Source organism: Lepidochelys kempii, chromosome 12 (genome assembly GCF_965140265.1).
Source record: "Lepidochelys kempii isolate rLepKem1 chromosome 12, rLepKem1.hap2, whole genome shotgun sequence".
Classification (NCBI taxonomy): domain Eukaryota; kingdom Metazoa; phylum Chordata; order Testudines; family Cheloniidae; genus Lepidochelys; species Lepidochelys kempii.
The window spans coordinates 16,136,972-16,411,639 of NC_133267.1; the positions used below are offsets into that span (position 1 = coordinate 16,136,972).

Here is a 274,668-nt window from a genome sequence, read left to right on the forward strand (position 1 = left end):
ACATCTTTGCAGTCAATCTCCTGACATCATATCAGTTTACACCAGCTGCAGAGCTGGCCTAATGTGAATAAGGTGTTGGAATGATTGAAGCCAAAATAGAGGCCAGATTCTCAGTGACACTGCTGTATGTCAAGAGCAACGCCATTGCAATCAATAGAGCTTCTTAATGCTAGTTCCATTAAGTTATTCAAGAATTACAGTGATATAACTGAGAACAAATTTTGGCCCAGACTCACCAGGATTTATGCGGACAAATTGCAATAAACCATTTTCCCTCCTCTACAAGCTATTTAAAGAGAACATGAAGTAGAAGAAAGTTTATACTGCTGCAAATTCACAAACCTCTTCTAAGTTATATTCCACCTGCTGGAATCCCACTGCAGTTGCATGAATGATTCTTCTTCACTTCCTGATGTATTGTCCCATGTGCTATCCCAGGGGTGGCCAACCTGTGGCTCCGGAGCCACATGCGGCTCTTCAAATGTTAATACGTGGCTCCTTGTATAGACTCCGACTCCGGGGCTGGAGCTACAGGCGCCAACTTTCCAATGGGCCGGGGGGGGGGGGTGCTCACTGCTCAAACCCTGGCTCTGCCACAAGCCCTGCCCCCACTCCCCCTTCCAATCGCCTGCTGTGCCCTTGCTCCTCCCCTCTCCCCCCCCCCACAGCCTCCTGCATGCCACAAAACAGCTGATCAGGAGGTGTGGGGAAGGAAGGGGAAGGCACTGATCGGCAGGGGGTGTGCAGGACTGATGGGGGGCTGCTGACGTACTACTGTGGCTCTTTGGCAATGTACATTGGTAAATTCTGGCTCCTTCTCAGGCTCAGGTTGGCCACCCCTGTGCTATCCTGTTCAACAGTTGGCATGTTTCACCCTAGAAGTGGCTGCACTCTAGCAATGACTGAAGTGATTGTGGCCTAGATGGAGCCTTCAGGCTCAACCCACAACACGCAACTGCTCTGCCTCAGGAACAGGAAGAAATGGTGACTCAGGCAAAAGTAAATAACTGTAGCCCTTGAAAATATGCAGCTTAGTTCCCCTCTCATGCCTGGTCAATTAATATGGCCAGAAACTGGGGAGAGCAGGGATGAGGCCAAGGTTCTGCCTCATCCATGTGTCTCTGCTCCTTGCTTACGTAGAAAGCGTCCAAAGAGTAGGGGCTGCACTACTTCACCAGATCCAAAGACAAGGCCCAGGTAGGCTACCCAATGCTGTCAGGGCTTATACAACCCCACTGGTCAGAGATTTCACACACCCACTCAGCACCTGATCCACAGAGGATGAGAGTCTGTTACAGACCCTGATGTGTTGTGCATGCTTCAGCATGTTTTTAAGCTCTGGAGGTCTCCACTTCAAAGTTCAAACCTCAGTGTGTTTGCCAAGATGGCAGCCATCACAAAAGTTCGGGGACTGGTTCAGGATTCAAACTCCTTTGACTTTCCCACTTCACGGTAAGCCTCCTTTCTCTAAGGGAAGTACATAACCCACAGGCCAGTGTGGGTTAAAAAGCTTCGTCTCTGTGCTGGATCCTCAGGGGATGGGAGTCTGTCATAGTTGTCAGCTCCAAAGCCTGGCTCCTGAGCTCAAGCTATAGAGAGCTTTTGGCTCTCGAGGTTTCTGGGCCATCATGCTGCCCATTGAAAAAGATGATTGTTCTCACACTTAGACCCCCTTCCTGTTCCAATCAGCAGAATATGATAAGAGCACATTCTAGTCTTGTGTGCACTTGTTTCGATTGTATTTAAAGTGGGCCAGATTCCCGGCTGGCGCAATCAGCACAGCCAGTGGAGCGATGCCATTTTACATCAGCTGAGGATCTACAGTAAAATATTTTAAAGCACCTATGTGTTTTAGGAGACTATCCCGTTGGCTTTCTATGGCATATAGGTGCCTCAGTGACTTTGGAAAATCTTACCCCTTGACTAGCATGTTTATAAGTGTTTTGGGATTCCTCAGGGTAAATCATATACTATTTGCATAGGTTCAGTCTCCCTCCATTACCATGACTGCCAGCTACTTTATTTGTTATGCAAAGTCAAAACAGGAAATCCCACATTCAATTAAAGTTTCATGCTGCACAGTGGGCAGAAACAGACTGAACCAATCTGCAAAGAGCCACCCTGTGAAAATGCAACAGCATAAGGCCAACCCTCAGATCACATTACTGCAGCTAAGACTTACTCTTGAATCATCATGGACCATAGGAAAGAGCAGCCCATGCAACTCTCATTGTAGTATTCATGTCTGTTGGATACGGCTCAAGCCATCTCTTCGTTGGTGCAAATCAGCCATTACCAGGAAATGCCTGCACCATGGCCACCTGGATTGTTTTCCTAAAATGACTGTAAAAAATAATATATGTGTTTTCTATACATTTGTGACTGAAGGTATGTAAATAAAGCAATCCTAGAGCCCCCTGCCCGTCCCCGTCCCCAGGGCCAGATTAACTCTCCTGCAGGCCCGGGGCTATTATATTTTGTGGAGCCTCTGTATACAAGTCTCTTTCCTACTTTAAAACAAAATGATCACAATTATGGCATCGAGGCTATTAACGCTAGACTAAACTTGCCTTTTAATTAACAAAGCTGTTCTGTGGTTACAATTCAGTCTTAAAACATGTAGAATATAGTTAAGTTAATTCAAAATAGCCTACTTCTTACCTTAGAACAGCTTTATATTCGTTTATTTCTGTGAGGGAGTCTGGGTGCAGGAGAGGGCTGCAGGCTGGGGCAGAGTGTTGGGGAGCAAGGAAGAGTGAGGGGTGCGGGCTCTGGGAGGGAGTTTGGTGTAGGAGGGGATTCTGAGCTGGGACAGGGGGTTGGGGTGCAAGAGGGGGTGCAAGGTGCAGATTCCAGCCAGGAGGCACTTACCACAGGCTGCTCCCGGCCGGTGGTGCAGCAGGGCTCAGGCAGGCAGCCTGCCTGCCATAGCCCCACACCACTCCTGGAAGCGGCCGGTTGCTGGCACGTCTCTGCGTGCCCCTGTGGGGAGGGGGATAGCATGTCTCCATGTGCTGCCCATGCCCGCAGACACCACCCATGCAGCTCCCATTGCCCAGTTCCCGGCCAATGGGAGCTGCGGGAACAGTACTGGGGACAGGGGCAGTGCGCGGAGCTGTTTCCTCCGCCAGGGCCTGCAGAGACGTGCCAGCAGCCGGACGCTTCCTGGAGCTGCGTGGGGCCATGGCATGCAGGCAGCCTGCCTGAGCCCTGCTGTGCCAGGGCCCCCACTTAGCTTGAGGCCCTGGGCTGCAGCCCCTAAAGCCCCTGCACTAAACCAACCCTGCCTGTCTCCCCTTCACATTGTGGTACTGTGTTAAAGCAAGTATGGAGCAGCCCGGGGAGGGTCTTGGAATGTGTATTGTGCTAAAGGATCACTTTTTGATTGTAAGGCATTCAGATACTAAAGTGATGGGGGCCACATAATAATTTAAGATATAGGCTCCCTTTGGAGAAAGCTAATTCTGTTCATTTCTTTGTCCTTGGCAAGGAACTCTGATGCACTACAAGTGTGGGAAGTCTGTCTCATTCAAAAATAAGGCTTATTCCAGTCACTTTGGCAGAAGAGGTTTAGTGCCCACTGAAACTTCAGACTTCTCCACACCAGCTGAGTCCTGCGTCCCAGTTAGGTCAGGATCAGACATCAACAAGCAGCCTTGAGAACACCACACCCACACCTATCACAATGAGAGAATATATACACAAATGTGGGCTGAGCAAACCTGCAATTTTAAAGACCTGGGAAAATAGGAAAAATCAAGCATTTGTTGACCCAAGTATATTCATGTATTTTTCTACTGACATTTTTATATCACTCTGTGCCATAGTATCTTCTCAAGTGTGACATGATAGTAATCAAAAAATGAATAAAGTAATCTAAAAAACATTGCTGATGTCTTCTAGTATTTAGTGAGAGTACACACTATTATCTCATTGAGCAGACCGTTATTGGTGTGTTGTATTATTGTTAGAGGTGTGTAGGACTCCTTAAAGACTAGGACAGGACTCTGCCCCAAGGAGTTTGCAATCTAAATTAGACTTCTCAGGAAGGGATGAAAATTTTTAAAAAAAGGTAGTAGGTAGGTGTTCTGGGGTGCTCTAGTCACTGTCGGATGGTGCCTTCTTCTGGTGATTTTGGGGGATTAGTTCCACCCAGCTCAGCACCCCCTTTCTTGGGGGGAGAAAGTGAGTTCTACTAGCAACAGCCAGCTCTGCCTTCCTTCAGGCTTTCCACCCCCTACAAGGGCTTCCCTTCTTTTCATTTATCTATGTCCAACTGATGGGGTTGCCTCTCCCTCTAAGTAGCTCTTCAGCTGTGGCCCTATTTAATTGATCCTCTATTTAGATCCCAGTGAAACTATATTGGTGGGGACTCAAGTGACAGGGTGCTGAGTCAACTCCTGACTCAGAACCCCTGCCACAGGAGGGGATTCAGGGCAAGACCAGTTACAAAAGTGAAAGAGGAGATCAGAGGAATATGAAGGAGAGACCACCAGTAAAGAAGGCTTGATGTGGATCAAGGATGCTGAGATTGTGGGGCAAAATCCACCCCCCAATTTGAAACCTATGGCTAGAATACTATCTGTCCATGCAGCCTGGGCCACTCAATCTATATCATGGCAGATGCTGGCCCAGCATTAATACTAGTCTATGCTGGGCCAGCACAGAGATTCCCTTACACCTCCACTTTGTCCACAGCTCGCCTTTTTAACCCCACTGTGGAACTTATGGGATATGGAGGGTATTAATGGAACCTCTTCCCAAGGGCAAATTTCACCATTATTGCACATTCATATTAATCTAAAAATTAGAATAGGTATTTTTGTGTAAGACAGCATTAAAGTTTCTAGCATATAGAAAATATTTGAATCATAATGAAATACTCCATGCAGAAAGCCCTTTTGAATATTGCACAATGAAGCACTGAAAAGTCAAAATCCACCATAGTTAAAACTACATATGCAATCTTTAGTTACATGATCACAGATTGTTACTCAAATATGAAAAAAGAAAAGGAGTACTTGTGGCACCTTAGAGACTCACCAATTTATTTGAGCATAAGCTTTCGTGAGCTACAGCTCACTTCATCGGATGCATAGCTCATGCTCAAATAAATTGGTTAGTCTCTAAGCTGCCACAAGTACTCCTTTTCTTTTTGCGAATACAGACTAACACGCCTGTTACTCTGAAACCTGTCAAATATGAAAATAGATCATTTTGTCCAACAGATTTAGATTGCTTAAGCCTGTGCTTAAGAGTCATTGAAGTTGGTGCGTAAGTATTCCTGAATTGGGGCCTAACTTAGGTATTACGTGTCAGCACCGCTACGGTTTTTTCTCCCCACCCAGCAGCAGATCAGTCTTTAGGTGCAGGTCAGGGGATAAGGTAGTTAACTATGTTAAGACAAAAAGAAAAGGAGTACTTGTGGCACCTTAGAGACTAACCAATTTATCTGAGCATAAGCTTTAGTGAGCAACAGCTCACTTCATCGGATGCAGCTGTAGCTCACGAAAGCTTATGCTCAAATAAATTGGTTAGTCTCTAAGGTGCCACAAGTACTCCTTTTCTTTTTTGCAAATACAGATTAACACGGCTGCTACTCTGAAACCTATGTTAAGACAGAAACTTTTACACAACCTTAACTAGAGCAGTCACTGCTGCTCCCACCAGGATATTGAAAAACAGACATGACAACTTGCTGCGAACCAGATTTTAAAAAAAATGTAACTTCTGCTCTCCTCTTTTCTGTGTTTGAGTAAGGAATTTACTGTGGAGAGTTTACTGATAGCCATCCCCCTTCAGATATACTAGATTAGTAGGTCTGTTTCTTGGAAAATGTCATAATCTTTCATTTTCTTCCAAGATTATGCATTGCTGTTTTACAATTATTTTCTTCTTTTGTGTTACATTCTTATCCTGACATCATTTGTTATATATCAAATCGAAACACAGTGATAGTCTGTTTACCAGATATCAAAAACACTTCTTATGAGATTCGGTTTGGGCTTTTTTGCAAGTATGATTTCATGCATAATACATCATTCATTTATATGTGTGGTAGCCTTTCATGTATTATACTTGAAAAAGTGCAAGAACACATTATAATGCAGAGTATTTCAACACAGAATGAAACAATGTGGTACATGCTAGAAATTCAGATGATCAGACAAAAGTTTCTCCAAACCATTGATGTCTTATGCCATTAGTTAGAACCATAATGTTTTCCCCTCCCCCCGCCAACTCTGCCTGCTGATTCTCTCACACCTAACAGATATTCATAATCCCTGATGTTTCCTCTCCTCTTCCCTACTTTTCAATCAGTTCCTTCCTGCCCAAAGTAAAAATTTGCAGCTCCTCCCTATCCACGTGCCTCCTCCCTAACCAGTTCCTGTTTGATTCTCTCCTGTTTACTTCTGTTCCTCCCCAACTAAAATAAATTTACTAAAGACATTCTAAGCACATGAACATGCTGTTTTAACTAGTAGTTTCAAGTTCTTACAGCTCTTCAGATACATTCTATTTGTGGCCTTAATCAAGATTCAAACATTTTCCAAAACCCAATACAGATTGATGAAAATTGGATATAATCTTTTTGGTTTACTGGGCAGTTCAAATTATGTGCTAAATTCATGTTAATGATGATCTCATTGATTTGGGGTTTTTCCCACTGAAAAATCAAGTTTATTTGGTTGGGGAAGAAAAAACAAGCCTCAAGATAACCAAGAGGGTATAATAAATATTGTTTCCCCAATGTATATGCCTGAATTTTAAATTGAATGTTTTCCCCCTTTGTGAATAATAATATATAATAATTTATTGTGCTGTTCAACTTCACCCGTAGATGTGTAAAATCAAAATGTTGATCGTCTGTCTTCTTATACTTGTGTGTGGTTATAGAACAGAAATATAGAACGATATATTTGTGGTTATAAGCAAATGAGCAGTATTAATTTCAAATAAGTATTGACAGACTTCATTAATCATTACTTTCACTTATCCTTCTGGCTTTCTGAAGGATTTAAGTAGTACTGAAATCTACACATTAAACAGAGTAATGAACACAGCAAAAATCTCATCTCACTTTTTCCTCTGGTTCTTGAATATAATGTTTGCTTACAATAGAACTAGCTATCACAACGTGTCAAATAAACAGCAATTTTTGAGATTTACAAAATGCCTTCAATTTTCCCTAACATGATCACACTTACGGAAAAGATATTTGCTAATAATTTGAAAGCCATATTATACTACACTTATGAGTAGTACAGTAACAATTTACATTTATACATTACCTTGCATCACAAAGCAATTTACAGCTCACACACAGATCATCATCACATCCCTCGTGAAACGCAGATGCCTTTCGGATGAAATTTGGCAACTAAGAGTCTGTGCTGCTCTGTGCTATTAAACAAGAATTCTGGAGAGGTAATGATAAAATAAAATCTCCTTATGGTTTCATTTGAGTAAATATAATGGCCCAATCCTGCTTCCACTGAAATCAAGGGAGTTTAATCAATGTCTTCATTAGAAACATGTGTTCTTTAAGACCGTAACTACTATTGGGCTAGGACTCATTCTTTTGGGAAATTACATATGGGTTTTCTAATGAGCAAAAAAGTGTTTGAGATAGTGATTTAAAATTAATCTGAAATACATACCTCAGCAGCAGTGTCAAACAATGAAACTGAGCATTGGTTCAACAATGACTTCTAAAGTGCAACCTACCGTATAATCAGATAGGTGTTTCTTGAGGGGTCTCCCATACAGGCTTTTACTCGGACCAACCATGCTTATAGTAGACTGAGATCAGTTACTTCACCACTGCATAGGAGGTATGTTTGGAGGTAGCTCACATTCATTTATTTCAATGGAAGTAGGAAAAGGTACCAAAAAGAAATTATCAATATTGTCACCTGTCATGAGTCAGGATCCCAAAAAATACGGAGATTGGCTTAATAAATATATTTAGGGTTCTTTTAATTTCCTTTTGATTTTTTAGTCTCTTTCGTTCATACTTTCAAGCTTTGCTCTGCAACCATGAAGGCCAGAAATTACTTTCTTAGAAAAATTAAAGCTAAGATTCTGACAATCGTAGGACTCCAAGAGCTGGGATTTGAGGAAAAAAGCACCAAATACTGCAGTATTCACTATAAAGTCATAAGCGTTGGAAACACTGATTGATCTACCTCTTTTACACTCTAAAAGAATAGAGTTTACTGTTATGTAGCACTAGTATAAGTCTGATTTGAATTTACCCCCCCCCCCTTTTCAGTTTCATTGAATGTTCTCTTGGTCTTGTATTATGAAAGAGGGTGAATTTCAAACAGATAAAAAGGAAATACATTATCACACATTGCACAAACCAGCCTATGGAACTCATCACTACAAGATAGTGTCAAGGCCAAGAGCTCAGTAGGATTCAAATAAATATTGGCTGTTTATATAGATAATAAGTATGCCCTAGGTAATAACAGTAAATATTAAGACAGACAAAAAAAAATTAAGGAATGTAAATCTTCATGGATCTGGGCATAAACTAACCTCCAACTACTGGGGATTAGCAGGAAACTCTCCCTAGTAGCATGTAACCCCTAACTGTCTACTGCATGGTTTTTCACACCTTCCTCTGATCTTTCACTGTCAGATACATTATGATCAACAAGATGAACTCCTGAATTGATTCAGTGGCAATTCCCATATATACGAAATATAAATGTTAAAACGCTGGAGAAGTTTGTATGCTTTAGTTTTCATGTTTTAAAGGAAACAAAGAAGGAAAGCCCTCGTTGACCAACATTGAAAAATATTGAGTAATACTTAAAGAAGCAATGTGAGTATCCTGTCAGATTAAATCAGAAAGCATGTACTTCCATACATATTTTAGATTGTAAAAAGAAAAGGAGTACTTGTGGCACCTTAGAGACTAACCAATTTATTTGAGCATAAGCTTTCGTGAGCTACAGCTCACTTCATCGGATGCATGCAGTGGAAAATACAGTAGGGGGATTTTATAAACACAGAGAACATGAAACAGTGGGTGTTGTCAACACAACTGCTGGAAATGGCCCACCTTGATTATCACTACAATAGGTTTTTTTCTCTCCTGCTGGAAATGGCCCACCTTGATTATCACTACAATAGGTTTTTTTCTCTCCTGCTGGTAATGGCTCACCTTACCTGATCACTCTTGTTACAGTGTGTAAGTTAACACCCACTGTTTCATGTTCTCTGTGTTTATAAAATCCCCCTACTGCACTTTCCACTGCATGCATCCGATGAAGTGAGCTGTAGCTCATGAAAGCTTATGCTCAAATAAATTGGTTAGTCTCTAAGGTGCCACAAGTACTCCTTTTCTTTTTGCGAATACAGACTAACACGGCTGTTACTCTGAAACCTGTCATTTTAGATTGTATTCCTCATACAGTCTGACAAGGCCCTTTTGAGTTGTTCAAATCTAGATCTTCTCAGACATTCAGGCATTAAATACTTCGGCACAACAACATTAACCAGCAATGACATAAGGAATTTAGGTCTAACCAAACAGATTTCATATACCCATCTGAACAGTGTTGTGTCTCCTAAAGGGGCTCAATCTTTTTTGAGGGAGGAGGGGTGACTTTCCCCTCAAAATATTGCCAGATAAATCAAATCACATGTTTGTTATTTATTACAGTTCTGTTGACAGCCCTCATCAAACCAAGTATGGGCAGAGCAAAAGTGACTTTGCTTTCCTGGTCAGCACAGGGACCACAATACCAAAGATCATGGACTGCACTGAGCCTATCAATAGATAAACACAAAGCAGCACTGTAAGATCAATGTAGATAGCCCTATTACTTCCTGCATAGACTAAATGTAACTCCCTACCAGCTCATACCAGACAAGTTATCTTTGGATATCTTGGGGAGCAGAAATCAAAAGGGTGTCCTAGACAGCAAGTCTGCCAGGTCATCTCTCATCCTTTCTTCTTATTTAGTGCCTGCAGCTACCTCCCAATTCCCAGTCTCACCCAATCTGTTTTGAAGTATTCATATGATAATAAATGGGGTTGGTTCCAAATGATAAACATAGCTCCAAGCCCAGCCAAATGTGGGGAGGAGTGTTCAGAATAGTATTTTGCATTTCTGCTGCACCTCCCAGACAAGGATGTTGAAGTGCTGTACTATTATATAACACAAACAGCAAAGGCTTGAACATCTATAAAGCCAAAATCATTCTTGTTTTACAGGTAGGGAAACTGAGGCATGGAGAAGTGATATGTCCAGGCTAACACTGAAATGTTGAAACAATGAGGAGTCCTTGTGGCACCTTAGAGACTAACAAATTTATTAGGGCATAAGCTTTTATGGGCTAAAACCCACTTCATCAGATGCATGGAGTGAAAAATACACTAGAGAGGTATAAATACACAGCATATGAAAAGACTGGAGTTGCCTTACCAAGTGGGGGGTCAGTGCTAACGAGCCAATTCATTAAGGTGCAAGTGACCTATTCTCAACAGTTGACAAAAAGGGAGGAAAAAAATCATTATTGTAGTGCTAATGAGTTCAATGTAATCAAGGTGGTCCAGTTCAAATAATGGCAAAAACTGGGCCAGAACCCATATATCTTGTACTTTGAACTACAAGGCCATCCTGGCTCCCTTTCTTTAATCCTATTAGTTATATTCAGCATTACAAAGAGAGAGACATAGGGCCTAATTTCCAAATGTCAGTGCCTTAAAAGGACATCCTACTCCCATATTTGCAATATCAGATCTTGGACATATGAAATAGATATTTGGGGCACAAGTCCAGCCCTCCTCAACCCGTGCAACACCTCTGAGCTTGATGCAGGTGAGCTCCATTTTCACAAGCTGCTTGACTACAAGATATGCCTTTATTTGCAATGAGAGTCTTGGGGGACAATATAAACCCTTTATGGAGTGGTGCTAAATAAAATAGCTCACGGCATCAGAACCCCAAGATGTGAACAAAAAACTTGAATAAATCTGTATCATATGTAGGGCTAGAGAGAGCAAGCCATGGCAGATAGAAAATTCCAAGGCACTCTACAGACCCACAGCATTCCAATACATTTGGGTACAACGCTAAAGGAAAACCATATCTGTTCCAAGACTCATTGTCAGTCAAAATCCTGCTACAACACAAGATTCCCATTAAATGATGAAAGCCCCATCTATGCTACAATTACAAATGGGTCAGGGGACGCAATTACAATACCACTCCATTTTGTAGAATAGAAAGCAGCTTATCTCAAGCAACCTAAAACACATAGGCAGAGAAGAACAAACACCTTTAAACACTTGCAAGACTTTTGCAAACGAGGCCAAAGTCTGCCCTCAGATACATATGCACAATTGCTATTTTAGTCAAGGGATACATACACATACACACACACCTGTGTGAGGGCAGAATTTGACCTATTACAGTGAGTATTGCAAACAATATTATTCCTAGCCAGACATACTCAGCAACCCAATTGAGCTTGGCACCCCTACTAAACATTGTATTACATATTTCCTGTCTCAAATTGTTTACAAACACTCACAGATTCGGGCTGTAGTGGGTTTTCCTGGGATCTAGGGAAATAGGCTACAAAATTGCTGCTCCTCCCTTCCACGCACCTCAACTCTACTTTGTTCTTCTCTGCAATCATTGCATGACAGATGAGTGAGAGGATGGTCTTAATTTCCTAACCTTAATCACCTAACCTGAGTCAGCATTACAAATGGGTAGGACTCACTATCACATAATAGTGGTCACTATCCAGTAATTTCAGTGACTATTGGTAGACCTGTTACTTCCATTAGTAAAGGGAAACAGAGAGACCAAAGTGGGTAAGGACTCAAGAACTAGCCATCATCATTAAGGACAGAAGTCATGCAGTTGAAGATTCAGAGAACTCACAGTGTACAATGTACTAAATGACAGATCTTAGTTTGATCTTTAATCTTACCTCAACTGTATGTTGCTTTTGAATAAACTCTAAGCTAATGATTTCTCCTGACCAAATAATTGTTTGTACAAGCACCATGTCCTTTGTAAAATAAGGTAATGTTATTATTGTATGAGTTAAATGAAATAAAAAGCCAAGTTTCTCATCTACATTTCATTAACTCAGTTTATGCTGCACATGACAAATCCATTTTCCTTTGCATATTACACCACCAAGTGGCCTAATAGCTCTTCATTTTTCCTTCTGTTTACCATGTGTTTTCTTTGGATACATGGGGACACTTTCCTCCTTTAATGACAGAATGCAAATATAAATAAAGAAAAAAGCTGAACTGTTATCTTTCTAAGAAAATAACATACACACAAATGGTCCATGAGCCTGGTGGTCCATCTTATCACTGCATAAAACAATAGGTTCTTATCACTGCATAAAACAATAAGCTCACTGGAGAGGGGCATGGGTTTTTAAAAAATAATTAATCCTCTTTTCATATGGTTTTTCCTGGAAAATTTGAGTAGCATACCTTGAAGAATTTTAGAATTATTTGAGCATGAGGAAAAATATAATGGGCCCAATTCTCAGCTGGTATAAATAGACATTGCGCAATGGAGCTATGACAATTTGCACTAACTGAGGTTCGAGCTCAGTATTTCCATATGTCTGGATCAGAATTTTGGTATTCTAAAAACAGCTAAAATGTCATGTTTGAAGATCTCACTGAAAGTTAAATATCAAGCCAAGTTTGAGGAATTTGTTATCATGATTATTACAGTACAGACTAGAGGCCAACTGAGATTGGGACCCCATTGTGCCAGGCATTGCACAAACATAAAATAAGAGTTTACAATCCAAACAGACAAGACAGACAATGGTTGGGGGAAAGTCTATCAGAAAGCCGAGTGAACAATGCAATGGAGTTCCAATTTTTTCCCTTTCATTGAGGCTATATTAGAAGAGGATTAGCAAGATGGAGAGACAAAGGCAGGGACGGGGTAGGGGAGAGACAGAGTGAGGGAGGGGTTGGAGCAAAGAGCCAATCAGCACAGGGGATAGAATGTTCAGCGTACAAACTGCAGAAAGCAGTCTGATGACTGCATCGGTCAGTATCCCTTGGTCCCTATTTGAACTGCTGTCTGCAACTGCTCTACCAGCTTCAGTCTCTGGCTTATTCCTCACTGCCACGTGGCCGGAGGGAGCTGGGATGCCACCTGAATCCTAGTACCCCGGAAAGAGACTCCCCTGCATAGTTCTGGGTCTGGGGGGATGCTAGAAGAGCGGCGTGAACTCCATTGAATTCCCTTCCCTACCCAGGGCTGCAGTACCTGGTAGAGCTGAGCAAACAACTGATTTTTTGGTTTGATGGCAGTTCCAAAAAAGAAAAAAGTCATTTGGAGTCAATTTAAATCTGATGGAACTTTTCAGTGAATCAAATAAGCCCATTTCAGGTCTGTTCCAGAGTAGGGATTCAACTTGCATCTCCCACATCACAGCTGAATGGCCTAATCACTCGGCTAAAGGTTATCAGGGGATAGGGCAGAGAACAGCCACCACATTTTGTTCCCCTGTATAGTCTAAGGAGATTTTATTGGGTCTATTTGTGTAAGTAAGGCAAAAGTAACTTTGGTAAAGTTGTTCACATTTGTACTAACTCATAAAATTACATTAGCTACATTCCATACACTGGCCAGTGACTCAAACTGCTGAACCACTGGGGTTTTTTCTTCTTGATTTAGAAGACTTAAGAGCAATTTAAAGCATGTGTAATGATTAATTAACCCCATATAATATGCATTATCTGATGTCTAGCTAAATAAATATATACTAAAATATATCAAAACCAATTATGGTTATCCATAGTTTTTAATACAAAATAATCTCACTTAATCCAAGGGCAAAAGAGGCTGTTCAAGGATATACCTGGATTTTATTTAATATTTTCAAACATCAGCTCTATTTAAAGAAGGATAACGACTCATTTATTATCTAGTACTCTCACACTAGTTGCTATGACACCGACTAAACTAAAGAACATAAAGCTCTGTAAAATATGCACCAGATTGAAATTATTGCCACAGCATAGTAAAACTAACAAGAATGAGAGCTTACATTGGTTACCAAGCTCATTAGTAGTAACCAGGTTATATATGTTCTCCATTGGGCAGGTGGAAAAGGCAAACTATATATTTCAAGAGCAGGAGGATGCAAAGGCTCACCTTTTCACATGGAAAACTCAGTAGTTTAACCCCTTAGATTATTTCACTTTATTGGGCATTGTCTAAATACAAAGTTGTACCCCTTTGACTATACTGCTAGTTTGGTATATATACACACACACTATACTGGTATAGTTAACATGATACAACGGCCCTAGTGTGGGCACAGTTATATTGGTATAAATGTGCTTACACTAGTATAACATACTATAGTTTGGGAAAGAAACTATAAACATGCTATACCAGTATTATCACATTTTACACACTTATAACTGCTTCCACTCTAAGGGTTATACCATTATAACTATATTGGTTAATAAAAAAACCCTCTCTCAATTTACATAGTTAGATTGAGTGTAAATCAAGCCTTGAAGTAACAAAAAACAATGCTTAGGAGTCCTACTAAACTCCCCATCCTCTCAACCACACTTTGAGGCATCAAGACCCTCAAAGATCTCTCTTTTTCCTTCTTAGTTGAATTTCACGTTCCCTTAAGAAGGCCAAAAACCTACATTTGTTAAATGCACTTTTGCTTTTCCATAACAACTGTCTCAGAATTCTGCAATCAAGTTCTTATACCCAGATTATAGAAAATGCATAGCCATTCTTTCACCAGCAAGTTAACAAATGTCTGGCTTGTTATAAACAATTTAGTCAATAGTCTGTGTGAAGGTTCTTCTACAATCAAGGTTGTGACAGGTTATCCCCCACTGAGCCTGCCCATTCCACCAGCCTGGGCTCCCTCACCCTGTCATGCTGTGCTAGTCCCTCAAGCCAACTCCAGCACACACACAGGTAGGGACACACACAGCTGCAGAAAGACACAGACACTGAGATCAGATCTGTGTAGGAAGACTCAGCTCAGCGATTGCCCAATAGTCAAATGCACACACCCTCTGGAGCGTAAACCCAAAACTGTATTGTCTTGAGCAGCACAGAAATCTGTACAGCATAAACTCACGAAAATTGCCCCCTCCCTCAATGTGGAGGAAGATATGAACAGCTTTTTGCCCCCTCCCCCCACCAGTTAAGAATGCACAAACTGAGTTTTAGAAAACAAAACAAGTTTATTAACGACAAAGGATAGATTTTAAGTGATTATAAGTAAGGCTGCATGTCTGTCACAGAGTGTCATGGAAGTCACTAAAAGAAAAGGAGTACTTAGAGCACCTTAGAGACTAACCAATTTATTTGAGCATAAGCTTTCGTGAGCTACAGCTCACTTCATCGGATGCATACTGTGGAAACTGCAGAAGACACTATATACACAGAGACCAGGAAACAATACCTCCTCCCACCCCACTCTCCTGCTGGTAATAGCTTATCTAAAGTGATCACTCTCCTTACAATGAGTATGATAATCAAGTTGGGCCATTTCCAGCACAAATCCAGGTTTTCTCACCCTCCGCCCCTCCCCCCCCTACACACAAACTCACTCTCCTGCTGGTAATAGCCCATCCAAAGTGACCACTCTCTTTACAATGTGTATGATAATCAAGGTGGGCCATTTCCAGTACAAATCCAGGTTTTCTCACCCCCTACCCCTTTTTCCAAAAACCACACACACAAACTCACTCTCCTGCTGGTAATAGCTTATCCAAAGTGACCACTCTCCCTACAATGTGCATGATAGTCAAGGTGGGCCATTTCCAGCACAAATCCAGGTTTTCTCACCCCCCCACCCCCAAAATCACTCTCCTGCTGGCAATAGCTCATCCAAACTGACCACTCTCCTTACAATGTGTATGATAATCAAGGTGGGCCATTTCCAGCATAAATCTAAGTTTAACCAGAACGTCGGGGGGGGGAGGTAGGAAAAAACAAGGGGAAATAGGCTACCTTGCATAATGACTTAGCCACTCCCACTCTCTATTTAAACCTAAATTAATAGTATCCAATTTGCAAATGAATTCCAATTCAGCAGTTTCTCGCTGGAGTCTGGATTTGAAGTTTTTTTGTTTTAAGATAGCGACCTTCATGTCTGTAATTGCGTGACCAGAGAGATTGAAGTGTTCTCCGACTGGTTTATGAATGTTATAATTCTTGACATCTGATTTGTGTCCATTTATTCTTTTACATAGAGACTGTCCAGTTTGACCAATGTACATGGCAGAGGGGCATTGCTGGCACATGATGGCATATATCACATTGGTGGATGTGCAGGTGAACGAGCCTCTGATAGTGTGGCTGATGTGATTAGGCCCTATGATGGTGTCCCCTGAATAGATATGGGGGCACAGTTGGCAACGGGCTTTGTTGCAAGGATAGGTTCCTGAGTTAGTGGTTCTGTTGTGTGGTATGTGGTTGTTGGTAAGTATTTGCTTCAGGTTGGGGGGCTGTCTGTAGGCAAGGACTGGCCTGTCTCCCAAGATTTGTGAGAGTGTTGGGTCACCCTTCAGGATAGGTTGACTGACTCCGTGACTTTCCATGACCTCTGTGACTTCTGGAGCAGCTGGTGCTGGCTCAGGGGCTGGCTTAGGCAGCCCCTGAGCCAGCAGCAGCAGTTTGGGTGTGTGGGAGGGGGCTCAGGGCTGGGCAGGGGTTAGGGTGTGCGGTGGCGCTTACCTAGGAGCGAGGGCTATCTCTTGCTCCCATAGTCCCTGCCAGCAACTGATCTGTCCATCATCCTGCCACTGCTTCAGCCAGGAACACAGTCCTTACTCCTCCAGTTCCTCTGATACTGCAGCTCCTTTTAGATATCCCTGTGGGGCCCTGATTGGCTTCTCCCTGCAGCCTCCCTCCAATTGGGTGCTTCCCCCGCAGCCACTATAGGCAGCCTGGAGGACTTCTCTACTGTTTCTTTCTGGGATGGAGGGTGGTAGGTGGCCTCTGGGCCTAGTACTGTACACCTGTCACACATATGTTGTAGATAGACACAATTGCTATATAAATCAAACCAGCGGGAGCCAGAACTCCTACAGCTTGAACCAAAGGAAAGTTTCTGTAGTTGGTAGGAACAGCAGTAGGTCCTCTAGCCTTTTTATGGGGTAGTCACGAGAAGGCAATATTGTTCAGTAACTCATGCACACCAAAAAAGCATACTCAAACATCCTTTACAGCCATTGAACCCATTTTAAAAGTAATAATTATCTTGTATGTGGTTACATGCCTTGGAACACGGCATTTCAGTAATTTCATTTTGTAATTACCATTCTCAGACACTTTTGCATACAAGTGAGGAATGTCACAGGACAAACATGTCACAACTGCTTGCCAAAATGGGAGTAGGGCAAGCTTGGTGTTTGCCAGTATATTGCACAAATTATATAAAAAATCTTAAAGTAATTAATAACTAATTGGTAAAAGGAGTTACTAGAAGAATCCATGACATTTGGCCAAGCAGAAATTAATGACTTAGCAAATTACAGAATGGTATTTCTACTAGTAATAGAGAAGTGGCATGATACAATATTACAATCCAGATTGCACTCAATATTGATTAACGACAGTAGATTCGAAAACTTCTCAGCACTAAGTCTTACTGAATTTGGAGTCAAAGCATGCTTCTCATGAAACAGAGTTGTTTTTCACTGTTAAAAAACTGTACACTACAAATGCCCTCAGCCTCTCTCAGGTTTGTCAGTTTCAGTGCAAGTACAGATCAATAAATGTTTCTTTTTGAAAAAAAAAAAAATCAATGTGCAAACTCAAACATCTTGCCTGTCAAGCAAAGTTTGCTAGGAAAAATGAAAGTCCTTCAGCACTTGAACATGGATCTGCATCTGATCAAAACCAAGATTTTGAATCAAACCCTTGCATGCTGACATAACTTAAATCGCAAAGCTAGGAGAACAAAGACTTGTGTTATGATTATCAGCAGAGATGTGCTGCAGAGATTAACACATTTTCCCTTTTGTGATTTAAGCTTTTTAACAAAAAAGATTCAGAGCAATGTGCAGGGGAGGGAATGTTTTTTTTTTTAAATCAAAGTTCAGTTTGGACCAATACCCCAATATTCAAACATTTTCTAAAACTTTTAAACCTGCAAGGTTAGGGCTCACTTTCTCTAAGGCACAGCCACATGACAAGGGGAGTCCAGAGGAAGACCACCACAAAAGACGATGTCAGAGGTTTTGTACCTTTGTATATTTTTAACCCATCTATTCTTGGCATGTGGGGATCTACTCAAGACCATCAAGCAAAGAATAAAAATGGAGTGCCCCATATTCTGAACCAATACAATCTTTAAATGATTTTACTAGCTGTGTGAATTTGAAGAAGCAGGATGGCGGGACACTTCAAGGACTATTGCTACATAAAGGAAATTTTTAAACATACATTGTCTGTACAGGTGGGCCCAAGTCACAAGGCGCGGATTGTGAACAGTATTACCAATCCATGTAACGAAAACTCATGAGTCAGTCCCCCCAAATCATTAGATTGGCTTAAAAAGCATGAGATTTAATAAAATAAAACCTGGATTAATTTTATTTGACATCTGAGCCTCTAGGATGCAGTTGGCTCATGTTTTCAAGCTTTCCCCCACAACTATAAGGACTACACACATTTTTGTTTGTTTGTTTGTTTTTTAAATGAAAACTGAAATTCCTATGCAATCACATGAATGCAGCTGGGGCTTTAAGAAAAAATACCAGATAACGTGTTGGCATCCTTTCATCTGCAAGAGACTGTGGGAATTGCAGCCTATGATGTAGATGGTTGGCAATGTCTCATGTGACTGAAGAGGCCAATCTGAGATTTACATGCTCTTTGGCAGTTATTGCAAATGTCTGTGTCTTGGTTGCTTCCTACGGGCTCTTTTCTCCTCAAGCTGTAGGAGCCAGCTCCTGTCATGGACTTTGATACCCTGATGGAGACTATAGCACCACTTGTTAAAGTCACTTGCCAAGATTTCCCATTGGTCAGGATCAATTCCAAATTCCTTCATATCTCGCTTGCACGTGTCTTTATAGCAAAGCTTGGGACGTCCTGTTGTTCTTGTTCCCTCCGATAGCTCCCCGTATAGCATGTCCTTGGGTATGGGTCCGTCTTCCAACTCACTCAGACAGCCCAGACAGCGCAGTCACCTTTGCTTGAACAGGGCTATCATAGTTGGTAAATTTTCCCTTTGAAGAACTTCTGTGTTGGTGACTTTATCTTGCCATTTGGTGCTGAGTATGTGGTGTAAACAACGTAGGTGGAAACTGTTCAACCTTTTCTCCGGATGAGCATAAGTTGTCCATGTTTCCCCACCATACATGAGAGTGCTGTGGACGCAAGCTTGGTACACTAGCATTCTGGTGTTGATGGTAAGCTTAGAGTTGTTCCATGCTCTTTTAGTTAGTCTGCTAAAGGTGGTGGCAGCCTTTCCAATGTGAACATTTAGTTCTTCATCCAGTGAGAGGCTGATGGTCACTGTAGAACCTAAATAGCTGAACTTCTGGACTACTTCTAGCTGATTTGCATTTAAGGTAATTTAAGGATCTTGTAGAACCTCCTGGCCTAATATAACCGTTTCCTTGATGCTGATGGTGAGAGCAAATGCCTGACAGGTACTTGAAAGGCAGTCCATGAGTTCTTGTAATAGATCGTCATTGTGGGCTATGAGGGCAGCATCATCAGCAAATAGAAGTTGCCTGATTAGCACCTTTTTGACTTTGGTCTTTGACTTAAATCGGGTCAGGTTGAAGAGTTTGCCATCTGCTCTTGTGTGGAGAATACTCCATCTTTCATGTTCTTAAATGCACAGTTCAAGAGTACTGAGAAGAAGATCTCAAAGAGTGTATGGGCAAGAACACATCCTTGCTTCACTCTGCTTTTCATCTCAAAGCTGACTGAAGTGGACCCATCAAACTGAACAGTTGCTCTCATGTTGTTGTGGAATGAACGTATAAGACTTAAAAGGGTTGTTGGACATCCTATCTTTTCTAGTATCTGCTGACTGTGTTGAATGCTTTGGTTAGGTCCACAAAGGCGATGTAAAATGGTCGGTTTTGCTCTCTGCACTTTTCTTGGAGTTGACGCAGAGAAAATATCATGTTTATAGTTGATCTTCCAGCCCTGAATCTGCACTGTGATTCAGGGTAGACACGATTCGCCAGCTGTTGTAGGGGCACTAAGATGACTTTTGCGAAAGCTTTTCCTGCTACACTTAGTAGCAAGATACCCTTGTAGTTGTTGCAGTCGCTCTTTTTGCCTTTATTTTTATACAAAGTGATGATGTTTGTGTCACGTATCTCTTGTGGTACCCCACCATCTTTCCAGCATTTAAGTAGCAGCTGATGAAGATATGGCAACAGGCTGCCTTTCCCACACTTGAGGATTTCCACTGGGACGCCATCTTTTCCAGGAGCCTGGCCACTTGATAGCAAATCAGTGGCCTTGCTTAGCTCTTCTACAGTGGGATCCACATCTAGCTCTGGCAGGACCTGTAGAGTTGGTATTTGGTCCAGTGATTCGCTGGTGATGTTTCTTTCCTGTGTGTATAGCTCTGAATAGCGGTCAGCCCAACAAGACAACTGTTTGCTTTTATCTGTAATGATTTCACCACTGTGCGATTTGAGAGGGGCAACAGCAGGATCTAGAGCTTTCTTCAGGACATCATACATGACTTTGAGGTTTCCTGTGTCTGAGGCTGTCTGTATCTCTTCACAGAGATTGATCCAGTAATGATTTGCACAGCATTTGCTTGCTTGCTGTATCTCGGTTTTTGTATGTCAAAGTCTTACTTTGCTACTCTCTGTTGGCTTCTTGTTGCATTCCAGAGAGGCTGTGTTCTTAATGTTGATGAGAGGTAAAAATCCCACTTCATTTTCTTCAAACCAGTCCTTTTTTGATGGTCTCTTTCCCCCAAATATAACTAAAGTTGTTTCATGGATTATTGTTCTTAAATCTTCCCAAAATTCCTCTACCTTCTCTGGTAATGACTTCCCATGCATGCTAAGTTCAAAAGCCTGCACAAACTCCTGGCATTTCCTCTGTTTTTTTGTGTTAATAGCATTGATTTTGGACTTGCTCCTAGGTTTTGCTCTATGTAGTTTCTTGGCTGGAATCTTCACTTTACTAATAATCAAGAAGTGGTCAGTGTCACAGTCAGTGCTGTGGAACATGTTAGTGTTCTGCACTAAGGTTAGGTCTTTCCTCCTGATGATAACAAGGTCTAATTGGTGCCAGTGGCCTGATCGTGGATGTTGCCATGACACGTTGTGACGATCTTTTCCTGTAAAATATTAATTGGTAATGCACATTTGGTTTTAGGCGCAGAATTCAAGAAGTCGTTGGCCGTTCTCATTCATCTTGCCAATGCCAAAATGTCCTAGGCAATCTAGCCATGAGTTGTTGTCTGCACCAACTCTTGCATTAAAGTCACCAAGGAGGAAAAGTAGCTCAGTTGATGGTATTCTTTTGATGACTTGGTGCAAAGAGTTGTAAAATGTATCTTTTTCCTCAGGGCTAGATTTGAGTGTTGATGCGTAGGCACAGAGCCGACGGTCGTCTGAAGTTTAAGTGAGATGTTTTTCTGTGACTTCCCAATGGATATTTATAGGAGCTTTACCCACTTGTTTCTCACAGCAAAACCGAAACTGTGCAGACAATTTTCTTCACTGCTTCACAAAAGAAGGTGTAATTAGCCTCTTGGATAGAACCAACATCTGCAAGTCTTGTTTACTGAAGTGCTGCAATGTCAACATTGAGTTTGTACACCTCACAGTCTATCAAAGCTGACTTCTGTATGCTGCTTGTGGACTGTAGATCGTCATCGTCTGTCAATCCCGGACACATGGTCTTGACATTCCAGCTGCCAAGCCAGAAAGTTCTTGGTTTCTTATTTTTGCCAGGTGCAAGGTTTCCATCTGCCATTCAACTTTTAGTCTAGCCCCATGCACCCCATGAGGCAGGCAGACTGTGACGGGTCAGGACCTACCGTCCGGGGGCTGCCTGGCTTTGTGGCGGGTGGTAGCTGACCAATGGAACACAGTGATTCCTCCCACCGTCGAAGGTGACCTATGGTGCCCTCCTCTCTGCCAATCAAGTGAGAGCTTATAATCCATTACTGCCACCTTCTGTGTTGTGTCCATGTTGCCAGCAAGGATGGAGTGTCCTCTCCATGTGATGTGGCTGCAATAGCCTGGGAAGTTGATATGGAGGCGCTGCTTTGCCCATGTGTTAGCGTCCTCTTCTTGATATCACTGGTTTGGACCAAAGAAGGGATGGGAGTTAATACATTTGGAACCAGCTATGCTGCAGGAGTTGCCAGAGCAGCAGACATCTTCCATCTGCCTGCCTTTCATGGTTCCACTCCTAGACTGGTTATCAGCCACAGCTGGAAGACCCAATTTGTCCTGCGTGGATGTCGTTGTGAAAAACACTGAGTGAATTTGCTCATCCGCCTTTTGATGGCATTTCCTTCATCAAGGGTTCCACTATCCTCCTCAGGTGCTCATCAGCCCAAAGCTGTTGGCACTTCCTGAGGTTTCTGGGTTAATTAACCACTGCCGAGCACCCAGATAATGTGAGACTTGCAATAAAACTGCAAGAGCTAGCAAAACTGTGAATACTCCAGAGTTTTAAATAGTGCTGAGTTTAGGCCTGACTCTCCATTACCCAGCATCTTATGTAGTCACTTACACCTGTGTAAGGTGCATGTAACACTATCAAAACAGAACTTAGCATTGTGTACCCACTTTGCACTGGTGTGGTGGATACATAAGGAGCAGGTCAACAGAAAAGCAGACTCCCAGAGTTTTGGATCTGTCTAGTATAAAGATAGAAATCCAGATCTGAATTTCCTATATGGACTCTTAACACACCCAGAGTTTGGGGGATTCAGATCCAGAGTTTTTATTTGGGGACCAATCCTAATCACCTAATTCAGTGCGTTATGCTGGGCTATTAAACCTTGCCATCAATTTCAAAAGATCCTTTCAGATTTGTAGAAATCATTCCTCAAGTTGCTGCTCCATTTGTCCAACAAAACCACCACAAAGAGTATTCTAAGAAAGCTATATCAGAACGCAGGCAACTGTCCTATAATGTCATGGCTTTTCAAAGGACGAGATGTTGAAGATTGAGTCGAAGAAAACATGTCCCTTGAGGCCCATTGATATAACAACCGTACTACTATGAGGGACTTTCCAATGAAACCCAAGGCTACATTTACCCTTTCCTGTCCCCAAAACAAGAAGTAATATAGATCCCTTCATTCTTTTAAGTGTAAGAGATCTTTAGTCAGCCTCCTAACCATCTCCAACTGTCAAGTTGACCACCTAGCCTTCATTTCTCATTAGGGAAACCAAACATACTTTTACCGATTATGTGATGGAACTGGAGTTGCTCAGCATCTTACAGCTTTGGGCATTTAATCTGACAAGCCTTCGGTTGGACAGAGTCTATATTCAGCAGGATAGATGCCAATTCAATGAGAAAAGGCACATAATATGAATCTCTTGTGTGGACTTGAAGTGTTCAGGTAGTGCCCTACTTCTCAAATACTTATAATGCCACCCTCTTAGCATTTTGTTGAATGCTTTGTTCCAGATCATGCCCAGCCTCTGTGTTGGCATGCAGGGGTCACGGATCCTCTCCCCTTTCTCTCTGCAACAAAACATACCAGCCAAGCACAACCATTCTCAGCAGAAGGCAAAGACGGCAAAGACTACTCTCTAGCTAGCACTGCTAGCATTACTAGCCACCTGAAAAGGCATAGTGTGTGGGAAGGATGCTGGACCATAACTCCTTTCCTTCACTCCCCACTGCTTCCACACAACCAACACGCAGTGAGTTATGAAGGGGAGCACATTCTGCTTCCTGTAAAGCAAACACAAGGGTTGGCACAAGGGATTTCTGACACACACGCTCCATCCTGGAGCTCTTCCACATCCCCCCAAAGTGGGACTGTGCTTTAAAGGCACCACTGAGCTCTCAGTGTTTTGGAGAGGAAAGGGAATGTTACGCTGAGAGTGTGAAGAAGACCTGGAGATAAAGGGAAGCAAAGGTTTATTCGGGCTGTGAGTGTCTGTGCCAACAGATAAAATTTCTACTTGTAAGATGCAGGATGTGGCAATAAAACTGACAACTAAAAGGGTATATTGCACTCTCAAAGGCTGGCAACAAGTCAGACTTACTTGGCTATGCTATAATTCTCTCAAATTTCAGTAGATTCAGGACAGGGTTAGTCAGTAAAATTCAGAAGAACAATTGTACAAATGTTCTTGCCATGTAACATGAAAAAAACTTTGGAAAGTTTACCAGTCCCCTAGGGGGAACAGAGGATACAGACACATTTTTGTTTGCATTTTATGAAACATGTCCTTTAAACATTTACTAGACTTGTATTTTTACATATGGCCTTATACCCAGACAAAAACTCTCTGCCTCCCACAGAAATATACTTAGGAACATATTGTTGTGTTTGTAATAAGAGTATTAAAAAGTCCAGATGTGAATTAGAAAAACAACTGCCTTTATTGGAGCTAAATTTCAAACTACTGGAATAAGATCAAGCAGGGAAGTTGTGGTTTATTCCAGGCCCCCACCCACACAATTCTCCTGGTAGAATATTGAATAACAACAAATTTAGCCAGTGAAACACAAAAGTATCACATCATCCAACCAAATTCTCATTGCCTCTGGCCAGGATTGTTACCTTATAACTCCTCAGAGCTGCAGGCTTTAAAAATTAACCATTTGCTGGTGCTCTGTCACCCACCCACAGATGTCTAATTAAAATCAAAATAAATAATCCTTTCGTCTATAAAAAGTGGTATATGATCTAACAAATCTGACGAGCATTAATAGGACCAGTTTGTAATGTTCAGAATGAAAGGTTTTTCCTGGTGGAACAGAATCGATTTCTTAGCAACACCTTTATGATCACCTCCCTGTAGCTTGCCTAACTCAAATTCCAGGTGGCACTGGAGAGTAGATCCAGCAACACAGCTATGGTGGCAGCATGTGCGGGATCAATGAGAGGGTGAAATGCCAACAGCAATAAAAGCAAGTACTGTAGAAGGGAAAAGCACAGAATAGAACCTTATAATATTTTGGGGGAGAGGAATAGCAAAAAGCGAGGCAGGAGTAGGAATTAGGAATCACTGAAGACATAGACACTGTTGAACTCCGATGGGCAGCAAGACCTGTCTGCTGATGGCCTGGAGCTCACTGGGAATAGTCACCTGGGTAATTTCAGCACATAGATAAATGTTGACAGGAGCCAAGCCACATTTCGGGCTTGTTTACTACAGTGGCGCAGCTGCAGTGTAGATGGCACCAGTGCCAACAGCAGGGGTTCTCTCCCCTCGGCATAGTTAATCCACCTCCCCCAGACCAGAGCCGTCCCTGGGGTGCAGGGCCTGGGCCATTAGAAATTTGGCACCTATCTGCGAATAGTACCATCTACTCTAGGGGTACTCAGCCGACGCCAGGGCCCGCCTACTACCCCAAAGGGAGTGCACCCCGCAGCCGGCGGGATCCGCTGCCTCGCACCCACGGCAGCCGCTGGGCCGGCGGAGCATACAGAGCACGGGGAGGGCGCTGCGCCCTGCGGCCGCCAGGGGGCGCCGCTCACGGTTGCTCTCCGCTGCCGGCTACCCTCTTGCCGCGCGCGCGCGGGTGGGCGGACGGCTCGGCGGCGTCCCCGGGGTGACGGAGGGAGCTGGCTGGGGAGCGGGCGCTGGGCCGGCCGCGGGGCGCCATGGGCAAGAAGCACAAGAAGCACAAGTCCGACAAGCACCCGTATGAAGGTGACGCGCCGCCTGGGGCCGGGGAGCGAGACCGGCGGCGTCTAAGGGAGACAGGAGCGTTCCCGGGTGGGGACGGGGACACAGGTGGGGGGAGGAAGGGGGTGGGGGACTGTTTGGGGGAGTAGTGGGGGATGGAAACGGGGGGAGGGATAGAAAGTCGAGGGGAAGGGAAATGGGGAGTGTTTGGGGGGAGATGGTGAAATTGGGGGGGTAGTAAGTGGAGGGGAAGGGGGAGTGTGTGGGGGGGTAGTAAGTGGGGGTGGGGAAATGGGGAATGTGTTTGGGGGGAAATTGGTCGGAATAGTAAGAGGGGAGGTGGGGGAGTGTGTTTGTCAAGGGGGAAGTGGGGAGTAGGGGTGGGGTAGTAAGGGGGGGAATGGGGAGTGTGTGGGGGTGGGGGAAGTGGGGAGTAGGGGTGGGGGAGTAAGGGGGGAATGGGGAGTGTGGGGGTGGGGAAGTGGGGAGTAGGGGTGGGGGAGTAAGGGGGGAATGGGGAGTGTGTGGGGGTGGGGAAGTGGGGAGTAGGGGTGGGGTAGTAAGGGGGGGAATGGGGAGTGTGTGGGGGTGGGGAAGTGGGGAGTAGGGGTGGGGTAGTAAGGGGGGAATGGGGAGTGTGTGGGGGTGGGGGAAGTGGGGAGTAGGGGTGGGGGAGTAAGAGGGGAAGTGGGGAGTAGGGGTGGGGGGGTGAAATTGGTGGGGGTAGTAAGAGGGGAGGTGGGGGAGTGTGTTTGTGATGGGGGAGATACTGGGGTGGCTGGTCTGTTCTCTATGGTTCGTGGATTCATTCAGACTCCACGTTGCAGATACATGTAATATCCTGGGTTCAGCGCATCTTCCCTCGGGAGCTCTGGGTGCCTGGGCTGGGTTGAAAAGGTCTGGATTTCTGTTAAAAAGCCTTGAAGAAATACCACAGGGAACAGATTTTCCATGTGTTGTGTATTAGGTTAGACAGCTCAAAAATGTAGATGTCCTGGTTTTGTTACAGAGCAGCCTGTTTATGCCACCAACTTGTTCTGAGACATAGGAAGTTAGTTACCTGCTCAGGTTGATAGCAAGTACATCGTAACCTTTTTGGAGGGTCGCAAACAGTGGGCATTGAATAGGGACAATACAAACATTTTCTTCCATTGATCTAGCTAGTGCTGCTTGGGGAGGTGGATTACGCACACCAGTGAGGCAACCCTCTACCTCCCCCCCTCCATACCCCATTGGTGTAGGCAGTGTCTGTGCCGAAGCGCTACAGTGGTAGGTAATGTCTCTGCTGAAGCAGCTGCACCACTGTAGCATTGTAAGGCTACACCTACACCACACTTTCATCAGTAAAATTTTCGTCAGTCAGGGATGTGAAAAAACCCACCCCCGACCAACGAAAGTTTTACCAATGAAAAGACGCTCTCCCGCCGACAAAGGTACTAACCCTTGTTGCGGGTGGTTTTATTTTGTTGTCAGGAGAGCTCTCTTCTGCTGACAAAGAGCAGCTACAATGCGTACCTTAGAGCAGTACTGCTGTAGCGGCACAGCTATGCCGCTGTAGGGTATGCAGTGTAGACATAACCGTAGTTGTAAAGACTCTCACTGAAGAGAGAGAAAAGAGAGGGGGGAAAAAAACCACTTGGAAATAAGGTGTGAGAGGTGCCTGATTACTTTTGATCTGGGCCTGTGTACCTTCACTCCAATTGAATTTGATGGGAGGTCTGCCCTTGGACTTCAGTGGACTTAGACTCAGGAAAAATGCATTTTTGTTTTGGAATGTGTTATCTGAAAATGATTCTACTGTAAAACACTCTAGTAAGTTTTATCTGGAACTATTTTTGGTTTAGCCTAATATGTATGAAATGTAACAATTTTAATAAAGACCGATAGGAGTGCCAGTTTTACCAAACTGTTCTCCGGGATCTAGTTTGCCTTTGTCAGTAGCCAACACCTTGTGAGTATGAGAAAAGGGAAAACATCCACAATGTGAGACAACTGTGCAATACTTGGCAGGAGGAGGGGGTCATTCCTGGTGTAAACTGATTCTCATAGAAGCCATTGGACATGAGCTTTGATTAGCCTTGGTCCATATACTGAATTTGACAGATTCTAATTGTAATTTCCTGTTGATTAATTATAGACCTGTTCAGGAGTAGTTTTGTAATGTCAGAAATAAATATTGGAACACTATCCAAATTGACTAAATAAGAGTATGTTCTCTGTTTTCTATGCTTTAATCATATTTCTCATTTCATTGATGCTTTAAGAATATGTAGAAAAACCCTTAAAGCTGGTACTAAAAGTGGGTGGAAATGAAGTCACTGAACTCTCTACTGGAAGCTCAGGACATGATTCAAGCCTCTATGAAGACAAAACTGAACATGAAAAACACAAAGACAGGAAAAGGAAAAAGAGAAAGAAAGGAGAAAAACAGGTTCCTGGAGAGGAAAAAGAAAAAAGAAAGAGAAAAGTAAAGGTAGCTAATGTTACATTATGTACTTTAGTGCTAAAAGCTTCACCTTGCCCAAATATCTAAGTCAGTAAGGTGTAAGAACAGTTAAATCATGAAATGACTTGCCACTTTTGGGAGATTTTTAGGATCAGGGCCTCTAGATTATTAGTAATTTGGACAAAGGTGGATGCCATGTGTGCTTCAATCTGAGTAATTTAAATTTCAAAACATGAACGTTTTGCTGATTTGTCCTCTAATTCCCAAACTAATTAGATCAGAAGAATATGGGTCTTGGATATATGAAATTATTTTTCTCATCTGCATTAAAATATTGTCTGGCATAACAATGAAACAAAGCATGATTTCTTGTTCATTTTCATTTAATGAGTAAATCCAAAGCAATATAAAGACCTGACTAAACTATACATTTAGTAAACAAGGGAAAATACCATCTGCTCTAGGGGTACTCAGCCTGAAAGGTCAAGTCTTTACACCTTTCATTTAAAAAAATTTTTTAGCCCTTATAGTTGTGGACAATATAGAAAATATGAACAGTGTGTAAACTGATGAATTTATGCCTGTCTGAATCTGCTGACAGCCTGAAACAGTCACTCTAAGGGCAGGTCTTCACTACCTGCCGGATTGGCGGGTAGTGATCAATCTATCGGGGATCAATTTATTGCATCTTGTCTAGATGCGATAAATCAATCCCTGAACACGCTCCCCATCGACTCCGGAACTCCAGCTCGTAAGATGCAGAAGCGGAGTCGACGGGGGAGCGGCAGCGGTCAACTCGCCGCTGTCCTCATGGCCAGGTAAGTCGACCTAAGATACATCGACTTCAACTACGCTATTCACGTAGCTAAAGTTGCGTATCTTAGGTCGAGACACCCACCCCCGTGTAGACCAGGGCCAGGAGAAGTGAACTGCATCATTCATCTTAATCAACACCCTGTCAACTGCAGTTCTGTGGCCACAGAATTTGCCATTTTGTTGCAGCCAGGGACACAATATTTTGTTTTGTCTCATTGCTCTGCTGGGATCTCTTTATACTTTCCTCTTGCTCTCTAGCTTCCCACTACAGGGGTCAGCTGCCCTATCTGTCATGGTATAGGGCAAGCTGCAATGCTATCCCCTCTCTGGGTCAGTGGTCCATCACAGGTGACATGCCTCAAGTTTGTATCTCTCTTGGGGTGAAATCATGAGATTCCCCCATTCTTGGATCTGAATTCTAGACCCCTGCATATTAACCATGATTACCTCAGCAGGCCCAGCTTAGGTTCAGGACCTGCAGTTCTGCCCTCCAGGGCCTGTGGTCAGTGGTTTATACAGAGTGGCCATACAGCCTTTTCAAAACACAGTATTATTTAATCTTCCCAGTAGGATCATTTCACAGTATAAGAGAACAAGGATTTTAAAACAATAAAATAATCTATATACAAGTCTCTATACCTAGAGTTTAACATCCCCTGATGTTAGCCACATAGATCCAACTTCTTCATACTCCCTCTGCATCTTCTCTTTGTGTCCCTGTTGACATCCCTGGACAACTTACCCTCTCCCTGTCTAGAGAACTTTTTAGCTGTTTGGTGTCCTTTTGATCTTAGTCTCCCACCCTGGCAAAATAAACCTTTTAATCTTGTGGGAGCCAGCTAGGCAATTAATAGTCAATTCATAGTCCAGCCTTTGTTGCCTTGAGGACCTTTAGGTAGGTTTCCTCTTAGGTTTCTTTTCTTTAGTCACTGGTTCGTTTCCTGCTTGTTTTTCCTACTAACCCCTTTTTTTTACTTAACTCCTTAGACCAAAAAAACAACTCCCTTACAGCAATCTGGCAGTCATGTAGCATAGCATATTTAGTGTTCATAAATTAATACAGAGCCCCACATCCTCTGTGTTGTCAAGCATCCTGCCATGCCCTTTTTGTTAAGTTGGTGGGAGGGATCCTGGTTATAAGGGCAAGGGGCAGTCCACATCTTAGCCCTATTGTTTTGGGTACCAGTAGAGAAACACTTGAGACCCACTGATCTACCTAAATTCTTGAATTATAGAACTTGAGATCAAAATCATTTCAACAGAATGAGCTGCAGATACTGATGAACTAATATAAATTGAAGGTACTTTGCCTCACTGAAGTCCATTTCTTTGGCATGATGCAAAGGTGTTCCTTGGTCTGTCATATTAGAGCCCTGTGGGTGGACTATTCTTTTAATCCTACTCCTGTCCTACCCTGCAATACCCACTCCCACATTGTTTCTTGCATTTTTATTCCACTCCCACCCACAAAAATCTTAGATCCCACAAAAGAGAGAAATTTCCCCTATGCTACTAAAAAAATAAAAAGCCTATGGTTTAATATAAACAGAATTCAAACACAATTTTTATGTGGTAAACTGATGAGAGATTTATGGTTTTCTCTCAAATTACCGCAATCTGTGGGTTTTGTTTTGTGTTTTTTCCCCACCCAATCCCACCCGCAACAAATTACATTTTACCCACTCATGCTATTATGGCAGCAAGTCCTATGGAACCCACGGAATCCCAGTACGGCTGAAGGGCTCTACTCCATATCCAAAAGTTACTCCAGTTTCACTTTACCCTTACCTTGCACAAGTGATCAGAGGAATGGATTCATAGTATTATAAAATGTTTGTTGCCAGACTGTGGAATTCAAATAGACAAGTAACTTTACATCCCAGATATGCATGATTGCACAGGTGATATTGAAACGGAAGCAGATTTAAGGTTGCCGGGGGATTTGAGTATAACTAATACTCAATTTTCTGGCTTTCTAATGGCTTGTAATAAACTAGTGTGTTCTTTCCCAAAAGTTTCTGTATTCTTAACATTAATCTTAGCTTTAAAGGTTTGGTTGTTTTTTTGTGAGGGGGGAGAGGGGGACGTTTTGATGAGGGTACCCTGGGGAGAATTCTCTGTGTAGGAAGTTGCTCCTGTCACTCAGTAAAAAGACTCTTTAAATGACAGAGTAATTCAGATAGCAGAATAACTATCTTCCAGCAGGTGGAGACAGTGCCTTTAGAAATGTGAAGTCTTGGCATTCCTGTCCTTTGTTTCCTGTCTTAAGTAATCTGAACAAAGCATTAGTCAGTCAACAATAATGCAGTTTCTACAGCATCACTGAAATTGCTTACTTTCTCTTTCTAGGAAGATAAAAAGAAGCGAGATCGGGAACATGCTGAAAGCGAGGGAGAAAGAGAACTGAAATGTCAGACTCCTGTGAGACTGGAATTGCCACCAGAGAAACCACTGGCGAGTAGTTTAGCAAAACAAGAAGGTAAGAATTAATTGGTTTTGTTGAGATGCTTTAAAAGCTGAAATTGGTTCGTTAAATACAATGTCCTGTAAATGGTGGCTAGTATTCAGCTTTAGTAAAGTCTAATTTTCTTGAATTTTTTACTTGTTCTCATCTTCATATCAAATGATTTGACCTTTGATACTATCCAAAAGTAGCTGAACTTTGAAATACTGCTACTGTGTTGGCATTTTCAAAAAGAGGCTCGTTGCTTGTATACAGGCATCACTACAATGCTTAATAAAAGCTAATTAGAAAGGTAACCCCTACTCTGTTTGCTGCAGTGCATTTAGGGTAGTAAAGTTAATATTTGACAGAATGCTCTAATGTACAGCAGTTTTGTAAAATCAGATCTTGGGGTGTGGGGGTTTCATTTTTTTTTGTAGTTGTTTCCTTTTTTTCCCCATCTTACTTTTTTCCCCCCAGAAGTGGAACAGTCACCACTTCAAGAAGCTTTGAATCAACTCGTTAGACAGTTGCAGAGGTGAGTACTTGCTCTAGCAGGACTGTGAAAAGGAAATTGATAACATTAGTTACTAAAGGGTATAGCAGTAGCTTTGAACATTTTTAAGCTATGTGGCCTGTTAACAAGCTTGGTCAATTTTAAAGTGCTTGATAAATATTTTGCCTGGCAGCAGCAGAACTACAAACTATCAAGCATTCAAATGTCAGCATTTTATTTGGTTTCGCTGGCAATTTGTAGGATATTTTATAAAGATGACATAAATTGACAGTGAACCTCTTTTTGTTGGTAATATTACTTATGCATTCTAGGGTTACAGCTGCATACAAATAATCAAAAGTGAGGGGAATTTACAGGGCTATTTTATAAACTTAACTACCAATAGCAGAATGTCACAGTGCTTGGTAATTTCTCCTCAGACTTACACTTCCTTTTAATACCTCCAATTATTAAGTTTTAAAGACTATTAAAAAGGAAACAGCATGGCAAATATACTGAACTCAACACAAATGTGTCTTTTGTATGTCATAAAATATTTGCTTTCGGAGAAATGCAACAATTTTTAATTAGCATTCTGTCAAATTTGCAACCTCATTTAACCGAATATGAATTTGTGTAGTCTCTCTTAATCTTTAAAGTAAAAAGGTAAATGCACATACAAAGTAATTATTTTCTAAAGCATACAGTGAGCATCTTTTGAATAAGAAATTCAGATTTCCAGATGACAGTGGGTTTGGGGGTTTTTTTGGTTACAGTTTTGCAGGAAGGACCAAATCAAGCATAAATTATCTTAATTTAAGCCTTCTCCATCTAACTCTGAATTTGGGAGAGAAGGTCACTGTCTGCCTGGCATACAAATAGCAGATGATGGGGAATCAGGTTAAGAGAGAGCTTTGTTACCCACCCTAAATTCTCAGGTTTTCTCCCACTCTTCCAAACTCAGATTTAGATATACAGTATATCTAATTTAGTCTTCTCTCTTCTATTTAATTCTAAGCTCTATGTTCTATGTTCTTTGTTATAAATATAAAATATAAAGAGTGCATCTTTTCATATCTTAACAGAAAGGATCCAAATGCTTTCTTTTCATTTCCTGTGACTGACTTTATTGCTCCTGGCTACTCCATGATCATTAAACACCCAATGGATTTTAGTACCATGAAAGAGAAGATCAAGAACAATGGTTACCAGTCCATAGAAGAATTAAAGGTGCTTATAAATTATATTTTTGCTACAGAGAGGGATTAAATGATGACACTTGGAGGAACGAGCAATTGCATTGTACAGGGTTATTCCCTCTTTTATTCAGTTTTCCTTAAATGTTCATATTCTATGAATATATGAAATTGGCAGAAATCACCACATGTGCCTTTAGCAATATTTTCTGTTGAGCAAACAAGTTCTGAAAATAAAAAATAAATTACTTCCTGTTTTCAAAAAATAATCTGGATGACAAAAACAAATACGTATAGTATTGGTTAGAATACAATATAGAAACAAGTTATATGTATTTTAATATGGTATAACTGGAATCCAGTTTCATGAATGATTGCCCATTGGTCTGAGTGGACTTTTTTTCCCCTTCTGATGTTTACTGCTTGCTTGTAGGGTGTAACCCAATGAATTTTCAGAATTGTACTAATTGGGTTAAATATTTACAGCTCCTCTAGAACCCAAAATATGTAATGTAGTTATAGCCATGTTCGTCCCAGGATATTAGAGAGAGGATGTGGGTGAGGTAATATCTTTTATTGGGAAAGGTACTTCGAGTATCAAAACTGAAGAACTCTGTGTGGCTCGAAAGTTTTTTTCTCTCTCTCTCCAACAGAAGTTGCTCCAATAAAAGATATTAAATCACCCACCTTGTCTCAGCCCAAAATATAGTCCTATAAACAAAAAATGTGCAAGTCAGAAGAAAACCATTCCATTTGACGTCTTTATTTCAGAATAAAACTGCAAAATTTACAATGGACTGAATATAAACAGAAAATGTAAGGATTGAGATGAATGAACTTGTCATCCTTGCCTACCTGTTACTACTCCATCAGATTTCCTACTCCCCTCCCCACCCCCCGAAATGGCAAGTCTTTAAAAGAAAAACATAATACACATATGGCCCTTTGACTGCTGTTTTCTGTCTGACAAGTATAACCGTGTGATCTCCAGGGAAAGCTGTCTATGCCTGGCATTGCCTTTACCTTCCCATTAATATTAAAGAGGTAGTCAAATGTCTGTCAAAGTGCTTTGGCCTCAAGAGCAAACCTGTCATCTCAAGAAGAGATGAGCTCCAATCTGCAGGCCTTGGTGTCTTTGAAGGTATTTAGTGAGTTAGGGAAGAACCTGCCCTTTTACTGGTATATCTGGGGAACTCTCGTGCTCAGTGGAATTCACAATTATCAAGAAATTGGTTAAAGATGCTACTTCTGATAGTCCATGTTAAACTCAGGGGCCTCATTGACATACTGATATTTCATGGCTTCTCAGAGTAAATATGGCGTTCGTAAATGTCCCAGAATAATTGCTTGTGGGACATAGGATCACCCCCAAAGAATATCAGTGATCCAAAACACCTGGGACAGATAGCCATAAATCTGACATAACTGGGGTGAGCAAAGTTGAACCCACCTCTAGGGAAGGGGTTATAGTGCTATGATGTCTCTTCAGGTCTCCTGTTACTGCCAAAGAGGATTTCCTCTGAGGAATTGTAATTAGTTTCCAGGAGCCAGCAGTCACTGAAGCTAAATTTGACAAAATTGAGCCCTCAGGGCATGATTGTGTATTCCGTGCACACCAAAACTCCCAGCAGTTTAGGGCAAATGAGGAATGCGAGTTTGGGTTCCAAAACTCTAAGCTACATATCACCTTTAAGATCTGCTAACTTTCCAGTTTGTGCCCCTTTCCTGGAAAATTTTGAGGATATAAAACATCTTTTATTCATCAAGATGTGAAAACAATATAGGCAGAATCAGAGTTTTTTTGCTCATTGGTAAGAAGAAATACTCTGTAGCCCTTCACCTGCCTGATTGGGTTTAAATGTAGCCCTCAGTTGCAATTTCTGGCTATAACATGTTTGCAATTTGTGCAGCTAATATCTGGATTACTGTTAACTTTTAATTTTTTTTCCAAATATATGTTCTCACTCAGAGCTTTGAAGCTGAAGAAAACATTCCTTTGTTGTTTCAGCTGCTTCAGATTAGTCTGGCACACAGATCTACAGAATCTATTTCTCCCTGCCGTTTTGGGTTCTTCGCCTTTCACACATAACTGCACTGATTAATAGTGGAAGATATTTTGTGCCAAAACTTCAGTTTTCATTTCAGCTTTGACATTCTGTGTAGATGGTTGAATGGGAGGTCTAGCACATCTATGTAGAGAAAGTCTGACATAGTTCATCCTTTCTGTTAAACAGTCTTTGGGATACCCTTTCCTAAGTTTAGGATTCTGTAGTTCTTTTTCTCATTGAAATACTAAGACACAACTGACACCTCAATGACTAAGTGCAATTCAGTTGAGTATTTATATATTTTAAAAGTTTGTTTTAAGGATTTGAACCAAGATTTTTAAAAATGGAGACCTACATCAATAAGTAAGTACTTAAATAAATGGCCTGATTTTTTCTGAGAAGTGCTGAGCACCCAACAAATCTCATATCAGACTGCTTATGTGGGTGTCAACATATGGATCTAGACCATTTATCCATATGTTCTGAAAAGTTTGACCTTAATATTTAATTACTTAAACATCTTTGAAATTGCTACAGGCTTTTTTTGAAGCTGTTCGTTACCTTCAGCTCAAGACACCACTTGTATTACAGCCAGTTATTTTAATATAGCATCCTGTATGGTCTAACTTAACTCTCATTCAAAATTCATTAATTTTTTTTGTACAGGATAACTTCAGATTGATGTGCACTAATGCCATGATCTACAACAAACCAGAGACTATTTATTACAAAGCTGCAAAGAAACTATTGCACTCAGGGATGAAAATACTTAGCCAGGTAATGAAAAATTTAAATAAATTTTGTTTGGCCTGGGTTTTTTTGGCTTTAATTGGGAAACAGAACAGGTTGCACTCCATCTGATTTATTTGGTTTTTGGAACAGTAAACATGGTAACATTAAGGAGTAGTGGATAGGGCTCTGGACTTGTACTTAAAACCTGGGTTCTATTTCTGGTTTATTACTGTTCTGTCTTCACATATGTAAAGTGGTGAAACTATTCTTACCATCTTTTGTAAAGCACATTGAGATATATGGATGTTAAGTGTATTGAAAGAGTAAAGTTTTTTTTTGTACTTTAATAATTGCATGAAGATCCTCAAACTTTCTTTTCAAGATGGACAGGAATAATATTGTAAAAGGGTGTAAGATTTGTCATTTGGGGCCTGATACAGTGAGGAAGGAACCATAGTATTTCTTTGACATAATTTCTCCGTTATTACTTTTTGGTGAAAACCGTTTACTGTTCTCTCATAAGGCACTCCAATTGTAGGGAATTTGTATATGGAACACAAATACTAAATCCTGGATAAATGTTGGTTTCATTGGTCAGAACTTAGTGAGAAGTCTTGCTTTTGCTGTGAAATATGTGGGATCCATTTTTTTTTTTAAATATGGGATCTATTTTCTTAGAGTTTAAGGTCTATATCATTTAATCTGATCTTCTGTATATCACAGGCCATTACATTTCACCTGGTTATCCCTGTATTGAGCCCAATAACTTATGTTTGACTGAAGCATAACTTCCAGAAAGGCATCCAATCTTGATTTGAAGACTCAAAGAGGTGGAGAATCCACCACTTTCCTGGGTAGTTTGTTCCAGTAGTCAATCACCCTCACTGTTAAAAAAATATATATATAAATTGTGCCTTATTTCCAATTTAAATTTGTCTGGCTTCAGCTTCCTACCACTGGCTTTTGTTGTGCTTTCTCCACTAGACTATTGAGCCCTTAGTACTCAGTGTTTTCTCCCTGGGAAAGTGCTTATACACTATAATCAAGTCACACACACACACCCCTTTTTTTTTAATAAGGTAAACAGATTGAGCTTTTCAGGTCTCACCATTAGACATTTTCTCCAGCTCTAGAATCATTTTTGTGGCTCTCTTCTTTACCTTCTCCATTTTTTTCAACATTCTTTTAAAAATGGGGAAACCAGAAGTGTATAGTATTTTAGTATCAATCTCAGCAGTACCAATACAGAGGTAAAGTTACCTCCCGACTCCCCTATTTGTACTTCTGTATTTCATATAATAAAGGACAAAGTGCATTGCATATAGAATAGTTAGGAAAAGCTATTTTGCTTTGTATCTACTTCACTTTTATATTTAGAAGAATACAGAGTTCCCAAAGCCACCAAAAGCTATTTACCACTGTAAAAGATGGATGAAAAATTTTAAACACTCTGAAACCATTTGTGCTGAAATAGTGCTTGTCCGTTTTAATTTACAACAGGCATTAATTTGACAAGTACAGTATCTTTCATACAAAAAAGCAATCCATTCACTTGAACTTGATACATGTTAAAGGAGAGAATTCCTTATTTACAGCAGGGGGCACTGTACATGTATTTGATTTTAACTATTGATAATATCTCATACTCAGTTTTCTAGAGTGTACATGAGATCTTGCAGTTACTCTAGCTACAGTGTTGCCCCTCCTCCCTCAGATCTCATGTCAGCATTCAAAATAGCACTTTGGTACATTTGCTGTTTACATATAAAGGTGACCACAAAAGGAAATCCGTTAGAATCATGCAGGTTTTCCTCTGTAGCCTTTCAACGTAAAATGCTATTTGCTCCTTTCAAAAAAAGGAGGAATAAAGAGCAAAAGTGAGATAAGACAGGAACACGACTTAACAAGCAGCATGAAAGGAGAGAAATTCAGACACTACTGGGTAGGATATGGAAGGGAGGAAAGGATGTCAAACAGTGTCATTAGTGATGGTAACACGTATCCCTTTTAATCAATAATTTTGTGGAAGACAAGATGAGAGAGCTAGAAGTAATGTTTTTCACAGGATCCAGTGAAACAATTTGATATCTCTGCAGATTGCTCTAAAGCAGGGGTCCTCAAACTTCATTGCACTGCGACCTTCTTCTGACAACAAAAATTACTACACGACCCCGGGAGAGGGGACCGAAGCCTGACCCTGCCTGAGTCTCACTCCATTATTTTAAGTGTCATGCTTCAGTATTGGTGCCAGATCACCTCTTAAACACAGTGTCCATATTAAACTATTAACCATCTAATGATCCAAGTTGTCCTTTCTAGTTGATAGTGTTGAAAGAAAAGCATTTAACTTAAATCTTTGTGAACAAGTTATGAAAGGGTTAATTGGAGATGTGAAATGAAAACATGCCTTGTATATTTTTAGGAGAGAATACAGAGCCTAAAACAGAGTATAGATTTCATGGCAGACCTGCAGCAGAGCAGAAAGCAAAAAGATAAGATGGAATTACAGCCAAATGGGGAGGATGACAATGTTCTCGGGAAAGACAAAGAAGAATCTATGGAAGCTGACATCAAAGCATTCAAAACCCCCAACAAGGAACATAAAAAGTAAAGTATTGTTTAAGTAATGATTTAAAGTTACCCACTCTAATTCCATTGAAAGAAAGTGCTTTTAGACATCTGTAGACATGGCCTGTTGCATTTCTGGCACTGTTTATGCACCAAGAAACTCTGATTCCTAGACTCCTGGAAATTACTTTTGCTTTTTAACTCCATTCCTTTTTCTTCTAGCCCTTTCTTTGGCCAAAATAATCATGAATATGTTTTTTTCTTTTTATAGAAGGTCTTTTGCATTATCAAGGTAATTCTGCACCAAGACTAACTTATTTCAAGATTTTGTGGGCTTTCTTGTGTCTAATTGTTCTCACTCAAGTAATGCCAGTTTGGTGCAAGCTGGCAAGCATGACTTTTCAACGTTTTGATGCACTTAACAATATGTAGTCTATTGAGAATTTCAGCTGGCAACTACTAGCTATTTTTGCTGTCAGATAGGTCTTAAACGCTGCAGAGAGTGCGTGTAACAGCAGCAGTTCTGCTACATTGAAATATCTTCAAATACTTCAAAATATTTGCCAATCAGCGGCTTCATTCTTATGAATGTTGGTACTCAAGATATGACAACATAGCTCCAGGAAATCAGAGTTTAGACTGTTGTAATAAATGTACCAAAACGATTCCTTTTAGTTTATGGGAATGCAGCTGCAAAGCATGGCAGTGCTCCAAATTGGCAAATCTCTAACTGGAGAAACCCATGTGTGAAGACAGCTGTAGAGAGACTAGCACACAGAGAACCAAATTATTTGTGTAAGTCCACTCTGGCCTATAGATCGAGCAGGCGGGAAAAAGTATTCCCATCCAGCAAGAATTTGAGGTTTCAAACATTTTCCGTCCTGGATCATGACAAAGTTAATTTCAACATTTTTTTACAATCCAACAACCTGAAAAAAATTCCATTTTGGATCAATCAGAACATTTTGTTTCAATTCTGACTTAACTTTTTTAGTATAAATTCAATCCAAACCAAACTCCTAAGATTTCTTGTTTTGAAAATGTCAAAATGGGCCCCTTTGACAATTTTGAAACTTTTTCGAGTCGGAAAATGTGTCAAAATGGACCCTTTCCCGCAAAGTTTATTTTGATGTACTGGCATTTTTCAGTGAAAAAACATTTTGGCGAAAAGTTACCAACCAGCTTTAGAGAGAGCTTTCTAATGCATATTTTCTCCTGTTTAAACCTGCTCATACTGAATTCCTTTGTATGTACCAGGTACTTGACATTCTGCTGTAATAGTCTGACGCAGACTGTTTCTCCATTGAACCTTTGCCAATACTTGTGATTCAGTGACTTCACTCGTTTTGAGGCAGATAATGTGAGGAACTGTATTTATTTGCAGGAAAGACAAAGATCTACTCGAAGAAAAATTAAGGAATAATAACTTAGAAAGGGAGCAGGAGCAGATTGATCGTATCGTTAGAGAATCTGGAGGAAAGTTAACAAGAAGACTTGCGAACAGTCAGGTGAATAGTTCGGTGGATTTCGAAACCAATTTGTTTACTCTTTGGGAAATGCCCATTTAACATTGTGTAGCATTTGAAATTCTGGGTATAACAATGCTATAATTTACATTGAGATTTACTCGTGTCTAATCTTGATTTAAATCTAACATTTTAAACACAGGAAGTTTAAAAAAAAGTACTTTTTAGCTGAACATTTCCTGAACTTGTTGAACTAAATAAGATCTCTACTGTGGGCCATTACACTTCTTGACTTCAGTTGAAATAAAATTTTTGAATGAATTTTAGAGCTCAGTCATGCAAGACTGCTAGAAACAGTTTTAATCAAAGATTAAACTTTGAGTCACTTGATGTTTATAGTAAATGGTACAGTGCAGAACCACTAAACATTTTAACCCTAGCGTGCAAAAACCATTGTTTCAGAATAGTCCATTCTAAGCAAAGACTGCTAACTGCATCCAATGATACAGGGATCTTGTGCTGAAGACTGGTGTTAAAGACACTAGACTAACACAAACAGCCCATTTCATTTGTGACCAAATATTTGAATGCAGCCTCGTAGATATATTATTCCCTTGTACCTTGTTGATGGAGAAAAACATTTGAGCCATACAGAGCTCTTTTTCAAGTGAATATTAGTCATATCTAACGCAATAAATCTGTTCAGTCTTTCACAACAACAATTTCTATTTGCCCTATTAATAATGAAATTAGAAATTTTCACAAATTGGTAACTGGAGGAGTTACAAATTGTAGACAATTTTTAAAAAAAAAAAGCCTGAATTTTGACATTTACCATTTAAATGATTGAATACCCTGGGTTTAGGCCATCTGTGAAGGTATGAACTGAAGAGTAAGTGTAAGCATAGCAAAGCTACTGTAACATTTAAGTTTGTGGGTCAAATCTGATCTCTTAATACTCCTCACTACAAATATGCATCACTGAAATTTTTCCCTATAATACCATCTAAAACTCTCAAAAGCTAAGTTCCTATCAGTTCAAATATTATGAATCCAAAGTTGTTTGTAAAATCAAATATTTTTAATAATTTAATTTGATTTCAGTGTGAGTTTGAAAGAAGAAAACCAGATGGTACAACAACACTGGGACTTCTTAATCCATTTGACCCTAATGCAGGAGGTATGTTTGTCTGTTGAGCATGTTAATTATCAATGGCTAGACCTACTCTTGGTGTGTGCTTCAGTTACCACCAATTTTATATGTCTCCATTGGTGTAGAGGAGCTGCAAACCTGCTGGAACAAGCCATTAGGGAATCCTTAGATAACTTAGGCTGTGTCTACACTAACGTGGTAAGTCGACCTATACTACGCAACTCCAACTACGTGAATAACATAGCTGGAGTCGATGTACCTTAGGTCGAGTTACTGTGGGTTCTATACCACGGAGTGTTTCCTGTCCACTTAGCTTACTCTTCTCGTCAGGGTAGAGTACAGGGATTGACTGGAGAGCGATCTGCAGTCGATTGGGCAGGTCTTTACTAGACCTGCTTAGTTGACCATCGTGGATTGATCTCAGAGTGTCAGTCCCTGCTATAGTGTAGATCTGCGCTTAGATGGGCAGTGCCATTCCCCTCCCTGCCATGTGGTTTAGGGAACATTTCCAGCTAAAAGGGGGCATGGCGAGAGTTTTTGGCTATTTCTAACTTGTGCCAGTGCTGCACTAGTCCCCAACTACCCCAGAATGGGAGGAAGTATAAAGGTGACACAACGCTGTCCCTTCCCCTCCCCGGTTTCTGCACCAAGCAGAACTTGGCAAGGATGAAGAAGTGGGATCCAAGTTATGTTACATTCTATGTGAACTCTTTTTTTATGCTATCTCAGATAGTGTAGCATGGGGAGGAGGGAAAGAACTTTATATTAGCAGTGAATTTTCTATGGAAGGTGGTGGTAATTGTTTACCCAGCAACTCTTTCTAGTATTACTTGTAAATATATAAATGTTTGTTTAAACATATTTAACATTAAATACATAATCAGAGACTGGTATTATTTGGGTCTGTCGTACTTAAATTTTTGCAGATGTGCATCTGTTCACAATGGCCTCACTCAAACAGGGAGTTAATGCAATTTTGAGAACACCTGATTTTTTTTTTATTTTTTTGGTATCTGTATAGTTTGATCTTAAATCTTTGGAAATTGCAGACTGACAGAATTTGTGCTCTGAACTCCCATATTAAGTTGGACATTTTGCATCTGTTTAATGTTGTTAACTATTCCTTGGTCACTTCTGTTTTGTGATGTGCTGTATTGTAGAACCAGGTTACAGCCCTGTGAAGTTAGGTATGACAGCTGGAAGACTACAGTCAGGAGTTAATACATTACAGGGGTTCAAAGAAGACAAAAGGAACAAAGTTACTCCAGGTGAATGCTACATATTTTCTTTAAACCTTTATTCTCTTAACAGCAGTAGCTCATCTAAGCTAGGTATTTAAACCTCACGACAGCCAGCCAAACAGCTTGGAACTGGGTTTTATGCAGCTGTTAGAGCAAAATTGTAGTATTCTCAATTGTTCTTTGAAGCAGAATATTACATATCCTCTTCATATATTATCTATCAAACAACTACTTAAGCAGATCTAAAATATTTTCAAAACTGCACGTGCAAAAATGTACATACTTACATGCACAGATGCAAATGATTAGGTCAGCACAGTTGTTCCTTTTCATGTGTACTGGGTGTATTGGTTGATCACGGGACTATGAGCTGGAATGTTATGTGGCCATGAAAAAAGGCTAATGCAGTCCTACCATGCATCAGGCAAGGTATTTCCCATTAGAGATAGAAACGTGTTAGGGCTCTGAGTTACAACAACAAATTCTTTCCCAGGTGTCTGGCTGGTGGGTTTTGCCCACATGCTCAGAGTCTAACTGATCACCGTATTTGAGGATTGGAAGAGACCCTGAGGTCTCTGGATCAGATTGGAAGAGACCCTGGGGTTTTTCATCTTCCTCTGCAGCATGGGGCATGCATCACTTGCGAGTGTAAATGGTAGATTCTCTTTAACTTTAAGTCTTTAAACCATGATTTGAGGACTTCAGTAACTCAGCCAGATGTTACGGGTCTATTACTGGAGTGGGTGGGAGAGGTTCTGTGGTCTCCAGTGTACACAAGGACAGACTAGATGCTCATGATGGTCCCTTCTGGCCTTAAAGTCTATGTGGAAATACAGATTTGTACATACTCAGTGATGGCATGCATTTTTTACATCATGCTTTTTAGAAAATCATGCCCTTAATGTTTGGAGAATTCAGCTTTATGTAGGGACTGTATCACGTAGAAGCCAAATAACTTCTACACAACGAAGAAATGGGATGGAAAATCCCTTTTAAGTCATTTGGTCTGTATACCTGCCAGTGCAGGACTGTACTTCTGTATGTATTCTAGTGCTTTAACCAGATATAGTTGATAAAATGTTTGTATGTAAGAAACTCTTGGAATTAAATTGATGCAACAAATTAGTAAAAACTTGTAAGAAATGCATTGCTTAAAGGTTCCCTGTTTGGGACAACTTTAGAACACTGAATGTTACTCCTAATGTTAGAATCTGATATTGTGCACATGTAAGATAAGACTAATTAGTGATATTGTATTATTCAACAGTGGTATACTTGAATTATGGGCCCTACAGTTCCTATGCTCCAGCCTATGACTCCACATTTGCAAACATCAGCAAGGATGATTCTGACTTAATCTATTCAACGTACGGGGAAGATTCTAATCCAGAATGTTTCAGGTAAGTAAGAAAGATCTGTATTCCAGTTTGACAATTACTGAAGTTATCTTGAGAGTAAGTAGAGTTTGTACAGACTTCGTTAAATATTGTTTATTGTAACCTATGCATATCTAGGAAAAAGTAAATATACCTGTTTCCAGGGGTGAAAGTAATAATAAATTCTTACCGGTTCTGGGGGCCGGTGCCTCAGGCGAGGCTGAGGGGTCAGTCTCCCCCAGCCAGCCCATCTGTGCTGCGTGGCCCCTGTTGCCCAGGGCTCCAGCAGCGCTTTAAAAGGGCCCGAGGCTCCAACAGCTGCCCTTTTGGCCCCCTGCATCTGTGGCCCGGGGGGTGGAGGGGACAAAAGGGGCAACAATGTTAAAACACTGCAGCAGTGCTTTAATGTTCCTGCCTTCCCTGTGGGCGACCCTGCTGCTACAGAGCCCCCCAGATGCTGTCGGGGGAGGTGAAAGGCAGCGCTTTAACGTGGGCTGCATATGGGCTGGTACTGGCTCAGTTTCACCCCTGCCTGTTTCCCTATCAGTAGCAGTTACAGCATCAAATTCTCCTTTGTGATGAAGAGATCCCATTTCATCTAGTATGCTTACCTTTAGCAGTAAAACAAACTAATCTTAAGTTAAAGTTTCTGAAGTAATTTCAATAAAACAGTTGTGGTAGTCAAATATTGATGGTTAAGGCTGTGTCTTGCATATTGAATGCAACCAAACTAGATTCTGGTACTTACTCATAATTCACCTACTCTACCTTTTAAAATTGGTGCTATTTTAAGACACAGCTCCTTTAATAACAATGCACCTGTGACATTAGCAAGGGAAGAGCAATCTTAGGGAGTTTGATACTCTTGATCCATGAAGTGCATGAAATCAAAAACTCCATTGCAAAGATAACACTGACTGATACTGGAAAACTGTATTTTTCAGGCTCTTAATGACTGCCATGAATTATGATAGCTTTTCACATGTTTTAACCAGTTTGATTGCTCTGTGCAAATAAATGAGTCATCTTTGTACTGACTTGCTTAGTTGCCGTTGCCATAATCCAACACTGTGTAATTCCACAACTGCTTTAAAATAAGACTGCAAGTGTGGTTTACTGGGGAAAAAAAAATTCTTTTCTAAGAGCTAATCTTTAAAGCTATCTATCCAAAGTATATGAATATGCAGAAGATCTGAGGGGGATCTGCATGTTTAATTTTAAAATACAACTTAATTTCCCACACACACAATTGTATATATAAAATAGTTAATGAGTGACTTCAAAAATAATCTGGGTTTCACTTTCATCAGAACTTAATAGCTTTCTTTCAGTTAACTATATTTCTGTATGCTTATATTGTTAAATACTTAAAGGTATTTTTGCACTCAGATGCAATGGTGATATGCTTGGTAGAAGTCCCTAGATAGTTGCTTAGTGTACAAAGATGTTCATAAAAAATGAAAATACACTCCCCTGCAGTTATTTCCCTGGTGAAACCATTGCGTTTTTGAAATCTTAGAAAGTGTGCCATCCTGCTTTAATACTGTTCAGAAACTGAAGACTAGTGTTGATGGCTAGGGATGTTTAGATAGAGTACTTTTTAGTACTTCTAAGGAACCTGATTTTATTGTGTTAGACATGAGGCACCTTTACTACTGGTGTCAAATGTCAGTTCATGAACCATGGTGGTAGCTATGGGACATCTCAGTGCTACACAAACTTCAGTTTCAAATATAATGTATAGTGCTTGAAATGATGATCAGATTTATTATACTGAGCAAAATTACTGTAATTGTCTCACGTCTTTTATAACCACCCTCGATTCTAATGCCTCTACTCCATGAGCATTTATTTGATACAGTTATGAATACACCTTTGTCTTGATGTGCTTTAGAAGCATCTCCTGAAAGAAAATTAGAAAACTTTCTAGTGTTGTTAATACTCCATGTTATAGCTCATTTCAAATACCTGAATTGTTTAAACAAGTGCAACAGCGATAATGAATATCAAACATGCAAAACTAATTGCCGTTTGAGAACTTGCTGCTTAAAGCACTATTCAGTTGCATTGTAGGCTACATTGGGACTCTAAGTTAGTCCACAGGCCACAAAAGCCTTGGCTATTTAAACAAAAAGTAAACCTATTAGACTGAATCCCTTGCCAATCTTCTAATATCAGCATTTTCAAAGTTCAATATGTTGGTTTGACATACTAACCATTTACAGGGTTTTTTCTGTCATCCATGCTTGATGTGAAATTGATTTCTTTGTAATTACCTTTCAGTATTCAGAATTTTTTGGCAAAGTCTCAAGACTACCCATGTGTAATGGCTGATGGTTTGCTGGATGTTTTAACTAAAGGGGGATATTCTAGATCTGTGAAAGAACTAGAAACGGTAAGAATTGTGATTTGGGAACTTTCTGGTGCTTGGTTTATCTCTAGAAGAGAACGAAAATTAAAAGTTCTGAAGCCAGTTGGGCTGATGTGATTTAGAAACTGGCATTTCTAACTCTTAGCTAATATGTTTTTGAACATGACCCATTTTCCTAGTCTAGTTAGATCCTATCACGTTTTAATTAACATGCATCCACCCTCAAGTCGATGATTGACAAATGAATGGGTTTTGAAATGTGTTAAACCCTGTATGTCCTAACTGTTAAAACATGTTTGTTAACCCATTGTTAAATATGATCTATTGTCCTAGGCTAGATAAGGCCTTAAAGTAGTTCTGCCAGGATATGGTGCAGATTTTTTTTGCGGTTGGATGTTGCTGTTGCAATTGTCAAACTGTTTGATTTAAGGATTAAATAAAGGACTTCACCTCGAGTAGCTTCAAGTTTTCTGCCTTTCAAGCTCAAAAAGGATATTTTCTCATACATTCATACACAAGTCCTTGGAATAAAACCCTACATATTCAGGGCTTGGGAGTTTCCCATTGGTCACCACAACACATCCCATTATAGGCAATGAGTTACAATTATTAAAAGATTTAATCTTTTCAAAAACAATTCATAGACTGAATGAAATGTTTTAATCTGGTTTTCATTCTCCACTGAAAGTGAAGCCGAGAATATAATTTGATGTAAAATTCACTTTCAGATCATTTCATATACCTCTAGTTATGCTTTTGCATTTTTAAACTCTTTGTTATAGAGAATACTGGGAGGGAAAAACAGTCAACGTGTAATAGTTGGGGGTATTGTCCAGCAAAGTCACTTAAGTAGATTGAAGCAGAAAGTTGACTGACTGTGCAATTAGACTCTCGTTCTGAAGCAAATCTCATAAGTTTGACAACTGGTTTGGTTTTCCAGAAGATAGTTGTAGCAAAAAAAGCTGGAAAGAGATAGTAGCAAACACTGACTGCTTTCCAAAGGCAAAAATGCAGTTATGCCAGCTTGATTTGCAAAAATTGATTCAGCTTTATGTATTGTTGTACGCAGTAACTTTTATAACCTTATAGTATGTAACTATTACCCAACTTTATATAAAACCACATGATGGACTCCTAAAACATGGCTTCATAGCATAAATTGACACAAGACTTGTCAATTACTTTTTTAAATAAATAATTCCACAGTGAACAGTTGAAACTCTGCAGGTGAGCATTTTCAAACTTAATTTTTATAAGTAGTAGTAACTTACCATAAGCAGAATAGTTCCTGAGTGCAGAAGATGGGCACCAAGCAGAGGTGTAGTCTGTTCTGTATGCATAACAACTTTTGAAGAACTGAGCCTGCTAGCTGATGATTAAATATACAATATGGTTCTCGTCTCTTCCCATGATGTTTAGAACTTTAAAATTTGATCATTAGGACATATAGAAAAGGCATTAGAGGAGTTCTAGATGCTTTGACAACTTACCGGTTCTAGTTTTATTCGTCCCTCTGTCTGTGTGGTTCAATTCATGATACTAAGGTGAACCTGGCTTTACAGAGAGAAAGTACAAAAAGCCAATGATTTAAACTAAACTTGCTCTTCTGTGAACTATAGCACAAGCAAAACACACTGTGTATTTTGCCACTTGTATGCAGTCATTCCAAACACAATTTTTATACAACAAGATCTAATGCAGCATTAAGTCAGACAGTTAAAATAAAAGCCAGGAAATGCAGAAGAGAAGGCTCCTGTAACAATGTTAACTTAGGCCATGTTTGAAATAGTACAGATGTGCAACTGTTGCTTTGCAAATGGGCAGTTGAATGTATTTAATGTATGTCATAACATGCAGGAAGTGCATTCTCGTTTTGTAACTTTGAGCCCTAATGTTGCATTGATGTAACTATTAATGAATTTAAATTCTACTTTTCTAAAGAAAAAGATTGTCCTTTCCTTATAATATTTAAATAGTCACAGTTAAGCACAAACCTCTGAGATGAATGGGAGGGGAGGATTCTTGCCTTTGCTGTTGGTGAATGGCTGGAAACAGTTTTTTTGCAGGGTTTAACTAGCCATTATCACAGCTTTATATTATGACAACTGTGTCTTTAGAATAGGAAAATATAGGACTAAATCACTGTCACTTCCATTTCCATAAGCAGGATAATGGATCTGATTGTGGTGCATCCCCAGATCTAGTGAAGCTCTTCTGGGGGTATTCAGCTCTGCAGACAGGAAAGACTCTGAGACTGCTGTTCATTCTGGCATTGTGCCCTAGAACCAATGATATTAGCAGAGTCAGGAATTGACCACACTGATAGGTTCACCTTCTCTTGATAAAAGGTTGAGGTGGAAATCGAGTGGCATGTCTTTTGTTCCTTGTGCTTTTTTTTCTTCTTCTTTCCAATCTAGGAGACAATCTGGCCCTCAAGTTCTGTAACAAAGTGAAAACTTGCAAAATGAACCATGTCCTTGCCCCCTCCTTACTGTAATGGTCTCTGTAGAGTCGGCCCACAATTTTCTTTTGTTTTTACTGGTAAGGGAGTAAAGTTTTTCATTTTTGGGAGCAGGAGGTTTTTGCTCAATTTTCATTAAAAGTTTAGTGTACCCTTAGCAGCAGCCCATCTGATTAGCCTAGGAGAATGAGTCTTTCCTGAGGTGAATAAAAGGGTAGGGTATTATTATTCTGCTAATTAAATACTTAGTTATTTACCCATCTAATCCTCCTTGATCCCTGTGAAGTTTTAGCAAGTGCTCATGCTGAATGTTCTCACCAAGCAGAAGGGCTGATTTGGCAGGAAGGAAGTGTGGTAACAAAATGCTGCCCACAGTCCCAGAGTGAGCTGAAAGCCTTTTTAAATAAAATAAAAAAATTGGTCTAGTTAACTATGTTCCCATTTTTAAAGTATTAGGTTTTAGAGTTTCACACCATTGAAAGGAATGGGGAGTTCATGGCTCTGAGATATTAACAAATTGATCAACATTTGAAAAATTGTTGGCTGCCCTTATAACTGAAGATAATTTTTGGCTGCAAATTAGTCAGTTTCATACTCATGGACACTGGGCAGTGAACCTCTGCCCAGAAGTACTATTTATTTAGTTTTAATTTTTTCTTTAACCCCAGAGACATTATCTTAAGACCACTTACAGGATTCAGTCACTTTTGCTTTAGACTTAAAGAAAAATATGATTAGAACATGTGTTTCAGTCTCTAACTTAGAAAGGAATTTTCCACAAAAACCCCCCCCAAAACAAAAAACTTTCATGCATGCAAAGAAAATTTGAAAATTTTGGTTCAAAAAGGAAACATTTGCAAAAAGGATAATGGAAGGCATTTTGCAATATTTACTGAAGTGATTGTCATTATAGTAATTACACTAGCCTGCTCCAAACAACTTAATAGAAGGAAAACCCCTTACTGCTAATTTCTTGTACAAGACAAATAAGGAATGTTCTCTCCGTTAAAAACTGCTGTGTAGTTTTTGTTACCAATGAAAACCCATAACACTGTTTTGTCTCCCTCCATTTATGAATATCCCACTGTAAGGTTCTGGTTTTGCTTTGTACTTTAAAATAGGAACTCATTTTAAATGTCATACTAAATACTTTCTCATAATTTCAGCCAATGGTGGATGCAGAAGGTCAGCATGGGAGAAGCGATGCAACAAAAGATGTGGAGGTGATATTTTCTATCTTTTTCCAAGCAGCTACTCCAAAAGGCATTTTTAACCCCTAACCCCTGTTCCCTCTAAGCTGTGCGTGTGAACCTAAACCCTGCGTGCACAAAAATTTGCTCTGAAGAAATTTTTTGCGCACACAGCCTGTCAAAAATTAGAGGGAACATTGCTCCTAACTGCAAAATAGCTTAAAGCTGGAGAAATGTGTGCAGTTATATAAACAGATGTTGTGTACCACCATTCAAAACTGCATGCTTTTTTTGTAACTGTTTTGTATTTCAAGTTGTGAGGATAAAGTCCAAAAGGTAAATCTCACATCAGAATGTAGATCTGATTGGTTTTGATATCAATCTGTGTGACACAAAAACCTGAAGCATTTATTCTTAAGTAAAATCTTCCACGTTTACAATGCACAGAATGAGACATGTAGAAGTTTATATTTGTTACTGTGTGTCATTCAGAACTTTGATTACAGGAGTCAATATTTTCCGGTACCTGCAACATACTACAGTAATTTTGTACAACGTGTGTCATTTTAAGATACAGATTTTAAACCTCCAGTGCCCCAAATTGCTTAGGGCCTGGTTATCTCAAATTGCCTGTCGTCTTGCGTTACTGAACCAATTAACTCAACACCCGATGTTCAGTTGGGAGGGGGCTGGAGCCAGTATTTTCAGCGAATGGACTGTACTTTGGAATTTCATCATCTGTTGGTGCTCCAGAGCCCAAATTGTTTGATCTTCAGCTTATTTGCTTAATGGCTTTTGGGGGGGAATGCGGGTTGTGGGAGAGTCCTGGTTTGGGATGGGTTCAGGAGGAGTTTATATTTGGAGGCTGGTCATAATTTGTATGTTTGTTACATTACTTTTATGTGTGTGCCCAGAGCTCTGGATACTTGCAACTCTGAAAATACATAAATGGGATGGAATAGTTAACTATAGAACAGTAAAAGATTGTTGTTGCTTTGAAGTGAAGAACAAATGGGGTAAATCTAAATTAGTCAGTCCCCCAGTATCTGACAGTTTTCTAATTTACACACTGCAAAAGCGGTGGCATGCATCAGCGTTTGCGTTGCACTCCCAGTCAGTACCCAGCCCAATCCGGGAAAGCTACTGATACAACCAGCAGACCAAATTAGGTGATGAATCCTGGTCACGTGCCAACTGAGGCACTTGTGCATACACGAAGACGACTGCAAAAGCATTTTTTAAAATCTTCATTTAAACACTTATTTGCAGATTATAGAAACAGATGCGGCCAACAAGTTGGACTCTAGTAATGATAGGCTTACAGCACTGAAAGCAGTAACAAATTTTGGAATTCATGTAGAGGAATTTGACTCTGAAGGTGAGTAATCTATTGCAATTAGGAATGCAAGTGCTATTTTTGGGCACATTGTATTTTGTATTATCCTGTAATTGGTTTGCTGTAGCATGTGAATGAGTGTGTGTGTGTGTCTCTCTCTCTCTCTCTGTGTGTGTGTATAATATATATATAAAATCTCCTCCTTTCACTGACACGGGCTTTTCTATCAATCAGAGGCTGAAATCTTCCAGAAGAAACTTGATGAAACCACAAAGTTACTCAGAGAGCTCCAAGATGCTCAAAATGAACGACTGAGTACAAAACCACCTCCCAATATGATTTGTCTTTTGGGTCCATCTTACAAAGAAATGCATCTGGGTGAGTATAACATTTAATTGATGTTTAGAAAACAATTAGGTCAGTTGGAATTTGTATAAAGTTATTACAGGTTAAGAACTTCCTAGTAAATTTGTACATTGGGTGTTAAGAGTGACTTTTTGGTTAAACTGTTATCTTTAGTGTGAAACTGGAGGTGAATTTGTTGAGTGTTGTGTTAAAATAGGACAGTCAGAACACCTGGAGGCCCCACTTGTCAATTCTGGCCAAGGAGCACATGAATCAGGTGGCTTCTGTTTGATTTTCTTTCTGAATAACTGTCTCAGACAGTGGCATTCCAGCTCCTTCAGCTGAGATAGTAATTGATATGCAGTGCACCACCTTGGATTGTTGGATGTTAACAAGTTATGATAGAACTCTAACTTTTAGTTGCTTATTAAAGCAACTATTAAAGACTTGTACATCTGAGGATTGAGTTATTTTAGTATGAAATTCTCAGTGTGCTATAAGCACAAAATAGAGGGCCTGGGTAATAATCCAAACTCTGATATTGCCTTAAAGCAAGCTTTCTCTCTGCTTCATTTCCCTATTTGGAAATTACTAATCTGTAAAAGTAACTCCCTTCTTGAGTGATTGTGTGCGATGTATCTAAACAGTTGAACAATGTGAAGCGTTCTGTTTGTCAGCTAAGGTCAAGTAAATATTTGAGAATTATAGCTTAATTCTAAAACGTCATGTCAGTTTGAGAGGCTTTTAGCTCTTGTGCATTCTCGTAGTGCATTTCCTCTTCCATTAGCCACATACATCTTACCAACTCCATGCAAGTCTAAAGTAGACCAAATCCTCCCTTTCCTGAGGGGGAAAAAATAGCTGATGTGATGTACTTTACAGCTGTGGGATCTGAGAACTACTGCATTTAAAGTGAAAAGGGGCAATAGCCATGGCCTCTTGTTCACATGCAGGATTGAGAACCGAAGGCAAAATACTCAAACCCAAAGATCAGTGCCCTGAGCGCCACATGGTCATTCGTCATTGGTTTTCCACCAGCTGTTTACATTGTGACCCTTATGATATGGAGCAAGTTAATGATGCTTGCAGCAGCATTACCGTGTGCTTTAAATCTGTCTAGCTTCTGTTGCTTCTCAAAGGGGTCTTAGTAAGGAGCTGTTTCATCTCCTCCTCCTTTCTCCAGCTCACCCCACTCTCTGCTGGTAAGTAACAGCTTTGGAATGTGCAAGGAAAATGCTGCATTTTCTCTCCCTCTGGTTCCTAGTGCCTTTACTGTGTGATTAATGCCCATCTGCTCCCCCGCAATGCCAAGTGCAACACAGGAGAAGCAAAGAGCCACTAGATTTAACTGTCTGAGTGACAGTAAGATGTCTCTGCTATTATAGGAGCTTATTTAGTTTTTATATAACTACAAATTCACCAAAGCTAAATATTATTTACAGCTGTGCTGAAAGTCAGACTTAGACTCTTCTGGGCAATTTGTAAAAACACAAATTAATTTACAGTATTCTAACTTTCTAGCGGAGAGAGTGACCAATAATTTAAAAGAACTTGCGCAACAAGTGACTCCAGGCGACATTGTAAGCACGTATGGAATCCGAAAAGCAATGGGAATTTCAGTTCCTGTACCTGACACTGAAGCCAGCTTTGTGGATTTAACAGATGGTGAGTATAGAGTGTATTTAGCATTGTACAAGAGCAAAACTACATCTGCAAGTCATCGTAGTATTGTTGGTAGCAACTGCAGAAGTTAAGGTGGAGTCCCAACTGCTGGTCTCTCTCCCTTTTTTAAATACTTTTTGGGTGGAAATTTGACATGGTTATTCTCAGCCCAAAGGTAACTTTGTTGTTTAGAGAAGTGTGTAGAATTGGTACAACCACTTAAATTAGTAGAGTAAAAAAAGTTTTCCCTGTCTGTGTATGTTGCAATTTTTGCATTTGCACATCTGACTGAAGATGAAAACACCACATGTAGAAAAAAATGCATTGACTCTTAAGCATTTTTAATATTAATTTGGCATCTATGCATTAGAATTTTTCCTTTAAGTTTTCCATTTAAGGGTGCTCAGTTATGAAGCCGCCACATATTGAAAATAGTGAAAAGAACGGGAATTAAGGATTTAAGCCTCAGTAATGTCATTTTATGGTTGGCAAGTCAGTCATGAAATGACTAAGTTTTCTACTGCAATGTTTATATTTATACTATTTTGCATTTGTTTGCCTTAAATACATACCTCCCTTTTTATGGCCTAGGCTATACAAGGTAACATGGATATTGACACTGCAACAGAAACTGACTCTTTTGAATTAGCAGATGTTTCAACATGTACACTGCATTAAATGCTAGCTTTTCAATTTCATTTAGTATTTTTAGGTCAGTCTTGTTTAAAAAACAGTGAATAGCATAAAATATTATAGCGTACAATACCGTACACGCCATCCCTCTCGTTTGTAACAGGTTTTAGTTAAGCTGTGCTACTGACAGAGTAAAACCATTTCTTGATAGTTTTTATTCTGAAGCAAACTTTTCAAGCAGTTTTGCATATTTCTTAAATGAAAAACTGACATCAATTAATCATACTACTGAGATCAGTACATTTATAAAAGATATTTATGGTGATGTACACTGCAAGAGTAATGCCCTATCTGGTTAATTAACAGGAATAGAGCAAGAAATATGTCCTAGTATAATTACTAGCTCCTTAATACAAGTGGATTCACTGCATAAATTGATTCATGCTGACATAGGAAATTGACTTCAGGAGTAGTAAGGGAATTAGATTGTATATATACTACTTTAAGGGAAGTTGAATGGGATAACTGGACTGACCAATCTGTGTGGAATAACTTTTTTTCAGATGGTCAAGAATCTAAAAAGGCTGCCATGTTCAGTGGAAATGAATCTGGTCCAATTGGAATTTGAAACTTCAGTTGTTTTAAGTTATATATTTGTATTTGGTCCTATTAAAGAACTAGATTTAAATTTTGTTCAGGATGTATTCACTGAACATCTGTACATTGTGAGTTAGAGGAAATATTTTGTCTATTAAATTTTGGAACTTGTTAAACTCAATCAAAGGTCATGATGGTTTCATGTTAGAGTTCAGTTACTTCTAATGCATACACATCTAATCGTGAATTTGGATGGACTAACTCATCATTTTCAAGGGATATGTCAGGCTATCTACAGCCTTAGGCCCAACATAATTGTGGCTACATAATCTGTCTGTACCACTATTTATCCAGCAGTATTCCAAAGCCATTTACTAACTTTCAGATCTGGTGCACTTGAATGCATGCAGACTTTCTTTTAAATAAGTATATAGCCTTTATGGATGCAAAGGAAAAACAGCTTTCTAAATAGAAGCCGATAAAATTTGATAAATTAGTGGAAGATGCTATATTGAGGCTGTATAAATGTAGCCTAGGCTTCTTTCATGACCTTGCTCTGTTTATCACTTTCAACCAACTAGAGTTTTTATAATGTTGCTGCTAATTATTGCAGCTATCAGGACAAATGGTTAAGAATGCCTAGCCAAGATGCATTATTCTTCTGAGTAAGGTAATTAAACAGTGACATTAACAAATCTCTTGCCTAAAGGTTCCATAAACCTTTAAGAGGGCTTGACCACTCGAAGTTTCAAACTCCCCGACTGTGGACCCAGCTCAGATAGTCACCTAGGAAATACCTGCTAATTAAGCTGGAGAGCTTTAACTCAGTTGGAATAGCTGAGCTGGTGTAGGAGAAAGACAAGAAAAGTACTGTTTTAATGGCTGCCATTCTCTACTGATCCTTAGTCTACTTTGCTTCTATCTTTGGTGACTAAGTTGAGGATGAGTGAGACCTGCAAGCCCCCAGCATCACTTTGATTACGCATGTCCCATTTCCTTTCCCAAGGTAGGTTTGCACTGTCACCACATATCATGGGCCTACTCCTTCTCACAGCCACCAGATTTTTCCCAAGCCCCTTTCTTCCCCAGCTTCTCTTGAATGTCCACTATCCACTCCCCTTTACTTTGGGAATACAATTTGTCCTCTCAGATTCCCAGCAGCCCCTACCATGTTGACAAGGAAATGCTTGAACTGCACCTAATCAGCAATTATGCAGTTAGTGGAGATGGGCGGTAGATGGTTGAAGTTAAGTGATTGTGTGAATTTACTTTGGTATGTTCAAGTGCTCTACTCTGACAGCTCTACCAGAAATGCTGTATGGCTAGACATGCAGTTACTACATGTTCTATTGCACTATGCAAATACTCTAAATTAGGAGATGATAGAGGTATCAGCCCATTCTGGATAAATTAGAGAAATTACTCTCCAGTTCTCAAAAGATCAACCATGATTACATACTTTCAAGTGAAGATTTCTATCTTGAACTCTGTGCATTTAAGAGAAGAGTCTAGTTGTAATTAGGCTTAAGTTGCATAACAGGTTAATGAAATATGGAAGGAAGAAATGAAGGCTTATGTACAAATCTGCTTTAGATGTTATATTCTAAATAATTACAAAGCAAGTTTCAGAAAAGTCTTTATTTTAAAGTAAAAAAAAAGTTTTGTTCTTTCTGTGCAGTAGATAACTTACTCCATCATTAAAAGTTACAGTATACAATCAATTGTAAATTAGATAAATTGACATTTTGTATTTAAAGACTTGACTGTTTGTTTTTAAAGTCCTAATAGGTAAGTTTCACAGTTCTGGTAAAAGCATTCTGTATTGCTAAAGCTCCATTTAAGACTTTAGCCAAAGAAATGACCCTTCATGCACGCAATCTAATCATTTAAAAAAGTATTTAAGTCGCTCAAGGTGTCGCACGCCCCCCCGCCAATATTCATGGCCTTACACTCACTTTTCAATGTTTCTGTGGGTGAGTCTTTCATATAACAAGGTGAACTGAGGATACAAAGTGCTGTTAAATACTCTACAAAATTTCAAAGAGTTTAAACTGATAATGTCCCTTTAAGATCATATAGCAAATACAACTGGTAGCAGAAAGACAACCCTACTTCATCCAGCCCAAGAGCTACAAGCTACTGAAAAATACTTTACACCACTTCCATAATTGAGACCAAGCAGCATATTAGCTTTAATGGCAATACAAAGCAGTTCAGAATGTTGTTAGATATGGTTTAGTTCCACAATCCTAATTACATCTAAATCTCTAGCACTATTGTGGACAGTGCCATAATTTCAGAACTGGCTCTGTCCATAAGCAAACTTCATGATTCAAAATACTGAGGCAGTATGGTCTGTCAAACTGAAGTACTGTAGCAAAGGCCACTGAATGAAGCCTTCCATTCAGAAGCATTCAAGCTTCTTATAAAAACAAAATAAATTAACATCTCAAAACTCATGCTTGTTAAATGTCTACTATCACAAACAATATAAAAGCGATAGGGAACTGAAAACTAAATTACACTGACCTTTTTTTATTAGCACAAAGTTTAAGTATTAAATATATTATGAATCTGTTGACAGAAAGGAAACAGCCAACCTCAAACTAAAGTTGTCTAATATACTATTTTTTGTAGGAGACTGCAGCAAAAGCAGTTTTGACCAACCACCCTCAGTAAGGCTTTAAAAATTAAGTTTTTAATCCACAGTAGGACATTACTCAGATTTGTTCCTGTCATGAAGCACAGGCACTTTCCAAGAAATTACACAGTAATTAGAAAACAGCAGTGGTGCAGGCAACAACGATTGTTAAAGAGACTATTTGGAGTCATATGCCCTCATACTAAAATTGAAATATTAGCAAAGGCTGCTTTGTGTGTGGTGTAATAAATTATCTGAACATAGCACTTTATACTGAACAAAATAAATACTTGAATTTATTTTAACCACTTCACTTTCTAGTCACAATATATACAGGGAATGGAGGGAAAAAAAGCCTTTCCTGATAAATGTTTATACTTGAACACCAGGTGATATCCTTCTGAGACACTATCTTCCTCATAACCAAAATTTTGTAGTAGTATGTCTTGACATGATTATGTATGGTAGAAAGTTGTTAGTTAAAATTTAAAGCTAATTACACTCACCTGAATAAACTTTAAAGGAAACATTTGAACATTGACAAACTTCTGAAAATATCAGACATGTCAAATGTTTAGAAACATGCACAGCACTGAGAACACAGGCATAGGTGATTAGTTCGGAAGGGGGAAGTGCCACCTAGGTTCAAGTTTGCCTCAGGTCACAAATTCGGGGGGTGGGGGGAGAATTGGTCTTGTATTTGCCTTTATCACAGAAACACTACACAATTTGAGTGGCTGTTTCTTGTCAAGAGAAGGTCTGAGCAGGAGAATAGCTGGCAGGCCAGAATTAAGGTGCATTGAAAGATCTGTTAAGGGAAGTTTGCACATCAGCTGTTGGTATCCTGCCTGACTGGCCAATGCAGTTTATACTTCACCTTCATAAGCACCAGATCCTGACTAATATATTAAATGCAAATGATGTTAATGACAAGAAGAAAGTTGGGATAGCAATTCTGTATGCCTCAGAAACAAGTCAGCAGTTTGAGGGACTGGCCTCATCCAGGCAATGGAAACCAAATGAGAGAACCGCAAGTACTCCTTTTCTTTTTGCGAATACAGACTAACACAGCTGCTACTCAGAAACGAGTCATTGCAAAACACAGTATAAATATACACAGTCAAAGGGCATGATTGCAGTGAATGCAATACTCACAGTTACTGTCTCACTGCTACATGCACATCCCTAAATGGGCTTTCACTCTCTGGAAATAGTCTGGATTTCTTCAAAGTCAAAAGACTAATTCTGAAGGTCAAAGTGGCTTACTTCCAGTACATACTAAAACAGTTGTTTTCATCTCATCTAAGAAATGAAATATGGTTTGTCCCTTGGTATAGTGAAAAGCAGGGTAAAGAGAACAACATGGGTTGCATCCATAATAGCAGTATTTTGAACCAACTTCAGACAAAAATCATTTCCTGTACAACTGCTGATCAAGAAAGGCTTTACATAATGTAGGGGGAGGCATGAGTTTGTGGAAAAGTCATCAAGGGACAGGGGAATGTGAATTATTGCACAGTTACTCTTTCCAAAAGGAGCTAGAGTATAATCACCATATATTAAACTGTAGTTTGCTTGTGTCTCTCTCCCCCCGCCCCTTATTCAGCGGTCTTTTGTCATGAAAACAGCTTTGCACTGAAGACCATGCATATATCAATGTTCCAAATGTACTGTCACTTTTTCTTAAGGTCTCTGACAAGTGCAACACTGCTAGCAGATCTAACAAAGAATGAGGCAGTGGAATCATAAGTATAGGATTGGAAGAGACCTCAAGAGGTCATCAAGTCTAATCCCCTGCACTCAAGGCAGGAACACATAATAACTAGACCATTCCTGACAGGTGTTTGTCTAACCTGTTCTTAACCTCCAATGACGGAGATTCCACAACCTTCCTAGGCAATTTATTCCAATGCTTCGCTACCCTGACAGTCAGGAAGTTTTTCCTAATGTCTGTTCTAACTGGGAAATTAGTTCACCAGTGCATCTGCATGTGCTATTAAGACCTTTAATCTCCCTGAATGTAGGCAAGGAAATACTAGGAAATGCTGCAAGACAGTTCCAGAAAAATCCTGAAATTATCCCAGAAACAGGCAGTCCACAATTGCTTCTAGGCATTTTCAGGTCACTCTCCTACCTTGAGATGCAGAGGGACCATTAGTAGTACACATACATTTGGAATAATCTCCTTTACATAAGGAAGGAAATTTTAAGACTTCACAGAAGGGAAGTGGTGGCTCAAAATACATTTTGACAAACTTCGTTACAGACTCAGTTCAGTCCAATACCTTGGGATTTGGCTGTATCTGTACACACAAAGTAAGTCCTTAGTTCTCCCTTTCCTTTGACATTAATGAGTCCCCTACATTCACATGAATATCCCAGTTCCTGTAATATTTTGCTCGTCTCTTCTGTAACCTGAGTGAAACAGAAATAGTGAAATTCTTGTAAAACACCACGGAAATTAACTTTGAGCATTAATCAATAAAAATGTAAAAGTAGTTTTTTACAAACATCTGAATGCCCGTCTTTGTACCTGGATTTTTCCAAGTTCACCAGTACTCTCCATCCTGCTAGCGACATTGACAGTGTTGCCCCAGATATCATACTGGGGTTTACGAGCACCAATCACACCTGCTATTACAGGCCCATGGTTTATCCCTACAGAAATAAAAGTACATGCCTTTAGAGTTAATATAATTTTGCACTTCAGTAACTCCTTCCAGCAGAGGACCACTTTAGTGATTTATAACCAGCAATGAATATAGCCTCACTGCACCCGTTGGGGATAAGGAAGCACAGAGAGGAAGTGACATGCCCAGGGTAACGGGAAGTTTGTGGCAGAGCTGGCATGTCGTCCAGATCTCCTATCTCACCGACCTGTGCTTTAAGCAAAAGTCCACCCTTCCTGCACTTCGTGTAGAACATTAACAGTCTAACAACAATCTTAGAATTGCCATGTAACGAGCCAACAGCAGCACACTATCCAGCTCTCTCATCACCCCCATATCCAACCAGCAAACATACCATACTCTCCCTCTCCTCCCTGTTTGCAGCTGCAGCATTATTTCCCCTTTTCCCACACCCAGCACCAGAAACATCCCTGAATATTGCAGGAATATCAGGATGATGAGACTACAACCACAGTCCAAGGTTAGATGTGGAACCTCACGGCTTGGCGCATTTAAAAGCTAGACCAGACAGTGTTCTGTCTCTTAGTATTTATATTATGCTTATTACCATAATATTCATAATGTTCAGTGTCAAGAATAATTCAGCACTGACTGGTGGCTTGACCATCTAATAATCCTTTTGCAGCTCTAGTTTTTGCAAAGCTTGTAGCATTCACATCCTGTATGAAACTGAACTTACCAACCCGTAGGCGGAAATTGTTAAAGGAATGTCTGTTGATGCCATCTAGTTTACTCATCAAGGCAATTCCATACTCCACCATGATCCCAATTTGAGCATGCTGTCTCTCCTGGTCCTAGGTAATTTATAATGGATATTAATGCCTTAATATGCAAGACCATGTCAAGCTCTCAGTGTAATGAATGGCAACTGTCCGTCTCAAAGAACAATGATATAAGCACCAAAGCAGTTCAGTTATTGTGTGTTGTTCTACTGCAGCATGAGTGGTCACTGTAATGCTGCTTTCTGATGAAGTCCAGTACTATCAATTAATTACATATCCATTTATAAAGACTGGAGGCCAAATCCATGTCAAGCCCCAGGTGAAATAAGATACCATGGCACAATCACAGCTCAGTTCAGATGTACATGCACAATAATTAAAATGATTATTAAAGTAAATTGGGTCTGGCTGGCAAAAGGAGAGCCTGCTCTGCTTAGTATTCATAAACCTGGGTCTTTACATCTCTTTCCAGACTTTAGTGCAGATTTAAAATTAAGTGCCCTGTACGTACAGCACATGTATTCTCACTCCTCACACCAAAACCTCCTGGTGATGGGCCTGAACCAAAAGCCTGGTTTTAAACACCTCTTAGCTAGAGCGTGTTTGAAATTTAGATCTGATTTTTGCTACCTGAGTTTGTTATATCATGTTCTCTACATAGATAACAATTATATTAGTCAATTTGCCATCAAATCCTGAATCCAAATCAGACATGGCTGAGGTTGTTAGTTCTTTGGTATCAATAGCCCCTCGATACTCCCACCATTCAAACTATTCTGTTGCATCCCCAGGAATGTTCAAGTGCAAAGATTCTTGAGAATTTAAAGAAAAACTATGTTTGTTTTGGATTTAATATCTGCTGTCTAGGACCAGAACCACAGATAAATGAAAGTTAGTCAAAATAACAAGTTTCCCAGTGCTTTGAATCACAGACTAATGTAGAAGCAGTTGTAAACAAGAAAACAGCAAATTGATTTTAAAGGAAATAAGCTGACACCAGCTTCACTGGTCTGGCATTAAGGGCTGTAATTCCATCACATACGACATCTTGGTGACATTTTAAATCACAGTATTTGTTCTCGACACCAGAACCCAAATATTGGAATTATAGCCTTAATTTTGGAACATTTTAGAAATATTATTTATAATGTGATACAAAATACAGCCTCAGAATATATTTCCCATCCTCCTCTTCCATACCTGAGATTATGACTGCTGATAACTTTCATCTTCCTTTCCATCTCACTACACTCTGTCCCCTACATAGATATGGACAATTAGAATTCTAAATGTGTTTGTATTTCCAAAGGGTATCATACCTGGTTGTTCTCTTGGCCTGGTACAACACTAAGGCCTGCTGCTGCCATGTAAGTGCTTCCAATTGTTTTGATTTTTTCAACACCACTAAATTTAGGTTTTAACAATAGCTGTTTGGAAGAAAGAAACTAAATTATAATTTGAGACCTTAATGCCTTATATCCCCATGTGTTCTCACCAGCGATCTTGTGTTCCCTACCACATTCATAAGATTTATCTCCGGATACACTATGTCACTATTGCAGAAAACATACTTCTTAAATAACAAAGCGTGGAAGATTTCTTTTACTGCTGTTTCCCTCCACCCATCCCCTTTTTTGGGCACACATTATAGAAATGTAGTAAATCCTGCAAACCAGTAATAAAATCTGTGACAGATCGGTATTTGCATCATGAGGAAAAACACTAAGTCTTGTTTATACTGTACTATTAAAGGGTTAGATGGTCTAACTACATGAGTACATCAGATGCAAATGATTAGAATTTCACTCTCCAAGACTAAGGCTGAACTGAGAATCCTGGTTCATCTTACTAAATTTTTTTCACTTTTCATGGTTCCTACATTGAAACACCGCTCTAGAAAGACATTGTATATTGTAATCATGTAAATCCAAGCTAGGTTTGCCTGAAACTGAAATACCTCATCAAAATCAGCAATGATTTCGTTCAGCAGCCGCAAGCACTCCAGCCCCTCTTTATTGACATCACATTCGGTATAAAACACCTTAAAATCAGGTACTGATGCAAACATGACACACACACAGTCATAAGACTGATGGTACCAATCCTGTTGGAAAGCAATAGTAATTTCACAGGTTTCAGAGTAGCAGCCATGTTAGTCTATATCCACAAAAAGAAAAGGAGGACTTGTGGCACCTTAGAGACTAAAATTTATTTGAGCATAAGCTTTTGTGAGCTACAGCTCACGTCATCAGATGCAGCTGTAGCTCACGAAGTTTATGCTCAAATAAATTTGTTAGTCTCTAAGGTGTCACAAGTAATTTCACAGTTACCCTGTAACCCCACAGTGTGTAACCAAAATTGCATTCAGATTTTAGTACCTTTAAATACAACTATGACTAGAAATGAACCAAGCTAAGCCACTGGAACTCAGCAAAATTAACAGAAGGACCATATTTTCCTATTTTTAGAAAAATCAGAATTTTAAGTGCTGAGAATTGAAATCCAGTCAGATACCCCCAACTGCATTCTGCACAGTGATTGCCCTCTCTGCTACAATAGCCCCCATCCTGCCAGCTCAGTCAATCCAGTGACTCACTATGGAGGTGTTGGCAGAGTGAGGTGCAGGGTCTAAGAAGCGTCACTATCATTTGCCATCAGGGTGCTGCCAAGTGGATACTGTCTGCCCTTCAGCTAGCTCCTTATAGGAATTAAATGAATCAGCTCTGTCAAATGGGGTCTTTGGGAGTCCTAACGTCACTTCTGAACCAATTATCAGTGCCAAAGAAAATGATAATTTCTGATGTGGATTTCCATGCCCCACTCCTGCCAGTGCTAAAAGCAAAGCATTCATTTAAACTGAAGTCCTCTTAATGCCATGGGGGTAGCAGCTCCTTGGGCTTGGGAAGGCCATGGGATTCTCGTATTGTGAGCCAAGAAGAGGGAGGAACAGAGGAAGCAAGCAGTAGCTTGTAACCCATTCATGGGCGGTGAGGTGCCATTCTCACAGGAGTCTCATTTATCATCCTTCCTACGAGTACAGTAGATTAAATATACCTCATTTAATTTGTCACCAATGAAATGAGCAGCAACATGTGCCGGAAGAACATTTTCCAGCAAGAGCCTGTTTACGTTCTCCATGGTTTCAAATTGTTCATGTTCTTTTTTAAATTTATTCTTCCACAAGCAATCTAGTCGACAGCAATACTCAATCTGCAAACAAGAATTTATACAGTAAAATAAACCCGCAGAGCTCTGAGGTAAGAGTTTACAGGTTTCAAATCAAGTGCAAAAGTGACAGCCAAGTTTTGTCAGGACACTTCGGACCCAAATGGCCACTGAAATTGTCACTAAAACCTGCACAAGCACCTGTTTGTGAAAACAGAAGTCACATCTTCACAAGCCAACAGCCATTTGTGCATGCAACTCAACTGGCATCAGATGTACACTAGTCCAATTTGCACATAGAATCAGAGGACTGGAAGGGACCTCGAGAGGTCACCTAGTCCAGTCCCCTGTGCTCATGGCAGGATTAAATCTTATCTAGACCATCCCTGACAGGTGTTTGTCCAACCTGCACTTAATCTCCAATGATGGAGATTCCATAACTTCCCTAAGCAATTTATTCTAGTGCTTAACCACCCTGACAGATGGGAAGATTTTCCTAATGTTCAACCTAAACCTCCCTTGCTGCAATTTAAGCCCACTGCTTCTTGTCCTTGTGACGTTACACTCAATAGCCTTTACGCAAATATCCTTATGATACATCTCCGTTATGTCATATCTGTATTTTATGCAAGATGACTCATGTAAGATATCATTGGAAAGGTTATGATTTACTGAATGGGATTATCCAATTTGTATGCATGTACCATTTCTGTATCTAAAGTTAGGAATATGGACTAGGTAACAATTACAACTGCGTGTGTATTTGGAAGACACCACCAGATGACGGGCCACCAGATTTGATGGGCCATTAGGAAGGAACAACAAGACTTTGAAGATACTAATCTCTCCCCCTCCTGGGAGGCATCCTGGGACATAACTGTGACACTACTAGGTCAGGTGGTCTTGTCACCTGATACTAAACATTATCTAAATCATTGTAAAGCACATCTGAATTTTTTTCATTATAATTCAATTTAATAATTATAGTTTAATTAGTTTAAGAAATATATTTATTTTGAATATTGCAGAGTCCCAAACCACCCTGCCAGAAGGGTGGAAGATGATTTATAAATACGATTAAAAGTGACTAGACAATGTAGATTCTGGGTGCCCAATTTTGTGAGTGCAATATCAGAAGCCACTTTTAAAAGTTTGTCTCTTCAGAGTTAGAATCCAAAATATTGAAAAATGTGTAAAAATCTTTCCCTCCTTTCCCAAACACTATAAAAATGATTTTTTGGTGTCTAGAACTAACTACAGAGATAGAAAAGAGATGTCTTTTATTTAACTCAATTATCATTGAGTGAAAAGGACTGTGGGGTTTTTGTTTTGTTTTTTTTTTTATCCATACCTGTCTTGAAAATAGGATCAGAGTTACGTAAAACAGAGCCAGGTATAAGTTAGTCATCAGTTTTGGATCTTTCATGAAAAGCCTGGAATACAGAAAAGCAACATACAATTGGCGTTTTGAATATTTTGGAATCTCTGGATGTTTCGAAACAGAACCCCCTTGTGTTCCAAAGTACTCTTTAACAGAAATAACACAAGTGACAGTCCCCCAATTTTAACATAGCCCCTCTGCTTATGGGTCCTGTCTACATAGCTATTCGCCTGCATCTTAATGGGGCTTTTCAATCATATTGAGCTAACACATTTGAAAATCACACCCGTTTTTGCCCAGCAAGACCTAACCACAGAGGCTTAAAGTAGGAAACAGCTTCCTTGCTTGTGATGGGCAAAGAGACTAAGAGCTTGTCTACAAGAAAACTGGAACTGAAATCAATCAATCAATCTGCTATAGTTCACACCTTTAGATATTTCAGTGCAGGTCTGAGTGGACACACTTATTTTGGAATAAGAGTATTCCATGTCACACTTCCCATCCACTCACAGATTCTCACTGAAATAACTAAGTGTGAATTCACAAAAAGAAAAGGAGTACTTGTGGCACCTTAGAGACTAACCAATTTATTTGAGCATGAGCTTTCGTGAGCTACAGCTCATTTAATCGGATGTGAATTACAAGTGGTTTAGTTATTTTGGTTCCAGTTTGTGTGTTAGACCAGCCTGAAGTCTCAGCACACTCAAGCTATCTTTTGGCTTGATCCCACAGCTCAGATAACTGCCACACTATGAAACAACTGTGAGATTGTACCCAGAAGATTTGCAAATGAGCACACCAGTGGTACCCGCAATTTATGATACACGCAATTCATTTTATGGCTTTGCCCTGTTCAGTTAGGCTGGAGGAGTTAAATGTTTGGTTTTTAAAAGTATTTGGAATCAGGAAAGTAATTTAACAACAGTTAACTGTTGTGCTGATAAAAGTGGTATGATTAGCGTTGCTTTGGCAAACGCACGTTCTCCACAAATACTCATTCCCCATCAGCTCCGGACGAATATTGAATATTCCATGAATATAAATGTCCTACCATTTTCATGTACAATGTAGACAAAGTGCCCTAGACTTTGCCACGCCATTCTTTCCCTATGGAAAGTGGAGTACAAAGTAACACACATCTTAGGGTTATTACATTGTGAAGTTTATTTTTAAAGACTATTTTAAAATGTGTGAAATGAGCAGCTATAGTAAGCTCACTTAAAAACCAGCTAAAGCAGATCTATTGGCTGAATAACTCAGTATTATGGAGAATACCGCAGTTTTATGGAGGAGAACAGTCTTCTTCATAGTTATAGGTTGAGGCCAGCTTCCCTTTATAAGCTCAGTTTTCAAACTCCCCTCTAAAATCTCCAAAATGAAACCAGTCTCCCAGAGATTTCATGTCCCACATCTCAACTCATGCATGGTACAATTTGTATGGGAAGTCTGGTAAAATAATTTTTTTCTAAGATTATGATGTATAAAAAAATGTCCTAATGGCTTCTGGCTCAAAGTGTTGCAGTACCTCAAAATTCCAATGAAAGTGAAGGAATCTACCAACCCTTTTCCCAGAGATTTATTGTCCATTACTGGGGACTTCGGAGCATACCTTTGAGTGGAATTGCTGTAATTGGAGCAGCCTGCACTCAAGCTGTGCTGGGTATTAAAGATGATGATGTACACAGTAACAGCGATGGACAGAAGGAGAACTTTGAGTTCGAAGCTCATCCGAAGGAATACAGAGCAAGCAATAAACCCTAATATGCAGCAATAAGTATAATACTGTAACAGAAGAAGTTAATGAGATGCTGAATAATTCACACTCTTAGGACAAAGTATATTTCACTGCTTGTAAGGCTAGGAATTTCATGGCTATCATAATTTAGATCAAGTAAAGAATTAAAGCAGTTGTCAGATATAATCTGTTTTTTAGAAAAATCTACTAAAACACAGAATTTAGGCTTTTACCAATTTACCCTTTGATTTATCCAACATAAAACATCATTATATAAAAACCAGTTAAGCAACACCTGGTACAAATGAAAGCGAAGCGCTTTTGACAAGAGGCTTTGTTTTCTATAACTTATTAGTTTTAAAAGTGGATTTCTATTAATGTTTTGAATATCAAGACTAATTTAGAGAGACAATGTAGTCTAGTGACTTAAGCACAAGGCTGGGAACCAGGAACTTCAGGATACAACTACACTATAAAAAACACCCCACAGCAGTGAGTCTCAGAGCCTGGGTCAACTGACTCTATCTTGTGCTTTGGAGCTAAAAGTAGCATTTTAGACATTGCCATTTGGGCAGAAGCCTGGGCTCCAAAACTGAGCAAGGCGTTGGGTGTCAGAGCACAGGCTCCAGCCTGAGCAAGTACATCTCCACTGCTATTGCTAGCCCCATAGCAGGAGCCTCACAAACCTGATTCAGCTGACCCAGGTTCTGAGACTCACTGCGGTGTGGGTTTTGTGCAATGCAGATGTACTCTCAGAGTTCTAATCTGATTTTTGACAGTGACTCCCTTTGCTACCTTGGGCAAGTCACAGTCTCTCAGTGTCTCAGTTTCCTCATCTGTGAAATAAAGATACTACCTCTACTTATTTACCTACTTGCTGGGTGGCTTAATTAACGTTCTAAAGAATTTTGATGACTTGATCCAAAACCCAGTGAAGTCAATAGAAAAACTCCCATTCACTGCAGTGGGCCTTAGATCAGACTTTAGGCAAATCCTAAGTATTCTTTCACTTTCAAAATATTTACCAGTTTTACAATCACATTCTTTGTTTCTTTTGAGTATAAAAGAAAAAAATATGTACAAGGCACTGAACAAATTACTACGAGCTTTGTACCGTAACGGTGATAACAGTGCAGGTATAACAAAGATACAGGGGCAGATCAATAGAGCTATCACAATTTACACCAACTGAGGAGCTGCTCACTAGCATGTGATTACTGATTGGGCCAAACGTGTCCCCTTAAAAGACCTTGGGCCTGATTTTCGTAGATTCAGAAGCCAGAAGGGACCATTGTGATCATCTTGTCTGACCGTCTGTATAACACAGGCCACGGAACTAACTCAAAATAATTCCTAAAGCAGATCGTTTTTAGAGCAACATCCCATCTTGATTTTAAAACGGTCAGTGATAGAGAATCCACCACAATGCTTGGTAAATTGTTACAGTGGAGAATTACCCTAACTGACAATAATGTACACCTTATTTCCAGTCTGGATTTGTCCAGCTTCAATTTCCAGCCTTTGGACTGTGTTATACCTTTCTCTCCTAGATTGAAGACCATTCGTAAATGATTTGTTCCCTGGGTAGATACTTACAGACTGTAATCAAGTCACCTTTCTTTTTGTTCAGCTAAACAGATTGAGCTCTTTGAGAATACCGCGTTCCAGCAGCAGTCGCATCAGTGCCAATACAGAAGTAAAATAACTACTCCTACTTGAGATTCCCCTGTTTATGCATCCCAGGATCACATTTTCAAAGGTGCTGAGCACTCAAAGTTTCCATTAGGCCTTTAAGAGTGAAATTCACTATAGGTATGTCAACACGGCAGCACGGAAAGTACTTCTCCGTGCAGGAAGACAGACACATGCCAGCTCTGCTTGAGCCAGCATGCGAAGAGTAGCAGCGTAGCTGGGGGTAAGCTAGGTGCCCAGTATGTACCAGGGGCTCTTGACGGGTTTGTACTCTGGCAGCACCTTCCCAGCTGCAGTGTAGACACACCATATATGCAAGAGGTCAGTGCATATCCATGTACCATTTAAACCCTTTCCCAGGATGCTACCAGGATACCCAAATACACTTTGCAGTGCAATAAATGAGCCTAAATCAATATTTCAGTCATACCCACCATTTGTGTTCTTACTACTTTTCTCAAATGCCAGCTTTGCTTTTCTAAAGTCTGAAATTTCCAGAAAGAGAAGCTATAAAAGCATCTTCTTTAGATTCTACCTAATGCAGGCAAAAAGTATGATCGATCATAGACAGGACAGCTGGATTTGCAGAGGTGAAGCTTTGTGCACTCAATAATTAAAAAGCTATATTCTTAAAGAGCAAGGGGAAGATACCAAGCACCTGCTAGCTGTCAATATTAAACCCAGCATTTGAGAGGTGTGTGTTTTAATCTTGGAAGAAAACAGGTGTTCTACTCACCGGCAAGGTGACATTCGTAATACAGGATTCAGTAGAGTTCACAGTTGTACTTTTTTCAGTAGCCTGATTCACAGGCAAGAAAGAATGGAAAAGTTGATTAGCAGCAGAATGGGATGTGCCCCGTACACAAACAGCACATCATTAGAGCGATGAGGGCTTGCACAAAAAGGTCATGTCAGAACTTGCAGCATATGTTTCAAAAATGGACCTAGCTCAGAGCTGGGCCACCAAGTGATAAAACTTATTCATTTCCATTTTGGTGACTCTTCAATAGACTTTCATTTCTGAACATTAAGTGCCAAAAGCTGAATACAATGCCCCTGAAATCAATAAACAGACTCCGTTTGGAGGTCAATGGGAATTGGGTCAGTTCTTAAGTAAGTACTAACTATTCTTTAAAATATTTCCCACCTTTAAAGCACATTCTTGTCTGTTTGGGCTATAAATTGAAAAAATCTACAAGACTAAACAAAAGTCCCTCGGGGGGAGGGATAGTTCAGTAGGTTGTGAGTTCGATCCTTGAGGGGGCCATTTAGGGATCTGGGGCAAAAATTTGGGATTGGTCCTGCTTCGAGCAGGGGGTTGGACTAGATGACCTCCTGAGGTCCCTTCCAACCCTGATATTCTATGATTCTGTGAAAAAACTAAATTGCCCAATAGGATTCTATGTAAAGTTTAACAGATAGTAATAGTACACTCTGTTGTACTGTATCAAACTGGTCCCCTAAGAACACCTGAATTTCAAAAGGTTGTGAATGCCCACAACTAACGACTTCAACTGGCGTCAGGAGTACTCTACACTTCTGGTAGTTCCAGAAAGATGAACTACAAAACCGTCCCTTGTAACGCAGGGAATTACATCTGTCAGAGCGAGCAGCTAGAAATGCTTACTGACAGGAGTTAACCTTTGTGTTGTCAATCATTAAAAGCTCTATTTTCATAAAGGGAAGGGAAGTTACAGAGAACCTGCTAGCTGTCAATATTACACAGAGCATTCCAGGTCTCTGTTTTTATCTAGGAAATGGAAGTGGTGCTCTACTCACCACGAAGGTGACAACCTCATCACTTGATCCAGTTGCGTTTATGGATCTACTTTCTTCAGGAGGCTGATTCATTGCCAAGAAAGAATATAAAAGCTGATTAGTGGGCGGAGGCGGGAAAGTGGGGAGACGGTCATTTGTTACAAATAATAGCACCAGCACCCCGGGGCCCTGGTCTGATTGCCCTCTGGGCCCTACTGTACCATAAATGTTACATATCAAATATCAATGAGGATGCCCTGTACACACGTGGCACACCGTCAAAGTGATCTGGGGTTGCAAGAAAAGGTCATGTCAAAACTTGACACATAGTTTTCAAAAGTGAACCTGTTTTCAGAGCTGGGTGACCAAGTGAGAAAAGTTATTAATTAATATTTTGGTGACTTCTAAACAGGTTTTTGCTTTTCAGTTTTATGGGCCGAAAGTCCAATACAACGTGTACACTGAAGTCAATAAAAAGACTCGCTTCGGATTTCAATGAGAATTGAATCAGACCCTAAATCCTGTAGTCCTTACTTAATCTGAACTCCCACAATGGGAGTAACGACTGAGTAAACACTCCTGAATAGGACCATCAATATACCATAATGGCTTTTTTTAAAACAGGCTCCGATTCATATGTTCCTTGAGTTTCCCCCTCAGTGACCTTAGCTAGTAAAATGAAGACGTGTTGTATTGCCTCTACTTCATAAAACCACTACCCACTCATGCCAAATAATTTAGTGTTATAAAAAAGCTGCAGTTCTCTTACAACAATAGTAATTATAACCAGCCGATACTATAAACTGGCAGCCTGAAACAAAGAGAATGTGATGTGATATATGGATTTCTGGTTCTACAAATTGTTTGGGTGTCTTTCCTCAGCATGCTGCTCTGCTCAACATACATCAGTTCAATGTTAAAAGCAAGTAGTGAAGAGTTAAACATCAGAAAACAGGGCCAAGAACATGGTAGATAGGAGAGGTGGGGTGGTCAAGTCTGCAAAGGTTATAAAAGGAAAGAAATGCATAGAATGAAGAAAAATGCAAGTACTTACCAAATTAAAAATGGCTATCATCAGCAACGCACCTATAGTGATGACTGCTAAAGGGAGTCTCACTAGAGGCATTGTTTCTACCTTATCCGAAATAGCACAAAGGTGGCGCATAGAAGGCCATTGTTCTGAGCAGCATTTCTGTAAAGGAAACAAGTTTGTTTTAACAAGATGCATTACATATAGGCTTTAGTGTGCCAAGAGTCGTAATTCTAGATACAAGAAAAAACATTTTGTCCATTGCACACACAAAAGTCTCATTACAGTATTAAACAATCACCAGAGCACAACAAGAAAATATTATCTCTGTTTTAAACAGAGAAGTGTTGTTCTCTAATGGTTAGAGCAAGAGACAGAGAGCCAAGACACTAGGGTTGTATTCCTAGCTCTAGAATTGACTCTGAAAGACACTGGACAAAAATCACCACTGTGCCTCAGTTTCCCCATTAATAAAATGGAGATAAATACTTTCTTATTCCACTTGGGATGTTTTCTGTGACTCAGTTAATTTAGGTTTTCAAAACAGCCTGATGTCACCTAATGAAACATGCTAGAGAAATTATTATTAAAATGTTTACACTAAAATTTGCTAGTTTTAAGTATAAAAGAAAAATTAACAACTTAAAGGAGACCAAATAAAATAAACCAATCATACATCAAACACACCCCAAACCGGCACTTCCTATTATGGAAAAAAAATCTCTTTGCTAACACATACATCTATGCAGAATGCAAACATTATGCCAATGTAGCAAAAGCTTCTTATTCTGGGATACTGAATCCAAACTGTCCTTTTGTAGTACTCGGCTGCCAAAATCAAGCCTAATGCAATGTTGGTTATGGATTTCTTCCTTTTTCTTCCCTCCTGTGGCTCAGCAGAATATATAATACAACATGTGCAATTCAAGAAGGGTCTGCCACTTAATCCTGTAACAAAATTACCATTCATGTATCAGGGTGCAGTGAATGCAGTATTTTGGCCTAAGGGTTTGTCTACACTGAAATTAGACACTCGTGGCTGGCCTGTGCTAGCTGACTGGGGCTCGCAGGGCTCAGCTAAGTGGCTGATTAACTGTGATGCAGACGTTCAGGCTCAGGCAGCAGTCCAAGCTCTGGGACTCTCCCACATCGCAGGGTCCTAGATCCCAGACTCCAGCCCAAGCTCAAAGGTCTATACACTGTAATTAAACAGCCCTATAGCCCAAGCCCTGCAAACCTGAGTCAACTGGGACTGGCCAGCCACAGGTTTTAGTTGCAGTGTAGACATACCCTAACTGGCTTAGGCCCTGGGTACCTAAGAGACCTATCTCTTTCCACATCTGTTTTCATGGTAGCTGAGATCTGCCATGCTGGGAGTGGCTGATGGCAGGAAATTCTCAACAAAGCTTTAAAATTCACTTCCCTCCTTGGTCCACCACAGCCAAGTTTAGTGATCTTATGGACACACAGTAATGCTCCCCTGTTCTCCCAGGCATTTCCAAATCAGAGGGCTGATTTGGGGGTGGGTGATGGGGAGGCTGGACTGGAGGATGTTGTCTCTTTTTCTACATCATAGGACTTGCACTCTGTTTTTGTACAGCCAGTTTTAATTTTATTAAAAACACTGTTTGCATACATTTGGTAATGTACCTGTGCATCACAACACAGTCAATTCAAATACTAGTCATTTTACTTTCTAGAATTCTTGGTTTACTTAGGTCCAACTTTAAGAGCGTTACCCTTCAGCCAGCTATGGAATCACCACCTTTACAACATGCATGAATTTGCATTTTTCTTATTTGCTTATGAATTCTTATAGTCAATCAAGTCCTAAAATCAATATGCACTCAAAACTCCCTTTCACTTGAATGTCAGTTTCAGCACAGAAAACTACAGGATCCATACCCAGGATTACCACTACATAGGGTAAAAACCCCAGAAAATATGACTGCAAGAACAGAAAGGACTTTTTAAAAATCCAGTTAAAAGTGTGTTTACAGCTGCATGTAAGAATTATGATCAGAATTTTCAAATGCGGGTGCTGGACATTGAGTCCCTAAATCTATATTTTAGGCATCTAATATGAATGTCCTCACTGTGGGAAGTGCTGAGTATCTGTAACCCTTACGAAAGTTCAGCACCTCTGAAAAACAGGTAATTTATATTTAGATGCCAAACGTTAGCCATCCACTTTTGAAAATGTTGGCCTATGTTTTTACTTACCAGGCATTTATCAGCAAAACACACACACAAAATAAGCACAATTATGACTGCTACAACTCCAAATGAAAGTCCTAGTTTTGCGGTTCTAAAACAGAGAGAGGAGAACAAAGTTAAACAGAAGTGTTATGCATATTATCATAGTCAAATTGCAACTAACCAAGCAACACTCACTAATGCAGTTTCCCATAACTAAAATAAATATCGTTGCTGTTCTTTTGGCATTACATGATCATGAGGAAGGGCCTTCCGTGGACGTTTATTGCCCTCTCTTGGCAAAGATTCACTTTCAGGTGTTCCACTCTCTCATTCAAATCATGTGCTATTACCCCATGGATAAACCACACCAGCATCATTAGTGTCACAGCAGAGAAAAACAGATACGGCAGAAAATTTAAAATACCAGGGAAAGTCAGCTGTCTCCAAGCTGTGACAAAGAGCCATTTAACAAATCTTCTCTGGCCTTAGAATCAGATTAAGCAACTATATTATAATGGTATCCACGATCGGATAGGAATACTAGAGCTAATATTACTAACCTAATTCATAATCCTGACATTATCATTACAAGAGATATTTGTGGTGAGAGTTTCCTTAGTGCTCCACAGCCAATTACACGTGTCTTGCCCTTCTCCCCCATCATCCAGACTCTCACCAAATCTGGTCTTCCTCCTCCAGGCATCTCTGAAGGTGTCTCCATCCTGACTGCTTAAATCTTTGTCAAAATTTGGGCCATCTCTACTGATCTACTGCGTCTTCTCTAGCCTCCGCAAATCTTATCACCAGTCTACACAAGATGCCACTGCTACAACTAATTTCTTCTAATGAATACAACAATAAGAACGTCTAGTAGTTTCCCAATGTGAATGTACAGTAGTCCCCGAAGATTACACTGTATCATTGAGCTAGTCACTTACATAATCAAACGCCTTCATTGATTTTCTCTTTCCTTCCACATCAGATTCAGGCTTCAAACCCTCCTAAACTGCCTAACCCTACTCTCCTTTGTTCATCTTCAGTCATTAAGGTGATGATCAGAAAAACAATCTAAAATGCACTTCCTTACTTAATAGATCTTCTCCCTCTGTATACTGAGCACAGCTAAAACACACTGCTAAGGAAACACTATGCACTTAGGTTAATGCAGCTGTCCTGGCTCAGGTGCAAAACTACCTATGAATGCACTATACTAACAAAGAGCATGTCACAATTAAGAATGAATATGTATTTGTGTATGTAACTTATTAGGCCAAGTCTACACTAAAAAGTTAGATCAACCCAGCCACGTCATGCAGGGATATGAGAAATCCACATCCTGAGAGATGTACGTAAACCTATCAAACCCGCGGCATAGACAGCTCCAGGTTTATGGAAGAATTCTTTCATTGACCTAGCTCAGGGAGGCAGATTAACTACAGTAACAGTAGAACCCCTCCCATCACAGTAGTGCATGTCTACACTGAAGCACTACTATAGCGGTTTAAGTGTAGACAGCCTTAGCTTCAGCCCTTCAGGATGATCTGTAAGAGCTAAAGGTGTTGCTCACATGCAAGCAATGTTTTATCCAGAGAATCCATTTAAAATGTAAAGAAATGCAAAACACCACACACTTACGTTGGCATGACAAACATCTGTATCACAAATATACAGAGCAACACAATACCGGCACAGACAAAGTAACTCCTCAGTCTGGGGATGGGGATGGTGCGATACTGAAACAAAGATTGTAATCATTTAATAAGGATAATTCTAGAGTTAGTTTTTGTAATCTACTACTTGTATTTTTTAATTCTACCACAAAAGTATCTTTGCACCATACTATTAAGCCAAGAATGTGAAGAGAAACCAATCAACCAGATAAAATGTACAGTTAGGCATCACTGAAGAAAAAGACCCCAGTCCAAAAGAATCAGTTTCTAACCAGCTGGGGACACCTAACAAGGTGCAGTAACTGCACAACGGATCTGTACACAACATGTAAGTCAGCACAGCTTCCAAACTAACACTATAAGAGTTGATTATATGACTATTTATATTATCATAGTGATTGGGGGCCCCGTCCTATGTGAGTAGATTAATACACACACAGTGAAATCTGTTTTGAACTACCACACAAGATACCAGAAGAAAAACTTTTAGGAGAAGTTCATTTAACTGAATGCTACCCAAAACTGAACTGAAACCTTGAGGACACCGACAGCAGCCTCAAACTGAGAAGGCTCTTGATGCAAGTTTTACTATATATACACATATGCCTCATGAATGTGTCCATATGCGTGAATCACTCTGGGTTTAACCAGGGCTCTCCTCGGACTGGAGTGGTTCAGTGAAGGCTCTTCTTTTTCGGGGGTACGGGGAAGGGTTGTGGGTCCCCCTGAGTTTGGGAAAAGGCGAGGACTAGAATGGTAAAATACCGTATACATAAGGGTATTTGAAATTTAATCCTGCCTCCATTTAAGCTATGACTCAGGATGTTTTAAGGATCAAGGATAATGTTACCATTCATATAGGGTATATACGGTACCTACCAAATATCATACTGATGCATAAAGAAATGATCATGGAAAGCAGAGTCCTATTTGCTACAATGTATGTAAAGACACTTTTTAAATACCTCATTGCTTTTTTATAATGAAGATGTTCAGACTAATGCTGGACCCACTGCCAAAACGTCCATTGACTTTAAAGGGCCAAGGTTTAACCCTAGATTATTTCCTAATTCATTTAGTCCATATTAACAACATTACCAAGGAGGAGGGAATAAGCCAAGTGAACCAAGAGATCTCCATTACATCACGTCACCTAAGATGTATTTGGGGCTGCAGTCACCTCAGGAATCCCAATATAGGAACGAACATACTTTCAGTTTCAATTGTCCTTTCATGTTTCTATGAAGGTACGTCTACACTGCAGCTCCCAGTCCCCGCAGATAGACACGCGCGTGATAAAAATAGCCATGTGGACATGGCAGCCCAGGCTAGCTACCCAAGTTCAGACCCAGAGCTTGGGCTCGGACATGAGTAGCTAGCCCAAGCCAGCACCTGTGCCCCAACGTCCACACTGCTATTTTTAGCACACTCAAGCAGAGCTAGTGCATGTCTGTCTGCCCAGACTGGGAAGCATGCTCCCAGCTCCTATGTAGGCATAGTTCTTTAATGGTAATTTAGGATAACAAAAAAGATTACTTAATCTCTTACTAACCTCTTTTTCCAATCCAGATTCTACAAAAAACAGTGAGAATCCACAGAAGTCATCTGAGTTACTACACCATGGTCTGCATTAAAATAGAAATAGGTTTTACAAAATGTATGCAATAAACTAACATAACAGAATGCAAAAATCGTATGTTTCAGGTTGGATTCCATTGTTCACATAGCTAATGACTTGTTTAGCATGGCATAATGTTTTTCTGAACAGCTGGCAAAGCACTCTTAAGAGCCTTTACATTTCGACTATTAGTGGTTTTGCACTAGTGGTTTTGCACCAGTTTAGTTATCTCATGGTTGCAGCTCATGGATTTGCACCAGTTTAGTTATCCCTTTGGTAGTATAGTCATCAGTACAAAAGGAATCCAGTCTGAAACCTTCTTGGCTGGGTACCCTGTCATAAATACGACAGGGTAAAGAGAGGTGTTAGAGATGGATTAGAGATACTCGGTCACCCATGCCTTCACCCTGCAAATACCTGCCATTTATTGGGGATGGTTTGAGTACAAGTATATCAGCCTTGCCATAACCCAGAGGAAGGGATGGATGGCTCCCTCCCAATTGAAATCATTCTATGTATAGCTCATAGGCATTTCTATGCTAAAATTCATTTTAAAAGATATAAAATGCAGCCCTCATATGCTTTTTACAGATATATTGTGCCAACTGCTGGGCCTGCTATTAGCACTGATACTCCATGTACCCTCAGTGAACCAGCCATGGGAGTCATATCTGCAGTGCTCCCAGCAGTTACCCATGTGCTCCTGACCTCTGCCTACATGTGTGCCCCAGCTGCCTCACCCCTCTGACCTTCCCACATTTCCTGTGACCTGTATTCAGCCCACTATTGTGTAATGTGCTGGGACAGTTAAAATGTTACAATTTCTTGTTTTCTCACAAATGAACATTTTTCTGTAACCTGGCTGAGAATTTCACAATGGAACTATATTATTAAGCTGTACTTTAATGCAAAAGAATTCCCACTGTACTCAAGTTAAAAACAAGCAAACGGCACACAAGCAAACAAAAAAAATTTTGAAAGGTGATGTTTACATGTAGCTTTAAAATTGGCAATGCAGGTTCTCTCTGGAGAAAAGGAGAGCTGCTTTTAAAACCTAGAAAAACAATTTTAAAAAGTACACACTTAGTCGAACTGAGACCCTCAATGGTCGACATCATTTCATCATAAATATCTTCTTCCATCCTTCCCTTCTGGGACGTATTTCTAAATAGAGAGAGAGAGAGACAGAAGATATTAAGCATCAAATCAATTTCTGGCTTATGAATGTGATGTATCTTTACTCAGACTTCCAAAACATGCTGTAGAATATATGCACAGTGTAGCTGTCACATACTGCAAAGGTTATTCATCATTGTCACTTAATTACAAATATCCTCAAAAATATATCAGAACAACAATATGATCTCCAAAATAAACCCAAGAAACTATTAAAACAAATATAAATAATTCCAATACTTTATTACACACTGAAGCCAAATTCAGGGCTTATCAAAGCAAAAATACAATTGCCATATGTCAATTTTCTGAAAATTTTCAAACAAAACTTTTTAAAAACTACTGGGAATATTCTCAATTACTGTGAATACGAAAATCAAAAAGGAACAGCACACAAAAGTATAAATTTCTCTAAAGTTACCCTCCCTCCTTACACAAACAGCATCTCACTTACTTTCCTGTAAAAAGAAGGATATGGAGTCAGTGAGGAAATATGGGCATCCAGAGTGACAGAACAAGTACAGAAGTAAAAGGAGAAAGAAGGAACTCACTTATAGTTTACAAGTGAAGAGGTACATAACTGTTCTTGTCTAGATCCATGCAGACTAACACAGAGAGTAACACACATAATGTAATACAAGAGCTCTAGCAGATTAACAATAATCAAATTAATCATTCAAGACAAAAATTATTTTGAAGGCAGCTTTTTGTCAAAGTGAAAAATCTCTTCCTAAAGAAGTTTTCATGAGAAGTCTCAAAGGCCAAATTTGGTGTGGTTGGTTATTCATGAGAGACATTAGCTGCAATATCCATCATTCAAAAAGAGTCAGCTCTAACCTAATAAAGCATAAGTGCAGCTAAGAAGCATCTTGTGATTAAATGCAAGATTTAAAAATTGTACTTTATGAATTGTTCTACTGAAGATGAATATGCGGCCTGTATATGCAACCATGAGATATTTTAAATGTCTCAGACACCAGTTCATCTTGATATGATGTACCCTGCAAGCTGGATAACCATACAATAACTTCATCTAACAGAGTATGTATAAAGAAATGGCCAAAGCTTGCTATTGTGAATGAGAATAAAGAGGGGGTATAGAATGACTGCCTGGAAAAATTCTGTCACTGACAAGTTTGTGGGATGACTAGGTCACACCAGAACACAAGTAGGGCAACCAGTCGGGAACAAGTAAACCATGCAGAGCTCAAAACTAGTTTTAGGATTTTCAGGCTCATATAACCACTGTATTAGAGGGAGGATAGTCCAGCGGTTAGATATTTAGCCTAGGACCTGAGTTCAGTTCCCAGAGACCCCCTCCCGTGTCACTTTTGGGGGGAGGGATAGATCAGCGGTTTGAGCATTGGCCTGCTAAACCCAGAGTTGTCAGTTCAATCCTTGAGGGGGCCACTGAGGAATCTGGGGCAAAAATTGGGGATTGGTCCTGCTTTGAGCAGGGGGTTGGACAAGATGATCTCCTGAGGTCCCTTCCAACCCTGATATTCCATGATTTTATGATTAAACACGTCTAATTTACAACCAAGTTATTCTTCAACCAAGATCCAATATTCTTCTTGCTAAACAGAAGCAGGTGCAGTGTATCTGAAATTGATCTAGAGTGAAAGAGTGGGGCAGGTACTGTTTTATTACTTCTTTGTACAGTGCCTACCACAATAGGTCTTCCTGCCAATCTAGGGTTTTTTGGGTTTTTTTGTTTTAATAAAGTCACATAATTACAGTATGTCAAATTGTAATGGGACCACACAGTACATAACAACAGTGCTGGACTTACCTATCTGAAGTCTTTTGACGACCTGTAGAATGCAAAGGTATCTCCTAAACAAGAGGATTTGTGAGTGAGTTATACATTTCATAAACTGGAAAAAATATTTTACATGGCTGATAAGAGAAAGCTAGTTTGACACAGTGATACAGCACAAGTGGGAGGAACTCAACTGACAACTCATACTGCAGCACTTTGTTCCCCAGTAGGCAAGCAGACACAGAGGAGCTGCAGAGGTGTTGTGTACAACATTACATGGTATTTGATTAGCATATAAGTATGGGTTAGCTGAGAGCAAGATGCATCTCTTTCATTTACTTTTCAGCACCAGAAGACCAAAGATTCAAACACCATACCGTAACTTGGTGTTATGTAAGCAGTGAGGGGGAAAGGAGATGCTGCAGAGTTAGAGATGCTATCCTTCAGAGGAGACATTAAAGTGAGATCTCTTTTGGGTCTAGTGGGTCCTCAGGTGAAAGATAAGATACAAAAAGGACAGAGGATAACTGTGATGCACTGGAGACAATATCACCTCTCTCAGTAAGATGAGCTTAATGGTTGGTTGATTTATTTACTTACAGTCATTGCACTCCCATGGCCCGGATTCAGCAAAGCACTTAATTAAAATAAAGCCGGACATCAATAGAATTTACATGTGCACTAAAGTTAAGCATGGGCTTAATTACTTGGCAGAATCAGGGCCTAAATTGCTACCTTTAAAATCCTCTCTGAAATTCCAGGAGTATGAAAAGGAGAATAAATCCTGTTTTATTCTTTCACGTTAGCACTGTCAAGATAATTAAGGTTCCCATTGGGAAAAGCAGTCGTGGCCCCCTCCAGACTGGGGCTACGCTTTAAACTGATCCAGAAACTGAAGCTGGTGCAGGATGCAGCAATCTTCTTGTTACATGATTAACCGTTCCATTCATCCTGTGCTCAGTTATCTGCACTGGCCCATTCATTTCTGGGTTGATTCCATGGTGTGGTTATATGATCACTGGTGTGTGTGTATGTTGCCTTCCTGCTTCCTACTCCCTATCCCTGTTTTGTTTTCTGGTGCCCTCTCCCTGAACTCAGTGTTTCTATTCCTGCTTAAGGCTGTGGGTGTGTATGCATTGCACTGGGCATCACACCCCCCTCCCACCCACCCACCCACGCACACCATGCAGTGCCAATCCAACCATCACCTTTCTTTGTCTCCCACTTGGAGCTGAGGAGTCACTGCTGACACTTTCTCTGTGGTTCAGGTGGGCAAAGGGCCTGGCTGCTCCCCAGGACTCCAAATAACGTGTCATACGGACAGAGGCGCGCATCTTCAGCCCATCGTTCACTCGTGTTTTAGGGAGATGATTATTCAACGTCTGCTGTTTTGACTAAAAGTAAGAGACACACACATTTACATACCAAAAAAAAAGTACACAGCACTCTGAAGCTCTGTTGGATTGTACCTGAGAGCCACACAAATATGTAGGACCTTGGTTTCCAGGGACATGGCACTACATACATCAGCCAGAGTGCCATCCTTGATTCCCCATCCCCGGTCTCGTTTAACTCTAGTTTAAGCAAATCATAACAAACTGAATTGCCTGATTTCAGAGTAACAGCCGTGTTAGTCTGTATTCGCAAAAAGAAAAGGAGTACTTGTGGCACCTTAGAGACTAACCAATTTATTTGAGCATAAGCTTTCGTGAGCTGAAGTGAGCTGTAGCTCACGAAAGCTTAAGCTCAAATAAATTGGTTAGTCTCTAAATTGCCTGAGGTTCCCTGCTTTGAAAACTGCTCTGATTCAACCTTCTCGCTTTCTGGACCATGTGTAGCATCATCAGAGATCACAGAGCCTTGCAGATAGATGAAGGGGTTTCCTCACTGTCAGAGGAAAGTCAAGGTAGAATGAGACCATAAGCACGAGGTCTTGGGTACATGACACAGAGGGACCCACACAATGGTTGGGAGGAAGCTGGACAGAGTTCTATGAAGCTCAACCCTGGATTGCAACAGAGATTATGTCCTTCTGCCATGGATGTGTAGCAAAGGAACATATAAAGCCTCATAACGTCCTTTCATGTGACCAAAAGCAGCTAACACATTAGGAATAACTGGTGTAATAACAGCATCAGATCTCAGATAGTGCACTGATGAATAAGCATATCCTCACATTTTAGGCATCTCCAGGAGTGCAAGACCCATTTTAATGGAGGTATATCAGATCCCGCTGAGTATACACACAGCATAGTGTGCCAGTAAAAATCTAATCACAGAATAGCGTAAAGCACCCGATCACCTGCATGTCTTTGTAGTATCCAGTCTGTAATTTAAAATAGCTAAAGAAGATCATTTGATTTGTTTTCTGCTAATTCTTTTTCTTTCCAATCTTTGGCTACTTGGATTTAAAGGGAATTACATGGCCCCATAGTTACTAATTACAGGGAGATAAAAATTTGCATACTGCTTCAAGCTATTATTAATCAATGAGATTGTACAGGGATCACTTGATGATTGCCCTGTTCTGTTCATTCGCTTTGAAGCATCTGGCATTGGCCACTGTCGGAAGACAGGATACTAGACTAGATGGACCTTTGGTCTGACCCAGTGTGGCCATTCTTGTGTGATTATCTTGTGATTATTTGGAAGTTGTAAAAATAAGTACCACACAAACAACTTCACCTCCCCATAAAGCTGGGAGGGGTGGTGGTGGGGGAGAGAAAGAGATTACATTACCTTAGAAATGTTATGTACCTTTTAAAAAATAGCACATCTGACAACTGCATTGTATTTGTATACAACATGTCTGTCGGGAGGTGTATCTAGGTATGGTAATAAGTACTAGACACCAAGCATGCAAGAGAAAAAGCAGGTTGTTATTTATTCAACATTTCATAGAATTTCGAACTCTCAATTGTTCGCTGAACACACACCGATATTTTGGTCTCCGTAAAAAAGCATGATTATGGTCAGAAATGTGATCTGTGAAAAAGGCACCTTTCTTACCCAATAGAGCAGTCATCCAGCTCTGTATATTCACAGTCCTATCTGTTTGCCTTACTGACTAAGATAAAATTCTGCTCTCAGTACCACCTTCAGAGAAATCAATGGCACTTAAACAAGCAGAACTAAGGATATAATTTAGAGCTATGGAAGAGGGAGTTCAATTCTATTCTGGCTGAGGTATTAACTGTAAACTAAATTTTAACTACAGACTCTTTACTACTGATGACGCATAAGGGAGAAAGGACCCAGCTTGGTTTTAGATCTCAAGTGGATTTTTCAGGACTAGCAGTTTAGGGACAAAAAACAAAAATATACTTTCACTTGGGGCTTGTCTAGACTGAGAAAATTTAACCTGGAACATTCTATGGTGCGTTTTTATTTTCCCCCAAAACGCTTTTCAGAATACCAGTTTAACTGCATGGTGGGTGGCAAAGATCATATTCTTTAAATTACAGACAGTTTGAATGGCCTGTTCTGGCAGTATCGCTGAAGAGACAAATTTGAAAAATGGCCCGTGACAGTTCATATCCCCACATTCACCATTTTTACAAAACTCTTTTGTAAAATGATTTTGTACAAAATGCCTTATGAGAGATCATTTGAAAACTCATAATCTGTTGATCATTATTGTCCTGGTAAAATGTGTATGACAATGTTATATGTAAAATTGCATGTCTACTGTATGACATTCCTGAGACACGTTCCCATTTCAAGAAAGCAGGCACAAACCAGTTCCTCAGAGACAAAAGGCAAACTGACGCCTCAGCCAACAAAATGTCAACAAAATGAAATGGACTATCATCCAGCTAAGCAGCCATTCTTTGGCAGGAAAAAGGGTGTGAGCAAGAAATGTACAACTTGGCAAAGGAACAGCTGGAAGTTCCCGTGCAATCAGACTTTGTCTCCTGAGCCGCAGCTGGAGAGGATTTTCAGAGAAGAGAATTGCTATAAGAGAGGGGAGCAAACTCCCCAGATCTCTCTCTTCATTTCTACTCACAGCATCGATGACAACACTTGAAAGATAAAGGAAACATCATCGGACTGGGGACTCGGGCAGCTGCTTCACTCACCAGCATAAATTTCTTGCTCCCAAGGTACTCAGCTCAACCACAAGATACACCAAGTGGTAACTCCACCCCAAGGTGCATGTAGATTTCAGCTGAGTTAGAGGAATGAGGGGGAGAAAAGAGGGGAAGTAACCAGAGCAGGAGGACCTAAAAACAAACAACAGCTGGGGGAAGGGCAGAGGGGGGTGGTGGAGGGGAGAAAGGTGGCTCCTAGCAGATTTAGAAAGTTTCTGACGGATGCTCTAAGTGTCTGCATGCTCTGGTCTGGCTATTCATTTTTCTTACTTCTATCTGTTAAATGGGAATTTAATAGCAAACTGCAGCACTTCAGTATGATCAGTGTTTAAAGAATGGCTTCCAGGGCTATTGACCCAGAATACAGAAATGAGTGAGTTACTCATGGAGGTTATATAAAAGCATCCTAGATAGAAAGCCTAATCAAAACAACAAAGATAACAAAATCTTCTTCAGAGTCTCTACTACCTGAGCCACAGAACTCCTATCGGGGGAACATAAGAACAGCAAGAGCTGGGTTTCAACAGGAACAAAACTTTCATATTTCCGAGGGCATAACAAAGAAGGATCAGTGGTACCAGTCAACAGGGTCTGTGTACAAGAAAAAGCTACAGAAGCCAAGCTCTAGGCATATTACTTCCATAAGCAAAATGGCAAATGTTCACTCACAGTCATCCAGTTAATTAACAGTTTTGCTATCAACAGTTAATTAACGTTTTGCTACCCTAGATGGATGTCTGTTCTGTCTGCAGTGCTGAGCCAGCCCCAACTGCACTAGCATACTCAGGGAAGCTCAGGATTGACTGCAAGGGCACATAATCCACGCTCGGGGATCCCAATGAAATACAGGAACTGTTGGGTTTCATTGCAATAAACTTCACAAGCCAAGCTCTGGATGTGACATAGCAGAGCCCAGTCTCAGCTGGTATTACAGGAGTGCCCCAGATTCTCTTCTTTTGATTCTTTATTCGCTTTTCCTCATAAAACTCTCAAAACTGTTAAACACCCAAGTGACTTATTTTGCTTGTTTACAGATAGCCAGAGAAAAGCATGAACTATAGGAGGAGAATTAGATGCATCCTTTTGTCTCATTTGTAACGCTAGCACTTCATCCGGCAATGGAGTGTATTGGGGTAATAATGAAAGATAGTGAATAGCGTGAACTATTGAGGAAGGGCTAATGGTGATGAAGCCCCAGCTTGGCACTAATTCAGAGATCAATCACACTAGAGAACCCTTGTAGATATGGATTATTTTCCACTTCTGGCACACAAGAGGAGGACTGAGGAAGGCTTTAAGGAACAAAGAGGATCTCTGTTGGGCAGACAGTCTCAGTAGTTAACAAGTATTCATGTGTGACCATCACCCTTGAACATCCCCTTCTGGGGACAGCAGTAATAAATGAATGGTTAACATTTGGCTACTGAGACATCTATGGTGAAGCTACTTGTATGTCCTACACTGAACGCTATTTAAAACAAGCTTTCCTTCAAAGAGAACAGGCAGATCAATTTCATAATTATTTGCTTTAGGAGCTTCAGACATTTTTGAGATGGACTTTATGGCAGAGTTTTTCCTTTGAAATTCAGGATTATTATATAGTTTAGCTTTATGCGAAGCCTTTATCCTGAAACTGCTTTGCATGACACACACACATCAAATAATAGATACGCATGCATTTTTGTTCCTCTCTAGTAGCTGGCCCACGTAAGACATTTGTAAGTCAGCTATTGCCTTCAAGCTACTGGACCTTTAACTCAAACAGTACAGGCACATGCTTTTAGATCCAGAGGTCCTACATTCAAACCACACAGATGACCCATATTCTCTCTCTCTCACACACACACAAATAATATTCCTGAACTAAAACACACACACACACACACACACACACACATTTTAAATGTAGACACATACCCTTGGGTCAATCACCAAGTAGGTTTTGATGTTCATTGCTTTAAGGTATGGGTCTCTCAGGTGTCCATTCCCTTCTTCCACTTCGTAAGCTTTGCCTAGGTGATTTAGCGTTGCTTCAGTGATGTGTACACGACTAGAGTGGGGAAAAAGAACAAAAGGCCTAAACATTCACGGAAAGGTCAGTTTAAGCAACTCATTTACATTTCAACAGCTTTGGCAGATGACTCCAGGATCCTGACAGCAGTTCAAACAGTATTGCTTATTTATGATCCTTCATGGTACATTATACAATACAACTTTATTTGTGTTGCGTCTTTCATACCATGTGTATCCCAAAACACGTCCTGGTACTAAGTAATACATGAAAGTAAATAGCAGAGGGATAGAGAAATTAAGAGGTGCAGGCAAGGTAGAAGAAATATCATCAATGAAGATTTGATGACTGACAAGGCAAAGAGACAAAGGAAGGTTGTTCCAGATGACAGGAGCTTCAGAGAATGCGCTGTCTCTCTCGCACACAAAACAATAGTTAAAACTGTGTGGAGGGATGAGTCCTGTGCTAGACAGGCAGAAGGAATATCAGCAAAGTGGACTGAAGTAAATCCATGGAAGGTTTAACAACAAGGAGGGCAATTCTGAACATGTATTTTTTTTTCCTGGAGAGAGAAATCAGAAGCACAGCAGCAACAGTGCAGGTCTCTGAACAGGATCTGCTAATACTCCCATGCATTCATTCTGATCACAGGAGCCTTGTCTTGAATATTTCGTTGCACCAGGTAATCACATAGAATCAGGTGTTTGTGCAAACCCCTTCTATAGAATTGCACAATAAAAGACATTCCAAATAATTAAATGTATTAATATAATAAAATAACAATTATGATCCTTTCACTTATATGCTTCTCTGTAGCTACAGATTTACCCTATTTTATAGATGGAGTAATTTAGGCAGAGAGAGGTTAAATAGTCTGTCCAAGGTCACACAATGAATCAAATACAGAGCTGGGAAGAGAACCCAGTCACTGACTTTAAAATGGAGTTTGTGAGAGGGTTCTGATGGCTTACCCAATTACAGCAAGGAGGAGGTTAAGGGCAGTTCCCCACTCCCCTTCCCTGCACATGTGCTCAATGGAAGGGTTGGAGACTGCTGACCAATCAGATTTCCCAGGAGGAAAGGTAGCTCTTTGGGAGTCAATAGGTGAGAATGCCTTGGAGCAGGGAGGGCTGAACCCAGTCCTGACTGCACCTAGGGTGACCAGATGTCCCAATTTTATAGGGACAGTCCCAATTTTGGGGTCTTTTTCTTATATAGGCTCTTATTACGCCCCACCCCTGTCCCGATTTTTCATATTTGCTGTCTGGTCACCCTAACTGCACCTGACCCCACAGCGACTAGAGATGTTTCTGTTTTATTTACTGGTAACTGGCCTATGAGACTATTTTGCTGCAATTCTTACCTCAGCTTTAACCAGCCTAAGAGGACTTTCTAAAATGAAATTTTATAAGATGCCCTAAATCATTATGTGTGTCCAGTAGCAATTGTAAAATGCTAGGTGACACCCCAAAATTAACCAGGGCTTATTTAGATTCAGTCTCCCATTCAGCAAATTCTTTAGGGATTTCCAATAGATTGGAAGCATTCAAATGCAACATCTGTTAGACAGTATCTTGACTGAAGAATTTGCTCAGCTGCATATGACGATTAACAACATCAGATGCTTTTTTAAGCCTACAGAATAAATGCAGCACACTTCAGACCTTGATGCAAGCATGTCTTCTGTCCTTCACTTAAACTCCCATTGTAAAGTAAAGGTCAGTATCATACGGACTATATTGTTTATAAGATTACAATCGTCAGGTCACAACAAGAGCTGGTCATAAAAGTTTTTCTATATATTTAGAAACAAGAAAGGAAATATTTAGACAATTTCTGAAATGATTAAGGGAGCTTTATTTGCTCATGGACATTACTTGAGCCTCACTGAAAAAGGGACAGGCATATAATGCCAACTGCAGCCTCAATGCCGTTTTTGGTCACTTCCACAAAAGGGTAAATATACTCTCCCCTCCTCACCCAGCCTTGAAGACAAAGAGGCTACTCGCAGTAAGGATTGCAGGGCTGGGCCTAAACTAGTCAATGTTTTTTAAGTCAGCCTGGTCTTCAGATGAACAAAAAAAGCTATTAAGCTAAATTACAACAAGAGTGACGTTTCAAAGGTTACGGTAAAACACGTTCTGATCTTTCAGACACATGCAGAAATGGCCATCAGTAACCAGCTCAGCAACACCAAAAGCTTTCAAAAAATCATTCAGAAGCACAGAAAAGAAATGAGGTCACATTACTATGATACAAATAACTCTGCTTTAGGTCAGAAGCTCATGTTTCCATAGAAAAATGGCTATTTGGGTACACCTCAAAGTATTTTTGGCTGCATTTGTACAGGGACACTGAAAATTGAGAACTTTAAAAAAAAATTCACCAGTAAACTAATAACCAAATACACCTGCAGATCATTTGCAATAGCTATTACATTGTACAGAGAAAAAAATCAGATAGCCAAACAAAAAAGAAACTCCACACCCTACAGTAAAATGAACAAACATAGTCAATTTGGCATATAATTCTGTTATAGTGTGGGGTTTTCCATAGTGCTCAGTGTCTGCCTAGCTACTCCCCATGAAATAAAACTTCCATTGACTGCAGTGACAGCAAACTTAGCCAACACTGTGTGTTTATGGGAATCTCACTCACGCTGTGATTTTCTTCACAGGAGCTGTGTAACAAGCAGCCTCCCTGTGAGGCTACGCCATAACCCCTGTGACACAAAATGTCCCCTTTTGTCAAGTAGTGTAAATTTTGAACCCCATGACGACCCAGTGCTACGCACACGTAGAAAGTGCAGTATTACACGGTGCTATTTCAGCACCAGCGGGCCAACCCAAACCAGTCGTGATATTAAACAGAGAATTAAACATACGCTTGTAGAAGGGAACAGAGCCATCAAAGCTTTATGATGTGGTTATGGTCCTAAAATGGACTGTAAAAATGCACCTTCTGACTCCCTCACTGTATTTGGAGTCATGCTAGCTTGCTTTACAGGCAAAAAAAAAAAAAATCTTTACAATTCTGTACTCCTGTTAGCATTGCAGAGTCAACAGAGCACACAAGCAGTGTGCTCGATTCTACTGCGGCTGGCACATCACAGCCACAACTGGTAACTAAGCAATTACTTTACATTCTGGCTCAGCCACCTTCACCAGTAGACAACTCAACTTTCAGATTCCCTGTTGAGTCTGCAGGGCTCTTTCTCCATTAGTAAACCTATTTTACTACTCTAAGCTGAGCAATCTGTAGTCACTCAGGCAGGTGGTAACAAGGAACCACCCCTCAAGACCGAGCTATGCTTTAAGGGTTTTTTAATGGCAATCGTAGATTTATATAAAATTGTCATTCCACAAAACATTGATAGATTTGCACAGGCTATGAAAGCCCCAGAAAATTACAGAATCATTTGGGGTGGAAGAGGGAAGGGACAGAATCAACTTCCTTGGTCCTGTACAGGCTGGAGAAAAAAAAAACAGAAAAAAAAAACAGTTTTCTTTGATAAATCCTGTCCACAGTGCATGCTCTATCTCTCACTCTCTCTTGAGAGCAGCAGCTATAAAGTATCATCTTGTGAGATAATGCTGTAAATTACAAAACTAAAACCCCATAAGTGTATCTCTAGATTACACAAGCATCTGACTCAAGGTAATAAAATTGCTGTTCTAATCCATTTTAGACAGAAGTAGCATGGTTCAATGGCTAGGACACTGGCTGAGAGCCAGGAGACCAGGCTTTCATTTCTAGCCCTCCCACACACCTGCTGTGTAGTTTGGACAGGTCACTGCACTTCCTCATGCCTTTGTTCCCTCTTCAATATTGGTTTCTCTTGTCTGTTTAGACTTTAAACTCTTTTGGGCAGGGCATGTCTCTTACTACATGTACGTACAGAGCCCAGCACAAAGGGGCCCAGCCCTCAGTTGGGGCATTTAGGTCCTACTGTAATTCAAACAGTTAATAATACGAGTGTGTGCAAGCCCAGGACATCTTTATTTGTTTTGTTTTTTAAAAACAGAATTTGGGGTATTTTATAATCACAATTTCAAATATTACATACACTGCAACACAGAAAAACACTAAGTTGGTATTCTTTCTGAATAAGGGAAATAATAAATGGTTGTGTTTTAAAGAATATTTACATTTCATGTTATTTTTAGTAAGTATCTCAGATAGGCAGCTTGAACTAATGGATAGACCACTGCACTGGGAGTCTGGAGACCTACGTTCTATTCCCACATTCCACACTGCCCAGCTGGGTGATGTCAGGCAGGTCACTTTACACCTCTGCCTCAGTTCCCCCAACTATAAAAATATATAAACATGCTTACTACCTTCTTTTGTAAAGTGCTTTGTGATCTATAGATCAAAAGTGCTATTAATTATTATTATTAATTATTATAGACAAACTACACACAACCTACTGTTTATACATCATAAGGCTGCATTTTTATCTCGGTTTTCTGGATCTCTCTCTAGATAAATGTATCACTCACACTTGATTTAAATCATCAGTAGAAACACTAAGTAAATATACAGCCTTGTATTGCCTACAGAAGCTGTGTATGTGTTTTCATCTCAATTCACAAATACAGATATAATATATCTTAATGTACAACTTGAATCAAGTCAGTTAGCATATAATAAAACACAGTTTCAGGGATTCAAGAAAGGTCAAGAGCTATATAAGAGCATTATATCTCACATAAGATCAGAGTTCTATGGATTAGGTGAGAAATTATTTAGAGACAAACATTTTTCACAGTAGAACTGGACAGACATTTTTGCCGATTTCAAACCTTCATTATTTAAAATAAGTGTAGCAGCCCAACACAATATAATGAAATATTGAAATAATATAAAAATAATCACTGTAGAACTGAAGAAACAGCCAAAACAAATATTCTTACCCAGGTATTCCTGAGGATTCCATACGATTAGCTAAGGAAACATCGTGAGACCACACATCATACTGCCATTTCCGGAGTCCAATCACGCCACAAAGCACATTCCCAGAATGGATACCAACTCTCATACTGATGTCCACTCCAGTGGCTTCTTTCACTTGTCTTGGGGGAAAGGGGCAGAGGGGAGAAAAAGCAGAATATAAGCTATCTGCCCCACATATATACATTACTTACTCGGGTTTGATTTCCTCCACTCACTAAAAGCAGGTGTGAAACTTAGAATTGCTGAAGACAGGAGGGGGGAAAAATGTGGTGATTTATTAAAAGTATCCTAAGATTTTATGGAGACTTCCTCTGATTTGTGCATCTGAAGCTTTTCTAATTTTATTGCATAGAATAATACCGTTACTATGGTCTCCTGAATACAGGGTAGACAAATAGATTGATTCTCAGCTCACAGCACAGCGATTCAGAACAGCAATTAAGATTAGAATACACACAAGGCTCATTTTCATAATGAAAAGAAACATGCACTTAGGATGGGATTGTCAAAGCCCTACGAAGTGGTCTAACTCTGCTCCTACTGAAGTCAATGGGTACAAAGTTAAGCCAACTTTTGGCTACCCCTTGGCACTGTCACAGCTAAAATATACAAGAAAGGAGAATTAAATCCTAGGAACTTAAATGTAATTTACACCCAAAAAAAACATTTTATGTTATGTGGATGTTAGGCTGCTGCTAGAGTTTAAATGTTGTGAAGTGTTCTTAAACACATGTCCTTTCTATTCATGCTGGGGTTAATAGAGGCTGTAGGTGGTCGCATGGCAGTATTTGAAAGAGTTGGCAGTAACTTCAGTTGTCCTAGCCAACTTTCTTCTCTTTAATATAAGCAACAACATAGTTTAATTACCTTCACCGCTGAAATTTAAGCCTGAACATAAGATGGTGCTGGAACGTAATAACTAGTCAATCCATTCTCACTGTGTAACCTTAGAATGAAACGTTACAGAATCCCACATTATTGTGGGAAGGGAACCATACCTTTGCATTACCACCTTGACACCTGACCTTGCACTCCTTGTGCATCCAAATCTGCATTCCTTCTGCACACATGGAATGCAAGACCAGGCCTGGTACACTACCCTTTTCTCCTCCTCAATACATTTTGTGTGCTAAGCAATAGAAATAATAAAAGGTATGGTGACTGCTCTAGATATGTGGAAACAACTCTTTTTAAACCAAAAATAAAGGGGGCTTGTCTATATAGCACTGTCAAAGTGCATTAGACGAGTGTGATTTGTAGAGCACAACACATCAGAGTGCTTTAACTGCACTGCGTAGATCCTGCTGGCATGCTCTAAAAGGTGTCTAGTTCATGCTAATGTAGACCCTCCAGCAGGGTCTACATGGGGCAGTTTAAGCACAACACGTCAAAGTGCTTTATAAATTACACCCCTCTGATTGCACCAGGCAGGCATCCCCAAAGGAATACTATCATCATCAAGCAGACTTTGCTATTTTTGGTCTTATGGATTTATGATAAATCATGTATAACTAAAAATAATAAATTGGCCTTAAAGTATTTCATTCAGCATTTTATTCTCTTCTGATTTCATCTCCTTCCTATATAAGCCATGGAGACCCATGATGTTCTGCTCTCATAATACATACTTTGTTTATAGAAAAGAGGCTGGAGCCATTCGAACTTGACACATGCAAAATGAAATAGTGTAAGTGATACAATAGTTAGTGAATCCACTCTAGACTGTCCACACAAAAGACTAAGAACGATCTTACCCAATGGCTTCATGACCTTTTTAAAAAAAAAAAAAAAAAATCCCAGCCCTACATTTCTAAGGTGCTTGTCTATTTTCTGAGTGTCTATAGGTTAAAAGGTCCTTTTTACAGAATACATACTTTATAGCTTCACACATGTCGAGTCCCATTTTCACACAGTTCCGGGCATGAACTGGTAAGGACACAGGTAGGCCTGAGACACAGTAATAACAGTCTCCCAGAATTTTTATTCTCATGCATTCATTTTCCTGAAAAATAAGGAGAAAGAAACATAACAGGAAAAAAGCACTGCTTATATGCATCAGTACATACCCAGAGTACATAACAGGAGACATCACTTGTTAATGTCACTTTGAGAAAAGTTAGGCAGGAGATGGTAATAGCTCATCTTAATTAATTAGCCTCTTACAGTTTGTATGGCAACTTCCACCTTCTCTGTGTGTATGTATAAATATATCTTCTTACTATATGTTCCATTCTATGCAGCCGATGAAGTGAGCTGTAGCCCACAAAAGGTTATGCTCAAATAAATTGGTTAGTCTCTAAGGTGCCACAAGTCCTCCTGTTCTTTTTGCGGAGACAGACTAACACAGCTACTACTCTGAAACCTGTCTTTATGAAATTAAAATCACTACTATTTTCCTGACATTTCTGCACCATTTTGCAAGAAAATAGGTTTTGCTTCAACAATTTATTTGGGAATGTTTATGCGTCCATATTACTGCTCTCACAAAATATCACAAAAACTTCAGGCAATGTTTGAATGCAATCAGGCAAAACAACACTGGAGAAAGTTTAATTGAAACATTTCCACAATTTTGTGAAGTCCAAAATACATATGTATTCAGCTGAGCCTTCATATCGACAGATGCGAATCACAGGACATAAGGTAACCTATAAAATATATTAATAAATCAGCTGTAGAGTATTTTGAGATGTTTATCAACTATTATACAAAAATAAATTAATCTGTTTTATAAAGGCAATTCAGCTGTTACTTTTTTTGAACCTAAAGAACCATTACAAACAATGCCCATAGTTATCCTTTCAATTCATTTTAATTTTAAAAAAATCTATGCTTATTTTACTGATTTTATATATTTTTATCCTGCGGCATAAAAAACCCACGCAACTGAAGTAACAGTTGTATCAAGCCATGTGTTCATAAGGGTTGTCATACAAAAATATAGCTCAAATAAGAAGGTTAGTATTCTCCAGAGCTTGCAAAGCTGTAATTACAACTCAACTCCTGGAAATACTATATGAAAAATTAGAAGTGTGGGGAAAAGATCATTTATTGTTTACAAGGCTCTAATGTGTGCTATTTTAGCACAAGGGATACAGTACATTCAACAATCTAATTTACCCACATCCATCAAGATTTAATTTAATTACTTTGTTAAGGATTCTTCTCTTTCAATTATTTATAGCATAATTACACAATACTTTAACATCAGCATAATCCCCTATTCTAGAATTTACAACTTCTCCTGTTTACTTCCTGGAAAGCTTTAGAACTTTACAAACTAAATGAGGTTTTTCCAACCCCATTAAATTCTTCTAACTATGCTTCAGTTTGTTACATATACCCAAATATGCTCAGTTTATAAATCAAACCACAATCTTTAAAAAAATCAAGGATTGGAAGTTCTGAAAGCCAGGCTTTGGTCTTTCCTTATTCTTCATCAGAAATAAATTTCTAGAACCAGAACGTGGCTGGCATTTACTTCTTGTACATTACAGGACAAAATAAAATGCAGCTTTACTCTTTTGAAGCTATATTAGCTCCATAACACGGACAGTTGGAAAATCATTAGATAGGACTCTCAACAGCCTTCCACCCAGTCCAGGACAAGGAGATGCAAGTGGAACAGTTTTAAAGGAGTAGCCGAGTTAGCTGAATAGCAAACCAGGGAGATGCCAGAGTTAGCCAGGAACATAGCAGTTCCTAAACACGTAAAGCTCATTCTATGCTACAGTCTTAAGTTCTGGTCATCAGGACGTTTGAGATCACGTCTGTATATAAAGAGGTGTTTATCAACTATGCAAGTTAGGGCAAGAAGTCATTTGCATACATTCTCCAGATTTCTGAGCCTTCAGTTTTAATAGGCATGTTCTTGCTGGACACTGCAATCCACATTTTATAATTTGTTCCATATTTATCATAGGTACAGACAAAAGTAATTTTGAGAACGTTGGCAGACAGCCCATGCTATCACAAGCAGTATTTTTACCAACATAGTTTCCCCTTTAGCTATATTAATTTGACGTTTTTGGCACAATAGTCAAAGGTAGATTGGTCTGAAATTCTTTACCCATTTGCTTCATAAAAGTATATCAAAAGCAGATGTTAAAATGATTCATTCTGCCAGCCTAAGGTCAAATTGTATATACACAAATGATTAATTACAGGGAAAACAGGACAAAATATTCTATAATGTGACTCAATCACTACATTATACTGCAAATATAATTCCACTCTAAAAAAAATTAATCAAATAGCGCAAACCCCTTTTTCATGCTACATTGTTTTATATTGTACAGTTCCCAATGTTCAAATTTTATTACTGTATTACATAACTAAAATATCCCAATATTTGCACTTCATACAGTGCTCTTTAGAGGACTTCAAAGCATTTTAGAAATGTTAAGGAATTCAGCATTGCAACCCCCTGTGAGGTTTTGCAGATAAGTATTACTGCTCCCATTTTCCCGGTGTTTTTCCTAACTTGGAGATGGAGGTAACTGGGCTGAGTGGAGCCTACCAAAGCTTGCAAAACACGAAGAGTTAGGGAACTCACCCAGAAATCCACAGTGATTCAGCAGAAGAGCTGAAAAGTGGAATCCCAGAGAACTATCCTGGTTTCATACCACAAACCCTCCTCCTGGCACTCAAATAGCTTTCCTGGTTCTTTTAGAGATTTTTAAATCAATTTTGCCTTTTGCTGGGATTTTTATTAGCTTGAAAGTCAGGCCAAGCAGAATCTCCAGCGAATACTTCCTATCCTGTGTTTTGCATCACCCAGACTTCCCAGCGCAGGAGGACTCACTCCCAGGAGCTTGGAACTAGTAGTTTTCTAAGAGTGGCATTTACCCTCATTCACATAATGAAGAGCAACACTTACCTTTGCAATTTGATCAAACTTCCCAAAGAGCTCATTCAGCATCACTACCAGCTCCTTTGGAGAGCAGTCGCTAGCCAGACGAGTGAATCCCACAATGTCTGCATACAGGATGCTGGACAAGGACACACTATTTAGTCACATTTTAATGATCTTTGTTTTCTCATAATAATATGGAGATTTAATTGCACTGTGGTTCAATACTAAAGATCTCTAACAGAGCACCTCTCTCTCTGGGTTTGTTTTTATTTAAGTTTAAAATACAGCATGCTAGTCTAGGGCCCACAGTCTTCAAACAAGCTCACTCTGGCATGAAAACACATTAAAAAAAAAAACACCTGACTTTACCCAGTCCAGGATGTGGATTTGGACAACTAAAGAGGGTAGGTAATTGGGGTTTTTTACCATTACAATGAAAAAAAGAAATCCCAAATCTGGCAAAATAACTTCAAACCAGTTCTCTTCCCTCCTCTCACCTTGGCAGATGTGTTCAGAGCATCTGAACATAAACTCCTCATTCAGCCTGTCTAATCCCAACCATGACACTCCTCACCATCAGTAAATAGACCAAGTATTAAAAAGCAGAAGCATGTCTTAATGCAGCCATTTGTCAAGTTTCTTTACTTACCTAACATTCTGATGCCTTTTCACATACAGACTATGGAAGTTGTTATCATGCATTTGCCTATCGTCATTGGTTTCCTTCAGTCGCTCTATGATGGCTAGTTTCATTCCCATTGAGATATGAGCTGGCAGTATAGATAAAAGCAAGCTTTCCTGAGAAGAAAAAAGATTTAATAATGTAAAGTTATTTGAAATGCCATGTTAGGAATCTCAGTGTGTTAGAAAATTATTGGGGGAAGATTAAAAAAGAAGTCTCCTTAATTTAGCAGTTTCTGAGTGTTGCAGCTCAGGCTTTCAATAAAGGATTCTTTTTTCTGCTCTCGAGAGTTATGAGTGTATGCATTTTTTTTTTAAATATTACATGCACCTCAGTTTACCCGTTTGACATTATCCTGCCTGAAGGCAACAAAGGAGGCTGTACGGGGGAAGCAAACAGCAATTGAAACAATGACAAAGGGAACAACGTGGGCAGCTATTAATTGGAGAATGCCCCTGCTTGGCTCCCTCCAGGTTAGCAAAAGTTTACTCTTCCACCAACGAGTATACTAAACCCTTAAAGATGATGGCCTACGCAGAAAGGAGGTTTGAGTGAGCCGTCAACATGCTGACAGAGACCCATACTGACAGAAAGAGACACAAACAGCATCAAGCTGTCTGTTTTTCCTAACTTGGAGATGGAGGTAACTGGGCTGAGTGGAACCTACCAAAGCTTGCAAGGAAAAATTCAGGGTAAGTAAGGGGATATGCATGTATAGGCCTTTTTTGTTTTAGACATTTGTTTTGTTTTATACATTTGCTCTGTGTGCTTTGTACCTTTGGGTGAACAAATGCTTTGTTTGAGGAAGCTGCTTCTGTGTCACTGCAACGTTATTTCAGAGTAACAGCCGTGTTAGTCTGTATTCGCAAAAATAAAAGGAGTACTTGTGGCACCTTAGAGACTAACCAATTTATTTGAGCATAAGCTTTCATGAGCTACAGCTCACTTCATCGGATGCAGCTGTAGCTCACGAAAGCTTATGCTCAAATAAATTGGTTAGTCTCTAAGGTGCCACAAGTCCTCCTTTTCTTTTTGCAACCTTATTCTGTCACAGGCTTCTGGAGGGAAATTTCTTACAGATACCGCTCACAGTTGGGCTTGTTTGGTGGCTGGCCCAGTAGTGTCCACTGGGCCAGGGTTGAAGGCAAGCTAGTTACCAAGCTGAGTCAGGTACTAAGGTCAAGCTGGGCCAGGGTAAAAGGCAGGAATTGGGAGCACAATCAGGCAAAAAGGAGAGATCTTTAGCAGTAGGAAGCCAGAGTCTGCATTGTTGCTCAGATGGTTCCCTAGGGCAGATTTCTTGTTTAAATAGTTGGTGTTGACCAATCAGGCAGCTGCACGGTTCTGTCGCTCATCTCTTCAGGCAGAGCTTCCTGCTGTGTCTAACCTTGCAGTAATTTTGGGATGCTGCTCTGCCTGGCTCTCCAGTAGAGTCATCAGTTGCCCAGGACCCCACAAACCTGGAGTCTAGACCCGCAAATCCTTATACTGTTAGCTTAATACAGTTGGGAAGTGGGGGCATAGGGGCTGCAGTCCAGAGATCCAGTCCCAGAGTGGTTGAACCACATGGCTCCGCCCAGAGTGAGATGCAGGAAGCCAGACCTATCACCTGAGGTATGCACTCAAGACGAACTAAACAGGGTCTCTAGCACAGCTTGCCCAGTCAGTGTGAAACAAACATTCTTCTCTCCATTTTTTGCAGTCTCCCCCTCATCAGCAGGCTTCCAGCATCTTTCGATAGACGTTCAGACTCAAAAGCTCACTCTGTAGAAGTAAGACTATAAAATATTCAAACCATCAAATTCTTCACATCATGTGCTAAGAGTTCAAACTGCCTTCCTTGCTGGAGGAAGCACCTGATTAATTCAAATCCTGGATAGGAGACTTTAAATAGAAAAGTCTACTGCCAAAATGCTAACACAACTGAGTTACTCAAGGCTATTGAGGTAGAGCCTTTTAATGGAATCCTTTCCTCAGAAATTACTAATGTTGCTCAGCTAATCGGAGATCAATAAAGCTTTGTCCCATGTGCCCAAACAAACACACGTTAATGAAATTACACCTCTGACTGGGGAACAAGTGTCAGTGGACAAGAATAAAAGAAAAGCAGGTGTATCACTGCTTTCAAGTCATCTGCTGCTCCCTGCAGAGGAATGAAACCAACAATACTCTGAAGAGCTTACCTGGAATAAAAAGGATCATAAGATCCTTCAAAGAATGAGCACACTCAGAACTGATCCAACATTCTTCTCCACAGACTGCAGAAATCCCTTTGCTGAAGCAATTAAAGGGTGGATTTAAGTTAGCCTCCTTGGCCTGGTAGACCAAGGTCGATGACCAGGAATTCTTACTGCACCCCATCACTTTGAAAATATAGTCGAATTTCACTAAAATATTGTTTTCATTTTTAAAATGAGAAAATACAGCAGAAGATGGAAAGCCACAGCAGTGGGAGTTTAGGAGGCTGACAAATGGTTCTGGGTACCAATCTGTAGCCTGTGCAGGGAGAAGGATTCTCTCTCACGTACAACACTGCATAAATAGTTATGTGTATGTGATGAATATGGATGGTGGGGAAAATGTCACCTTATTTCTGAAGCATCAAGAACTCCTCTTCCTTCTGCTGTGCAGGAGGATTAGACAGAAATATAGTTTGATCTTGTTACGGAGAAACCTACATTCCACTGCCTCCCCAAGGAAAAAGAAGCCCAAGTCTCCCTTCCCTGGTATTTTGGGAGACTTGAGGTTAGTGAACAATTAGGGTGACAACAGAACCATACTGAACATGACAGAACAGTTCTTTAATGTGAGATAATGTTACTTTACCGGTCGATGTCATTTGTTCAGAAATTAAATTGCCCTTCTCACATCTTCCTGGTTGGTGGGGCAAGGAAAATGGAAAGTGGGGAATCTGACAAACAATGTAGGGGGCAAGGAAAACTACATGTAGGCTGCAAAACTACAAGTAGGGCACCAGGACAAAAAAAAGAAAAGAAAAGGGCAAGTTACCACAGCAGGTTCAGTCAAGTGGGTTACAGAAAGCTCGATACTAGTGGAAGCTGATTAGATGCTTCCCTAGCTATCTGTGAAAAAAAAAATTAGCATTTATAGCAAGATTTTTTTTTTTTAGGGCTTTGTCATCTCATCTGGTAAGATAGGCAATAAAGGGCAGACTGGACATTAGTAATGTGGTGTCTTCTTTCCAATTCAGCCAATTCTGTCTTTTCAGCCTTCTCCTTTTAGCTCACAGTTTATGAGCTGAGATCACCATACACATGCAGCACTCTAGATCAGTGGTCTCCAAACTTTTTGGCTCGCGCTCCCCTGGGGTGAAGACCGGAAGACCTGCTGCAGGCGCACCGCTGATGGAAGAAGACCGGAAGACCTGCCCCAGGCACGCCGCCAGAGGGGAACACCAGCCGTGGACGTGCAGAGCTGCCGCCGAAGAAAAAGAACGGCAGAGTGCCGTCCAGTGGCACTCCTGCTGCCGCGCACTCCGGTTTGGAGACCACTGCTCTAGATCAGCAGTTCTCAACCTTTTCCATACTGGGACCTTTCCTTCCACTTAGCAATATGGGAAAGGCAGGATAGTTGTGACCTCAAGATAACGGTTGCAACCCCCAAGGGGAAAACCCGTGTTTCTAGATCATTTGTTCCCACACACATTTAAAGAAACACCCCAACAATCCAACCATTGCTATAAAATTTCAAAAGGTTTTCTTCTTCTTCCCCTATCTGCAATTTCGAAACCTCATTTTATCCTGAAACACTGTTTGCAAAAAAAACCACTTGGGTGTGTTTGTTAAAAACGAGTCAGCAGTGAGCCCTCCTTGGATCAATGTTTTCAGGATTGGCCTCACTGTATATGCAACAAACACAAAAACATTGTTAAGCAGCCTACAAGAGGGGAAAAGAAAGCGTGCTGTGTATAAGACTAACAGTCTGGCAATAATGGTCTTTGCTTGGTGAAGTAGCCAGAGGAGACTGCAACAGCTGAGTCTGGGTAAGTAAAATGGGCACACAGAGGTAGGAACGAAAGAGCCTTTAGAGCAGCTGATCAAGGTAGAAAAACACCAAACCCAGATAGAAAAAAAAATTCTCTGCCTATCATAAGGGGTTGCTCTTGCTGTTAGAGCTTTACAGTAACTAGCCATCAATGCTAGTTTACGACTGAATTATACAAAATTACATCTTACATCAGTATGAATGTCAAAGTTTCATAGTGTTTAATGTTACTCACTTCTATCAATGCAAAGCAAGTAATTATTTGGCACTCACAAGATGTTTTCAGTGTATTTATTTTACATAATACTGCAAAATTGTTTACTTGGTTGGCTACTTTAAAAATAGATTTCTATCGTCTCTGCATTAGCAGAAGAAGAAGAACATCTTCAAGTGCTCTTCCAAGAAAGAATAAGACTACAGAATTTCAAACATCCAACATCTGCATAAAGAAGGCAGGATCGTTGCTGAATTTAATTAAAAAGGTTTCTCATCAATACAAATCTGAAGACTAAGAATTACTTTTCTTCTGAATTGTCTGAGATTATTTTACATTTTATTATTTTAGGAAAATAGGTAAATGATTGATAATCAACTTCTGGTTTCAAATACTACGTCTAGTATGTACAGATTTGTCATTTTTTCTACGTTTTTGGACTAAGACAAACCACACACAAAGCAGCTTTCTCCCTTTAATTTCCCCCTCTCTATTGTCAGTGGCATGGTTGTTTTTGACATTAGGTGGTTTTCATAGAGATTGGACCACGCCTTTCAGTATGCATCAGTCACAAACTTAGAAAAAAAAGACACACATCACCCAAAAGAAAACACATAACTCATGTAATAGAGGCTTTTACTCACTTGTTGCCTCTTTTCAATCTTCAGTTTCATTCGGACTTGAATGCACTTTAAAGTGTATCTGTACAAATCCCATGAAGCATCTTGCATCCGATGCTTGTGAAATGCACCCATCAGGTTACCACAAAGAAAAATTACAGCATTGGCAAGTAACTGCAAGAGAAGAAAAGTGCCGCAGAAGAATTTGATTCATATTCTATACTGAAGAAACTTAAAATGTTTTTGTCCAGAACATAAGAAAAAGCTCAAGTTTTTCCCATCCTTTCACACAAGCTTTTTCAAACCACCACCAAACTTTGTGTTAGCCAACTTGCATGTGTTAAATACACGCTAACTCAATAACATGAGTACTTCTATTTAACTCATTCATGTTAGTCCGTTAAAACACAAGAGGGATTCAGTCACATAAGTTAAGGCCCATGTTTGCAGACATGTGCCTGCCACTGGGGCACGTGTTCCCAATATGATGCAGCTGTGAAAAAGGCATCTCTGATCCTAGGATGTATCAGGCGAGGCATTTCCAGTAGAGAGAGAGGTATTAATGCCATTGTACGAGGCACTGATAAGACTTCATTTAGAATACTAGAATGTGTACAATTCTGGTCACCCATGTTAAAGGCTGGACAAATGCAGAGAAGAGCTCCTAGGATGGTCAGGGGAATGGAGGGCCTATTTTATGAGAGGAGACTGAAAGAGTATATCTTCTTTAACCTCACAAAAAGATGGCTGACACGGGGATGTGATTACTCTCTCTAAGTACATCACAGGGGTCAACACCAGGGAGGGTGAAGAGCTATTTAAGCCAAAGGGCAAAGTTAGCAGAGAAGCAAACTAGTATGAACAAATTCAGGCTGGAAATTAGAAGAAGGTTTCTAATCATCAGAGGTGAGAGGTTCTGGAACAGCTTGGAGGCTAACTTCATTAGTTGTAAGAGAGCTGGACAAATTTATGAGTTCAATTGTATGACAAGGTTGCTCAGAATAGTAGGGGGCAGGCAGCCCTAGGGATCACTTCCAGTTTATATCTTATATTCCTAAAAGCTCATGCTTCAAGTTTTCAGCTAACTACTGCAAGGATCAGGCAGGGATTTCCCTATACCCACAATGCACTCGGCGGGGGGGCGGGAGGGTGGTCTCTTTCTTCTAAAGCATCAACAATGGCCCTGACTGGGGATGGGATATAAGGCAGAATGAGCCCGGGCTCCGAGGTGGCACCAAGCATTCTCTCTCTCGGCTGCATGGCCGGCTCTTGCTCACACGCTCAGGTTCTTGCTCACATGCTCAGGGTTTAACTGTTCCCCATATGTGGGGTTGGGAAGGAATTTACCCGAGATCAGACGGGCAGTAGTAACCTTGCAGTGTCTTGGTCTTCCCATTGTATGTGGGTGCAGGTCACTTGCCAGCATGATCTGGGTGTATCTCAATCATTTTCGTGACATTGCAGCGGCCTCAGCACACCTCAGTCACTCCTATTCTCTCCCTGTGGCACATACTAGTCTAGTCTCCTGCGGGCTGTAATACTTTGGTCTCATTTCCGTTGCTGGGTTTAGCGTGCAAGTGCTGGGTAGTGCTTTGACCTGTGATATACAGGAGGTCAGACTAGATGATCTGATGGTCCCTTCTGGCTGTCAACTATGACTCTGTTTTAGGCACAGCAAACTCCATGGGCACATACCTCTGCCAAAAGTACATGCATGTATACACATGCAAGTTACCATCCTGATGTATGTGTTCATCAGACATGGACACACCAGAAACTGTTCAGACTAGCTGCGTTCTTCTGTGAATGCACCCTGGTAAGCGTTCAAACAAGGAGAGACTAATGCTGCTGACTCCTTGTAACAGCCGTGGCTCATTAACTCCAGCGTGGATTGATGAGAAGTGGAAGTCGCCTTTTTGAGAGATGAATCTAGGGTCTGGGTCTGAAAGGAACCCTTGGAACAACAGCCAAGTCTGGGGGGCAGGGATTGGGCTACAGTTTGTTTTTATATTTTGAGTTACCCCAGGAGTGGCGTCAGCCACTTCCAGGGGGGGAGGGGCGGGGCGCTCAGGTGGATCAGAAAATTGAGTGGTCTGCTCCCCCCTTGCCATGAGGCCCCTCCCTTCTCCATGGCTCTGCCCCCTCTGTGGTCCCACCCCATGGCCGAGCAGTGTGGGGCACTGTCTGCTCGCAGCCAGCAAGAGCTACCCAGGCAGGGGGACCCAGTTCTGGGGCCACAGAGCCCTCAGGGAGCAGCGACCGCTGGGGGCAGGGCCCAGGAGTCCGGGCTGGAGCAGGTCAGTCTGGGCCATTGTGGGGAACACTAGACACTCCGCCTGCCCAGTGGGCAGAGACATGGGCCAGGGGTGCTTTCAGGCATCCCAGCCTCCCGCCCAGGCTTTCTTCTCCTCTGCTGCTGGAGCTGGGCGCCAGGCCAGCAGCCACCTCTCTCTGCTCTGCCTTCAGAGATGGGCAGCGGGAGAGCGGCAGCTGCTACAGGGTGGCTACAGAAGATCTAAGGGACATTTTGAGGTGACTATAGCCCTCACAACACCCCCCAAAACCCCCGGAGCCACCTGGTTAATAAAGCCAAACCTCAGGAAGCAGGCAAGTTTTGATCCAACACAGCATGTTTGTTCATGGTGTTTAGGAGGGAGAGATATGGGGGGAAGGGCACAAAGGTGCTACTGGCTCTCTGTCCAGTCATACACTTAGATGTACAAGTCTGAAAATGCGTGCCTTGATTTCTTCATCTCAAATGAATCAGTCTCACAATACCAGAATATGCCTTCACCTAGGTCTACACTCCAACTTATGTCAGCATAATTTATGTCGCTATGGGGGGAGAATAAATCACCCCCCTGAGCGACATAAGTTACGACGACATCAGCGCCGGTGTGGACAGCACTATGCCAGCAGGAGAGCTTCTCCCACCAGCAGCTACTGGCGCTTGTGGGGGCTGGAGTAGCTAAGCCGATGGGAAAGCTCTCTCCTGTCAGTTTAGAGCAGCTACATCAGAGAGCTTACAGCAGCACAGCTGCATCGGTAAACTCTCTAGTGTAACTGTGCCCTAAGTAACCAAAGCTCATGTGACAGCTTATAGCAGGTTTAATCCTTTCAGTATATGTACTTATCTAATTTTGTATCCTATTCCAATCTATAAACTAAGAACTCTTCACGGTCTCCCAGCATGGACTTTATTTGCATGTGAACAAGCCCTTTCTGGGACAGGTGTTATCTGAACTCATTTAGCAATACCAGAGCGGTAGTAATTTAAAATTACATGTTTACCTGAACAGAAGGTACCAGGAAAAAATAAAGGAAATCATAGGTAAGTTTATTTTGGCAAAATATCTGAAGGTCAAGTGACCCTGTTTGACAGGGGCATGATTTAATAACTAATAAAAGAAAATTAACCATGTCAAGAGGATGCATTTTGATGAAGAATTAATAGGTATCATGACTCAAGAAAAAGGCAATTACACTTTTAATTGTAACATCTAAAGATCAAAGAACAACTGGCCTATCTAGGAGGATACTGAACCAACAATAGGAGCTAACAGACAAATCCTCTTGATGGCAAGCTATAAGGTTGAAACTGGACCACACTTGACTCTTGGACAGGTACAATCCAACCGATTGGACTTGAAAAAAATCCATTAGCCAATGACAAGTGGGAAACGTTCCCCCCAAACTCCATGCTTGCAACAGAAGCATAGGGCTAAACCAATAATTTTTGCAGAACGCAAGCATCTTGGTTTGTTTTTTTTAAATTGTCTAGCCTTTAAGGGTTGTGAAATTAACAAAAGTTTGGTAAATTTTCACTGCTGCTATTCAGAAAAGTGTGGGCAGAAGCCACAGGATCAATCATGTCTATTTTATTTTGCTACAACATGGGAAAGCTACAAGGCTTGCAGCAGATGCTGGCCAGGGAATTATTCAAGGGTGAGATCCTCTCTCTCCCTATGAACACTGCCACAGTTGCAGTTTGCAGGGCCACTAAACTCCCCTTGAAATAATAGAGAAGAGGCAGCTGGCAGGCTGAGTTCTGGGCCTCTCCAATGCCCTTCGATCCCTGCTCTGAAATAGCCTGGATTTACGGAGTTCCAGGAAGCACTGCAGTGATGCTGCAGCATTTCAAGTGTAGACAGGGCCTGAGCCACCTGAAATCACTACCACTTCTGAAAACATATGCCAAGTACAGTTAGTGAAGTCATTTAGATTAGACTCTGATTCCATTACTGTGGGAGCTTTTAATATACAGGGGCTGCTCTGGACTGTGATTAGTGTATTGAAAACAGATCTGCTGCTAACAATGGAATGAGTATCAAATGTTAGAAAGAGCAGTGACCTCACTCTACCACAAGCATTTGTCCGGGAAGGAAATAAGGTTGTCATGAGTTACCTCATTTACTGAGACATGACATGCATGTATAAAATATTCAGAGAGCCTGAATCACAGCGCTTGCCCTCCTTATTCTCGCTATTTATCTTTTTTTCAAAGTGGAAGGATAGATTGGAGGTGGCGCCTGCCAAATGATTGTGGAAACTCACCGACAAGGTGGGGCTGGTACATACCATATGCTGTTAGGAACTGTCAGATTGTTACCTCTTCCACCCCACCAACCCAGCAGTTTAGGGAACACACATCTTTTCCCTCACTTTCCAAAACAGACACATGCATACACCCACTTTTTATTCTGGCACTTAATCAAAAATACACTATAAAAGATTTCTGCTCCTCCTGGCGAGGGAAAGGAGCGGTGCTAAGCGCTGGCTTGTTTCTGAGTACGTTGAAACAAATTCAGGTTTGTGTTTTACATTCTCTTTAATTACAGTAGAGTGATCATGTGCAGCTGCAGGGCTGCATTTCAGTACCTTTGTTCCAAAACTGTGACAGGACAGTAGATTCCTGGCTTTGGAATAGAAAGAAAGTGGCCGGGAAGGAGTACACTAATAGGGGTTTTCACTGTTTGATAAGGGTGCCCCCAAATTAGTTATATTCACTTCAAGTCCTTGAATGAAGGCCACTAGTATTACTGACATAGTGATTTAACCGTATAAAGTACAAATGGAAAGAAATATATTTTTAATAATCAATTCAGTTTAACAATATGTGACGCATGTTCTTGTAAACAAGCCTGATATCTAAAGCACACGTCATCCACAAGGCAAATAAATTGAAGGAAACTGTAGTAAGTGTTTTCCCATATAGTTCCCTAAGACATGTAAAATGACTGTTGGCTCTAAGCGAAAAGAGCTTGTCAATTTCCAAAATGCCTTTTTGTCTGAACTACACTCCCCCTCACTCGTGCAAAATCCCCACCAGGCTCACGTGTTTCATGAGTGGGGGGGACGGGGGAAATACAATAAATACCAATCAAAAAACTTTTCCTTTAGAAGGAACAGATCATCCCTTCCCTTAGTAACTGAAAATATCCTAAATGGCAGCCCCGTAAAGACTTAATTTATCTTTCAATAGAGGATGACTGTGCTAAACTCAAATGGTATGTCCCCCTGACAATGAAATAGCCAAAAGGTTACAGCAGTAGGACATTCTGCCAATAATTAATGTTTCCCCCTGCTGTGAGAGGCAATAGAAAATCTAATTAGTTTTAAATGCAATAATGAAACAAGGATGATGTGCTTAGAATCCTAACAAAGCTGCTAGCATTGGACTGTGCTAATCAAGTTTAAATTAAATTAAAAGGGGCAAAAAGGAAAATATGCATAAAGTAGCAATGGAGGTGGGGGGGAGGGACTATAACAATGTTTGTTTGTGAAAATTAAAACATAATCAAAACACATGATGCATGAAAACATATTGCAGCTGTAAGAGATAAGATCACAGGGAAAAACTGATAAGCATAGCCAAGGCAGACTGCAAACAAAAAGATTGTTCTTAAAAGAAGATCTACAAAAGGACAGCTGCAAATCACAGATGTCCATGTTATAACTACATTAGATTACTTGAGGATAATCTGATATCTTGTTTATATTTACTACTACATACTTATTTCATCTGCTAATTTACTGCTTCTCATATTAATTTGTTATATGGGTTAGCTCTCTCATGGAAAATATCTCGGGAAATTCTAGAATTTCACGAGTTATCTTTATAAAAAACACAAAAAGTAATTTGCAGAATGAAACTTACCAAAATTTTCTTCAGTTTTTGACATCACAGTTCTGCCTTTTGGCTACAAGTCTATCTTGTGTCTTTTAGTCAAATGGTGCCACTTACTATACTATTGTATTCTATACTATACAGCCAATCACATGTAGTATTGAGTGCTAATATTCTATTCTACTGTCTTATACTGTGTTCACCACCATGGTATCAGAGTGACTTCCAGTAGTATATTAAGCAATGTGACTAATATATGTCACACGTTTATTCAACAAATTGCTATTTCCTTTTGGAGAAGTGTGCAAAATGAGGACATGAATACAGTGATTCTAGAACTCCACATTTTTTCAGAGTGATCTAGATCGGGGGTTCTCAAACTTCATTGCTCCACGACCCCCTTCTGACAACAAAAATTACTACATGACCCCAGGAGTGGCCTGCCACCCAGGGAACAGCGCCAAAGCCCAAGCCTCACCACCTCGGGCTGGGGGACAAAGCCAACACCCAAGAGCTTCAGCCCCAGGTAACCTGTAACCTGGGCTTCAGCCCTCAGCAGTGGGGCTCAGGCTTCAGCTTCTGCCCCAGCAAGTCTAAAGCCACCCCGGCAACCCCATTAAAACAGGGTTGTGACCCACTTTGGGGTCCCGACCCACAGTTTGAGAACCACTGATCTAGATACAATTTTATCACAAAAAAGGTACAGCATTCAGTTTTAGGGGACGCCAGTGCATTTGTTCCAGTCACTAATAAAAATATTTCATTCATTCAAAAAGGGATTTCATTTGATAGACTTGTTCTGCTACTAAATACACTCAAGTAACTTGAGTGATTTTTTTTTCAAATGTAAAATCCTCCCTGAAGGCTGCAGCATACTTTCTAAAACCATGGAATGAAAGCAACTAAACTACACGTAAAGTTGTACTTTTCCTATCTCCCAAGGGTCTATGATCAAAGACGAGGTGTGTACGAGGTGGACCCAAACCCTTGAACTAAGTAGAAGCTTGCATCCATAGCTGAACTTTGCGGTTTGTGCCCAGTTCTACTGGAAATGCTGCCTATGACATTTGAATATTCTAACAAATAGCATTTCCTTACCTGAAATGTAATGGCTTGTTGGCCTGAGTTAGGATTTCGTGTCACTGTAATGCTTAGGGCTACAATATGGGACACTGCAGAAAGGATGCTGATGATGACAGCATCTCTCATCCCAAAGGGTAACATGGTGTAAACTGTGAAGATTATGAACAGGAAGAATGGCACCTTTAAAGAGAAAAAGGGCAAATCTGTTATTAGGTGCCAGAGCAAGGGGGAAAACATAAGCATTCTGACTTTTCTTCAGGCTGCATCCTCTAGCACTGGCATTTCAATGGAACAGTTAAAATCACAAGGAATGTAGTGTTCATAAAAGCTTTGAGGAAACTGGATAAAGTTATAATACAAATGTAGCCAAACCAGTTGCTTAAAGAGGACACTTGACCCTTAATTTGTCTCATTCTCCTTTGGTAAAGCTGCAGATATACTGCAGACATCATATGACATAACTTACATCTGAATTATGTATCAAGAACAGTACAAAGCAAGGATGGAGCCACCTCCTTCAATTTCAAACTTCCCAAGTGCTTTAAGTTCTTATTATAATGTTAATACCAAAACAGCTTACGTGTGTTTATTTGCTTGATATTTTATTGACCCGAAAATCAAATAATCCTTCATGGAGCTGATACAACAGAGTAATCACTACTGCATATAAACATACATTTGAAGGCACAGTTAAAGAGTTTACAAATGTCCATTGGCCTGCTAAAGCATAATGGCTCAGAAGGCACTATTAAAGTCTATCATTAAATCCATATTTATGGATTTCTGTTGTAGCCTGTGGTACCTATATATGGGGCCTCATAATACTTGAGTCAAGTACTGTGACAGACACACTGCAAGACTACCCACTCAGCTCTCCTGCTTCACTTCAACCCCAGCTTTCTGTGGTTTCCAGACATCAGCCTCCTTTGGGGAGATTCTCACTCATGGCAAATTCTAAATACCATATGATGGTTTTGTAACATGGACAAACGAAGACCAGATAAGGAAACACACAAGCTTCACTTGTGACCAAAGATACCACTTAAAGTCACATCGGAAGGTGAAAGGCAGAAAATTCCTGTTCCAGCTGACCTCTTATAATATGGTCTTCACATTGAAAAAAGAAAAAAAAAAAGTCAAAGGTATCAACCCACATTATGTCTTGCAGCATTTAAAGAAGCAAAGCCAGACCCCTGTTTAGTTACAGGAGCAAAAAAACCCAACAACCCTGAACAATTAAAATAATTTCCCCCATGTCTGAGATGAGATTTCCCCCCCCCCCACAAATTTTGTATTAAAATTTCACTACTAAGTAGAATGATTTTGAGGGCAAACTACGGCCCGCAGGCCACATCCAGCCCGCCGGACTGTCCTGCCCAGCCCCGAGCTCCCAGCTGGGGAGGCTACCCCTGGCCCCTCCCCAGCTGTTCCCCCCTCCACCACAGCATCACCTCACCTCGCCACACCGCCAGAGCTCTAGCCTGCCGGTCCTGGATAGGGGTCAGGGCAGTCAGGGGACTGGGAGCAGGGGGATTGGATAGGGGGTAGGGTCCCGGGAGGGGGCGGTCAGGAGACAAGGAGTGGGGGCGTGGGTGGTTGGATGGGTCCTGAGGGGGGCAGTCAGGAGGCGGGAAGTGGGAGGGGCGGATGGGGGTGGGGTCTAGGCTGTTTGGGGGGCACAGCCTTCCCTACCCGACCTTCCATAAAGTTTTGCAACCCCGACGTGGCCCTCAGGCCAAAAAGTTTGCCCACCCCTGGTATACATGCTGCTACCTTTAACTCTTGTACAGCTGCAGTAGCTGAATTCTGCAGTCAACATATCATTGGGCTGGACATCAGTCATAATGGAAATCACATTCTGATGGTCTAGTAGATCATTTCTACTTTTCATTATTCAGAAAAGGACGGGTGGGTGGGAAGGGTCAGTATCATTAGATAAAAAGTCATTTTTCATTTCTTAAAAAAAAAACAAAACCTGCTCTGCTTATGTTATCAGAGCTTAGGAGGAGTTTCCTACAGGTTATGACTTTTTGGCTTCATAAAATTGTCAGTTTTCTGGTCGCAGACACCAAGTCATCAACTCCAGCCGCACCCCGCAATGCCCGGATGGGTCATTAGTTCTTATTGTTCACTTCACCCTCTCTACTGGATTTTAAAACACTTTCATTCAGCACACCCAGCTAGAAAGGGGTTGTTTTTTTTTAAATTACTTGAACACCACTTTGTAGTCAGGACCCCAATCAGCACCCTGAGAATCAAAACACTGAGAATTATGGAAGAAATAATTTACTTTTAAAGTACATTCATGACAAGTAAAACATTTTTATTAGGGTAATTTAAATTAAAAGCATAAGGCCAAGAGCTTACAAAGACTTCGGCATATGCTTAATTTTACACACACTGTGTGAAGTAGTCCCAGTGAAGCCAATGTGAATGCACATAAGTCTTTGCAGGATCAGGGACAGACAGACTTTAACAAAAAGTGTTATCCTGTAATCCAATATAACTGGTTTGGGGAAGAAGTAAACTTAAAACGAATTAAATAAATATTATAGAATTGCAATTTTAAGAATAAATATATACTGATTACCACTTCTAAATGTAAGTGCATCAAACTAGAAGTACATACCTGTTCCCATGCATAGACTGAAGAGCTATCTCCCCTTCCAAAAACTGACACATATCCTATGGTCAGGAAGCAGATCCAAATCAAAATCCCAAATAATTTCAGCCATCTCCGAAATAAGGATTCAATGCATACAAGCAAGTACATGACTGCAAATATTACAAGAGCAGTACATACTGTAATAATGAAAGCAAGATGATGACGTGGTCCCTGCTAAAAGCAGAACAAAAGTGTTATATTAGTACTGTACTTTCCTTTTAATAAGTGCAAAACCGAATTGTGTGTCTAATGTCACTCATGCCACTATGATGTCACCATATTACATTAGAGATGAAAAGCTATTCCTACAGCAATGTTTATGCAGATGTCCTTTCTGTCATTTTATATGTGGGACCATGCAGGTTTTCAAATCCTAGGAACAGAAAAATCCCTATTAAAACTAAAAGAAAAAACACCCCAATTTATTTCTGTACTTTCACCTGCTAATATTGGGGAATGCCATCCATTACACCAACATTTTTTATTAATATCTAATACTTACAGAGCATAGTTTTTCTATTAAATTATGTTAAAATTAAAGAAAATTGTTAAGTCATTACTACTGTTATTTGTAAGAACAAGAAGGGAGGGAGAGTATGATTGGAAAAATTCAACAAACTTCCCTCTAGAAGAACAACAAATCATGGGTACGCTGTCTAGGTCCTCAGTTCTGAAGACCTGATTCAACCTGCACTTGAAGAGGAGTGTTAAAAAGTGACAGGGAGATTTACCAGCCCTTTTATCACCCATCTTTTCCTTTTTACTACCTGTGAATTTGACTCTTTGGTTCTATTTAAGAAAAGCAGACACTCTTTCCAAACCCTACATCTATTTAGTTAATTAGCCAGCAAATGATTCTGGTAGCCTGTTCACATATAGTTTTTGGCACAATGTATTTTTCCTAACCCCCCACAAGCAGTAATTCCATAAACTTGGATCTACCACATAGCAAAGTGATCTCACTCCCAGCTAACTTAACAATTTTACTGTTTCCATCCCAAAAGAATTTCCATAATAGTTTTTTTCCAAACAATTAAACTCTAAAAACTGCCACCTACAAAATCAATCACTAGAAATCATAACCAGGGAACCCATCTGTTATTTCACATTTTAGTTTGCTGTACTTTTAAAAACATTCATATTCTTGAATCTGAAGTTAGAATTTACACACACACAAAACGCTGGTACTCCCATGGACACAGCTACCACTAACCTGAAGTAAGGGTTACACTATTCAAGCCCAATGAAACATGTGCCCAGTGAGTTTCTGTGAAGTTTGATACAAGTTCCTTCTGACCTCACACAATGTACAGTACAAACTAAGAACCCTGGTTATACTCACATGCATGACAAAGAATATTATAATTAGCGTACTACAGAAAGTAATTGCAATGAAGAGCAGCAGGAGAAGAATCGGATGCTGCTGGCTCGTGTAGCGATACTTCTCATAAAGTGGATCTGTTATCTTGCAGTCTTCATTTTCATTAAAGAAGTATTTGCCCTTAGCTGGCATTTTATTCCAGTTTGGCTTTGACTTCTCTCTCAGTTCCCAGTGATGACAACAAAGCAAAGATAGATCTATCCTTCTTTCAAGAGCACTTCTGTCTTCTAAGGTAGCCCTTGGTTCTGACTTGCTTGACCACACTGAGTGACTCACATTCTGCACTTGCGCGTCTCCTCATGAGCATAAAGTTCAGATCTCAATATAAACGAAAGGGAAGAGTCCTCCTCTGCGGAGCCACATCCTACTCTTCAACAGCTCCATGCAAGTTTTTTCTAGCTAGATTGATACTTGTGCTGCTGCTGTCGAGGTTTTATTTGCTACAATCACTGTAACTCCCTTCCACAAGCTGTCAGCAATTCCCTTCGGGTGCTTTTTCATGGGATAAACTCTGTGGAGAGAAAGCATGATTAAAAATAAGGCTTCAGTTAAGTGGATGGATTTTTTTTCTGAGAAAGCCTCACTGTAAATGACCTTTAACAAGGGGATAAAAAATATTCCTTGGCCATGAGAATTAGGCATAACAGTCCTGCAACATTTATTACTTTCTATTTAACATAACATACAAACTCTAAAGCAGTGGGTCTCAAACGATCCATGGAGCACTTGCTAAAGCTGGACATATGGTGCTGGCTCACCTTTTTCTAGCCATTGAAACACTTAAAAGAAGCTAAAAATATATTTAATACTTTTCTAATGTTACATTCCCACATGAGCAATTGCTGCAGATGCCACAGGCACATTATGCAATTGCGAATGGTAGGGGAAGATGGTCCAAGCAATCAAAAATGGCAAGAGAAGTGACCAACGCTATGTAGAAGTTTGCTCCCCCCGCCCTGCCCACCTCTAATAAAAGCTTAATTTTGAAACTGACTGCACATACAGACATGCAGAATTCTTCTGAGATTGAAATAGGCAGAATAAATTGAACAGTGCAGTAGAATACTACTCTTGCATATTTAATATTTGATAGGCTAATATATTTGACTTTGATATTCAGTTACAAAAGGATATTAACTATATAACAGAATCATGTATTGGTCATACTAAAAAATGAGGAACATAATCTATTCATGTTTAAAAACTGGCTGTTTAAAGCCAAAACAATGTCTGAAATTCGCCTCTGTACCCCAAATTATTTCTTCCCACACAAAACTAACAAAATGGGTCTTTCCAAGGATCAGATTACTTACTTTCCAAAACACTACCATGATTTCTTTGCAGAGAGTTTCCCCATTTTACAAGTCTGCATAACATGGATTTAAAGATGTGTGCATAAATCACAGTACCTTCACTTAAATAGCAGAAAGAGCACAAATAAGTAAAACGCACAGTCCCTTTGGGCTGGATTTTGCCACGCTTACAAGTGATTTCTTACTCCTCTCGCAGTCCCATTAGAATAGATTTAACAGCTCGTAGAGGAAGCAACTACTCAATATAAGAGTGGTGGTCATTTGAAATCAGTACTTTAAAATATTCCTGATCAGTGCTAAGAACTGATTTCAGTTCTTGCTAATTGAAGGACCCAATCCTGCATTCCTATTCAGGAAAAATTCCCTGGAACCTTAAATATGTAATAGTTTACTCAGACTGAAGCAGCTTTGTTTCTTCTTGTTAAAAGCTACAGGACATACTAGATTATCAGTTTTTAAGGAGAGCTCCCTGAATCAATGGAAATTTCTGCCTAAAACTGGCAGTATGATATGGCCCAACACGTACAGACAATTTCATTTTTATTCACACTATCTTGTTGGTAATCCATTGATTTTTGCAACCTAATAAAAAAACCCTAACTTAAATTTTCTTTAAATTAAATTTACCTCCTTAAAAATATGAAAAAAAAAATAAAATAGGAACAAAGTATAGCTGTCAAAACCAAAACCTACTACACTAATATTTAAAGCACAGATCTGTTTAAAAACAGAAACCAAAAAAAAGGTCTTTCACATCTAATTTATACTATTTCTATGGCAACAGCCATGTTAAGGTAACAATGAACATTAAGGGATAAGTTACACTGTTAACTAGTAATGACTGATGATTTTCAAATAGCTGCTTGAATATAGTTCATTCTATGACAGGGGAGACTTTTTTAAAAAGAGCCAGTCAAGTGTGAGAAACAGGATTTCAAAAAATGTTTTATTAGGACTTGATAAAATAATTACAGCTTTCTTACTGTTAGATTACCATCACCATGGTGTTCTAATCTTGGCTTTTCTCCCAAAAGGTATGGCCTGATGCAAGAAAACTTGCTGAAAAGCCAACTTAAATCAGTTACTTTCAAGTGACAAACTGTTTAACCACACGCAGACACAGTGGACAGATTACAACTGGAGATGGTGCCGGGGCTTTTTTCTATTTTTAAACCATACCAAAAGATTTAGACTACACCAATATAACGAAATTCTAGAACGTTCCCCATTAACAAGTGAATTTTCCAGACATTAGCCTCAGGTGAAAGCAGAAGGCTCAATCCTGCAACTGTAGCAAGTATGAAACTCCCATTGGCAAACACGTTGAGCACTTGCCCACAATGTTCTGTAAATCTGCATTACTTACAAAACAAGAGGACAAGGTAGAAGAACAGAATATATTGGATTGTGAATGGTTGTGAATAATAAAAAAAGTGATTCCTATCAAACATCATAAAACAACAACATTTATACACACACTTTGCAAATGAAAGGAAGTAATTTTTACGAAAAAACAAATTACATTTATTAACTGTAATTGTCAAAACCTGGTTTACTATAAGGGACAAGTTTTAAAAAGCCTCTAAATTAGTAAGCTCACAGATACTTATTTGCATATACACATTGGTCCATTTGCAAATTCTGTGGATGTAGTTTTGAAGGCATCTTTCAAAATCAAACTGAAGGGGGGCAGGGAAGTGATTTTTTTATATATGCACACGATGCCACATTTCACTCTCTCACAGTCGTAATCTATAAATATAAATCTGTAAATGCACATCTACTTTTTCTTGAGCTACCAAATAAATAATGACAGCACAACTGGTTTTGAGAATAAACTGATAATGGGTAATTCAGCCCTGAGTCTTGTGCCTTGCCCCTGCCCTCCTTTGGTCTTGTCAAAGAACGACAATTTATCAGGCCAAATATTTTGAAATATGGTAACAGATTTTTCTCAACACAAGAGAGTAGATAAGTGCATTTGTGAGTCTCGCAATTGTTAGAAGAGATGCAATATACAATTACTCCAATATGCCTTCTCCAACTATAGCTTATACTGTATTTCTCAGTGAAGGTGACAATTCCTATAATGGAACTGACAGAAATTTCCCACACAATGTGTTCTGAACTGCTAGTGATCAGTTTATGATCTGAAGCTTGAGTACAGATAGCCCTGGTTGTTTTTAATGCCTGCTAGCATACAGCAGATACTATTTTTATTCATGTGCATCGAAACCCCACCCTACCCCCTTTTTAAAAAAAATTCTGTTAGGTTACATGCTTTGATAAAATGTGCTCTGAACAGCAAACGTGACAGAGATTGTACACACTGTGAAAAAGTTTATCATTTTTACATTTTTCTCTCTCTCTCTGCTAATGGTAAGCAGCTTATGTCAACTTTTCTACAAACAGAGATCTGTTAAAATTTCCAGTATAAGTTTGATGATTCAGAACACTATAGCTGGCATGGAATGAATAACATTATTAATACACACTCACTACAGGTACAGGTGATAAATTAGTTTTACTGAGCAGCCAGATTGTGGAATGGGGCTGTAAAGCACGATCAAAATAAACAGGTTTATTGTACAATAATTTCAGTAATTACTCTAGTGTCTGAGGAAATACAACACAAACCCTGCTGTAATGACTCATACATAATCCTTTATAGGTACCACTCTAGTTAGAGTGGTTTGTATTTCACACTAAATTTTGAGGGAGGTTTCTCCCATTCAGAAATATGGAATTTGCACAGATAATTACAGTAAACACTAGATTCCACTCAACAAAATTAAAAGTAATGAGTTGTTGCCCTAGCATTATTCATCCCAATTTCAGCCCTGACACTAGGAAATTACCTACATATCATGTCATGGCTACTTACAATAATCCCTCTTAAAGCCCAATGGAAAGTATTAAAAAAAATCCACCTGGATGCTCCACATTTTCAAAGTTCTGGTTATGTTTCTTTGCTGGGCAATTCATCAGTCCTCCTATATTTTCAGTTTATGATTCTTTTCTCAAACTTACTGAACCAGGAAATAAACAAACAAACAAACAGCTTTTCCCACTCAATGGGACTTCAGCATAAGCTTGAAATTAAGCAGATGCTTAAGTGCTTTGCTGATCAAAGGCCTAATTGCCTCCTTTGCGCATCCTCCTATCACATATGCACATATACACACACAGTTGTCTAGTAAATTACACCTATAGTTTCATAGACTTTAAAGGACAGAAGGGACCATAAGATCATCTCGACTGACCTCCTGTATATCACAGGTCATTAAATCTCACCCCATTACCACTCTATTGAGCCCAATAACTAGGGTTTGGCTAAAGTATAACTTCTAGAAATGCATCCGGTCTCTATTTGAAAGCATCCAGGTCAATTATCCAACACTTCCCTGGATAGTTTGTTCCAATGGTTCAACACCTTCACTATTAAAAATCTGTGCCTTACTTATTTCCCTGGCTTCAGCTTCCAGCTAGTCATTCTTGTTCGGTCTTTCTCCACTAGTTTAAAGAGCCATTTAGTACCCGGAATTTTCTCCCTGTGAAAGTTCTTATACACGGTCATCAAGTCACCTCTCGATCTGCTGTTTGATAACCTAAACTGTTTGAACTCTTTAAGCCCCACACCGTAAGGCATTTTCTCCAGTCCTTGAATCATTTTTGAGGCTCTTTTCTTTATCCTCTCCAGTTTTTCAACACCTTTTTAAGAACTGCGCATGCAGTATTCCTTTATTGGTCTCACCAATGGCACATGAAAAGGTAAAATCACCTCCCCACACCCACTCACTACACCCTTGTTTATACATCCAAAGATGTTTGTATATCAGCATCAATTTGAGAGCTTTCGTTTTTCCAGCCATGGTTCTGCAGACTTGAACCTGGGACCTGTGTCACAGTAAAATATTCACAAATAACCAACCTCCCAGCAGCACCACTGGCTGTTTGATGGTAAATCAAACCCAAGCTCCACTGCAGCTGACATGCCAAATCCTGACCACCAGGCCACTGAGAAGAAGCCACGTTGCTGAGCGTGTCCCATCCCTCCATCACAAGAGTAGCAGCTGATAGAAAAGCTGTATTTAAATGGGTTGGACTGGAGCAGGAATAATTTGTTACTAACCTCTAGGTTAATACATATGTATAAAAAAAACAAAACAGTAGGGAGGGTTAGGAGTCACACCACAGAACAGTGCAAGAGAGTCTTTACAGTACCAGTGACAGCGACTTGGCCAAGACCTGTGTGTGCTCTATAGTCAGCTGTATACACCAGTTAGTGTGGTGATAATTTAGGCCAAGTAAAGAAACTAGGCCACTGAGATTATAGCACATAATGGATGCACAGATAATGAAAGGAAAAGAAAGACTCCCTTTACAAGGCTACAAGATTCTTTCCAATCCAGAACAGAAGAGTAAAGCTTGCTACATCCATAGAACCTGCTCCCTAAGTTAGTGGGGGAAGGATTAATAGAATCATAGACTTTAAGGTCAGAAGGGACCATTATGAGCGTCTAGTCTGACCTCCTGCACAATGCAGGCCACAGAATCTCACCCACCCACTCCTGTAACAAACCCGTAACCTATGTCTGAGCTACTGAAGTCCTTAAATAGTGGTTTAAAGACTTCAAGGTGCAGAGAATCCTCCAGCAAGTGACTAGTGCCCCACGCTGCAGAGGAAGGTGAAAAAAACCCAGGGCCTCTGCCAATCTGCCCTGGAGAAAAATTCCTTCCCAACCCCAAATATGGTGATCAGCTAAACTCTGAGCATGTGGGCAAGACTCACCAGCCAGACACCCAGGAAAGAATTCTCTGTAGTAACTCAGATCCCACCCCATCTAACATCCCATCACAGGCCATTGGGCCTATTTACCACTAATAGTCAAAGATCAATTAATTGCCAAAATTAGGCTATCCCATCATACCACCCCTCCATAAATTTATCAAGCTTAGTCTTGAAGCCAGATATGTCTTTTGCCCCCACTGTTCCCCTTGGAAGGCTGTTCCAGAACTTCACTCCTGTGATGTTTAGAAACCTTCCTCTAATTTCAAGTCTAAACTTCCTGGTGGCCAGTTTATATCCATTTGTTCTTGTGTCTACATTGGTACTGAGCGTAAATAATTCCCCTCCCTCCCTGGTATTTATCCCTCTGGTATATTCATAGAGAGCAATCATATCTCCCCTCAGCCTTCTTTTGGTTAGGCTAAACAAGCCAAGCTCTTTGAGTCTCCTTTCATAAGACAGGTATTCCATTCCTCAGATCATCCTAGTAGCCCTTCTCTGTACCTGTTCTAGTTTGAATTCATCCTTCTTAAACATGGGAGACCAGAATTGCACACAGTATTCCAGATGAGGTCTCCCCGGTGCCTTGTACAACGGTACTAACACCTCCTTAGCTCTACTGGAAATACCTCGCCTGATGAATCCCAAGACCGTATTCGCTTTTTTCACGGCCACATCACATTGGCGGCTCCGAGTCTACAATGGGAACCAATACAAGTAGCATCAGACTAAATTTTTAATGGAAACCAGTTTGCTTCAACTAGAGCCATACTAGAGAGTCAAGGGAGATGAGGTTATATCTTTTATTAGACCAACTTCTGATGGTGAGAGAGACAAGTTTTCGAGCCATACAGAACTCTTCTTTGAGTCTGGGAAAGGTACTCCGGGAGTCACAGCCAGCATGCAAAATACAACGATTGTTTAGCGTAAGTAGGCAGCACATAGTCTCAGGGTTCTGTGCGGCTCAAAAGCTCGTCTCTCTCACCAACAGAAGTGTGTCCAATAAAAGAGGTCACCTCACCCACCTTGGCTCTCTAATATCCTGGGATTGACACAGCAACAAGCACACTAAATAGAGCCACAGTAAACACATGCAGGAGGGACCTTGTGTGTGTGTGTAGTTCTCCTGATTTTTTTAAGGTTCCATTTGTAGGATGCTCACCTAAGTTCTTAAAAGGAAATTCTTTTAGTCTCTTTTCATATTTTAAAACATCAGTCTCGGTAATCTGCAATCTTTGTATCTCACTCAGTATGGAGGTTTGATTATCCCTGACTGGCCTACATTTTCACTCACAGGGCAGGTCTACACTATCACGTTGATCTAACTTATGTCATTCAGGGTGGGAAAAGCCACCTCCATGAGCAAGGCAAGTGGCAGCGACCTAAGAACTGTCCACACCAGCGCTACATCGGTGGGAGACGCTTTCCCACCAACATCACTTGGACAGGTGGAGTAATTATCCCGCTCTCTCATCAGCATAGAGCGTCTTCACCAGATGCACTATAGCTGCGCCACTGTAACACTTCTAGCGTAGGCAAAGTCAGAATAGCCAACACTGAAACTCTGTAGCGTCTCCACGTTACAAAGACGGAGGGGTCTGTTGCAACAAATGGAAAGGTAAAACTATAATCAGGCTGCTGGGTACAGATTCAATCCCATTTGTTCTCAGACTTATTAAAACCATCTATAGTGCTTCATGTCACCACAAAATTTTTCTTAAGCCTGGGCCTGGACTCACCAGTCACAGAATAGACTGACTACACTGCAGAGCATGGGTAGCAAAAGTTATGGACAGACCAACAGAAACGTGAAATTGAGGACAATACTCAGCAAGTCATTTTCTGAAATGAAAAGAGGCCTCTTTACTCATCTTAAATGAGCTGCAAGAAATATAGGAAAATGTGAGCCACTTCACAGGGAAAATTGGTATGGAACACTTACCATGCAGATCAATTCGTTTATCAATGCAAAAGCAGAAAGTTTGGCTGAGACAAGAGCAGAATCAATTTATGGTGTGATAACATGATTCAGGAGTTTAACTGATGTTCCTCCAAAGCAGCAAGAATTCTTACCCCTTGTCTCTCTTCAGCCTGGTGAAAATCAAAAGTGAACAAAATGCTCAGTATATAACCAACTAACAGCTAACAATTTTCAGAGTAACAGCCGTGTTAGTCTGTATTCGCAAAAAGAAAAGGAGTACTTGTGGCATCTTAGAGACTAACCAATTTATTTGAGCATAAGCTTTTGTGAGCTACAGCTCACTTCATCGGATGCATACTGTATTCATGCATCCGATGAAGTGAGCTGTAGCTCACGAAAGCTTATGCTCAAATAAATTGGTTAGTCTCTAAGGTGCCACAAGTACTCCTTTTCTTTTAGCTAACAATTTATTACTGAACGATACTTATATTGCAGGTAGCAGCCACCTCTCATAATATTGCTGAGCTACTGAACAGAGTGCTTCTTCCCCCCTGAAGCCTTATTTTCCAAGACAGTCTAATATTTCATTAAGTGGATCCATACAGCGTTTCAGATAGATTCAGATGTGTGCTGAGCTGATCAATTTGTTGCACCAAATTTTGCACACCAAACATTCTTCCCAGCTAGCGTGACTAACCTTGAAAGGACTCATGTGGCTCTTGACCCTCTCTGCCCCCTTATTCATTTCTAGCAAGAAAACGTTTGGGGGGATGGGGGGTGGGTTCAGCCACCTCCAACTATGAAATGCACTGCCTTGCGTGTATATAATATGGCCGGCATAAATGAAGCAGTCTATACAAAGTGGATGTAATCCTGGCCTTACTGAAATCAATGAGATTAGGATTATATTCAGTGCCTTAAAATATCAATTTGTGTGTCTGGTCAGCCATCCTGAGCTATCTCTAGTTTCCTTTGACCCTGGAATTATTACCTCCCTCACACAACGTCAAGGGTGAACTCCCTGGGATTTGAGGTTTCTCAAGCAGCCTCTCATGATATTGTTTTGAAACTAACAAAGATGAGTTCACATTTTGTGCAAGCCAGTATTCTAAAACAATAATTGAATAGGCTCCATCCAAGTCCCCTAGCTATTTCCACAAGGGGACAGGTGAGGATGTCCATCCACCAATTTCCCCTTCATCCTTTTCTGCTCCCTAGATGCCTTCCAGACCCCAAAAGGGCTTGGGCTCCCCACCTTATCAGACATATCTGAGGTCAAAAGCAGTGGCTGGTGGTCTACTCTCAGCAGCCTCCATTATCTTCTGGGGGCAGGCAAGCTACCCACTTCTCACTCACATCTTGTTTGGGAGTGAGTGGGAGGCCCACCATTCCCCCACACACACACCCTTCCCCCCAAATCCAGCAACAGAAGGCCCATTGAAAACCTTCTTCCCAGTCTCCCTGCACTGTCACTTTAAGCACTATATACATATACACTCCACACGGCACTGTGCTAAGGGAAAACTCCAGAATCTCTGCCTTCACATAGTGCCCAAAAAGGAACAGCAGGAATGGAAGGAGTATTTAAGGTGCTGTCACACCAGGAGATGGGTGGCTGCCTACCCCAGAAGAGCCTACTCTTGGATTGTGGCAGCAATGAGGATCCTCACAAGCTTCTCCCAAAACAAAACATGCAGGGCAAGGCAAGATAGAGAGCAAGGGTTGGTGGGGTGGAAAATCAGAGTAAGATCAGGCAAGAGCAGAATGCTCTTAGGGACAGGGACTCTGACTTCCTTCCTTGTGCCTGTAGAGCATGTGGCATTTTCCAGGTGCTACCTCCAACTCCATAATAAAGGATAGTGAAGAGACCTGGTGGTCAGGGGCACCACCACATTACCTCTGCTCCCCTGGCGATGAAGCACAACGTGCAGGTGGGTCAAGAATCCCATCCGCCCCTTCTGAGAGGAGCTGGGCATGAGGTGGTATTTCTTCTCTCCCTCCCTGAGGCAGTTCTCTGCAGACAACGGGAGGGCTAAGAGCTCCCTACCTGAGCTATACACACAGGACAGGTACTGGCCAAACTAACTCTCTTCAGAATGGGAGCCTGAAAAGGCTTCAGTTTGGTTCTTTGTTTTGAAGTCACTGAATGGTTTGTGTGCATACTCACAGTAACTGCCTGGGTAATCACACATGTACTTCTGTGCACACATTGTTTCATCTGGGCCTGGGCCTTTACCCGCTGAGAATTTGTTCCCACTCACCCAAAACTATTCTGTTTGTGTTCTAAAAGCTAATCTGTGAAATCTCATCTTTGAAAGAGGAAAACAAGAACCAAAGTAAAGCAGGATTTGCTGACCTATTTTTTTCAATAGCTACAACACAAAAGAAAGCAGAACCAGTTTGTCCATTTTTAGCTGCCATAGTTTCAAAAGGTAGACAGTATGGTTTTAAATTTCCATTCCTCCTTTCTTTTGTTTTGTCCAAATGTAATGACTACAGTGTTTCTGAAACGTCTTTAGTAATTTCTATTTATTTCCATAATAAAGATTATCTACTATAATTACTCACAAGCAGATGTTAAAGCAAAAGAAATCCAGGAACCCATACAGGCAGTAATAAAATTAATTGAAAAGGAACATCAATACATGAACTGTGAACCTCAGGAAAAAGTAACCATCTACAAGCTATTAAAACCCACAACTGAATCAGTTTATGAACATTTATTTTTGCAATACAGAATTTGTTTTAGTAGCAGCTCATCACAGAAAGCAACAATTGTGTTAAAAAGACTTCACAACAGGATGTGCTCCTCCTTTTAGAGTTATCATTTGCACCCCATCCTGCAGTTACCTCAACCCTAAGTAATCATATCCGAAATTGCGTAGTGAGGAATACCTATTTTGTATTTAGTGGCTACCTGCTATCAGTAGTGCAGACAAGAAGCTTTGTTAAAAAAAGTTAACCTGCTTCATTCCTTCAGAATGGCTACCTACGTGACACTTCACAATCACATATGAAGCAAACCTAATTACTCATTAAAGAAGGCATTCCTAGGGAACTCAAAAACAATGAGGAGTCCTTGTGGCACTTTAGAGACTAACAAATTTATTTGGGCATAAGCTTTCGTGGGCACATACTTCATCAGGTGGGGGTTTTAGCCCACGAAAGCTTATGCCCAAATAAATTTGTTAGTCTCTGAAGTGCCACAAGGACTCCTCGTTGTTTTTGCTGATACAGACTAACACAGCTACCACTCTGAAACCTAGGAAACTCAGTATTTATTTCTATTTTCCTACACATTAAGAGCATATTCATCTCCTCATACCACCTTTTAAAACAAATACCTTTCAAAAGTCCAAGTACTACAAAATATTTGTATGTCTTATAATTAAACTTAATATTTCACAAGTAGGCAGAAGTGTAGACAAAACAAGTGTAGTTGAGACCACCATTGCCTGTGAACTAAAGGACAGGATGAAACATCATGGGACATTTTCAAGATTCTTAGGATATGTGTTTAAATTTTAAGAACCACAACTGTGAGACTACTAAACGCGTTACAAGTAAACATTCACATGTAATATAACTTGCTTTTGTGGATATTCACAGTTGTAATTCTAAAAAATTGTTTAACTCGAGACCCTTGTCACCATATACCTCTTAAAATCGGAAGTATTCAAATTATATATAGTGTTAATTGAAAATTGCTCCGTTAGCAACTAGCAGAAGCAGATGACTACAGGCTTGTAGAAATAAAATTAAAAATAGCTAAGAAAAAAAAGACTGTACTCTGTCCTATGCAGTTTTTGTAAGCATTTACACAGCAAATCTAAAGCGTTCATGAGTTTGTAGTACTCAAATAGATAAAAGATATTTCTTTTTATTCTCTTCCTTACCGTGTTAGGTGCTATTAACATCTACTGTTTTACATACCAGAGTGATAATGAGTGAAATGATTTTTTTGTATTCTTACGTACAGTAGTTTATACAAAACGTTCTGATCATTCCAGATGACAGTAGTTACATAAATATATATTATGGTCATTAACCCAAAAATGGTCAGTTTCTCTATTGCATATGATCTTTACTTAAAAAACACTTCCTGATTTTTGTATTTATCATCATAGGCTTTAAGTAAACTGATAATTATGAATAAGGGACAAAAATAGAGTATGGGGGTTCCTCGGTGGAAGTAGATAGAAATTATTATCAGACAGGGGAAAGGGAAGAGATTTCTAGGAAGCAACCACAATATTGAAGTCAATGGACTTTTCACCCCTGAGCAACGTAGTTATACCAACGTAAGTTGCTAGTGTAAACCAAGCTAATAAGACCCACTGCTCTGACTCAGTTTTTACACAGTGATCCTGGGAAACGTTACATCCAATGCCTCACAAGGATTTTCCAGGACATCACAAATCCAAGTTTGTGTGTTCTAGTGTTCCCCTCCTCACACCCACAAAGGGGAAGGGGAGGAGAAGGGACTATGCGCCTGTACTGGACCTAAACTTGATCATCTGCTTAGGGTCAGCAGTGGAGGCGGCGGGGGGGGAGGGGGACAGGAAGGGGGGAGAAACAGTGCCTTTATGTGGCAAATGTTTTCCAATGAGAGAAGAAAAATGGGGACATTTTAGTTAAGGAAAGCAGAATTCAATCTCAATTTCAACAGGAATCTGCCACCAAGGGCCTCAGTCGCAATTCCCTCATTACTACCATGTTGGAAAGCTTCTTAAGAAATATAGAGGGGAACCATGGCACAGCTTCATTACAGACAAAGCTGGTGATGTGCTTGGGTGGGAGGTGAACCAAACAAACAGTCATGAGAACATTTCTAAAGTGTAAGCAGGACGGAATACTAGTTAGAGGGTGGGTCAGGAAACTGCCAAGAAAACCTGTAATCTACAAATAGTTTACAAACCGAACTGGAATGGATTACTGGAAGAATCCATGTAATCTAAAGCAAGCTGTTGGGCATAAACTTCACAATTCAAATGATAAAGTCTGTTCAGCCTTACAATTAACTTCAATTTTTATCCCAGCAGAAAAATACCCGTTTCATAATACTGATTTTGATAAGAAGCAAACTGTAGGCTGCCATGAAACTTCATACCAAAGGGAAAATTCAGCTGTGCTTTTTGTCTTTCAAAGCCCAAGGGGTGAGATTATTTCATGATTACCAGACTTCCCATCATGCCTTATGGATAGATTTTTCTGTCCACAGCCAGTTTGAAACTGATCTTACCACTGTACAAATCAATATCCCATTTATTCTTTTAAGCTTTCAGTGACCTATTTAAAATTCTCTTCTTCAAACACAGTGTCCTGAATAGTTAGCCAACTTTTCATTGTATAGATTTTTCCAAATCTAGTCATAGTTTAATTTATTCCAAGCAGAATGCCTGAGAGAGAATTGCTGGATTTGTTTGACTAGCTGGGAGTAAAGAGAGCAATTAAGGAAGATAAGGATATCACAGAGAAGGCAAACGAGTTTTTGCATCAGTTCACACAACAGAGGATGTTGGGGAAATATCCACCTCAGTTCCATTCTTTTCAGGTAATGAAGATGAGACGCTGTCAGAAACTGAGGTCAACTCGCAAAGCCCCTTCCTGCTTACTCTCCCATTGGTCCAATATTTCAGAATGCTTGGGCCCAAAGACGCAAGTCGAACACTGTGCCCTCAATCACTGCCTATAAAAGTTAATAGTTACTGCTGTCAGAGACTCTCTTCACAAGTTTGCTTGCTGGTTTTAATGCCACTTTGGCCAATTATAGTAAATCAGCCTTATATTGGTGATCAACCAGTCTAATAAAAAAAACAATTACTCCCTTCATTACTCTGAAATACAGAACTCACTGAAGTGGAAAGATGTGAGAAAAAAATCTCTTACTTCCGCAGGGTTGGGGGGGGGGAGGGAGAGAAATGTGCGCTGTGGCGCCAAGATTCAATTAGAAAATTCTTGGTTTAAAAAAAAAAACAAAACCACCTACCACCTGATAATCCCTGATATGAAAAACTGCATTTATTAGGAGAGAACTGACATAATTTCCCCCTAAATTAGAAACATTAATTAGTAAAAATTACTTTGGGACAGGAATATTCAACAAGACAAAAAAATGGTGGTTTTGCACACTGTACACTTAGGGTTTGTCTATATTTAGAAGGTACAACTGCACTTCAGTGAAGATGCTACCTATGCCGACAGAGGGGCTTCTGCCATCCGCGTAGGCACTCCACCTCCCCGAAGGCAGTTGCTAGGTTGGGGGAGAAGCCCTCCTGTCAACGTAGCATTCTCTACACTGGGAGTTAGGTCCAAATAACTGCATTGCTCCGGATGACGTAGTTATACTGACATAAGTTGCTAGCATAGACCAAGCCTTAGGCTATGTCTACACTGCACTTTCGTCAGTAAAACTTTTGTCGCTCAAGGGTGTGAAAACACACTCCCCTGACCAACAAAAGTTTTACTAATGAAAAGCACTGGTGTGAACAGCGCTACGTCGGCGGGAGACGCTCTCCCGCCGACAAAGGTACCTCCCCACATCGGGGGTGGTTTTATTTTGCCAGCAGCAGCTCTCTCCGGCTGACAAAGAGCAGCTATACTGCGTGCCTTACAGTGGCAAGGCTTTAGAGGCACAGCTGTGTACACACAGCCTGAGTGTTAGGGGTACAGCAAACCAGAAAATTATTAAGACTAATGTAATACAATGTCCCAAAATGCATCTGGAATAAATCTCTCTCTCTTTCTCTCTCATGTGATACTGCTCCAGTAAATCCCAACCCCATCCTGATTTCTAAGCAGGCTTTAGGATTCCCTCTCTCAGTAATGAAAACAGGAAGCACAACATTCTACCTCAGAGGTCCCCAATCTGTGGGGCGCACCCCCCTAGGGGGGCATGGAGGAAGGTTGTGGGGGGGCAGGGAGGGAACGCCACCCAGCTCCACTACTGGCCTGGGTCCTGGCTGCCGGCTCCACACCTGGGACCCCACCCCCAGCTACGGCCCATGCCTCAGCCCCCTTACTCTTGTCCACATTCCCCCCTCCCAGAGCCATGGCCCCCAGTCCTGGCTAGGTTTGCCAATTTGAGTTGGCTGTATTCCTGGAGGTTTCATCACATTACATAATCTTTAATTAAAGATTACTCTTTAATTCCTGGAGACTCCAGGACAATCCTGGAGGGTTGGCAACCCTACTACTGGCCCTGGCTTCTGGGGGCAAGAAGGGGGAGCGGACAGGAGTCAGGGGGACATGAGAAAAGGTTTGGGGACCACCGTTCTACCATAAGAGACCCGGACAAACTGGAAATAACCTGACTCTTCCTCCTGTGACGAGAGGATGAGAGCATGGCTGAGAAGTTAAAAGTCTCCATGAGCCAGAGTGCAGCGCATACCACACACAACTCTCTCATTACATTTCAGCTATTTTTGGAGAACCACTGCAGCTTCAGGTGGGACTAGGTATTTACTGGGTATTTAGTCAGTGAAGTGTGGTTGTAATGTGGGAGAGGAATAGGCGTACATACAGGGGAGTGAGAAGATAAATCTTATCCTGAGGCAAATTAGAGATCATTTATTGTTGGCCTGATTGAAAAGAGCAAGAGAACAGGGAAGTGCTCCAATGCAAAACCTCCTCTCTCTGTCTACAATACCTCCAGACTATCAAAATAAATAGCAATATAGTCCACAACTGACCACCCACAACTCACAATGACTTCGGAGGGCAGTTGCTTGGCACCTCAACATCTGTCCCCAAATTTCCGCAGGTGGACTTTCATTATTATTAACGACCAAGTTTATTAGAGGAGAAATACCGTAGCATTGGCCTAAGGACCAACCAAAAATGGGGCCCCATTGTGCTAGATACGATACAAACACAGAGTAGTTGATAGTCCCTGCCCTGAATAACTTACAAGCGAAAACAGACAAGACAGACAGAGAGCAGAGGTAGAACACACAGGCCCAGCGAACAATGGAATGGAAGCAAACATCGTGTTAGTGCCAAGTTTCTTTTTTAAAAGGTGGCTTTAGTTAGGAGGGGATAAGACAGAGGTGAAAAGAAGCTGGTATGGTCCCGTACAGCGTGCCGGTAAGAGCCAGTACGCCGGGCCGGAGCGGACCGGCTTCCCCAGGCTGGTGCTTTAAAGGGCCCCGGGCTCCACGCAGCGGCCGGAGCCCTGGGCCCTTTAACGCACCCCCCGAGCCCTGCTGCTGGAGCCCCAGGGTAGCGGCAGCAGGGCTCCAGCGCTGATTTAAAGGGCCAGGGGCTCTGGCCACTACGAGAAGCCCTGCGCCCTTTAAAGCACCCCCCGAACCCCTGGGGCTCCCCACAGCAGCCAGAGCCCCCAGGCCCTTGAAAGCACCCCCTGAGCCCCGCTGCTGGAGCCCCAGGGTAGCGGTAGCAGGGTTCCAGTGCTGATTTAAAGGGCCAGGGGCTCCGGCCGCTGCAGGGAGCCCTGCACCCTTTAAAGCACCCCCCGAACCCCTGGGACTCCCCGCAGGGGCAAGAGCCCCTGAGTCCTTTAAAGCACCACCCGAGCCCCGCTGCTGGAGCCCCGGGGTAGCGGCGGCAGGGCTCCAGCGATAATGTAAAGGGCCCGGAGCTCCGCTGTGGTAGCGGCGGCCAGAGCCCGGGGCCCTTTAAATCGCCCCTGAGCCCCGAGCTGCCTCTGCAGCTGGTAGCTCTGGGTGTGATTTAAAGGTCCCAGGGCTCCCAGCCGCAGCTGGAGCCCTGGGGCCTTTAAATCTTGATTTAAAGGGCCAGGGTTTTTAAAGGCCACGCCCCCTGCTCAGGACTCTGGAATACCGGTAAGTCCTTTAAGTTACTTTCACCCCTGGGATAAGATAATTGGAAAGCAAAATGAAGGGAGAAGGCACACTGAAAGGAAGGAGACTCAGGGGAAGGGGAGGTGATACAGACATTGAAAAGCAGGCGTTTGATCACTGAGGCTGCAATACAAAGGGCATGTTAACATGGGGACGCTCAGGAAAGTTAAGGTGAATCAACTAAAGATGTGAAGTCAATGCACCACCTCCCTGCCACATGGACCCTTTCATTCAGGAGTAAAGTGGCCTAATCTGGCCACTACTCCAGGGTGTAAAACAGCAACGTATCTCATCTCTGTAGCTGCACCAACTGCTACAGCAGAACCAAGCATTTTTAAAAGTCATTTTTCAGGCACAATAAATTAAATTTAACGAGCAAAACAGAACGAAGCTGAACAATAAGCCATAATGCAATAGCAACAGCATTCAAGCCTACTGCCAACGGCAAAAACTGTTCTTTCCATTTAAATGTCTGTTTAGGCTACGCTATCACCGTATCTGTACTACAGCAAAGCACCCTCTTTCACCAGCCGCTGAGCTAGAGGAACCTGATGAGACAAGTTATGCTGGCAGTTTCACGAATGGAAATCAGCCAGAGCCAAGAGTCAATACAGTAGACAACAGAAAAGGGACAGTCATTTGCTGCTGCAATGTCTACATGAGCTATTTTTTACCCAAGAGAGCCAATTTCTGGGTTGTCCAGATCCTGGCCTCTTGTACTGAAAAACTGTTGCCAATTCTCACTCTTTAATCACAAGTATCATGATATTTGGTGTTTTTCAGAAAGCCTCAGCTCCCGGACTAATGTGAATGCATGACCACCTTTTTTTCAAATGAAAAATAAGGTGAATTTCATGGTTGCAAAGAAAATCATGACCACGTGCACCCTAAAGTTTCAAAAACAAGTAGATAAATAAAAAGAACCCAAAATGTATTTATTTTTTAAATTCCATGGTTTTCCTATTTGTGGAGACCTGACCCCACAATTTGATTTTTGAATGTTTTTATGTAGCACGAATCGTGAGTCAGCCGTGAGATGAATCAACAACTCCCATAAACCATAAAGGGTATGTCCTGCACTGAAGCGGAGAGCAAGTCTCCCAGGGCAGGTAGACAGATTCGCATTAGCAGGACTCAAGCTAGTGCACTAAAAATAGCAGTGTGGACATTCAGGCTTGAGCGGAAGATCAGGCTGTCAAGTCCATCCAACCCCATAGCTTGAGAGCCCAAGCTCCAGCCCCAACCGGAACAGCCACATTGCTATTTTTAACATGCTAGCTCCAGCCCCACGGGCGCTATTCTGTTTACCGGGGCTGGGAGGCTTGCTCCCTGCTGCAGTGAAGACATCCCCAAAAGAGAGACATCATGGTAAATCAATATAACATGGTTTTACTGTGTCTGCAAGGAAGTGCCACTTTGCTGAGAAAGGAGACTGACTGGGATTACTTCTCATCTTTAAAAGTAGTTTTGAATTATCTGAAGCCACCACATTGTGTAGTGAATAACCATAAGCACATCAGCAGCATCCTACTTCCAGGCCCTCTCAGCGGTCCAGAGAGGCCAGAGCCTCTTCCAGCTTTTGAGGCCCCTAGCCATAATAAAAATAAAAAATGACGACACATGAAAATAAAATAAGGCACCAAAAAAAGAGTGAGACATAATTTGAATATTTTTTTGTTTAACAAATGCTTTTCTGGTCCAATAGGGATGCGCATAAAAACAAGTTGCGAAGCTTATCAAATACCAAAAAATTAACGAGTGTCTAAATTTGAAGCCCCCTTTGAGCTTGAGGCCCAGGCCAAATGGCCCTCTTGCCGCCCCTCCTCTCCACCACCACCACCCCCACCTCCTCAATTGGCCCTAGTTGCATCTTATCTCAAATCAGATTGTAAGCTTTTGCAGGCAGGGACTCAAAAGCTTCCTAGCATAAGGAAGCCCTCAGATACATATTTTGTATCATCAAGGTATTAAATACCTTCCAATTCCAGATAGAAAAAGCCTGCTCACTGTTTATACAGTCCTAAAACAAGAAAGAAAATGATACTCCAATATACGAAAAGAATCCTTCCATCAGTATGGAACACATTCACCTCTGAGGTGAACTGTTACAAAGGCCAAAAAATGAAGTAAATGTTTTTCAAGTGTGGTTTTAACATGCTTTGTAATGGAGTAGCATTTATTTAGAGGGACATTTTAATTTTTCCGCCCTCAAGCTCCTTTGTCAAAGCACAACCATGCAATATATGTTACACCACAACATCTGTACTCTATAGTCAAAACTAAAGTAAAAGTAAAACTACAACCTCCGCTTAAGCAAGTATTTCTCTCTCTTCTGAGGTGAAAAATCGAGTGGCACAAGAGCGCGCTTTCCTGCATGAGCCATTCTGCTAAGGAGCAGAAGTTTTGCAGTTAGACAGGATTTCACAGCATAACACAACAGACAAACCAGCATGATCAATTTTAAAATTTTACAACATGTGATTTTGGAGGGCTATTTTCCCCACAATAGGTGCAACAGGACACAAAGCTCTGTGCAGTTCCTATTTTCTCAGGAAAACTTAATAACTGTGAATTTACAGTAAAACGTTAACTTTAGTGTTATTTCAAAATACTTCCTCACTTTACAAACTAATGTTAATTTGGGAACTGGAAGAACTTTCTATTGACAACACTTAGTCTTTCTGGCAACAACACTATTCTCGCTGAAGGATTAGATTCCCAAGTTTAGTTACTCTGAAGGTAGTAGAAATATAGCGTGTAAGTCTTCAAAAGTATTTACCAACAGTTACCAGGAGGGGTATCTGAGAGACTACATTTCCTATACTTAAAGAAAGAAGGAAACAAACAGTGGTATCTCACTGTAGCCAAGCACTAGCTTTGTATATGACTTATTTTCTGGTCATATCGCTATTTTTACATGGCGGCACATCACTAGCGTTAGTTTAATGCAGAGGTGTACATAAGTGCCAGTTAAAGTGAGAAATGCTAGAATTAGCAACAAAGAGACATTAAAAGTACATATAATTGCTAAGGGTGGGTATTCACACATCCACCACAACGTAATCCATGCGCCCGCTCTCTTCTTTTCTAATTCTAGCTTTTCTTCATTTTAAATGACATTGTTTCAACGAGACACCGAGTGTTATAACTTGCCCTGCACCCATCCCAATTCCACAATAACTGAATACACTCTCTCTTTGGCATCATTCTTTTAATGGCACTGTTGTTTTAGGCTCAGTGGCCATAACAAAACTACCTTCTGCCTCTCCTTGCTCCTTCTTCCTGCAACTGTGTAGTAAACCCAGTATATGGCCACCTCTCCTTGCATAGATACTGTATGCAAAATGATGAGGTGTCCTTACATCTTTTAGATTTATTTAAACATCCAGGCAGCTCAAGAATCTCTGGAGCCCTCAATGTATCCATTGGGTTGGGCCAGTCACTACGAGATCTGGATTTAATATACAATTTGCTTTGCCCCACTGCAGCTACAAACTCCTATGCCAGCTGGGCAAGCACAACTGAAGAGGCAACAAAGAACGTGCCTAGAACTGGCAGGTATATTTACAAAGAGAGCTAGTGAAACTGAAGATGGAGCCCCAGTTTCTTCTTCAATAGGAGAGAGACAGCAACATGCTCAGGCAAGGCCAAGATTAAGGTGGAGAGATCCTCACCGAGAAGTTGTCAGTCCCCAGTTCCAGAGCAGCGTGTCACCCTAAACTCCACGTAGCACTGGAACACATGCACCACATAGGACACCGACATTTCCGTTTCCCCTTTTGGGTTGTGGTCCCCGTGGCCCCTCCGGCTACAGTTTAGTAGGATCAGTGAAGGCAATGCTGCCAAACATCGTCCCTGCAATTTTACACTTAACACCGAACAAGTTAGACAGACCCTTCTACCAAACACTAACTCTCACCATTCCCCACTTCTGGCTTTTTCCCATAGGGATTTATTCTAAATCTCAAAATACTGTGCTGCTAAGCTACTTGATAGTGTGTAAAAGCCAATTCCATCTATGCAGCCAAAGAACTCAAATGCTAATTATACCCATAGACTAGATCCTTGGCTCTCAGACTTCGGTTAGCTATTCAGACACTTTGAATATGCATCTGAATGGTAACTATTGTTGTATGCAGTGTTGTTGCAGCTGTTTGGTTTCCAAGATATTAGAGCGACAAGGCGGATGAGGTAAAACTTTTACTGGACCAATTTCTGTGGGTGGGAGAGAAGCTTTCAAGTTTACACCTGTGTAAACTCAAAAAGTTTCTGTCTCCCACCCACAGAAGTTGGCCCAATAAAAGATATTACTTCAACCCCCCCTTGTCTCTCTAACAACTATTGTGGCTCCCCCATGTTTCCAGTAACTCATAATATCGAGTCCCATGATACACAAAAGCACGGTGCTCTGCCAGCAAAGCACGGATCAGCTGATAAGCATAATGGAGCGCCAAGCTGACTCGATCCAGGCACTTGTAGCCAGGCACTACCGCCCCCGACCCCACCCTGCAGCCCTTGTCCCAAAACTCTTTCCCTTGTGCCCCCATGTTGCCTCCAACCCACTTTCTCCAACATTCAGAGGCAGCTGGTGGCAGTAAGAACCCAACACCTGTAGCTTCACCACCCAGCTCTGAAAACTACGAACCTTACCCTCTGTCCTCAACCCCCATCACCATGCAGTGTAGCCATCCTGAAGTGCAGCACTCATTGCACAGCACTCCAGACAGGAAGGCTGAGTACGATAACAGGACATACACAAATCCGTTCCCCACCCCCTTGCCCTTTCTGTTTCCCAAGCAGATGTGTTTCTTTTCAATAAATGAATTTCCTTTTCAATAAATGGATTTTTTGGCTTTGAAAACATTCTTTATTATTGCATAAAGTAAAAGATACCTTAGCCCAGGAAAGAAACAGGCACTGCAAGTCAGCGTAGCAAAAACAGATTCCTACTAACATTGGAACCACTGCACTTCACTCCTGTGCAGGGCACCAGACATTACTGGTGGCTTTCAGCCTCAAATTGCTCCCTCAAGGCATCCCTAATCCTTGTGGCCCCACGCTAGGCCCCTCTAATAGCCCTGCTCTCTGGCTGTTCTAATTCAGCCTCCAGGTGTTGAACCTCCAAGTTCCATGCCTGAGTGAATCGTTCACCCTTCCCTTCACAAATGCTATGGAGGGTAGAGCAAGCGGATATAACTGTGGGGATGCTGTCATCGTCCAGGTCAAGCTTCCCATACAGAGAGCGCCAGTGGCCCTTTAAACGGCCAAAAGCACACTCCAGTCATTCTGCACTTGCTCAGCCTGTTGTTGAACCATTCCTTGCTGTGGTCAAGGCTCCCTGTGTAGGGTTTAATGAGCCACGGCATTAAAGGGTAAGCGGGGTCTCCAAGGATCACAATGGGCATTTCGACTTCCCCTATGGCGATCTTCTGGTCTGGGAAAAAAGTCCCGGCTTGCAGCTTCCTGAACAGGCCAGTGTTCCAAAAGATGCGTGCGTCATGCACCTTTCCGGGCCAGCCTGCGTTAATGTCAATGAAACCCCCATGGTGATCCACAAGCACCTGGAGAACCATAGAGAAATACCCCTTCCGATTAATGTACTCGGAGGCTAGGTGGGCTGGTGCCAGAATTGGAATATGCATGCCATCTATCGTCCTTCCGCAGTTAGGGAAACCCACTTGTGCAAAGCCATCCACAATGTCATGCACGTTACCCGGAATCACAGTTCTTCTGAGCATGATGCGATTAATGGCCCCGCAAACTTGCATCAACACGATTCCAGCAGTCAACTTCCCCACTCCAAACTGGTTAGCGACCGATCGGTAGGTGTCTGGAGTTGCCAACTTCCAGATTGCAATAGCCACCCGCTTCTCCACAGTCAGGGCAGCTCTCAATCTCGTGTCCTCGCGCAGCAGGGCGGGGGTGAGCTCCTCACACAGTCCCATGAAAGTGGCTTTTCTCATCCGAAAGTTCTGCAACCACTGCTCGTCATCCCAGATTTGCATGACAATGTGATCCCTCCACTCAGTGCTGGTTTCCTGAGCCCAAAAGCGGCGTTCCACGGTGGTGAGCATGTCCATGAATGCCACAAGCAATCTCATGTCATATGCATTACTTGAGTCGATATCATCATCGGAGCCCTCACTGTCACTTTGGATAAGGAATAACTCGACTGCCAAACGTGACGTGCTGGCAAGACTTGTCAGCATACTCCTCAGCAGTTCGAGATCCATTCCCGCAGACTGAAAGGGAAGACAGAGCGCACAGTACAAAAATCGTTGAAAGATGGCGCCAAATATGGTCGGAAGCACAGGGATTGCTGGGATGCAAGCCGATGCATCACGGGGCATTAGGACAGGACCCAGAATGCCCCCCGCCCCCTTCCCACAAGCCACAGCGCCAGAATGGGAAGAGGTGCTCTGTGGGATAGCTGCCCATAATGCACCGCTCCCAATGCTGCTTCAAGTGCCACAAACGTGGCCACGCCAGTGCGCTTGCAGCTGTCAGCGTGGACAGAGTGCGGCGCTTTCCCTACTGCGCTCTCCAAAGGCGGGTTTAACTCACAGCGCTCTACATCTGCAAGGGTAGCCATGCCCTCAGAGTGTCACAGTGACATACAAGGTAGAACAGATTGTTTAGCATAAGTAGTTAACACACATTTCAACTGACCATTCAAGGTGAAGTGGCCATTATTTGGCTGACCACATTTCAGGCATTTTGTTAAAGCTTCAGTGATAGATTGCTCGGTCATTCCAGGAACAAGAAATCTTTCCAAATCAATGTAACACTTCAGTGTGGGTTCTCCAAAACATCCTAAAAGAGCTGGGTGTCTAAGGATTTGTCTATGCTTACAGCGCCCCAGCTTGGAGCAGCTGCGCTGCTGCAGCACTTAGTGAAGACGCTATTTGCACCAACGGGAGAGGTTCTCCCATCAGCACTCCCGTTGACAGAGCGCTGTCTACACCAGGGGTTAGGTCGGTATAACTACATCACTCGGGGTGGGGATTTTCCACACCTCTGAGCAACGTAGTTATACCAACGTAACATACATTGGTAGTGTAGACCAAGCCCGAGGTTGAGACATTCAAAGTTTCCTAAGGGAGCTAATGCAGCAACCTCTACTTGTAACATTAAATTACCTCTAGGAAAAGGATATTATTGGGTGAAACCCTGGTACCATTAAAATAAGTGGCAAAACTCTCAGTGATAGTAGGGCCAAGATTCCACCCAGTCTCATTACAGTACATTGAATTTTTATGATGAATTGAAAGTGCAACGTTCACTAGCTCCCCTGCTCTAGCAAACACTTATGCATGTGAACAACTTTATGTTCAAATGGGGAAGTTGCTCATGTGCAAAAAAGTGTTTGCAGGATCAGACCCAACAAGTATTTAACAGCAAATAAAGACACTGAAAAGAAAAAAGTAGCAAGTGTGAGAAATATACAAAATATTTTAGTTTACAGGACAGAACAAAAAAAAAGGTTTTATGTATGTTTGTGAAGAACAGCTTTCAAGAGACAAAGGAACATTAGCATTCTGTGTCTTGCTGCTCATCAAGAGAGGTGAGTTTCAGGAAATAAAGCGACATGCAGCCTGTGTACTTTAAACCACTTTCTGATCTGCAAGTCACACAAACCACTCTGCATTCAGCACTAACCACAGGCACCTATTTCCCTAGCAACAGTTTGCAGGCCAATTTCACTTTGACTGAAGAACATTTAACAAGTTACATAAGGAGCATTGCACGTTGGTGCTGTAACAGCAGCTGGTTTTCACACTTACCCGAATGTTATTTACGTAGTATTGAATGGGCCAATACTTTGCTGCAATTACAGAACCTAAGACAAAAAATTACAAATAGAAGTGACTAATCCATATTAAACAGTAACGTTAAAAAACACAAACTTTGTTTAGCCAAGTTTTAATATAAAGCAGATTTCTCTTTATTCTTCAACAGCACATTTAGTCTGTTACTTTATTAGAGCAAACCTTTCCTTTGTCCAACGAGATTTGAGAATTGGATTAGATAGCAAAAGAACAAGACAACACAGTAATTAAGTGTTAACTTTAGGGATATTTTACTAGCTACAGAAATTAACAAATTGTATATAACCATTAATATCCCAAATCTATAGAAATCCCAAACTATGTAGATGACCTAAAGAAGAGCTCTGTGTAAACTCAAAAGCTCATCTCTTTCACCAACAGAAGTTGGTCCAATAAAAGATATTACCTCGCCCATTTTGTCTCTCTAACACAACTACAACTGAATACAGGATACATAGTGTCTGTATTAATAAACCCTAGGCTTATACTGGACCAATTGTAACATCTGTCTGATTCACAATACACATTTCCAAACTTATTTGATCCTTACCAGATCTAATCAAGACATCGGGTCATTGACTGAACTTTCACTGGCATGGTATTAACTACATTTTGGAAACACAAATTTAATTACATGGTATTTATGTCAATAGTGTTAACAATACATTGGAGGGAAGAAAAAGGGAATAGGAAATGACAAAAAGGAAAAAGTCAAGTCAAACAAAATCAGTTATGAGATGTATTTGCTATCCTGACCTGTAAGTTTATTTTTTATTCAAAACATGAATGATACTTTAAAGATACTTGCTGTAATAACTGTTTAAAATATTAAAAAAAATACAAAGAGAATTACTCAAGCACTGCATGGTTACCAGCTGTGGAATCTTCCAATTAGTTCAAAGCATACCCCTGTCAAGGTTCCTTCCCCACTCTGAACTCTAGGGCACAGATGTGGGGACCCGCATGAAAACCCCCCTAAGCTTATTTTTACCAGCTTAGGTTAAAACTTCCCCAAGGTACAAACTATTTTACCTTTTGCCCCCGGACTTTATTGCTGCCACCACCAAGCGTCTAACAAATATATAACAGGGAAAGAGCCCGCCTGGAAACGTCTTTCCCCGCAAAATCCTCCCAAACCCTACACCCCCTTTCCTGGGGAAGGCTTGATAAAAATCCTCACCAATTTGCATAGGTGAACAAAGACCCAAACCCTTGGATCTTAAGAACAATGAAAAAGCAATCAGGTTCTTAAAAGAAGAATTTTAATTGAAGAGAAAAAGTAAAAGAATCACCTCTGTAAAATCAGGATGGTAAATACCTTACAGGGTAATCCGATTCAAAACATAGAGAATCCCTCTAGGCAAAACCTTAAGTTACAAAAAGACACAAAAACAAGAATATACATTCCATTCAGCACAGCTTATTTTCTCAGCCATTTAAACAAAGCAGAATCTAACGCATATCTAGCTAGATTACTTACTAAGTTCTAAGACTCCATTCCTTTTCCGTTCCTGGCAAAAACAACACACGGACAAAGAGAACCTTTGTTTCTCCCCCCCTCCAGCTTTGAAAGTATCTTGTCTCCTCATTGGTCATTTTGGTCAGGTGCCAGCAAGGTTATCCTAGCTTCTTAACCCTTTACAGGTGAAAGGGTTTTTCCTCTGGCCAGGAGTGATTTTAAAGATGTTTACCCTTCCCTTTATATTTATGACAGCTCCCCACAAGCCTACTTCAGAACTGATCTCAGTTCTATGAGTTTGTTTGTTTTTTAAACCAGTCTATACAAAAGTTGGGATGGAGTCATGAAGAAAGTATGTATGGGCAGTTTACATAGGACTGGCATAGTACGATAACATGACTCCCGTCCTGAATACTATCGTCAGTATTATGGAGAGGCAGCTGCCTCTGTACAATTGTAGTTTCAGCCAACTTCTGTGATAAATCCCTATTTTAGCACCCCCATAACTTTGGCTTGAGACTTGTTACGTTTACACCAAGTTCAAATGATTTTCTTTAGTCTTTGAAGAAACAGTCACTTTTAAACTAGAGCTCATTAAAAATGACTCTGAATAGAAATGTTGATATTTACCTTATGTCTGTCTCTACGTGCTAAAACGTGGTTTTTCGTTTGGTTTATCGGGAACAGCGCTGGGCATAGTGTTCTTATCAAGTGTAAATGTTGTGTGCGCGCACGTGTGTATATGTAGTATATTTTACCATAACAAGCTTAACGCTGAACAAAAATAAATGCTATTCTTTCAGCAGTATTTTCAAAATATATACACACCACAAAACACTTTGGAAAATAAAAAAAATTAAATATGCACATTAATGACACATCATTGGTCAACATCCAAAGCAGGTCCTCAAACACATATACTTTTTCCATATCCTGATAAAGTTATACACTTTCCCGCTCAACTATCGATACAAAATTATTCTCAGCAACAGTAATTGTAAATACTTTACAAAAGAATTCTCCATGAAACAAAAGGAACCAAACTTCAGACTGCCACGCTGGAGCATAGCTTCGCAGGAATATGATATGGAGATCAATCATGCTGAGGGTTGGAGAACAAGCTACCCGACACCCTGTCCAGAAAAGAGGGGACAGAGGTGAAGTTTATGTCATGGCCAATGAACAAAACTCCACCAACAAACTCACAAGAGGAGGTGTGACAGTCAAGGTCCAGCCACCCCAATGGGAGAAAAGGGTGGTCTGAACCCTAAAAATAAGCAATTGAGTCAACCGATTGTAGACAATGTTATGGTGTATAAACATATGCCAAGTAAGATCTTTTATGAAAGCTTGTAATGCCCTGAACTTGAGATCATTAAGAGAGATGTATACAGGTTATGGCCATGAATGTATGCATGTATATAGATGTAGAAAATTGTAATTTTAACTATAGTGCAACTGCATCATCACCTCACAGCAGTGTGGTGAGGCAATCAGGCAGGGAAGGCACCTCCCAGGCCAGGTGTTTACACAAAACCAGCTCCAAGAACTTAGCATTGTCCAGCCAGATACAGACAATGGTGGACCATTAAAGGTAATGGGAAAACACTGAAACAACTTGAAACTGAAAAGAAAAACCCAGGGCTTATCTACAGTGGCACTTTACAGTGCTGAAACTTGCAGCGCTGGGGGGGGGGTGAGGGCTCTGGCTAGGGGTGCAGGCTCTGGGGTGGGGCTGGGAATGAGGGGTTTGGAGTGCAGGAGGTGGCTCAAGGCTGGGGCAGAGTGCTTTGGGGTGGGGCCAGGGATGAGGGGTTCAGGGTGCAGGAGGAGGCTCTGACTGGGATGAGGGGTTCAGTGTGTGGGAGGGGGCTCAGGACTGGGGCAGAGGGTGGGGGTGAGGTCTTTGGGGTGGGGCCGGGGATGACGGGTTTGGGGTGCCAGCAGCTCTCTCGACGCCATATGCACACGAGAGAGAACAAGAGAAGTTAAAGGACCATCACATTCTATAATTTAAGCTATTTTAAAAAGAACCAAAGCACAGCATTATGGAGCAATCCAGCTCCTGCTTCTTGTAACTCATTGAGCTTCAATATCTTCCTTGCTTCATTTCAATTTTTTGTTCCATTTGAACTCCTTGAGCTATTCAGCTTCCTGCCCACAAATGTAATATATTATACGCTCATTTCCTAGATACATCTGCATTACCTGACTCCCTGAACAGAGTACAGATCACTTGGGAGCAATATTTTGTCAATCCAGTCTCTTAAACAGAGGAAGTTTAAATTTGAACGTGCGTTTTTTCCTTTACAGTCAACCTCAGAGTGACACCAGAAACACTCCGTGATTTTCTCGTATTATCTCTAGTGCACTGATAGGTTTCAATGTATCCAGCGTTGCTGACATGCTTTTAAATCTCAGTGTCTACTGCTTTTCCACATGGCACAAGAACTGAAATCACAGCCTTGTTTACACTCAACCTACTGTTTGCAATTTCATGTCGAAGGTTAGATACTGGAGAGTTCATTTTTAATCCTTTAGTGAGCAAAACTTAGCTCACATTCCAAAGGTTATGAACTGCTATGATTTTATTTAAGAAACACCAACAATTAAGCAACACTGTCAGTCTAGGCTATTTTAAAGAATACACACACGATTTACCCTCACAGATTTCATGGAAGCATTTTGTATAAATTTAGCGTGAGAATTACTGAAGCCCAACCCTCCCTCACCTAACATGCTGTTGTTAATTATTTGTATTACAGTAAGGCACAGAGATTCGACAGTGGCCAATGCCAGGTTCCCCAGAGGGAATGAACAGAACAGGTAATCATCAAGTGATCCATCCCGTCGCCCATTCCCAGCTCCTGGCAAAGAGAGGCTAGGGACACCAAACCTGCCCATCCTAGCTAACAGTCATTGATGGATCTGTCCTCCATGAATTTACCTAGTTCTTTTTTGAACCGTTATAGCCTTGGCCTTCACAACATCCTCTTGCAAGGAGTTCCACAGGTTGACTGTGCATTGTATGAAAAAATACTTTCGTTTGTTTTAAATCTGCTGCCTATTAATTTCATTTGGTGGCCCCTAGTTCTTGTGTTAGGAGAAGGAGTAAATAACACTTCCTTAATTACTTTCTCCACATCACTCATGATTTTATAGACCTTTATCATATCCCCCCTTAGTCATATCTTTTCCAAGCTGAAAAGCCCGTCTTATTAATCTCTCCTCATACGGCAGCCGTTCCATACCCCTAATCATTTTTGTTGCCCTTTCCTGAACCTTTTCCAAGTCCAATATATCTTTTTTGAGATGGGGCAACCATTCTGCATGCAGCATTCAAGATGTGGGCATAGCATGGATTTATATAGAGGCAATATGGTATTTTCTGTCTTATTATCTACCCCTTTCTTAATGATTCCCAACTTTCTTTTTTGCTTTTTTGACTGCCACTGCACACTGAGTGGGTGTTTTCAGAGAACTAGCCACAATGACTCCAAGATCTCTTTCTTGAGTGATAACAGCTAATTTTGACCCCATCATTTTATATATGTAGTTGGGATTATGTTTTCCAATGTGCATTACTTTGCATTTATCAACATTGAATTTCATCTGCCATTTTGCACAAAGAAAAGGAGTACTTGTGGCACCTTAGAGACTAACCAATTTATTTGAGCATAAGCTTTCGTGTGCTGTTGCCCAGTCACCCAGTTTTGAGAGATCCTTTTGTAGCTCTTTGCAGTCTGTCTGGGATTTAACTATCTTGATTAGTTTTGAATCATCTGCAAATTTTGCCACCTCACTGTTTATCCCTTTTTTCTGATCATTTATGAATATGTTAAATAGAACTGGGCTCAATAAGACCCCTGGGGGACACCACTATTTACCTCTCTCCAGTCTGAAGACGGACCATTTATTCCTACCCTTTGTTTCCTATCTTTTAACCAGTTACCAATCCGTGAGAGAACCTTCCCTCTTATCCCATGACTGCTTACTTTGCTTAAGAGCCTTTGGTGAGTGACCTTGTCAAAGGCTTTTTGAAAACCTAAATACACTATATCCACTGGATTCCCCTGGTCCACATGCTTGTTGACCCCCCTCAAAGAATGCTAGTAGATTGTAAAGGAAATCATGCCTCACCAAAAAACATGTTGACTATTCCCCAACAATTTATGTTCATCTATGTGTCTGACAATTTTGTTCTTTACTCTTGTTTCAACCAGTTTGCCCAATATCAAGAGGTACCACGACATCTCAATATCAAAGGTGGTACAAAAACATTCCCCAAGGATAACAGGAACACACTGACCCCTCCTAAAGGATAAAGTCAGGATGACAGTACGTAATAAAAATGTTTTTATTGAACCAACATGTACAAGGTAATGGGTGATAACCAGCCACATCGGGGGGCAGTAACTACGGCAAAGGCAGTACGTAATTTTTTTGTATCAGGCCAGTGTATAAAGATTTATCTCAGAGGGACTATCTTTGTCCAGCTGACATGGGAACGGAAAGTCCCACCATTCACCAAGCTGCATCCATTGTCACGGCATAGAGGTCTTAGTATCCTTGTAGAGTCTGCCAGGTGCTATTACCATGCTTCGCCGACAATAAACCTAGCCTGGTGCCTTCGTACCTTAACGGATCTTGTGGTCATTGGGCAGTTCGCTCGAGGTCTGCTGTGCTGGCTGTCTGCACTGAGCTGGAGCAGCACACAGGGAAAATACACACAAGCAACCAAATATCTAACAACAATACCCACCCTGGATCTGATCTTTTCCAGAAATAAAGATGAGGTATCATCAGAGATTGAGCTATCAGAAGAAGAATCACTGGAACAAACTGAAAATTTAAAAAGCAATAAGTCACTTGAGCCAAATGGTATACATCCAAGAATTCTGAAAGACTTCAGGTATGAAGTAGGACAGGTAGATACGCTGGAGGGTAGGGATAGGGTACAGAGGGACCTAGACAAATTGGAGAATTGGGCCAAAAGAAATCTGATGAGGTTCAACAAGGGCAAGTGCAGAGTCCTGCACTTAGGAGGGAAGAATCCCATGCACAACTACAGACTAGGGACCAAATGGCTTGGCAGCAGTTCTGCAGAAAAGGACCTAAGGGTTACAGTGGACAAGAAGCTGGATATGAGTCAACCATGTGCCCTTGTTGCCAAGAAGGCCAATGGCATTTTGGGATGTATAAGTAGGGGCATTGCCAGCAGATTGAGGGACGTGATCGTTCCCCTCTATTCGACATTGGTGAGGCCTCATCTGGAGTACTGTGTCCAGTTTTGGGCCCCACACTACAAGAAGGATGTGGAAAAATTGGAGAGAGTCCAGCGGAGGGCAACAAAAATGATTGGGGGACTGGAACACATGACTTATGAGGAGAGGCTGAGGGAACTGGGATTGTTTAGTCTGCAGAAGAGAAGAATGAGGGGGGTTTGATAGCTGCTTTCAACTACCTGAAAGGGGGTTCCAAAGAGGATGGCTCTAGACTGTTCTCCGTGGTAGCAGATGACAGAACAAGGAGTAATGGTCTCAAGTTGCAGTGGGGGAGATTTAGGTTGGATATTAGGAAAAACTTTTTCACTAGGATAGTGGTGAAGCACTGGAATGGGTTACCTAGGGAGGTGGTGGAATCTCCTTCCTTAGAAGTTTTTAAGGTCAGGCTTGACAAAGCCCTGGCTGGGATGATTTAATTGGGGATCGGTCCTGCTTTGAGCAGGGGATTGGACTAGATGACATTCTATGATTCTATTTGAGCTGCTAACAATATAGCCTCTCATTAAAATCACCTGCTATTCCACAGGATTGGAAGGTTGCAAATGCTGTCCCTAAAATTGAAAAGACGACACAAGGGGTGACCCAGGGAATTACAGACTAGCCAGCTTTACATCTGTACCTGACAAACTGGTTGAAATAATAATTAAAAATAGAATAATGAAGCACCTGGAAGATTATGATAAGATCTAACCAGCATGGCTTCTGCAAATAAAAAAATTTCACTCATCTATTAGAGTTGTTTTGAATACATCAATAGACTAGTGGATAAAAACTTGTTGACATAATTTATTTAGACTTTCAAAAGGCCTTTGATAAGATCTCTCACATGACGCTAATAAAGAAACTAAGCAGTCATGGGGTGAGAGGCTAAGTATTGTCATGGATCAAAAACCACCTCGAAGATAAAATAAAGAGTACGATTAAATGGTCAATTTTCACCATGGCAAAAGGCTACCAGTAGGGTACCTCAAAGTTCCATATCAAGTCCGATGTTGTTTATTAATAATTTAGAAATGGGAGTGAGTAATGAGTTAGCAAAATCTGGAGATGATACAGACTTATTTATGTTGTCCAAAATCAGAGAGGACTGTAAAGAACTTCAGAGACCTAACCAAGCTAGGTCACTGGGTAATATGGTGGCAAATGAAGTTAAATGTTGATATATGAAAAGTAATACACACCAGAAGGAAAAATTAAAGTAGTCATACTCCTTACAAAACTCTAAATTAACAGTATTATAATACCATAATATAAACCAATGCTCTCCCCTCATTTTGAGTACTGTGTAATGTACTCCCTATCCCCACCATCTCAAAAAGAATACTGCAGAATCAGATGGAGAAGAGCAACAAGAATTATTAGAACTAAGGAAAAAAATCTATCATCTGAAAATTAGAAAGATCAGGATTGTTTACCAAAACAACAGTGGTCCTTATTACAGAATTTAAAATAAGAAGGGTATAACAGAAGGCAGATAAGGAGTTTTGGCCTCCTGTCTCACAACACAAGAACAAGGGAACATTCAATTAAATTAAAAGATGGCAAATTCAAAATTTATAAAAAGGAAACGCTTTATCACATGGTATGAAATTAAACTCTGGGACTCAATGCCATAGGAAGTAGTTAAGACTTCATAGTACATTCTTAGCAAGTTTCAAAAACAGATTGGACATTTTTGTGGATAACAAGAATACTAAATTCTGGTCTACACTATGAGTTTATGTCGGATTTAGCAGCGTTAAATCCAAATTAACCCTGCACCCATCACACAATGAAGCCATTTTTTCAACATAAAGGGCTTTTAAAACAGATTTCTGTACTCCTCCCCAACGAGGGGATTAGCGCTGAAATCGACATTGCCATTTTGAATTAGGATTAGTGTGGATGCAATTCGAAGGTATTGGCCTCTGGGAACTATCCCACAGCGCACCATTGTGACCTCTCTGGACAGCACTCTGAACTCAGATGCACTGGCCAGGTGTACAGGAAAAGCCCTGGGGAACTTTTGAATCTCATTTCCTGTTTGGCCAGGTGAGCTCATCAGCACAGGTGACCATGCAGTCCCAGAATCAAAAAAGAGCTCCAGCATGGACCGAATGGGAGATACTGGATCTGATCGCTGTATGGGGAGAGGAATCCATGCTATCAGAACTACGTTCCAAAAGACGAAATGCCAAAACATTTCAAAATATCTCAGAGGCCATGAGGGACAGAGGCTAGAACAGGGACGCAACACACATGCCACGTGAAACTTAAGGAGCTCAGACAAGCGTACCAGAAAACCAAAGAATCAAATGGACACTCCAGGACAGAGCCCCAGAAATGCCACTTCTACGCTGAGCTGCATGCAATTCTAGGGGGGGGGGGCGCCACCACTATCCCACCCCTGTCCGTGGACTCCAATGATGGGGTACTCTCTGCCATGGCTGAGGATTCTGCAAATGGGGAAGATGAGGAGGACGACGAGCATGGAGAAAGCACACCGTTCTCCCCGACAGCCAGGATCTTTTTATCACCCTGACTGAAATACCCAACCAACCGAATGAAGCCGGAGAAGGGACCTCAGGTAAGTGTACCTTTTAAAATATAATACATGTTATAAAAGCAAGTGTTTTTTAATGATTAAGTAGCCCTGAGGTCTTGAGATGCATTCGTGGCCAATACTGCTACTGGAAAAGTCTGTTAACGTGTCTGGGGATGGAGCGGAAATCCTCCAAGGACATCTCCATGAAGCTCTCCTGGAGGTACTCTAAAAGCCTTTGCAGAAGGTTTCTGGGGAGATCAGCCTTATTCTGTCCTCCATGGTAGGACACTATCACGCCATGCTAGTAGCAAGTAATCTGGTATCATTGCATGACAAAGCCTGGCAGCATATGGTCCCGGCGTTTGCTGGCATTCAAGCAACATCCGTTCTTTATCTCTCTGTGTTATCCTCGGGAGAGTGATATCGTTCATGGTAACCTGGTTGAAATAGGGGAATTTGATTCAGGGGACATTCAGAGGTGCTCATTCCTACTGTGCTGTTTGCCTGTGGCTGAAAAGAAATCCTCCCCGCAGTTAGCAACGCGGTGGGGGGGGGCATTGGCGCTGAGCTGTTCGCGTTTGGCTAGCAGGGATCTTCTCTGATACCGGCCACGCGGTGGGGGGAGGGGAAAAGCGATCATCCCAGAGAATTGGATGAGGGAGGGGGTTAGTTTGGTTTCTGCTGCTGCACGTTAACAGGAAAACTGCAGCACTAAATGGCCAACTCAACAGGCTTTGATTGGTATGGGAAAGGAGGGGGCTGCTGTTATGAAGGTTGCAGAAGCCGAAAGACTATGGCTTACCATGGCCACCTGCAAGCCAAATTCTGTTGCCCGGCCCTGCGTGTGTGATCTCTAACACCAAAGCCGCAGGCACTCAATATAAGACGCAAAATGTGACCTTGTACCAAAATCACATGTGCTATGTAATGTGAATACCCACAGTGTTGTTCACTGTGAAAGAGTATAACCATTGTTCTGTAAAATGTATGTTTTTAAATACTTCACTCCCTCTTTTTTCCTCCAGCAGCTGCAAATGTTTCAAGCCTCCCTCCTCCGTCCCAAAGGCTATCTCAGATAAGGCAGTGAAAAAAAACACGCATGCGCGATGAAATGTTCTCTGAGCTCATGCAGTCATCCAGCACTGATAAGAGCTGTGTGAAGGGACACAATAGCAGAGTACAGGACGGTGGCTGATTAACATGAGGAGACATGGCGGCAGGAAGATCAGAGGCAGCATGAGGAAACGCTGGGGCTACTGCGGGATCAAATGGACATGCTCCAGCGTCTGGTGGAGGTTCATGAACGGCAGCAGGATCACAGACTGCCGCTGCAGCCCCTGTTTAACCGCCCTCCCTCCTCCCCAAGTTCCATAGCCTCCTCACCCAGATGCCCAAGAACGCGAGGGAGACGGGGGGGGGGCAAGGCTCCGGGCACCTAACCACTCCACCCCAGTGGACAGTCCAAGCAACAGAAGGTTGTCATTCAAGAAGTTTTAAAGTGGCCTTTTCCTTCCCTTCTCCCCTCCTCCTACACCCCCCCCGGGCTACCTAGTGAGTTATCTCCCTATTTTTATAATCAATTAATAAAGCATACATGTTTTTTTAAAGGATAGTCACTATTTCCTTTGCAAGCAAGCTGTGATCGAAGGCAGTAGGGCAGGTGACTTACAGGGAATTAGAGTCATCCAAGGGGGCTGGTTTTCATCAAGGAGAAACAAACGTAAGTGTCACACAGTACCCTGGCCAGTCATGAAACTGGTTTTCAAAGCTTCTCTGATGCGCAGCGCTTCCTGCTGTGCTCTTCTAACTGCCCTGGTGTCTGGCTGCGTGTATTCAGCAGCCAGGCGATTTGCATCAACCTCCTACCCCACCATAAACATCTCCCCCTTACTCTCACAGAGATTGTGGAGCACACAGCAAGCAGCAATAACAATGGGAATACTGGTTTCGCTGAGGTCTGAGCGAGTCAGTAAACTGCGCCAGCGTGCCTTTAAATGTCCAAATACACACTCTATCACCATTCTGCACTTGCTCAGCCAATATTGAACAGCTCCTTACTACTGTCCAGGGTGCCTGTATACAGCTTCATGAGCCAGGGCATTAAGGGGTAGGCTGGGTCCCCAAGGATAACTATAGGCATTTCAACATTCCCAACAGTTATTTTCTGGTCTGGGAAGTAAATCCCTTCCTGCAGCCATTTAAATAGACCAGAGATCCTGAAGACGCGAGCGTCATGAACCTTTCCTGGCCATCCCACGTTGATGTTGGTGAAATGTCCCTTGTGATCCACCAGTGCTTGCAGCACCATTGAAAAGTACCCTTTGCGGTTTATGTACTGGCTGCCCTGGCGGTCCGCTCCCAAGATAGGGATATGGGTTCCGTCTATAGCCCCACCACAGTTAGGGAATCTCATTGCAGCAAAGCCATCTAGTATGACCTGCAAATTTCCCAGACTCACTACCTTTGATAGCAGCAGCTCAACGATTGTGTTGGCTACTTGCATCACAGCAACCCCCACAGTAGATTTGCCCACTCCAAATTGATTACAGACTGACTGGTAGCTGTCTGGTGTTGCAAGCTTCCACAGGGCTATTGCCACTCGCTTGTGAGCCACTCGCTCCCATCTTGGTATTCTTGCACTTCAAGGCAGGGGAAAGCAAGTCACAAAGTTCCATGAAAGTGCCCTTACGCATGTGAAAGTTTCAGAGCCACTGGGAATCATCCTAGACCTGCAACACTATGCGGTCCCACCGCTCTGTGCTTGTTTCCCGGGCCCAGAATCAGCGTTCCACAGCATGAGCCTGCCCCATTAACACCATGATCTCCAAATTGCGGGGGACCGCGGTTTTAGAGAAATCTGTGTTCATGTCCTCATCACCGTGCTGCCATCGCCTCCTCGCCTGGTTTTTCAGGTGCTGGTTCTGCATACACTGCACGATAATGCGCGAGGTGTTTACCTAACTGCTGTGGTGAGCTGAACGGGCTCCATGCTTGCTGTGCTATGGTGTCTGCTACTGCAATCCAGGGAAAAGGGTGCGAAACGATTGTTTGCCCTTGCTCTGGCGGAGGAAGGGGCGACTGACAACGTGGCTTACAGGGTTGGTTTACAGGGAATTAAAATCAACAAAGGGGGTGGCTTTGCGAGAAACAGGATGGCCCCCTCAAAGATAGAACTCAAAACCTCAAGGATAGAACTCAAAACTGGGTTTAGCAGGCCATTGATTTCACGGAGGGAGGGAAAAGAAAATGAATACAAAACAAATCTGGTCTATTTCTTGTTTTGAGCCACTTCATCTATCTTTATACATCTTGCCGGCAGCAAACTGTGCAGTACGACCACTAGCCATCGTCATCTCCTGGGTGCTCAGCAGAAGACGGTGCAGTATGACTGCTGGCCATCATCTTCTGCTGGCTGCAGATTGAAAGACAGTGCACTGCCGGTAGGACTGAATCGCCATGAGACGAAACTTAAAAGGGAAATTACCTGGCTGAGTCACTCCCATGTTTGCCCAGGCGCCCAGTTAAAAGAGCACCCTGGACTACGTTGATGACAGCTACCAGTCATACTGCACTGTCTGCTGCCAAAAGGCAATAAACTGCTACTGTGTAGTAATGCAGTACTGTGCCTGCCAGCACCCAGGAGACATACAGTGACGGTGAGCTGAGCGGGCTCCATGCTTGCCGTGGTATGGCGTCTGCACAGGTAACTCAGGAAAAAAGGCGCGAAACGATTGTCTGCCCTTGCTTTCACGGAGGGAGGGAGGGAAGGGGGGCCTGACGATATGTACCCAGAACCACCCACAACGTTTTAGCCCCATCAGGCACTGGGATTTCTATCCAGCATTCAAATGGGCGGCGGAGACTGCGGGAACTGTGGGATAGCTACCCACAGTGCAATGCTCCGGAAGTCAACGGTTGCCTCGGTACTGTGGACACGCTCCGCCGACTACATGCACTTAGAGCATTTGTGTGGGGGTTTTATACACAATCGACTGTATAAAAACGCTTTCTACAAAACCGACTTCTATAAATTCAACCTAATTTCGTAGTGTAGACAAGGCCTCAGAGTTATAGTTATTACTTGACAAACATTCTGGAAGGGATATTACACCTCAAACTTCAGGCTTAAATCACTCTCTTATCATTAAAAGATTAGGATGTGGCCTAACGTAGATGGCAGATTATTCCACATCTGACTACTGCAAGATTCTTATTGCTTTTTCTGAAGTATCTGTCAGAAACAGGATACTGGACTGCATGGACCTCAGATCTGATCCAGTGTGGTAATTCCTATGTTCCTAAAAGACAAGCTGTGACCCAAAGATTTTACAGTCTAAACTGACAACACAAAGAGCGGGGTAACAGAGGCACAGAGAGTCAGTCATACATAAGATCAGTTGCAGAGCTAGGAACATAACCCACTCTCAAAACTCCTGGTCCATTGCCTTATCCACTACACCTTACAGCCTCTCATGAAAGGGGACACTGTTTAAGTACATAATTTAATGTCCCACTTGAAACTGCTCAGTACCACGCAGGATCAAATCCTAAACCACCACCCTTCCCAAAAACAAGCGCGCACACACACACGCACGCCTCAAGGAATTATTAAACAACTACATCCTGTGGTTAGAGTGTAACTGATTCCCAAATGAACTTCTTGGTAATCCAATCTCTCCATTCTGGGCACACACATGAGGTCTAACAACCTCAGAAGCCACCAGACCATATGGAGCAGGAATGGTCCATGTGGTTAAAGCAAAGGACTCAGGAGAGCTGTGTTCTAATTCCTGCCAGTGCCACAGACTTCAAGTGTGGCCTTGGTCATGTCCCAGCTTCAGTGTTCCTTTTCCCCCAGCTGTAAAATGGGGATAACACCACTTTTTCCAAAATGGTGTTGACGGGCAAGCTTAATATTCATAAGTCACTTCTGAGGGGTATAGAAGTTTGAATAATTACCTATTATGCACAGATAATTTAGACTGTTCTTAACACAACAGTAAACATCATTTTTGGCATTTTCATAATTCCATTGGACTGCATTTCAATTGGTCTTACTTTGGCTCACAAATTATCCCTTGAGGAAAATTTATGAAAAAACAATTCTGGCCTTTAAAATACCATGTGAAATAACAATTAAAACATTCCACACCTAGGCCGTGACTGATATTCTGCTATCCCTACTGTGCATGCAGCTCTCCTGTTGACATCAAGAGCTGGGGAGTTTACGTACGGAACAGCAGCATATCAGAGCCTACATCAAAAATGCTATTACAGGACAGACCAGTTCTTTCATTTGGGGTTTGTTACATAGTGCTTTGGAAAAGAAAGTTTGGTTTTGCTACAGTAAAGCAAATCAGTACAACTTAATAGGATGTGTAGCTTGGGGTGAGGGATATAATTAGGATTTTCCTTCCAACCTTATGACAAGGGAGCCACAACTTCTTTAGATACCAGGCCTGCCAAAGGGGGGGGCATGCAAAGGGGGCAAGTGCCCAGGGGCACACGGCTGCCTCTGGCAGCACAATGGGACTAAGGAAGGCTTCCTGCTCGCCCTCGCTCTGCACCGCTCCCGGAAGCGTCAGGCCTGTCCCCGCGACCTCTGGGGTGGGGATCTCCACGCATTGCCCCCATTCCGAGCACGTCTCTGCAGCTCCCATTGCTTGCTTTCGGGAGCCGCCCGAGGTAAGCACTGACCCCCCCGGTCCCCTTCTGCACCCCAACTCCCTGCCCCAACCTAGAGCCTGCTCCCTCACCCCCTCCCAGTGCCCACACCCCGCATCCCTCACCCCCTCCCAGAGCCTGCACCCCACACCTCCTCCTGCACCGCAGCCCCCTGCCTGGTGAAAGTGAGTGAGGGCAGGGGAGAGTGAGATGGACTGAGCAGGGGGCAGGGCCTCGGAGAAGGGGTAGGACAGGGCATGGTATCAGGGAAGGGATGGGGCGGGGGCAGGGCAAGGGTCTTTGGGTTTGTGCAATTAGACAGTTGCCAACCCTATCGGGCGGGCATGTGGAAGCCCTGGCCATGCCAGAACAGTGCGCCCAGCACCTCGCTGGGCACCAGCCAGCGCATACGCAGCACTGCCCAAATGTCAGGTGGACCGCATCCGCAGCCTGTGCATGCATGGGGACCCATTGACTGTTCTGCCCTGGGGCCCAGAATTGCTTTCAGCGGGCCTGCTAGGTACAAGTCTGGCCACCACATGAATCATCATCAAGAATTCATCCCTTTATAAAGGGCAATTACACTGCTCAAATATACACTAAAAGCAACATTCTGGCGAAGTGAGAGACAGTTTCATTTGTATGGACATTCAATTCAAAAGTAGTATTCAAACTGTGGCGAATGCATGGTGATTCAGTGATTAAGGTGGGAAATAAATTAAAAAGTTCAAATCACAAGCTTCAACAGAAATCTAAAGAGGAAACCCTTGTAACCTCCCCTTCAGTTGATTTTCTCCCGGAAAATCTGTCTACCAGTTCCTCAGATCTTGTTTACCCTATGAGACCAGATACCGTTCAAAAAGCTGCTGGACAAAGACCAGCAACAAGGACCAGCCCCCCGGAGAAAACTCCAGTATTATGGATTTGCCAAGCATGCAGTCAGGGTAGTTCTGCAATTCCCTATTTTAACTCAGAACATAAATGGTTACTCAATGACTCAGACAGAGTCGACCGCTCTGCCAAAGAAAGGAAAAGAAAAAATAACTTAAATGACGAGAGATGATGGAAAAGGGCTGGGGAAAAAAACAGTCAGAGATGAGCAGAGTCAAATGAAAAGTCACTGCATACAGCCTTGAAAACAAGCTAGCATCTGATGGATATACGCAGCACAGAAAGGGGAGTGAACAGAGGGAGCTCCTGAATGGAGAATAGCTTATCCTCAGTTTGTGAATGCTGGGGCAGTGAATTAGAATAATCCACAGTCTGGGAGACAGAATCAGAATTAGGTCATCTTTCTACACTGAGCGGTCTCCGTGATTCTGGAAGTAGCTCTCTTCCTTCTGAATGGGTACTGAATCAGTGCCTTAGAGTGGAGGCACTGTGCTGCTGTAGGTGGTGACTTTCACATGGCACATAAAGCTGAGACTTCACCTAACCACTTGTGCTTATTTTAAAAACCCACATTACTTTTCATAAAGAATAAGGTCACGATGCCAGTATCCTGGACAAATTCCACCTCTGGCAAATTATAATATTTTCATTTCTATAACACCTTCTGTCTCCATCCAGGGATCCCAAAGATCAGTGAATAAAGAATTACTGTCCCCATTTTTTAATATAAGGAAACATGGGCACAAAGAGGCTGAGTTGCCTTAAGTCACACCAGGAACAGAATATAAGTCTCCTGACTGCCAGGTTTATGCTTTCACCTCTACATAATGTTTTCTCTCTTCTGCCTACCTGAAATTACACTTGCAATTCCAAGTGGAGAGTGTTCTTCACTTCCAGGCCTAAACTGCACTATGACAGTATGACCTCTTAAATTGTCCACGTGTTGCATCCCAGAAGTATCTGCATTTTAGTGCAGGGAGGGAGGTGGGAGGGAGGGAGACAGAGATCCCTGTTTAGTTCATAAAATTTCTTTGGGATTCTTTGAGCTAAACAGTGCTATTCAACTCATGGGTTCTCAGGACAAATGTTTTGGAGGCCTCAGAGTGTGGCCATCAACTCTTGCTGGTCAACACTCTTAAAATTTTTCCTAAAATACTTAATAAAATTTTGGAAAAACAAATAAATGTGCCCATAAACATGTCCAAATCATTCTAATTTATTTATTGTTAGCTAGTAAAACAGTTATGAAAAGTGAATTACCAAACATACAAGTATCACTTTTCACAGCAGACTTACTCAGCCCTGGCAAGCCTGGAGACAAATTAAGCCCTGGATGGGGGGTTGGGGAAAGCAGCGGGGGCTAGGGGCAATGGGGAAGCGGGAGGCAAAGGGAGGCACCAGGGGGCTGGAGCCCAAAGCCCTGCAGCTGGGGATGGGGCCTAGGGACGGACCATGAAGCTGCACGGCCAGGGCTTGGAGTCTAAACCCCAGCTACCCCGGGACTGGAGTCCAAAGCCTGGGTCTCAACACTCCTGGGAAGGTGGGGAACTAACCAACTGCCTGCTCCTCCAGCACTGTGCCCCAGGTGTCTACAGAGGGGGGCAGAGCCACCTTGCTGGCAGCCCCAGCAACCAACACAAGGCGATGCATCCAGAAACAACAGGGAAGAGGGTGCCCACTACTTTGCCCCTCACCCTCTATCAGAGCCCATGAGGTTGTGGCCACAAGAAAAGCCCCTGGTGGTCGCATGCAGCCACGGTGGCCGCATTTGAGAAATGCTGGTCTACGTCATTCTCTCATTTAAGTTAATGGAAGTTTTGCCCACAAACAAAGTGGAAGTTATCAACAGTTTTTAACATGATTTCAAAACTTATAGCATTTATTTTGCATATAGCATCCCTAGGTAAGCATCAAGTTACAAGAATTTTACATGTACTTCACAGCCTAGCATGAGATGTCATTTATAGTTCCATCAAATTGAAATGTCATTTGTTTTGAACTCACACACACACGAATGTAAAAGATTTCAGGGGAAAATATAATAGTCAAATTGATGGTGTCTGACCAGCTCTTCAAGTGACTGAAAGTGGGTTGCCATTTGCTATACGTACATAGACACACAAATGCATACACACATGCCGCTACTACCTCATGAAGGTATGTTTATGAATCCATTTAAGCTTTTTGAGGCACAAGAAACATTTGAAAAAAATAAATGGATATTAAATCCAACTGGACTTTCAAAACCTGTTTTACTATATAAAAATTACAAAGAACTCAATGCTTTTAAGACTAGGTGTTAATTTTAAAGCAAAACACTAAAATGTCTGAATGTGCTCAATGACAACCAAAGATTGATATTTTATTTCACACAAGACTGTCAGATGGAGATGGAAGCCAAAAATGAGATGCAGAAGATCTGAAAGAATTACTCTACTGAAAGCAATGGCAATATTACAGAAACCAGTAGAGTAAACTTGGGATGTTGAAAAGAGAAAAACTCTCTACTACATCAGCACAGGATATTAAATGCAAAGGAAGCCATTTGAAGTAAAAACTTAATTTTTAGACAACCAATAATAGTACCATATTTTTATTTATATATGGTATCATTATTGGTTGTATAAAAATTAAGTTTATATATATAAAGCAGCTAAATAAGTTTTTATATATAACTAAAATCAAACTGGGATCTCCACTCCAAAAATAGATATATGCAACCCTACTTACAAGATAGCAGGATAGTAAAAGCTGTGTTGCAACCTCCCATCTCCAAGCACAAAAGATAAAGGTAAATTTCCACACAGATATTTGCATGGATTGTGGACACTAGATAATGATGACACACGACAGTTGTCATGGTTAAAAATTAATCATGCTGTATCACAATGAATACAAATCAACATCTTTAATGATCCAGACCAAATACAGAATTACTGAAGATTTACAGACATAACCTTTACAGTAGCAAATGTTATAGTTAAGGGAGCAAATTAACTTTCATCTTAATTTTTGTTTGCTCATTTGTTTGTGTTTTTTTGTTTTCTTTATTAAAGAAAAAAACCCTCTCCTTTTGTGTTGGTGTTTCCATGCTTGACCTCAGCCCACAGGAAAATATTTTTGAAAATACAAGAAATCTGTTCTCTGAGTGAGGTGAGCAGAAAACAATAATATAAATGATATATCATTTATTATTAAATACAATATATATACACAGACTTTTTTTTTAAAAAAAAGGCATTTGTGCTCACAGCTACAAACACCTGTAGATAACTGTAAACTCCAGTCTCTGCATGTGGTTTGTGCCAAGAGGAATAGACATTTAGGCTCTGATCTTGCAACTGTTACTACTGAACCCCTCCAGAGTCCCACTGACTTCAACAGGGCTCCTCATAGTATGAGTAACATCCAACCTCACACTATCCAGTGCAAGTTCCAGGCCCTAGGTTCTGATCCTCCTAGCTTTATGCAGAACCTTGCTCCATGACCAGCCCCACTGAAAACAATGGAACTAGTTCCCATTTTACCTTTTCATTATCCCTCTGTGTGGGCTTCTGGGTTTTGGAGTAGGCCTGATCTACCACAGTACAAACTGAAAGGACTTCTGCAGTTGTCTTTGGTACAAGCACAGCGAGGCTGGGGAGGATTCAGTAGAAGCCATATTAAAGAAAACAGAGTGCATGGAAATCTTTTTGAGCCCAGAATAACTTCACTGTTTCAGGCTGGTAAATCCAGAATAAAAGAATAGCACTACGCTGGCAGGAACTACTGCAAAATGCTAGATATGAAATACGCTGACACAAACAGATGTTTGTTTCTGCACCACAACCCATGACCAGCCACAGCCCCAGTTCCTGTTCAGAGCTCAGATACACTCAAACTACTCCCACTATGCGCTACGTTACGAGTACAAAAGAGTAGCAGTATCCATACAAAGACATCTCACATGCTACAGTACATGGCCCTTGCCAAATGTTTCTGTTTCATGCACCACTCAAGTTGTATACATTTGCATAGATATTTTCATAGGCTGGAAGATGGAGCAGCGTTGTGTCACATCAACACGTCCTGCAAATCAGTTGACTTCTCTGTGGAGAAAGAAAAGAGCCAACACAAACTCATCAACATCGTTCACAAGGGCAGTGCTGGAGACGCCAACGGCTTTAGAGTGCGTCTTGCAATATGTGGTAGTTTTCTTACAGCACCAGCTCCTGGGGTGATTATTTAAAGATGACATTTTTACTTAAGAAAAAAAAAGGGGGGGGTAAGTTTCTAGGTCTCAGAGGGGTGGAGAAAACCTTGAGCGAGTCTATATAAAGGCTCAAAAAATGAGAAGGTAAATAAGTACCAACATTATTTTTTCTAAAATCTTGTGGATTTTAAGACACTCATGATTTTGGGGTCTTGACTCATGATTTTTTCAACACAGTAATTAAAACTCTCTCTCCTCCCAGGTCACTGCTTTGTAAAAAGTTTCCCCCATTATAGAAAAACATATAAATAACCAATACTAAATTACTGTTGTCTAATTTTCTGCCCTGAAATCTGCAAGGCTATATTTTCACAGTACAGGGACTTTGCAGTAGCTACTCATCTATACAAAACTAGGGGAGCACAATGAAATATCCCTGGCACCTTGGAACAACACAACTCCAAAAACGTAATCTGGTTCCAAAAATTTAGTTTTACATACAGGGGGACTGGCACGATTTCAAGCTAGAAGGACATGTACAAGAGCAATATGTTAGATGTACAAAGGAACCAGTCCAAGATATCCAGATGTTAGAGTTATTTTTTAAGAATATCACTGGATAGAGAACATAGGTTAAAGCCTGAATGAGTTATCTGTCCAATTAGTGTGTCAATATTACTATTTCCTTAATTGTCTAATTATTCTGCTATTCTAATTGTTCTAAGCACACTTGGTTACGGTTAGACATTATTTAATAACCAGTTTATAAAATGGTTTGGCCAGGCTGTGTGGATGGAGACCAAAATAGGTTAATCCCATGTTCAAAAACAGTATTTAGGGCTAGTCTGAGAAAACAGTTTGGCTGCAACCACATTTGAACTCTGGCTGGATATGGTTTGTAAACGCTCATAGCAAGTGAAGCCAAGGCCAGTGCAAATCAATCCACAATGTGTTTTAAATCTACCAAGAGCTTTGCAACACTAACATGAAGAAAAACAAGATTTCCCCAATCATCCTTTTCAGTACAGTAGAACCTCAGAGTTACTGTCACCAGAGTTAGGAACTGACCAGTCAACCACACACCTCATTTGGAAACCGAAGTACACAATCAAGAAGCAGCAGGGACACACACAAAAAAAAGCAAATACAGTATAGTACTGTGTTAAATGAAAACTACAAAAAAAGGGGTGGGGGGAAGCAGCATTTTTCTTCTACATAATAAAGTTTCAAAACTGTATAAAGTCAATGTTCAGTTGTAAACTTTTGAAAGAACCACCATAATATTTTGTTCAGAGTTACGAACAACCTCCATTCCCAAGCTGTTCATAACTCTGAGGTTCTACTGTACATTATCTGTGAATTCCACTGTAAGCCAATTTATATACCACCATGGAAACTATCTCACTGGTCATCATCATACCAGAATCATCCAGCTAATCCCCTCAACCAGTGCTGTTGGAGGAATCTACCCATACTGCCACAGGGTGTTCTAAAACAGTAAGTGAGTTCTGAATATATACGTAATTTAACAACGTGTAAGCTCTCTGGCGAATGGACCTTTTGTCTGTCCAGCACTATGCACGTTTGTTGGACTATAAATACAAATATTCCATTGAATCTCATTTTGATTTTTCAGATAGTTGCATTGTTTTCCACTTCCCTTAGAAGCTGAAGCTAAAAAAATATATATTTTTTTAAATCACAATCTCAGAGTAACTCCTAAATTTAATTACTTTACAAAATGTAGAAATCTCAAACGCATGCAGGCAAAGAACACTGAAAAACTGAATGTTACATCCAAACACAATGCATTTCATTAACCTGCAGCACAATTATGAATCAACACATTTGTCACTGCAGTGGGACAAAGAGGGGTTTTTTTTTGTTTGTAATATCCTAAGGGGTGGGAGGGTTAGGGATTTTTTTGGCAGTTGTTACTATGCACATGCTAAGCGGAGCACAGTCTAAAAATAAAAATGACTAAATCTGAAACAGGATGCTCATCAGGAACTTGTCAAAAAAAATACAGATCAGTTTGAAAAGGCTACACTGAAATATTTTTTACATTTAGTTTCCTGCTGTACAGGCAGAGTTAAATACACAAACTCTTTCATCTGTGAAAAGAATTGGAATTTTGCTGACAATTCTGTTGATGATACTTGAACCGGAATACAATCCGGTTCACTTCCACTTGCTCAGAGTGGCATTTCTGCAGCGCCAGCAGACATCAAACCTCATTTGGTTGTGCCTCTGAATACAAACCCGGAGTAAAAAAGGTGCCATTTTACAGAGCCACTTCTCACAGCAAAACCACATTTATGCTTCTAGGCTATTCCAAAGAGAACCAGTTCTGCCCTTTCATACATATGCATGACTCCTGTTGACTTCAGCGAGACTGAGGCCATGTCTACAACTAGTGAGCTTACAGCAGCACAGCTGTGCCGATACACTGCTGTAAGATTGCTCACATAGCCACTCTATGTCAGAAGGAGAGAGCTCGCCCGTTGACATAATAAAGCCACTGCCATGAGCAGCGGTAGCTATTCCACACCGGCGCTTCTGTCTGTGTAACTTATGTCTCTCAGGGGCGTGGTTTTTTTCACACCTCAGAGAGAAATTGTACTGACAAAGGTGGTAGTGTGGACATGGCTTGACATCAGATGTATAAAAGAGCAGACTTGGGCCCCAAGAGGCCAAACTTAAACAAGTTCATGAACATCTGAAATTACTTTTAGATCGTGCTGATTTAGGGGAAAAACTGAATTTCTTCACATTCAGGTTCCACTTTCAGAGAGGAAGAGATACTGTGCTCAGAAATAGCCTCAATTCAGCCATCAGTGGGGGTAGCTGTACCAGTGTTGATCCCAAGATGTAGACAAAAATGAGATGGGCTTTGCTCAGTTCAGCTAACTCGGTCTTACTGCTGCTTCTAACAGGCCTCTTTGGACCAGCATCCTCAGTCCTCTAGAACCCCTCTGTGAGTAAGGGGGAACATACCACAGAGCTGCTGTCCTCCCACATACTGACCCCACAACCCCATGTATGCCTGACATAGTCCTCTTTCATAGGCAGCATCAGGAGGGAAAAGGGGAAGGAGATTAGAGCCAACATTTTAATTTACTGTAAAATTAACTGTTTGAAATCATTTTCTCATGAACTCATTTTCCCCCCATTGAGAGCCAGATTGTCAGAGGTGCTCGTATTCCCAGCAGGTGCCAAGTGCACACTATCTATACACACTGACCTCTCGTCCAGAGGTCTAACTAAAATGAGTCATGCCAGTAACCTATAACACCTTATTCCACAGAAATAGTCTCTCTCAAATGTCAATCCATTAAATTGATTACCCGGTTGGAAACTGCACGGGTCATGTCTGATGACTACCTATGAAAATACTCCATTTTTCGCCTATAGTTAATATAACAAGATGCTAAGCATTTACATAGATTAAAATAAAAAGTACCTGAATCAATCCATCTGATTTTCCTCTTTTAAAGCTGTTTTAAAGAAGGGCTTTCACCCTGGAACAAAACTTTCAAATCTATCAACATTTAAACAAATATATGCACCCATCACATGTTTTTCAACATTTCTCTTTGCATATTTGCTAAATACTAACGCTGTTGCAATAGACTGAAGCCATTATAAAATAGGGCTAAAGTGCAAAACCAGGCAGGCATCTTATTAGGCTAGAAACAGGCTTGTAAACCAAAACCCAGATCCAAACTCCCACTCAACCTGAGGAAATTCAAGCTGCATCTGTGCTAGGACATATTTTTGCTGCTAGGACATATTTCTTATTAAACCCCATCTAACTTCAACTGCAGGTAGGGTGACCAGATGAAACTGAGAAAATATCGGGACACACGGGGGAAGCAAAAAAAAAAAAAAGAAAACGCCAGAGCAGCCAAAGCTGCAATATCGGGACAAATTGTGTCCCGATCGTGCATCAGTCGGGACGTGGGACAAAGACCTAAAAATTGGGACGTCTGGTCACCCTAACTACAGCAGTGATTGATGGGAGACACACATACACACAACCCACCAACTATTCTCTCTGTATAAATGTTTTTCTCCTCTCACTGCCTCCAACTCAAGTTTGCTTCAGCATTAAAGTCCTCCATCCTGTGAGCTGTTAGGCTCACTCTGTACAAGGTGCTGAGTGCCCTCCACTCCAATTGATGCTGAAGGAGTTAACCGTGTTTGGCACCTTGCATGAAGCACTCAACACCTTGAAGAATCAGGACCATAAGGCCTGACCAGAGCCAACTGAAGTCAATGGAAAGGCTCTCGTTGACTTCAGTGGGCTTTGGATCCAGCCCTCCGACTTCTGCCTACCTGTATCCAATCTTCTGTGGTTTACCTTGCCATTTTATTGGAATTATTTTTTTTCTTCATCATGCAGGTTATATGGATGGAAAACTGTATGTCTGAGTTAAAGTGACTCATCACTAGGTGGGGTCTGATCATTCACCAAAGTTCTTTGAAAATAAGCCTCCAGCATAACAAAAATAAATTCTATATAAAAGCACAATATATATAAATTAACAATAATTTGGACACAAACTCCCAGCATCCAGCAAATACAGTGCAAATGAAGACCATGAGCTGCTAAATACCATTACAATAAACCCTTGAACTGGTTAAAAAAGAGAGATTAAAATCACGACCAGTATAATCATCAGTCACATGTAGTCTCAAATTTGTCAGCCTATCTTAGGCATTTATGATAAGGCTGCTCCTGATACAAGACATGTACTCTAAGACCTCCCAGCTTAATCAAAGTCACTTTTACAAAATACTCTTTACATTACTTCTATTGCTATTAGATCCAAAGCCCTTGGCTCTGAACACCAGCCTTTTACAAAGGGAGTATTATAAACAGGAATGTATTATTTTATTAACTAAGTGTCTCAGAGAAATACAGAATGTTTTGTGGGGCATTGGATGATTCCTTCACTCTTGGTAAATTCTTGACAGTCCCATGGTGATTCACACACCTGCAAAAGGCTGTTGATACATGTCTGACTCAGTAGCACTTTCTGCTATTCCAATGATGCCACAACGTATTGCCAAGAGGCAACTGGCAAGTTTCCTGACAATACAATGTCGCTGAGGAAACGCTAACAACGTGCCTCGTTTAGTCAACCGCCTTTCAGTTTATTTACATTTCCAATGAGTGGAAAAAAGTCCGACGTTTTGGTGTGCATGAAAGTGTTCTTGTTCTTACATGGCTGCTGATTGAGTTTGCTGTGCTGTTTGACCCTTTGTACTCTTTCATACACTCAAGCCCTGTTTCTGACCCCAACACACAGACTACTTTTGGCCTGTCATAGGTCCCAGGAGATGTTTTCTGTAAAGTCTTAAGAAATTTAGGCAAGCCATTTTAGGGGATATTTTTTCAGTAAATTTATAACAAGTATACTGGATGGTAGATATTTCAAACCACTTCCCAGCGGGACCAGGCTTTCCACTGGTGTTCTGCACAGCAGCATGAAAAAATCCTTCTTTAACCCACCACTTTGGCTGAGGAGCAGCAGAGGAAGTACTTTAAAACCCCCTGCTGTTGGTATGCTCCCACTCCACAGGAGTAACTATCCAGTGGATTCATGACAGAATAGATCCATCAATGCAGCTGTCCCTACACACCACCACCACCAGATACCCTTAATTTCCAGGCACACCTCTGCCAGCTCTGCCCACACGGGTTTGGCTGGGCTATACAGCAGGGTAACAAGACTAGGTGTCTTGACGTGTTCAATATATCTAGATGCACAGGAAAAGATTCAATGTTGTCCTGTTCAATTACTGACAAAGCCATGACGTGATTCCCTTGCAGAAAGTGTTATAACAATCTTGCAAATTAGAAAACTCTGACTTGTACAAGTCACATGCTAAACGGCAGTTATCTACATTGCTCTTGTAAGAGAAAATGATACAAGGGACTGTATTACTTTTTAGCAAAAAGTAATACATAACACATAGGTTAGTGAGCATTTGAATACATAGCAAGGTCATCTTCGAATTCAGCTTCAGCAACTTGTTAGTAGAAGGGTACAGAAAGCTGCTTAAGTATGACCAGCAAATATACCCTATAAACCTCCAGCATATGGAAACTTCAGTGCAACATTGATTCTTCATTGCCAGGAGTATGTTCAGTCAGGTTCACAGGAACAAGAAGTTCCTGTTATTTAACTGCTTCATTATAATTTTGGTGGCCTTTGTCATTTTTATTTTTACCCAGAATCTGCCATTTATTCACATAAGAAAAGAAAGTGGGCCATATAAAACACAGTCTTTGATCCTCATTTCTAGTTACAGAATAATAATTACATGCATCCTGAAATGCCTTACAGCTACTCATACGTACACGTAGTAGCAATGAAACACAGCCCTCTCTTGACTCAGGGGACAGCAGCCAGTGCACAGTAATATGGGGAGGGAAGAGTTTTTGCCATTGATCCTGAAGGAAACAGTACCTTGAATCGGGTTGCTTTTTGTTTGTTTGAAATCACTGAAAAACCCATGCACAATAAACTATTAGGATTCCAATATAACCCAGTGATAGCCTATGACAATTGGATTGCAGTAACTATTATGGAAGAGAATGTTTGGTTTGTATTAAAACAAAGGAGGTTTCTGTTTGAAGGATACCCTGCAACATAAACACACATATCTTAACTCCATTACCAAGCTATGAGACAGAGCAATCCTGTGGATAGGGCAAGAACTGAGGGCTGGGAGACCCAAGTTCTAATCCTGACTTTGCCATTCATAATTGCATGACTGTGGGCAAGTTACTTAACTTTTTATGCCTGAAATGGAGAGGATACTTGCCTTGGTAATCATCGACACATGAAAAGTGTTAGAAGTATTATTGAACAAAACAATTATACCAGCCACACAGCTGTGTATTCATCAGGCACATTACTATATATTCAATGTGCCTATAGCATCATCGCCCAGAGGCCCAAATCAGTGCTCTTACAACCACATAATTAGAGCCCTACCAAATTCACGGTCCATTTTGGTCAATTTCATGGTCATCCGATTTTGAAAATCGTAAATTTCATTATTTCAGCTATTTAAACCTGAAATTTCGCAGTGTTTTAATTTTTGGGATCTGACCCATAGAGGAATTCTAGACCATCTCTGAAGGTAGCACAGAAGTAAGGGTGGAAATACTGTGACTCCCCTAAACTAACCTTGCGACACCTCCCCCCGCCCACAACTCCCTTTTGGGTCAGGGCCCCCAATTTGAGAAACACTGGTCTCTCCCATGAAATCTGTATAGTTTAGAGTAAAAGCACACAAAAGACCAGATTTCATGGTCTGTGACCCGTTTTCATGTCCGTGAATTTGGTAGGGCCCTACACACGAGAGAGAGTCTATATTCTGAAGAGCGTTCTTTCCAATTTAAGGCAATGCAACAGGTGGGCTTAGTAAGGCCAGGTCTACACAGCAAACTTATCTCAGTATAACTACATCGTTCAGGCATGTGAAAAATTCATGCCTCGGAGCGATGCAGTTATATCAGCACAACTCCTAGTGCAGACAGAAGCCCTCCCGCTGGCATAGCAGAATCTTTACTAACGCATGACAGAGGTGAAGCTGCAGCTTTTTAAGTATATTCCCGCCCAAAAAGAAGGGAGCTAGAAGAAAAGCCACAGCAATAGGAACCTGTGGCTATGTACACAAGTTAACTGCACAGTTTGCAGTTTTGAGTTAATTTTTTTAAAGGTGTAAACAAACAAAAATATTAATCCTAACAGTAATACTGACTTGCCACATGTATCTAACCAGTACCAGTTGTTTATTGTCTATAATTCTACTGTGATACATATGGTAACACCGCTATTATTTTCCATTTACATTCCATATGTTCCAAAAACATAGGAAACATGCCCCTCTCCAAATGTTTTGGGAAGTACCTCTTTTGGAACTCTTCAATGACAGAGAAGTACAAGTTCGCATATGGAACTTTAACAATGAACTTCCAAACTGATCAAGAAATTAACCACAATGACCCAGTAAGCATGGGGGGAAGCTCTTCTCTTTTAGCTAAGGCAACAAGAGACTGAAAATTAACTAAGAACTGCCGCAAGTGCTAAACCAGATCAAAGACCTTCACAGCATTTTATCAATCAGAAGAGTCTATTTTTGTATTTTATTTACAGATAAAAGGCCCTGATCCTGTAATATACTCCCCAGTGATTTCAGTGGGTCTCTGCATAAGCAGAGGTTTCTGTCTATGCACAGCTCACTGCAGAATCAGGGCCACAGTTTCATATTTTCATTTATACCTCAGGTATGTTAAACCACTTACATTTTAAATTTCAATAAAGGAAGTTTACTGCTCAAATTCAACAAAACAACTGATAACAATATAGGCAACCCAAATAAAATTTCAATCAAAAAGCCACTCACCTGAATTATAAGGTTCAACAGCTCAGCCTTTTATGTTACGTAATAGAAAATGTGTCCAATATTTTGAAATATCAGTTTTAGTGTACACGGCACAGTCAAGTTTAAGTTGTGCCACTTTTTTAAAAAAAAATTGAATACTTAGGATAATACTAAAAAAATGTGAAACTCACCATGAACTTTCACTGGCTTGTGACTGAAAATTTGTTTTTTTAAACAATTTAACTTTGAAGTTAAATTCCATCTGAATACAGTCCACCAACATAAGTCATAACTTGCACAGGCAGCTGCCTGGATCTGCAAAACATTGCGTAAAGGATTCTTACATTCAATAGATGAGTGCTTGTAATGTCTTTACATCAATTCCCCACATATTTCAAAGTCAGCGTACAGCAAATTGTTCACCTACTTAAAGCTCCATTCTTCGCAGTTAGAAAGAAGATAAGCAATATAGCTGAAGATGGAGTTCAAAATACAGATATATTCCTAATAAATCCCCAATCACACAGAGACTTGCATGCGTGCTTAGTTTGGCCACATCAAGTCAATGAGCGCAAAGTTAAGCAGTTCATAAGTCTTCACAGGTTTGGATCTAAAACCTACAAAAATATCCAAACTTGATACAGATTTTAACACTTTCCTGAAAAAAAAGATTCCTACAATATGGTTACTAAGCAGTAAGATCAATAAATTCAAGTATGATAAAGATTTAGTATCTTCAGTATCACTTGTATGCACAGGAAAAGCTAGAATGGTGAATTTTTAAACGTATGTTGCTACATATCTCCCATTAAGAACCCTACTGAATTGTTTTGAAATACTCAAAATGTTTCCTCTTTTTTCCCCATTTCGAACAGTAAAATGTATGTATCAGTGAACACTAGATTTCAGGGTTTCATGGAGGTATTACTTACAAATTACTCTATTTTTGAAAATATATTAAGCTGAGGATGAATGTGCACTTCCTGATTTTAATAGATTATGATCCGATTTGACTAACAGGCAAAAATACAAGCTTATCAGCTGTAATATCCTGTCAACCTACCAAATAATCATCTTGAATCTTTGTAGCTTTTATCTTTTTTAAAAAACAGATCCTTTGTTTCTTTCATTAATATTTACTGTCCACCACTTATAATCCCTAGAAGAAATACTCAGTTTTTGAAACTATACTACAGTTGAGATGTTTAAAGAACTTTCCTGAAGAACTTTAGTAATGACTGGGCACCTTCTCAAGGAAGGTGGGGAGGATAGTAAAGCTAGTTTAGATCAACGAGAGTCCAGTCCTCATGTGACTTCAAATGGGACTAGTCACTAAGGGTCAGATTCTAATATCTTAACCCATGTTAAAAAGTGTACCACACTGAAGTCAATGGAACAATTCATGAAGTAAGGTGCAACTGAGAGAGTACAGGTATCAAAATCTTGTTCTAAATAATAGTAGCAGTATTAAGCATTATGCGCAGAAGTAAAGGTGTGCTCAATCAGACCCATAAACTGGGATTTTCAGAAGAAGCCTCAAGGAATTGCACCTACCACCTAAAATCTCCTCTGAAAATCCTAACCATTGCATCTCTACTCATGTTCTCTCCCTTGGATCCACATCCCCATGTGGATAGAAAAATAACCCACCTTTGGAAAACCTTGCTCCTTGTCAACCCAGAATGAAGCATCAGGGTTGTGTCAGGTGTTACGTCTCCACAATAACCAAACCATTTTCAATACTAGTTAAGGAGAGCCAGAAAATACCCACCGCTGGTATGCGGTACTTCTCATTCATAGGGCCCTTCATTTTCAGTTTTAATTTTATTTAATTTTTCCCAGGGATTTATCAGTGTTTATTACCACCACAACAAAAACATGTAAAAAATCAGTGCAAAAAACTATTAATAATTTTTCTGGGTCAATATCAGGATTTATTTTGGTGGACGGAAAGATGCAGGGGAAGGGGAGTATTCAGTAGATTAATGCTCTGAATTCTGTTCATCAATGTGGCTTGTGGCAGAACTAAATCAGAACTCAAAACACAATGCCACCTCTGAGTTTAATAAAACAATCTCTCTCTAATCCCAAATAAAACTTTTCATTTGACCAAACAGTTTAATGTTGCAGACATCGAACTATTAGCCTATAAATATTTACATGTAATAATTGGGTCACACCATTTGTAGCGCATACACTCAACTTCATCCTTTTCTCCTTTTTTTTTAAAACTTTTGAATACTTTCTTGTGTTCTGAAACGTATTCTGACATAGATTTTCATTTTCTTCCCATTTTAGTATGTCAAATCTTTAAACTGTTATCTGCTTACAGCTTGAAAAGTGTACATGGTGGGCGTGAGATTCATCAGTATGTTCAGATGCACACACGCTTCAGAGCTTGCGTGCGTGCCTGTTTGTTTATTGTGTGAATCTTCTAGACCAGAGGTGAGCAAACTACGGCCCGTGGGACCATCCTGCCCGGCCCGAGTCCTGGCCCAAGAGTCTTGCCCCTGGCCCCTCCCCTGCTGTTCCCCCTCCCACGTAGCCACGCAGCCACATGAGCAGCGGGGCTGTGAGCTCCTGCTGCTCTGAGCAGCATGGTAAGGGGGCAGCAGCGGCGCATGCAGCGGTGGGGTGGGGGGGTTGGGTAGGAGGTCCCGGGGGGCAGTCAGGGGACAGGGAGCAGGGGCGGTTAGGGGTGGGGTGGTCCCAGGGGGCAGTCAGGTGACAGGGAGCGGTTGGATGGGGCAGAGGTTCTGGGGCAGTCAGGGGTCGGGGAACAGGAGGGGTTGGATAGGGCGTGGGAATCCTGGGGGGAGGCGGTTTGGGGCAGGGGTTCTGAGGAAGACAGACAATCAAGGTGCAGGAAGTGGGAGGGGCGAATGGGGGGGGGCAGGCTGTTTTGGGAGGCACAGCCTTCCCTACCCGGCCCTCCATAGAGTTTCGCACCCGATGCGGCCTTCTGGACAAAAAGTTAGCCCATCCCTGTTCTAGATTAATACATAGCCTTACTTCAACAGGCAGCTTTGCATATACACACAGACTAATGTGTTATCATAATACATATATCTCGGGCCTTACCAAATGCATGATCCATTTTGGTCAATTTCACAGTCCTAGAATTTTAAAAATTGTAAATTTCATGATTTTAGCTCTTTAAAACTGAAGTTTCACAGTGTTGTAATTGTCGGGGTCCTGACCCATAAAGGAGTGGTGGGGGAGGGCGGGGTCACAAGGTTATTGTCGGGGGGATTGCGGTCCGGCTACCCTTACTTCTGAGCAGCTGCTGGCGGCGCCGCTGCCTTCAGAGCTGGAGAGCGGCAGCTGCTGACCAAGAGCCCAGCTCTGAAGGTAGAGCTGCCAGCAGCACCGCAGAAGTAAGGCTGGCCTGGTGTGGAGTTGCCACCCTTACTTCTGTGCTGCTGCCTGCAGAACTGGGCTCTCAGTCAGCAGCCACCGCTCTCGGGCCACCCAGCTCTGAAGGCAGCAGTGCAGAAGTAAGGGTGGCAATACTGAAACCCCCCCTAAAATAACCTTGTGACCCCCTGCAACTCCCTTTTGGGTCAGGAGCCCCAATTTGAGAAATACTGATCTTCCTCGTGAAATCTGTATAGCATAGGGTAAAAGCACACAGAAGACCAGATTTCATGGGCGGGGCGGGGGGGGGGGGGAGAACGACACAGATTTCACAGTCCGTGATGCATTTTTCGATGGCCGTGAATTTGGTAAGGCCCTACGCTATCTCATGCAATGTATTGTGATTTCCTAATAAAACAAGTATTTTTATATATTTGAATGATACAAAAGTAGAGTGAAAAACAAAACCCAGGAATTTTTATTTTAAAAAATTGGTTTAATCTGCAAACGCAGGGGCTTACTTATATACTACTGTCACTTCTTAATCAGTCTACGTGCTTGTGCAGCACAGACAGCCCTTGATATTCTGAAGAGCAAATGACAAGAAAAGAAACCTGTTTCTCCAGTATCGGTTTATTTATAATTTTATATCCCTCCCCAGCGACAGGTACCTGGACACCTATAATCAATAAAACAATCTTTTTAAAAATAAAATCAGAGTAAAAACACAAGCATTTAATCTAAAACCACCACAACAGACTTTCAACATAAAAGTTCCCTAGGTGCTCAGTGAAGTCTCACATTCATTATATATTTATATATATTATATACTTTATATATAAATCCAAAACCCCAAAGCAAGCAAACATTCGCAACTACAAAATGGACTGGATAGCTTTCTAAAAGAAATGTTGCAGTTCAGCCAGGAGTATGCAACTGACAAAGGAATCACTGAGTGATATTCCATGGCCTGTGTTATACAGGTCAGACTAGATGATCATAATAGTCCTTTCTGGCCTTAAAATCTATTATATTATTCCTAAATCAAAGATATAACTCAAGAAATAAATCTGTAGCCAGGCAGAGTGGGAAACCCCAGGATTTTCTGTAATTCCCAAAGATATAGTGTCTTTTTTGATAAATGTATAACTCCCAGTCACACAAACATATGTATTAAATGGAGACACTGCTATCTGTTTTCTATTTAGGCTAGCATCTAAATTAATTATCTCCAAATTATCACCTGGTCTTTCACTTAGCACACGCCATATGGGTATCAATATGTCCATAATTCAGTCCCTAAGTATCTTTCTTGTTTTCTATTAATCCCATTGTCATTAACTTCACTAGAAACTAGGGCTGTCAAGTGATTAAAAAAACTCAATCATGCGATTAATTGTGCGATTAAAAAATTGTGCACTTAATCATGCTGTTAAACAATAATAGAATACCATTTATATAAATATTTTTGGATGTTCTCCACATTTTCTAATATCTTGATTTAATTACAACACAGAATACAAAGCGTACAGTGCTCGCTATTTGTTATTACAAATACTTGCATTGTAAAAAAGAAACAGTATTTCAATTCACTTAATACAAGTACTGTAGTGCAATCTCTTTATCATGGAAGTTGAACTTACAAATGTAGAATTATGTACAACAAATAACTGCATTCAAAAATAAAACAATGTAAAACTTTAGAGCCTACAAGTCCTCTCAGCCCTATTTCATGTTCAGCCAATCGCTCAGACAAACAAGTTTGTTTACATTTGCAGGAGATAATGCTGCCCACTTCTTGTTTACAACGTCACCTGAAAGTGAGAACAGGTGTTCACATGGCACCGTTTTTACTGGTGTTGCAAGATATTTATGTGCCAGATGTGCTAAAGATTCATATGTCCAGTCATGCTTCAACCACCATTCCAGAGGACATTCGTCCATGCTGATGATAGGTTCTGCTCGATGACGATCCAAAGCAGTGCGACCGATGCATCTCCATTTTCATCATCTGAGTCAGCTGCCACCAGCAGAAGGTTGATTTTCTTTTTTGGTGGTTCGGTTTTCATCTTTCCCGCATCGGAGTGTTGCTCTTTTAAGACTTCTGAAAGCATGCTCGACACCTCATCCATCTCAGATTTGGAAGGCACTTCAGATTCTTAAACCTTGGTTCGAGTGCTGTAGCTATCTTTAGAAATCTCACATTGGTACCTTTTTTGCATTTTGTCAAATCTGCAGTGAAAGCGTTCTTAAAACTAACAACATGCTGGGTCATCATCTGAGACCGCTATAACATGAAATATATGGCAGAATGCGAGTAAAACAGAGCAGGAGCTATACAATTCTCCCCCAAGGAGTTCAGTAACAATTTAATTAACGCTTTTTTTTTTTTAAATGATTATCATCAGCATGGAAGCATGTCCTCTGGAATGGTGGCCAAAACATGAAGGGGCATATGAATGTTTATCATATCTGGCACTTACATACCTTGCAATGCTGGATACAAAAGTGCCATGCAAATGTCTGTTCTCACTGTCAGGTGACAATGTAAATAAGATGAAGGCAGCATTATCTCCTGTAAATGTAACCAGACTTGTTTGTCTTAGCGATTGGCTGCACAGGAAGTAGGACTGAGTGGACTTGTAGGCTCTGAAGTTTTACATTGTTTTGTTTTTGAGTGCAGTTATGTAAAAAAAAAAATCTACATTTGTAAGTTGCGCTTTCATGGCAAAGAAATTGCACTACAGTACTTGTATGAGATGAATTGAAAAATACTATTTCTTTTGTTTATCATTTTACAGTGCAAATATTTGTAATAAGAATATAAAGTGAGCACTGTACACTTTGTATTCTGCATTGTAATTGAAATCAATGTATTTGAAAATGTTGTAAAACATCCAAAATATTTAATAAATGTCAATTGGTATTCTATTGTTTAATAGTGCAATTAAAACTGGAAATAATCATGATTACTTTTTTTGGTTAATCACGTGAGTTAACTGCGATTAATAAACAGCCCTATTAGGAACAATTTTAAAAATGCAATGGCTGTTTTACAAGAATGCCCACGGATCCTGATTTCTGTTCTCAGTAGCCTCTGGCATGCTACATGACATACAGTGGAAGTCAACATGAACCTACTATGCCCAGACAGTGGCATTCTGGATATCACTGTTATTTTCCATTCTGAGTACAATGGAAAATTGCAGTATCACACATGGTGATTGTTGGCCCCTGTTGACTTTAATGGCAATCATTGCAAAGTAAATATCTTCAAAACCTAACCATTTGTGTCACCACACACACAAAGTGTAATCCATCATGGGTTTTAACAGCAGACATCATACCAATCTAATCTTATGATTAAAGGAGATGGAAAGAGCAAATAAAAAGTTGATAAGCCAATACTCTTAAATAAATAAAAAGTTCATAAGCCAATACTCTTAGACCAGGATGCCTTAAATAAAAGGCATTTTGATTTAGGTCATAATTTAAGCCTCTTAGAAAGTTTCTTTTCTCTTTCTCAGTATTTGTTATTAAAACATAAATAAGAATATTACGATATTGTCAGTGTCTACCTATCTTCAAAAGATATTTTATCATAATAGCTGTAGGTCTTCTAAATTTGTATTTCGGTGCTGGCCTTAAGTGCATATCCCCTCTTTAGAGTATACTTCCGTATTTTGAACTACAGAACAGGGTATTAAGACTGCTAGTCTGTGTGTGTACACACAATAAAACCTTTGGTTATTTCTCTTTCTAATCAATTATCTTCAAAATGCTTGCTCATCTTCCAGTGTCCCTGTTACAGGAAAAAACAGTGTTTTGTCTTGTAGCAAATCATAATCAGAAAACACTGTCTAAATGTTTTTAGTATTTACATCTCACTGAAAAACAGCAGATTTTTCCTTACTGAGCCAAATTCAAATATCGTAGTTAGTATTTATTTTAAAACAGTTCAAAATTGCTTTCAAATGTATTTTCCAATTGTCAGCACTCCTGTTGACCAAGTCCTGGCTTCTTCAATAGATTCTAAATTACTTCCAAAGACCATAAAGTTGTAAAGAGACCTACTTATGAAATAAACATTAGGCTTCATAGATTTTGGAGAGATCCCTGTCTTCAGTATTAACTATATGACAATATGCCATTACAAAATGTTGTACTTGATTTATCTCAAACAAATAAAAAGTACCAATAATAGAGTCTGATTGCCCTGGTAAACATTTTGGAATGTTTTTAGCCAGTTATTAAGCTGAAGTCACATAAGTCTCCATAGTGTAAAACTTTCCCACTGAAATTAGAAGTGAATCACAGATGTATGATTCTTTTGGCCTACCAAACATTGACCAATCTCTTGAGAAACGTTTGCAAGTTTTCTCTCTGATTTCCTAATACCTCTTTCAGTGATGTGTCAAGCCACATTATGTGGAAATATTAGAAAAAGGCACCCAAACACTCCACTACTGTTAAGACAGCTTCCTGGCTTCATGTTGTTCTGCTGTGCAAAACACAAGGCCAGTAAGTTATGTTTTCAATCATCTGGCCCATGTAATCAAGGAACAATCATCAACCCCTGAGTTTACCAGATTTCCTCACATCTACAAAAGCAGGACATTTTTATTATCAGAAGCTGCTATAGCTTGTAAAAATGTAATTAGTGGTATCTCCCCTCAAGACAACTGCTTTTAATGGAAAATCATTTATACCTTAAATGAGTCAACATTAACTAAGGCCCTGATCCTGTCAAGATTTACACAGCTGTTTAGCTTCACACACTGCAAGCAGTTTCAATAGAACTACTCACAATACAATCAAGTTAAGCACACGTGTAAGTCTTTGCAGAAAGTAGTCTGTAGAACTTCCTGCCATAGATTTCAATATCTCCATTCGGTTAACATAAACCTCTTACAAACACACATTGATCAGGACCAAAAGGTTCTGTATCTTCAGTGTTTTATTAGAACTTCCTGACCCAAGTAAGATTTACCAGCTAAACCATAACTTCCACTCTCAGATGCTGAGATAATATTGTTTGTCTGCTGCTGTCCTCTTCTACAAAGAAAGGCCCATCCATCACTGATTATGGATTGAGAATTTCTAACACAGAAAATATTTAAACACACAGGACAACTTCTGCTCTCCAGTATGCACATAAAACTCTCACTGACTTCAATGGGAGTTGTGCATGCATATTGGAACGTATGATCTGGCTCACTCCATTTTTCTGTTCTCAATCATGCTTCACCACATAATTTTGTCACAATTGGTTTTACTATAATTTGCTAACATCAAGTGCATCAACTTCAGAAACAGGTTCTGGCAAGTCTTACATCATCTCTATTCAGATTCCTTGGGTGCAGTTTGTCTGCTATTTGTCATATGGTGAGACATCCTGACTCACTAACTTCCATGTGTGCCTGGGTTACTGTAAAGCTATAAGTTGTTTTAAAATATTTTATATTTCGGTCATTACCGCTTTTAGAACTTTGTATGAAATTCAAAGGGATTCTGACCTAGGTCAGCTCAAAGTCTCATTTCTAAAGCCTTGATCCTACAAACACTTACACACTTGCTTACCTTTACTCCCACTGAGGGACTACTCAGCATAGTAAAATTAAGCCTGGGTGTGTTTGGAGAACCCGGGCCCAGAACTGGAGGACTTGTCTTCAACTCTTGGGGAACAGGAGAATGGAAGAGACTAGAGGGATACACACACAACTGTCGCAAACTGAACTTGCTTTAGGAAGAGGCTGGCTTTCAGTCCAGTTAGCAACTCGCCCTATTACCCAAAAGTAACTTCTATTCCCCAGGATGAGTTTTAGAGAAGATATTGCACCAGGGAGGGGGGCAGGTAAAGCGGAGGAAACACACAGCTCCGAGCGCCGCTTAGCTGGCAGAGGATAAAAAAGACCCTTTCGCCTTCCCTTTCAGCGGCTCCAGCCGGCGGTGCTACAAACCCCTTCCCAGGGGCTGGCCCAACGGAGCGATCAGTGGCCAGGAGCCGGCTTGTGGACCAGCAGCGGGGTGCTGTGAAAGGGCAGGTCCCCCGGGGCAGCTCCAGGGGCTCGGGGCAGGGGTCGGCTGCCCGCGGCGGCGCGGAGCCAGGCGCTTGAGGACGCGAGGGTCGCTGGCTGCTCCGGAGCCTGCCCTTCGCTCCCGCGCCCACGAAAGCTGCGGGGCGCTGCCGCCCGGCGAGCCCGCGGCGGGCTGCGCTGCACTGCCTGGGGACCCGGGGGCCCCTTCCCGCCGGCCACTCACCTGCAGCGGGTCGCGCCTCCCGTCTGGCTCCTGGGCGAGCCGGGGCGGAAAGGCGCCGCGCGCTCCCTGCCCCCTAGCGGCGCCGCCGCCAGCCAGGTGAGCGCGGCGCGGGCCGGGCCGGGCCGGGCCGGGCCGGGCGGAGGGGCTCGCCCCCGGGGCGGGGCCGGAGCCGGAGCCGGAGCCGGAGGGGGCCGCTGGGAGGCGGACGCCCGGTGCCGTGCGAAGAGCAGCGGGCGTCCCGGGGGCTGGAGGGGCGGGGGGAACGGGTGGAGCCGGCAGGGGTGCGGGGCACGGCGGCAGCCCCAGGGGCGGGCTGGGGGCCTGCTAAGGGGGGAGACTGAAGTCCCTGGAGCCGCCTCCTTCGAGGCATCGCTCCTAGCAACCTCGGGCTCACCGCCCGGGCTCAGATCCCGGGGCCAGCTTGTCCCGTGCCCCCGGGCCGGCACCAGATGCTTCAGCCAGTGCCAGCCGCAGGGAAGCCAGCAGCGCGACGTTGACGAATGGCCTGCCCGCCGCGGGGGTGCCCGCCCGGCCCCAGCTGGCTGCGGGAGACGCTGGTTTGTGGGTAGAGATTTCTCTGGCTCACCCTGGCTGTGCACCGCCGGGCTCTCTCCCCCTCCCCCGCATTGCCTTGTTCTCCCTGCCAGTGGCCTGCCCTGGAAGCCGGCTACATTCTTGGTCTGAGGCGGCGATGCCGGGTTGCCAGGCATTCCGCAGGCTGGCTGTGAAAGAGCCATTCCTTCTTCGGCTCCGTGCGGCTTTGCAGTTACACCCGCTGACCTTTGTTCACGGGGGATGGAGCGAACAGGGCCACCCAATTCATCGCCTCCTTGCCATTCTCTTTCCCGTATGCCTTTATCGTATCTTCCTTTTATTAGCTGCCTTCTGAACCTAAACAATCCCATGCCTTTTCACATGTCGTTTTTCCAGGCTTCGAATCGCGTCTGTGGCTCCTCTTTGAATCCCCTCTGGTTCTGCTGTATCCTTTTTGACATAGGGTTACCAGAATTGAGCACAGTGTTCCCTGGATTTATATGGGGTATTCTATTTCAGCATTATTTACTGTCCTATTCCTTATGCATCCCAACGCTTTGTTTTCTGTTTTGATTTGCTTCACTTCTAAAAACACATAAAAGGAGAAGTGCCTTCATGCTGTTTTGTGTCTCTCCCCCCCCCCCCCTCCAGAGTGTATTAAACACAGGCTCCTTTATCTACAGACCTTTGCAACCTGCTCTCACTCTCCTGTTTCTGCAAACTCTTCTACTGGGGCTGATAAGATATATAATTTCATCAACTTGGGCTTCTCAAAAACTCCTTTGTTATTACAGAAGTCAGCTGGCTCAGGAAACATGTCCAAAGTCACAGAAAGTAGAGGTGGAAACAGTAACACAGCCCCTTTCTAGTGATATCCAGCTGAGGGTCTCAAGGCATTTTACCAATAAATTAGATGATACCCTTGGGAAAACACTGAATATTTTGTTCTCCCCTTTTACAGCTGGGAAAACAAAGGGCTGTCCAGGGCTGGGCACATTCACTCCCACTGAATACAGGGTCACACCCTGAAAGCACAGAGACTTTACAGCCAATGTTTTCAAAACTGGCCACTGATTGTGCGTGCCCAGACTCCATGGTGCTTACTTTTTCAGCAGTGCTAAGCACCCACAGCTCCCATTGGTTTCAGCTGGAGGAAGATGCACAGTGACTTTGAAATAAGCTCAGGTAGAATAATTAACTTTAGAGAGGAGTGAAAATGCTGCCCTCAGAGATTTGCTCGAGTCCACACAGTGAGTCTGTGTGGGAGCGGGGAACAGAACCCTGAAAAAGGACATATTCATTTGATCCCTTACCAATTTAATGTTGCTCCACAAACTGTAAATGTTTCTGCATTTCTTTTAAATTAACACACTCCCTGCACCTGGACATCATAGCAGTCCAGGGAAGATTCCCAAAGGAAAGGTATGTATTTTACCGTGAAAATAAAAAAGGGGACTGGGCCCCAGGAAGTGCCGTGTGATTGCAAAATAACAAATGTGACTCTTTATATACCACCTTCCTCTGTATAGTCTGGGGGTATTGGGCTTGCAAAAGTGACAGGAAGGTTACTGTTCATGTTAGCCTCTGGGGCCCTTTTGCAGGGTGATCAGATGTCCTGATATTAAGGGGCTTTGTCTTAGAAAGGCAACTATAACCCACCAAAAAAAAAAAGTGTCCAGATTTTTCATACTTTTTATCTGGTCACCCTACCCTTGTGCAACGCAATGCTTCCTGACTTTTGAAGGATCATAGAAATAAACCTTTCTAAATTGGGCTTTTTATTTCTTTTCATGATTTTTTTTCAATTTTTTTGAAACAATATTGATTTACAGGGACTCTTCATTTTGTCTTGCATTGGGCTAATCATGGTGCCTGTGCTTTACGAGTAATAAAATAATAGTTATACTGTGTTGTTAATCTCCAGTATAAGGCCTGATCCAAAGCCCATTGAAATCAATGGGCCACCTCCCTGGAAACCAACAGGCAGCCAGTGCAAACCATTGATGCGCTGACATGTGCTCTGTAAAATATACCTCCTGTCAAGTGACTGCCACATTCTGCAGCAGCTTTGAATTGATTTAAGGAGTAGCCCTGTTTGGAGCATATTGTAGCAACCTAAACTTGAAGTGACAGAGCATGAATGGCTCTAGTGAGGTCAGCATTGGAGAGAAAGGGTTACAACACCTGATTAGATGCAGAAGGAAAAAAGCAGCTCTAGTAACTACTGCTATGCAATAGACTTCAATCTGCTATTAGACAAACTCGGTGCCTAAAATGCAAACTCAACTGACTAATTGTGGGCAGATATTCTTGCTAAGAGAGAGTGACAATCTTTGCCACGTCCCCTATTTGCTTCTCTTAATCTACCATCACCTCAGTCTTTGGACTGAGCCTCAGCCAGTATGGTCTTGCCAGTCCCCAGTTTCCTCCGGACATTCGAGAATGGTGTTCAAATGCACTCTTTGAATCAGACAAAATGAAGAAATAGAGCAAGTATAATCAGTATATTGAAAGCACTTTAAACCATGCCTCCTCACTAACCATTCTAGTAGTTCCATATATAAACTTTGACGAGGAGGCGTGAAAGGTGGAACCCTTCATAAGACTCTCATGATGGGAGCCATCCATGTGGAATAGCAATTTAGCTAAACCTATCCTCTGGGATCTCTCTAAGAGATTAGAACAAGTCACCAGGGTGGGTTGTGATGAAATCAGAGCCTGCTTTTCTATTTTAGTGGCCAGAGGAGTGCTTGTTCATTCACAAGGCTCTTATGCAAGTGTCCAGTCAGTGGGCACTATTTTGGTGTTCCAGTGGATTTTGCAGCCCTAATTAGCTAGACTTTGGACATCTGGTAACTGACTCAGAGCAAGGCTGGCTCTGCCATACTGGGAGTCTTTCCACTGATTTTGCTGGGCATTGGATCAGACCCTTAAGGGGCATACAGAGTAGCAAAATATTAGCTATCTCAAAATGTTTACGAGTCAGGAGTGATTGCTCTCAGACTGTGAAAAGTGGATACTTGTGAGTTTGCCTAAGGCTGCAGAAAAGGTATAGACAACGCCCCCCCCCCCACCAGAGATAAGAAGAAAACCACAAAACACAGTGGGACTTGTTAAACCATAAAAACAACAAGGAGTCTGGTGGCACCTTAAAGACTAACAGATTTATTTGAGCATAAGCTTTTGTGGGTTAAAACTCCACTTCTTAAAAATTTTTCACCCACGAAAGCTTATTCTCAAATAAATCTGTTAGCCGTGTTGTTTTTGTGGATACAAAGTAACACGGCTAACAGATTTATTTGAGAATAAGCTTTCGTGGGTGAAAAATTTTTAAGAAGTGGAGTTTTAACCCACAAAAGCTTATGCTCAAATAAATCTGTTAGTCTTTAAGGTGCCACCGGACTCCTTGTTGTTTTTGTGGATACAAAGTAACACGGCTACCCCCTGATACTTGCAAAACTATGTTAGTAAGGTAAAACTGTACTTTTGGTGCATAAGGTATCTTCTGTTTATGCTTCCCACGCTGCAGAAGTTGGGCTTCTCAGTAGTGCATTCTTGAAAAGTACACTTAATGTTAGCCAGCAGATAAAAGTACTGTAGGCCAGTATCATGTATCTGAGCTTATCATCAAAAGTATGAATCTGCTAATACAGAACTCACATACCACACACACAACATTTTGGCTGAATTCTCTGAGTCTCATTGAAGAGTTGGTGGGCAAATAAAGAGCCAGGGATTTTCTGAGGCTGCCCAATGATTAAAACATTTCTGGAATTAAATTAGTCGTGGAAAGAAATTATGATCCACTTTTACCTATTTAGGGGAATATTTAAAAGGATATAGAGGAGAAAGAGTGATTGTGTGGCGTAAGCACAGGAGTGGGCATTAATAAGCTTAGTTATATTCCCAGCTCTTCTACAGTTTTCATATGCAAGCTGAAGTAAGTCACTTAACCTTGCTGTATCTTGCTTCCCCATTTTTAAAATGAGATTAATTATACTTCCATACATCATGTCGAAAAAGCATTAGAAAAAGATTAAAACCTTCAGCCAGAAGGAGCTATATAAGTGCACAGTATTATTCAATAACAACGAAAAATATCCATTTTATAGTCTCCCGGTCACTGCAAGGGAAAAATAAAATCTCACAGTGAAGACGTTGTTAAAAAGAACTCCTTTCTTTTACTGAAACTTGGATTAGATTACAAGATTAAAGAAATGCAGGAAATGGAAAGTATACTGCTGTGCTGAGATCATAAGTGGCCTTATTTCAGAACAGATGGACTTCATTTACCACTTTAACAAAATTCTGAGGCGCTTGAGAGTGGACAGACTATTCAGTACCATATATACATATATATAAATACTGTCTTCATACACCATCGTAAACTCAGCTCTAAATGCCAATGCAATCAATATAGTGTTGTCTTTGGGTAGTTCTATCATTGGTACTAAACCATTTTACAAACAAAAACTATATATACACATAACTGTTGAGTGTGGCTACTACTAGTTTCCGTAAGAAAGTGTGCTAGCCAGACAGATCTGACAAATATAAAAGAGGAAATGCTAAACATGGAGTCATGCTAGTTAATATGCAAACGCCATTTCATTGTAGATGTTACTCTGAGATTGTCCCCTCATGCATTTTTTTCTACTTGTTTATTGTTGCTGACTTATCTTCCAGGCAAAGGTCACTATACTTGACATACATTTAGGGCTTGATTTTCAAATGGCAACATTCTGCCAATTTTAGTGGTTGGCACCTCATGCGATGAGTAGTGTTACCAGATTTGCTCATTACTTTGGGGTACGCTCATGTCAAGGTTCCTCCCCCACTCTGAACTCTAGGTACAGAGTGGGGACCTGCATGAAAACCTCCTAAGCTTACTTTTACCAGCTTAGGTTAAAACTTCCCCAAGGTACAAATTAATTTTATCCTTTGTCCTTGGAATATCCACTGCCACCACCAAACTCTAACTGGGTTTACTGGGAAACGTAGTTTGGACACGTCTTTCCCCCCAAAATCCTCCCAACCCTTGCACTCCACTTCCTGGGAAAGGTTTGGTAAAAATCCTCACCAATTTGCATAGGTGACCACAGACCCAAACCCTTGGATCTGAGAACAATGAAAAAGCATTCAGTTTTCTTACAAGAAGACTTTTAATAGAAATAGAAGTAAAGGAATCACCTCTGTAAAATCAGGATGGTAGATACCTTACAGGGTAATTAGATTCAAAACATAGAGAATCCCTCTAGGCGAAACCTTAAGTTACAAAAAAGACACACAGACAGAAATAGTCATTCTATTCAGCACAGTTCTTTTCTCAGCCATTTAAAGAAATCATAATCTAACGCATACCTAGCTAGATTACTTACTAAAAGTTCTAAGACTCCATTCTTGGTCTATCTCTGGCAAAAGCAGCGTACCGACAGACACAGACCCTTTGTTTTTCTCCCTCCTCCCAGCTTTTGAAAGTATCTTGTCTCCTCATTGGTCATTTTGGTCAGGTGCCAGCGAAGTTACCTTTAGCTTCTTAACCCTTTACAGGTGAGAGGATTTTTCCTCTGGCCAGGAGGGATTTTAAAGGGGTTTTCCCTTCTCTTTATATTTATGACAGTTCATTTAGTAGGGTTACTCTTCGGGAGGGGCGGGTATCTGTAATTCTATCAGTCAGTGTACTGCTTGTGTCACTTGTGTTTTCATACTGAGTTCTACTTCTCCCTTCTGCAAGGTCCCTCCCAATGGAGCTCTCCTGCAGGATTTAGGTTCCCCAGGGCTGGAGTCCTCCAGCCCCAGAATCAGATGAACACACACACACACACCAGGGGTGAAAGTAACTCCGAAGACTTACCAGTACAGGCCCGGCTCCGGCCCCGGGAAGTGTTGGGGCCTTGGGCAGAAGGGGCAGGGCTGCGGGGAGTGAGCGACCCCCAGCCAGCCCTTCCACGCTGCCTGGCCTGCGCCGCCCGGGGCTCCAGCAGCGATTTAAAGGTCTGGGGCTCCAGCCACTGCCTCAGTAGCAACAGCGGTGTCCAGAGCCCTGGGCCCTTTTAAATCGCTGGCCCCCGGGGAAGCTGCTCCCTTTGCCCCTCCCATCCCCCCGGCCACCAACGGCGCAAAAGGACCCTGCTTTAAGGAGCCTGTTTAAAGCGCTGCCATGGCAGCACTTTAACGTTGCTGCCCCTTTTGCCTCCCCCATTGGCGGCCCTGCCAGTAGGGTCTGTACCTGCGGGGCCACCAACGGGTGGGGCAGGGGACAGCACTTTAATGTGGGTTGCGTACGGTCCGTACCGGCTCACTTTCACCCCTGACACACACACATATTAACAGAGCATGTCTGAGCAGACCGGGTCAATCAGCACTTTCAAGCTGCCACCCTTACATGCCCCTGGACTCAGCAGGCTGGGTCGAGCAGCATTTCCAAGCTGCCACCCTCCTATGCCACAAGCTCAGCACGTCCCTGTCCCCACTTTCACCGTACATTTGTTCTGGTAGTAACCCACTGCATGAGCAAACCCCACAGGATTTTTGGCCGCTACAGGGATCTTTAGCTTAGGTAAGAGGAGCATTGCTGCAGAGCAAATGGGGAAGCCAGAGAGAGGGAGGGAGAGAAGCAACCAGCTTAACCATAAAAATTATTTATTGTGTGTGTCGTTATTGACGTAATTATGACGTTATTGACGTAATTATTGACGTTATTATGACGTAATTATTGATGTAATTATGGTGTGACGTTATTGACATGAACCGTATAGATCATTGTTGCAACCAAGGTCCTGTAGTGGCACCAAATCTTGTATAAAGGGGTCAGATTAGGTGTCTAAGACAAGGTTATGGTTTGCTGGTTATGATTATGCTATCTGTATGCATGTATCATTTTTGTATTTAAAGTTGTAGGTATTGGCTCTGTACTGTCTGTATTTCAAACTTGTGCTATGCTTCTGAGTGACACCCCAGACAATTTGGTATCAGCACTGCCTAGCCTGCTTGATGGCCCATTCAGGACCATCAGCTATACAACTGACCCATTGAGAGAAGGCAGATACACCTTGTAACTCAGCAAGGCATGCAGGGACATGCTTATGGACAAAACTCTAAGGTTTTTCTGTGCCATGTGCTGGATAGCTTGTCTTTGAGACAAAGAAAGCAGAGGCCACATGGCAAGAGACTAGATAAGCTATTACCAGCAGGACAGTGGGGTGGGAGGAGGTATTGTTTCATATTCTCTGTGTATATATAAAGCCTGCTGCAGTTTCCACGATATGCATCTGATGAAGTGAGCTGTAGCTCACGAAAGCTTATGCTCAAATAAATTGGTTAGTCTCTAAGGTGCCACAAGTACTCCTTTTCTTTTTGCGAATACAGACTAACACAGCTGCTACTCTGAAACCTATAAAAGGCTGCTGCATCTCATCCATCTTGTCTTCAATCCTGCTTCTGACCTCTAAAGGAACCTTGCTACAAAGTGAAGCTCTGAACAAAAAATGGAATGACCCATCCCAGCTGTGGATGTACTCCAGAGACTTGATTTGAACCTGCAGTTTATTCCATCACTGCTACAAGCGTGAACCAAGAACTTTGCCATTACTGTATGTAATTGATTCTATTTAACCAATTCTAGCTCTCATCTAATCCTTTCTCTTTTATGAATAAACCTTTAGATTTTAAAGGATTGGCAACAGCGTGATTTGTGGGTAAGATCTGACTTGTATATTGGCCTAGGTCTGGGGCTTGGTCCTTTGGGATCGGAAGAACCTTTTTTCTTTTACTGGGGTATTGGTTTTCATAACCATTCATCTCCATAACAAGTCGCACTGGTGATGATACTGGGAAACTAGAGTGTCTAAGGAAGTACTTGTATTACTTATGGTTAGCCGGTAGGCTAAAACCAAAGTCCCCTCTGTCTGGCTGGTTTGGTGTGCCTTAGAAGTGGAGAAACCCCAGCCTTGGGCTGTAACTGCCCTGCTCTAAGCAATTTGTCCGGATACTCTCAGAAGCGTCCCACCAAAGGCAGCATCGTTACACCAGGTAATAGCCATACAAGGAGAGCCAAACAAACAAAACAATTACAATATTAAATCTAGCTTAAATTTGATTACAAAAGTCAGGTTTAGAAAACTACACCTGATCACAGAAGTCAAGGTTAGAAAGCTATACCTAGAGTAGGAAAAAAAACACAGAGTTGGGTTCTCACCACTATAGCGGAGGGTCTGGTGTGCTGGAGACAGGCAGAGCCCCCAGCATCATCAGTCAGGAGAAGATGAAGTCCCAATCGAATTGATGCAGATTTTGGATCCAGGCATCAGAACACTTAGTTGAGTTTGGGTAGGTAGGGAAACAACAGTGGTTCAAGAGAGAACACTAGATGTGTTTATGGGTAAATTGATGTCTCAAGGGAGTATACCAAAGTTGTTTTGTTCAGACTAGACTAAAGGAACTGATCATTCCTGGCTACGGGCGGTCTTCATTTGAGGGAGCTCACAATACAGTTAGGCAGCTTCAGTATTTTGAATACCAATAAAGGATTTATTACTAGAATTGGTCTGAAAACTACTGAGCTGGAGCAAAGATCCCCCATCATGCAGTGCTTCCCTGCTTTTCTGGTCCCAGAGTTCCGTGTGGTTCTTGCCTTGGAATCTCTGTTCTCCATTCTGTATGCTAATGGAGATGCCTCCCTCTCCCATTTTCAATGCAAATGAGGCTAGGGGAGCTGTCTTAATCCTGTCACCCTTATCCGGAGGGTTTAGGTGTGTCTCCCACTGCCTTTTCATTGCTTTTTGTAAGTCTTTCTTCTGATCGGTTTTGGTCCAAGCAGAGGTGGAGGGGCCTTCGTGAGTCAGACATGCTGGATACTGCACCCTGGTTCCCCAAGAACACAGAGCTGACAGGTAACAGTAGTCCTGTTGAACTCAGCATAAGGGACTACCCCCCATGAATCAGAGTGGCGGAATCTAGCCTTTAGTTTGCATAGGAAAAGCATTCCACCCCCAACAGCCGTATAAATGTGTAACTGTATTTCAGTGTGCAAAGTGCAGTTGTTGGCCCTAGGTGTTTATTTTAAAAACCAGGCCCTTAGTCACCAGAACTCATCGGAAATTACATGGGCCAAATTTTGGATAGAGTGGTGTGTGTGTGTTTTTAATTTGCCTCTGTGAACAAAGTTTTTAATTTGCCTCTGTGAACAAAGTTATTATTGGCAAGGTTTGTTTCTCTAAGCAAGTATCTTAAAAATTTACAACTTTACAATAATTAAATCAGAGTGCATATGGAAGAGATAAACAAATTTAATGTTCATGTTTTCAGAGTTCATTAAAAGCAACTGTAACTAACTTATGATTTTTAAAATTAGAATTCCTTTAAAAATGCTTTTTGAAATTGCTACATTTAATGTAATACACTAATAAAATAAAATTATCAAACACCAGCAAGTTTTACTTTTTAAAATTCAGACTAGGTTTCTTGTGATGCTGTTTTATTCCAAATGCAAATTATGTCACTTAAAAAATGTAAGAATGAAAAAATACAGAAAGTCTCCGTTTTACAGACATTTCTGTTCAAATTTAAACTGATGGAATGCCAAACACCAAAGATTAAAACATGAAAGAGACAAAGGTCCATAACTTAAAAAGCAGCTGAAATGGAAAAATATATTAATCATCAAAAGTCAAAAGGAAACCTCTACTCCTACTAAATCACCGTGGGTTCAGTTTGCCTTCAGAACAGGCACAGCTCTGGTATTGACTTCAGTAAAAGTAATCAGTGCTTATCTGAGAGGAGAATTTGGTCCCAACAAGTCCACTTCCACATTATTTTAGTTGCACACTTGTTTGTATGCAGATTTTATTTAAAGTGCTTCCCCTAGATTATTCTGATGGCTCTACAAACAGATCTATACAGGAGTTTGAAAAGGGCTGCTGTGCAAACAAACATGGGCAATGTTCTTCGATTGCAAACTGCTCTGCTGCAGCACTTCGTTGGCACAGCAGGAACAGGGTTGCAATTTCTGAGAACATGTTTTCAGATCCAAGGAGGGGATTTGAAAATGCATTGTGCATTGAAATATTTTGCATGTGGGGGTGGTTATTATTAAATAAGTACAATAATGTGCTCTTAAATTGCACAATGCATTTTCAAGACATCTCTTTGTAGTGTTCATCTGAAGTCATGCAGCATCACAGCAGAACATGCTAGGAAAGATGTGTCCTACCCCACTCTTTCTTTGTAGTGCACCTAGTATCATGAAGAGTGATAGATGGGACACATGCCCCTGCTGTCCCTCACTGGCATGATGGATCTGTTCGAGGCTGCAAAGGTGCACTAATGGATTATTACAGCAAGACAACATGACACACTTATAGCGTTGATTAGAAAGAATCAGTTTTCACACCATTAAGTGGATGAGACAGTGTTGAGCATGTGGGTCATGTTTGGATCTTAATATTTTGTTCTCTAACAGTGTCCTTGACTGGGATGCTTTGTTTGACTTTCTTGGACTTAAGAACCAGAAACTCTCCCTATCTTCCCTCCTACTCATTAACATTCTTTTTCATGGACAGGCTAAAAGGTAAAACAATTGAACTAGTTCTTTGCTCTTTCATGGGCTGTACCTTGAGAGAGGCTGCCTGGCTACTTGAATAATCCCTTCTATTTTTATATGTATATGTGATTTTTGCCAGAGTAAGGACTACATAATTTGATCCAAAGTGATCCCTAATTAGTATTCGTTCTATAGAGAGACTTGCAAATAGTATGTCATCCCTTTCTGGCAGTAATTGACTACGCTAAAGCTGTTTTGACTGTATTAAAATGTAACATTTTCTTCTGAAATCTGAACATTTGTCAGCAATGCTAAATGCTGAAGAACTAGTCCTTCCCTGTCCTAAAAAAAAAAACCAAACAAACAAAAAAAACAACCTTCTTATGCGGTACTATGGAAGGATATTTTTTAGTTTCCTTAAAACAAGCCTATGTTAAACAAGAGAATAATTGACACAGACACAGGAGGAAGAAATGAGAAGAGAAAAATTAACCTTCCATTTGGCTCCGTAACACTGAGGCAAAATTTATGACAAAATGAAAGAAGTTGTGGATTTAAGCAACAGAAAGAACAGAACAGATTTCTTTATTTTCACACAGAATGACAAAATTATACTGCAAACAGTTTTTGATTTACACTTCTAAAATCTTCTTTGAGGTAGCAGCTGGAAACACATCATAGAAACTAAAACAAGACACTAGCTTTTTTGCAGCTATGTAGAATAATCAGAAAGAAACAACGTGGTTATCTATATTTTTTCCAGTGGAAAATACCTTTATTTAATAATGAGTCAGATGAGCTGTAGGAACCTAGATCTAATTAGCATATTGCAGAAAACTCTTGGTGAAATCTCTCCTTATTAGATAATGTGAACTTACCTAGCTTTGATTAGTTTATTTTAAATCATTTAAAAAAAAGTGGACCAGATCTTCAGCTGGTATATCTCAACATAGCTCCATTACAAAAATCAAATGAACAGAATGACATTGATTTTATATCGGCAAGGAGTCCAGCCCTGTGTGTGAATTTATAGTGCTCATGAAAGGTTCTGGCTTCTTGGAGATTCATTTAGACATTTTTGGTTTTGACATATTCAGTGAGTCTTAAATTGTCAAAGTCAGATACAAGACTCACTGAATTTGTCAGACCACTCTGTTTATTAGCAAAGCGCTTTGCCAATGCGCCCAGATATATGTGAGCCCCCTGCAAAAGCTCAGACTAACTTATTTATACAGATAAGCTAAAGCCAATTTAACATAGGAGACAAAAGGAAGCAGAAACTGACAAATATACATACATATCTTATTTGCATACTAAAGTTTACCAATCTCCTAGCTCAGTAGGAGCTCTAAGTTAATTAGTTTGAGGACCCATTGTCTCACACTCCTTAATGTTTCTCTTCCTGACAACTATATTTCAACAAACCTTTCAAGCAGCATTTCTTTAATGAATTATAATTCAATATAATTCATTCTACTTTCACAGTTTAAAAAAAAAACCCAAAAGATAATAGTCAATACAACAAGGTGCAGGCTTGCACCTATTCTCCAACCTCTGTTGAAGCAGGGACTCTATAGCTTCTATGCCAGAGGTGGGCAAACTACTGCCCGTGGGAACCTCCTGCCCGGCCCCTGAGCTCCTGGCCCGGGAGGCTGGGCCCCAGCCCCTCCCCTGCTGCCCCCCTCCCCTGCACCTCAGCTCACTGTGCCACGGGCACCATGCTGTGGGTTGTGGGGCTGCGAGCTCCTGGGGAAGCGCAGTTGCAGAGCCTGGCCTGAGCCGGTGCTCTGTGCTGCGTGGTGGCATGGCACGGCTGTAGCGCTGCCAGCCACCGGTGTTCCAGGCAGCGCGGGAGGAGACGGGGGGGAGGGTTGGATAGAGGGCAGGGGAGTTCGGGGTGATGGTCAGGGGTGTGGATAGGGGTTGGGAAGGTCAGAGGGCAGGGAACAGGGGGGTTGGACGGGGCAGGGGTCCTGGGGGGGCAGTCAGGAAAGGGGGTTGGATGGGGCGGCTGGGGGCAGTCAGGGGACAGGGAGAAGGGGGGATGGATGGGGCAGGAGTCCTGGGGGGTGGAGAGCGCCGTCAGGAGGCGAGAAGCAGGGTGGGGGATAGGAGGCGGGGGCCGGGCCACGCCTGGCTGTTTGGGGAGGCACAACCTCCCCTAAATGGCCCTCCATACAATTTCTGAAACCCGATGCGGCCCTCAGGCAAAAAGGTTTGCCCGCCCCTGCTCTGTGCCATGTCCATCGTCAAACACACTGAAGTATCCTAGACCCAATGGAAAGACCACTTCCAAAGATAAGAGGATTGTTCAGTCTCCATTCAGCCCTTGGTCTTTTTTCTGATGCTGCCAAAAAGGAGCCAAATGAGGTGATTTTGTGATTTTTGTGGGCAAGGAGGAGATGCTGGAGGCCCAAGTATATTTTAATTTCAAAGCCAGGGAAGAGATTCAGCAGTACATGCAAGATGTGCGACAAAATCTCCTGCACTGTTTTAAAAATCTCAACAACCAAGAATAAGAGGGAATAGGATAGAGATATACAAATAGATTAATACTATGAATGAGGTAAATCAGCCTCTTCTACTTACCCTCCTCTATAATACAAAAGCAAGGGCACATAACTGAAGGGCATAGAATTTAATACTGATAAAAAATAATGTATACAATACAGAATTAACCTGAGGAATTTAGCATCGCTAGCTTTTACTGAAGCACACTCTTTCCGTCCTCTCTTCATATGGACATCTTTCTATGCCTTGGATTATTTCATTTCCTGACTCTGGTTTTGCTTCTGATCTTTTATTTGCTTTTAGACTGCTGCTTTCTGAGTTTTCACTGAACAGTCTATGACACCTCAAGTCTTCTTTCCTGAAGGGTTATGGTTCATGTAGAACCCACCAATGTGTACGAGTACTTCAAATTATTCCTCCTACTGTCCATTAAGTTGTATTTGTCAACAAATTACAAGTGTTCAAAGCACTGAAAAACAGAGATTGAAAAATTATGCCAGAAAAAAAAAAACCCAGATGAAATCATGGCTCCATAGACATCAATGGCAAACTCCTATTGACTTCAACAGAGCCAGGATTTCACACATAGTTCTTTGAGAAAGAAAAGGGCCTAGGTGTCTCTGAAATTACAGTCACAGGAATTGAGCTGATAAGAAAGGTGTTGTTGGCTCTTCGGTGTATCTTGTGTGTGCAAAGCAATTCTAAAAGAGGTGATTCACAGGCCCTGTCTACATAGGAAAGGTGTTTATATATAACCTAAGGTGTGAATTTAAAGTGATATTTTACCAATATGATCACCACCACCCTCACCCATAGACACTCTTATTCCAATATGAAAGTGTCTTTATTTGGTTTTATCTTATGTTGTGCAAAAAAAGGGGCTGAGATCATCTGAAAAAAGTCATTCTTATACTGGGATAAGAGAGTATCTATGAGGGGTTATGATGATGTAACTATGTTGGTGTAACTGGTAGAACTTTCCTATTTGGACAAGGCATAAGGAGGAGGAGAAACTGGGGGTGGAACGGTCTTGCTGGAAGTAAGATCAAGGCATAAATACTTCCAGTTCATGAACAGCTGTTTAAAGATGTAGAACTTTAACAAAGTGTTTTTGTTGGAATATACCTATTAATCAAAACCAAAACTTTTCACAGAAGCATTGATTTCAAATAAACTTTCTGAGGTGCAGAATGGAAGTGTGTGGGGGGGGGCAGGTGTGGGTGTGGGCGGGGTGTTTTCAAGTCCCTGCACTCTGCCTGACTTGGAGCAGGTCCTGGAACAGCCCAGGTGAGTGCCCTAACTGCTGAAATATTGTTTATTTTGGGGGGTAGGGGGTGGTCTCTTTCTCAGGTCTAGGATGTAATTTCTGGTCAAAACCAGTGAGAACTTCCAGATGAAAGTTTCGTCTAAACTGACGGAGAGGTTTTAAAAGGGGTGCCCTGCCTGATTTGGAGCAGGGATTTGAACCTGTCTCCCCACAGCCCAGGTGACTGCCCTCACCAACGTGCTACTGATCAACGTGGGGTGGGTGTTTCTCTCCTTCACCTTACCCTCCCAAAATTGAAAAGGTCTCAGGTTTGTTCCACTTTGAATTTAAAACAATTGTCTAAGCCCCAAGATTTTTTGCAAAACTGAATTCTTGTTTTCCATCCAGCTGTGATGAGGTCGAAACTGCATATTCTCTGAGGGTCGAAGCACAGCCCAATGGCCAGCTTGAACATGGGTGTGAACAATATGATTTTCTATGAAGACTTGAAGTGGGTGGGGAAGGGGAAACAATCAGGATTTCAGTACGGACAAAAAATGAAAGGAGACTCACTTTCTAATAATGGGACCATAAAATTAAACTGCAACACTATATCCTAATTAATAATTCTTCTAGTGACCACGACTGCTCTCCAAAATAGATGGTGATCATTTTTCTTCAATAAGTAACATTGCACAGACTCTTTAAAGATACAAATACTCTAATTAGTGTGGAGAACATGGGTAAAGTATTGTTTTTTCCACAGAGATTTTACTTCTAAGCGCTGATAAGAGAAATTAATAATGCAGGAAAAGCTATGAGACTAGTGTTATTTCAAGAATCAGTTATTTTCTATTGTTTTGTACTTCAAAAATAACCCTCAAATTGCCATTGTAGTGTAAAACATTCATTCTTTTACTCAACAGAAATAATTTTTAAATGCTATCATCGCACCAAGTTGTTTTTTTTTTAAACTTAAACTACCAGCGTGTAGTAAGATAAGCAGACGGTGACTTTTTCATGAGTAACAGGAAAAAAACCAAGTTCCTTCCCTTTTCTCTTAACTCTTCAGCTTCCATGCTCTCAACCGCTGTGGCCTGTCTGGTTAATTGTCCCCTTTCTTAGCTTAATTAACCTCTTCAGGACAAGTGTGGGGTGAACCCCTCATCACAGGGATGTTTGAATGTGCAAGGAATACAGAAGCGGGCTCTAATACACAGGGGTTCTCAAACTGGGGGTTGTGAGGGTATTGTGTGAGGGTCATGGTCAGCCCTAGGCGTGGCAGGCCTTGTGCTGTCAGTTTGGGCAGTTGGGACTTGGGCTGTCAGCCCCGCAAGGCACCCTACATTTCCCATGAAAAGCCCAGTTCCTCATGGTTAAGATTGGCCGAGTGTAACAGAATATACCCCTGTATTCACACCCTACACACCATTGTAATAATCTTTTTACAAAGTATGCCTTGTAAGGTATCATGTAAAAACTCAGAAAGATGGGGTGAGTGCTGGGAGGGTGAACTGAGGGCAGTAGCAGTTGATGAGGGCTGGGCAACTGAACTGAGGAGGGGCTGGGTGGGGACAGAACCAAGGGGGGGACTGAGGTAAAGGATTAATTGCTTGGCAGGAGACGGGCAGAGTTAGGGATGAGAGCTCCTGCAGCAGGAGCCAAAAAATCACTTTATCCAATACATGTGGGAAAAAATGGACAACACTAATTGTTCAGAAATCAAGGGACTGGCCTAAAAAAGCCCACAATATACATATTTTTAATGTCATGATTTTTGGGGGGTCTGACTTTCAATTTTTGATCCCTTAAAACTGGCAATAGTGCTGTGTTCATGCTGTCTCCAACTCCTCTGATTTTTATCAAGAGAGTCTCATAATATTTGATGGTCTCCCCAAGGCTGCAACTCCTGGAAGCATTTGGTTTGAGGAGAGACTCTCCTTTCATTAAAAGAAAGTTCTAGCCATCATGGTTACACAGCATAGCTTGAAAATATGAATGAATGTGCATCGTAAACCTCAGAAACAAGCAGAAAAGAAAAAATCCCTAAATGTGTTTCTTTTCTTGTTTGGTTTAAAAATCCTGAGATTTAAAAATCTCATGATTTGTTGGGGGCCTGACTCATGTTTGAATGCTTGCAGTTGGTAATACTGTATCATAAGATTATGCAGTAGTTTTTTTTCCTGTATCTGTACATAGGTAGCTTTTTATTGATCTAGTTTTTAATTCATTTAGAGGTGTCAGGATGCTCCAATGATGTGTATTTAGACTGATAAATAGATTCCCATGACTTTATTATACAAAACAAGGTAACATAATAAAATGATCTTAGCATGAGTTGATAACATGTAGCATAGGAAGAAAGGTCTAGTGTCAATGAAATCTTGATGGAAAAGTTATTTTATTATAACAGAACTAATGCTAATTTATGATAATGTGTTACCAAAGGGTTTGAAAAGAAAATGCATACACAGTTACTGGTGGAGGAAAGAAATATAGTCGAGTTTTCCAGCTGCTGCTGGATTAGCCATCTATAGATTTTCTAACATGCTGTGGTCTTCTCACACCTACTGATTGCCAGGCAACCACAGTTGATTTTGATTGAAGGTCCACTCCAGTGAAGAGAAAAAATCCTAACAGTCTCCTAGATATTGTGGGATTGAACAAATACTTTGTTTGAGAATAGGCTGTTAAAGGAGAATTGCAAAGAAATGGCAGATTTGGGAAGTTATAAATGGGGGAAAGGAAATATAAACAGCAATTATTAATTCAGGTCTTTTACTTCACAATATACAATATCAAATGCAGCCATGTTCTAATCAAAAGCAAGAGAAAGTATTTGCACAGTAATCTTACACAGCAATCTCCTTTATGCAGATATCAAAAGAAATTAAAGAAAGAGAGAAGGAGCTTTTGAGTCAGAGAGGTAATTCGGGTGCTAGATTGCAAGTCTGCATAAACAATCAATCAATTTAGCAAGAATGTTTTGGCAATAGCAAGAGCTGAAAATAATCTACTACCGTGAATAAACTCTGAACCAGAGAAGAAGAGAATTGCAGTAGAGTGTTGATTATTTTAATGTAAGAATTTATCAGAACTATTTGATTAGTTAAGCACCCATGGGGTGAAGAGTCAAACCCTGTCCCATCCATAAATTTGAACAAAAAGGACATTTTCCTATCTGTAAATTGGTTTTCTACAAACAAAGCATTAACCCGTCTAGATCAATGGGTTTCCCTCTGCTGTTTGTACTTGCCAGACAGAGTGACCAACTTTTCAGATTTCCTCTACCACCACCCAGCGGGCCCCCCTTTTACAAGCTAGTTTCTGCACATTCTTCAGTTGATTTCTTCTCCCTCTGAGAAACCTCAATTAGATACAGATCTATAGAATATAGACTGAGTTTTTCAATGTTCCTCTAAATAATAAGTCTAACAGCTAATTAACAGCATCCAGCTATAAAGGCATGGGGAGGTTCTAGATTAAATTTAGCTTCTGTAACGAATCATTCAATATAGACTGTAAAAATAAATGAATAAACAAACATTTTTAAAAAGTCTTCCCTTTCCAACTCCTACTCCTTTAACACCCCGGATGAACAGTACTCACTGGCTTCTCAGCTCTGGAGGCAAAGGCCTTTACAAAGCATCAGTACTCAGCACCCACTTGCCACAAGCAAGGCTGACATGCCTTATAAGATGCATAAGGTCCACAAAGTGGCAGCCTTACCTAGCTTTTCTGTGGAAGCCTTTTCTCAGGTTGTGATGCGGGCACGGCCCAATTAAAACAAACAAAATTATGTACCTTTCCATAACTGTTGTTCCAGATGTGTTGTACATGTCCATTCCACTGTAGGTTACTCCCAAGCAGTTGCATAGGAGCTGGGATCGGAGTTCATGGATATGCTGACTGCAAAACAGCTCGACCGAATCTGCCATCGTCCCTAGACTGTCGAGCGATGGCATAAGGAGCAGGGAACATATGAACTGATGATCAACTTGCTGCTCTGCAAATGTTCTGACCAGGGATCTGTGCTAGGAATGCCACTGATGATGCTTACACTCTCGTGGAGTGGGCAGTCAGGATGGCTGGTGGCAGAATACCCACCTGCTCGTAACGTGTGCGAATGCACAATGTGATCCAAGACTAAATTCTCTGAGCTGAGATGGGGAGACTTTTCATCCTGTCAGCTACCACTATGAACAATTGGGTGGATTTATGGAATGGTTTGGTTCTTTCTATACAGAACATTAGGGCACATCCAATGCCCAGTGAATGAAGCTGCTGTTTTCCCTATTTGCATGTGGTTTCGGGTAGAAAACAAGTAGGAAGATTGCCCAATTGCTATGAAAGTGGGAAACCACCTTCTGGAGGAAGCTACCGTGCGGACGTATTTAAACCTTATCCTTAAAGACGACTGTACGGCAGTTCCAACATGAGGACACGGATTTACATGACCCTTCTAGCTTAAGTAATGGCCACTAAGAAAGCCACCTTCCATGAAAGGTATAAGGGGCAGATTGTAAATGGCTCAAATGGGGGACCCATAAGTTTCAATAAGACCAGGTTTAGGTCCCAGAGAGGGCAGGCTCTTGCATTGGGAAGTATAATCTTTCTAGGCCCTTGAGGAAACGGATAGACACCTCATGGGGAAAAAAAAACTGACTGGTTGTCCAGCTGAGGGTGGAAAGCCAATACTGCTGCAAGGCGAACCTTGATTGAGGAGACAGCTAAACCTTGAGGTTTCAATGTAGTAAGTACTCAAGGATGTCCTGAAGCAAGAAGACTCCACATTGGGAAGCTGAGAGAGAGAACCGCTTCCACTTGGAGAGGTAAGTAGCCCTGATGGAGAGCTTCCTGCTACCTAACAGGACTTGATGAACCTGCTCTGAGCAAACCAGCTCTCCAAGATTTAGCCATGGAGCTTCCAGCTTGTCAGGTGAAGGGATCTGAGGTTCAGGTGCAGTAGCTGACCATGGTCCTGAGAGATATTATCTCAAGAGCAGAAGTTTGTCCCTTGAGCATGCCAGTTTACAACCCAAAATTCAAAATCTGCCTGAAAAATTCTAAGACAGAGGTGATTGGAGTTGTAGTGGGGGGAGATTTTCTATCAGAGCACAATCAAACTCTCCCTCACCCCATCCCAGACTTTTGGGAAGTGACTAGATACCTAGTTGATATGATGGTCCTGAAGTCTGGATTCTCAGTCTCCTGGCCATTAGAGAATGTTTCTCTGGCTTAGGGTGAAGGCCTTGATGCACAGTGTTAGTTAGAAGTTAAGGAGTTAGTTAGAAGGAAGTAGAGTAGGAAGGAAGTAGAAGTTAGTTAGAAGGAAGGGAGTAAGCCGGGCAACCTGAGGCCTTGATGCACAGTGCTGGAGGCTGTAATACCAAAGACCAGAGAGGTCATGCTGGGGCAATGAGTACTTTGACTGCCTGAGTTTATAAAGAAAAATCTTTTAAAAGGACTCTTCAGATGAGGGATTGGGGAGGGGAATCATGATGTCAGGCTCTTTGCCAATCCTATAGAGAAAGTATTTATGGCAGGAACTTCCAGCTCCTTGAATCTGTTGCAGAATTTGGGAACTTTCCAATTGGTTTGGGAAATGAGCAGATTGATTGCTCAGAGTCCCCTGGTATGTGGTTCTTTGGCAAGTTTGCCTGGGTATAGAGTGCCCCTGCTAGTTTGAACAGCTTTGATGGCAGTTGATAAAGAAAAGTTGCCAATGAAGAAGAAGACTGGCTTCTAGGCTGAGGGTCTTTCTGCTGATCGTACTCTACTAGTTAATGTACGCTACCACAGACATCAGTTCAAATTAAAACTGATTGGGTTTAGCTCTAATGCTGGAATGCTAAGCAGTACAGCTAGCAGCTCACAGCCCCTTTTTGCTGACAACCCAATTTTGATCTTCTTGGATCCACAAACATTGGGCTGAGCTGATTAGGTACAATGGGATACAGAGTAAAGAAGGCTATTTGGATTTTAAATCCTAGCCAATTCACTCTCAATGTTTGCCTAGGTCTATATTTAAAAACCACCAAGGCACCAGAACTTTAAACTTATAGACTAAACTATGAATCAGAACCATTGAAAAATGACTCGCATGGAAATACAGTAAAAAACTCCAGTGTTTAGGTCATTGATAACTGGAAAACATTCTTCAGATACGCTATTTACGTTCTGTGGAAACACTATTTGGCTACAAAATGAAGCTTACAGACCAAGCAAAAGGTCTGTGCACTATCAGTGCCCAGTGATGTGGCTTGAAGAAATGATGCATCTCCAATGTTTTAGAAATTATGTTACATTCTTCATTAAGAAGTCTGCCTTCCCTATTGCTCAATGCCTCTGTACTTACCCTGAAAAACTCCCGTTTTGTTGTACTTCAGACCTTTCATATTTAAAATAGACTCAGAGAATCAACAGTAATAAAATAATGATAATCCTCAATTAAATCTAACAGATGAGGAAAGGGAGTTGCAGTATAAGACTCACACCAGTATTAAAAAAATTGACCTGCATTATATCCTTAAACAAAGATGAAGAGGGAAAATTTGGACAGCACACCATGGGCTCAGGAGAGGGGCTACCATAAGAGCTCTTCATGTGCCATTCACCATTGTTTGAAGATCTCTGATCACTTGCCATGATCCTAAATAGCCTTGTAAAGGAATTCACTCACTGCAGGAGCATCTCCTCTTGGCTAGGTGTGGCATAGCAGCTGTCTTCAACTCAGGTGCCCCTTGGTGACAGTCACTCCTTCACTGCGATGGTCTCTCTTCAGTAACTTGGGCTACCAGCCAGGTCACAATTTAGTCCACCTCTTCTGTGGTAACAGAACACTCACACAAAAACAGTCCAATGTCCTCATCAGAGGATCTTTGACCCCAACTCTAGGTCTCTGCTCTTCAGACCCTTGCCTCGGGGCTTTCTAGTGTCCTTGTCCCTTTTTCCAGACTCATGCCACCTTGCCAGTGGCAAATAGGGGAACCCAGGCCCTCCCACTGTTGTGGGTCCCACTCCTGGCTGCAGACTCCCTGGGCTCCTTCCTACCCAGACTTTCTCAAGCCTTCTTCCCTGCAGTTTCCCTAGGTTGACACTTCTTTCAGGGCTAGGTTCCCTGAACGTATTTCTCCTCTCCTTCCCCTGGGCTTCCTCCTCCCCACCTCTCTGTTGCCAAAGAGTGACTGCAGACACTCTCCCTGCAGCTCCTTTCTGCTACAAACTTACTCTCTTTACAGTAACTAGCCTGCTCCTACCCAGATGGGCTTCATGCCCCAGGCAAGCATGGCTCTCCCTTCAAGTGCAGCCAGGTAACACAACTGGCCTCCAAGGTCCACATTAACCCATTCAGGGCCTCAGTGGGGTGCATACCTCATCATTGACCTGTATTCTAAATTTATGCTGGAAGTTGCCCAGAGTAATCTTTAATGAGCCAGTGCTGCATAACATACACATTCTCAGACATCCTGTAATGTAAACCACATATGTAGCACTGGGAATAGCATTCATAACCTTTGGCTCCCAAAGCACAGGCCTGTGCCATGTAACGTAGCTTCTTTAGGTTGTGACACACAAGACTTCCCTTCCAACATGCAGTGATTAAAAGCTTTGACAGCAGGATTGAAAAACAAAACTCGTGCCTTACCTGATAATTTTCTCCAAGTCTCCAACTCTGCCCAAGATGCAACAGATGTAGCCACTCTCCCCTTCACATAGATTTGGGAGCACAACCAGACAAATTCGGGGCTCAGCCATGCTTCTTTAGATTCTTTCTTGAATACACCCAGAGCTATAACAACACTAAGTAAATAAATGCTAGGTGTTTATGATTTCACAGAGCAGAGCATTTGAAGATCTATCCAGCTATTCCAACAGCAATGCAAGTTGAACAGAAAATATGCACGTGGGCCAAACCTGCACATTAGAAGAAAAATCATGAAGTAACGCAAATCTCTCCCCAGCATATGCCTGGCTGCCATTCCTACTTTGTGATTTAAAGCCATAGCTACATAGATGGAGGAGATTCTGCAGGCTGAACTCTTCCTGAGGTGCTGCTTAGATCTCTTCACTTACTTGTGTGTCTTAGCAGCCATTTGGGAGCCTGCCAAACATATCCACGGAGGTTTCTCAGAAATGCAACACCCACACCCCATACCAAAAGATCGTTTAGAAACTTAAAGTCATCCGCCCCTCTTAAGAATAAATTACAATAGCTGGACTTTGAAATACAGAAGATTTAGAGCTGTCCACTCGCTGCAGAAAGATCTGGCAATGGTCTAAGGCGACCCAAGATTAAATGGTTGGTATGCTTCTGCCTCTCAATCTGACTAGATTCAGAGTAACCACAGTGGGGTTGGCAGACATGAGTAAGCTGTAGGAGTGGAGAGTGATGCACTAATAAGAGATGATGGGACTAAAATGGAAAAGCAGAAAATAAAGCAGTCTATGGAAAAACAAAGTGTAGCATAGAATGTCAACCAAAGATTTCATAGTATTGTACAGATAGCACAGAACAGAGTGGAAGGGCAATGCAGAATTATCAGTTAAAGACCTTTGGCTCTAGAGTTAGTTATCCACTTTTATGCAGAAGGGTCAATCTATTGAGACTAAAGCTGGAGTCAACACACTTTATGTAATGTCAATTCTCATCTTAAATTACTGGGTATTTTTATTTCCAGTTTATCACTGGGATGTGGCTGAGTAACTTCTGATCACATAATTGTGTGATCTATTTCAGAATCACAAGGAATGCCACACATACAAGTGGGAAGAGTCCATTTTTAAAATATGAGATGTAGCAAAGAACTTGACACATGGATATTTTCTAAAGTCATTTGTTTTTCTACAAATTACCTCCCACAAGGTTTAACAAAAAGAAGTGTTAGAAAAAAATCATTAAAATAAGAAGCAAGCCTTGTAAATCCTCAGGAGCCTGCATAGAAAGTGAAGTTCAGGAAGACAGTATCTTGCACCACAGTTCCAGAGGTGGAGAGCCTGGCCCTCTCGGGTATAGCTGGGGAAGGACTGGCAGATATAGCACCTGGATACAATGTGGGCTTCTCCCAAGTAGTAGAGGCAGCGTTGATGTTCACTGCTGACCAAGAAGGAACCTGGGCAGGAGGCACAGATTTTAAAGCCTGGGGTCTTCAGCATAGTCCGCATGGATTACAGGGGAAAAAAAACAAAACAAAAACCCAAACTATCTATCCTACTCAGTAAAACTACCATAAAACACTATAAATTGCAAAATTCTAAAACTAGGTACAATTTTAATTTTTTTTTTTTAAAGTGAATCACAGACTAGGACATTGAAAGTTCTGATCCGAACCATGCGGTGGTGAGATGAAATTAGAGACGCAGTCGGTCCACCCTTTTATCAGCTCAGACAAAACCATGAGGCAATCCAGGGTGCATGTGCAGACCAATGGATGCTACTTTCAAGTTCTCCAGCTCAGAATACATTGTGCGCATTCATAATATCCTCAGTGGAAGACAACAAGGACCATCGCTCAATGAAATTTTGTTTACTGGCTGGTTAATTAGTTTCTTTATAAAATAAGCACTCTGTATGGAGAAGAATCAGGCTTTTTTCCTAGAAACACTACAAGAGTGATATGAGTATGAGAACAAACAGCTTATATAAGTTCTATCCTTGTAAAAATACTCAAACTTTTTTTAAAACAACCAGTAAGGAAGTTAAACTTAAAAGGAACAATAGTCTGACATCCTATGAAAGAATATTTTTTAAATGTTTCTTATTTTTTCTTCTAAATACTTTAGCTGTTCTTGGTAGCTGAAGCAGCAAGAAAACAGAAAGAGCTTTGTTATTCTGGATTTTGAAAGGTTCATAAAAGAACAGGCATTGAAGTATCTTCAAAAAGTATGTGTCTACCTACTGGTTGGTTTTCCCCTCTTTTTGTATTTAAAATTGTAGGATCATGCATTGGTACAATAGATTGATCTGTTTCAGGGCAACTGAGAGCTTCAATCAAAACTAAACTCTGATACAAGGACCATCTCTGTATTTGTATTATATCTTTGTATAACACCTAGCACAGCAGAGCACCAGTCCTGACTAGGGTCTCTTGCTGCTACTGAAATACATGGCTAATGTGATGCAGCTGTGGCACAAGTGCCAACTTCCAACTCTGACGATGAACCAGATTCATCTGACCAAGGAAGTGCAGCTCCTGTTGATGCCGCGGTCCAGAGAGGATGGCATTGGTGAAATCACTGCCGGCTTGCCTTTCAGCAACACTGTATAAGGCTACTAGAGTGCCCAGAGATGCCCATGGTACCAGGTGCTGAACTCCAGTAGTCTGCAAATCCTCGTGAATGACCATCCAAAGCAGGTTAAACAGTTCTTGATTCACCAGCATTGCTGGTACTGAAACTTGGCAGATTGCATGCCATGGCATATGGCCTCGGGGTTGAATGCATTGGCATAGTCTCTTGCTGTTGCTGAGCTAACAAAGATGGCACGGCTGAGCCAAATGATTGCACCGTAGAGGTTGATCTCAACAAGACAGATACAAAGGCCAGAGTCAGCTAACCTGTCTGAGGTGCTATTGGTCAGCATCGAATGCACTCTACCCTCCTTTCCAGGATGTTCGCTGGACTTCAGTGCTGGGGACCCCAATGTTCTGGATGCTGTGTTCTTTGATGCTGTCTTCCGGTGCCTCTTCTTCGGTATTGGAAAAGATTGATGTTGAGCCTCTGCCAAGACCGGAGGAGTGCTCCTAATCAAAGCAAATATGCTCAGTGTGTGCCCCAAACAAGGAGGCTCTGAGGATGACATAGGGTTGCCTCCTTCAGAAGGTGCTTCGGCATGATCTCCCTGTCCTTTTTATAGTTCTTGGTTTAAAGTTCCTGCAGATTTAGCACCTGTCCCAGATCTGAGTTTCTCCTAGGCACCTGGAGTGTCATTAACCAGCACTGGCTTCTGGCCTCCATCGCAAGGCTTGAAGTCTGGAGTCTGAGGCACCAGTACCCAAACAGCAGGAACTGAAAAGTACACAAAGTACTCCAGTAAAAGAAAACCTAATATTAAAAATATCCTCATATTCAACTATCAATTAGTAACACTAAGAACAAGGTAAAACTTGCAACAGTAAGGCAGAACGCTTCAACAGTCCTGGGCAGTAAACAGGAACTAAAGGCGGTTGGGCTCTGCCCTTTAAACCATCACACACAAGCATGAAGCAGCAGGGGTTGCGTGTGCCACCATCAGGTGCTGCAGATGGAAGTCTCCGATGCTAGTGCACTGGGCATGCACACACCTGAAGTGGAATGGACATATACAATCACTCAAAGAAGAAGCAGTCATACAAAGAGGAAGTACATCAGGAAAAATGAATGAGAAAAAAAATCATACTATGAACAGGAGCTTTTAAATAACCTGTTCTATCTACAATATTGCAGAAGAAAAAAAATGTGTGAACGTCAAGAATGCTGATAAACTAGAGTATTTAGATTAAACATTTATTTTTTTCATATATTCACAAAATCTTCACAAAAGTACTGAAACTCAAAAAGGAACTAGACTTGAATCAAATACAGAGATGAAATATACAAGACAAATGAGCAGGCAAACTAAAAGGTCTTGAAAGTATTTTACTTCAGATTGAAAAATGAACAGTTCAACTGTTCTGTTTAAATAAAGATTTGCAAGATATACAGTATTTTATGAATACAATGCTGGTCATTTGAGGCAATGTAAAATACACCTCAATTTTTCCTTCATGCTTCTTTTCTCTTTTAGAAAGATACTGTTTACCAAAAAGAAACTTGCAGTCCTGGAAAAGCTATTTTCCATTAAATTTATGAAAACCATAAATTGAGGCAATCCTAAGATTCCCAACGGAATCAAGATTATCTTCCCGCTACCACCACCTTAAAATTATCACATGCTTACTGGAACACTAATATCTGCACCCTAAGAGTTAATCTGCTTTCAACAATGAGGGTGATTCTTTTTAAAAACACTTCAGTGTGGTAAATGCGATACAGATCTTTGCAAGTATTAAGTGTTTGGAACAGTTTTGCTAATAGCAGCTAACAATACTGGATTAATATAATTTATAAATAATTGTTCCCTAAGCGGTGAACATAAATCTACACATTCACAATAATCTAAAACAAAATAAATACTGTGATTATGCATAATGTGGTACAACGTGTACTAGTTTCTATGAACAAAAGCGCAACATCTTGTTAATAAAAATTATCTGATCAGAATAAAAATGTGAATCTAAAATTTAAAACATTGTCAAATTAACATCACTTTTTAAGCTCTTAATGTTTGTATGAGTAAATGTTATGAATTTCCATCTTTTGGAATATATATTTTCCTTTTTGAAGTAAAACACCAATATGTTGTTGAAAATGTTTATTTCAGTGATGACATTAGTTTGGGTCTTGTTTTAGCATTATTTCATTTAAAAAGTCATTGCACTGATCACTGCCCATTAAAGGTCAGGTTGGTCTGCAATGTTTTGTATATGTATATAAAAAAAGTAGTTCTAAAAGCTAACCGTACTTTTTATAAAAACATCATCTCCAAGACAGCTGCATTAAATGCATGCAGGTATGCTGAACACAAACTCTTTCCTCTTTAAAGAAAAAAATGTTGAAGTAAATGCCACTTAACATTCTATCATTAAAGTGCCCCCAACTTCTTTTTCAAACTATACACGTGAAGGTAATCATACATTTAATTTGCTTTCATGGCATTAATTTATTGCAACCAAAATTTAAAGTGTAACTGAACCAGACAGTGTTAAAACTTTTGATTAAAGGTAACAAATTCAATGAAGTGGTACTAGGAGGCTAGGAAAGGTTTGGGTCTTTAAGGCAATACAAACTATATTTCTATTATTTGAAGACTAATTTTTATTAGTGTCAATATAAAAATGCTTAAAAGGGGAATGAGAAAAAATATTTTAATAGGAAAATGTACTTATAGCTTTAACAGTTATTCTCTCCCACATGAGTTTAGCAAAAATATATTAAAGACCAAAAAAAATGACTTTGAGGGAAAAAAGGCACAAACAAAAGGAGTGGGATTGGAGCAGCCCAGGAATGCAAACATTTATAACAAATGGAGTTGGCTTTTTTTCTTTAAAAATGGGAGACTGCTGGCGGGGTGGTGGGAAGAGGATGACAGACAAACTGAAAACCCCCCACTGCCTAAGACGACGGAACTCTAAAAAATAAGGTGAAGGTTATTTGTCAGAGATGACCAAAAGGTCAGTGTTTACACAAAAGTACATGTACACTTTATACAAATGAGACTTCATTTGCCACCATAAACCTTTTTCTTTCTAGAGGAACAACTTCTGAAGATCATAAATGTTCTATTAAATCATTTCAATGTGAAGGAAAAGCAATTCTGAGCAATATAACTAGTAGTGTCTTTATATAGATGTTATGACGACAATTCAGATTTTCCAAACTAATCCTGAGAAAAATTCTGTTTACAATTTAAACAGTAATGTTATGTAAAAAGTATTAACAAATCCACTATTACAAATGTCAATTTTCCTATATGGTCATCTATATATACACACAATAAAATGGTATATGCAAAAATAATAAAAAATCATGCACGAATTACTTTTTCATCTTTAAAGGCTGGGTTTCCCTCAAAATACAATTTTTCACCTTTTTTTTTTTCCTTTTTTTGTGTTTTGTTTGTAATCTGCCAAACACACTGAATACTACCTCTACAGTTCAGCATGAGCTGATGGGAGATAAATTTATTTTACATTCAAGATTTTATATGCTAAATGACCCTGTTGTAGCATATGACATCAAATGATCAGCTTTTTTCCTCTTTTTGCAGTGATTAATCTTCACGATCCATTCCGTGGCGAGCTGGGAAAAAAATGCAGTTGCTAATCAATGTCTGAACAGTCTGAAGCTCCACAAGAGATCCAAGGAGTCACTATCAAACTATTCTGTAGCATGAGATCATTGCACACAGAAGAACAGTCATAAAATAGGCAACTATCTACAAAGGTCAGAAAGGGCCACGTCTCTCTTGTGTTTCCTCTTTTTGACATGGAAACACTGATGTGATTTACTGCCTTGATGCTGTTTGTTTGTCACTGAGGTACCGTGGTTTGCGTTTGTTGGACCCTGGAAGCCTTTGCTGGAGGAAGAGCGAAATAACCTTGCTGATCCATGCTGTAAAAGAAAAAGGACATGGTAAATCAACATTAGAGTAAATAGAATATGGCTGTTACAACACTTGTATTACTGGTTAATAAATAAAAACACTACAGCTTCAAGAGACAGTGCATTTGAAAAGAGCTTGACATGAAGGGAAGAATCACATCTGTGCTTAGCCTGAAGCACAGAAGTTCTCTTTCACTTCAGCAACCTCAGAAGAGACACAAACAAGATGCTGGGCTCCAGCCCTTAAATAATACAATTAAAAGAACGACAGGATTACATAACTTAATTCAAGGTACAAAGTGAAGTATTAGTCCCTGTGTTTTAAAAAGGATAAGACTGTTTTTTTCTTGTGTGCTACATGCAAGCCAGAACTGTAACAGTTGCACTATACCTTACTGAAACAGATTCAGAGTCAAGAAAATGGGAGTGATGAGGATCACCCAATGGTATTTCTTGCACAAGGAGAGGGCAACATTCACCCACATCACAATGCACAGAATGTGCTTTATGGTTCACCCTTTGAGATACATAGGGCCTAGTTTGCAAAGTGTCTAATTTAGTATTCGCTGGAAATCTTTAATAGATGTCTGTAAAAATATTTACATCTAAATAAGTAGAAAAATAGTTCTGAAACACTACCATTCAGGAATAAAGATCCAGACTAATATTTAAGCTGTTCTAACTATATTCCTGTAAAAAATGACACGTCACCAGAAACTGAAGCTGTGCAAATCGAACACTGCTTTGAAATCATGATTTTCCAGACTACTGTATTGTCACAGGACTACTGTTTAACAAGAGGGACTTCGCCTTTTGGTGTTTGAGATTGTCAGTCAAATTATTTTTTATCATAATTTTTTTTGGGGGGGGGGGGAGTTTGATCTTTATGCTAAACTAATTAAATATGCATTTCTCCAATAAAAAAACAGAAACTCGTAATTTGGGAGGCAGGTCTTAAATTTGAATATAAATCCTTATAGTACAGCTAAAAGCAGGTGACAGCTAACATGTCAGGCTCATTTTCTCTGGGGGTAATCACGCAAAACTCTATTTGTGCAATACCTCACGAGGAAAATAGCCCTCTTACTCTACTGTGGTTTAAAAATAGAAATGAAAGTCAGCAGGAAAAAAAAGAAAGGCTCCACATTTTCACCACAAACTGTCCTTTCCATAAGGTCTTCATACTTTCAGGATAACAGATACCATTAAAGTAATTAAAACGTTTAAGATTTCTTTTAAACATTTCACAAACCTGCGATTTGTTTGTGCTGTTGGATGTATTAGCTGTTTGGCTGCTTTGCCTTTTCCCACTGGACTGGGAGGATTCCAGTGCTATTTCTTGTGACCCCACTCTGTTTGTAGTAGACTGATGGCAACTCAACTGTTTAGAGGTTTTGCATGGTGTTCCGTCAGAATCCTTCATGCAAATATAGGTATTAGTAAATTTATATTTTTTAAATAAAACTAAAGTGGACAAAATTGAGGAGATAAACATGCTGGTCCTGCTAAATATTAATCCTCTTAATCCAGGACTCTAAAAACAACCAACAAATGGGTGCTGGCTTGCAAATACATTGATGCATGACTGATTCCATGAGATCTTTAAATTAGTATATTAAACCAGATTAAAGAAATAAAAATGGAGAGTATTCAAACAAGTGTTTATCAGGTAGTTTTGGAATTTTTCCTACATTATATTTATTTCTACCTATCTCTTTTGAAACACAGGTATTTTACAGATGAAAAGGAGGCAAAGAATGTGATTGTACTCATATAAGGGAGAGCACTTTTCATACAGATGTAGAGGTACATTATGTCAGTTATGTGTTTTCTGGCAAAACAATTTATTAGAATCAATAGGAGTTATATGAAGAGCTTCACCTTACATACATCTGAGATATGTAGGAAATGATTGGTTATGCCTATATTGTTACACTGTGTACATATACAAAAAAAGAGAAAAAAATCTAATCAAGTTTCAAACAAAAACTTTTAATACTTACTACATCACTAGAGCTGGACAAAGTAGAAGATGAGGAAGACAATGGACCTGATGAAGAGTTTGAAGAATGTTTACTGAGTGTTTCTGAAGTTTTACTTCTAGATTTTCCCAGTGCTTCATTCACTTCAGAGAGATTATTGTTACACTTGTCCAGCTGCTGAGTATCTACTATCAAAGTTACTCCATTACCTGGAAGGGTAAATGGAAGAAAGAGTATTAATTTCTGTTAAGTGCTGCATTTTGCAAATATAGCACAGCATTTCCTCAGGAGTAGTCCCAGTGAAGTCAATGAACTGCACATATGAGTCAGAGCTTCGGGACTGGACTCACACTCAAAAACCCAACTACCGTATGTGAGGAAAAACTGCCACCAACTATGCATAGTCCAACTACATGAAAGTTCGAAAGGGAAAAAGCATTTTTGGGGTCTATCAGTTAGCTCTCCTTGTCTTGGATAGGATTGTTTTGGGATAGATTTTCAAGAATGCTCAGCTATCTACGAGTCTAAATAAAATGACCCAATTTATAAAGTGCTTATCACCCAACAGCTCCCATTTTTCCCTCAATGGGATCCCCTGGGTGCTCAACAGTCCAAAAAAATCTGGCTTCTTTATTTGGGTTCATAATGGGAATTATTGGGTGCAGAGCTCTTCTGAAAATCTCGCCCTGGGTGTTTTTGTGAAAAGTGGTAAAATAAGGAGCAAGAGTAGCGTTGAGGGAGAAGCAGTCACATCAAAACAGGGTAGACTATGTTAAGGCAATTCTCACTATTGTATAAAACTAAATTGTTCTGGTTTCTTATATATAGACAGAAACTGCTTCTTTAGTTAAAGAGGAGATGTAAAATGCCCTGTTCGTATTTAGACCTACGCCCTTTAACTGGTCTGGGTCAAAGGCAGCAACATTTTTTTACATTGCTGACCATGCAAAAAGCTTGCAAAGCAAGCATCACGCTGGGTAGCCAAATCTTACCATTGTATGAAGACTCAGTCCGACTCTGCATTCCCCAGTGCTTTGATATCCACTCTCTGTATGAGGCCACTTCTTGCGTTACTCTAATTATTCTTCCTAATATACTGTAAAGAAAACAAAAACAAAAGCAAAACCACGGATTAGTTTTAAATACACAGGAATATATGTAACTAATGGTTTGACTTGACATTTAAACTTTTACCTTTCAGTTTCATTGTTGGGATAATATTTAGCTATTGGTGATACAGCATGGCTCAAAACAACATATGCATAATCAAAGGCCTGTTTCACTTGCATGGCACCATATGAACTCCTCCCAACATCATTACCTTAAAAATAAATACATAGATAATCCATTAATTCTATGCAATGCTTACTGACTTTGAAACACTGGAGTAAGAGCTCACAGAAAAATGAGCTTTTAGAAAAAAAAAGGATTTGCTTTCTTTGAAATTCTGACCCACCTTAAATCATTTCTTGTGTGGGATAAAATTCAAACATTAATGAACTGAGAAAAAGACACAAAGGAATCTAAAACCCCAGAGGTAACTGGAATCTATGATACAAGTAGATGTCAAAATTGGAAAATCCATACACAATGTGAAAAAGAAAGCATATACTGTATAAAGAATAAATGCACCTATTTTTGTGTCATCTTCCACATGAGGTTTCAAATAAATAAGGCTTTGTAATAGCAATAATCATTCTTTAGTCACTGTCAATTATACCAAAAACTGAACCCTATTAATGGAAAATCAATGTTGTAACAACACACAGTGAAATCACTAGGTATTCAGAAAAAAGAACAGGAGTACTTGCGGCACCTTAGAGACTAACAAATCTTTTTGCGGATACAGACTAACACGGCTGCTACTCTGAAACTAGGTATTCAGGTCACTTTAACTCATGCCATAGTATCCTGTTGGTTCTATAGAGATGACAGGCTAACCCCTATTTCTGGAATGCTTTATAAATAAAATGAGCATTTTCTCTTGGAATTCATAAACACAGTCTTCAAAAACTGAATGAGGATTTTTTTTAAAAAAAATAGTTAAAGAAATTACTTTTCCTGTTTGACTCCTTTGGGTTAAATTTTTGAGCCTACTCAGTATGCCATAGTTGACATTTTGCATATTAAACTATGATACCTGGCTGTAGTGGATCTTCAATATATAGCATTGATGGTCTATAGCCATCCAGCATACTCTTTTGCACTTCATCTTTAGCCACATATGAACCACCATCCTTTATTCGGATTCCAGTCTTCAGGTAATTGAAGTGACGTCCATATAATTCAAAAAATTCTATTAAAAGGACACCATAGTTGGCACTGTGGATACAGGCATCTTCCCTGGGATGTAGCTATTAAACAAGGAAAAATAAACTTGTTTTCTCTTGTCTTAAAGATTCCAGACTTCAAAAGTTTTTTATATTCCTTTTTATGGACCAGAAATAACCTATCTATATGCAATTATCTTCCTTGACTTAAGCTGTTTAAAGTATTTAATAGTTGACAGTATCAAAGCATTTTACAGCATTCTTGTGAGGCAAGCAAGCATCCCCCAAATTTTACAGATGCAGAAACTACGTGAATTTCCAAGGCAACCAGAAAAGTTTGTGTCAGAGCATGGATTACAGCTCTGGAGTTCAATTCCCAGACCTGTGTGCTTGGAACACAGGCATAATTTAGCCTGGCCAGCTGGCTAAACATGGGCCATACACTACTGTGTATGGATTCTGAAGTATGAGTAACTGGCTGAAGTTGCCTTTTAGAATATGTAAAAACTTAAGTGGATATCAATGCATTTTACTGATCACAAAAATGCCATTAGTCATCAAAAGCGAGATCTGGGTTGAGGGTAACTAAATGTTCTTAAAACGATGTATGCTTGCTCAGCTCATTTGCTTAATACCCAGAATATTCTTTTAGTTGATCACTATTTCACAGCTGCTGTGGGGTTCCAACTCTGGGAACAGACTAAAAAGCCTGATTGTCAAGCTAGTCTTCTACTATGAATGTATGAAAATATATTTACTATTAAAGCATATCATTTATTCAAAGTTAAAACATATATGGAAAAGCCAGAACGTGATATATTCCAAATTTCTGCAGTACTTCTCATGAGTACGATAATATTGCTATACAGATATTTGTGCATTATATAATTAGTGCCAAAATATTTTATTACAATTAGCTGAATCCTCTAGAAATGAATAACACAGGTGATCCCATGTAAGTGTTTGGGATAACTAACCAAAGACAAAGGAAACAAAACCATGAGTCACATACTCATAGAAAATATACAGCAAGTATAACCCAAAATGAACAGGTATTATAAAGATATCTGCAGCTAATTGTTAATCTGATAATGTATGCTGTGCTAATTAAATAAAAAAAGTGATAAAACGTATGGAGGTAAGCCTAGTTTCCCATGAATGATATATCTGATACTGATATACCAAAGTGCTTCAATCTGTGGGTGTGAAATCAAATGTTAAAAGTCTTGAAGATGTTATGCTTTAGTTTCAATCTGATTAAAAGTATTTGGGCTATAGGAAACTGAAGATACATCATCACTGCAGTATAAGAACATATCTTCCCAGGATTGAAAAATGGGAGGAATGAATAGAAAATTAAATTGTAACAGAAGTGGGGATTTTTTTTTTTTTTAAATAAAAGAAATATAGAAGCAACTTAGAAAAGTAATACTATATTGCCATTTTGGGATTCTGGGACATTACAATACACTCCTCTACTCAAAGCATTAAAATGCCACCTGAAACCTCTTGATAACATTATGCAAGCATTAGTACACAATTATCCTAGATACCTACATATTTTACGTACAGCTGACAAATGCCCAAGTCGTGTACAGAGAAGACAAGATCGAGGAAAGGAAGAGAAGCGGACAAGAAAATTAATCCTGCCAATACCATAAGTATTTACAATTAATACTTTTATTAGATCTTGGGGGTTTTAACATGAACAAACCACTTGTGCTTTACTCATGGCTGTGATATGGTCCAAACCTCTTAATGGAATACAGCTTTAATATGCATTGTTGGTGGCTACATTAGTCTTTATTCCTTAGGAATTTTCATCTAATTTAAAGCATAAATCTGCATGAATCACAAACTGATTCCACTGGATTGATTCAGGTTCATAGTTATCAAGGATGTTAAACCACTGAAGACAATTTTTCCCCTCACCACGTAATTTGTTTTTGGGTTTTAGTGAGATATATGGTTAGCCTTTGATGGATGTTAATCACCTGTGTTAATGAAATTTATGGTTGTATTCCATGCCAAAAAACCCCACCATCTGAACGGTCTCCCTTTTGCGTCTTCTTGAGAGAGAAATGAAATGGTCATGACTTAAGCTACCCTCTCACTCTTAGAGCAGCTCTATGCTGCACACTCTTTACAGCAGTGTGCAGTGTACATACACTGCATGCCTTCCTAGCATGGGTATAAACAGCAGGGTAGAGACAGTGAGGCACTGCTTTAGCGAGTAGCATATACACACATGCCAGAACCTTAGGGTTTATACTCCACATGGTTCTCTATATGCTCAAGCAGCAACTCTCATGGCCACACTGCTATTTTTAGCAGCACAGTGTCCCACTGTCTCCCCACTGCAGGAGTCTTTCTCCATCGCAGGAAAAGACTCCAGCAGCAGGGAAAGGATCTGGCAGCTCCCTACAGCAGGGACAGACTCCACCAGGATGGATCTGTCAGAGCCTTTCCCTGCTTGCAGCTAAAGACTCTAGCAGCGGAGAAAGGCTCTGGCAGGAAGGAGGCAGCAGGGAAAGGCTCTGGGAACTCACTGTGGCCGGAACCTTTCCCTGCTACCTTCCAGAGCCTTTCACTGTCATGTGTAGCTATGCATATGCTAGTGGTATACAGTGTAGACATACCTCTAAGGTGGTCCCCAACAGAATAACATGATGTCTCTTGTACTACCGCTGTTCAGAATGAATCCAGAGTTTAAACAAAGAATTTCAGGCTAAAGGAATGCCAAGAAATTACCTTAAATGTGGTTCTATTCTGAAAAGTGGCTATATAATAAAAAGAGATACTCAGTCAACAGAACCATGTGCATGCACACATGCATGTGGTAGTAGCACTAAGAATCAGATCTGCCAACTTCAGATAAAAATGTTTAGACTACTTTTTATACTTGTTAAACCCTCCAAAGCAAAACACAGCTATGAATGTGAGATCTGGATTATAATCTGTCATATTTTCACCAAGTTTTTAAACTAAATTCCAATTGTAGAACCAAATTCTGTCCTCACTTACAACTGTGCAACTCAACTGTAGACAATGAGGTCTACAGGCATAGAGTGCAGAGTCTGGCCTTCACTGGTAATGTTTCTGATGTTGCATGAGCAGGAAAGAACATCTTGATTTTCAGAGCGAGGTTCAGCTGGCAGTTAAGGGGAATATTTATATTATTTTAAGACTTTTTAACTGAGCAAATTTAATCGGCAAATCACTGAGTGACAGACCTGCAATGCTATGATGCCATTTTTACAGTCACTTTTCAGAGTAGAACCATACTATAAATTTGAGGAAAAATGTAAAAACAAAAAATAATTTTAAGTTAAAATGCTTAAGTAACTTAAAACAAGAAACAAATCCTTTTTGCCCTAATGGCATCAATAATTTCATTTAACTTACCTGGAGGAAGCTGACAGCCATTAAAAAAAGACTATAAGAACCAATTCCACCTGTGAATACTTCATTAAGGTCCCTCTGTAACAGGAACTGTTTTAATACTAAAACTAGATATGGTAATACAGGATATTTCTGAAAAAGAACAACACGGATGTTAGGCTAATATTGTACATATGTACACATTTGCTGTGAAAACTACACCAAAATTGGCTGTTCATAAACATTGAGACCAAGATAAACATATAAACACTGACTCACTATATAAAATGGTAAAGTGATGGCCAAAAAAAGACATCTTTTGGCATTTTTTGGACATGTAACGGAGAAGAGGTGGATTTAATGCAGCTTATGGACAAAACAGTTTTTGCATTTAAATTAATGAGGGGAAGTGGTCTTCTATTACTAATATCTATTTCAATAAATACAACAGTAGAGAGGAAATGAGCTGGTTTTGTTTGAATCAAACACACAGACATACTTCTTTTCTTACAAGATTAGACAAATATGCACTGAGAACAAAGGGAAAGTCTCTCCAATGTGTAGTAGGACACTTAACAGGTAACAAAGCTCCCCACTTCTCAGCTGATATCCAAAACAAACTGAGGTCTCGATCCTGCAGACACTTATAACTTAACACCTTTGGAGTAGCCCATTGAAGTACCTATTAAATACAAAGCCATTAAATCTACGAACTATTTCAGAAAGTACAGTCACTTACCTTACAGTGACTGGTTCTTAAGAGGTGTTTTGTCTGCAGGGATCCCAGTCTGGGTTTCTGGCTACCAGTTCTCTCTCTATGGAGCTGGGTTTCAGGGGTCTTATCTAAATAGACTGCAGGACCCCGCCCCCCCCCAGCACACTAGGCATCAAATCTAGTACCTGGAACTAGTGAGTAGTGCTGGACAGAAGTATGTACTAAAGTTCCAAATTGCTGCCCTGCAACTTTTTGATATAAGGACATTTCTCAAGCATGCCAAGGAGATCATTTGGGTCCTAGTAGAGTGTACTTTAATATGAGAGGGTGGAGCTAATTAATTTAGTTCAGAGGAGATGTTAATGCCATCCAATATCTATTTCATGAAAGTCTTTGGGTCATAACAGTCCACCCTCCAGGCCCGTCCCCAGGTTTCTACAAATAGTCTAGGTGACTTACAGAAAGGCTTTTTTCTACGGAGGTAGTTGGAGAGGGCCCTCAAGACAGAGCATGTCTAGTTTTGGTCCTTCATGTGTTTAATGAGTTTTTGTTTTTGTAGCTGTCAAGGGAGACACATTGGAAGGTTTATGTATTGATTCAAAAGGAAGTCTGAGACCATGTTTGGTGAGGTCCAAGAGTAACCTTGTCTTTGTGAAATATAGTATAAGGAGGTTCCACTATTAACACCTGAATCTTGCTCAACCTTTGAGCAGAGGCAACAGCTACTAAAAAGGCTGTCTTCATAGAAGGGTGGCATAAAGAGTATGAAGCTAAAGGTTCAAAGGGGTGGGGGGAGATTAATTAGGTCCAGGAATACAATATTTAGGTCCCAGGAAGGGGAAAGTCCATTACTGGGGAAAGTGTGTGGATCACATCTTTTCAAGAAAGTAGACATAGATGGATGTCAGAATACACTGGAGAGTGACAAGCAGATATTGTGGCTAAATGAACCCTAACCAAACTGGCTGAATGTCCCGAATGTTTCAAGGGTAACTAGTCCATAACAGGAACAGATGTCCATGGATTGAAGATCATGCTGAACATCCCAGAGTGAAAACAGTTTCCATTTGGAAATATACATTTGTCTTGTAGAAGCCTTTATGCTTTGAAGCAATATATCTTGTACCTCTATGGAGCGGCTCCTGACTATAGCACATAACCAGCTAGCATCAGATATACAGACCAGGGGTTTATGTGTATGATCGGAGTACCAGAACTGATGTACCTATGCTGGTACTATCAATATTAGCCAGCCATTGTCCTGACTTACTCTTCTGGAGACTAATGGGATTAGCAGGAGGGCATACATCAACTGTCCGTTCCAATGGATCAGGAATGCATCCAAATGGGAGCCTGGATTCATGTGTCCTTGGGAGCAAAAATGCCAAGCATTTCTTATTCAAGTTGGTGGCAAACAGGTCTGTGGTTGGAAACCTCATTTGAGGAAGATTTGATTGAGGACCAAGTCTTTGGAAGTCTGCTCATGACATGTAAAACACTTACTGTTGAGTTAGTCTGCCAGATTGCTCTGAGTAGCTGGTAGTGTAGAGCTATGAGACTGATTTAGTGTTGTTATGCACTAGTCCTGTAGATGAAACCGCTTCTTGTCAGAGAACAGATGATGTCACTCTACCTTTTCTGTTGACATACTGTGTTACTGTAGTCCATCAGGACTTGAATGGTAGCCCCCTGGAGAAGGGGCAGGAAAGATATGCATGCTAAATATATCACATTCCAGTCCAAGTATAGATGAGACTCTGTTGGGGATCACCAACCTTGTTTCTGAAGACTGTCTAGGACTGCCCCCAGTCTTGTTTAGAACCATCGGTTAACTGAGTTTTGGTGAGAGACGGGAACGTGAATGTGATGCCTTGGTAGGCTTTTTGCGGGTCTTTCCACCAGTGTAGAGGGGACAAGACTTCTAAGGGACCTACAACCTGCATGTTCATGCTGTAAGTGCCAGGTTGATTATAACTACCATTGAAGAGGCAGAGGGCAAAATCCATAATACAGTATCACAAGTGTGAGGATGCCATGTGGCCCAACAACCCAAGAGTCCTTCTCTACGGTTCTCAGTTGACTGTATACATTTGAAATGAAATACACCATGGTGCAAAATCTCCCCAGCAGGAGATAAGCTCTCACTGACCTGGAGTCAAAAACTGCTCCTATGAATATCATTGTTTGAGTGGGCATGAGAACAGACTGATTGATCTTGAGGACTAATGAGAAGAGGTAGAGAACTGTTTGTACTCTCTGGTGATCTATTGTGGAGGAGTTAGCCCAAATCAGCCAATTATCGAGGTATGGATAAATGTGGAGGCTCTGTCTTCATACATAGGCTGCCACTAGCTAGAAGCATTTGGTAACAATTGTTGGTGCTGTGGGAAGTCCAAATAATAGTATTCTGTACCTGTAGTGCCCATTTCCACCTGTGAAATAGAGGTACTTTCTGTGGGCTCATTAGACACATGGAAGTAGGCATCTTGCAGGTCAAATCTCACCCTGTCTACATCCTCAACACTGGTATGTATTATAGAAGCTAGAATGATCATCCTGAACCAAACGGATGAATATGTCATTCGCCTGAAGTCTAGAATGAGGCATCATTCTCCTTCCTTTGTCAGGATAAGGAAGTACCTTCTCCATTGCAACGATCTGTAGGAAGTAGTCCACCTTTTCTTTCAGCAGTATTTCATGAGAGGGGTCCCCAAGGAGGGACAGGGCTAGAGGATGAAAAGATGTTAAGGACTGAAACTGGAACCCATAGCTTTTGTTGATGAGTTCCAGGATCCAGCAGTCTGTAGTGATTCCATTCCAACACTCCAAAAATAGAGAAAGATGGTTGCCAAATGGGGGACAGAGAAGTATACCTCATATAGATCAGTCCAAAACTCGACCATGGTGTCAAACTTGCTGCTTCTGGTTAGATACTGTGTGGCTTGTAATAGTAGAGGAGGTCAGTAGCAAGGTCTTTTCCTGGGAGAGTCTGAGGATTGTTCCTGGTAATAGTACAAGGAGGCTGGTGTTTGCATAGGTAAGGTTTGATGTCTACCTTGTCTCCTTCTCTGAGCTGGAATCTAGAGATGGAGGGACTGAAGTGTTGTTCTAAAGTCTCCGAATGAGAGGAGTGCTTCCTCTGTCTTGACGTTAAAAAGGCCATGATCTTCCAATGACAGGTCCTCAATTGTGAGGTCTCAACTTCTTTTGGTATGCAGTACCAAATGATTGCAGTCATAGCGACCTGTGCATGGTGACAGAAATAGCCACTGTCCTTGCAGCTGTGTCAAACACATCTAGTGCTGTCTGTAATACAGACTTGGCAATCAGTTGACCCTCAGAAGATGAATTAAAGTCCACGTATACTGAATCCTGTGGAAGTCTGTCCATGAACTGGAAGATTTGTCCCAATTGAAGTAACCACACTTTGCTAACAATGCATAGTAATTTGCTTTGTTACTTGGAAGCTCGAAGAAGAGTAGATCTTTCTTCCAACCAGATCCAGTTTCTTGGCTCTTCATCACTTGAATAACTTAGGACAGCCACATTTTGTTTTTCTGCAGCTATTACCAGAGATTCTGGAATAGGATGGGTGTAAAAATACTTGAATCCCTTTGAAGGGACTTGATAAAGACCATCTGTCTTTTAGAAGTGGCTGAGGCCTGCCACAGATCCTTGGCCATTTCAAGGATGCCCTCATTCATGGGCATCACTAGTCTGCCTGGAGCCACAGAGTGGAAGATACCAAACAGTTTGTGACTTTTCTTGGACAACTTCTGAAGGGATCTCTAAGATGTCTGCCACTCACTTCAGTAGGCCTTAAAATCATCAACAGTGGATGGGACAAAGGGATCAACTGCTTTATCCAGTAAGGATGAAGAAATCACCACAGGTACAGAAGGGTTTGCCTATTCCTCTTGATGATCACCACTACTCTGAATGTCTTGCTCCAGCTTGTGAAGTTGACCCCGTTGAAGTACTTGTGTTGTTCTAGAAGGCCCAGCAAAATGAGGCAGTTTATTTCTAGGTGAAAGGGGTCTTGGTGATCGGAGTCCCAAAAATGGAGTTTGATAATTCTATGGTAGCCAATAAGGCCAGATCTGCACACCACAGTAGTATAGCATGTGAAGCCAAGGTGGAGAGATTCAGGAAGTTGAACCCCTCTTGACTCATGTCTCTTACAGTGGGTAGAAGAGTGTCCTGAAATCTCCTCCTCTGGCTCCCACTCATGAACTGATCCAGGGAAGAGAATCATAACCCTGGGAAAAGGGCTCCTGAAATATCCCGATGAAGAGGAAGCAGATGAATAGAAGGGCTAAACTCTGAAGAGAAGGATTTTGAAAAGCCTGGGATGATCTTTCATGAGATACGGTTATCTGTACCAAAAGAGGCTGATGTTCCATAATCTTCAACTTACAGCCCAGATATAGGCCTTATAGATGTTATCTGAGTCAGGTTGAGAAAAGAAAATTATAGTTAGGCCCTAATAGCTAAGTCTCTAGACATTATAAATGTACACTGTAACGAGACTGCACGCACAGAGGAAAGCGATACTGTGAAGATTGACGCTGATGAGTCGTGTGCAAAAGAGCATGCATCAGGCAGTAAAGCTGATCTGCAGTGTGGATCAGGCTTTGAAGGAAGAGCAGTGGTAGAGTGACAAGTACACCTCTATGCCGATATAATGCGACCAGATATAACACATACAACGCGGTAAAGCAGGCCTCCCCCGCACCCCAGGATCTGGGAGGCAGGAGCTGTGGGGGGGGCACTTCTGGGGCCCCTGCAGGCCCAGAGTGGCCTGGGTAATTAGTGGGGGGCTGGGAGAAGCCCGCTCTGCTTCCCTCGCTTCAGCCCCAGCCATGTCGCTCAGGGGAGGGGGTTTGAGGGAAGAGATTCCCCTCCCTCCGCCCCTCACCGGCAGAAGCGGAGCAGCCCAGCCCCAGCCCGCTCCACTCTGACAGCCACAGCGCTCCGCTTCCCGCCGCCGGTGAGTGCAAAGGGTGTCCTTTCCCCAACCTCCCCGCACTCACCAGTGGAGGGAAGTGGAGCGCCGCAGCTGGGAGCTGGCGGAGTGGAGGGGGGCTGGGGCCATGTTGCTCCGCTTCCCGCCGCTGCTAGTGACCTGTTGGGGGCGGGGGTGTGGACAGGGGTTGGGGTCCTGGGGGTGATGTCTGGAGGAGGCGGTCAGGGACAAGGAGCAGGGGGGCCAAAGCAAGTTTGATATAAAGCGGTTTCACATATAACGCGGTAAGAGTTTTTGGCTCCCAAGGATTGTGTTATATCGGAGTAGAGGTGTATGACAACTCTTTGGTCTCCTCTTTGACAGTACCAGGGAAGGTGATCTGTGGTGTGGCCTTAGAACGATGCCCCTTTCTGCCATGGTCAGCAGGAGAAACTGACTGACTCTTCAAGGCCTATACTGATTGTTTGGTACCTAGAGACAAGGCAGGAGTTCTTCTGGTAGCTGTGGAGACCCAGGTACTGGAGGTGTCACCCTGACTTCCTAGAGAACAGGTCAAATGATGTTTATGAGCAGCAGAACCACATTCTGACTCTCAGTTCTCTGAGTAAGAAGTGCCTCGTGGAAGCCAGTGGGGCTATTCACATGCTTCAGAGTTAAGCGCATGCATAAGCATTTGTAAAATAGGAGCCTTAGCAAGCGAAAGGTAAGGTTGACATTCTCATCAGCTATTGAAACCCCATAGGTCTGAAAATTTGGCTCGCAACCTGATGTTACTGCAGCAGAACAATGCTAAAAATTGATAGTATAAAGGGTTAAATCCTGCTTGCCTTACTCATGCGAAAAGTTTTACTGAGTTGAAAGGTCTACAAATTTTGCTCTGAGGTTATAACTATTCAAATACTTAAAAGACTAGGTGGGTGAGGTAATATCTATTATTGGACCAACTTCTGTTAGCGAGTGAGATAAGCTTTCAAGCTTACACAGGAATAAGCTTGAAAGCTTGTCTTTCTCACCAACAGAAGCAGGTCCAATAAAAGATATTACCTCACCCACCATGTCTCGCTAATATCCTGGGACCAGCATGGCTACAACACTGCATACAAATACTTAAGGTCAGTCTCTGTAAAAGTATCCACTTCAACTGTTGACCATGGTTAACAAGTTTTGATTAAAGAAAGAAAATATAATAAAGCAGTTAACATTAGAGAAGGAAGAGCCAACACTCAATGAGACTGAAGTGTATCTTTCTGTGTATCTACATAGAACAGACAGGGCAAGCTAGCATATATTTTTTTGGCTTTACCAAAAGAGGCTTACCATGTATGTCTAAAGGTCTGAATAAGAGAAAGGGGAAAGGAAATAAGTTCAAAGATTTTGCACAAGGTTTTAATACACAAACCTATTAAAGAGACAGTTAGACTCCGTAGACTAAGTCAAAAAACAAAAATAACTGCAATAGATTTGTTCTCATCATTTTCATGACTTAAAATGTCATTTTTCAATTAAATAATGAATGCCATATTTACTACTACTATACAAGCCTGACAATTATTTTGGCTTTCTGCACCAACCTCTGGTATTAATCATTGCAGGCAGGAATAACTAGAATAACTGAAGTAGTAAAGACAGTTAGCCAGAATACGTTTTCTTTAGGTTAAGCTACATAATTATGAACTGTATTACCAGAATGTCTTGTACTCATGCTAAGCTTTACTGTGGAAATTCACTACCAGTGAAATTGTTGTAAACTTTTTTCTTTGTACATGCAGAATCAGTCAGAAGCAAGATTTGTGCTCTGTTAAAATTGTCAAGTATGAACGTTGTGCTAGGTACAGTTACTGCAAATGTCTCAATGGTCTAAGGCTACTTGTACTCTACAGTCTACTAATATCTGAAATATGTACAAACCTAGAAAAAGAAAAGGTGTGTCCAATGTGTTGTAAACAAGGGGAAACAAATATGAGCACAGTTAAGCTCATAATTTGGAACAGAGTGAAGATGTAACTGCTGCAATTGGTAATGTATAAGCTTCTCTATATTATGCTGATCTATCTTTGATTAATAGAGCCTGGTTATCTGCTGTATGAGCAATAAAGAAACTGAACTCTCAATGAGACACAACATTTAATATTGATGCTAATGCACCTTCTCTTGCAAACATATAGTTAGAATTTCTCTGTATACTTTCCATGAATATTTAATTCCAGATTGTTTAGACAGCAACATGTTCTTCACTTTTTTTGAGCCTTAAGAGTGGCAATATTTTGGTTCCAGAATGACAAAGGATAAAGAAGTAGAGTGTTTGAATATTTGATTCTGCATTTTACTTTACCCCATTCTTATTATAAAGTGAATTATCAATGTACAACTCCATAGTGTTAGTATAAAGCATTATCAAACCTTGATAAAATCTCTGATGAGTTGGGCTGCTTTAACCCCATTCTGTACATTAAAGCTGATATCGACTTTTACTTCAGTGAAGGAATCTGTCAGTTTAATAATAGGTACCTGACAAAAGAGAAAGAGATAAAGTTAATATTTAACTATCTGAAAGGGAAAAGTAATCTACTAAATTTCCAAGATATATTTAGCTTCTTTACTAAAAGATGATGTGCAAATACCTACACTAGCAAATTTGAACTGTTTTATAGATTTGTAGAAGGAAGGAAGGAAGGAAGGAAGGGAGAGAGAAAGAGGAGAGAAAGATTGCAGGAGCACTGTGAATTTAAGATCTCAACCCTTCTTATACATTTAATTGAATTGCGAATGATTTTTACCTCATACTGAAACTATTTTCAATTTAAAAATCTGTTATGCATAACATTGTTCTGAAACATTTTAAAATGCTGTAAAGTGAACAGTTGTGAAGTCAAAACAGTACAATTTCTTGTGAAGAGCAAACACCAGAGGGAGACAAGTGCACAACAATTAAAGATCCCCGATTTCATGCAAACATTCTTAATGAGAAGAGGAAAGACACATAGCGTAGGTTTACACTGCACACTAATTCTGGGCTCCCACTCAGGTTTGAGCCCAAGCCCCCTTTACATCCACATAGAAATCAGTCTGTCTTGGGCCAGCAAGCACTCAGAAGCCAGGTTCTAGGACCCTGCTAAGGGGATGGGTCAGAGCCCAAGTTTTGTGGTGGTTTGGGGTCCAAGCTCTGTCGTTTTGCAGCGTGGATGCAGCTCAAGTCACAGACCGAGTCAGAAGGTCTGTATAATGAAGTATGGATGCATTAGTATGGCTATGAGACCCAAGTCTAGTAACTGTAAGCCCAGGTTTACAATGCAGCATGGAAGCTTAAGACCAGGCTCAAACATCAACTCCACACGGTTGGGTCCACAGGTTTCCAGTGTAGTTTAGACAAACCCACAAATATCACAGCAAATCTGTCCATAAATTAAACAAATTACAAGACACATTATGAGTAATAAAATTGTCACTAAATAAGCAGATTTGATTCTAAACATCACAAAGCAAAATCTGAGTAAAATGATACTATTTTACAAAGTAGAAGTATACTTGAAGATATTAAATTGGCAAAAGACTTACAGTTGCTTTGTCTAGAACCTTTACTGAATCTTCATCTGCTACATTGTGCTTTCTAAGAGCCTCTTCCAGGGTCCACAGAGGCAAAGTCTCCCATTTTCCAAACACAACTAAGTCAATATCACTGAAATTACAAGAGAGAACATAAAAATAGTAAGTTAAAATACCTACTGATGCTAGGTTTGGGAGGTGTTTAAAAGTGTATGATTGGGAAAACGCCAATAGAAAGTAAAATAAGTAAAACAGCTCACTAAATTCTCTTAAGCAGGAGGAAAATAAGAATTAAAATACAACATCAGAGTAATTATTTTTTACATGTCTAAAATATATTAAGGGAGACAAGGTGGTAATATCTTTTACTGGACCAACTTCTGTTGGTGAAAGAAACAAGCTTTTGAGTTTCACAGAGCTATTCTTCAGGTGACCTCAGGTTTCAGATGGAACTCTTTCACCAAGAGAAGTTGGTCCAATAAAAGATATTACCTCACCCACCCTTGTGTCTCTCATAGCCTGGGACCAACACAGTTACCACACTGTAAATATAATAAAATCAGACAGCAAGCTACCATCTTGACAATTTGATAATGTGAAGTGGGACAAATGAATCTACCTTTCCATTAAGAAACAATGGAAATAGTGTTCAGAAGAACTATGAGCTGTTAATGTATGAAAACAGTTGATGTAATGACTACGTTAATAAGTGTAATTTCTAAGTATATAGAACTTTGAAACCTCTGGATTTTAACTGCTTTCCAGCCTCATCTGCATCAAACTGGCTTCCTCCCCACCCCGTCAAAGATGGGACCCTTCACCAAGAGAGATTACATACCTATTCACTAAATAAATACTGAAGCAGAGTTTTGAAAAAGGTTAAGTAAGTATTTAATTATTTAAGGTGTTTTAACTAAGTCTCAGTAGTTTTCCTTTGAATATGAAGATAGCTAGTCCTGATTAGAATTAAACAGTCAGAGCATCTTTAGCTGCAGGAGAGAGAGGAGATCCACAGGAGCCCAGTTTGGGCTGTAGATGAGATTTGCAGGGGATTATTTTTCTCTGATGTGTGCATGAAAAGGAGTGGATCAAACTGATAGCACTAATTGTTAACTATCCAGTATTACACTACAAGTTTCAAAGAAAAACAATTATTTCTTTATGTGAATGAACTAGCAGTGTCCTCAGACGAACAGATTTCAGAAATCAGTAAGGATAGCATCCAACGGTAATCACAGCCTTGATGAGCATCTAATCGAAATTTTAAAGATGTCTAGATGACAGTGTAATTTTATTAGGGTCCAAGAGAGTCATTACAATTTAAAAACAGTGAAAACTTTTTTGGAGGCTTTGAATAAGCTGAGCTTTATATTTTTCCAAACTTCTTTTTTGGTTTGTAGTTTAAAGGTCTGCTTTCCAATCACTAGACCAGCCTGATTTGGGTAAAGAGGGAGGGATTTAGGCCTAGACAGATTATTCACCAATAAATTGGCTTGCCAAATAAACTATGGCAGGAGGGAGAGAGAAATACTGGGAAAATCTACATTATTTCAGAAGTTATTTTCATGCAGATTTTAGAATTTTGTACATTTACAGAAACCACGTTAGGAACTTTAGAATTTGCACACAATCAATCAGTGTTAGCAACAGACAGGTTTAACACCAGTCCAACTATATACTGTTTAACTGACCAGGAACAAGCACCATTCAGCACCTTTCAGAAAACTATGGTTAAAACCGTCTCAGAAAAAAAATACTTATTTTGTTCTGATCTACGCTTGCAGCTAAATGAGTGCTAAACTCATTGCTCATACAGATTGGAAGCAGCAAATGTTTGTAGTGTGCACCAGGCCAGAGAGAGCAATACATTAACACCCTGAGAATATATATTAACGCTCTGAGAATACATATTACCTGCAGGACAACACTACTTGACCCCCATCAGATGAACAATAATTATCTAATTAATCCTCAGCACTGAAGTAACTGGATATTCAAGGGATTCTATTTTAGAACAATAGAATCAAAAAAGGCCAGCAAAGGGTGTTTATCAGAAAAACCTCAGATCTAGACTAACTGTGTAACTAAACATGAATAAAAAAAATTAAAGAAACAAAAGAAAATGGTGTGCTTGTTAGAGACTAATAAAGTAGACTGAAGAGGCAAAGTATACCATGCTAGCCTAAATTCTGTTTTATTAAATCAAATACTCCAAGCATTGGAATTCTTCTGAATAGCAAAGTAGGCAAGCTCCAGAGCAACAACAATAAACAGGGAAGAAAGGCAAGCAAGACAGAAGTGCCTCTGACCACTGCATCAAGTGTTGAGAAAGATTTCAATTAAATTCTTACAATGGAGTTTTGGTAGTGAATAAGAACTAACTTTACAAATTGTAATCAAAATCTGAACCACTGAAGGGCTCAGAACAAATGCCAAGCATCAAGACTGGAACAGCAAGGGGATTAAGTCTATTAGACAAGTGAATAACGATGCATATTTTTCTTGCATTATCAGCACCTAATCTATTTTTGATTAATCCAAATAGTCTGAAGAAAGAACAAAGCCAAATTTAAGCAGGCAACATGTTTTCTTGGGGGACCTGTGCTTCTGAGAGGCCTACTTGTCAGAAATTTAACAACTCAGTTTGATTTCTTTCTTGTTGCTTCATAAGCCAAAGCCAATTAATTATATGAAGAAGTTGCTTTAATTTAGTTCCTAATTTTATTAAGCATTTTCCTCCTAACAGGAGATGAGAAACAAGAATTGTGAACAGAGAAGAATATTGTAGCAAGGTTTGGGAATCAACTAATTACTCATTCTGAAATGTTCCCTGGAAAAAAATGTTTTTAAAGGTCTTTAAAGTATAAACTACATCCTTTGAATTGCTGATAGGACTTTATCCTGTAACCATTAGGGCTTGAAGCTTACTTATATTTTACATTTTTAATTGGCAAAATTATTTTATATTCCTAATACAAGATCTTAATGCGATCTTCTGATGAACTTTCTGTAGATGGAAATTAGTAATGGATTTAACTAAGTCCGCTGTTAGCTACTTTAGATTTCTCAGTGATAGAAGCTTGAGTGGGACTAAATAGACACACTTCATCTTCAGCATCTGGTTAGTGTAGATGCTGATAGCTTTAAGAGTTCTTTTGGTTTAACTGGTTAGCTAAAAAATAGCCTCCTCTTTTGTTAGGCTCATTGTATACATCTTTTAAAAAAAAAAAAAGCCTGGATTCTTAAAAAAGGCTGTATTCCCCTATCTTTATGGACAAAGACATCTACAATCATTTACGTCAACCAAACTGACTAGGTAATAGGCTTAATTTCTTCTTCTAGAAATTGGATTCAGCTTCTCTTTTAATATGATCAATACCTTAATACTTGACCTCAAATGTCAGGTTTAAAAGGTATCACATGCTGGAAAAATCACAGTGAAGTGGGAGAAATCTAAAATTTTACTTTGATTTAATCCTGTAATTAGGCTGAATTACAAAACTAAATCTATTCTTGATAATACGATCAAAGGGGTCACATTTTATATTATTGCAAGCAGGATCTAAACAGGTGGATGTGTCCTATTTCATATAATCAATCAACCATTCTTTATATTTTTACAATGTATTTGATTGGGAGGGCTGAATAAAAGTATAATATTTTCCTTTAGGCTTGAGCAGTTTTCAGGGATGGTCAGACATTTTAAAGTATGAGGCAGTCTTTTAAAAAAGACAGTATCTTAAACGTCACTGAAACAGGTACTCTATAAAAATGCCTGTATACAAGTCAGCTTTGAATATATATATATATATATTGATACAAAATACATGATATAAGTCAGTAGTTAGGAAAACAGTAGGATGACAAGTACATATCCCACCCCAGGAACATTATTCTATCTCAGCATAGAATAATGTTCCTGGGGTGGAACAAATGCAGCATATAACAATGGGGGATAAAGGTAAACAGCAGAGGAAGAGATTTCAAAACATGCCTGAACAATGTATAAGAAGTTACTGGAAAGGTACTAACCTAGTAGGTAGATATAAACCAGTTTTAAAACTTCCAAATATCTGCACCTGTAACAGAGAAATAGGGCATTAGAATGCACCTTTTACATTTCTGAACAAATTATCTAATCGAGTGACTAGTAAAAGTTTGACTACTGCTACCCTCCACTGGTAGTTTTAGGTATTACTGAATGCATCCGATGAAGTGAGCTGTAGCTCACGAAAGCTTATGCTCAAATAAATTTGTTAGTCTCTAAGGTGCCACAAGTCCTTTTCTTTTTGAAATATTTAACATGACCATAAAACAGAGGAGTTTGGCAAAGTCAAGTATTTACATCTTTAACTTTAAAAGAAGATTAGAAATAGAGCAATGCAGCAATAGGCCTAAAATATTCACGATAGAAGAGAGTATCAGAATAAATATTATTTCTAATTAAAGTGCTGCTTGAGACAGAGTTCTCGCTCCATCAGCTTTTCCATTACAAATCTCTCATTTTAAAATACTTAAGTGTGTAAGAAACTATTTTTAAAAATAATAATACTAGAGAAAAGCATCACTACACTGGGAGTTAGGTTGGTATAACACCATTGCTGGTATGACAGGATTTTCCATACCCCTGAGCAACAGTTTTACATAAGTTGCTAGCATAGACCAAGCCTTACTGACTTCTTCCTTCGGTCTTGGATTTTGCAGACATTAACATAGGGGTTCTCAAACTGGGGGTTGGGACCCCTCAGTGGGTCGCGAGGTTATTACATGGGGGGGGGGGTCGCAAGCTGTCAGCCTCCACCCCAAAGGGGGGTCGCAAGCTGTCAGCCTCCACCCCAAACCCTGCTTTGCCTCCAGCATTTATAATGGTGTTAAATATATAAAAAAGTGTTTTTAATTTGGGGGGAGAGGGGGATGTCACACTCAGAAGCTTGCTATGTGAAAGGGGTCACCAGCACAAAAGTTTGAAAACCACTGCATTAACACAATGCTAATGTTTCTGAGAGAACCTTTACCATGCAATGTATCCAGAGGTATTTATTCTAACAAAAACAAATCCTGACAACACCCACAATTAATGCAAAATAGGAACCCTTTGCAAGCCAGTTTATATTCTTCTCCCCTCCCACCCCAACATTTAAAACAGTGAATCTTATGTTTGCCAATTTAAATAGACTTAAGCTTACTACTTCCCATCTTGTGTCCAACTATGGTATTGTCATAATCGTACAAGGTATGCAACGTCAACTGTTCTCTGACCAACGCAGAGGACTGTGTAATATCCAAGTACAGTTAAGGATAATGTGACAAGCTTTCCTCTGAATTTCATTGTATGACAACTTTTGTTTATACAATACTAGCAAGATTTAAATGTTCACTTTGTCAAATTATTTTATTTTAAATGCCTTCACTTAAAATCACTAAATGTTGTTCAGTTTCAGTGTAATTAAAGCCTCTCTCATGGTGGAACCCAGTTGATGCCAAGAACAAATCTCACTTATTAGGAATGTTTCCTTCTAAGCACATGCCCCTCAAATAAGAGAGCAAATGACAATTGCTGAAGTCTATAAATAAAGTTACAATTTAAGATACATAGTTTTACCCAATCAACTTTTTATCCCTTTCTTTATTGCTGTGGGGAAGCATACAATGTATGTGCCATGTCTTGTTTTAAAGTTTCATTCATGGGAACACATTTTATTTTATTGTTTGTGCTCATAAATGGTTTCAGCACATGCTTGTTCATAGTGTTTATACCTTACTGGTTATATGTTTTGGTGTCAAAGTATACAAGAACAGTTAATCTTAGTTAATTTCAAATTCAAGTTACACTGTATCTAGATTTGTCACATCTGAGACTTATAGGGTTTTAAAAACAAACCAAACAAACAAACTTACATGTGAAGTTAATGTGAATAGCACTGGCTAGAGCCATGGACAGAGACCAGGCACCACTCAAGCTTCCCCCAGTAAAACACCTACCAACTAATATCCTTGGGGCAAGTGAAACGATATTGGATTTCTAAATTACATTCTATGGAGTTAATTTATTGTAGTAATGCTTTATTTAAAATTAAATAACAGAGTCAACAGTTTAAATCTGAAAGCACACGCAAAGATTTTACAAGATGAGAACAACAACAACAATAATTTTAGTCATGAGCTACAGCATTACACTATCATCTACACCACTGTTGCTCCTGGATGCACTGCCTTGGTGCTGGCTGCTAGGGCTACAAGTAGGGATCGGGCCCTTCCCCTTCTGGAGACAGCTGGGGCACAACGCTGGAGAAGCAGGCAGCTGGTGAGTTACTCACCTTCCCGGGGCAGTGGGACTCAGGCTTTGGGCTTCACCCCTGGGATGGTGGCGTGGCAGGCTCTGGCCATGGGGCTTCGCGCTCCAGCTTTTGGCTCTGGCTGCACAGTGGCAGGCCCCAGGCTGTGGCCATGCAGTTTCGGGCTCCATCCTCCGGCCACAGGGCTTTGGGCTCTGGCTACGGAGCATCAGGCTCTGGCTCCCAACTGTCTCCCCCAACCCAATCACGCCTGGCTCCTGTTGTCTCCCCCTACCCCTGAATCCAGGGCTTAATCTGTCCCCAGGTTTGTTGGGTCTGAGTAAATACGCTATGAAAAGTGATATTTATATGTTTGTTAATATCACTTTTAACCTCAGACTTACAAGCTAGCAATAAATAAATTACAATGATTTTGAACATGTATATGTGCATATTTATTTGTTTTTCCTAAAGCTAACAAGTATTTTAGGAAAAAGTGTGAGCGGCCACGAGCAAGAGTTGGTGGACACACTCTGAGGCCACCAAAAAAAACTGTCCTGAGAAACCCTGATCTAAGTCACATGTTCCTTCCTACACTATCTCTTATACCTGTATGAACATAAGCTTCTCTTTTCCAGCAGGACAAGCCACCTCAATGCAATCGGGTAGGCCTCCCCCATCAGTCATGTTCTTCTACACTCGTCCCTTAACTTTTTTTTTTTTTTTTAAACGTTACTTAAGAGTGGGAGGCAAGAACTAATGAGATGCATAGTAACACACACCCAAATATACTTCTGGTTAGATTTCATACCCTTCCTTTGTTGCTAGTATGTCTAATTTAGCTTCCCTGACCAGGGCCTTTGTTCATATATATATCTAAAGTGCTAAGCTCAGGTATGGTGCCATAGAAATAGTGAATATCTTTTATATCACAATTTGAGCATAAAGTTATTTTTGTAATCAGGGGAAAAGTGATAGTGTAACAAATAAAAAAAAGCTGTTTACAAAGACCCAGAGCCAAAGCTTTTTGTCAGAGCATGCCAAGTCCTACTCACATCTGCATTTGGCCAGAGCTCCTTAATAACGTTTTCTATTCTGTTCACCACTTCCATTCGCATTCTTTCTTCTTCCGGTCTGGGAGACATGTACTTGAAGAAATCAATGATTTCTTCATGAAGACTGAAGAAAGAAAAAAGATAAAAGTTAACTAAAAAAGGGAGAAAATTAAAAAGGCTGCTATTATCTCAAATGGTTTAGAAATATTTCAAGGACACTGAACATTAATTTTAAACAAACTATTGTCTGCCTTCAACAAAAGTAAATTCAGATTTATGGAAGTTTAATTTCAAACACATTAATCTACAAAATATAGGATATGCTTATATCATGTTTCCAAAGAATATGGAAATTAATCAAAGCTGTTTTTGTTCACACTAAAAGTGAAAGAAATAGCACCACTAAATATGTTAACATCAGCGTGATATATAAAGCTTTAAATCTTCAAGAAAGTCTAATAAGGAGTTCAGAGTACGCACAGTATCCAAATATTTAAACAAAAGCCTTTTAGCTAACCTTTTCGGTTAGTCCCTTGTCACCACTGAGTCATCGCCTGTGTCAGCACAAGCGATTTGTTAATCCACACAAAATCAACTGAGACATTTAAACAAATGTGAACTAACGAACAGTTGTCTGTAGTTAGAGTCATCTCAGTTATACGTACCTGTTTGCCCACTGCTAAGCAGAAATGTTCACACTAAGCACTGTATTCTCCTATTACCGTTAAAAAGGAGTTGTGTACACACATCAACAGAACACAGGATAGAATGAAGTTGGCAGTCAGCTGATCAGCTGCATTATTTTAAAATAAGTCCCCCCCCACATTTTGGGTGGGGTTTTAATAAATTATGCTTCGTATAGCTGTTTAAACACAAGTCTCATTACACAAGTCCAGGAAATTTGTGTATCCATTTGCACTAGCACGTAGCAACATCCTCCTGACTAACCAGAAAACTAAAGCCCATTTTTCACCATGTTTCCTCTGTCAACACCACCAAATTTAAACAGTCACTGAATTCCTGAAAGATTAAATAAATCCCTGATATAGGATTGATGAGTTTATTTCACTTGTTTCCTACAGTGACCATTATAATAGCAGCTAGATGTTTCAAAGAGAAATTAAAAAAAAAAAAAAGTTATTTGTAAAAACAAATGCATCTTTCCTGGAAGCTCTGATGGACTGCCAAGAGGAATGATTTACAAAATTGAGGTCCTCAGATGGGAGGTGAAAAGTCTTCCTCGCCTCCCCCACTGCCCCTGTCTCCCCACACACAATGGAAGCCATACCACAGGTGTCATGAAATAGATGAAGGACATCCGAAAGGGACAGAACGGTAAGTATTATGACTAAAGAGATACGCAACTCAAATTTCATCCGCCTGAAACATTTTAATATTCTTCTGTTACAAGTAACATCGTAGATTACTAAAACTGACAAGAGATTAGAGGATCAAATATTTTCTTTATTTTTGACTTAGTATTTATCTATGTTCTTTGTATAATTAGTTTAATTTCTTAGTCTCTTACACTAGCATGACTAGGTCATGCTTATGCATGACATTCTATTCCTCAGGTAGTGCTACAGAGTGTTTCTAACAGCAAATCTGCTCTTTCAGTGTTCACTTGGTTGTTACTATAAAACTTGTCTTCCTACTGTCTTACTCCTTCCTCCTCTCCCCACTTGCATTCTTCACTCAAAAATCTTCAACATGAGACCAAAACACACACCCTTCAATTTACTGTTTGTGATCTGCTACTTAGAGGTATTTGCTTACCTAATCATTTGGTTTTTCAAAAGGTCTCCTAGTCTACCACTAATATTTCCTCTTAGAAATCCTGATGCAATTCAGTCTGTTGGTAATATTTTACAAGTTCTTCTAGCACTATAACCCTATCATGATAATTAAGTTTCTGTGAGATGCACACACTGGGGAACTCTAGTCTGAATACTCCATGGCCAACAGAGCTTTTTAGGTAACATCTGATTTTTCAGTCATTGGGTCACATTACCACTTACTACTGAGATTCCGAGCTAATGGCCAGGAGTACAGAGATTAATGTACAGATTTACTGTTAAGTACAGCCTGCAGTGACAAAGGAAGAGGATGCTAGTTAAACAGTCAGTCTGCCAGAATTTTAAAAAAAAGCGCGATAACTTAACTCTTCCTGTTTGTAACTTAAAAAAGGGGGAAAAAAATGATAAATTGAATGTTTCCAGAGGTTATGGGAAAAAGCAGTCTATTAATGCAGTTACTTGATTAGTAAACAGTAAACTGAGTGACAAAGTTCGGTTCTCATGCTTTAAAATAAGATTACTTTGTTACAGATTTGTCTCCTATAGTTCTTAATGGACATTACATTCCTATTAACTCAAGTAGCAACAATTCTGTAAGAACACCTATATATTAAACAGAATAATATGCAGAATATCAACTGATCTATATACAACAACTGTTTGATGCATCACCTGACCCTGATCAGGGACCTTCTATAAGTAGTTGTATTTGTTTGACATTGTCATTTATCCAACCAAATTATGAAAAAAATACCCACATCCCATTTTCCTCTAAAACGTTAGCATGTCTGATTTTGCTAACTGCTAATGGTGCAAGCTAAAAAGCCAAGAGACAGAAAATTAAGTAACACAAGGATACAACCATAAGTCAGAAGTGCTCTGGACTCCCGACAGGTTTCAGAGTAGCAGCTGTGTTAGTCTATATTCGCAAAAAGAAAAGGAGTACTTGAGGCACCTTAGAGACTAACCAATTTATTTGAGCATAAGCTTTCGTCAGCTACAGCTCACTTCATCAGATGCATGCAGTGGAAAATACAGTGGGGAGATTTTATATACATAGAGAACATGAAACAATGGGTGTTACTATACACACTGTAACGAGAGTGATCAGGTAAGGTGAGCTATCACCAGCAGGAGAGAAAAAAAAAAAGCTTTTTGTAGTGATAATCAAGGTGGGCCATTTCCAGCAGTTGACAAGAATGTGTGAGGAACAATCGGCGGGGGGTGGGAGGAATAAACATGGGGAAATAGTTTTACTTTGTGTAATGACCCATCCACTCCCAGTCTTTATTCAAACCTAATGTAATGGTGTCCAGTTTGCAAATTAATTCCAATTCAGCAGTCTCTCATTGGAGTCTGTTTTTGAAGTTTTTTTTAAATTGAAGAATTGCCATTTTTAGGTCTGTAATTGAGGGACCAGAGAGATTGAAGTGTTCTCCGACTGGTTTTTGAATGTTATAATTCCTGACGTCTGATTTGTGTCCATTTATTCTTTTATGTAGAGACTGTCCAGTCTGGCCAACATACATGGCAGAGGGGCATTGCTGGCACATAATGGCATATCTCACATTGGTAGATGTGCAGGTGAATGAGCCTCTGATAGCGGGGCTGATGTGATTAGGCCCTATGATGGTGTCCCCTAAATAGATATGTGAACACAGTTGGCAATGGGCTTTGTTGCAAGGATAGGTTCCTGGGTTAGTGGTTCTGTTGTGTGGTGTGTGGTTGCTGGTGAGTATTTGCTTCAGGTTGGGGGGCTGTCTGTAAGTAAGGACTGGCCTGTCTCCCAAGATTTGTGAGAGTGATGGGTCGTCCTTCAGGATAGGTTGTAGATCCTTGATGATGCGCTGGAGAGGTTTTAGTTGGGGGCTGAAGGTGATGGCTAGTGGCGTTCTGTTATTTTCTTTGTTGGGCCTGTCTGTAGTAGGTAACTTCTGGGTACTCTTCTGGCTCTGTCAATCTGTTTCTTCACTTCAGCAGGTGGGTACTGTAGTTGTAAGAATGCTTGATAGAGATCTTGTAGGTGTTTGTTTCTGTCTGAAGGGTTGGAGCAAATGCGGTTGTATCATAGAGCTTGGCTGTAGACGATGGATCATGTGGTGAAAGCTGGAGGCATGTAGGTAAGTACAGCGGTCAGTAGGTTTCCGGTATAGGGTGGTGTTTATGTGACCATCGCTTATTAGCGCCGTAGTGTCCAGGAAGTGGATCTCTTGTGTGGACTGATCCAGGCTCAGGTTGATGGTGGGATGGAAATTGTTGAAATCATGGTGGAATTCGTCAAGGGCTTCTTTTCCATGGGTCCAGATGATGATGTCATCAATATAGCGCAAGGGGGCATTAGGGGACGAGAGGGGCATTAGAGAGCTGAGGAAGCGTTGTTCTAAGTCAGCCATAAAAATGTTGGCGTACTGTGCGGCCATGCGGGTACCCTTAGCAGTGCCGCTGATTTGAAGATACACATTGTCCCCAAATGTGAAATAGTTATGGGTCAGGACAAAGTCACAAAGTTCAGCCACCAGGTTTGCCGTGACATTATCGGGGATAGTGTTCCTGACGGCTTGTAGTCCATCTGTGTGTGAAATGTTGGTGTAGAGGGCTTCTACATCCATAGTGGCCAGGATGGTGTTTTCAGCATGCAGTGTAGATGTACCCTAACTGGACTATTAAAGAGAATGCTGAATTTGTTTGCAAGTGTCTCAAGAGGAATTCTAAATCTTTAGCTTAAAGATGAAAAGTATCCACAAATTAGTTCTTGCAATATGACAGTATTTTCTTACTATTTAATTGCCACTTCATTCATTAAGTTACTTTGGATATAAAACAAAGCCTTGGTTGTTTTTGTTTTTAAAAGAAATTGTTACACTGCAATAATAATTGTTATACTGTCAAAACTCATTGGAAGCAAGGAGTCTTGTGCAGCAAGTCCCTTGCTAATGCAGTAATAATTAGTTGTTCAACTCAAATTCAACTCAGAAACAGATGCCTGGTCTTTTTAACCTGCACAACAAAAAACAGTCTGTTCAGTGGTCTCACCTCACTGCTCTTCTTTTCCAGGTGACCACTCTTTCTCCAGGTGGCAGTGCTTCCAGCAGGGGGCAGAGAAGGGGCGGTGCAACCAGACACATTTCTCTTCAAAGAAACGGCTATATAGCCATAATAAAACACTCTTCACAGTACTATTTACTGTATTTTTAATTGGATTTATATTCACATATATTAGAAATTCACCTATTACTAAAATTGTACTGTAAATCCAGCACTGCGATCAGTGAAAGTTAGCACGAACATCAAGGGCTGTACTGTTTTCATGAAAAACGACTGAAGATATGGATTATAGATGGAGTATTTTTTCTTCACCAGAATCCTGGGGCTGAGCAAAAGTTCAAACCTGCCTGTTAAGAGATTAAGTTGACTTTGTAGAAAATAGCCATATCCTTATCAATTTTCAGCTTCAAGTAGTTATGCAAATCTGGTAACCGGATTCAGATTTACTCATCTCATTCTGGACCTCAATAAGAGCAGACCAGTTGAAAGTCTCGGGGTGCAGAATAAGGAGGAAAAACAAAAACCAACCAACCAGGGGCGATGTGATATCCACAGGAGCAGAAATACCTTGTTACTGAATGCCAACCCTATATTCAATTAAAGACACAATTTAGGTTTTTAAATTTTGTTAAAATCCCTTCTTGGGACATTTATTTGTTAGGAAGGATTTTTAAAAAATTATTTTTATACTAGCTGTACCTTTAAGAATGATTTTACAAAAGGCTCAACCCTGTATCCACTGAAATCAAAGGAAGTTTTACTATGGATTTAAATGGGTGAAAAATCAGATGCCTCAAAAAGGAAACCCAGTTTTTCATGGGAAAGCTAGAGGCTACAATATGGTATTTTGGGGGAGAAGAGATTCACAATCCTTACAGCTCAGAATGTTATTTGATTAATAGTTCAGATGATTAAGTTTCCAGACCAAGTAGAATTTTTGGAGGTACCTAACTGATTTAGGAGCCCTTTGAAAGTTATTCTAGATAGTCAGTGAACAGCTGATGAACTATTTACTATTCATGGTGTGTGACTGGTTATTCAGTATGTTTTCTGCTTTCTACTGAACATTTCTCTCTTAACTACAGAAGAGGGGGGCTGCCATTATTCACAAATTTGTAGCAGGTATGTTTTCATGTATACTGGCTATCACATGAATATTAGTGAACAAGTAGTATGACCCCCAAAACAGCATAAAAATGAACCAGTCAATTATTCACAATTTTTTAGAACTTTTCAAATCAACTAATTAAGTGGTAGAGGAACAAAATAAGCAAAAATTCTGCTTGATGGGTATGCATTTGGCAAGTGTCAAGGAGAGACAGGATTAAAATCTGAACTAAAGTCTCATTCCTGGAGTTTTAATGAAGACTCCTGGGAAAACATGAACTGTAGGACCATTTTTATTCCGAAAAAGATATGAAGTACTGTTCAGACTATTTTAGAATCAGCTGTGCCTCAATCAGGATGAAAGTTGTCTTCATTTAGTACATTCAGGATTGTTTCAACTCAAGAATGCAGGCAAATTTCTTCAGTGAATCAAAAGCCTTATCTTTCACTGACAGGATAAGAATAAACTTATTCTTGAAGATATTTGCTTTCTCTTCCAGAAAGAGTTCAGAAAAAATTTCCGAGTTGAGTTTAAAACTTAAGTCACAACTTATTTTCTTGCTTTCTTTTTGAAAAGAAGAAATTTCTATTAAATACTGAATAATCATACGTAAGGCTGCAAGACTGTCACGGAGGTCACTGATTCCGTGACATCTGTGACTTCTGCAGTTGCCGGTGCGGCTGGCCTGGGGGCTGCCTGAGCAGCTTGGGCATCCGCTAAGCCAGCCACACCAGCTGCTGCTGGGCCAGTCTCAGCAGCAGGAGTTTGGGTGTGGGAGGTGGCTCAGGTCTGGGGTAGGGGCACAGGAGGAGGTGAGGGCTCAGACGGCACTTACCTTGGGGGGCTCCCCCGTAAGTGGTGACATGTCCCTCAGCTCTGTCCTAGGCAGAGGCGTGGCCAGACAGCTCTGTGTGCTGCCTCTACCCACAGAAACTGCCCCCACAGCTCCTGTTGGCCACAGTTCCCGGCCAATGGGGGCTGCAGAGCCGGCGCTCAGGGTGAGGGCAACACACGGCGTCCCCCCGGCTGTGCCTCTGCCTTGGAGCCAAGGGACATACTGCCACTCTCAGGGAGCTGTGTGGAGCCAGGTAGGGAGCTTGCCAGCCATGCCAAGACCCTCCCCAGCACCCGTGACGCCCCCAGCCCCAGAGCACCCAAGATTTTGTCGTCAGGAGTATATAGTACAAGTCATGGACAGATCATGGGCTGTGAATTTTTGTTTACTGCCCCTAACCTGTCCATGACTTTTACTAAAAATACCTGTGACTAAAACGTAGCCTTAATCACAGATTTGATGGGTATAAAAACTAGTCTTGTCGCAGAAAACAATTATACAATAGTCAAATTTAAAATTTATTCTGTAGTCTGATGTTTCAAACAAAACAGATCACCAAATCTAAAAATCATTTCATCTAAACAATATCACTTCTGCTAACATTCTTTGGTAGATGATATGCAACTTCACATATCTTTAAAGCTTTCAATACAGCAGTGGAAAAATTCCATTGCGGAGTCCATAATTAGGTGTTTTTTGGTCCTTTCTTTTCTTCCTTCTTGGTCCTTCATTTTCTTCCTTCTTTCACATTTAACTCTCCAAAGCCAACAAGAAAACTGCACAACGTTTTGATTCCAATCTGAGATACACGCCTAAACATATGGGCGTACCTCAAGGGTGGGCAAACTACAGCCCGCGGACCATATCCGGCCCGCAGGACCCTCCTGCCCAGCCCCTGAGCTCCTGGTCCAGGAGGCTAGCTGCTGGCCACTCCCCTGCTGTCCCCCCCCCTCCCCCCCCCCACACCTCAGCTCACTGCACCCCCAGCACAATGCTCTGGGTGGTGGGGCTGCGAGCTCCTGGGCAGTGCAGCTACAGAGCCCAGCCTGACCTGGTGCTCGGTGCTGCGCAGTGGCATGGCTGGCTCCAGCCAGGCAGCGCGGCTGTAGTGCCGCCAGCCACCGGTGCTCCAGGCAGTGCTGGGGGTTGGATAGAGGCCAGGAGAGTTCGGGGTGGAGGTCAGGGGGCAGGGGTGGGGATAAGGGTCGGGGCGGTCAGAGGGCGGGGAACAGGGGCATTAATTGACATGCCTTTCTAAAAGAGATCTACCTTGATACTGAAAAATATCAACTCTCCAAATCTAGAGCTGGAACAGTTAAAAATCCTAGCTGAAGACTACCTGGTAGTTTTGCAGTTGGGCGTCGTGCAGTACACGCAGCTTCTGTACAAGTATAAAAACTGTCAGTTAAGATTGAGATTTTTTTTTTTACACCAAAATAGTTATACAATTAGAATCCAGCATGTAGACACAGCTATACTGGTAAGGAGGTGCCTTATGCCCATATTGCTCATTTCCCTTCCAGTATAAAAATAGCTATAGATATATATCAGTATACAAACCTTTATACTTCAAATTATACCAGTACAGATAAAGCAGTACTTGTGCTTATTGTGGTTATATAAGCCCAGAGAGGACTCACTATCACTCCTTGAGGCTAGAGAGGTTATGTCCACCGCAGGTCTATTATATCTTGTATGTATTGAGAATGGGATACCAAAGTGAGGAACTGCTATTGTAACATTACAACTCTCACTCAGGAAGTTATTTTTGTTGCCCCTATTTTGGGAGGTGGAATGGAACATCATATACATTTTTCTTTTAAAGAGCAAGATTGAGGATGGGGTAGGATTACTTCTGACGGTGTCCTTTAAAGAGATTCTTTTAAACCACCATCAAATTTCAAGAAAAAGTTTCAGAGTAGCAGCTGTGTTAGTCTGTATTCGCAAAAAGAAAAGGAGTACTTGTGGTACCTTCAAGACTAACAAATTTATCTGAGCATAAGCTTTCGTGAGCTACAGCTCACTTCATCGGATGCATCCGATGAAGTGAGCTGTAGCTCACGAAAGCTTATGCTCAAATAAATTTGTTAGTCTCAAAGGTGCCACAAGTACTCCTTTTCTTATTTCAAGAAAAAGCAACAATAACCCTTACTAAGCTACAGATATCTGTTTTGGAGGCTCAAGAGGAAGGCACCCAATGCAGTGATCAGTTTGTCAATTACTTCAGTTTATGCTGCAACAGTTATGCCTGAACACAGACACCCTTCAAACCATTTCCAATGATCTAGCTCTGCCAGGAAATTCTAGTGGCCATTTCCACATTTATAGTGGGGGGGGAAGGGGGGAGTGGTTTAAAACCATTTATCAAGATTAGTGATAAAAAGATTCTGGATAGATGTGTTTTCATTATTGATCACAAGAGTGTACATAAAGTCTGTCTGGCATGTATTATATCTAAACAAGAACAAATGACTGGTTTAGCTTGAGAGGTCCAGTTACCCTCAAGGAAAGGGATCTCAAATGTAGCACCAGTGAAATCTCTGCTGATAGGAATCTGTAGTAAAATTGTTCAAAAATATGCTAGTCTATTGGGATACTGGAAATGAGTAAGTGACTACAGTCTTGGGGTTAGGCTGTTCATAATTAAAATGCCAAAGCCCGTTTCCCAAAGCTATTAAAAAATGCTATTGCTTTGATGGTTACTACCATAAATTAAAGCGCGTCATACCTCAAAATATACTGTCCCATACTAACAAACAGCTTCATGTATGATTGTGTAGTAGATCTGCTTTACAGCTATATAAGGACCAAAAGTTTGACGAATGCTGCTAGTCTCAACTTCACTAATGAATTCTGTTTTGAGTTGTGATTACACAACAAAAAACTAAACATCAGATGGCATTTACTTCGTGGAGCAAGTTAAACTAGACTCAGCCTTTGCACTAAGACCGTCACAGCAATTTTGATCCTTTTAAGCTTTAGTAAATTTAGGGCAAACTTACAAATAATTCACATTTAATTAGCAGGAAAACAATTATTTCAGTAGGACGTCCTTTTAACAGCTATTTGTACAGGTAGCCAATGAAAATTTTTCAAGTAAAATCAGATATACTGTTTTGCTACTTGGAGAACCAAGGCAATGGTCAAAGCTTTATGAAATGTTTTCTGCATTAGATTTTGAAATATTAAAGTGATCTACAGAAGAGTCCCTATAAAATCACTAATTGGATTCTCTGTATTAAAATGTTCAGTCAAAGATTTTTATAAAGGATTAAAAGCTATCAGATGATTTTACAAGAAGTTTCAAATCTAACAAGGCACCACATGCAATTTAAGTTACAAGCAAAAGTTCTGATACCAACAAGCCCCACTGGAACTGTTTATTACACGAGAACTGCTAATCATACATATATTATTTGCATCCAGTGCTCTATTTAGACATACTTTACAATGTTAATACATAACAGGTAAAGTCAGCCGATCCTCTCTAAAATCTAATCTCAAAGCAAAGATTATTTTCCTCTTCTTAATCATCTGACAACACTTCAGCGCCACTATGCTAGCCACATTAGAAAATATATATAAAAACAGATAGCAGAGAACTGTATTTTTGCAACTTGCACCAATGCAGTTTGTCTGTATTACAGATATGCACATCATATCCACATTCAGCAACCCTGGAATCTGTAGGCAAGATCTGTGTATTTTCCCACAATAGCCTCCCTAAAGTAGACACAGCGATAAACTAAAACTTATTGCACCTGTTCACATTTATTTATTTATTCCAACAGGTGCTTCACGATTTTCTATCCTGCAAGGGGAGAAACACACGTGCACTGAAAGTCATGGGATATACTCTCCTGCACTCTCACAGTTGCAGGTGCACAAGGAACAAGTCATACACATCTGTTCAAACTGCTGGACCACATCTGGACATGAAGATCTGGTGACCACTGCCAATACAAAGGCACCAGTGCTTTGAGAAGATAAGATGCTCCATTTCACTCATTTATTCAATAACAATTATTTTTTCTCCATTCTGGTTTTATGGTTGGACTGAAGATTGCTCTTCCCTTTCCCCTGAAGGCAGTTGGGACATGGGGAGAAAGGGGGAGATGTACTTCTTCTTGGGGAGGAGTAAGACGGTAGATGAGTGCAAGCTTTGTTACTCACTGTAGTGTTAGTGATCTATTTCTACTCTTTTTCAGGTCTCAGATGCTATTGGAAGTAGTGAGTGGAAAGCTGTGGCAACCTTAATAAAATACGCACACTTTGGAAAATTTGTGCATGTCTAACCAACCAACCTTTGGGTTTTTGCCCTTTTCCCCCCCCTGCAGCTGATATGCCATGAGACAAACAAGTTATCATTTTCATTCCATTCGTCCTCTGCTGCTCTGGGGGCTCAGGAGCTAGTGCAGATAGCTGAGCAGAAGACAGACCAGCCAAATACCACCTCAGTTGCTCTTCAGCCTGTGTGCAGTCATCTTGACATGGGATAGAACCAGTACTCTAAGCCTCCAAATCTGTAACTGAAGGATAAGCAAGAGCGTTGAGAGATTGCACTGGATCGGGCAAGTGTACTGCTGAAGCAGTTCAACCAGCAATTACATCCACAAGTTGGCACAGTACTGAGAGATGTAACAATTTACACTTGGACTGATCAAGTGCAACTTCAACAGCAGTGATAATGTCTGTGTGCTGCCAGTAGCAATTGTGTGGTAAACGGTGTGGACAGAGCTTCTCAGTGTGTAGACTAAGCCCATCTAGATGAGGGCACTGAGTATGCATGATGTGGGAAAGATCTGGAAGCTGGGGGGAAACCCTAAGAGTTCCAAAATGAACACTGATATGGAGCAGGGCACCATTGTTCTGGACACATTCCCATGGCAGGTCCCTTGAAGCGTCACAGTGGGAAGAGAGAATCTGTATGGAGACCAGTGGGTCCTGCTTTGCAGTTGTGATACGTAAGATCCCACCTCTGAGTCCAACAACAAGGTTCCCCTTCCTCTGACAACAGCAGGACTGATCCAGTGAGTGCCAGGGATTGGTGCTGAGAGCCTGGCATTTAATGGAGTAATGCCACCACAAAGGCACCAAGGGCAATGTCTTGGGTGATGGGAGTGATCAGGTTTCCCTTTGATAGTACCGAGGAGCTTCCTGTCCTCCTGTGGTACAGGAGGCTGAATTGCAGGCATAAGTGGCAGCAGTCCTGAGGGACCAGACTCCTGTAAGGAAGGATACACCTGCACCAAGAGGGAGAGCAGGTTTCTTTCTGCCACAAATGCGTCCGGGGCAATTGGCACCAAGTCGGTCTCTTGCTGTGGTGCCAAAAAAGTTGACAGTGCTGCCTCCAGGACCGAGCTTGAGCCAGTGCCCCTTGCAGAACCAGAGCCAACTAGGCTTTGGCACCAATTTGGAGGAGTGGTTAGGTTTCAGGTGCACTCTTCTCAACTCCCTCAACCCTCTTACCAGACTTGGAGGATGGAGACCTTGCCCTGGCCAATGCCCCTCTGGAAGCTTTGTATGTCTTCCTCTCTTCAGACAAGGGAAAACAGTACTGGAATTCCACTAAAGCTGGAGATCACTTCTCACTGAAGCCACAGTACTTGGCATAGAGTCAGATCAGGATGGCTCCAAGAGTAGCTGGAGCATCACCTCCACCAGCTGGAATTTCAGCCTATCCTCTCTACCCTTCTTCGTCCAAGGCTTGAACTCCCTGCAAATATGGTACTGGTCCTTCATGTGCTTCCCCCAAGCACTTCAGGCATTTATTGTGCCTGTCGCTCGCTAGCACATGACTGAAGCAAGAAGGCTTGAAACCCAGTGACCAGGGTATACCTTGAATAGAAAACTCCAAAAGAGGAAATCAAATCCAAAAAAAATTATTTAAATTATTTTTATACAGCTAAAACTTACTATCTTAACGCTAAAGACCAGACTAACTACATACAGTTCACAAAGGTTGAGAGAAATAACTATTCTGGTATAGATGAGACAAAAATCACAGGCAGAAAGAAGGAACAGAGTGGGGCTCTGCCCTTGATGACTGCATGTAGTGTCATGCAGCAGCAGCAGGAGCCCAAGTTGCACAACAGGTATACCAAGGGAGAAAGTTTCCCATAAGAACAGATACTGAAGTTCAAACCACAAAGTAAACATCAAGCTAAGTCAATAAGAGGTTTTCTGCATAGACACCGAAATACATTAATTCAACAGTCCAACTAAAACACCTGAGAAATAATTAGAGAAAAATCCAGCTGTACATCCAGTGGTTTTAAGCCTAGCTCAAATGTTGACCCAACACTCTATCATTATTCAGCTTAAGACGGTTTTCCCCATTGCATTAGGTTGAGTTCAGTACTTTAGTAACCTTCATGCATTTTCAGTTAACCAAAAGTATCTGACTCTACAAGGATAAAGTCATTCTACCATAAAGGTCCAAGTTCATGTGAAAACTAAACACAGTTTTCAGAGATAATTTATGTATCAATTTTAGACCAACCATAGAAAGAAAACAAAATTGTTGTCTCGATACACGTATATGATAATTTGTTGCACACACATCTACAGAGTTCAGAAAGATAGACTGTGTTTTGTTTGAAACATCCAAGAAAGCACTGGCTGCTTCTAAAGCCTCCATAAAGGATTCGAAAGCTAGTGACAAGTTTTAAAAAGTGACCTTGCCCAAGCAAGGGCTTTCCTGTACCAGAAGCATTAGGGCTCACTTGACTGCACCAAGGGAAACGTCTTGGGTGGTCAGAGTGATCAGTAAACCATGGATTAAAGATTCACTCTAATCAGGCTATGTATTTACTAACAGGATTAACATCTAGGTCACCAGAAAGCACCTTTCGGGGGCAAAGGCTCCTGCATGACCATGGCCCAGCAATATACAACATTTATGGTAACTACAGATGGTGTAAGTGCTAGTACTCCTGTACTGAACCGGAGGAATGCTACCTTAAGGAGTAGGAGTTCCTCTGCCTCAGTCCGGGTATCTACCCTGTTCTAAGGTGAGAAGAGTCATGGTATTCTTGGGAAAGATTGCTACTGGAGGTTCAAGTTTCAAGATGATTTAAGGTCTAAGTTGCTCCTCCTGTAAAATTATTTAACTTGAGAAAGGATGCCAAGGCGGCACTCCTGGTCATCAGGATATCCTCCCACCCTCCCAAGGAGAGACACATTAAACCATGCAGATTAATCAATAAATCAGAGCAACATGCAAATAAATCAGAAGAAAACCATTTTCAGGCACGACAAAATTCCCCTTCCCTGCAGCCAACTTACGTTAGACATGTATGCACTGCTGTTGTAGCCACGTAGGTCCCAGGATATTAGAGAGACTGTTCCATCCTGTATTTAGCTGTGACACTCGGAGTATGTTTCCTAGATCGGATGAAGAGCTCTGTGTAAGCTCGAAAGCTTGTCTCTCTCACCAACAGAAGTTAGTCCAACAAAAGATATTACCTCATCACCTTGTCTCTTACTTGAGACATGTCATCTAAGATTACAAGACTTTATCTAATTTAAGAACCCATCATGCATTTAAAACATGCTCTCCAACAGTTTTCACATTAAGAACAAGAAAGTGGTGTTATTATAATGCTTTTTAAATATAATAAAGGGTCTTCATTTTGTTGTCTTACAGCTAGGAGTTCTATACCATGTGCATATGTAAACAAAAGCTAACATCAAAGCCAACTCTACAGTTTTTTGGCACACTAGTTGTTTTTGAACACATTTAACTATCCAATGTTGAAAAGTCAAGATTTATTCTCGTTCTGTTAATTAGGAGGATAAGAAGCATTTAAAAACAAGTATGAAATATTACAAAACTGCATGTTTTGTCAGTTAAAAAAAAAATCACATGTACATCTTCCTAAAATTTACTAGATGCCTTTAAAAAAGGCTTCAGAGTTGAACCAGTGAGTCCTGACTTTTACCTTATTATTTCTAAACTAAATAGGAGTTAAATATTACATGATTATGGGTTAAATTATTTTTCAGTGGTTTCTTTTTCTTTAAAAAAAGATCAGGTAATTTTTAATTTTTAGCAATTAGTATGCCTGTTCGTACATTTTAATTTAGCTGCCTGGGTTTGAAATTATATGACAGGCTTTGAGCTGGACTTTGTCTTAATGTGCCATATGAAAACTAGGACAAAGATACAGTCCTAACATGATAGTAAGAGAGGATTCAGGGTGAAGGGATTCAAGGAATGAAGATCCTAAAACCCCTTTCCAGACCATATATTGCTATGGAAAAAAAAAAAAAAAAAAAGTCCACACTTAGAAGTCTGAGGAATCACCAAAGTACACAAGAGCGGTGCCCTTAAAACACTGCTTAATATGTAAAAGTTTATTTGAAAAAAGAACAAAGTAATGCCTGGTGTTTTGTTGTTCTTTTAGACTAAGACACCACTTACCTAGAACCATCCCCAGGGGATGAAATGCCTAAGTCATGAAAACAGAAATAAAAAGTAAGTACTTTTTCACAAGAACAACAACAACAAAAAAACACCATGGTTTCTTTGCATATGTAGAAACCTGCAGGGCTCTCAGAGTCCCCTTTAGTCATCCATATAAACATGTTGAACATTTTGGCACTCCAAGATTTTGCATGTCCAAAAAAAATTGTTATATAATATTTACAGTATACTTCAAAAAGGTCTCTCAAACTGCCTTTAGCATTACATTTTGAATCCTGCCCCAAAGCATAATTGTTTTATCTCATTTCTTGAAATAGAGGAACCACCACCACATGCCTCTTGAGGTTATGAGCAAAACTCTGATTTTGACTTCCTGCAAAGACAGTTAATAGACTGAGGCCAGGTCTACACTATAAAACTTACATCAGTATAACAACATCACTAGGGGTGTGAAAAATCCACTCCCCTGAGTGACATAGTTATACCGACCTACCTCCCCCGTGGATTAACCAGGCCAAGAGGAGATGCTCTCCTGTTGGCACAGCAGTATCTTCAGTGAAGTCCTACAGCAGCACTGGTGAAGCTGCGCTGCTGCAGTGCTGTATGTGTAGGCAAGCCCTGAGACATCTACACAGTCAAAACAAGCTATAATTCACTTTAATTCCAATAGCAGTGAAGCGACAAAATCAAAAGTGATGGTGGATCTTGTCAGATGTATAAAGGAAAAGGATTTGTGACCCAGACACATTCTTGCTCTTTTCCCTCACCATCATTTTCACGTTTTAATACATATTTGTCAGGTTACCAAAAATGGATGAGGCCTTCCTACGAAGCTCAAATTATTTCTTGTGGATTTGTTTAAACAATTTATTCTCATATATTAAAACATATGCAGTACATTCAACTGCAACTTTCATATTATGAAATCAATTTCTCCACACATTCAGCAAAACAATGCAACTGCTTTTAATTTGAGAAAAACAGTTAGTTACCTGTAAAAGTTTACAGGTTTTTAAGTTATTACAATTTTTGTTTTCTACTAAAAATGAAGGACTTCCAAACCTCTAACATGCAAGCTAATCCAACATCAAACCATGTTTAATCACCAACAACTTTTTAAGTCATCTGGTTAAAAACGTTAGCTGCACAAGATATGGAACTGTTTATGATCAATGATGCCATCATAGCCACCTACCCACTATTCAGTTTGTAAGCCTTCTGGTCACCTTTCCTAAAGAAAGGATGCACACCTACAAAAAATAAATAATAATGAACTTCCAAAGTAATCTTCTGAAATCATGGATCATAAATTATGTCACCAGATGTTCAAAATTCCTTCATCTATGGGGATTTTGGGGTATATCCTTTAGTACAGCAGTGATGGGGTTATCCAGTTATGACAGAAAGCAGGAAGGTCTGAATTCTAATCATCATTTCTTCTATGGTCTAGAGCTAAAAAAAATGCTTTTTTTGCCTCTGTCTTCACTAACAAGGACAGCTCCCAGATTGCTGCGCTGGGCATCACAACATGGGGAGTAGATGGCCAGCCCTCTGTGAAGAAAGAGGTGGTTAGGGACTATTAAGAAAAGCTGGACGTGCACAAATCCATGGGGCCAGACGAGTTGCATCCGAGAGCGCTAAAGGAATTGGTGGCTGTGATTGCAGAGCCATTGGCCATTATCTTTGAAAACTCGTGGAGAACGGGGGAAGTCCCAGATGACTGGAAAAAGGCTAATGTAGTGCCAATCTTTAAAAAAGGGAAGAAGGAGGATCCTGGGAACTACAGGCCAGTCAGCCTCACCTCAGTCCCCGGAAAAATCATGGAGCAGGTCCTCAAGGAATCAATCCTGAAGCACTTACATCAGAGGAAAGTGATCAGGAACAGTCAGCATGGATTCACCAAGGGAAGGTCATGCCTGACTAATCTAATCACCTTCTATGATGAGATTACTGGTTCTGTGGATGAAGGGAAAGCAGTGGATGTATTGTTTCTTGACTTTAGCAAAGCTTTTGACACGGTCTCCCACAGTATTCTTGTCAGCAAGTTAAAGAAGTACGGGCTGGATGAATGCACTATAAGGTGGGTAGAAAGTTGGCTAGATTGTCGGGCTCAACGGGTAGTGATCAATGGCTCCATGTCTAGTTGGCAGCCGGTGTCAAGTGGAGTGCCCCAGGGGTCGGTCCTGGGGCCGGTTTTGTTCAATATCTTCATAAATGATCTGGAGGATGGTGTGGATTGCACTCTCAGCAAATTTGCGGATGATACTAAAGTGGGAGGAGTGGTTGATACGCTGGAGGGCAGGGATAGGATACAGAGGGACCTAGACAAATTGGAGGATTGGGCCAAAAGAAATCTGATGAGGTTCAATAAGGATAAGTGCAAGGTCCTGCACTTAGGACGGAAGAACCCAATGCACAGCTACAGACTAGGGACCGAATAGCTAGGCAGCAGTTCTGCGGAAAAGGACCTAGGGGTGACAGTGGACGAGAAGCTGGATATGAGTCAACAGTGTGCCCTTGTTGCCAAGAAGGCCAATGGCATTTTGGGATGTATAAGTAGGGGCATAGCGAGCAGATCGAGGGACGTGATCGTTCCCCTCTATTCGACATTGGTGAGGCCTCATCTGGAGTACTGTGTCCAGTTTTGGGCCCCGCACTACAAGAAGGATGTGGATAAATTGGAGAGAGTCCAGCGAAGGGCAACAAAAATGATTAGGGGTCTGGAACACATGACTTATGAGGAGAGGCTGAGGGAACTGGGATTGTTTAGTCTGCAGAAGAGAAGAATGAGAGGGGATTTGATAGCTGCTTTTAACTACCTGAGAGGTGGTTCCAGAGAGGATGGTTCTAGACTATTCTCAGTGGTAGAAGAGGACAGGACAAGGACTAATGGTCTCAAGTTGCAGTGGGGGAGGTTTAGGTTGGATATTAGGAAAAACTTTTTCCACTAGGAGGGTGGAAAAACACTGGAATGCATTACCTAGGGAGGTGGTAGAATCTCCTTCCTTAGAAGTTTTTAAGGTCAGGCTTGACAAAGCCCTGGCTGGGATGATTTAATTGGGGATTGGTCCTGCTTTGAGCAAGGGGTTGGACTAGATGACCTCCTGAGGCCCCTTCCAACCCTGATATTCTATGATTCTATTCCCTTTTAATAGTGTTACTATGCTTCACATTTTCATGTCACTCTCCATTTTACCTGACTGCATTTAACATCATTTAAATTGAAAGCCATTAACATTTCCAAACAAAGAACAAATACGCCATATAACTCACTGGCTTGTGCACCTAAGAACATTCTCCAGCAACAAAATTTCACTTCTCTTCTCTTCACAGCTTCAGTTTTATTTGCCCAAAACAAACAATACATTCAATATATCAAATGTGTTTTTCCCCTTGATGCAGTATCTCTTCACGGATCTACTCCCAACAGGATTACACTCTGCATGCTGTCTGCCTGGGAATGAGGATGAGCTGCTCTGTTCCCTTCTAGCCTGCTCCCTGTGGGATTACGCTCTTTAGGCCATCCACCTGAGAATCATGAACTGGGTTCTTTCCTTTGATCCTGGGACTCCTGCAGGACCCATCCTACTCCCTGCGATTTGCCACCTCAGTTTAGCTACTTGCTGGTTTTTATGAGGACTAGGTGATTTTCAAGCTAGTACCTGGTCCCTACCCTCATACCATCAGCTGAGAGACAACTGAGGAGTCATAGGTGGGGTGAGGCCTGCAACACACCATAAACCTCTGGTGTGTAAAAGGAAAAAGCTAACCAGTCAACTAAGCATCCAAAACTTCAGAACTGAGTGTGGAAAGCCTGGACAAAGATGTGTCTTGCAAGACATTCTCAAATGTGGCCACTCTTGGGGTTATATGAATTTAGAATAGAGTGAATTCTGAAGGCGCAGAACAGCTACTGAGGAAGTCCAAATTTGGCTCACAATCTTCAGCTTTGAGAAACATTACTGAGCAGCGTTTGTAACAGAGCACTATCTTTTTAAGTCTAAACCATACATAGAGACCAGCTACTTGTATTTCATCCAGAAGTGTATTTTCAGTCAATCTAGAGTAGAGCATGGGTATAATATGCTCTAACAGTTCTGCCCAACTCAGACGTTTACTTTCTCTGCCTTAGTTCTTATGCCATTGTATTATAACATCAGATACTGAATTAGAAGGATGAGAAGATTCATTTTGTAAACATTTTACCGGCTTCACTGAACGCCAGTGTGGTAGCAGCCTCTGAAATTCAGAATGAATTCCATGATCAGTCTAATTCCCTCCCCCCATTCTTTTGCATCTGAAATGTTGGCGGAGACATTTCAGTTATGCTAACATAGGAAAATACACTTCTCATATGTTTCAATGTGTGGTTTTTTTAAACACTTAAGACTGTATAAGCCAGAAACTCCAGATTTAGCTTGTCTTGATTAGAACTCACTGAAATCTACAAAACATATATCTAATTTTCTTCATACTTTAAAAAGATATATATCACCAAGATTACTTTAGTGCTATTTTGCCACTATAGCTCAAAACAATATACTACTCTGCTAAGGGTACTGTGGCAAAGCAAATTCATTTAAGTAGTCTTTGCCAGTATCAAGTATATGCCACTAATCTCACACATATATGGATTACAACTTTTCAATCGGGTTTTTGATTTTATTCTTTTTAACATCACCATTGGCAAAGTCTGAAAAGCAGATAAGATATGCAAGGTAAATCTTTGGTGTAAAGCAACTTGTTAATTTCACAGGTCACTTTAATGTCAAGAAATTTACAGGATCAGTTAGGAAATTGCCAAATTAAGGATTCCAGAGCATAGAAAATACGAATAAAAGAATGTGGCCATGTGATATTTTCTATTCCCTTTATCTTTGATAAATGCAAGCTTTAATATATTATTGTTTATTAGCAACATATACCATATACCTCAGAATGCATACTACAGCTCACTTAACCCTGCAAGAGCAGCATTAACTTTTAGAATTGACTAACTTTTGAATGCTTAATATTTAAGCCTTGATAATGCAAAAAATTGTATGAAATTATGTACACTGAAGACACACCACAATAATTTCTGAATCTTAATATTACAGGTCACAAGTGTATCATTTTAATATTCATTTAAACTCACTACATCTGTAAAACATTTTAACACAAATATTATGTTTCTCAACCCAAATCCAAGATCAAAACAGAAACACAGATATACCTGATGGAACATGATGACTGTCTAAGAGATAAACAATATGTGTACCAAAGTATTGTCAATATTTCAACATGTGTGTTTAATTTAATTTAGCCTTTTAAACTTCAGTGATCACTATTACATACTATTAAGTGTCTACCCATACTGTCCTTGAAGGTAAGAACTATGGACCTGATTTTCAGAATGTTGAAACCCTAGATCCATACGTGTTTGTTTGTATTCACACTTGTACACCCATTTTGCACAAACAGTTACACATGCAATTGTTATCACCCCATCAGGAATGTAAATATCACATTGCAACTGTGGTAACTGTGTAAGTAAAGGAGTTTTGGAAATAACTCAGATCTAATCTTTCTGAAAATTATGATTATGTATTCCATAACTTCACACTAAGTAAACTAACACAAAAGTGAAAAATACACAGAAACCTTCAAATTACATATACTTTTTTAGAACATCAATGTCAGGGCTTTTCTAATTTCATGTCAATAATTTGTGTACCATAATCACAAGCAAACCCAATGGCCAGGCTTTGACTGGAGTTATCTTTGCTAAAATAAGAAACTGTGATTTTTTTCAATCTTGGAACCCTTTTGTACAAAGAATTATTTTTAGGACAGGTTCAACATGGAGCCTGTATACCTCTGACAGCATCTCCTTAAATCCCTGACAGCAACTAAAACACCTTTGATCTAGTTAGCAATTAAATTGTAAACCAACTAACTCTCCTAATTCATATAGCAAAAAGTACAATCTGCACTGAGTTGCAGTTACATTACTTCCATCTGGGGGTTCTGGTGACACCGATTATCCAACTGGAGCTCTGCTCTTATGATTGATGTCACCCATGAGGCCTAAGTAATAACTTCCTTATATCTCACTGAAGCTCATCCATTGTTTTCTGGATCTTCAATAGTGGGAAAAGTTACATTGGATTTACAAGCAGAAAAATATTTTTAAAAAACCCTCCCATCTCAAACTAAACATATGACAGAGCAGAAAATAAACGCAAAGAAAGCTATTTTCCAAAATTAAGCATTTGACACGTTCTGACCAAGTAATTTAATAATAATTTTTAAAAAACTGTCCATTCCCAGCTAAAACTATCCAGCACTTAAAACTCTTCACAACAGTTATGGAAGATTTCATTCTGTAAGGACTGCAGAACTTTAAACAGGATCCCTTACAGTGTAAAATTTTAACTAAATAGCCTAAAATTAGAAGTAGAGGGCAATACAAGAATTGATAGGAGAGTAGGAAGCCTCTGGTTACACAGTTATTATTTTCTGAAGTGACCAGCAATATTAGGTGCCCAACTTGAGACACCCTGAAATTTTGAAAAGGCAAATGCTCACCACTTTCTGAAAATCAGGGTCCTTTGAGACATTTCAAGATGGGCACACAAAAATAGAGCTACCTAAAAGCACTAGTAATTTCTGAAAATATAGGCCCATCTCAATAAGCCTCTGGAAGACACCTGAGCTCAACAGCTGGCTGCTCAAAGTAAGTGCAACTTGGCCTCAGGAAAAGCCATTCACATCACATCCAGCACATGAACCATGCAACCAAACCTCACTTTGTGCAAAGAACTGAAATAGGGAAAAAGAAAAGGAGTACTTGTGGCACCTTAGAGACTAACAAATTTATTTGAGCATAAGCTTTCATGTGCTACAGCTCACCTCATCAGATGCAGCTGTAGCTCACGAAAGCTTATGCTCAAACAAATTTGTTAGTCTCTAAGGTGCCACAAGTACTCCTTTTCTTTTTGCGAATACAGACTAACACAGCTGTTACTCTGAAACCTGAAATAGGGAAATCGCTGAACTAGCCAAAGACACTCCCCAACTGACATGCTCCTATCTTGCAACTAACTACAAAGACAATTATCCAAAGTCACATGCTATATTTTGCAACATACAAGCTAAAAAAAAAAAGAAGAAGAAGAAGAAGAAGCCATCCATCACCATACAATCTCCATTAAGAGAGTATGTGAATGGGTGCGTGAAGTAAAAAGTGTTCAAGTGGTTCTCCCCAGATCTCTCACCCTAAACCCACACATACAACATTAGGTGGATCTATGCAAATACTGTCACCTTCATATAGAAAATGGGAATGTGACAGCAGGTGATGTTTGTTCATCTACCCCACCCACCATATGTTCACCCATCACCAGATGGTGAGGGCTGTGTTAGACAGAGTACCAAGTATACATATACAGCATAGAAGGCAATTTATACAAGACATCCAGATGCACACTACACAGAGTTAGAAGAAGTCTATATAAACCACACACGGACATTCCCCCAGATTGTGTGTTCTGCCTCTCAGAGAGGGAAACAGTGTCAGCTGGAGAGCACTGCAGAAATGACATTCTTGTATCTGTACCATCAGACCTCAGCAAAATATACTCTCTGTGTAAGTATATTCAGTGTCAGAAGGAAAGGTCTGTGAAGTACATGGACCGATGTATTAATACAACAGGACATAAAAGCAATCAGAGCAAGAGGTTGGTGCAAAATGTCTCACCAAGTGGATTTGAATACATGTTCACATTTAGTAGAAGATATGTGAAGAATCAGAACTCTGAGAAACATGCTCATCTCCTTGGTGCGAGTGTACATACATGCATGCAACGGCAGGCTGTTTCACAGTTTCCCCACCATGTACCATACGCACAACAGGTGATGTCTAAGAAATATGCCTCACCCCTCCCATGTGTATGTGCACTCACACTGACATTAGGAAGGGCTTTTCTACAAATAATAAACATGTATATACTAAAGCTTCCCTTCCCCCCGCCCATCTCCAAAGTGCTTTGCAGACATTCATTAATTAAACCAAGGGTGAAACCCACAACACGAGTGCATGCAGTGACAACAAGAAGAGTCTGCAAGGTGATCCTTCTCTCCTGCATATAGGCGTGTCTGCAACATTAGTATTCATACAGACACCTCCCTGGGCATTTCCAGAACTGCATACGTTTTGCTGTAATTGAAGATTTTCTTTACATACTCTGAAATTAGATACTATCCCCTGCTAATGTCTGCAATCAAATTAGAAGGTTTCCATCCACTAGGGTCCTTAACCTCACATCTACAATATGCTTCCCAAAAGTCCTATCCTGCATATGTCTGGGAGCAGAAAAGGCAATGACTCCTGCTCATTGGTGTATAGCATGTTGGTTGTGCAATATACCCCTCCACTTTTCCTTGTATAATTCTCTCAGATATTTCTAACAAGCCTATTGCCATGGCATGTAAGAGAAAACAGATCAAGAGGAAATGCCTTTGAAATAACTCTTCCTTCCCCCAAATGTGAGATTGCCTCTGGGCAATGACAGCAAGAGAAGATGCCAGAGTAGGTAACATGCCTCCCCTTCCTCTCCCATGTGAGCGTGCATCTGTGCAACGGCAGCAAGAAGCAATGCCTGTGAAAGATGCTCCTGATGTGTGACAGTAGAAGGTGGTTATAGAACAGTCGTGCCCCCTCCCCCCCCAATATGGGTGTCTGTGCAATGACAGCAGGAGGGCCTGCAACAGGCCCCACCCCACCCCCACAGATGTGTGTCTGTGACAGCGGGAGATGGGGACTGAGCATGCTCTGCTCTCCCTCCCACCCCATGTGCGTCCCGTCAGGGCAAGGAGAGGCGGCGCCATGGGAGCAGATGCCCCACAGAGCCGGCCGGCTGGGCCCCACACGGGTCGCTTCTCCTCACGTGTGCGGTGTTTCCCTGGCCCTGCGGGGCCCTCCGCCCCCTTGGGATCCCCTAGGCCTCCCCCACCCCAGTTGCTCCGTATCGCCCCCTGCCCCGCTCCCCACAGGGCCCCGCCGGGGCGCTTACCCCACGACTCCCGGGCTGTAGTTCCTCCCCTTCCAAGGGGTGTCGGTGAAGAGCGGCTGGGCCTGGTCGCTGGCGGCCGGCCCGTCCCCCGGGGCGGGGGCCCCGCTCTGCTCGGGGGGCCCCAGGAGGATGGTGTAGTTGAGCCCGAAGGTGCTGGCCTTGTTGTCACGTTTCCTCTTGTTGCCGGCGGCCGAGGCCGAGGCGGCGGGCGGCTCCCCCCGTGCAGGCCGGGCCCAGGCGGTGGGCCCCGGGGGCGGCGGGGCCTGGTGGCGGCTGTGGTTGTGCTGGTTGTTGGCGTTCTCGAGCGGCAGGAAGTCGGGCTGGGGGTCGATCCGGGGGACGCGGTACATGCCGGGCGGGGAGGCCGGGCCCACCCCGGCGGGAGCGCTCTGCAGCCGCTGCTGCTGGAAGTACAGGTTGCGGACCCCCTGCGTGGTCTCCCAGATCTGCATCCACAGGCGGTTCGAGGGGCCGAGCTGCTCTGGCTGGAACCAGGCGATCCGGGGATCCATCAAACGGGGACCAACCCCGGCTGCCTCCGCTCCCGCTCCGCGCCGGCCGCCGTCGCCAAGACCCTGTCACCGGGTCCCAGCGCTAATGGCGGCTCCTATGGAAAGGCAGCTCTGCGCCTGCCTGCTGCCTGCCTGCGCTCCACACAGCCCCCGCCCCTCGCGGCGAGCGAGGCGGGGCCCGCCTGGGCCCCAAGCCTGCGGGCCGCGCGTAATAAAGGGGAGGCGGTGGCGGCCGCAAGGGGCGGGGAGCTGCGTTATTCGTGGGCCCTCCAGTACGTGAAACCCCCTTCCAGCAAGCTGGGCTGTGTCCCCCCTGCCGCCTCACTCTCCAGCCTCCCAGCCCTCGTCCCCCAACTCTCCCCTCTCCCGCCTGGTGCTCTTCGCTCTGCCCATCTTCATGCGCCTAGCCCCGTTGATTCTCCCATTCCCTCACCCCATTCTCGCAAGGCCATCGCTACCCCCGACCCCCATTCTCCCCCGACCCCGGGCCCCCTGCCCTCCCAGCCTCTCCCCCATGGCTGTGTTTTTGAGCCGCTCAGTATTCAGTCATCAGACATTAAACCACTATCCTCCGACCTGACGCGAGACCCGCGAAATTGTTAGGGCGTTCAGGTGCCAAATCAGATTCCGTGAACAGGAAGCCCTCCAGGAAACGTTTCATTGCAGTGAAAACAGGTATAGTGCCTAATCTTGCACTATTGGGATTCGCCCAAATGGTTCTTTGCACAATGGGGCTCCTTGAGCAGACGGGGGCCACGTGGGCCGATCCAGTCTCAGCATCAAGATCTTGATTTGGATTTAAATATCACCCCGCCATGTGTGCAATAGTGTCTGAAAATGAGAAAGTGAATCGGACTAAAAACAAAGAGGAATTGAAATGTAAAAAGTAAACAAACTGCATAAATAGTACAAAGAAAGTTTGATTACCTTATTAGTAAGGAGAGGTATTTTGTTGTTTTAAAGGTTTTTAATCGTTTTTAAAATATTTACTTTTACCTTCCTATTGTCCAGTCTCATTACTGAGTTATAACCCTGCTATTCTTGATAATACAGGAAGATGTGCTTTGATAGTTATTTCATTATATTTTTCCTTTAATTGTTATAATAAATTCCATAAAATACATGCAGATTGGTGGATTTTTGAAAGCACTATGTTTCTACTTCCTAAAATACTATAACAAATCTGAACTCAGGGCCAAATGGGACTACACAGCAGCAGTGAGGGTAGAAATTGAATTATCTGGCCCTCTCATGGCATGTGAACTATAAACTTCTGAGTCCATGCAGAAGAACACATACAAATTAACCAGTTTATTAATGATGCAGAATATTACAGTGCTAAATTGCAGGGAGGGAGCATTGCATAGGCATGTTATTATTAAATGGTCCCAACCATGCAATTAAGTTGACCCCTCACTTAAGCCTTGTAAGTGTTACTTCACGGTCCAAACCATGTTCAACTGCCCTTGTTGCTGACACCTGTTAGCAATAGATTATTTTCTTAGCATAGATAAGGCCTGAGATAGAGTAGAGTTCACACCTTTGCTGTTGTTATTTTTCGTTGGAGATCATTCTTTGCAAGACTGGGTTAAAGGTGACCTGCAAAAAAGTGGGGAGGGAAATAGGGTTTTTTTTGTTTTGTTATGACATATAAAAAGGCCTGAACGTTTTTTGGAGAGGTTATTCTGGTTTATTTTTACTTTAGAAATTCAAGTTTTGTCTAACCTGTAAGATTATGGCTGTGCATAACTGAATCTGGGAAACAGAATGGGAGTAAGAACCAACTGCCCTCTAGTTTTCTAGACTACAGTTCCTATCATAGGGTCCCTAAAGCATCTACTCCAAACTGTATTGGAAAGTCTGTGCATAGTTGTGAACATGTCTAGTTTGGACATATAGTGTGCTACAGATGTTTGGGGGGGGCTAAAAGATGGTTAGGATGCCAAATTTCTCTTGGCCTATAAAGACTGGAGAATTAGAGAGAAATATCACAAAGCCAAGAGAATGAAAATTGAGCAATTAGAAGGAGAAAGGGTTTTTACTTAGACTTAACTGTATGTTTTTGTTTTTTACTTAATATCTATCATAGAATTTCATACTACCATTGATCATTATAGTATTTGAATACCTTCCACATAAAATCAGTAGCAGTAGCAAAGTCCTTAGTGTATTTAATGGGTTTCAGAGGAACAGCCGTGTTAGTCCGTATTCGCAAAAAGAAAAGGAGTACTTGTGGCACCTTAGAGACTAACCAATTTATTTGAGCATGAGCTTTCGTGAGCTACAGCTCACTTCATCAGATGTTTAATGGAATTACTGGCACTTCTCCCTCAGATCTCTGCTTGGGTTAGGTTTTGGGTTTTTTTGTTTTTGGTGGGAAGGCTGTGAGAGGTCTGGGATAAAAGGGGTGTTTAAATTATGAATGTCACTTACGCTGGAAAGGCTTTCTCAAAGAGGAAGGCTTTGCAACATTTCCTAAAGATGATTAGACTCTGGATTCACATGATATCCTCTAAAAGATTGTTCCATAGCTGGATCCCCTCAACAGAGAATGCTTTGTCCCCAGCTCTCATGTTTTGTCCTGGGCTTTGCAATCCACATTATTGCAGTGGAGCACAGCTACTGTGATCAATATTTTGTCTGATGTAGCTGGGGCTTGATGCATTAACTGCTTTGAAAATTAGGACCAAGGCCTTTAAACTGGCATCACAAACTGATTGGGAGCTAGTGTAGGGACTTGAGCATAGCACATCTTGGTGAAAGGAAGCCATTTTTAAATACTCAATATCCCTTTAATTAAGGTACAAGCGCTAACAATATACATTTTTGGAGACCCCCAACAAGTTCTGCAACAAAATCACAGAAGATCTGAGTTGATGTTTCTGGTATTTCAATTATTTAAAAAATTAAAAAAGAGGCAGGATTTATTTATTTATTTATTTGTTAAGTTGCCTTCTCCTTCCAGCCTCTTTACATATGATGAAGAAAAAAAGATGGGCACAAGCCGAATTGAAAAATAAATTATTTGAGGTCACCCATAAGAGGGCAGTAAGCAATAACAATGACAAATTGCAGCTTAGACCCCAATCTTGCAAACAGTGAAGCCAAATTGATTTAGTTTACACTCACGTGTAAAGTTATGCATGTGCCTAAGGCCCCATCTACACTGGCAAGTTTGTGTGCAGTAAAGCAGCTCTGAGCACTGTAACTCCTGAGGTGTACACACTGCCAAGCCATTTAGTGCGCAGAAACTACGCAGATGCATCGCTCCACCCCGATGAGAGGCGTAGAGCTTTCTGCACCGGGGGTAGAGCACTGTGGTGCCAGTGTAGACACCGTGGTGATTACAGTGCTGCAGTTAGCCTCCGGGAGGTGTCCCACAATGCCTGTTCTCACCTCTCTGGCCATTGGTTTGAACTCTACTGGCCTGCCCTCAGGTCACCAACCGTCAGCCCCACCCCATACCTTCCTTTGCAAATTTGAAAGTCCCCTTCCTGTTTGCTCGGTGATGTGTGCAGTGGTCTCAGGGTATCTTTCCAGGTGGCCATGCCTGCTCCACACACCAGGCGAGCCCCCGCTTGAAGCAGTGCTGAGCTGCTGGTCCTCACTGGCATTTGGGGAGAGGAGGCTGTGCAGTCACAGCTGCACTTCAGCCGTCGGAATTATGATCCCTGTGGACAGATTTCTAGATGCATGATAGAAAAGGGCCATGAGTGGGACACACTGCAGTGCAGGGGCAAAGTGAAGGAGCTGCGGAACGCCTACCACAAGGCACAAGAGGCAAACCGCCACTCAGATACTGTGCCCACGAGCTGCCAGTTCTACAAAGAGCTGAATGTGATAGTCAGTGGTGACCCCACCTCCACTGTGAAGGCCCCTGTGGATACCTCATTGGCTCGTGCCAGTCGAGAGTGGACCGAGCCAGGAGGAGGCAATCTTGGATGAAGAGTGGGAGGGGTAAACCAGAGGCAGAGGATGGGAAGCCAGAAATGCATGCAGCCAGGAGCTCTTTTCTACCCCAGAGGAGCCTAGCCAGTCACAGCAGTCAGATCTTGGCAAAGCGCAAACAGGAGAGGAGGCCTCTGATAAGTGGATCTGATTTGGTGAATTGCTGAAGAGAGCTGTTGGGGGCAAGTGGGTTGCAGAAAGCAGGCTTGTCTCCCACCTCATGCCTAATTTGAGCAGCAGAACAGGCTGTTGATACACTCCCTCACTTCACGGGAATCTCCCTCAGAGAGCTCCAGAAAACTTTCTTGGAGATACTGGGCAATCCGCTGCCGCAGGTTCTTCAGCAGAGCTGCTTTGTTTCTTGCCCCATTAACGGTAACTTTCTCACACCACAGTGCTGTCGGGGGGTGGGAGGGACCATTGCTGCACACAGGCTAGCCGCATAGGGGCCTGGGAGAAAACCGCAGGCTTGGAGAAGATCCTCCCTTGATTCCCTGCTCACCCTCAGCAATGAGATATCTTCCATAATGATCACCGCCTGTGAAAAGTGTTCAGAGTAACAGCCATGTTAGTCTGTATTCTCAAAAAGAAAAGGAGTACTTGTGGCACCTTAGAGACTAACCAATTTATTTGAGCATAAGCTTTCGTGAGCTACAGCTCACTTCCTCGGATGCATACTTTCCCAAGTGCCCAAGAACCACGTCCTAGTGTACAGCAGGGTCCGGGAACAGTGATTTACCCTGCCCCTGCGGTTACTCACCATTTTGGGGGTCTTGTGGCTTATGTGTACTTGCCTGGGGTCAGCCAGTTAGTGACAGGTGTGGGAGTACTGGCTGTGTATTAAATCACTGAATCAGTGTTCTGAGTGTTGCAAACAATACTGCTTCTGTAAAATGTTGCATTTAAACTTCACAGAGATGATCTTGGGAGCACAATCTCCCTCTTTATCGGCGGCAGAATGGTTGCGAAGAATTAGGAAGCATCCAAGAAGAACTAAGGAGGACTTTATGCATGAGATTTTGATGCACTCTGCCACCGAGAAAAAGGAATTGAAGGAGTGGTGGGACAGTGAGAAGAGGGAATGAAAGGAGAACGTGGCACACCAGAAAGAAGCCACGGAGCAGCTCTTAACAGTTATGGAGCCCCAAGCAGACATGCTCCAGGCGATACTAGCTCTTCAAACCGAGCAGCTCTGCGCCCGCCCTCCCCTGCAGCCGCTGTTGCAAAACTCTTTCCCATGTGCCCTCCATACACACCGCCAACACACACTTATCAACCTCCTGGCTCCACTCTCTACCCACAGCATTCCACTCCTCCCTCCCCACAGTCCAGCAGTGTGGACTCCCACTACCCACTGCACTCAACACCCATCCCTCTGCAGTTTGGCCCTGCTGAAGTCTAGCACCTGCTGCATCGTACTCCAAAGGAGAAGGTTGGGTATGATCCCTGGACATACATAAATCTGTAGCCATCCCAGGACCCCTCCTCCTCTTGAAGTTTTCCATTACCCCCTCCCCTATTCCGCTCCCTGCTGATGATTTTTTTCATTTGACTCTCTCCTCTGGTTGTTGTCTTTCAATAAAAGAATTGTTTGTTTGAAATCAATCTTTAGTCTATTAAGTGAAAGCAAAAAGAGCGCTGAAAAGTAACATACTATTATGTTAAGGCCCCTTCTTGCATCATGTGCACCAATCACCTCCTAGCATTACGAGCACTGCAATCCTGAGCATAGCAACAAATATTAGTGGCTTTCAGCTTCAAATTGCTGCCTCAAAGCATCCCTGATCCTGATGGCCCTGCGCTGTGCCCCTTTATTAGCCCTGGTCTCTGGCTGTTCAAACTCAGCCTCCAGGCGCTGAGCCTCTGTGGTCCAGCCCTGAGTGAAGATTTCACCTTTCCCTTCACAAATATTATGGACCATACAGCACGCGGCTTTAAGCATAGGAATAGTGCCATCGGCCATGTCCAGCTTCCCATACAGGCATTGCCAGTGGGCTTTTAAATGGCCAAATGCACACTCCAGTCATTCTGCACTTGCTCAGCCTGTTGAACAGAACAGAATTTGATGCTGTCAAATTGACCCGTGTATGGCTTCATAAGCCACAGCATTAAGGGATAGGCAGGGTTTCTCCAGATCATGATGGGCATTTCGACTTCCCCTATGGTGATCTTCTGGCCCGGGAAGAAAGTCCTTGCTTGCAGCTTCTTGAACAGGCCAGTGTTCCAAAAGATGCATGTGTCATGCACCTTTCCGGACCAGCCTGCGGTAATGTCTGTGAAACGCCCACGGTGATCCACAAGTGCCTGAAGAACCATTGAGAAATACCCCTTGCGATTAATGTACTCGGTCACTAGGTCATCTGGTGCCAGAATTGGAATGTGTGTGCCATCTATCGCCCCTCCGCAGTTAGGGAAGCCCATCTGGGCAAAGCCATCCACAATCTCATGCACGTTGCCCAGAGTCACGGTCTTTCGGAGCAGGATGCGATTAATGGCCTTGCACACTTCCATCAACATGACTCCAACGGTCGACTTTCCCACTCCGAACTGGTAGTGACTGATCGGTAGCAGTTTGGAGTAGCCAGCTTCCACAGTGCAATCGCCACCCGCTTCTCCATCGGCAGGGCAGCTCTCATTCTTGTATCCTGGCACCGCAGGGCTGGGGCGAGCTCATCACACAGTCCCATGAATGTGGCTTTCCTCCTGCGAAAGTTCTGCAGCCACTGCTCGTCATCCCAGACACGCATCACAATGTGATCCCACCACTCAGTGCTTGTTTCACAAGCCCAGGCGTTCCACTGTGGTCAGCACCTGCGTGAATGCCACAAGCATTCTCATGCTGTAGCTAGTATATGTGGCGAGATCAATGTCACACTCCTCTTGCCTTTAGAGTTTAAGGAATAACTCCACTGCCACTCGTGACATGTTGGTCAGTGCGAGTAGCATTCTGGTCAACAGCTCGGGATCCGTTCCTGCAGCAAGAAAGAGGCAGGGCAGGGTGCGCAGTACACAAACCGTTGAAATATGGCGCCAAATGCGGACGGACGCACAGGGATTTCTGGGATGCAAAGCAATGCATCACGGGGCATTGGGACAGGACCCAGGATGCCCCGCAACCCCTTCTGCCTTCCCACAAGTCTTAGCGGTAAAAGAGAAAGAAGTGCTCTGTGGGATAGCTGCCCAGAGTGTACCACTCTGAATAGCACCGCAAGTGTGAACACGCTATTGCACAGGCAGCTGTCAGTGTGAACACACAACAGCGGTTTTCCTTTGGCGCTCTCTGAGCGGCACTGTAACTTGGCAAGTGTAGATGTGCCCTAAGTCTTTGCAGGACTGGGGCATATTTGAATCTTCTGAAAAACCATGTTGTGTATGTTTAATAAAACACTTAAAATCCATCATTTGAAAGGTGTCCCAGCACTAATCCTTATGCCTGGCAAAGTGAGGCCAGGATGTCTGAAAAGTGTGATGTCACAAAGAGAGCAGACTTCATTAGGGTGTCCAAAAAAACCCATACAAAAAACCAACTGAGCATGCTCAGAAATGACTTTTGAATCACAATTTTTATTCTCCACCTCTCCCTCAAACCTAGTAAAAGGCCAACCTGCCAACGAAGATTATTTACTTGCAAAAATAGCACGCAGAATTTGTTTTTGGATCAGCCATTTTTAAGTTAACCAATTACAGCAATAATTAAATAAATAAAAATGCTGAAAGTGTTTTTCACTCTTCAATAACTCAAAAATTGCTAGTATAATTTTCTTTAAAAGTTTTTTTAAAAACCCATTCATCTCAGGGATAAGCTGAAGAATGGAAAGTTTTAGTCCCAGAGGAGAATTTTTAGCAAATCAGTAGCATGAAAATGGAACTCCCACCAATGAAATCCCCATCAATCCATATAAATCTAAGTACTTATACTGCCCCCCATTACCATAGTAATTAAGTGCCTCACAAACATGCATGGATTTATCTTCACAAATGCCCCTGTGAGGTAACAAAATCCTTTTAGCAATCACAAAAGTTATAACAGTATATAGAATACTTAAAATGGTGTCTGCTGTTTAGATGTGATGGAGATTTATTCTGGGGCATCTCAGTACTTATATCCCACAATGCAAGGAGCTCCCAAACTCCCGTTTAAATAAAATGTGGTGCACTGTATGTCATAAATAATACAGCAGTGCCAGAGTGTTGGCTACTGGATTGTATCATTTTCCTGGTACTTTTCTAAAGCAAGATGCCATTGTCTCTCTCTCCTACTGTTTCTCAAGTAGTGGACTTCCTTCCCCCAGCTCTACATCCACTCCTGCTCCAGGCCACTAGTAGCTCCTTTCCTCGATGGAAATCATAACAAACAGCTCAGATTTGCTTGCCTTATATAGAAGATGCTTCTCATACAAATTAGAAGGGTCTCTGACTCAAAGCTCTCCGGTTATACAACTTGAGTCACTGAAATACTATTAACAATGTCAAACTTTCTTTAATATTACAGGCAAAGGAACGCAGGCCAAACTTTCAAAAAGATCTGTATGTGAAAATTCCTATAATAAATATTTTTCTTGATTGATTACGTATATATTTTAGTTATCAACATAACTTCAACAAGATGTAAAAATAACAGTCTATCAGGAAACTATTTAACAGCATACAAATTAAACATATTCAAGACCCTACTTGAATCCTGAGAGGATTGTCCAAAAATTGCATCTGAGTTGCAGAAAAGCCATGGAAAATCATGGAAAAATAATAATGGACATTATTTGCGGTAATAAGGTCCATTATTACTTTTCTGCAATTTTCCACTGTGGGCCACCCAGGGCTGAGAGCAGGGGCTCCTGCTGTTAGCTAACCCCCCCTGCTCCCACTGTCAGCCCCACACATGGCAGGGCTCCCACTGTCAAAATTGCAGTGGAAGTCTAATATTGCGGGATCTACATGTGATGGGTTCCCCCTGAGGTGCCACCTGGAACTGGGGTACCACTGAGCCCTCTGATGCACCAACCTGGGCTTCCTCTCAAACTATGCTGCTGTGACATGCAGCTGACCTGCTCCCGGTTTTACACTTCCACTGGGATACACACAGATAGGGACAAACTCAGCTGCAGTTACATGCAAGCTCTCTGCCTAGCCACTGCACAAACCAAAAGTAGAAAGGCTAAAGCCAATGTAACACTCAGCTCCCCAGGCACGCACCCCCTCTGGAGAATAAATCCAAAATTATATTGTCTTGCGCTTCACATGGAACTGTATAATGCAAGCTCATAGAGTTCCTCCCCCCCTCAGTGTGGAGAGGAATATGCAACAACCCCTCTGAGCTAAGATTCCCACACACTTTACTCCAAACTCACTGGTTTAGATTAAAACATAAAAAATGTATTGGCTACAAAGATAGATTTTAAATGACAGACAGATCAAAGCAGATTACCTAACAAATAAACAAAAACGCTAACGAAGCTTAATATACTAGATAGATTGGGTATGAATTAGCAGATTCTCACCCTACCTGATGGTACAAGCAGACTTGTAGATTTTTAAGGCACAAGCTGCATTAGCTTTACAGCTTTGGTTTCTCAGGTCTTCACAGACAGGCTAGAAATCCCTTTAGCCTGGGTCCAGCAATTTCCCCAGTTCAGTCTTTGTTCAGGTATTTCCAGGAGTCCTCTTGTGTGGGGAGTGAAGAACAATCAATGATGTCACTCCCTGCCTTATATAGCTTTAGCATGTGGCGGGACCCCTTTGTTTCAAAACATGGTTCCCAGACCAGTTTGTGGAAAAATATTGACATTCCAAGATGGAATCCAGAGATATGTGGTCTGGTCACATGACCTTGCATATTTTGCTGAGTTATAGCAGCCATTACTTACAGGCTGTCTTGAAAGTTCACAGGAAGGTTAAGTTCTTCCAGGGTCCATTGTCTTTGCTGATGGGCCATCAGCCCCGTCTGGCTTCTTCATTGTTGTACCTGAAAGGCTGGCTGTAGGTGTTTTCCAGAGGAAGCCCATTTGAAATACAGATCCCTAGTCTATATTCATAATTTCAGATACAAAAATGATACATGCATACAAATAGGATAATGATATTCAGCAAATCATAACTTTTCCAATGATACACAACCTGTCTTGTACAAATTGCATCATAATTATGCCTTAATTATATCATAATATCACTGTGAAGAATATGGGGTACAGTGTCACACTGCAATTTCCATATCATCATGAATTAAGTAGGGCCTTAAACATATGACATTTCATACTACCTTACCAGAAAGTAATTGATTGCTTGTCTCGTTTATTACAGGACAAAATTAAAACCAATTAGGGGAAAAGATATAGAAGCAAAATGATATTAAAGTGTAATTAGTTTTCAGAAATCACTTCTTGATTGGTGCAGAATTCAGGTGTTTGGGATGAATTTTAGGACTTCTGAAAGGAGCTCGCTTGACAGCCCTAGGGTTTCATTCAGAGAACAAAAACAGACAATAAAAGCTTTCCCACACAGCCTTATCAATGTGCCTTAGCTCTGATCCTGATGCAGAAGTCCTCTAAGAGTGAGAGAGCAGGTCAGTCCTCAATCCTTGGCCTCTGTTGAGACTGCCACAAGGGTTTCCAGTCAAGTGTCATGGTTTTTATGATGTGGACTGCTCATTTCACATATGCCAGAAAAGAGCCATCAGATAACTCAGTACTACCCTGAACTGGATTTGAATTTGCAACAACAGGTACAAGGCTCTATATTCCTTATAAATCCCCTGAGAATAGCTGTCCTGAAAATCAGTTATTGAGAGAAACTGAATTTTCAAGTACGTTTTTTTATGTAACATACCAATATTCCACAAGGTGTGCGCTTCATTTACAACTATAACAGTGAATTGCAGAATTCCATACAAATCCTGGTGTTAATGTAATAGTTTTTATAACAATATTGTGTTCTCTCACTTCACATCCCATCTTTAATTTGCTCTCACTTTTGTATCTTAAGTGAGAGAACATCACATGCTACAAACAAACAAACCAATACTGCTTAAAAGTTAGGCCTTTTGGAGCAACGAACAGTTAAACCAGTTAAAGCCTTAACTTTAATGTACATAAGTGAGGCATTTTCTGAATTTGTCAAAGCATGACATGTCAACTGTATTTTAACAAACACTTTTTTGAATGTTTCTGATTGATGTTTATTTTTACATCTGTGAAAGAAAGCCAATGGCGACAATTATTCCTTATTTGTGAAACCTGGGATGCATCAATTTGCAGACTGAGGAAGAGGCAGAGAAGCAGCAAGTACTGCCTGCCCTACTGTTACTGGGTGGGGAGTGAAGCAGGAAGTTCACTTCCCTGAATTCCTTTCCTTTGGGTAGTGGGCCTACTTATTGTTAACTGGGATCCTAATTTTCTGTGATAAAAAACAAAACAAAAAATACCCCAAATCCACATTTTCCATAATTAAAATGAAACGCTGAACTTTAGTTCCCCTAGCCAACTCAACAGTTAAACATAATGCTGTATTGATATATTTACAATTTTTAAGCTGACAACCTGAGCCCCACCATTTCTCCTGGATTAGCCAAATGTTTGATTATCTGATCTGACCCCAATCCTAATTAGATCAGATAATTGGGGTTCTACTGTATATGTTTTTATTTTTTTCCCCAAAATGTAAAAACTAAAGATTCTCTGTAAAAATGCAAATTCCATGTTTTACCGTGCTAAGCAGATTTCTAGGATCCCTGATTATTAAACACATACGGCCATACTGGGTCAGACCAATGGTCCATCTAGCCCAGTATCCTGTCTTCCAACAGTGGCCGATGTCAAATGCTTCAGAGGGAATGAAGAGAACAAGGAAACATATTGGGTGATCCCTCCTCCTCTGTCATCTAGTCCCAGCTATTGGAAGTCAGAGGTTTAGGATCTCCCAGAGCATGGGGTTGTATCCCTGACCATCTTGTCTAATTACCATGGATGAACCCATCCTCCATGAACTTATCTAATGCTTTTTTGAACCCAGTTATACTTTGGCCTTCAAACCATCCCATGGCAATGAGCTACACAGATGGACCATGCATTGTGTGAAGAAGCCATCAAGAACACACATTGTGGGAGTGCCCAAAGGTCTCAGGTGGGATCAAAGTTGCATTATGCTGAGTGTTGTACAAACACAGATAAAAAGACAACCCCCAGGCTGCAGGGTTTACAATCTAAAATGACAGACTGGGGTTGGTGACAGGCATAAACTGACAAGCAAATGAATATGGTATCAGAGTAGGCATCTGAAATATATCTACTCTGTGTGACTGTATGACTTGATACAGGATGTTAGACCACAATAGTCTCTGCCCTCTCTCTGGATCCTCACTGCAGGCCATATCGAAATCATTCCACTTTTTCCTTCATAACATCTCTAAGATCTGGCTTTGTCTGTATCCAGATTACCAAAGTTCTTATCTACATCCTCTTCATCTCCTGTCTGGACTAGTGCAACCCTGTCCTCCTTAGCCTGGACTACTGTAATCTTGCCCCCACTTTAAATCAATTTAAAAGGTTACTTTCAAAAATTATCTCCCTAGCTCATCAGTTCAGTTGTGCCATTCCCTCTTTTAAACCAACTCCTAATCCATATTTTATCTTTACAAATTAGCTCCTCCTTACTTTTCCAGTCTCTTATCTCACTAGGTCACTCCATCAGGAATGAGCAGCCTCTTCGCTGATGTGTGAGTGGGAAAAGCGTACATTTTTTTCCACCCTGACCTGTATGCATGGAATACACTCCCCTAATTAAATTACACTGTCACTAACACATTCTCCCCCATGACCTCTCTCTTCTATGAGGTCAAAAGTGCAGCAGCCAGTGGGGGTGGTCAGGTAGGTGATATATTAAGCTCTCTTATTCGCTTTGTTTATTTAAAAAAAAATATGAACTCTCCAAACTGTACACTTGGCTAGTTATTTATATTACAGTAGTGCCTTGGAATTTCAATAAAGGTCAGAGCCGCATTCTGCTAGGCGTTGTACAGAGAAGTAACAAAAGCAACAGGCCATGTCACAGAGATTTTACAAACTAGGTATGAGGGCATAATAGGTGGATGGAACAGATTAACAGGAGGGGTAACAATAAAAACAGAGTTTAGCATAAAAGCTGAAGTCTGTGCTCACTACTTGCCTAATCAATGACAGAGGGTGAGGATCTAGGAGGGGTAGTAGGGTCATCTTGCCAGGTCCTATATAAATCAGAATGGATTACAGTCCAGGCCATGGACTGTAATAGAAGGTGCTGAGTACTACTGGTGAGAAGGAATTAACAAAACTTGTTATGGAATGGGTAGGTTTCAGCAGGTATCCCTCCAATTTCATCCTGAGTTCACAATGACCTCATGGAAATCAAAAATGGCTTTTTTCACTTAACTCTATTACACTCACTGTGAGCTTCCATAAGACCCTAAGAGCCCCTAAATGCCCATGGGCAGAGGGCCCATTATACTGTAACTCATATCAGACCTAATACAATCACTATCTCCAACACACAGTTGTCACAATATGTATCCAAAACATACCTTTTAAGATATCATAAGTATCTGGTGACATGCTCGTCAGGCATATCTTTGAGTGATGTATGTATGGATTATTTGTAAATAATTCTGTATGTGTGCTGGAAATATATTTATAAAACGTGTTTTGGAAGTGGTGCATAAATTAAGCCTGCCCTAGACAAAGGAATGTGAATTGACCAGTCTGATGACTAGCTTGACTGCAGGCAGAGGACAATGAAAGTACAATTATATATAGATAAACAAAGCAATCAAACAAACAAGTGATGGAGGACGGTTTAGTGAAAACACTGGAGGACAGAGTCTGCACCCCCAGAAAGTCTTCCTGGCCCTTGAGGCAGAGACAATGGACTTTGGGAAACATAAGGGGAACCAAAAGGCATTCTAGTTGTCCATCACTTAGCAAACAACGGGAACTGTGAAAGTCGGAGCCCCTGGCCTTGGAGGGCTAGAGCTGCTGGTAATTTGATGTGAAAAAACTGCTTAAATAAAGATTGTAACATGCTAAAAAGAAAGTGAATCTTGTTTTGTTTGTAATCATACCTGCCTGTTTTTTCTTGCTGAGTATCATGTAAAGCTCTTTTTTATGAATAAATTTGTGATTAGTTTTTACTGTAAACCATCTCAGTATGGATAACCTTACAAATAAGACCTTCAACCTCAGCTAAACAAACAGGATGGTATGTGTGCTGTGTATCTTTAGAGGCTGCAAACTTAACTAATTCTGTGAGTGGCCAGTGAGAGGGACTGGACACTAGAGACAGACGTCTCTGGGGAACTCAGGAATGGGGGGTTCATGTATTGTTACTTGCAAGACAAAGGAAAGGCTTTACATGGTAGAGTCGTGAGCTTGCAGACTACACTCTTGCTGAAGCCGAGAGCTAACACAGTGGCTTACAGTTCTGGGTTCCATGAACACAGCGTCACATTCCCCACACCTAACAGCTCTGCCAGGGAGCAATAGTCAGTGCTGCTGTGCAGCTTCTCATCTACTAATGCAATTCATAGTAGCAGGGATACTGTTTCACAGGAGTGGTTTGATGCTCTAAATGTTACCAGAGTTGAAAGTGAACTTTGTCATTCTCAGGTTTCTTGGCCACTACTGGGGGTAAAGCTGTGTCTGCTCAGCCCAGAAACTGGCTTTTCTGTGGTTTGCTTCTGTAGTATAATTGGACAAAAACCTCTTGAAATGTAGCTCCCTTGTCACTGATTTCTCGGTCTTCTATAAGCATTTCTGACCTGCTTTGCTTTTAAGCAGAAAACTCCCAAAGCGGACAGACTCAGTAATCTGAAGTATAAACCTGATATCTGTGAGAAGGGAAGATTATGGGGATTATATAATCAGTCTCAGAATCTGAATAGGAGAAGTGGGGGGCAAGAGGAAACATCATGGAATGAACACCCATAATCTTCTCTAATAGCAGCAGCAGCTGAGGCACTATGGGAGAGTTGTCCAGGTTTTCCCCAACGCACTCATACAAATAGTGCTCAGTAGCATGGGAGCTGTGGAAAACCCAGTACAGTTGACACTTGGTTGTATTATGATAAAAGCTGCTGTGTGGACACAATTTTGTTGTAACTACGTCAAATGAGTATATCATGACCTGGTTACAAAATTGTGATTGTATTTGTAGACTGCAGAGGGCTTCGGAGAAAACAGGAAAACTTGGCTTATAGCAGTAGAAATATACTATATTACAGACCACCTGCCCAGGATGGTGATTGTGATATGCTCTGGGAAAGCTATGTTGATTTTGTTCGGCTAAGCATTCTAACTGTTCAGGGTCAGATTCTGGAGTAAGGTACTATAGGGGAATAAGGATAGCATGGCCCACTTCAGGCATTGCTTCTAAGCAGTGTTGTGGAAAGTGCTAACTGTATTTCAAAATTTAAGTAGTACAGTTTTAATCTCAGTATTTATGAGGTGATTACTATGGAAGGTCACCTTCCTGAAATGTTAAATCATTTCTGACAGAAGAAACATATGGGGAGCTCAGCAGGCAAAGTCATTAACAGAGTTCTGCTTTGCAGTTTAAAAGAATCTTGCAAACAGGTCCCACTACTGAACTTCTAACTATGAGTATACTGCAGGTACTAGGCCAATGTGCTCAAACACATCTGTCCAGAGAGAAACAGGAACCCACTTATCTATTCATGGGGATTTCTGAGTGTTTCTCTCTGTGCTCTTTCTCCAAGCCTCTTTCTTTCCTCACTTCACAATGTCAATTATTATGACATGAGAGGTTTCAGAGTAGCAGCCGTGTTAGTCTGTATTCGCAAAAAGAAAAGGAGTACTTGTGGCACCCTAGAGACTAACCAATTTATTTGAGCATAAGCTTTCGTGAGCTACAGCTCACTTCATCGGATGCTTATGCTCAAATAAATTGGTTAGTCTCTAAGGTGCCACAAGTACTCTTCTTTTTATGACATGAGGAGCACTTCAAGATACTTTACAACACATACTCTCTATATGCTAGGTGCTATAGATAGGGAGAGTGACGAACAGAGGGTGCTGAGTGACTTGCCCAAGGTCACACAGCAGCAAGACTGTCCAAATTGGGAGTGGAACACAAACTCCTCCCATCCACTCCTGTGCCTTAGCCCTGGTCTACACTAGGACTTTAGGTCGAATTTAGCAGCATTAAATCGATGTAAACCTGCACCCGTCCACACGACGAAGCCCTTTATTTTGACTTAAAGAGCTCTTAAAATCGATTTCCTTACTCCACCCCTGACAAGTGGATTAGCTCTTAAATCGGCCTTGCCGGCTCGAATTTGGGGTACTGTGGACACAATTAGATGGTATTGGCCTCCGGGAGCTATCCCAGAGTGCTCCATTGTGACCGCTCTGGACAGCACTCTCAACTCAGATGCACTGGCCAGGTAGACAGGAAAAGAACCGCGAACTTTCGAATCTCATTTCCTGTTTCGCCAGTGTGGCAAGCTGCAGGTGACCATGCAGAGCTCATCAGCAGAGGTGACCATGATGGAGTCCCAGAATCGCAAAAGAGCTCCACCATGGACCGAACGGGAGGTACGGGATCTGATCGCTGTATGAGGAGAGGAATCCATGCTATCAGAACCCCGTTCCAGTTTTCGAAATGCCAAAACCTTTGTCAAAATCTCCCAGGGCATGAAGGACAGAGGCCATAACAGGGACCCGAAGCAGTGCCGCATGAAACTGAAGGAGCTGAGGCAAGCCTACCAGAAAACCAGAGAGGCGAACGGCCACTCCGGGTCAGAGCCCCAAACATGCCGCTTCTATGATGAGCTGCATGCCATTTTAGGGGGTTCAGCCACGACTACCGCAGCCGTGTTGTTTGACTCCTTCAATGGAGATGGAGGCAATACGGAAGCAGGTTTTGGGGACGAAGAAGATGATGATAATGATGAGGTTGTAGATAGTTCACAGCAAGCAAGCGGAGAAACCGGTTTTCCTGACAGCCAGGAACTGTTTCTCACCCTGGACCTGGAGCCAGTACCCCCCGAACCCACCCGAGGCTGCCTCCTGGACCCAGCAGGCAGAGAAGGGACCTCCGGTGAGTGTACCTTTTAAAATACTATACATGGTTTAAAAGCAAGCATGTGAAAGGATTACTTTGCCCTGGCATTCACGGCTCTCCTGGATGTACTCCCAAAGCCTTTGCAAAAGGTTTCTGAGGAGGGCAGCCTTATTGCGTCCTTCATGGTAGGACACTTTACCACTCCAGGCCAGTAACACGTACTCGGGAATCATTGTACAACAAAGCATTGCAGTGTATGTTTGCTGGTGTTCAAACAACATCCATTCTTTATCTCTCTGTGTTATCCTCAGGAGAGTGAGATATAATTCATGGTCACCTGGTTGAAATAGAGTGCTTTTCTTCAGGGGACACTCAGAGGAGCCCATTCCTGCTGGGCTGTTTGCCTATGGCTAAACAGAAATGTTCCCTGCTGTTAGCCACAGTGAGGGGGGAGGGGGTAGCCACGCGGTGGGGGGAGGCAAAATGTGACCTTGTAATGAAAGCACATGTGCTATGTATGTAATGTTAACAGCAAGGTTTACCCTGAAAGAGTGCAGCCACTGTTTTATAAAATGTGTCTTTTTAAATACCGCTGTCCCTTTTTTTTTCTCCACCAGCTGCATGTGTTTCAATGATCACAGGATCTTCTCCTTCCCAGAGGCTAGTGAAGCTTAGAAAGAAAAAAAAAAAACGCACTCGAGATTAAATGTTCTCCGAGCTCATGCTGTCCTCCCACGCTGACAGAGCACAGACGAATGCGTGGAGGCAAATAATGTCAGAGTGCAGGAAAGCACAAAATGACCGGGAGGAGAGGTGGCGGGCTGAAGAGAGGGCTGAAGCTCAAATGTGGCAGCAGCGTGATGAGAGGAGGCAGGATTCAATGCTGAGGCTGCTAGAGGACCAAACCAGTAGGCTCCAGTGTATGGTTGAGCTACAGCAAAGGCAGCTGGAGCACAGACTGCCACTACAGCCCCTGTGTAACCAACCACCCTCCTCCCCAAGTTCCATAGCCTCCACACCCAGACGCCCAAGAACGTGGTGGGCGGGCGACCGGCCAACCAGCCACTCTGCCACAGAGGATTGCCCCAAAAAAAGAAGGCTGGCATTCAATAAATTTTGAAGTTGTAAACTGTTAAAGTGCTGTGTGGCATTTTCCTTCCCTCCTCCACCACCCCTCCTGGGCTACCTTGGTAGTCATCCCCCTATTTGTGTGATGAATGAATAAAGAATGCATGAATGTGAAGCAACAATGACTTTGCCTCTGCAAGCGGTGATTGAAGGGAGGAGGGGAGGGTGGTTAGCTTACAGGGAAGTAGAGTGAACCAAGGGGCGGGGGGTTTCATCAAGGAGAAACAAACAGAACTTTCACACCGTAGCCTGGCCAGTCATGAAACTGGTTTTCAAAACTTCTCTGATGCGTACCGCGCCCTCCTGTGCTCTTCTAACTGCCCTGGTGTCTGGCTGCGCGTAACCAGCATCCAGGCGATTTGCCTGAACCTCCCACCCCGCCATAAACGTCTCCCCCTTACTCTCACAGAGATTGTGGAGCACACAGCAAGCAGTAATAACAGTGGAAATATTGGTTTCGCTGAGGTCTAAGCGAGTCAGTAAACTGCGCCAGCGCGCCTTTAAACGTCCAAATGCACATTCTACCACCATTCTGCACTTGCTCAGCCTGTAGTTGAATAGCTCCTGACTACTGTCCAGGCTGCCTGTGTACGGCTTCATGAGCCATGGCATTAAGGGGTAGGCTGGGTCCCCAAGGATACATATAGGCATTTCAACATGCCCAACAGTTATTTTCTGGACTGGGAATAAAGTCCCTTCCTGCAGCTTTTGAAACAGACCAGAGTTCCTGAAGATGCAAGCGTCATGTACCTTTCCCAGCCATCCCACGTTGATGTTGGTGAAACGTCCCTTGTGATTCACCAGAGCTTGCAGCACTATTGAAAAGTACCCCTTGCAGTTTATGTACTCGGCAGCTTGGTGCTCCGATGCCAAGATAGGGATATGGGTTCCGTCTATGGCCCCACCACAGTTAGGGAATCCCATTGCAGCAAAGCCATCCACTATGACCTGCAGATTTCCCAGGGTCACTACCCTTGATATCAGCAGATCTTTGATTGTGTGGGCTACTTGCATCACAGCAGCCCCAACAGTAGATTTGCCCACTCCAAATTGATTCCCAACTGACCGGTAGCTGTCTGGCGTTGTAAGCTTCCACAGGGCTATCGCCACTCACTTCTCAACTGTGAGGGCTGCTCTTATCTTGGTATTCATGCACCTCAGGGCAGGGGAAAGCAAGTCACAAAGTTCCATGAAAGTGCCCTTACGCATGCGAAAGTTTCGCAGCCACTGGGAATCGTCCCAGACCTGCAACACTATGTGGTCCCACGAGCCTGTGCTTGTTTCCCGAGCCCAGAATTGGCTTTCCACAGCATGAACCAGCCCCATTAGCACCATGATGCGTGCATTGGCAGGGCCCATGCTTTCAGAGAAATCTGTGTCCATGTCCTGATCACTCACGTGACCGCGCTGACGTCGCCTCCTCGCCCGGTATCGCTTTGCCAGGTTCTGGTGCTGCATATACTGCTGGATAATGCGTGTGGTGTTTAATGTGCTCCTAATTGCCAAAGTGAGCTGAGCGGCCTCGGTATGCTTGCCTTGGTATGGCGTCCGCACAGAAAAAAGGCGCGGAACGATTGTCTGCCATTGCTCTGATGGAGGGAGGGGCGACAGACGACACGGCTTACAGGGTTGGCTTCAGGGAGCTAAAATCAACAAAGGGGGTGCCTGTACATCAAGGAGTATTTCAGGCAGGACTTCACGGAGGGTTCCAATAAGAAATGGTGCACCTAAGTTATTGTTCTTATTGGAACAAGGAGGTTAGCCTGGCCTCTGATTGATACATGGCTAGATTTACCTCGCTGCACCTTCTCTGTGAGTGACTGCAGTGTGACCTAGAGGAATGAGTCCCCTAGACAGGGGTTGGGGGGAAGCAAATGAGTACAAAACAAATCTGGTCTATTTCTTGTTTTGATCCACTCCATCTATCTTTTACGTCTTTGGCTGGCAGCAGACGGTGCAGAAGGACTGCATGCCATCCACATCTCATGGCTGCTCAGCAGAAGATGGTGCAGTAGGACTGCTAGCCATCCTCATCTCTTGCCTGCCCAGCAGAAGATGATGCAATAGGACTGCTAGCAATCCGTATCGCCTGCCTGCTCACCATAAGACGGTTCAATAGGACTGACTGCAGGACTAAAGAGAATGACCTGGTCAAGTCACTCCAAATTTAGTCCCTGTGCCCATGTCTGCCCAGGCGCTCCCAGCCGACGTGGCCAGGAGCACCTCGGACATGACGAGGACAGCTACCAGTCGTACTGTACTGTCTGCTGCCAGAAGGCAATGGGTTGCTACTACTGTGTAGCAATGCCGTATGGCGTCTGCCAGCACCCAGGAGACATACGGTGACGGTTACCTGAGCGGGCTCCATGCTTGCCGTGGTATGGCGTCTGCACAGGTAACTCAGGAAAAAAGGTACGAAACGATTGTCTGCCCTTGCTTTCACGGAGGGAGGGAGGGAAGGGGGGCCTGACGATATGTACCCAGAACCACCCGCAACAATGTTTTAGCCCCATCAGGCATTGGGAGCTCAACCCAAAATTCCAATGGGCAGCGGAGACTGCAGGAACTGTGGGATAGCTACCCACAGTGCAACGCTCTGGAAGTCGACTCTAGCCTCGGTACTGTGGAAGCACTCCGCCGAGTTAATGCACTTAATGCACTTAGAGCATTTTCTGTGGGGACACACACACTCGAATATATAAAACCGATTTCTAAAAAACAGACTTCTATAAATTCGACCTTATTCCGTAGTGTAGACATACCCTTAAAAACACAAGTCCACCCTTTCCTCCATTTTCCACATTTACACAATCTATGCTACTTCCCATTGTTTTCTCCCTGCCTCACAGGATCTTTCCTCAGTCAATTACACTTCCTTCAGACCCCTCCTACTTCAAACTGCCACTCTTAACTGCCATGGAACCTTCTCATTCCCTCCTTTTTCCCCCACTCGTGGGGCATCCCAAAGCACATTTTACCTACTCTCTGAATAGTAGTAGGAAGGAAAGGAATTTAATTGTAATCAGCTCCATTGGATTAAATTCACTTTCTCCTCCACCCCATTCACTCACTTGGCAAAGTATTTAAAAAAAAAATCACAAAATTTGTATATATTTTGAAACTATTTAGTCAGCTCTTTAACCTGCCTTCCACCCCAACAATAACTGAATTGGAATGAAGGGCACTATCTAAATATAAAACACCTTGATCTTTCCCAGGGGGTCCTTTAATTTGCTGGATCCCACAAATCCACTTGTGAGTTTTCTATTGCCTTCTATATAGTAGCCAGTTATCGTCTTGGTACACAGGTCATGCTAACAGACAAGGGAACAAATAATAAAGCATATAGCATTTTTCATATAGATTATTTTTTCTTTCTGCTATGTTGCCAGTAGAATTTAAAAAGAAAAGTCAATCAAAAGAAGGTACCCACACTTTCTAACATTCAAACCTTTAATATTAGAACAAAAACAACACAACGCAAATTTAGTATTTGATTAAATAAAACATTTTTGGTTCA

The 274,668-nt window shown here is 41.3% G+C and overlaps 3 protein-coding genes and 1 long non-coding RNA gene across 10 annotated transcripts; 2 read left to right on the top strand and 2 right to left on the bottom strand.

Annotated features, from left to right (window-relative positions):
* The first annotated feature begins 25,714 nt into the window (after nt 1-25,714).
* On the top strand, nt 25,715-56,011 carry BRD7 (bromodomain containing 7). Of its 2 annotated transcripts, none has more exons than XM_073307663.1 (17): nt 25,715-25,921; nt 28,096-28,304; nt 31,443-31,572; nt 32,017-32,074; nt 33,118-33,262; nt 35,943-36,053; nt 38,431-38,615; nt 39,961-40,084; nt 41,147-41,222; nt 42,356-42,463; nt 43,704-43,836; nt 46,096-46,207; nt 49,811-49,867; nt 51,104-51,212; nt 51,405-51,548; nt 53,037-53,180; nt 54,374-56,011. In XM_073307663.1, the coding sequence occupies exons 1-17, from the start codon at nt 25,807-25,809 to the stop codon at nt 54,436-54,438; spliced, it is 2,025 nt and encodes a 674-aa protein (XP_073163764.1). In that variant the 5' UTR covers nt 25,715-25,806; the 3' UTR covers nt 54,439-56,011. The 2 variants fall into 2 exon arrangements, with proteins under 2 accessions (XP_073163764.1, XP_073163765.1); XM_073307664.1 differs by having other exon boundaries at nt 25,715-25,855; nt 54,374-56,006.
* Nucleotides 56,012-56,075: 64 nt separating this feature from the next.
* ADCY7 (adenylate cyclase 7) lies at nt 56,076-175,130 on the bottom strand. Of its 4 annotated transcripts, XM_073307660.1 has the most exons (28): nt 136,966-137,021; nt 120,381-120,529; nt 112,298-112,847; nt 110,920-111,129; nt 108,306-108,470; nt 101,105-101,254; nt 96,209-96,357; nt 95,584-95,695; nt 92,579-92,706; nt 90,665-90,823; nt 85,655-85,787; nt 80,855-81,040; nt 79,677-79,720; nt 77,792-77,872; nt 76,643-76,715; nt 75,056-75,153; nt 73,445-73,529; nt 71,246-71,383; nt 70,213-70,275; nt 69,170-69,232; nt 66,616-66,788; nt 64,977-65,058; nt 63,515-63,670; nt 62,418-62,564; nt 61,780-61,887; nt 60,418-60,532; nt 59,582-59,706; nt 56,076-59,463 (listed from the first exon to the last, which is right to left on the bottom strand). In XM_073307660.1, the coding sequence occupies exons 3-28, from the start codon at nt 112,466-112,468 to the stop codon at nt 59,317-59,319; spliced, it is 3,261 nt and encodes a 1,086-aa protein (XP_073163761.1). In that variant the 5' UTR covers nt 112,469-112,847; nt 120,381-120,529; nt 136,966-137,021; the 3' UTR covers nt 56,076-59,316. The 4 variants fall into 4 exon arrangements, with proteins under 4 accessions (XP_073163761.1, XP_073163760.1, XP_073163762.1 ...); XM_073307659.1 differs by lacking the exons at nt 120,381-120,529; nt 136,966-137,021 and adding an exon at nt 175,050-175,130; XM_073307661.1 differs by lacking the exons at nt 62,418-62,564; nt 120,381-120,529; nt 136,966-137,021 and adding an exon at nt 175,050-175,130.
* On the top strand, nt 175,065-183,204 carry LOC140896227 (uncharacterized). The gene is made up of 3 exons (XR_012154470.1): nt 175,065-175,145; nt 175,980-176,088; nt 182,952-183,204. It is a non-coding gene; the product is annotated as an uncharacterized lncRNA (long non-coding RNA).
* An 18,268-nt stretch (nt 183,205-201,472) lies between these two features.
* TENT4B (terminal nucleotidyltransferase 4B) lies at nt 201,473-253,223 on the bottom strand. 3 transcript variants are annotated; one of them, XM_073307665.1, is made up of 13 exons: nt 252,517-253,222; nt 228,249-228,372; nt 224,951-224,997; nt 220,931-221,051; nt 219,776-219,883; nt 211,719-211,847; nt 209,871-209,885; nt 208,184-208,397; nt 207,238-207,364; nt 207,036-207,139; nt 206,065-206,252; nt 205,314-205,478; nt 201,473-204,070 (listed from the first exon to the last, which is right to left on the bottom strand). In XM_073307665.1, the coding sequence occupies exons 1-13, from the start codon at nt 253,026-253,028 to the stop codon at nt 203,891-203,893; spliced, it is 2,034 nt and encodes a 677-aa protein (XP_073163766.1). In that variant the 5' UTR covers nt 253,029-253,222; the 3' UTR covers nt 201,473-203,890. The 3 variants fall into 3 exon arrangements, with proteins under 3 accessions (XP_073163766.1, XP_073163769.1, XP_073163767.1); XM_073307668.1 differs by lacking the exon at nt 205,314-205,478 and having other exon boundaries at nt 252,517-253,223; XM_073307666.1 differs by lacking the exon at nt 209,871-209,885 and having other exon boundaries at nt 252,517-253,221.
* Nucleotides 253,224-274,668: the final 21,445 nt, after the last annotated feature.

Bases quoted from the DNA above. Each gene is read 5' to 3' on its own strand.
- BRD7 (XM_073307663.1), top strand. From the start codon at position 25,807: ATGGGCAAGAAGCACAAGAAGCACAAGTCCGACAAGCACCCGTATGAA. The intron at 36,054-38,430 runs GTAATGAAAAAT...GTATATTTTTAG, and splicing joins GGATGAAAATACTTAGCCAG to GAGAGAATACAGAGCCTAAA. The intron at 41,223-42,355 runs GTATGTTTGTCT...GCTGTATTGTAG, and splicing joins ATTTGACCCTAATGCAGGAG to AACCAGGTTACAGCCCTGTG.
- TENT4B (XM_073307665.1), bottom strand. From the start codon at position 253,028: ATGGATCCCCGGATCGCCTGGTTCCAGCCAGAGCAGCTCGGCCCCTCG. The intron at 205,479-206,064 runs GTAAGTATTAAA...ATTTGCATGAAG, and splicing joins TGTCCAGCTCTAGTGATGTA to GATTCTGACGGAACACCATG. The intron at 204,071-205,313 runs GTTTGTGAAATG...TTTCTTTTACAG, and splicing joins ACAGCACAAACAAATCGCAG to CATGGATCAGCAAGGTTATT.
- ADCY7 (XM_073307659.1), bottom strand. From the start codon at position 112,468: ATGCCAGCTAAGGGCAAATACTTCTTTAATGAAAATGAAGACTGCAAG. The intron at 85,788-90,664 runs GTAAGAATATTT...TCCCCACTCTAG, and splicing joins GAATCCTCAGGAATACCTGG to TCGTGTACACATCACTGAAG. The intron at 63,671-64,976 runs GTATGGATAAAA...TCTTGTTTGCAG, and splicing joins TGATCCTATTTTCAAGACAG to ATTGAGTATTGCTGTCGACT.